Source organism: Cricetulus griseus, assembly GCF_003668045.3.
Source record: "Cricetulus griseus strain 17A/GY chromosome 1 unlocalized genomic scaffold, alternate assembly CriGri-PICRH-1.0 chr1_0, whole genome shotgun sequence".
NCBI classification, from domain to species: domain Eukaryota; kingdom Metazoa; phylum Chordata; class Mammalia; order Rodentia; family Cricetidae; genus Cricetulus; species Cricetulus griseus.
Window position 1 is genome coordinate 186,789,476 of NW_023276806.1, and position 226,017 is coordinate 187,015,492.

The following is a 226,017-nucleotide window of genomic DNA, read 5'->3' on the forward strand; positions in this document are numbered from 1 at the left end:
ACATGAGTGTGGCTTAGTGTCTTTATAATCTGTTTTTATTTTAAAACACTTAGGCTTTACACTTACACTGGGAGTCAAAGCCTGGTAGGTAACCTTGGGAAAGTTACTTGTTCCTCAGTTTCCTAATCTGTAAAACACAAGTCCACTTCTTTGGAGGTGATGTGCTTTAGTTGCAATGTCATAAGGAAGCATCTAGCATGACACTTGGCACACGCCAAGAATGTGATAAAGCTGTTTATTCCATCCCATCTCCATGCCTTCATGGGAAAGAACTACGGAAACCATGAAAGAAAATGACACTTCAGTTTTGCGAGGGTGATATTGAATCTATATTCTTCCATGAATTGCTTAGGTTCTATAACACTCAGGCTATGAATAAAAGGGTTTGTGCTGCATGCACAGACATTCAAAGGACAGACTGGCAGGCTGCCTGTCATTCTGCATGTGGTCTGGCTACTAGTACATAGGATGACACAGGCCAGGGTCAGTCTCACAGTGCTCCTATTGCAATTTTTTTTTTCTTTTTGGATTTTCAAGACAGGTTTTCTCTGTGTCGCTTTGGAGGCTGTCCTGGAACTCGTCTGTAGACCAGGCTGGCCTCGAACTCACAGAGATAGCCTGCCTCTGCCTTCTGAATGCTGTGATTAAAGGCTTGTGTCTTATTGTCAGCTCCTAATGCACATCTTTTGACCAGTGGGCAGATTCTGAGGTAGGCATTTTAATCACAGGCTCTTTTTTTCTCCATTTTTATTTATATTAGAAACAAGATTGTTTTACATGTCAATCCCAGTTCCCCGATCCCTACCCTTCTCCTCTGCCCCCCCCCCCACTAACACCCTACCTATGCCATACCAATTCTGCTCCCCAGGGAGAGTGAAGCCTTCCATGGGAATATTCAGAGTCTGTCATATCCTTTGGGATAGGGCCTAGGTCCTCCCCCATGTGTCTAGGCTGAGGGAATATCCCTCTATGTGAAATGGGTTCCCAAAGTCCATTCCTATGCTAGGGATAAGTACTGATCTACTACAGGAGGCCCCATAGATTTCCAAGGCCTCCTCACTGACACCCACATTCATGGGGTCTGGATCCGTCCTATGCTGGTTTCCCAGCTACCAGTCTGGGGACCAAGAGCCCCCCATTGTTCAGGTCAGCTGTTTCTGCCAGTTTCACCAGCCTGGTCTGGACCCCTTTGCTCATCAGTCCTCCTTCTCTGCAACTGGATTCCAATCCAGTTGGGGAGGTCACCGTTCCTCAGGGTGATTCATCCACCACAACCAATAGGCTTTCTCTTAAAAGCAGCACGTCACTTGCTAAAGGCATACTTCCTAGTCTTAAGCTTGCAGTGATCTGTTGTGTTTTGCTAAATTGTTCTCTGACCAATAAAAACTGGAGAATCAGATATTGGAGTTAAAAATCTTATAGACCAGAGAATCAGAGAGGGAGCAAACATCTGACTCTCCCTTTCTTACCAAGATCCAGCCAGCACCTCTTCCCTCCCAGATCAAAGGGAGCATGTGAATTCCAAGTCCTTCCCTTCTCTTTCTTGTCCATCTTCTCCATCCATATTCCAGGCTTCTCTATGGCTAAATCCTGCCAGCTAGTCACTGGCTCCACCCCCTAGTCCAAAGTTAACTTTATTAACACAGTCAAGGAGAGTCACAGTGCCATCAAATACCCTGCAACAGTGGTTTGCAAACTACTGCCTGAGAGCCACATTTGGCCTGCTTCTTTTGGGGTACACCTGAAAGCTAAGGATGGTATTTTCATCTTAAATGACAGGGGGAAAATTGTTCTGATAGTCAAAAATTGTGCTAAATTCAACTTTGTGACTATAAATCAAGTTGTACTGGAATACAACCACACTGTTAACTTATGCTCTATCCTCAGATACTACTGGGTTATGAGAGCCACGAAGTTGCTACTGGGAGCATGTGATGGGAAAATATTTACTTTCTGGACATTTTCTTCCCCTTGGGGCAGAGCCAGGGTATGCAGCACCATAGGCCAGCTCTGAGTTCATTTCCTCCTTTCCCTTCCTTGACCTCCACCAGTTTCTCAACCCTGTAATAAAAGCACCTATCTCCCAGGAATTGTTGAGGACACCACACATTGGTAAAATGCCCTGAAGGTCTGACACTCATTAATTACTTTCTTTATATATATTTGTCATTGTTGTCATTATTAGCTGCTACATTTTGTTCCTGAACCAAAAGCATTGGGGACTTACTAATTTGTTGGCAATCGTTGTCAGAGTTTCATTTACAGCACTCCATTAAAGTTCACTTCTTAAGGGAAAGGGAGTAAGACTCTAATGACTCTAAATGTAACTATTAGCATAGTCAGTTGTCCATAAAACTAATCCTGCATCAGTTAGAAACATTTTATTAGGGACACATTGTTTGCTTGCTTGCTTTTCAAAGTTGAGTCCTGAAAGAGCTTAAACTAAATGCTAGTTCAGCCCTGATCATCTCGCTGATTAAAGTTCTGAAACACAGGACGTCTAGTCCACCTGGACTGACTACCAAAGTACTTGAAAACTAATTTTATCTCCAGAATCAGACAGGAAAGCCACACGTCATGTTTTTATTATGTGACAATAAGGAGTATTAGAATTTTTCTCACTACTCAGAACTTCTGTTTTTGGAGTTCATGTTATCCAAAAAGGGGATTTGAGGGAAGTCATCCGGTGGTTCAAACCGTGGATTCACACTATGGTCAATCCTGTCCATTAGAGTGTTTCTCAAAACGGTAAAATCAGAAGAACAGGCAGGCACGATGACTCAGCGGGAGGCTGAGGCCACAAGTTCTGGGCTAGCCTGAGAGCCTGGTCCACAGAGGGAAAGATTAAGACCAACAGAAACCCAGCGTTTAATCCTTAACTGTCAAGGGCGAACCTACGATTTTTCTCTTGTTTCATTTATACCAAAAAGCGAAAACGAAAACTGTGAAACGTTTCCTGAACAACCCAAGTGAGTTACACATCCTTTCCAGTAAGTAATGTTCACCTGAACAGTGTTTCTATTTGAATCATCCAGAAAAATACATCAATTTTCTGCGAATGATCTGGGTGAGGCGGTCCTGCCCAGAAAATGTCCCCTTTGCCTACCCCACTCCACCCACTTAGCAATCACACCAGCTACACCCAGCTTAACAGTTGGCGAAGAAACACGTCACCCTGGTTCTAAGCTAAACGCCCCCTTGCACAGTACTGAAGTTTTCATCCTGTTTTCAAAGGTGTTTTTCTATTTTGACTTTAAAGTGTCTCCTTCACCCATTGGAGGTGCTCTTCAACCTTTCCCTAACAATAGTGCACAGCGCTCTTACACCACCCGCCCTGTCCAACAACCGTGTAAAATAACAAATGTACCACAAAACAGCACAGTAGGAAGAAGGAAAAGGAAAAAAAAAAAAAAAAAATCCTGGGGGCGGTGCGTTGATGTCGGAATGTGCCACTAGGCCGGGAGGGAGAACGAGTGCCGGTGTGAACCCCGTCTGGGGCCCTGGGTCATGCCGCGACAGGGTCGCGCGGGGCGCTGGCACAGCACGGAAGGCCGCAGAGAGCCGGCAGCGCGCGGGGTGGCGCAGGACGGTCCCGGGTGGGTGGCGGCGGCGGGTGCCGCCCCCCGTGGGGCGGTGTGGTGCGCTCCAGGGCGGCTCCGGACGGCAGGGAGGGCGGAGTAGCAGAGGTACAGGGCAGAGGCGTAGTCTTCACCATGGCGTATCCCGGGCACCCTGGCGCCGGCGGCGGGTACTACCCAGGCGGGGTAAGTGCAGAGCTCGGGTACCGCAGCCTCGCTCCTCCCCGGGCGAGAGGGCACCAGGGACGCGCGGGAGGAGGCGCTGCGAGCGGATCCTAGATCCAGATGCTCCGCGCTCTCGCCCGGTCCCTGCTGTGCAGACTCGGCCCCAATCCATTCTTCAGCCCTCTGTCTTCCTAGGGACTCTCCTCGGCCAACGGGTGTGTGAGCTGCGACTCCGGAAGCCCACTCGGTGACTTCACCGAGCAAGTTGTGCGTTCACTCTCTCTCTCTCTCTCTCTCTCTCTCTCTCTCTCTCTCTCTCTCTCTCTCTCTCTCTCTCTCTCTCTCTTATGCCCCCAAAGCGACAACAGCCATATTGATCTAAAATGGTCTTGTTGTCACTCACTTGAAAAGAAAGTGACAGGGAGTCCAAAAAGTCCTGAGAAATGAACAGGGGTCCTAGAGGAAGGGCACCTCGCCAGGTGTTAGGGATGTACTGTCAGAGACTGAAGGACCCTCGTCTCAGATACAGCGGGGCCATCTCCCTTCCTCCTCCCAGAGCACACCTGTCAACCCTGTACCAATTCCGACCTTACCTAGTACTGCAAGTGCTTTTAAAACTTCGTAAAAGCTGTTTAAAGCAACAGGAAAATAGTCCCGAGCCTTGCGTGCTGCTAAATTGTTTGCCTCGGTTACATTCACCTCTGCAACCCCCTACTTAATAGAGATTTTTAAGTGACTTCGCATATTGTGGCATCACTTTCGTGGAGACTTATTTTGGACCAAATCGCCAGCTTTTAAATGTGGATGGAGCGGGAGTGGAAGAGCAGGGTGGGTCGCTGCCCTTGTGTGTGAGGTCATGGGGGGGAGATGCTGTGAAGTCCATACAGGCAGGCAGACAGCAATTGCCTCTGCTGTGCTGTGCGCCAAAGCCTTGCGGGTGAAAGAACAAACTGGAATCTGTTCTGATGCTTCTCCACTTCCTTCTAACAGTATGGAGGAGCTCCTGGAGGGCCTTCGTTCCCCGGACAAACTCAGGATCCGCTCTATGGTTACTTCGCTGCTGTGGCTGGACAGGTTAGCCCTTTCTGTACAATACTGAAGAATCGTTTTATCTCTTGGTGTCATCGTTTAGTGCATGGCATCTAAAAGCGCTTACCTCATCCTGGAACTGAATCCCTTTGCCTGGGCAAAAGAAGGAAAAAAGAACAGAAAACTAAAACATTCTTACTTCAATCCTGAACAAAGTTGGACAGAGAATACCTGTATTCGTGCTAGATCAGTTCAAATCGAAATTTGTGATTGGAACTAGGGGTTCGATTGACCCAAAAGGGGATTGTAAATATACTTCGAAGGTCTATGAAGTAGAAAGATGCCTTTAGAACTGTATTATCAAGATAGAGCAAGGGTTGCTTACAGAGAAGAAGTTCAAGTTCTAAACGTAAAACCTCTGTTTGTCCAACCTAAAGGCCTGTATTAGATTAGTAATTCTGTAGCCCAATTATGATGGACACCTACTTTCAGTTGGATTTGATAATTAGTCATTTACCCCCTTAGGAGTTAAAGAGCCGCTGGCGTCCAGGCACTAGAATTACTGTCTGTATTTGGAAGGTGACCTCTACCCCTGCTGTAGATGGTCTTCCTCTGCTAGCTTTTGTATGTCCTTATTAGGTATTATGGCCTGCTGACCCTGAGAAAGAATTCAGGTCACAGAGTGACAAGTCCTAAGTCCCACCTCCCTCCCTTAGAGTTATAGGACAGTCTGTGGCAGCTATGAGGAAGGACACTTGCCCAGCTTGCAAGGTCATTCTGTGTTTGGTAAATGTACTGTTGAGTAACCCAACATATCCAGAGGGGATATTTATCCCTGCTTATTCACCTTAGACTGGTTTTAACAACAAGAGCCAGAAAGAAGGAAATCAAGATTTAAAAGGAAAAGAAAAAAAGATGCTGTAGATAAACCCTCGGGTCACCTTTGGAAGTGGTACTCTAAGAAACAGCGTTGAGAATTTGAATGGAAAATTGAGTCAAAGACTGGGAGACTTTCCTCTCAAGTATCTACTTAATCTGTTATTGATCTGTGTCTTTGAAACCGCAAGACATAGCACACCTCAAGACTAGCATTCTTAGATTGCTGGTGTCTCTGGCATGTAAGTGACCCGCCTACTTGGCTTTCAGCAGCCCTGGCCTCTATTCCACACATTCATCATTAATAATTTCAAATTATTGTTCCTTATTTATAACGGTGGATCTCGCCATCTTGGATTTATGTATTTTATTTAAAATCCCTGAGAGAGAGAGAGAGAGAGAGAGAGAGAGAGAGAGAGAGAGAGAGAGAAACAGACCTAGTTTTGACCTCAATCAGCCAATAAGAAGGTCTAGGAAGCTACCATGTATCTTCTACATTTAATTGTGCTCAGAAAACAGTGTCCTAAGTCTTAAGTTCATCCAAGAGCTTCTTGCTCCTTGGACCAGGCCTTGTATTTACTGATGCCTGAAAGATCTGCTGTACACTTTACTTTCTCTCTCAAAATGGGGGTGAGGGATATGTTTTTAAACAATTCCAAAGCTAATTGTATCTTAAAATGATTACTTTTGGTAGTTTCTTGGCTCAAACTGATTGGAGACTGTTTGCCATAACAAATATTCTCTCATCAAATTCCTTTTGGAATTAGGGTAAGGAGAAGAGTATCCAATTTTGAAAGGCATTCCTTTAAAAATGCTAGATATCCCTTTCTCTTGTCCTTGTCACTTAAGAACTTAAAAGTATGAACTACCATCATGATTCCTCTTCCTTTGTTTTATAAGGATGGACAAATTGATGCTGATGAGTTGCAGAGATGTCTAACACAGTCTGGCATTGCTGGGGGATACAAACGTAAGTGTTCTTAGATTCTAATAATCCCCTTGTTCTCTGTACTTCAACAGTTAACTGTAAAGACAGCAAGCTTTTCTGACCCACTAAGCTATTGTTTTTTATGTCAATTGAGCATAGTTTCTAAGTTATGAGACAGGTTAGTGGATTTCTTGGACTTGGGTTCCCTGTATACAGAACCATTCAAACTGATGAGACAGTTTGGGTGGCCTCCCTCACAGAGGACAAATTAGGGTGCTGAAATGGAATCCTCCAGGTCGGGTATCGTTAATGATAAGTGCTAGCATGTACCACTGACCATTTGCCAAGTGCTTATTCTACCCTAACTCTAGTGGCCCTGAGACAGTGGCCAGTCCTATGGTCTGATCTCTGGACCCTGGGTTTGCTACTTGGCAATACAAACACTTGTCGTCTGTGACATCCCCAAGGTCATTCTTCCTTCCACCTGAGAAGATGTGTTCATGCTGAGGACAGTGAGGACAGAGCTCCCACTCTACTCTCACCTTGTGCTAGCCTTCCTGCTCCTTCCTCAGTTCTTTGCCGTCTGGATGTGCCCTGCTATTTATTGTCCAGCACATCCCTCTTCCCTGTCTTTTCAGTAATGTGCTCCAAGCTGCAAGGAGAATTAAACATTGCAAAGATCCTGCATCATCTCATACACTCTGCTTTAAAACAAACAAACAAACAAACAAGCAAGCAAAACAAAAAAACATGTAGCCTTGACCAGGAGAAGTGTCTTTGACAAATAATAGTGACTTAGCCCAATTGGGCTTCTTCTAACTTCTTTCCATTTGTTGACTGACTCGTGACAGCAGACTGCCACTTCTACTTCATAGTGAGCTCTGAGTTAAAGTGTTCCAGCTGGAATTCATTCCTAGGCACTTGCAGAGGGCATTTTCAGCTGTTTGAGGTACTGTATTCTCTAGATGACCATTTTTAAAACACCCAGTTTCTGTTGTCACCACATCTTGTGTAACCTCAGTGTCCAATTTCTATTTCCTAGTTGGGAAATGAATTCAAAAGAGGAAAGCGTTTCAAATTTCTGCCATTTTAATTTGGTTCTAGACAAAAGAAGCACTTTGTAGGTAAGGGGAACCGAACAGTGGCGATTATGTTTAAATGTTTAATTTTTTTAACCTTGGGCAGTTGAGGTAAACAAGGAAGATATAATGGCATTTGCCCAGTGAGTTGTCTTATTAGCTACAGCCCTTCTGGAGAAGAGGTGCACCAAGTTTTAAGAGAGACCAAAGAGCTCTACAGGTTCTTTAAGACTTCTGTTTTGAGGGCTGATGAGATGACCCAGTTAGTCTTTGCCTCCAAGACTGATTACCTGAGTTCAAACCCTGGTTCTGCACCAACTCCTGAAAGTTGTCCTCTGACTCTGACTCTGAGTCTCTCTCTCTCTCTCTCTCTCTCTCTCTCTCTCTCTCTCTCTCTCTCTCTCCAAATAAAGAAATGTAATAGCAAACTTTAAAAATTTTGCTTGAAAGTCACTTTTGTGATGGCCTTAGACCACTGCATTGTAAGAAGACATTTCTTGAAACACATCTAATTAATTAGCTTAGTTGCCTCTAGTAGCCACCCAACTTCTGGGCTGCTAAGAGTTCTATGGTATAGAAACCTTAAAGCCATCGCCCTTTTTAGGCCCATATTCCAAGTCATAGTCCACACATTTGGAGTGGAACAGGGCCTGTGAGCTACTTCAGGGAAGAGGCAGTCAGCCCTAGAGGGGGACTTGATAGGGAATGTTCCAATCTCTACAAGAGAAGTTCTACTTCTCCTTTCCTTGAATTTGGTGGTTCCTCTGCAAGAAGCCGGGCAGAGGCAGGTAGAGTAGGCTTCCTTCCTTTCTAGGTCTGGTGCATGGTTTTTACTGGATGAAAAGATATCTGAGGCAATGCAGTAGAGCAAACAGAAGCAGCAGTGGGAAGTGACCACATGGATGGTTTTGAAATTATATTGAAGGATTGACATTAATAAAAGCTGTTTCCTGGTGAAAATGCAGTGAGCGAAATTGAGCGAAGCTGATTTGCCTCACCTAGTCCGTTGGACGTCTGTGCTCTGACTCTGTTTCCCTCTGTGTCTCCTAGTATGCAGACCCTTCATCTGTTGATTGCTTGTTGGTTGGGTGTTGGCTAACACATTGGAAAAACTTTAGAATAGAGACATTAGCTGAACATGGTAATCTGTGCCTATAGTCTGCTCATTTGAGAGGTGGAGGTAGAAGGGGCCAGAGTTTAAGGTCATCATCTATATACATTAAATAAAACGAGGAAACCATGGGCCTATAGCCGTATTGGTAAACCTAAAATATTCTATTAACAAAATAATAACCCTTGCTGGGCAGTGGTGATATGCACCTTTAATCCCAGCACTTGGGAGGCAGAGGCAGACAGATCTCTGTGAGTTCAAGGCCAGCCCGGTCTACAAAACAAGTTCCAGGACAGCTATGGCTATTATACAGAGAGACCCTGTCTCAAAAAAACAAAATAATAATAATAATAATCATCATCATCATCATCATCATCATAATAGCCGGCGTTGGTGGCACACGCCTTTAATCCCAGCACTCGGGAGGCAGAGGCAGGTTGATCTCTGTGAGTTTGAGGCCAGCCTGGTCTACAAGAGCTAGTTCCAGGACAGCCTCCAAAGCCACAGAGAAACTCTGTCTCGAAAAACAAAAATAAATAAATGTAATAATAATAATAATAATAATAATAATATAACAATAATAATAATAACCCACATTTCCACCTTAGCCTTCTGTAAGAGGCATACTTCTACACTAAACTACAGCTCCTGTCTAGGGGTGAGGATCCAGTCCATCCAGCCATGTATCCATTCAACCAACCGGTGCATTTCAGATGAATAGTTACAGAAACAGCTCTGCCTGGTGAAGATCACTGAGATAACTACTGAGGCTGGGATCATACCAACAGGCACATGGTCAAGACAGGAGTGTGCCTGCAGAATTGATACCCAGGCTAGAGGAGAAATGAAAGTCCAGCCACAGTGATGCCACCCGGGCATGCTATATGTACATGTTGATAGAACAGTATGCATGTACACAATTCAGATAGTTAGAACAGTATGCATGAACACAATTCAGATAGATAGAACAGTATGTATGTACAGAATTCAGATAGATAGAACAGTATGTATGTACACAATTCAGATAGATAGAACAGTATGCATGTACACAATTCAGATAGAACAGTATGTATGTACATAATTCAGATAGATAGAACAGTATGCATGTGCAGAATTCACATAGATAGAACAGTATGCATGTACACAATTCAGATAGATAGAACAGTATGCATGTGCAGAATTCAGGCATTAGAACACTATGTTTGAAAGCCCCAGAGGGAGTATGGTTCAGTGATGGAAGAGAGAAATTCCCTGTGGAGATCCTGCTGGCTGTTGGTGAACTGGGAAAATTCACGAAGGTCCTCACATGTAGAGGTTCTGACCTTTACCCTGAGAGCAGGACACCCTACAGCATTCTGTATGGGAGAATACTGCCACTCCAGCCATAAGGTTGAAGACTACACTGAGAGTATAGAATAAAGACTCCACTTTAAAGGAAGTAAAGGAAGTTTATTCTGAGCCAAACATGAAGGACTGTGATTCAGGAACATGGACTCAAGTTAACTTGAGTGACAGGTTCCACTATGGAAGATGGCGCATGAACTTGTATAGTCAAGAATTAAAAGGAAGTCATGAATCAGGACATTTGCCATTCCCATTGGTAGGAAGATCTGGTACACTCACTACAACAGAGTCGGGAGCCATAGCTTTCAGTTGTTAGAACATTCATGGCTATAGGATTGGTAGATGCTAGAGGCCTGTGAGGCGTAGTGATACACTTTAAGGAGTATTTCTACTGAGGAGGACATTGGATCAGATCCAGAAGTTAGGGTAATTGGTTAGTAAAGGCCAAGTAATGCAAGATTCTAGCTTGTGAACTATAGCATTCTGTCTACACAGTGTTCTGCTTAGTCAAGATTAGCAGTCTGCAGGACCTTAGTATTGCTACAGATTTTTCAGACAGTTCCTGACCTTAGGGATTGGGAAGTGACTTAGTAAAATCGCATCAGGTATAGCTGTTAAGGAGCCCATGGAGTACTGTATCTTAAAGAAATGACTGGACCAGGGCTAACAGTGGACCTGACAGGTGATCCTAACCCTGTGTACAAGGTGATTGCATATTGGGGAAGGGGGATTGGGGTTGCTACAGACATCTCTAACATGGTCAGATATATTTAGTAAAAATTTTGAAACTGGACCATGTTTGCCTCACAGTCCCACAAAAGTGGTATAAGAGAAACACACAAAATGGCAAATGAGTAGCATGCAAAATGAGCCGCATGTTTTAAAATGTGTGATTTATTTGCATGATTCCAATGTAATATAAAATTTTGAAATTATACTTACTCATGTACTTTCTTTGATTTAACAGCTTTTAATCTGGAGACTTGTCGCCTTATGGTTTCAATGTTGGACGTATCCTTTACCTTCATGGTGGTCTAGAGTGTTAATCCACAGCACAAAAAAAAATATCTTTCTAAGACATTTCATCTCAGGATGAGTAACAAGTAAATATAAAATAACAAGCAACCACCAAAAAGCTTGATGAAATAACTAGCCGTTAGAATGTAATTTGGTGTGAAAAGCAGGCAGGAAGTTTAGTAAATGGAAGACTGGTTGTTCAGAATTGCAAAAGGAGCCAGAGGTGTGGTGGCTCGTGCCTGTGATCACAGGACTCAGGATGCTGGGGCAGGAGGATCACTTCAGTTTGAGGGCAACAGGAGCTATACTGTGAGTTGGAGGTTAGCCTGAACTGTAGAGATCCTTTCTTAAGAGAGATAGGTGGGAGAGTGTGTGTTAGAGTTAGTTCAGTAAGGCATCAAAGTAGAGAAGAATGCCAGCCAGTCATTTGGTTAGTGTGTCACTCATGGTACTTTCCACCTCAACTCACTTTCTACAGCTGAAACCATTGGTTCTTAGGTATTAGACTATCAGAACCCATGGCCTGCAACACCCAGGGAGCACACCCAATTCCAGTAAGAAAACTGCTTTTTACTTGTCTGGCAATGCCGTGTCATCACGTGTTCAGAGCTTTAAAGCCATGGGCCAATTATTGCATCATTTGCCATTAATGTTTTGTATTATAGCAACAAGAATATAGAATAGCTTTTTTAAAATTTGGGGTGTCATTTTGCCATTTTAACAGAAGGAATATTGATCCCCTTACCCTTCCTCAACCTCTTGTGAAATCATTAAAGCTATGAAATAAGACAGTTTGGGTCCTTGATTATGCTCCAGAGAGATATGTCTGGCACCATGGGATTCAATGAATTTAAAGAGCTCTGGGCTGTGCTGAATGGCTGGAGACAACACTTCATCAGTTTTGACAGTGACAGGAGTGGAACGGTGGATCCCCAGGAACTGCAGAAGGCTCTGACGACGATGGGTTCGTATTACCGACTGGAGTTCTCCGTTACCCTACTAAAGATGTTTTGTTCGCCCCTAAAAGCGTGTGCTATATTATTCCAGTTGTTTATTTTTAATGCTTTTGATATTGTTGTTGTTTTGGGATTTTGTTGTTGTTTTCTTTTGTTTTCACCAACCTTCAACCTTTTCTCTGCTGGGTGATTTTCTGCCTTCCAGGATTCAGATTGAACCCCCAAACTGTGAATTCAATTGCAAAGCGATACAGCACCAGTGGGAAGATCACCTTTGATGACTACATCGCCTGCTGTGTCAAACTGAGGGCTCTCACAGGTGTGTCCCTGAAACCTTTCAGCAAGACCAGCCTAGAAGACTCTTTTTATGACATGTCTCCTCTTTCCACGCCTCTGAACTTCCATTCTTCCCAGTTCTTTTTATGGTTTTAGGGGGTGTGTTAGAAGACCCTTAATACAGCTCTTAAGCAAATAGAGCATAATATGCTATTCAGAATTTCTTGGGCGTTGGTGGCACACGCCTTTAATCCCAGCACTCGGGAGGCAGAGGCAGGCGGATCTCTGTGAGTTCGATGCCAGCCTGGTCTCCAGAGTGAGTGCCAGGATACACTCCAAAGCTACACAGAAAATCCCTGTCTCGAAAAACAAAACAAAAAACAAAAACAGAATTTCTTTTAGATGAATGAATAATTGTAGTACATTCAGATATAATTGTCTATATTTTAAATGTGTTTGTGGTTCTGCGGTCACAGACTGCTCACACATGCTAGGTAAACCCTGGGCCATGGTGCTACACCAATCACAGAGTGCAGTTGTGAGTCGTTCTCTTCAACTGTGAAACGTTTGAAAAGAGCAAATGTAAAGCTAATCATTTTTGATTGATCCACGGGGCTAAAATGAGTGCGATATTTTGTCACAGCCCGTTTATCGAATTTAGGAACTGTAGCCATCTGTTTCCTTGCTTAAGCAGTGCTTGCGTTACTACAGTGTTTATAGCCCTATACTTTCACTGCAGTTAAGGGCCTTGAAAGCTGAAATACTTCTATTGAGACCAGTCATTTTTCTCAGCTCCATCTGCCCAGAATGTTACTGCTATATACTAAATCTTTTAATATTCCTAATGCTGACTATCTTTCTTTGGCCTTCTGTTGACTGGTTGTAGAATTTAAGTGTTACTGGAGTTTGATCCCATGTCAAATAGTTAGCTGTTGTGATTTCGGAAAAACTACATTTTACCGTGTTGTTTTGCAGATAGCTTTCGAAGACGGGATTCTGCTCAACAAGGAATGGTGAATTTCTCATATGATGATGTAAGTCTTAGCAAATAAGAGCTAAGTAGAAGACATACTGTACATAAAATGGGATTCCTTTTTGAAGTTAGCTATTAAGAATATGGACATGATGGCTCATGCATGCACTCAAGAGACTGAGGCAGGTGGATTGCTATGAGTTCAAGGCCAGCCTGAGCTATGCTTGTGGGACTCTGCCTCAAACAAACAAATGAACAAGCAAACAGAAAACATAACAGGACATGGTGGTCCATGCCTGTAATCCCAACACTTCTGAGAATGAGACAGGAGAATTACTTCAAATTCCAGCCCAGCCTGTTGCTTTTATTGACTGGGTCAAGTAAATAGATTTCCCTGTTGCTCTGAGACTGAGTGAAGCAGGTATCATAATAATGATGCCTCTTTCAGGCTAGGGTGATAGCATGCTTGGCAGACAAACATGAGGACCTGAGTTCAATCCTAGTACCCATGTGCAAAACCTATGAGACAGGTGGGACCCTATGCTTGCTGATGCTCCAGCCAAGCCTGGTTAGTGAGTTCAAAGCCAATGAGAATCACTCTCGAAAGGTGAGCAGTACCTGAGGCATGTGTCATACTTGAGGCTGTCCTTTAGCCTCTACATACATGTGCATCCCGACACACAAGCATACACTCTCATACATGCGTATATGAAGTAACAATAAGATCTCTTTCAAAGAGCCGTTGACAGGTTTCAGTCAGCCGTGTCCTAGGATGCAGACATGTCGTCTGCTCTGACCCTGTATAAAACACGTCACGGGGAGGTAGCTTGCATTACAGCTGTGCTTTGCATACCTGGGCTGTTCCTTGAGAACATAGGGCAGGCAACAACTGAAAGCACCATTTAAAGCAAGCTGTAATGACCTGGAGAGAGGGAAAAAGTATAGACTTTGGCATCAGAGGGGACCACTAAAGAGGTTTCTAAGTGTTCCTTTTCTCTCTAATAAGAATCATCGAGTTGGTTTAGCAGAATTGTCGTAGGAATTAGTACTGGGGCTCCTTACCAGTGTTGGAGTATAAGTTTAGGGGAGCAGAGTCAAGTGTAGGTCTCAACTTCTTTGGGAGGTCTAACAATCTTTTCACAGGGGTCACATATCAGATATCCCTGTATATCAGATATTTACAACAATTCATAGCAGTAGTAAAATTATAGTTTTGAAGTTGCAGTGAAGATAATTTTATAGCTTGTGGTCCCTGCAACATGATAAGGGTCACAGCAGTAGGAAGGTTGAAAAGCACTGGTCTAGGGGCTCTTCAGGGCAGTGACAGCAACACATAGCAAATACTCATGTTGCTAAATGGATGTTTCTGAGTTGCTGGAGCAGGGTCAGTTTCTCTGTGTGCATGACTTTGACTTGATGGAGCAGACTGTACAGGATGATTGGGTCAAAAGTGCCCTGCTAGAGTAGCAGGGTGAAATCAGTTTGGAAGTCGTCACATGGTATGAGAGTGTAAACTTGGTATTTGTTCTTGTGGGCAAGTGCTTTTGACCATGACTGTTTCTAGACTCTTAAATATTATTTGGGAAGTGATTCCTCCTTCCCATAAAGTGAGGGACTCATCGGACTTTACGATAGAAAGCTCCCCTACCAATAAGACCATTCCCACCCGGGCGTTCATTTATGCATAACTTTGAAAGTTGGGGCTGTTTTTGTTATTTTTGTTTACCCACAATGCCAAGATAAAGAACTAAAATGGAAGCTGCCCCCAGAGAGGCTATGGCACCCTCAGTATTTGCAGTCTGTAGTGTAACATTAATTTTCCTCTTTAAGTTCATTCAGTGTGTCATGACCGTCTAAGTCAAGAAGAAGTTGTCTGAATATACTCAACATTCCAACTGGAGCCCAAGCTTGCTTCCTCCTGCCTTCAGTGCTGTGTGCAGATTTCCAACAACACTCCCTGACAACTGTTGAACGGGATTGTGACTTTATATACAACCGAAGCTTCATTTTTAATTTTGATAATAAATCCCTGAGGTTCAATTAATATAAGAACAAGTGTGTTGTACCAGCCAGAACCTCCTTGAGCCACTATTAACCAGGCCTTATTTTCCTGCTGTCTTTTATATAAACTTAAGTATGCAGAGAGTTTAAAGCATATTGTATATTTTCTTGTGACATGAAATCTTTTCATCAGATTTAGCTGTTGTCCTTTCTTGCCCTGGAGAATGTGGTTGTGTTTTGTGTGAGATATTCTTATATAAGTGATGTGGGTCCACAGGGTGCAAAACAAACCAGTGCACAAGGTAATATACACACTAGAAAGAAGTGCCAGCTCCAGGACTCACCGGGCTTAAAAGCCTTGGTTGGACAGAGGTATTGAATGACTGTCTTCCTCTTTAGAAACCAATAGATAATTTGTCACAACATCCTCCTCTGTCATCTATCCAAACTGTTGTTAATTATACCTAAAAGTCTTCTATATTATAAGCTTAAAATTCACAGGAAAAGACTAAAAAGGGAGATAAGAATATATTAACTGTTTATCTTTGACTGATGGGATTCTAGATGACTTTAATTTCCTTTACATGTATTTCCATATCTCACAAAATTTTATAATGTGTATGCTTCCATCTTAAAACCAGATGTTGGGGGCAGAGAGACAGCTCAGCAGTTAAGAGCATGTACTGCTCTTGCAGAGGACTCAAGTTCCCAGCGCCCATGTTGGGTGACTTAAGCACTGCCTCTGGCCTCCACAGGCACCTGCACTTGGATGCACATACCCTGGAACAGATGTGTATGCACAATCATAACTAAAAGTAATAAGAATAAGAAAACCAGACAGAATCATTCTTAAAACATTGTTGAAATCCATTTTTAAATGTCATGTGTTAATGTACTTAAACATGCACAAGAAAGGAATTTAAATGAATGAGTCAATTGTTGATCTGGCTTAAAACACTGGGAGTAGGATCTCTCTTCCCACTAAATTTCCAAGTGTTCTACAATCAGGTTACACACACACACACACACACACACACACACACACACACACACACACACGCACACACACGCACACACGCGCGCGCATGTAATTTTTTTTTCAAATGTTTGAATAATTGGCTTGCTGGCAATGCCTTGCTATGTATGTGGCTTGGTCATTTTATGTAAGGACAAGACACCCAGTGTTGCCACCTTTGAAGAGAATTCTTATCCCATGGGGTAGTTCTGAGTATGCAGAAGTGTGTTGATAGAAAGAGCATCTGCCGTATTTGTTTCTTACAGTTAGCTAAAAATGATAAGATTCTCGCTAGCAATGCATCTGTCTTGTCAGGAACAATGTGAACGTGACCAAGTGAATGATTAACTCTCAACAGGTGAAATAAACATTTCATAAGCCTCTCCAGCCTCATTTCACAAATATATGTTGATAATGTCAGTATATACATTACATATATGTAGTCATTTCGTATTTGCTGACCCTAACTTACTATGTTTTTAGTCAGGTTATGTGTCGGAGTGTGACACCGCCTGCTGTGTCACACTGTGACACACTGCTGGCAAGTCTGGGTTTCATTTCAAATGTTTTATCTGTACTGTCACAGAGCTTTGCTTCAACCTGGACCCAAGCTGTCCAGGAAAAGACCAAGGGTGCTAGGAGGACAAGGAGGCTGGGACTGTCTTATAAAGCCCTAACACTTGCTATTCAGTTTAAACTGACCTAGATCTTCTGAGGAAATTAGAATTTCAAGAAATCATTTCCTAGGTGAACATAAACAATAAGGAAACTGACCCAAGGTGATGGATGACCCCATAGTTAAGCTGCCCTATCATTTGCATAACCCCAAGATGTGCTATTTATATTTTGGTTCTGAACTTGCTTCTGGGTACATCCTCAAGGATTATAAATTGTCTTTCTGGTATTCAGGTTTTAACAATATTTCAAGACAAGTCTTCATCAAGAGTTAAACATCACAGGTCAAGAGAGAATTTAGGAGACAAGTCCCTTGCTTCCTCATCAGAGGAACAGCCCAACAAATGGAATGCCACTTTTTCTCCCACCTCCTCAGGGACCATGAGAATGGAATCTTCTGACAGCTTCTCAGAGATGCTGGCCAGGGGAAAAAAATGAAAGAGCTTCACATCAAAATAACATAAATCTTTTATTGAAAGTCACTTTATTGATGTTACAATGAGAGTAACATAGAAAACTCTGATATATTATTAGCTTCAGAAGTGAACACTAATAAAATTGTGCCAGAAAGTTAAATCTCCAATTACAGTGACCTTTAAAAACAGCAAGATTTTGTTTACCTACAATATGAGAACAACTTTATAACTTGAACGGCCATAAAACAAACCACACTTGCTTAGGAAGGCAATCACCATTTACATTTCTGTTGGCGTTTGCCAAAACCCAGGAGTTTTAAAATAGCATAAGAACCGGAAGTGCGTGCGGAGTAGCAGAGAGGAGGCTTGAATGATGTGAATCTAAGTATACACACACACACACACACACACACACACACACACACGAGTACCTGGTTAGTCCAAGTGAACCACACTGATGCTCTCAACACATCCCCATGGGGTGGCCTCTGTTATCTTAGATGGGTGCCACCCTCGGAGGCTATGAATATGGGAAGCACTGGCAGAGACCTAAAGCCAACTAACATGAGCTGCTTTGGTTAGGCGAAATGAGCCATTTCTGGAAATTGTCATTTGGAAATGCTAGTTTGGGGGCAAGTCTTCCAACAAGTTGAAAAAAAAAATGCTCTGTATCCTGAAGGAACCTTTTGCTAAGCACTTTGCAGTTAGTGTTAAAAAAAAAAAAGTTTTCCATTAAAAACAAAACAACAACAAAAAAAGGTGTTGGGTTATTTGTGCCCATTAAAAGAGGAGCTGCAGAGTTGCAGTTTGATATTGTGCTGGATTAGAAAGGAAAAGTGGGTTTTCAAATTAGGCAGTGATACAAGTGTGTAATTTAACAGGAACCCTTTTTGTTCCTCCTAAGTGTCTGGATTCATTTCAGCACGTTCTGTGTTGTGTTATCTGATAAAACGTAGCACCGCTATATTTAAAGATTTGGGCTATTTGCATTATTTTAAAACTCAACTATCAGAACAGATCATGTCCTGAAATATAAGCTGAATGCAGAATACACGTACATGCATCTTCATACATTCAGGGAAACGAACCTTTGTTCACAAACAGAACTGATGGCCATTGTGTATACTGACTTAAGATTGCTTCATCTCACTGTGTGCCTTTTTGTAAAAGGAAACAGAATAAAATACATTTTGTTGGGATTTGATTCCATGGATGCCTGTGATCAACACTCCTACCACTCCCGAAGCCCCTTCCAGCACGATGCAGGTCAGTGAACAGTGCAACAGGGACACAGCACTGGACAGGAAAATCTGTAGAAAACTAAAACTCCAGAAAACTGCGAAGCGCACAGTCTGCTGCTGGCGCCCTCTGCGTCCCTTCAGCGTGGCCAGTGACAATCTTGATCGCTTCTGCCTGCTTCACGAGGATGTGCACTGTGGGCCTGTGCTGGGACTAAATGACCCAGGATCTTCCCAAACTCTCTGTTGCTTATTCCCTTCCTGAGATTTAGACCCTGAGATCCATTTCTTAGTGACTTTCCAAGGTGCACAATCAAACCAGCATGTTAAAAGAAAATGAAAGACGACCTTCCCTAGTCCTAATCCTGTGGTTCTCCCAGTTTCTATTTTACCCAAAGAAGGCACTAGCCTGCATGCTAGGGGGCGTTGCTAATCACGAGGGAAAGTCCTGCTCAGACAATTTGGAAGTAGGAAGGTCCTAAATGCAGCCATCAGATCCCATAGTAATGATACTGTTTTCTAAGGCCAGGGATACAAAGGGCACAAATGCAACGAACAATGGTTTTGATTTTATGTTTACTGACTTTAGATGCTCCATGTTGAGGACTGACAAAACCATGACCAAAACAGGATTGGAAATAACTACTTCTGCTTTCCAAGTCTGGGGGGGGCGGCAATTTTGTTCTGCACCTGCAGGGGTGGTAGGAAAACTCTAAGAGCTGAAAATGCCTGCTCCACAGAGCATATGCTGTCAGCAAGTGCCAATAGTGACCAGCAGGGACATTTTAACAGCATGCTGCTCATACAGGCAGATGGGCTGCTGCCTGAGCCAATTTTCACAACTGTCGATTAAATTTCATATGACAATAGCAAATGACAGGGTGAAGTGAATAAATGAACAAACTTGACTCTAAAGCCCTGCAAGAAGAGCACAAATACCACACTTGGCCGGGTTCAAAGATAACCATAAAAACCAAAGAACAAAAACACAAAGGGCAACAGGTAACATAGCTACAGAAGGCATAGGGCCATGGGCAGGATGAAGTGTAGATATGCAAGGTGATACCAGAAGAAAGGCAGGTGGACCTGTTCTGGAACACACAGCAGCCTCCCACCCACACCCTGGGAGGGCAGGGAATGTGTGGTGTTATCATCACTGGGGCTTCTATTAGATACCATCAATCTTTCATACATAAATTCTATATTGCACTGACCTTCTGTACAAACACTATTTTAAAAGCCTTGTAAAACAACAAGGAAAAGAAACTGTATAATGAAATGAGATGCCCAGGTTGCACTGCTCAGAAGGTATCTCATCCCCAGACAATGCTTCTGTTAAGGAACCTAAAGATGGGCTGTTCCTCATTTAGCATCTAAGTGAGAGGCTGAGACATGTGCTTTTTGTTCTTTATATCCAACCACTACACAACAGTGAGAATCACCATGCTGCACCATCTAAGCACCACCCATCTCCTGCTTTCTGCAGAATGCATGTGACTGGGGCCGTTCTGTATCCCGCTGACTCTAGAGGAAGGTTTCCCACCTAAGAACAGTTGGCCAGGAAGAGTTGGTCTGGCCAGTCTGTTCCTTAAGGCCTCTCTGTTACTTCAGGCCTCCCAGGTCACACTGTGGAAAGACTTAAACATTCCTTTACATGGGAATGAAATGAGCTATTGAATGGAACATCTCAGGCATTTGGGCTTTCTGCAGTCGTACTGATGCCAAGAGAAAGAGAAACGGCATAGTAATGATCCCACAGTAGACTGGGAAGTATGAATATTAGTTGCACCACTCAAACCACTATGGAGCTTCAAAGTTCCTCTCAAAATAGACATTTAAGAGAGAAAAAAATCACTGTGCTTGTACTTGATTCCATGAGTCTATTCTATCTACCTCAGCGAATGAAGTCATACGTAGTTAAGATGAATGATCTACATCACTAACACCGGTAAGTCTACCGATACATCTTGAAGCTAACCATCAACACTAAAGTCTGTTGGTTCCAAAAACAATTCTAAGAATGCTTAAACATGGGTGATACATACCCTACGAGAACATTAAAGCTCTTGTGTTTCTAAAATCAGTCTGCAAACGAGAGCAACTGTCTCTCCCAAAAGGCACGTGACAATGACAGTGATTTTTCAATGATAACTTCAGGAAAAATAATTGATGAGGAAAGACATGCAGGGAGACAGATAATCAGTTCACCAGCTAGCCACTTGTGAATTCTTCCAAACCAGGGCTTATGTAAGTAACTCTAACTACCAAGCGTATTTACATGAGGCACCTTTCAGTCAAAGCTATAAACTCTTTTCTTGTAGTCAAAATAAACCTTATTTTACACTAGCACTTTATATACTCAGTACCAGAAAACATTCAGTGCACATTTGAAGTGATCTTGTTCAAAGGCCACTTCATTTGCTACATCTTTCTATTGGTCACCTCTCTGCCCTTCTGTCCTTGCCTTGAGCTATATGGAGACGTTGCTCCACTCATCCATGCCTTTGTCTAAGATTGTTTTATTGAGCCATCAGCAAGCTCTAGCCTTTCCTGTTATGGTAAACTGTTTTTCCTGTATGATTTTGTCTAAATTAAATGGATTTCCCAGCATCTTCCAGGTGTTTGGGGAGAATGGACCATTACAAAAGACATAAACTGAGTACACCCCTGCCTTCCAGTCTGGCCCTTCAGCTGGGACATCTTAGACAATTCTACACAGAGATGAAACAAACCGACCCTGGACACTTGTGGGAGAAATCAAATGTAGAGTACATTTCTGATGTCTTGTCTGATGACTCCATCCCTCACATAAAACAGTAAGGAAAGGGGCGGGGCAGGAGTATACTGCACAGCAGATCATATGATTGACCCTATGAGTTTCAGATCTCACTAGAGTGTCTTTCTTTTTGAGTGATAAAATTGCATTAGAACAGCTATTAATTTTTCATTTTAAATAACAAGATTTCACATAAAATATCATTTTTCAATGGATCAAACTGTATACAGCTCAAAACCTTTGGTTCTTTCCCCTGAAGGCTAATAGTGACCTTTGTAGGTACTGCATCTATGTAGCCTTAGACTTTATTGATCTTTTATGCCCTGTTGAGTCTTCTAGACACCATCTTGTTCAAAGTCATCCAGAATGACCTACTGGGACTTACATCCCAGTGATGTTAAATGCATTAAAGTTGTGGAAACAGGCCACCCCTTTCACAGATAAGAATGGTTGTAAGGGTTTTGTTAAGGAGCCCAAACTTCAGGCCAGAAAGGGCTCAGGTACTGGTCAGATGGGAGCTGCCCACTCAGTGGTCTGTGTCTTTGGTGCATCTGCTCAATCTCAGCAAGACACTTTCTGGAGGGGAGGGCACTCCATGGCCTCCAGGTACCGAGTGAGAACGGCTACTGTGACGGGCACCATGTGTCTTAGATGTGGAAGAGAAGGCTGGCAGATTCCCAGAGAGTCTGTCAGCTCCAGCATGTCCTGATGCTGCATGGCCACCACATATAGAGATCCCACCTTCAGCAAGATGCAGAGGCCAGATGCTTGTCTGAGCACTTTGATCTCTTACGCAACAAAACCTCCTCCACACTGTACACACTTTAAAGGGAAATCACATGGTTTAGATGACTGCCAGTTATGGAAAGATGCTCTTACAGCATCGACCACTCTATTTACAACATCATCCACTTCCACTCTCAAGACCACAGGATGAAGGACAATGAGAGAATTGTGACTGACTGTTTTTAGGCATTTGGCAAAATACACTTATATGTAACAGTTCCTTTTTAAATTTAAAAAGGTTTACATATGTACAGTTGTCCTTGTATGCTAATATAAATATGAAAAGTAAAAAAAAATAAAAATACATGTTTAAAGTTAGCATATGGGTATTGGCCTCTCGAAGCTGTGCAGTCCTGCAATCTGTATGCCTCAGCCCTGCATGCTAGTGTCTATTATGGCATGTTGTTTCCTTGTATATGGAAAGCAATGCACAGAAGCTTCATGCATATGGCGTTATTGTTTGCAATGAGGATATGTTTCAGAATGCCCAGTTCTGAATCCACTTCTGTCCCTCAGGAAAACCTACTACATTTGGGTCATGTGAGTTTAGTTTTATTGATATTCTACAGATGTCTGCCATGCGGATTATCCATTCACATACCAATACCAGACCATAAATGGTTCCATGTTGTAGTGTAAAATTCCAGTAGGTCTTTTTACTGTTTGGTTAAACTTTAAGCCAATGACAAGAAGAAAACAGCATCCAGGCATGACCCATGGCTTCCTCTCCTCTGGCATCTCAGAGCGCCTTCAAATCGTGTGAAGAACAGATAGATTCGCAGTGATTTCTGGGTGGCTGGGTTTCTATAAAAGTTGAAGTAAACAGTTTCGATGTGACACATGTAAACAGTTGTTCTTAAATGGATGTCTCCCATAGCTGCAAACAGAGGAAAGCAAAATCATACACTGTGAAAAGCAGAAAGCAGACTTTCTGAGCTATGAGAAAGGATTCCACCCATACATAAGTAGCTATGGCACACGAGCTTGTCTAATAAATGGATAAAAGAAATACACAAACGTTGTTTAGCTCTCTCCTAAACCTGCTGTTGACATCTCTTTGTGTGTGTGCAGGGGGTACATGTATGTGAATGTGTGTGTACATATGCCTATACAAAGCCATGAGAAGGACAGACAAGGATTTTGGGAATCTTCCCCTAGTGTTCCCATCTCATCTCCTTGAGACAGGGCATCTCACTGGCCAGTGAACTCCTGTCTCTGGCCCCCAGTGCTGGCTCTACAAGCACAGGCATCGAACCCAGGTCTGCATGCCTCCACAGCAAATTCCTTGCTCACTAGCCATCTCCCAGCTCCAATATCAATGGTTCAAACAATGGTTACTTAAAATTTCAAATAAATATCACACCTCTCAGAGAATTTTAAAATATTATTTTAAGATGTCTGTTTCCTTTATTTCCCTCCTGTATTCTGCCAGCTAGAATAGTGATTCTCAATCAGAGCTTTGTAAACCTATCTGCAGAAATGTGTGTGTGTGTGTGTGTGTGTGTGTGTGTGTGTGTGTGTGTGTGTGTGTGTGTACGTGTACATATGGGGGATATACATGCATATGCATGCCTGTGCATGTGGGGATGAGAGGTCAATGTCAAGTGCCTTCGTTCATGATTCTCTATTTCATGTTTTTTTTTTTTTTCCATTTCATTTTTTGAGAGGGAGTCTCTGAACTTGGGGCTCATGGGTTTGGCCAAACTATCTGGCCAGCAAGCTCCAGGGTTCCTCTTGCCTCTGCCTCCTCTGTACCAGGACTACAGGCATGCACCAACATACCTGGCCTTTTACATGGGTACTGGGGATTTGAACTAAGGCCATTTATGCTTGCACAGCAAGAACCTTCTCCTCAAAAGTTTTAAAATCTACACCAACTAAATCAAAATCTCACTGGCAGGATTTAGCTTTAAAATACTTTGGAGCTCTTCAGACAGCTCCCATGCACAGCCAAGGCTGAGAGGTCTGACTCCATCGATACAAACACCGTCCCCATAAACATCACTGTGGGCCTGTGAGCTCTATCACTGACTGCAAGCAACTGTTCCCTAGTAGCTGATGTGTTAGAGTAGAGGGATGCATGCTTTCCATCCCTTCCTTTATTTGCCTCTACTGAGCCTGGCCAGATCTACTTTGCGCAGTAAGGGCCTTCATGGATGGCAAATGACTTTGGCACACTCAGACCGGCATCTCAGTTCACCAGAGAAGAGGGTTAATTTTTTAAAGCCTGCCAATGAAAATATACTGCCAGTCTATATGACTCATGTATAAATATTTTACACAAGAATGAAGAAAGCATGATTAGAGTGGCGTAGGTTATATTTAACTTCCATCTACATTCTATTTTAACAGGATATGAGATATTTCATGGCATGTAAATTTTGGGGGGAAGAAAAGGAGACAACACAATTACTATTTTTTTTCTCTGTTTTGTTTTGTGAGACAGAGTATCATGTAGCCCAGGCTGTTCTGAAACTCACTGTGTATCTGAAACTTGCCTTAGTCTCCTGACTTCTTTCTTCTACCTGTCAAGGGCTTTAGTCACATGGCACCATGCTGCATCAAGTATATCTTTCTAGGTATGTTACTTTAACATGCTTGCCCAAACCTTGGTGGAACTCTTGTTCTAATAGAAATTGTATCATACTCCACAGAGGCATGGAAAAGCCACTTGAGCTTCCTACCTCAGGCCAGGTTTATATTATCTTTGCTATTAAAAAGATCTACTCTGGAGCTGGAGAAATGGCTTAGTGCTTAAGAACACTTGCTGTTTTCCCCCCAGAGGACTCAGGTTCAAGTCACAACACCCACAGAACAGTTCACAACTGTCTACAATGCCCATTCCAGCAGGTTCAGCATATTCTTCTAGCCTCTGGAGGTACTAGGAATACACACGATATACACACATGCATGCAGGCAAAGCGCTCATACATAGAAAATGAAGATAAGTAAGTCTTAAATGTTTTCAAAAAGACACCATTGTCTTTTGGAGCCCAATGGAACTCTCAAATCTAAGGATCTTTTTGAGTGGAGAGGAAGTAATCATAGTGCTCAGGGGTGTCCCAGGCACAGAAAATGTGAAGGCTTAGATGGTCGTCTGGAGTGGGAGAGACAACTTTGGCTTCAATGAGTTTGCAGGAAAAGACAAAACAAAAAACACTTAAGAAAACTAAAAGTCATGATTATCCCTGAGAGAAACAAGTAAAAGACAATTTTAACATCATCAATAGCAAGAGGCATGATAGCCCACTCCTGGGTGGCTTTAACAGCAGGCTTGTTGGTGCATTTTCCACAACTCACCAAAACAGCTGAAAGACAAGGGCCACCCACTCCACAGGATTTTTCTATATTGTATATGGCTGTCCCACACAACAGACATAAGTCAGATTTTCTATACAGATATTCCAGCAATGGAGTCCTCATGATTACACTGCTCAGCCTATGGGAAGAGCATGGGACACCCATTTCTCCTTCCTGGAGAACTGTTATTTTCATGAGTTCTCATTTGTTAACATCTCTAATAATCTACACTTTGCCATGGTGACAGCTAAGAAAACACCCCCAGCTTGATGGAGCAAAACAACGATGCAGACAATTTACCAGGAAAAGACATGAAGTGCTAAACTTACAACTCTGAGGAGGGAAGGGAGAACAGCCACTTGCTTACCACATAGCACACCACAAACAACTGGATGTCTACAGACAAAGCCTGAAAGTCCAGCGCTGACAATCTACACTGTGTGAAGATGCATAACTGTGATTGGTTTAACAAAAAGCTAATGGACAATAGCTAGGCAGGAGGTAGAGGCAGCTCTTCTGGACAGAAAGAGTTCTGGGAAGAAGAAAAACTGATCAGCCAGCCAGACATGGAATAACCAGGATGGGCATAATGGAGATAAGATAACAAGTGAATGGAAGAATGTAGATTTTAAAATATGGGTTAATTTAAGTGTAAGAGCTAGTTAGAAACAAGCCTTAGCTAAGGCAGAACTTTCATCATTAACATAAGTCTCCATGTCATTTTTTATGAGCTGGCAGACAAAAGGAAAAGTCCACTTTTACATGACTTAGTCTTCAATTCCATCTTTAATCATTTCCAGTATTGACACACAGAGGTAGTTTTCACAATGAACAAAATGTTGTTTCATATTTGTATAGACTTCATGATTACAGTGATCTGACCAGCTGTGTTTTTTTCTTTCTTTTCTTTTTTCTTTTTCTTTTTCTTTTCTTTTCTTTTTTTCTTTTTTCTTTTTTTTTTGGTGGTGGTGGTGATTATTTTGTTATTGTTGTTTGTTTTGCTGACTCTGGGTTGGTCAAACCAAAGTACAAACAACCCACATTATCTTGAGGCCCATAATTTCAATTCAGGATATGTGAGGCTCTAAAACACCTTCAGATCCTAAAAATTCTCAGAACCCTGTGCTGAATAGATCTGATTTTTTTCTCATAAGAGCAACATTATAATGTAACTTTCCATAGGGGTCCAGACATAGTGATCACTCTTTCCAGGCCTGAGTGTTACAGAAACCTCCAAGGGCTGGTCTGGCTTCCAAATCCTACTTTATCCTAAATTCCACAGAATGAATTCACGGGGGTGGGGGTAGGGGTGTTGTGAGACAGGGTATGCTGACTAAGTATAAGAGGGATTTAAATAGAGTTTCTGGTAAATTGTATTTTTATCATAAAGATGAACATGTCCCTATTAGTTTTGAATTTGGCTTTCTGGGGGTAGTAGGGATGGCTCAGTGGCTAAAGGTACATGCTGCTTTTGCAAAGGACTGGAGTTTGGTTCTCAGCACTCATGTGAGGCAGCTGTCTGCAACTCTAGCTCCAGGGACTCCAATGATGCCCTCTTCTGGCCTCCATGGGAACTATACTCTTATACTCACACACACACTCACATCATTAAAATAATAAAAACAAACTTTGTTAAAATTTTGGCTTTTTGGAGTTCATAAGTGTGGCTCAGAGTTAGAGCAAGTTTTGTCTACCAAGGTAGCAAGGCCCTGAGGTTAAACCCTCCTTACCACAAAACTAAGTAGATTTTTTTCCTTCCTTCCTTTCTTCCTTCCTTCCTTCTTTTTTTCAAGACAGGGTTTGGAGCCTGTACTGGAAATTGCTTTGTAGACCAGACTGGCCTCAAACTCACAGAGATCCATCTACCGCTGCCTTCCAAGTGCTGGGACTAAAGGAGTGTGCCACTACCACCCAGCACTAAGTTGATTTTTTAAAAAGATGGAAAATGCTGTTAAATTTTACCATACTCTTTGTAGCATTCTTTCAATATTTCAGATTTTTCAAATAGTTTTCCTTTGCATCTAAATTCTACCCTTGGTACCAAGACACTAATCTGGTTTTCTGCCATAGGTTCCTATTTCTGAACTCCTAATGAATTTTAATAAGTCGGCAAGAGGTCTGAGCAATCAAACTGGACATGGAGAGAGAAAAAAGACCTTTCAAAGCTTCATAAAACAAAATACATCCTTTTTTTTCAATCCCAGAGTTGAGTGAAACAATCATGAAAAATAAAGACATAAGTATAGGCTGGGCGTGGTGCACACACCTTTAATCCCAGCTCTCGGGAGGCAGAGACAGGTGGATCTCTGAGTCTGAGGCCAGTCTGGTCTACATAATGAGTTCCAGAACAGCCAAGGCTACACTGAGAAACCCTGTTTCAAAGAAGATACAAGTCCAAAACCAGTCATAATGTTGCATGCCTGTGATTCCAGCATCAGGATGCTGAGATGAGGCTTCAGCTTGGGCTACACAATGAAATTTTGTTTCAAAAGGGGGGGATAGAGATGAAAAGTAAGCTTAGAGATAACCAGTTGTGACCAAGTATAAAGCATGTGGGAATTGCTGTGTACCCTGGCACTCTGTCGGTTCACTGTCTTCTCCTCATCAGGAAGTGGAGGCATCGGGTATGGGTATTTTCTGCTGGAGGCAATAGACCCAGTTGATGAAGAAGGAGACTTGGCAGGAGACAGGGTCCTGAGATGTCGAGAATATAAGAAATAAATATCATGTCATGTATGGAATCACTTTTCAAATATCTAAAAAGCAGATTCAGAGCAAGCCCCCGATATCTACTTTCACTAAGTGTCTACGGCAAAGCTTTAACTATGGGGGAGACAACTGTCATTCAGAAACCAGCAAGCTGTGATTTTAGCTTCCTAATTCCACAGCAATGATGGAATGTCTAACTGGTACTACACAGAATCATCCTCTTAAACTACGAAGCCAATGATGAAATTTCTTTCACAATAAAACCTAACACGGAAAAAAGGGAAAGATTCTAAGAGCTCATAACAGTAAATTAAGTAAACAGCATGTTAACATTCTACTTTATTTTACTACTTAAAATGTTTCTCTAAGTACAATACTCTCAAATAAGATCTTAAAACATAACCATGGATATATTCTATTCATTGGTTGCTAAAGTCATACTCTACACAAAACTCATGCATTCAGAGGCCTGTGTGTTAGTTGTGAAGAACAAAGGAAAATACAAGGGTTTTAATAACAAATTAGTAAACATGCAAGCAGTAAGGAGTGCACAGTTCCAGCCAAACAAAGTCTGATGAGAACATACAAAAATGGTCTACTTCATCCCTGCATTGGCATATCTGGGAAAGCAGCAGTCTTACTCTGCTGTGGTTTGATAGGCCTATTGCAACTGCTGTACTTGTGACTGTGCTGAGCATGCTGGGAAAGACATGTCTGCGCCTAGCTTCTCTGTGAGAGTCCCTACTGGAAACCCCTGAACACTACATGCAACTCAAGACTTCCTCTGCTGCGACCGGATCACCCTGGCACTGTGGTCATCAAACACTGGACCAGGAAAGGCTCCCGTGGCTTTTCAAACAAATTCTGATTTTTAAGATGCTGAATTCAATCTAACATTTGGAATGGCTTTTTTCCTATATACTCTGAGATCCAGGTAAACATTCTTGATTGACTTTAAAAGTCAGAAGTGGCCCCATTCACTTTTAAACATTAACTCCTACTTTTCCTTCTGTTTTTTTGAAGATTACTCAGGATGGCTCCTTACCAGGAACTGCTGGAAGGCAGCCAGAAAGCTACAAGGCTTCTCTTACACTGACACTCTCCGTACTGGGAAGATGGAAGTAATGAGTGATAGTACTTCAATTTCTCTTCAGTTCTACCAGAGTAGCACAGCTACAGTGTGTGTGTGTGTGTGTGTGTGTGTGTGTGTGTGTGTGTGTGTGTGTCTGCCTGTCTGTGTCTGTGAAGATATGCATGTGCACACAAGTACATGTGTACAGAGTATGCTGTGTATGTAAAACAGAGGTCAACCTCTGGTGTTGTTCCTGAAGCACAATCTACCTTATCCTTTGAGGCTGTGTCTCACAGGCCTAGGGTTAAGCTAGGTTGTCTGGACATTAAACCCCACAGTTGGCCTGTCCCTGTCTCCCCAGTACTGAGATTACAAACACAGGGCACCACTCCTAGCTTTTTTTGTGGGTTCTGGAGATGGAACTCATACAGCACAGAAAAGGTGCTACCAACAAAGCTTCTGATACATAAATTCATAATTTAAAAATTAAATAGTTTTTAAGGTAAATTAAAAATAAATAGGACCATGATTATTAGGAAACAGACTCAATATGTATCAAATAAGTGTAAAACTTGCCTATAGATCCAGCTTTTTTAGCCAAATCATTATGAGATTTATGAGAATCCAAGTTTAGGAAAGGCAGTCAGACATACAACCAAATCCTATTTATTCTATGGTCATGGAAACCAAGTCCTCATTTTAGTTTGCTGCAGCCGGTGTGTGTGTGTATGTGTGTGTGTGTGTGTGTGTGTGTGTGTGTGTGTGTGTGTGTGTGTGTGTGTGTGTGTGTGTGTTCATTGCATGAGCTGTTAGCTTATATGTTATAGCCACATCAGTCTTAACTTGGCCTTGGGCTCAAATGACCAACACTGTACATTCAAAACCATTCCAGTGAGAAGTGGTAGAGCAACCAGCCTTGCTCTGAAATATTTTTGCACGGGCACAAACAATAGTGACTTAAAACAAAACAAAACTGTATGTGTTCTTCAGAACCCCACAGAAATGACTGCATGAGTTCTCACAGTGGAACTTTAGGTAATTTATACTTTGGATCTTGAAGGGAAGAAGAGAAACCAAGCAGGACATTTTCAGCGGTGAAAAGCCAGGAAACAGATTCTTGTGTGTGGATGGAAAAGACCAGAGCAGAGATCAAAACGAAAGGAAAGGATAAGGTAAGCTAGCTTAGGGAAAATAAGCTGACAACCTATCACAATTGCCAAAGGGAAGCCTTTAATTCTAACCTGGCTTTCATTTAGCCAAGTGTCAGCTAAGCTCATTTGCTGACAAAGCAAAGTGAATTTCTGGATAAATATTAGTCATTTATCCTAGTGACATTAAAAAAAAAACATAATAACTACAGTGGGAGGTACTTGTCTGCCAATGGACTGTGGGACTGTATCTGACTTCTGGGGCTGCAAATCAAGAAGGGGGCACAGAGCCTCCTTCCTTACTGTGTTCACATGCTAATTTTATAATAATCTGTTCCAGAAGGATTGAAGTGTCCTCAGTCAGTTCTAGTCTTCCAAACCCTCTACAGCCTTACAGCAGCCGCAGAGAAATGATAGCAGCAACAGACTTGGGAGTCAGTGAGCAGCCAAGCTCCAGCTCTGCTTCTGATATAGGAGATGTGCTATTTTGGCTAACTCTTTGTATCCCAGTTTTCTCCATCCACAAAAAGGAGCCTACCTTTTGGGATGTGAGAAACATATATAGTAGGCATTTGACACCTTAGTTTCTATAATTCACTTGCAGAATCAATGTGGTTTCCAAAGATCATTGAAATGGACTTAAAAATAACGCTGATGAAGTGAGGAACCCATTGGGTAGCACCAAGAGCATGTACACCTCCTAGGGACTTGAAGGGCAGTGCCCCGGGGCAGAACTGCTCCCAGGATCTGGGGTGGTGATCCAATGTTTTTTCTCTGATTTCACCTGCACTTTTCCAGTGGCCTGAAGACATTGGGAGCACAGTTAGGGTAAGTACTGTCATATGAGAGCACACCTGTAGGTTTTACTGTCTGTCCTTGTAGTTCAGGGCTACTATGTTTTCATTCATTGGCAAACCAGTTTGCTGCAGTCACTAAGTCTCCACTACATGTTGGTAAGAATGTCCCAAATCCAACCCCACATGGGTGATTAAGAAGATGACCTGTGTCCCCATCTTCGGGTGTTATCAAGAGAGGTAAAGCACAGGTTTGGTGAAGCCCAGGCTTGGGTGTGAGCACACTTAGGCCTACCTATGTGAAGGTTAGTTGGGATGGAGGGTAGACAATGCTCTGATGCTGCTCAGAATTGGGCTTATCTTAATTACTTCCCACTGCTACTGAAATGCAGAGTTGATCTCCAAGCCTTACCAGCCCCAACCCTTCTTAGTCAAAAAAGACTTTTGAAAGCACAACTGTCCACAGACTTTACCATTTAAACAAAAACATACATTTTTTATAATTAATTCCTTAATGTGAGTCTGTGCTGTAGGTACCAGCCACTCTGCTTAAAAGATGAGATAAAGGAACCCTCTCAAATTTCCCTTATAGCTTGGCTCGTGCAAGCAGGGGTGCTGAAGCATTTCCCCATCCAAATGGTGCTCAGTCATGCAGCTTCTGGGCAGACTGGGGACTGACTTAAAGCAACAAGGACTCTTGAGTTACACCAACTTCTCAGCTCACCCAGGGGAGGTACACAGACTCTTCCGGGGTACCATTTCATAAATTACTTCCATATAAATGCTGTCGATTTAGAAATAAAAGGCCTAACCTATGTAGAACCAAACTCATCCTGTTTTGGTTCCCTGGATGATACAAATTACAATCTGCCCAAAAGCCTGATAAAGACAAAGAAAGAAAGAAAAAGGACTGCAGGTGAGCCAAGACTCCAAATAACATCAAAACCATCTTACCTGTCTTCCTGATGTTGGCCATCTTGGGAGCTACAGGTGAAGGTGGGATGTTTGAATGTGAGTGTGTATGTATATGAGGTTCAGTGTGGGGAAGTGTTGGGCAAGCAGAGGGCAGGGAGGGAGAGGGTGATGGGCTATAAAAGCAGGGTATACTTTTGTGAGCAGGCAGGAGTTATGCTTTCCTTGGGGTATATGCAAAAGTTATGGATCAAAGTAAAATGCAGGTAGGTCTAATCATTTTCTCAAACTATACATAACTAAACTAAATGGTACGCTGGAAGAGAAAGCCCACCTTATATGGGTGCTGAGAGTTAAATATACATAGCATATTTTCATATCCATCCAGTGCTGACCCCAATTGTGGCAATAAGGAGCATGAAAACTCCAGTTGTGCTCTGAAGAGGCAGTGGCCGATCTCCATTTCCTCTTTGCATTAGTTTCCACACAGTAGTTAGATATAAAGTGGTCATTTACCTCTAGGTAATCATTCACGTGGTAAAGAGTGGGGTGACATTGAGAGGCCCAAGGAATGTTCTCTGATTTGTTACACAAGCTTCAGGGAACTGGGGAAATTGGGGAGCATTTAGACTGTAGGAGGCTTCATTGTTAAGCGGGTGCTTTCTCTCTGCTTCCTGCTTGTGAGACATGAAAGCCCTGTACTGCTTGGTTGAGAATCTACAGGATACTCTTCTCAGCACAGCCCCAGTGCTAGCAAATGGCTCGCTGGGACAAAGAAAGCCAAGTTCACAACATGCTTTCAGATGAGCAATAATATCTCAGCTGTTTTCCAGTTCTGTCAAATCATTGTTTCTGCTTGAAATAAAATTCCAGTTTAGTCTCTTTGTATGTTTTTCTTTGAGTTTTTCTATGCACTATGCACTCTCAGATAGTAAGAAGGAAAAATATATATTATGGAACTTCTAGATTATGGAAACTAAATTGTTGCGGTTAATAGTGCATTTTTATTAGTGGAAGGTATGTTTCATGCCCACAGAACACTACATAGCATAAAATGAAGAGAAAGCTACTAAAAAGCTCAAAAGGGTGATAGGGACATGCACTAAATGATAACCCTTTCAAATGCCTTCATTTGAAACATTTAGAAAAGAACTAGACTCGCTCAGGAAGCCAAATACATCAAAAGGCAGCAAATGAATGAGGCCCCTTTCCACCTACAAGAACTTGTATTAGGAGATACAAGAGAGAGAGCCAGTCACACTAAATACGTGTATGTGCTGGGGGAGTGTGAAAGGAAGATAAAATTAATTTATAAAATACCTAAAGTATGGTCCTTCTGTGTTTTTATTCACATCTTCTACCCACTTAGCTACATTATAGTCTCTTTTGAACCATGGGTTTAAATACCTGCAGAAAGCAATGGAAGGAACAAAGAAAGCAGAACAAGATAGAAAATCTGAAAATACACAGCACAAGCTTAGCCATGATGTTTTCACCCTCCAAATGCAAGTGACTATGGCAAATAAACCAGGATGGACATTGGGTGACTATGAGGCAGTCTACACAATGGCATGAAAATAATCTCAGCTACAAGGCACAAGACATTCTATAACATATTACATTTCTAGGAAAGCCTCTTCCAGTGGCTTCCCCCCATCAGCCAGAATCTCTCTTTTTATCAGAAGTCTCGTTAACCCCTCAAAGGCAGCCTTTTTCCCAAGCCACTTCTCAACTGGCTCCTTGGTTTTCAAATAATATTGATGCTTTTTGAAAATATTCAGGGTGGCTGCAATTCCAATCTGATATTTAGGCACATATAACCTCAAGACAATTTAAAGGAGCCAAGTTCTCATTATAGATTAGGAACGCTTTTTACACAACCACTGATTTACTCTCTATGACAGAGTCTAAGGAGTGCTCTCTAGTTGGCTTCTGTAAGGAACAGAAAGGGTCCTGCACCCCCATCCTGGAGTCCCCAAGCACATTCACTACAGTTCAAGTAGGCCTCCACGATCTTAAAGCTAGGTTCAGTGATTTAATTGAAGCCCCACAGTTCCAACCTCCTCTCTGTGCACTCCAGACTAAAGCATTTGTGATTGCCTTAGGAAACAGCCCTCAGAAGTTGCTTTCCAAAAGAATAGCTGTCGGGGAATAATGCTAGCATCTCCCTGATGGATCTGGCAGCAGCACCACCAGGATGACCGTGCAAATCTCAAAGGTAGCAAAACGAGGTATAGTCATTGCTTTCCACGGAGTTTCTCTGATTTGTATTGTGGAGCCAAGCAAAAACACATCCCCTTACGATCTGCTCTTATAAAACAACGTTAATTTAACAATCTCAGCATTGGAGGAATTTGGAGGTTTTACTGGGCTTCCTCCTCTTAAAAAGTAGCTGTGTGGTACCTAGTCAATGAAGATCCCGGTTCTTTAAGATTTATTTGGAAACAAATCTGGTGGAATTATAAAGCATATTAATTTTTAAGTTAAGATTTGTTTCTTTCCTCCATATTTAGTCTTTGAGTTATATATAAATATATTTAAATCAAAACTACTATATTTCCAGTTATATTTAAAAATCAGATTATTTCTCCACAGCTCTTTCCCTCATTTTGAGCCATTAAGAAGGCATTCTGCAAAATAAAAATTATGATTTCACCCTGAAAGAAGGGTTCAGTTGATTTGTATGCTTACAAGACCATTTTTGCTAAGATACATCTCCCAATTTGGGAAGAACTCACATTAGTTTTGCCTTTAGCCACAATCATTGCCAACTTGCACTTTTCACAGAGATAGCCAATTAAAATCTGTGTGAACATTTCCACTGGGACTTAGAACAGAAAGAAAAAGTCCAAAAGCAAGTGCAGCCCCTGATGAAGTGAACGGCCTCAGAATAACCCTAGGAGAAGCCCATGCAGCCGTTGTCAGGGCAAACACTGCCACACAGCAAACTCAGTGTCCCACAGGCAGGAAGCCACTTCCTGGGGGAGACCTTTGTTCCTTTCACTGACAATCTCTGAAAGTCAAAGGACAGGTACTATGGCTGACCCACAAAAGTTTCAAACACATAGCTTGACTTGGAAGTCATGGACCTTAGCCTCAGTTTCAAATCTGTGCTGGAGAGCTCTGGGGACCTGGCATGGTGGCTAGAGCGATGAGCCTCTATCAGACTACAATAACCCTGTCTATATGGTTTGACTTAGCGTGGCTTGTTAGTGCAACATGCAAGAAATAAAAAATAAAAATGCATTGGACAGCATAGGAGAGCCTCTTTATGTTCTCCAGGATGGAAAGCCAGCGGGTGCTGACTGAGTCAGGAGCACCACTGAGCAGATAAGGGGCTCAGTCAAAGATCAAAGGACCCTGCTCTCAGCCAAGGAAGGGACTTTGAGGAAGATTAAGTGGCAGCCCAGAATGCATGGGCAAGTGGAGACTGACCTGTGATCCAGACTCCCTGTCTGGGGGCTGTCAGAGCCCCCTGGACTTATGCCTTGGGATAGGATTGTCTGGGCGAGGGAGTGCCCAGGCTCAGGAGCTTGGGGCTCCCTCCTGTAAAAACACAATATATAATACAAAGTCTGAGCCAAAAAAAAATTTTTATAGTGTGAACAACAACAAGGAAGATGCGAACTCTTTTGAGTGGGAAAACAATGTAACCAACAAGGACAGTTAGTGTTTTGTTTTGTTTTTTAGTTTACAGAGCATGCATTGGCGGTGCATGTTTTAATCCAGGCCCAAACTTTTCATCATCCTTTTGGATGATGTGGCACTAAAGGGAATGATATAGTTCAGCACCACAAACCCTGAAATAGTTCTTATTATGAAGAAAAAAAGGATATCTTTCCTTTAATCCCAGCACCCAGGAGGCAGAGGCAGGCGGATCTCTGTGAGTTCGAGGCCAGCCTGGTCTCCAAAGCAAGTGCCAGGATAGGCTCCAAAGCTACACAGAGAAATCCTGTCTCAAAAAAACCAAAAAAAAAAAAAAAAAAAAAAAAAAAAAAAAGCATATCTTTCCTGTGGCCATTCTGCTCCTAGTACAGTCACACAAATGGTAGGGTTATATCATAACCAAATGGTATGACTTATGTAGAGAAAGTATAAAAAGTTGCTAACATAATTTTTGATATGCTGTGTACCACAAATCCACATTTTCAGAAGTATGTAAGTGTGTGAGTGTGTGTGTGTGTGTGTGTGTGTGTGTGTGTGTGTGTGTGTGTGTGTGTGGTCAGCTCCCATACAAGAATATTTCTGTATGCATGGTCAGCTTCGAAAACTTTGTTCCAATTAATTAACATGAGTCATGTAGCCAAATTCAGAAAACTCTGATAAATGTGAGCGGACCTTTCTTCTTTACTGAGAAACTTCTATTATGCTGCCACATTAAATATTAGAACTTAATATCACAGGCAAGAGTTCTTAAAGGTTACCCATAATATAATTTTATCATGTGATATGAGTGGAATTTTATACATTTTTAAAAATTATGTGAATATTGGTGAATATCAAATGTTCTCTGGGTCTTGAACCCATTGCTTCAATATACTGCTGAACTTGATTTTCTCTTTAGGAGCTGTCAAAGTCTGGTCATAGAAACAGTCCACAAAGGAAGTTCCAAAGAACATTTCACAAGTGTAGCCTTAACCTTATGAGCAACCAGGATAAGCTGAGGAGCCCTCTTACCAGGTGGCCTCATGCAAAACAAATCAAATAACATTCCAGGCAGAGTTTATCTGCAGTGAACCCTAAAGCACCCAAGCACTTTGGGAATGCAGAAGATAAACTCTGGTAAATTAGTTGTTCATGATGGAGGTCTATGATGCCATTCTGGACCATGCGATGGTATCACTTGAAATCGCTATTATTTCTATGGTCAAAGTATCCTCTAACATATGTTGATAAGCCACTTACAAGACAATACCATTCAGGTGGAAGGTCCAAATTTCAGGGCAATGTTATTATTCCTAGACTGAAAAAGGCAGGGCATATGATGGAAAAGCTAAGGTAAGTTTCTAACAAGCAGTTAGCAAACACCTGCTACTCAGATTTTTGTAAGTAATACAGAGATCCTGAGAACAACTACCCTAGAGTGAATCATGAGCAGAAAGTTTCAGGCACCTTGGCAACAGCAAGGGTAACTATAGTTACTTCCAGGAGGCAAGGTCCCTTGGAAAAAAAACTGAGGGTGTGTTTTACCCCTAGGAAGGGTATAAGGGCTTGTGGAGGCAATGATCTGCTTGCATTTTCTCAAGTGAAGAAATAAACACCACCAAAAACAATGCATGATGCTTACTTCCTTATAAATGACTTTAAATTTAACTTTTAACCCCACTAAAAAAAAATGTGGCTATCATTTAAAACAGTTAAAGTTGCATTAGTGACAATGATTCAGACAAAGAGCAAGTTTAGGTAAATGGCCTTTTAAAGGTCCTCAGGAGGGAAACTTAAAAGGGAAGCTCTTTCCATTAGTCTGAGAGAATGCTTAGATAGCAGCCATGGAGACCTCAGAGGGGTGGCTTCTGACTGAGTACTAGCTGGCTATAATAGGGTGAGGATTATCCATAGTGCTTCCAGGGGAGAGGAAGGGTGACCCTTTGAAATGGTTGGACCCCCAGTGATGAGACGAAAAGAAAGTTATCACAATTCCCTTCAAAAGAAACCAAAACACCAGAATGGCAGGTGACTGGAGGGTGAGACCCCCACTATCAGTGAATATTGGTATGGGCACAGTTGCGGAGATGCCTATGTAAAAGAGAAAAGCCAAGGTTAATTCTTACAGGGCAAAGAGAATTAAAAAACACAAAAAACAACTCCAGAGGCATGGTAGGTGGTTCTTTGACTATCTGCTTAGTTAACAGTCGTCACTAATAGCATAGGACCTTTCCCATTAAATGTATAACTTACTCAGTTGAATTAGATCGAGGTCTAAATCTTTTGCCTCTGATTTTCTTTTTGTTGCCTCCAAGGTTACCTGAAAAAGAACATTTACAGCTGAATTTTCATATAGATAAGTAATGGTTTTATGTATAATTGCATGGTACTTGCAATGGGTGAATTGCCTCCAAATGTGGGTCTCTGTGGTATTACACCATCTTCCAATGTTCCCTCCCTACTTAGCTACTAAAACCACCATTTCCCATCAATGAAACTTCAAAGAACAACAAAAACAAGCAGCTGGTCTCTCATTCTAAGCCTGTTTGTTGGGAGAAGAGCTGGATGGCTTATGGGAAAGAATATATCTTTACAGGGACCCCAGAATACATCTTGGACTCCGAATGCTGTTCACTACCTTGCCAGGAGTTACTTCGAGGTCTCCCATTTTCACAGATGTCGGAAATATGTTTTGTGTCTGGAATCCTTTCACTCCAGGAATGAGAGAGCCCATTTGACCTGAAAGTAGAAGTATTTACATATTGTTCAAAAATATAATCGGATAAATGTTTTGGCGTCACTAAGCAAAATTTGTAAGCATTACTGCACATTAAATAAAGCAAATCAATAAAAAAAATCTGAAATGAAAGAATGAAGAAAACATGAAAGTCTTCATGAAGAAGGCAGAATTACACAACATTCAATTTAAGAAAAGTCAAATACAATGGAACCCCATTACAATAGTCATAAATGGAAAAGTAGCAGGATATAATGCAAGCCAATTTACATTCTCCAGAACACAGCAACCACAGAACAGATTCAGCGAGTATTACAGTCACATAACCCCAGCAGTAGGGCTATAATGGGGTCCCACCATAGATGTTTCTTAATTGTAAAGCAATGATTTCCATTCAAATATTATGAGAACATGGACTTTTAAGAGATTGCATAAAATTTGCCCAACTGAACCTGGTTAACTTTATGAAAGTAATACACATGTTTAAATTAATAAAATTATTATCTGAGAATTGGCATTTTTCTACACAAACATGCCCCCAATGAATATAATGCATCTCAATTAACTGTCCAATGACTGAACTAAATCAGATCTTTATCATGGAATATCTCTCACAAAGCCCATGTACCATTGAGCCCTTCTGCTACTGTATCCTACTATTACTAAATGAATTTGCTATAAGGATCAAGATTAACACACCTACCTTATACCATAAAATGAAATTTTTTATGAAATTTCATAATGAAAAGAATGAGACAAGCCTAGTCTGGAGCCTAATAATTTGATATGCTTTTGACTGATCACAGCCTATTGTACTATTTTCCAAGATCTGGGAATTGGCCCTGTGCATTTCAAAGCTCCTTATTAGCAACTGTAGAAACAGCACTATGCCCAAGCCACTCTCCTCTGAATCACTCTGGTTAATTATGAATAATATGAATTTCAGAAGGAATCTTCTGACAAAAAGCAAACAGAATTTGGCACAATTCATATACACTGCTTTTCTATGTTGGAACTTTTTCAACATCATTCTCTAATGAAAAAGCCATTCATATTTTGTATGAAAGGCCAATGAAGGCTCTAGAACCCACTGATTTCTCCACTTTTTACTGTAATTTAACTTAAAAATTCTATATTTGATCAAGCAAACATTCATACCAGATAATGCTGGTAGGTCCCCAGGCATTCTCCCTTAGCCAATGAATCCTCAATAATAAATGAGAAGAGTAATTTTATACTCTATGCAGTGTATGCTATAACATATACTCCCAGGCTCAATAATAAATAAGAAGAGGAATTTTATATTCTATACAGTGTGTGCTATAGCATGTACTCCCAGGATCAAAACTAGCATGACTTTTGCTTTGAGTTCAGTAATCTAAGGAAATGTGCTTAAGACAGTTCCCAGTGACTATTTGTTCTGGATTCACATTTGGTGCCTATAAGGATTGGGTACCAGTGCAGATTGCTTTACAGATAGATCATCCACTCTACTTGGACTACCACAAGAGACCATGTTCCCTGGCAATAAACTAGCTCCTTCAGTCTACAAAGTGCCCAGAGTTATGAGTGGACCAACTGAAACTTTTTCACCATCCATTACACCTCAATAGAAACTTCAAAGATTTTTTTACAAGGATATTTTAGTTTCCTTTAATGTGAAGGTAGGCCCCACCCTGTGAAACATACTATTTAGTTCTAGTCATTTATTATCAACTGATTATAAAGTGAACTGACTTTCAAAAGGTGTCATACATCTTAAGATGCTAGAACAAGAATATATCATTAGAGTTTGAGACATAAATAATATAGTAATCCTAACTATACCTAATTTATCAACTAAGATGAAAGTTATAAGTCTACAAATAATCATTCCAGAGAAACATCATATTAAAATATATGATTCACAGAGATGCAATCTTTTTTTCACAGCAAGCTTAGCTTTGAAATATACAAAATTAAAAACTATTCAATGCAGCACTTATATTACCAATTTATCTTAATTGCCTTTATTGAAGCATGACAGTACCCTTTTTCTTTGACTACCAAGCATGACATAAAGCTCACCGTGTAAAAATATTTTCAAATACTCCGTTTTGTTTCTTAAGCCATGCGTAACATGACAAGGAACACCCTGGGGTTTACTGCACAGATTTAGTGTTCTGGCATTTTGGGCTAAATTTTGTAGCCTGATTTTTATACACAGTGGTCCCGAGCATATGGCATTTTGAAGTGGAGTCATCAAAGAACAAGGGATACTCTTTTAACATTCAAGAAAGAAGGAAGAAGTAACCAAACCTGCTGCAAAATAATGAAATGTTCTGACTAATGGAATAATGTGTGATGGAGCAGGTGGAAATCTGAAAATGCGACAGAAAAGCAGACCTCTTCTTAGAACTAGATGCTGAGTTTGTGCTGACTCCGGGAGGGATGTCGCTATAAAAAGAGTCGCCATCTCCAGACTTTTTAACATAATCTCCCTGGGGTAACTGTCTAAGGCATAATAAACATTTCAGAGTCAGAAAACAAGACACACGCATGAACACAGACATATACAGATATCATTCCAGGAAAAAGAGAGATAGGGATAATGGTCTACATGATCAAATCTATAACATATGAGATTATTAATAAATGCGACACATTCAACTCATTCTAGCTGCAGAAGACAGAAATGTAACCATGAAGTCTTAGTAGGCTGGATGAGTAAAGCTTTGTTTTCAGGAGAAATATGGAAAGATGAGTTATTTTTAATGCAGCATCACCCTACCTGGAGATGTTGACCACAATAACTTTGTTTCTTTTAAAAAATGGATGTTGAGGATGTGTTTAGGCAATCCTTGCTCAAATGAAGCAGGCTCTCTCAAATGTGGTGAATAAATTATTCATTATTTGAAACGTATGAAGAATATATCCTTGACTTAGTTTTAAAAGATTTGATTGCTTTCAGTTATTCTATAGTTGAATCCAAATAAAACCTTATTAGGATTTTGAGTTCACTTTGCAGCATCATTATTCAAAGGAAATTTAAAGGATTCAAATTTGAATCAAAACAGAAATTTTATAGCACCCAGTAGAATGTGTAAAGGAATGTAACTTAGCAAGAGGAAGAAAGAGTTGAAAAGTAGCTGAGCTCATTGGGAGACTATGGAAAGTCATCTATGACAGATGGTGGGGACACTTCCTATCTCCACCCACAGCAGGAGGGGAGGGCAAGACACTTGCCTCCTTCTGAATGAGCTAAGACAGCAACAGTCTCGCTAATTCTCCTAAGGGAACTGGAAAAAACTCTCAGTACCCCCAGAATACTCTGCCCACCGCCAATGTAGTCATCTAATGTGTGACTTCAAACAGCCAAATGTATCCAAATCATGACCAGTTTCACTCATGCTATAGGTGGAGGTGTCAAAAGCTAGGAATGGACTAAGAATTTCAAACAGGTGTATAACAATAAGTCTCCAACAAGCATATGCTCCCTACATCCCTTTCAATTCAGTTTTTGTTAATTACCTTGATTGTTTGCTGATATTGTTTTAATACTCAGAAACCCCTTTCAGATGTTCCCTTCATTATTTTGATTCCTATACCATATAAATTGTTTAAAATGCTTAGTTGTTTCTGACTGAACATCCTCTCCTAAATTATTTAGACACTCATATATTACAAATCAAAAAACGATTGTTCAGTGGATGTAAATAAAGCATATATTTTAATTTTACTTTATGTGACCTTAGATCCACACACTAAAGGAAAAATTTCTCACTAAACTAATTTCTAAAACCAGCTCTACCCTTGACTGATAGAGGTTCCACCAAAAATAAAGGAATCAGTCCTGGAATTAGAAAAGTTTCAATTTAGTAGAGTTCTAGGTACTCCTTTTTTTATCATCTGGGCCACACTGGATTCTTAACCAGTGTGTAAAAGTATTAGGAACATAGATATTACTTCTTAGAGGTCTCCTCAAAAATTCCACAAGGAATGGAACTAACTCTCCTTACATGGCAAATGCCAGCAATAAATTATTGATTTCCTGATGGCATTCTTTAGAGTCATGCTGAACATCCCTCACTGTCTCAAAATCCATCCTTTTTCAGTATCTATTTTTGATACTTTTGCAGACTACTACTACCTGCTTTAGTATAAGGAGAGAATCCAGGTTCCTGTGATCAATAAAATAACACTCCATCACTTGCTATGAAAAATCATAGAAAATCAACTAGATGAACTCCTTTAAAATTTTGATTGAACTTCTTTTTCCAATTGTTTACTGTTTTTATGGCTTTTGTCTCAAAATTTTAGTGTTTTTTAATGTTTCTCCCAATTTGGATCCTGAAAGTAATTATTTGGACTGACAAGGTGGTAGGTTTTCAAATGGGAAATTTTCTGTATTTTTATTACGCCCTATACAAATATTTTAGATATACATAACAAAAGAAAAATGCTTATTGACTGAATTCTATTTCCTCAATGATCAACCTTTCCTATATTAGTTGCAAGGTGTCATTTTTTTCTCTATATACCTCTTGGTTGAGCTAATGTACCTTATTAAATAACATTATTTAAGGAATTTCTATTTGCTAATACAAGGATCAACACCTATCACTTAACGACTTGGGGCAGACTATGACCATGCTAATTATTATTTTCCCACATCTACAATTTACAAGATTATTGACTGCTTTTATTCTACTTTAGATAACAATGTGTTCATAATTATAAACCAGCTAGTATTGACCCCCTCATATATGTAAACATCAAGAAAGGTTTTTCTTTTCTTTCATTTCTTTTTTTTTTGCACTAACCCTTTAAATGGTTTGTCTGAGTATGAGAGAAATTTGACCTTCCTTAAAAGTATCTATTGAGCATCAATATTTATCTCATCAATCCATATGCATACTCAAAAATCAGAAAACAGGGTGGGGAGAGGTGTCCAGGTCATAAACTAGGTATGGAAGAGACATTTCTCCAATCCCTGGTAAGTGCCTGGGCTGTCTCTTAAAGGAATTGTTACTCTCTTGTTTTGAGAAATATTGTGTAAGTTATACCAAGTCATGTTGACAGATGGATGAATGACTATCCCTAAGATATAAAGAATGCAAAAATAAAATAAAATAAAATAAAATGAAAACAAAATTTAAAAAGAAGCCAAAAAGGTTTTGGAAAGAAAAAGTGGGGAATCCACAAAAAGAAAATGAATGAATATAACAGATGAGAGATAAAGAAAGGAGATGAGGGAGAGATTCTGCTTCAGGGGAAATCCCAGAGCAGAAGGATGAGGTCTAATGACCATGCTCCTTATTGGTCACAGTGACATGTGTTTATTTCAAACAAAGAGAGAGGATTTCAACCAAACATGGATGGTTTATAAATTTAAGTCCAACAAATAGTCTTTATCCTGTTTGTATGTGCAAATCTGACTGAAAACTAGAATTTATAGTTCTTGCTGTAAACCATACAGCTACCATACTCTATGCGATTATTCCTCAAGAAACAATAAAATTGGCTGGGGAAATGGGTGGGGGTCTTCTTTCATGGAGGTTTTCAAGAAAAAGGCAAGTAACTGTCTTTGCAATGACTAATATCTAAGGCTTCACTGTGGCTCTGTGGTTCCATGGTTCCTAGCCTTCCCAGAATGCCACTAGAGGATGTAAAGTACTATACTTCTATGTGTGGGGGGTATACTTCAATTAAGTCTTAGAACGGGGCTTCTATTTTCTTGCTGTTGTGCAGGATGTTTGTTATCTGGCTCATTTATAGAATTGCATGCCTATCTTTTCCAAAAGTCTAATCATTAGGCCCAATCTGTCATTTCTAGACCATTTTCTAAGTTAACGGCCATCTGGCAAATGCCCATATATTTAATATTGCTTGAAGCCCTAAATGCCAAAGCGAAAGCTCATATTTATCAGCTAAAAGGCATGTGTGGGCCTCAACTGCAGTCCTCTCCCTTGACCACACTGCTTTAAGCATACAGAGAACATCTGAGAAATGTCAGCAATTTTCCTACATCACACAATAGCAGATTAACTACTAACTTCTTGCCAGTAGGGCTTCCCACCAGAAGACTGCAAAGGTAATCCTAATTTAAAGGTAATGACAACATCAAAATTCTTGGCTTTAGTTCCTAGCATCTTTGGAACCAGATGGGTCTTGATTCAAATGTCTGAAGATAATTTTATAGGGTAGAAAATGTACTGATGCATGCTGTGTCTGTTGCCCCTCCCATTTGCCCTCTACTCATTAATGCATGTCACCTACAGGAAGCCTAAAGACACTTCTGTGCACAACTTCTGGATTTAGCACCCAGCCTCTGTTGCTCTCCACTTTGAGAACTGTTACAAAGAACTAATATTCACCAGCCACAGACAAGGGGGTAAAGTTTCATTCAGATATAACAAAATATCTAGAATTAATTTCTCTGAAGATGGAATGACTCCCCAGACATGGTCTGGATTTCAGAAGTCATCATATCTATGCAACAATGGCTGTAGCACCAGGAGGCATTAAATTATATCACATAGAAAAGACAGTGATGGTATGAAAACATTTTTAACTATGCATGTGCTTAATCAGAATAATAAATTGGTATATGTTTTCCAATATCAATCATTTTTTTCATGGTAGGCAGTTTCCATGCTCTGGAGAGCATCTATAGAGTACCTCAGAGCACGGGTATAGCTTTGCTTATGTTATGTACTTGCGGCATGTTCTTTCCTTTTATGTATTCAGCAATATTGTCATAGTTTTACTTAGTTCCAATAGAAATGGTTATGAAATCTTAATGACATTTTAATCTCACCAAATAAATTCTATTTTCTACTGAAGACATCTACAAATCTTAGATTTCCAATATGACTAGGAAACTTTTTACCCACAGGAAACCTAAAGAGGTCCTGCTTTCTTCATATACTTCTATACTCATGAGTTCAAGACATGTCACAAAGAAATCCAGCTGTATTTAAGTTTTAACAAATTTTAAGTTTCATTCTTTCTAATAATGGGTTTGCTACCCTAAGGGAAATATTCCTAATATCTAAATTTAGGATTATTATAGATTATTGTTTCAATGCAAGTATGATCAGGATTTCAACTGGTATCTTTGGTTGTCATGTAGTCACAAAGATTCTATAGACATTGACAGCTAAAGCCTTATAGAGTTTAAATTATAAAATAAAGGAAATAGAAGAGTAATGATTAAAAATTTGATTTCTGAAAAACAATGAATCTTGTGGCCAGAGTCTGAAAAGGTCTCACTATATTTATCATATCTATCTCTAAACTGCCACAGGCAATCGATGGGACAGAGGAAAAATTAAGCAGGAATCAGTGCAAATATTCTGAACCGAGAAGTGAATAGTGTATGTGCAATCAATACCTGGGCTGGGCTGATCAGTTTTCAAGATAGCATTTAAGTTTTGGATACCAACAGCAAGTAGAATTAATAAATTTTAAAATGTGAGAAGTGAAACGCCTGTCTCAATAAATACTATGTCAATTTGGACAAAACTGGCAGTTCCTATAAAAACAATGACACTCTGTCTCTTTTACACTGTGTGCTAAATGGAGATCTTAAGATTATGTTAAGTAGGTGCTTGACTTTTTGGATTTTATGTAATATTAGCACAGGAGGCACAACAGCTCAGAAATGCTAACTATGCAAATTCCCTCTTATGCTACCTTTATGATTATGAATCATACGAAAATATTTTCTTACATAAAGAACATTGCAGAACATCCCCTTGATAGGAACAAATGATAAACCTTGTAACTTACGAAAGTTAGTACTACAACAACAATAACAAAAATAACTTCCCTCAGACAAAATTAGGTAATAAGACCATTATAAACATGAAGGAAAGCCAATAAACCAATGTAAACAAACATGACAACTTAACATAAAGGTTTGTTTTTGATGAAAAAATCTACTTCTAGATACACATTGATATTAAAATAAATTTAATTATTATTTTAAAATCATAAAAGGTCAAGATCATTACTACATAAAAGACAAAATCGCACTTGAAACTGCATGTATGAATTCCAACAGTGATACAAAGGGTTAAACTTTTCAGATCTCTTCAGATCACTATAATCACATACCTCTGTTCTCGATAGTTCCTGTTCATAGACAGAAGAAAGAAATAAAGAAAAGCATTAGTCACCTAAAGAAGCACATGAACATAGCATTAAACACAAACCCCAGCCTTCACGCAACCTCCTTCCTGACAGGAATTTAAATTGTAAAATTAAAATGGGGAACATACAGAAAACTTTACTTTATCATAAGGAGAGATGATACCAAAGGGTTAGTGACAATATTGCCAAATAATTTCCCATTTTAATTTATTATTTATTTATTTTAAAGATTTGCTTACTTTTATGTATATTTGTGTTTTGCCTGCATGTATGTGTCTATGCTCTATGTGTGCCTAGTGTCCCTGGGGGACAGGAGATAGTATGTAATCCCCCAGAAATGGAGGTACAGGTTGTTGTGGCCCACTGTATATGTGCTTAAAATCAAACCTGGGTTTTCTTCAAGGGCAGCAAGTGTCTTAACCACTAACCCTATTTTTAAAAGAATAAATTAGTTTGTAATCATTAAAGGGTAACTGTTTTCTCAATATCAGTTTTATTGTATCAAATATTTAATAATTATCTAGAGTCAATCCTACTGTTTTTGGAATTATATTGATCTATTTTACTTTTCATGCATGGGTGTTTTGCCTGTATGTATGTCTGTGCACTGCATGCATACAGTGCCTGTGGAAGCCAGAAGAGGGTGGTCATATCCCCTGGGACTAAGAATTGAAAATGGGCCCTCTGGAAGAGCAGCAATGCTCTTAACCACTAAGCCAAATCTCCAACCTTATCAAGTCTACTTTAAATATAGGTTTTCATAGATATAGATACATAGGTAAGTAGATAGATAGATAGATAGATAGATAGATAGATAGATAGATAGATAGATTGATAGATGGATAAATGACAGGTAGATATATGTATATAGAGATTATAAATAGAGAGAAGATAGATATAGATGATTGAATGTTGTTTTCAATGGCAAAATTAATTAAATATGTACATAAATTACTACATTTTCATAGAAATAAGTCTTAATTTACTCCTACTGAAACACAAACATCCAACTATAGCTCTTTCTAAGAAGTCCAAGTAGGAGAAAATATAAGCATGCCAGAGCACTTTATTCATCACATATGTTCAATAAAAATACATTAAAACAAAGCTGGCCTTTCACAGGTATTAATAACTTCTTTCTCAAGCTTCACACTGGATGTATTTGCCCACAGTTTAATTTCTGGTTTTGACTTGGCTGTTAGCTAAAATAAATTTATAAGACTTCCCTAATAAACTAATGTTGTTCAGAAGCATGTGGTAATGTACTAGCAGTCATTTTTCAAAAGCCACCAACTTTCTATCTTGGTGTAATTGAATATTAATATTTGAAGGCATTTTAGAAAGGCAAGTGGCTAAGGCATCTGGAGTTCCATCCTTGAAAATCAAACATAATGCTTCCACACAGGCACCTTCACCTACAAGTCCATTGCATTAACACTGTTAGGCTAACAAGAGACACACAGTGAAAGCGATAATTGCATTGGCTATCAGATATGGGAAACATAAGCCTGGCATCTTTCCATGGAGTATATTTTAGTTTTTCATATCATTCTGGAACCTGAAAGTGAGTATTTTCTGTTTGCTATTCTGCACTCCAAGGCTTGCAGAAAGGGTGGGATGTTTCATTGGAAGAATTAACATGAAAATGGCTCCCCAGGTTCACAGTCTGTTTTCAACTTCAAACAATACAGAAATTAATTTTCTTAGTTTAATTCTTCTACTAAAATTTCTATATTCCCACTCTATTTCTAAACATTCTGAGCTAGGTATGGTGTGCACGCCTTTAATCCCAGCCTTTAGGAGGAAAAAGCAGGGAGGTCTCTGTGAGTTCAAGGTCAGACTGGCCTACATAGTGAGTTTGAAGCCAGCTAGGGCTGCAGAATAAGACCCTGTTTTAAAAAAAACAAAAACAAACAAATAAACACATCCTGAATAATTTTAAAAACTCTAAAACTTGGATCTTAGGTTCAAATTATATCTAAGAAGGATACAATATGAACAAGATCTGTCTTTTTTCTTAATCAATCTGCAAAGTGTATAAACTTTGAAATGCTAAAAAGACAAAATGTAAAACTCCCTAAAGAAAACAGGTAATTTCTACAGACAATGGTAGTTTCACTAGCAATAGGTATGTTTTGGTTTCATGTTTTGGGGACAGTATCGTTTCCAAGCATTATAAAAATTAAATATCCACCTGTATCAGTAAGTGGTAGAAACTCACACATTCTAGAACAATTTTCATGGGACCAAATAAAACCACTGAGCGCTAACGAAACAGCAATGCTTGTGATAAGATTAGCTTCTACTTCCTCATCAGAGAAGCTGAGAAAATAATTACTCCAAGACAGAGCTCATTTGCCTGTGGCATGAAGAAAGGCCTTCCTGTCAGACATACAATTTTACAAGTGCCTGAATCACACTTTGAAATGCATTGAGAATCTGCTACAACTGATCGAGTGCTAGCTAATCAGGGCAAAGCACAGTCCAATGCTGTGCCCTCCTTCTCTAGGCTATCCCATGTACATGAGCCACACTACCTCACTATACCGTGTGTGTGTGTGTGTGTGTGTGTGTGTGTGTGTGTGTGTGTGTGTGTGTGTTTGTGTGTTTAATACAAGCATTCAGAAGTGGCTTCCTGAATTTTAATGATGGCAGCATACAAACAGTAAAATAATTGCTCCCCCTTTTCAGCAAAAACACTTTCAGGGTTTTAATTTTACAAACAATTGATACATACACATTTAAAAGTGTCTCCTTTGATTTGGTTTCAGACCACAGTAGATGACAATCATACTGCTCACTGTGAGCCAGTCACTTCTTGGTATGTTTGTCATATAATAACCCGAAGACCAAGATGAGTTTTAAAAAGGTACAGAGTAAATTTTAAATTTAAAATCTCTTAAAAATTATTTATCTTTAGTTATGTGTATATATGTGGTGTGTGCACGTACACACGTGTGTGCGTGCCTTCATGCGTTTGTACGTACCTGTGTGTGTGTGTGTGTGTGTGTGTGTGTGTGTGTGTGTGTGTGTGTGTGTGTATGTGTGTTTTGAGTAAGTGTATGTGAGTACAGGAGTCTGCAGAGGCCAGAAGAGGTTGCCAAATTCCCTAAAACTGCAGATACAAGTGGTTATGAGTCATCTGATATGCATGTTGGGAACTGAACTCTGTAGGACCATTGTATATTCTTAACTTGTGAGGCATCTCTCTGTCTATCCCCAAATCTAAACTATTTTAATTCCCAATTTCATGATCTACATTTGATCCACAAGGATATATGCTATGAAATGAGGTTAACATCTAGAGTGCAGGTCTTCCAAATGGAAAACCCTAGGCTGGGGCACTGACTGGAACATTACCAGAGACAGAAGGTTGAAATATTGAAGAGAACTATTACAGTTTGGGTCTGAATATCCTCCAAAGCTTGTGTGTTGAATGTGTGGTCCCCATGCAGCAGTGCTTAAAATTGGGGTCTTTAGAAGGTAATCAGACTATGGGAATTCTGACCTCAATGAATTAATCTATTTCTGGATTCATAGCTCAACAGTTTAGGGCTTAATGTGGTAGTGAGCTCTTTCTTTGGTGAGCAGCTTTCCCCATCACATGTTTGCTGCTATGCTCTCTTGCCTTGGCACAGGTCATGTTTTGGTAGGAACCTCTTAAACATAAACCACAGCAACCCTTTCTTAGTTCCTCAGGTATTTACACCAGCAATGAAAACCCAACTCAAGAATGAAACGTTTAGACTACATTTAAGTCATAACATTAGTTACTAGAACACTAAAGAAAAATTTACATTGTAAGTCTTCAAAAGGGAAATTTAAAGTATTAAATATATGTTTGAAAACATGTACTTAGCAAATATCTAAGGTTACTAAATATTCAAAAGCAGATGACTCAATTTTTAAAAATTAAAATAAGAAATTATATAGTGAACTTTGGAGCTTAAGAAGGAAATAAGCATCTGGATATAACAGATGAAACTGAATTTTAAAAACCTGAATCTCACAAGAGTCTGTTCTTGGAATGGAGAGATGGCTCAGCCATTAAAGGCTAGGCTCACAACCAAAAATACAAGAGTCTGTTCTTCACAGGAAGAAACTCATGTATGTATGTATGTATGTATGTATGTATGTATGTATGTATTTGGACAAAGGGGCTTTGCTGGTAATGTGATGTATGGATGTAGTATGCATTCACTCACAATTAAGATTGATCTTAAAACAACATTCAATATTTTCAGAATAGGAAGACTTATTTCAAAATCTAAAATCTGGTAAGTTATCATTACTTCTAGCCATACCAAGGGTGGGTAATCTCTGAGTGCTGGACCAGACTGACTTTCAATACAAATACAAAGGTAAAGACACACCACCTTCCAGTTAACACTTAATTGAGTGTGTGTGTGTGTGTGTGTGTGTGTGTGTGTGTGTGTGTGTGTGTGTGTACACATACACACGCAAGCAAATGTGAGTGCAGGTACCCAAGGAGGCTAGAAGATAGTGTCAGGTCCCCTGGAACTAGAGATACACACATTTATGAGGCACCGCAGACTGATACTGGGAATCAAAACTGAGTCTTCTACAAGAGCCATTGGCATTTTACCCACCAAGCCACCTCTCTAGCCCTTAATCAAAAATATTTTCAAGTAAATTTTTACAGTAATAATGCTGAAAATTTTGACTTACTTATAACCCCAGGCAGTTATTCCTAATATGAGGGCCAGCACTAAAATGGTGCCAGCAATTATTCCTATTATGATATTAGTGCCAGCAACACCTAGAAGGGAAAACAGGGAGGGAAATGAGTGACATGAGTAACCATCGCACTAACAATATCATCTGATTTGAACAAGGCTCTGGCCTTTTCACATGAAGACTTAGCAGGTCTGCCCACCCTTCCTGTTCCTCCAGGAATTAAACAGGGATCAGCAAACTTGTATGGCTCCTTCTAAGCAATATCTTTTTAACTGCCAGAGATCTAGGTGCTATAAACACTCTTGTGTTTACACCGACCCTAGGAGCAAGTGCCACGTAACCATTTACCATCACTATCTGAGGACATCACATTTTTAATCATTCTGGGGCTTTGTTAGATTTAAGCCTGAATAGATGATTTCCATGAGTACATCTGTTTGTTATTAGCCTTGGGAGGTGAGCGCACATTGAGAATTGAGTATTATTCCACACAAAAGGAGCCACAAGAATGAAATGACTTAATTGTCTACAGGGTGAACTCTTTAACTGCCCACGCTTAGTTTTCTCTTCTATGAATGAGCCAATCACGTTTTCAGAACTGCCCTCCTGTCATGTCTGATGCTTGTTCTCAGTCCTTATCACCTTGGCCAGTTACAGTGCTTCTATGCATCTCAAAGTTTAGACAATAGAAATGAGATTCTATAATAAACCTTAAAAATCAACTCATTCTTCTCAGCTATTCAGCTCAAAATATGTAGTTATCCATTTACATTGAATACTTTATTTTTTATTATTCTATTTTCCATGTATGAGTGTTTTGCCTGTAAGTATATACAGTATGTGCATTCTTGGGGCTCGGTGAGGCAAGAAGAGAGTGTCTAGACCTCCTGAAACTGGACTTAATGGATAGTTGCAATCCATTGTGTAGGTCCTGGGAACTGAACCTTGGTCCTCTGCAAGAGCAACATGTGCTCTTAACCACCAAGAAACCATTTAAGTTTCTTAATTTCAAAGAAATGTTAGAAAATGAAAACACAATAAAAAAAAGGCAAGAAAGTCGGGTAAGAACATGGTGGGAACTAGGAGAGGGGTGCTGAGGGTGAGAGGAGGACGGGAGAGTATGGGAGGGATGAGTTCGACAGAACGTACTGCATACATGCATGAAATTGTCAAAGAATAAATTAAAGATGCTAGGCTTTGTTCATAGCCTCGGGGAATTATAACACTTGAAAAATCTCTGAAGTAGGACAAAATAAGGTGAAGTCAGTAGTCTAAATTATACTCAGGTTGACAAATCTTTACAATTTAATGAAAATGGTTGGTTTCACAAGGTAGACTCCCCGCCCACCCATTACGTAGATACCACTTATTTTGGAGTTAGGATAAAAATCTCTAATATAAATGGCCATAAAGGAAATTCCTCTTCTGTTCTATATAAATATGGCATAACACCAAGTTAGATACCTACCGTTGCCAGATAGGGTGATGCCAGCCTTTGCATCATCATTGTGAGGAGAGTGTATACTGCAGTCGGCACCTGTCCAGTGCCTGTTGCACACACATTTGAGCTCATTACTGCAAACCTAAAAGCCAAAGGTGAGCCAGCAGAAATGTCAGTTCTCTGTTACAGAGAAGCAAATAAACCCCGACTTATAATTACTTCACACAGGCTTTGATGATATCCATAAAAAATACTTCCATCCTGATTTTAGCTTTTTGCCATATACACGGTTGAGTTACTACAATCAAAAAACATGTAGGGGACTGGCAAGATGACTCAGTGGTTATAACACTTGCTATGTAAACCTCATAACCTTAGTCAATATCAGGAAGCCATTTATAGGAAAGGGGAGAACTGACTTCTCCAGGGTGTTATCTGACCAGTATATATCTCACGGCATGTATCTGTACACACACACACACACACACACACACACACACACACACACACACACACACCATATGCACATATAATAAAACATTTTGACTATATAGAATAATACCTCTGCATAACACATGATTATTATAAGTTACTTTTATGCTATATAAAATCTTACATTATCTGACTCTTATTAATCATTTAAACTAACCATTACTATATAAAACCATATCTTGTTTTAGCATCTATTTAAAATTCACTAGGAGGATGATAAAAAAGTGATTTCATTTCTCATTTCTCTGGTCCTAAAAGAACTACTTCCCTAAATCCTCCTAGTGATTACAAGAAGGAGTAAAAACATTGCAGGAGCAGTTACACAGCTGAATTGTTTTCGTTTTATGTGCCATAATATTTCCTGTTCTTTGGTGAATAGTGACAGCTTGTTGGTTTCTAAAGTGAAGAGACCTTTGCCTGTCAGCCCAAGCATGTTTCTCGAAGAACATTTGATATCCATCATATGGAATGATCAGGATTGAAAGCTTCAAATTACAAAACAAGGTCCTTTTCCTCAACTGGATAATACAAGCAATTCCAAGATTCTATAATGCCAGCAAAAAGAAAAGCATGCTAACAGAAAAAAAAAAAAAACTGACTACAAATAAGGAATTCCTAATGAAAATGAGAAATCTGGATATATTCGTGGAGGGTCACTCATGGAGGACTGGTGTTTAGATTTTAACATAAATAAGACCTATGTTATCCAATACACAGTTCTGAAAGAACAGAATTAAAATATCAAAAGTATCACTCTTTCTGTTCATGCACGAACAGTACTTCCCCTGAAAACTTTGTCATTCCCACGTTTTAACCTTGGCTGTCATCTGGCTACAACAGTCAATGCCGGCCAGCGCTGATGTGGGTGTACCCAGATGACCTCTTTCCTCACTCCCCACAATACAGTTGTGTAGCTTGATCTCCTTGTGGGACTTCTGACAGTGGGAGAAGGGATTATCTCTGACTCTTTTCGCCAGCTTTTGGAACTCTTTTCCTCATACTGGGTCACCTTGCCCAACCTTTGTGTGAGGGGAGTGTCTAGTCTTCCTGCAACTTGATATGCCATGTTTTTTAATATCCACGGGAGCTCTGCCCTTTTCTGAATAGAAATGGAAGAGGAGTGGATGGGAGGGCAGAGGAGGTTTGGGAGGGACTGGGAGGAGAGGAAGGAGGAGACATTGCGGTCAAGATGTACAAACAAAACAAAACAAACCAAACCAAAAGAATTAACAGTAATAATTTTTAAAATGTTTTAAAAATTCCATTATAGTTTGCTAAAAATCCCTCTCCTAAATCTCAGACTTTCTCAATTACACACACACACACAAATATTCAGGTAGCTTTGATCAAATTCATGTTCACATGCCAACCAGAAACATGGATAATCAAATTGCCCATAATTAAGAAGATTACAGGATTATATCTACTTCTGAAACCTAGAAGAAATGGATGGTTTTCCTAGGTGAGGTTTGGCACTTACTCCGTTTCCTGAACAAACAGTGCCTGCTTTACTGTTCAAGCAAGTGCTGAAATTGAAGGAAGCCACAGAAAGACACCTATGTTCCAAACACATCATTTGAGGGCCACAGGGTGTTCCATCTTCCACATAGCCAAGGTCAACATCTTCTTCAAGCTTGACATGCCCACCACTAAAAATAAATTGGAAGCAATAAAGAAAACAGGATTCCATTAATTCACATTCATCTTGAGTATAAAACTACAAGCAGGAAATATTCTTTCTCTGGTCTTCTGTTGGTAATTTCATAAAAGCCAGTAGCCAAATGGTGTTTAACTACTTGTTCTTTTATTTCACTGAGATAGGACTTCATGTAGCCCAGGCTGGCATCAAACTCTCCAATATAAACAAAACTGGCCTGAACTTTTGCTTTTCTGGCCTCCATCTTCTGTATGCTGGGGTTACAAGTATACACCATAAACCCAGAAATATCTTGCAAGTGTAGGAAGTAAGAGCAACTTTTGATCTAACTCTTTTCAGAGATAATATATTATCTCTAAATTTAAACAAAATTTAATTTAATCTAAAATTAATTTAATTAATTAAATAAAAATAATTGAATTAATTTAAAATTTAACAATTTTGGGGGTTTTTTCAGGACAGAATTTCTCTTCAGCTTTGGAGCCTGTCCTAACTCACTCTGTAGACGAGGTGGGATTCAAATTCACAAAGATCTACCTGCCTCTGCCTCCCAATTGCTGGGATTAAAGGCGTGTATCACCACTGTCTGGCTTTTTTTTTTTTGAAATTTAACATAATTTAAACAAAATTATTACAATAGGGGCCAGCACTGAGCTAGCTTTATTAATTTTCCCTGCATACCATGTGCAAGTCTAATCGGTTTATTAAGCAGGCTTTAAGATTTCAAATGTGTGTCAAATAAGGATTGGAATTGGATTTGATTTACAATGCTCCCAAACATTGTATATGTGCAAATTTTATTTGGGAATGACTTAATCCCTGTAGTCACTGCTCAGTATAGCATGCACACATGTTTTCTCTTATAATTAAATAAAATATCAACAGGAGTTGAAAGTGTATATGCATAATTAATATTTCCATATGATACCTTGCCAATGCTAACACAAAAATTTCCATGTTAATTTTTATCAAAATTATTTGTGCAAATGGAGCCAAATACAAGAACTGGGGTTTTGTGTCCATGTTTGTATTCATGTATTAGTACACATGTGTCCATATATGCATGTGGTATGAATGTGTATACCTGCAGAGGCCAGAAGGCAACTTAGTGTCTTTCTCCATTGCTCTCCACCCTCTTTTCTGAACAAGGGTGTCCTCAATGGATGTGGAACCCATGGATTCATGGCTGCCCAGCTAGCCTCAAAGATCCTTTCATCTGTACCTCACACTAGGGTTAGAGGTATGCACTGATGTGCTCGAATTGTTTACATGGGTGTCATTGGTACTAGAGATGCATCGCAGGTCCTCGAGTTTAAATAGTAAGACTTTACCAACTGAGTCATTTCCCCAGCATTAGATAAACTGGGTTTTTGCATGAAATAAAGCAGTTATCCCTGTCCATAGCCTTTCTAGGAAAGAACCACTTTCTACACTCTTGATCCTTTGCTATTCTTATGTCTCAAAAAAGTTTACAGTATACTAATTTTTTTATCTTTCAGCTGTAGGTATTATTAATTAATTTCCTCATCTACAATAAGAGAATTTATCTCCCTTTTCCCCTTGATAGTTCTATCTGCAATTTCTCCTTTCCTTATCCTTTCATAATAAATTTTATTTACTCAATAACAAATATTGTACATTATTATAACTATGTAAATGCTATTTAGTTGAACAACTGCCATGATTAAACTCTTATTCTCTGAATTACTTGTCTTACCTTAGATTATTCTTTTCTTTGTTGACTGTTTATCTGTCTGCTTTGATTTTTTTAATATTTGCAAATATATTAGTTAAGGATCCCCAGGAAAACAGGAGCAATAAAAGGCATACAGATAGATAGATAGATAGATAGATAGATAGATAGATAGATAGATAGATGAACAGATAGACAAAAAAGATCCCAAAGTAAACAGTTTCTTTTCTTTGTTGTTGCCCTACTTCTAGGCAGACAATTTCAACCACTAAGCTTCACTTCTGCTGTCATATTTTAATCCAACAGAATTTTTTTTTTCTTACACGGTCTGTTTGACTAAAGTGAGACATTATATTTTCATTTCACAATAAAAAGTCTGGGGGTTTTCTGTTCACTCTGGTTTTTCATGTTAGAGACTTTCTTTGCACGCCTATCAGTAATGACCAGACACTGGAACTTCAGAGCACTCTCAGAGAGCATTTGTCAAGTTTGAACCACGTCCACATGACCCTGACATCAATCCTTTAATTTAGGACTGTTCTCTTTCACTCTCTGTGGAGACAAAGCCTGAGTCTCCAATGGAACGGTGGGCTAGCCCAGTTGTGGCTGAGTCATGAAAAGAGTCTGGGAATCTGTGCATTAAGCTCCTTTATTTTTATTTTTCTTTCTCTCCCTAGACAGCCTCCTTCTCTAAAAACTTTCCTTGAAACTCACCTAATCCCTCATTGAACAGCAGATTACGCTGCCAATTTCTCAGGCTTCTGAGACGTTACAAGACATCTCAGATTGGGTTTCAGTTTTCCCTCTTACAGACCTATGAATTCAACTTTCTCAAAGAGGCTCCCCTAAGTATGAGCCACATAGCCAGATGTGGACTGTTACTGCTTCTACTCCATTTGTGTGTTTTCCTAAAGATATATAACTTCCAAAGAGAATTTAATTTAGTGGGACTTCAGAAAAAAGCAAAATGAGCAGCCATGTGATGAGTGACCCTATCCGGAAGTCCCAATTGTCCTTAATAAGAAGGGAATGCAAGCCAAACCCTGGAGGATTATACCAACCAATGAAACACAATTCCAGCAATGACGTAGCAGTCTACAGGCATCATTCTTAACAACTTCTCATCTCTTTTCTGTTAGGAGTTGCTCAGTCACCTTTATGAACTAAATTCAAGTTCAGACTATGAACACTGGAAACAGTAGCAGGTCCAAGCTGTGTTCTTGAAAACTGAAGTGACTGATTTGATCATAAAAAGGTTAGATAGTTACCTGCAGTTCAATGTTCTTCCCTGCTGTACAACTAATGTAGATGTGATTTCACCGTCAAGTTCTCCAAGCCTTGGGATATTGCCAATGTTGGTGCATAAAAGGTAACCACAAAGCACATCCCTGTGTTAAAAGAGTATCAATTACTGACTCTATCTCTTCCCCAAAGACAAAACGAAACTCGTACTTTTGGAGTAATGTCTGTCTTGTTAGTATTTGTTATCCATCAGCTACCCTGGTTATGTGTACACTCAGCAAAATAAAACAAGCCCATGCCAGCTTGCCTCCTGCTCTCAAAACTGACATCCCTAAAACTCCAACTCGTATCCAAAAATCCTAACAACTTCCTAGGTTGTCTTTTATTGCCTATCAGTTCAAATGTTTGTTTAAAGAAAATTTTCATCATCATGATTTTCATACAGTGCACTGCTGGATATGACAAACTTCTTTAGTGCTAGGTAAGTGAATGAACTTTGCATGAGTAATATGGCTGCTGCAACCTGTCTCCCCAAACCCAAGAGGAGATAATCTATGCTCACATAGACTCCCAGCCATATAGCCTCACCACCCTCCTAAACACATAATGTGTATTTAGAAATTAACAGATACATTGCTGGGATTAAAATACTGCTTTATATATTCTTTAAACAAACATATCTGAGTTATCAACAGTGATAACATGTATTTAAATAAAAGTCTTATAAACACTAAGCTGGATGATGGCGGCACAATCCTTTAATCCCAACACTAGGGAGGCATAGACAGATAAATTTGTGAGTTTGAGGCCAACCTGGTCTACAGAACAAGTTCCAGGACGGCCAGAGTTACAATAGAGAAACCGCGTCTCAGAAAACAAAGTGAAAGACATCAACAAAATGTGATTAACATAGCAGCAAAATCACATATGGAAATGTCTGACTTTATATAATGGCTAGCAGAGAACAATGGAGACCTGTATTTATCACAAATATTTAAAAGGTATTCATTTGTTCTTTATAATTATATATAATGTATAAATTAAAAATGTATAAAAGGTATTCATTTGTTCTTTAAAAGTATTTTAAACAGAAATATGTGCAAATAGAAAATTATATTCTAAATATATTTATGTCTTATTAACAAAATTTAGAAAAACTGTTCAAGTCTCTAGTTTTCTTCATGAAAACTAATGTTTGCAAATTAGAATCTATAAAAAATCGGGACATGATATTTATCTTCAAGGGAATTCCTCTGTGTGAGAAGACACAACAGATGCATGAGAGCGCACAAAATAAATAGCTGAGGGCCAGGGCCATAAGAATAATGCAAGGTCTGTGACTGTTGAGAGTTCAGAAGGGAACTGGGACAGCCAATCAGGAAATCATTTATACAGAAAGTGTTTTCCAAATGGGCCTTGAAAACTGGATGAATTTCTCACTGGTGTTGCTGTAGATGTAAGGACAACTTCTAAGGAATGAATGCTCAAACAAACTCGTTAACACAGGGCAGGGTGCTGTAGGTATTAAGAATAGTAAGATTTGCTAGAATTTGAGGGAGCAATGGGGCAAAGAAAAAAAAAAAAGCTGTAGTTTGGCACAGATCATGGAAGACGTGCCTGGTTTGGTTCTTCTTGCTCCTTGTTCCCCTATCCTTTTTGAGACAGGGTCTCACTATGTAAGCCTTGGTCTGGAACTCACTGTACAGACAGAGATCAACCTCACTCTGCTTTCCAAGTGCTGAGATTAAAAGTATGCACTACTGTACCCAGCCTGGGATTTCCATTTTTGTTAATTAAGACACAAACTTTCAGCAGAAAAATCAAGAGAGCATTCTGATACCAGAATACCAGATACTAAATCTTTTTCTAGTCCTAGCTACAGGATCTTGGGCACAGATACTGATTTTGCCTTGGGTTCCTCATCTATGAAACGAGAGGGGTGTCCTGACGTTTAAGTGGCAGAGTCATCAAATTGAAACAAAGTGCCCAGCGCACAGTGTATATCTGCTATATGATAAGAATTACTGTGCTAATTAGCTATGTGGAGCTAATGAAATTTGAGCAAAGAACTGACACATCCAAAAGGATGTAGAAGAAGATTATTCTGGTAACAGGATGCTTAAGAATGTCAGCTAAGAAAACTCAAGGGATTCTTGTAATAGATAAATTATAGGGCTTAGCTGTGCTAATGAAATGAAAGGGTTAATTCACAATAAATGGTAGGAAGCAAAGGGGAAAAACCACCATGTTCATGATTGGACAACATGCAGGAAGATGGAGTCAGTTATTCTTACCTACAAGGGACAGTGAAACACTAAGGCATTTAGCAAACACAAGAGGTAATTAAGAACGGTCAGAGCTAGCTAATTCACTCAACAGTATGGGTGACGGTGGCTTTATTCTTCCTCAATCTTAGGATGCTGGCAGGTCCTGTCTAGGTGAGAAAGAGTAGCAACTATAAGGATAACCTGGACCCTAGGAAAGAGGTCCAGGTACGTGTCTAGAATCGAGGTTGTTTGTGATGATGGGGCTCTAGGGAAAATGAGAACAGACAAGATAGCACGTTTTATTAGCACCCAAATAGGGACATCCCATGCGGAATTTACGCTTGTAAACAGACTGAAGGATGAAGTCTGGGCTGGCACCGGCATTCACCGTTTGTTGCACTGTATCCACGTGTCTTTATCTTTTCCACAGTTACCCTTCTCAGTCCCCTCGATGTTCAGCTTCTCGTAGCAGTATTTGTCAGATGCTGTTACCTCTGCAGCAGAACAGAATTTCCCATCAGTGATGGAGCAAACTCGGGAGCTGTTCACAGGTCTGCAGCAAGGGAAGCTGCAGCTTAAGGACTTGTTCGCTATGGTGTTATCAGTGACAAAACCAAAAATTGCACCATCACTTACAAAAGGTGTACCACATCACAGACATGGCTTGGTTGCATCTTCCATGAAACCTCATTTAAAATAGGATGATAACTATATTGAGATCTTTGAGGGGGGTTAGGCTACAGACTGTGAGAATACGCCCCAAGACCTGACACTAATTAAGGGATGGTGATATCCTTGAACACACATTGTAATCTCAGTAGTAAATACATGAGTCTCAATCAGAAACTTTATTACTAAGAAGGGCAATATTATTCAAATTGCTATGCAGTACAATCAGATTCAAGAAACAGCATAATTTCACCTTACTAATTCTTAACTGCTATTAAAAAAAAAAGTTCTATTTTGCTTTAAGATGAGATTGGGTTCATGCTAAGTCTCTGAAACACAAAAACCATTTTATGGTATTCCATCATCTTCGCAGGTTTTGATCTTTTCTGAAGCCAGCATTGACTATCAGAGTCGCCTGCTAGAACAAAATGATTTTCCAGCCAAGAAGGGTTATCTCAGCAATACAGGGATGGAGGCAGGAGGATTAGGAGTTCAAGATCATCCTCCTAAATTACATAGCAGATTAAAAACTAGCCTAGGCTACATGAGATCTGATATGAAGGAGAGAGAGAAAAAAACAAACAAACAAAAAATAATGAAGACTTTTTGTAAACTAATCAAATGCCAGTTGGTGATACAAGTTAAGTATTGCTAATCCAAAACCTGAAATGCTTCGTGTTCCAAGACCTTTTAAGAACGAACAAGATACCATGTGTAGAAAATTACATGACCTACACTGTAGAGATGACACAGTGAACAACAGAACATACTGTGCAAGTATGAGAACTTGGGTTCAAATCATGTACAAAGCCACATGTGAACATGCATGTGCCTGTGACCTCTGAGCTATGGGGAGTAGAGGCAGGAGGATGGCCAAGGTTGCTGGCTGCCATCTTAGCTGCTGGTCCAGTAAGAGCCTGTCTCAAGAGAATGAGATAGAGAGAGTAATGGACTGAGACAATTCATGTCCTCTGCCTTCTGTGGATGCACAGGCATACACATATACATGTGTATAACACACACACACACACACATACACACACACACACACACACACACACACACACACACACACACACACACTCACAATAAATAATTAGAAAACAAGAAAAGTCCATGTCCTAATCTAAGAAATCTCAGTAAAAATGCAGGTGCATTAAAATACTAAAAGTATTACATAAAATTACCCTCAGGATATGTGTGTATACATAAAACACAAATGAACTCCATGGTTAGACTTGGGTCACATCCCTAAAAGTATCCCTGATATAAAATTCACAATCTTACACTTTTCTGGTACCAGGAATTTCAGAGCCATGCATATTAAGCAGTAGCTAATTACATCACTGTTCCTCGCCTATTTTGCTGAATTAGAGGAAGCAAAAAAAAAAAAAAAAAAAAAAAAAAACTACATCATACAAACCGGCATGACTACATTTTTTCTTCATTCCAATGCTTCTCAAGTGACTCAGAGAACACACGCTCCTTCCCTAAAGCATTGCAACCACCACCTCTGGTATCTAAGGATATGATTCATTTTATAGTTTTTCCTAGCACAAATCATCTTTCAAAAGAACTTTGAATAATCTAGGCATGGTGTACATGCCTGTAATTCCAGCACTTGGGAAGCCTAGGCAAGAAGCTTACAAATTAAAGGTCTAACTGGCCAAGATACATAGCTACATACTAACACTCTAACTGAAAATATTAAGAAGAAAATATTAAGTTAAGAACAAATACGTCTTCCAAAAATTTTGCTTAGAAATTCTGAGGAAAACAGACAATACAACATTTAAATTAAAATTTAAATTTAGTAAAATTTAAATACTATTATTTAAATATAAATGTTATACCTTATCCTTTAAAACTGAGACAGATTTTGAAGAGGTAACATTAACATTTCTGGCTTTTATAGGACAGTTCCTCATCAGAAGGTCACCCATAACTACAAAAGCCAGTTGGAGCTTAAAGAAGATAAAGCAACTCTAGTTAAAATTCCTAGGTCTAATGCAAGGATACCCTACCCAGAGACCATGTCCATCCCATGTGGCTATACAAGGGCCATATGGGATCTTTTGTTCAAGGGCACTCAGCTGAGGAGCTGAAATCAAGTCTGCTCTGCTCTCCAAGCTGTGCACCAGGTGGGTTCGCCTGCCTGGCAGCAAAGGCACCTTCTGTCTCATCCACAGGCACTGCCAACTAGCCAGAATTGTGGGGCCGTGGCTTCTCAAAGAAGGTGCCTTTCTCTAATTTCTAGAAAAGTGCTCCTCCCCAGTCCAGAAGTGATTTTAAGAAGCCTCTAGTTATTAAGTATTACTTAATTTACTTCTCGCCCATATGTCCTTAAAGGAGTGTGCCAATACTGTGTGGAAAAAGCAATCAAGCTACATGACTTAACTTACTTTGTCCCCAGATGTATTTGCATTGTCTGTCTCTGGTTTTACACCTTCCTCCAAAGCAAATTCCCTAGAAGGAGAAAATAAATACCATCAGTGAAAACAATGTCTGCTGTGTTAGACAACAGAAAAAGAACATACAGTTGAGAACCTGCCCAGGAGTGTGGTCATCTGAATTGATTATGAACCATTCAAATTCACCTTTTTACTGAGATAAAAATTCCAGCATTTCTCTCATGCTGGCACCCATGGAAATTTTAGGTAAAAGTGAGTGGCCTACCTGAGTACCATCACAGGAATATCCATCCATTTTATGCACATTAGGGGCACACTAGGAAGAAAGAACAAACTGTCACCCAAACATAGACCAAACACCAGGCTGATTTAATCCTGTTAATGGTCTCATTTTATAAAATCACCGGTGATAATACACCTAATGTTATAATGTAAGAAAAGCAGATGCAAGAGGAAGATGCCATGAGGCAGGGTTCAAGCAGAGAAGTTTTTTATTAGGTAAAGGTATCATAAAAAGGGAGGAAGGAGAGGGGGAGACCGGCCTCCAGAGACAGGAGCAGCAGGAGAGAGGAGCCAGGAAAGAGGGGAAGAAAGAGAAAGGGAGAGGGAGAGAGAGAGAGGGGGGAGAGGGAGAGAGAGAGAGAGAGGGAGAGAGAGAGAGAGAGAGGGGAGAGATGAGAGAGAGAGGGGGAGGGAGGGGGGAGAGGAAAGGGAGGGGGAGACCAGCCTCCAGAGACAGGAGCAGCAGGAGAGAGGAGCCAGGAAAGAGGGGAAGAAAGAGAAAGGGAGAAGAGAGGGGGGAGGGAGAGAGAGAGAGAAGAGAGAGAGAGAGAGAGAGAGAGAGAGAGGGGAGAGAGAGGGAGAGATGAGAGAGAGGGAGGGAGGGAGGGAGGGAGGGAGGGGGGAGAGGAAAGGGGAGGGGGAGACCAGCCTCCAGAGACAGGAGCAGCAGGAGAGAGGAGGGAGGAGGGAGAGAGGGAGGAGCTGGGTAGGGCACCTATAAAAAGTGAAGACAGTGAATGTGCACAGGTGGTGTTCTTAGTGGCTGCAGCTGAGGGCGTATCCTGTCAGAACCCCAAGGACAGGCCAGTACAAATGCCTGAATACTAACACCTAGTCCCTTAAACTATCTATAAATAAAAAGCAGAAGATTAAAAGAAGATATGAGGAAAGAGAGCTGTTGCGCATCACTTAAAAATATGGCGTCTACCCGAGGCAAAAACTGATTACACAGCCATAAAAGCAAAGAACTTACATGTGTATTAGCCTATGCTTCATTCAGACACACTGTTCCTTAGAGAAGAAGGCAGGGCTTAAAAAAAAGTGAGGAACAGGTCCCCATCAGTGAAGCCAAAAAAGTTCTCGTTTGCCACTAGGAGCAACACAGCCTTTCACTTAAAATACTGCAAATAGAGGATACAGTAGAGGAAAGCAGGGGCAGGAAGATGGAGACAGAATCAACTAAAATGAAATACATCTGAAAATCTATGGTGGACTCATTATTGTGTTAAAGAATTTTAAAAATAAAAAAAAAATTACAAGAAAAAAATGGGGAGGGTTTTGAAGGGAGGGGAAAAGACTTAAGTTGCCTCTGATGTTGACTTTTGAAAAGAATGTCATACTTTATCATGCTTTTTCCCTTGAAGCAACTTAAAAATTGTAGTCTGGTGAAGATACAACCAGTCATAAAGGATTCCTTACTGCAATGAGAGAAAACACGTAATTATATAGTGCCTTGGGGAAGATGGCCAGTGTAAAAGGACAGAAAAAAAAGATGTGGCAGAGAAGCCACCTAATGCAGCTGGCTTTACTTCTAGACATTTATCTCTACCCTTGTCTATAAAACCCAGTGTTTAAGATAAAAGTAAAATGAAATTGCATATACATTATTTTCTACTTCTTTATTTTTGTCACATAAACTTCCTCATATCATTGATGTCTGTAGACATCATTTATAATGGATGCAACATATTAAATGAAGGTATCAGTGTTCTATAACAATTCCCTCTAACAAGCCTATTTAGCTAACCCAACAGAGAACCGTGCTGAGCCTGGAATTAAGATTGTTTAATAATTCCTGCTTATTTATAATGACATTGATGTAGTATGCTTATGCCTGGGAGCCTTAGTGGTAATTATTATGTCCTTAGCTTGAAAGACTGCTAATTAACTCAGTAAGAAAGGAGAATGCTCTTACATAAAGATCTCTCTGTATCTTTTAAAATCAATCTTTTTTATTACAGTTATATCACTACCTAATCTGTATATCACTACAGATTAGGTAGTGATATAACTGTAGTGAAGAACCATAGCAACCCTTGCTCTGCTATGTATGAATTTCAGTTTCTATGATTTTGTTAAATAAAACACAAATAATGCAAAACACAACCACCTCTCCCAGCCTTGCGTCACCTGGTCACTGGAGAAGTGGAAGGTGACCGTCATGATCAGTGACCTACCTTGTTCATTTTTCCAGGGCTTATTTATTCAGTCATAACACAGAAAGAAGACGGTTGTGTTGTCTCTTTGTTTATTAGTGACAGAATGTGAGACTTTGCAAAGATAACAATCAAAAAAGATACTAGCCATCTATCACGCCCATGAGCTGGACATGTATCTTGATGGTTGAACATTTGCCCGACATGTGCAGGCCTTGGTTCGATCCCCAATCCTCTCCCCCCCACACAGAGGTTGGTGTGACATTACAGAGACACAGGACATCCTGTTCCATTTTTCTTTAACACACCAAAGATGACCCCACTTTCCCTGTAGTTATCCTATGTAGAGTAACTAGTGGGTAGGTTACCTGGCTTGAATTTCCTGAACAGATTTCACGAATATCACAATCGTTGACTGCCTCTCGGCACACAGTCCCCAGAGGCTGAAACTGAAAAGAACATCACTCAATGTGCAAAACTGTGAAAAGATAAAAAAAAAAAAAAAAAAAAAAAAAAAAAAACCTCTCATAGTCCCATTCAAAAAACCATTTGGAAAGGAACACCTTAAACTATTTTAAGATGGCAGTCTGCACAAAACACAGTTATTGAACCAACTGCTATTTTAATAATGGTAAGACAGTTTCTCGTAGGTGAAGTAACTTCCATAGTCACCACACATAAGTGTAACAGTATCCTGTTGAAACGGGCAGAGCTTCAAGGAAGAGTTAGGCCACACTCCAGGAGTTCTTGCCAAGCAGTCTGGATTCGGGCTTCACCCTTCTTTCTTATTTACACCTTTATCGTACAGCGTTTGCTTCAGCTTACGTTACATTTTGGACTGCATCACAGTTACTTCCCAGAAAAGTGTTTTCCCCGAGCTTTCCTTCCCATTCCCCTGACTCATCTCTACATATATCTTTTACTCTTTTCTGGTTTTCTGTTATTAGTGCCTCTGGACAAGTGTTGCCGGGGGCTTGCTTTGTGCTTCTTGGTTTCCAAATACCTCAAATACTTCTTACTCGTGTTATGCTGCGGAACCAATCTGGAGCTTCATTGGATTTATAGATTCAATTTAACTCTTTATACCAAAGCAAAACAGGCACATGTAAAGCTATCAGAAGCTTCACCCCTCTCTTTTCTCCTCTCAAAATCACTGATATTGGGAACTGGATCCATCTGTGTTTGTGCTCCACTTATGGAGACAAGCCCAGGATCCTGTCCCCAACTCCCTGCTCAGAGCCTTTCAGGCTCCTGAGCCAAGCGAGAGAGAGCATCTCTGTCACATGTGGCTTAACCTCCCCTTGAGGAAAGTGCTTTCAAAGACCCAGCAAAAAGCAGCCAGAGGCACAGTGATACAGTGAGAACAACAGGAACCAAGGCTAGCAGGGCTGGGGGTCAGCAGGCAGCTGTGCCTTCCTCTGAGCCAGCCTCTGCGGGTTCCTTAGCATCCTTAGATCAGAACAGCTCATCTGTCAAAGTGAGGATGACCATGCCAATTCTCAAATTGTGCCAGAGAGTGCTATCTCAGACAGAGGTATCAGGCTGGGGTGATTTTGTCCCAAAGGAGACATTTTAACATTTGGAGACATTTTTGGTTGTCATAACTGGAGCAGTTCTTCTAGAATCTAATGATTGTAACCCTAGGATGCTGCTAACATCCTGCAAAGCACAAGGTAAATCCTGACTACAAACAGTATGTCTTATTCTTATCCAGACAAGGATGTTGGTATTGGCCCCGGAAATCCAGATTTAAGATGACTCAAGTCAAAAGTGCTTATCCCAAAGAGGACAACTGCCATGACAGTTTTATATGCCACCTTCCTTTAGCCCATTAAAGCTATGAAATCAGCAAATAATCATTGGAAGTTCATTTAGCCACTTAACAAACATGCGCTGATAATGTATACCAATTACTCTACAGGTACCTGGCTCTGCTCCATAAAAATAGATAAACAGGTCCCAAAACTCAGAAATAACAGAGTATTATTATAAGGCAATGTATGAGGAAAAGAAAAAATTTTCTTTGGGAAAGTTAAGCCCTACGTAACTTTTAATCTTGATCTAAAAGTTTAAATATTTGGAGATAAGTCTGAAGATGCTGTGGGAAGGATGAAATTGGATAGGAGATAAAGATCCATTCTCATCTCCATGTCAATACAGGATGATCTTGTCTTAAGCATCCCTCTCTCTTGATCCCTAAGTGGCTAATGCGGAAGGATGGACCAAGATATACACCAAGAAAAGAAGAATACCGTGAACATCTTCGATTCTAAGATTAGTTAACACCTGTTTCTCCTTAAGGAGCCAGGATGAGGAGGGCAGCCTCTGAGATGAAACAGGTCCCATCTCTGCACGCACTGCTTTAAGACACTGGGTAATTAACTATTAGATGAGAATGCTAACAAAGTCACACTTCAGGAGGATCCTATAACCGCTAGGACTTCAGTCATTTGCTCTGTGTAGGGCAGTGTTAGTAAGTTATACACACATAGACCTGAAAGCTTAAGCACACCTCCCTTCCAATCTTTGGCCATTATCGGCCAATGACTTACCTTGCACTTCTTACAACAGAGGCCATCACTGCACTGAGAGTCCTGAGTCAAGGTGCACTTCTTACAACACTCGGCTCCTTCAAGGGCGCATTCCTGGGGAATATCAGCAGTTGCAAAACACTAGAAAATGTTGTCGTTTTCCCAAAAATACCAAGATAGTTTTAAAGTACATGTTCAAACTCACACTGGCAACCATTCATCCACAAATCCTATAAAATGTCGACATATAAGTATGATTTTAAGGGCACTGAGCTAGAATGACTCCTAGCTACCTAAAAACTGTCTTCAAAAATGACAGGGAACTTACTGCAGTAGTGCCACAATCACACTCTTCTCCAGTTTCAATGAAGCCATTGCCACACTCGGGAGGATCGAGAAGCTGTGGGAAGAAAACCAAGAAGGGGCTGAATTAGAGAAGCAACATACACTGCGCATACGTGTCTGCTCTAACCATGGTTTTATTTACTGTAAAGTAAAAAGGACAGCTTTAGAACTTGGAACTTTAGAAGATCATTTCTGATTTCTATTTTAACATTCAGACATAGTACTATATATTTATATTATATAAATGTATGACAAGTCGGGTCTTGAGGATGTCACCAAACAGATGACCTAGCCATTGAGGAAAACCAAGCCAGTTTGACATCTGAAAATCCATTTTGGTGAGAAAGCAGGAAATATGGAGTCAGAAAGCTGAGATTAAAGCCCTACCACAGGGTAGAGTAGTGCTTAACAACACAACACGTTTGGTGTGAGGGAGGTGCTGAATTCAATAGTCAGTATAAAATACAACACAATGTAAGAAGACACACAAGGATGAAGTAAAACCCTGGCACAAGCCACACAGTGGAAACTCCCACCTGAAACTCGAACAGTAATATAAGCTGTCCATGTAATTAATCACCTGTCTAAAATGACCATGGTGATCAAGTCTAATTACTTGTGAAAATCCCATTATTATTATTTTGCTATTTGCTACTACTCTGTTAAGAATTATCTTTTGTAGATCTGAGAGAGGGCGCCGTGGTTTAGAGCTCTTGTTGCTCTTGTTGAGAACCCAGGACCATTTCCTAAAACCGCTCAAATGACAGCTCACAATTATCTGTAACTGTAGTTCCGGCAATCTGGAACTTCAGGACTCTTCACACACCAGACATGCATGTGGTTCACATATATATGCAAGCAGACACTCATAAAAATAAAATTAAAAAATAAATCTATAAAAGGAACTTTTATCTATACTAAGGAGGGGAGCTTTAGATTTAATTCTCTTTATCTCTCTGTCTTTCTCTCTCTCTTGCATTCGTGTGTGTGTGTGTGTGTGTGTGTGTGTGTGTGTGTGTGTGTGTGTGTGTGTGATGCACGTGACTGCAGGTGCCTTCAGAGGCCAGACACGTAGCATCCCCTAGAGCTGCAGTGACATGAAGGTGAGAGCCACACAACAGGAGACTAGTAGGTGCTCTCAACTGCCGAGCCATCTTCCCAGTCCTTCATTTATTTCTTTATTTGTTTAAATTAGCTTTGGTTAGGATACAGAGAAATGGGTCTCACATTGGCATTTCAGACTGCATTGCCCTTTTCTCTTTTTTTTTTTTTTAAGACAAGGTCTTATTGTGTATCCCAAGCTGGCCTGCTGTGTAGCTCAAGCTGACCTTGAACTCACGTTGTTCCTCCTAGCTTAACTTTCAGAGTGCTGAAACTGCAGGCATGTGCCTGCCTCCCAACAGTCTGAATCTGCTCCTTGAACAAAGCTACTTTTAGATTAGAAAGTGATGACACAATTACTATGCCCATGGACCTGTTGCATATAAACCATGACTACAGCCATGAGCCAGATTTGCAGGGAGAGTAGTAACAAGTAGCTCCTATAATTAAAGCAATTTTGACCTACCAAGGGGAGATTTTAGGCCTATTTTACCTCTTAACTTTCATCATTTTTTGTCTGTTGAATATAATTTATCCTCTGGTGCTGTGCAACATTAGTGCTCAGTAATTACTAATAGCTAGCTGTGCAATATTCATTTACAAGTTAGCCAAAGTTTTCACATTACCAAATGAAAATACAAGCCCATACTTTTGTAACTAGAAAGGGTGAAAGAAAACAACACAAACCAAACCCCCACTCATTTCTGCCTGCTAGCTATCCCATCAGAAATACCCTCACATGTCCCAGATTAAAGCTGGCCTTGAAATCTTCATATATAGAATATATAGAATATGCCCATCAGGCCAAATTGTAGACTCAGCAGATAAAAGTTGGTGTTTATGAAAGTGTGCAATGATTCATAAATAATAAGTCTTGACCACACTCATTACCTTAGAAGGCTTGTTGAACAGGCAGGCACCACCACCACTATTCAGGAAGTCATGATACTCCTCAATATTGCACTGAGTGAACTTTTTGGGGAGATAATAGCTGTAGGCAACAGAAAGTGACAGAAAGTAGGCCTCCGGTACAGTGTTAGTATTCCTTGTTTCTTTGCTAGACTTAAATTAGAACAGTGTTAAAATTACACATCCTTGTCAACCATTAAATTCCTAAGGGTTTCATTTAGTGATGTATAATGGCTATTGATTGTTCATTTATTTGCATATAAGTTAAAATATAGAAACATAGAGTGCCTATGATTTACATCAAAGACAATAAACTGTTACTTCATAATGAATGAATAATATACAACTACTCAGGAGGCAGAGGCAGGCGGATCTCTATGAGTTCGAGACCAGCCTGGTCTACAAGAGCTAGTGCCAGGACAGCCTCCAAAGCCACAGAGAAACCCTGCCTCGAAAAACCAAAAAAAAAAAAAAAAAAAAAAAAAGAATAATATACAACTAGCTACAACTCAAACATCAGACAAAACCAGGGATTGTTCCAGTCTGAAGGTATGTAAAAAAATTAAGCCTCATTCTGAAACTTCAGCTGTAAATGATGTTTCTGGTATATGGGTCAGTCCTGAATGTGGGGAACTGCACAATTTCCTGGGTCTTTTCTGGCTGGTTGGAAGGTTTCTATTATAGGAAATATACCCAAAGGTGAGGGTGACTGAGCACCAAACTAGCAACATGATTCAGAGTACCTTTTCTTTTTTTCTTTTCTTACTAATCTTGGGACTTTTTCTGAAGTTTGAAATTGTTTTAATTGTTTATGTAACAGAAAAAAGTAATAAATGGTTAAGAGGAAAAAAAGAAATGTGGCGATATAAGAAGTTAGCAATATATATTAAGACTCCTCAAAATACCCACACCTTTGGATCAGCAATTCCTGGTTTTAGACTTTTTTTCTTACAAAAATAGTTAGCTATATGCACAAACACTTACAGTGTCATAGTGTATAATAGCAAAGAACATGAAAGCAACGCAGATGTTGACTAATAAGAGAATAGCCAACCAAACTCTTGACAGGTGATTAGACTAGAGTAGCATAGAGTTATTAATAGTCACACTTTTGAAGAATAGTTACGGAAATGATGGCTGCTCATTACAGTGTTAACTGTAAAATGAAATTTATATATCTATCAGGAGCCAAAATTTATAAAACAATAAAAATAGAAATTAAAATGCAGTAACTTTGAAAAATCAACTAAGACTACCACTGGAGAAAGAAGATGTCAATTTTATTTTTATATTTATATTTCAAAATGTGTCTTACCATTGAAATTTTATTTAAAAGGAAAAACAAGGTAATAACGAATAGCTTTCATTTATTTAATTTTTTGAGACAGGTCTTACTACATAGTCCACACTGGCTTGCACTGACAATCCTATCTCCATCTCTCCCGTGACAGGATCGCAGCTGCCCCACTGTGCCTAGACAGTGAACACATGTGATTAACGCTCTCTCCCCAGGCTTCAAGGACTTGTTTCTACCCATAGTGTTACTTCTTTCTAGCATAGTAGTTAATATTTCACAAATTAACTACTATAATTTATTGTTATATGCTGAAACTAATTTTACTTTTTACTAAAATACTTCCCAAATGACGTTGTAACTGTTATAAGTCATCTAAACTATTCTAATTCCTTCATTCCCTTTTCCTAAAAAGACAAACTATTTTTAACAAGAAAAGATTCTTCATCTTCTTCTTCCCTTTTCCTTCAGAGTTCTGACAGGTGTTCTTACCACCTTCCCTTCTAGTCCATCCCACACGTCTCTGTCAGATAACCCATTATAAGTAGGGCTTCCTCCAAGTTCCCTGTTTCTTCTACTGTTCAACGCTGGACTGGCCCCCAGTGCAACCTTAGATGTCAAAGTTTTGTTTAAGTTAGCCACAGCAGCACATGCCTGAAATCCCAGACCTCAAGGGGTAAGACAGGAGGATGATGAATTCAAGGCCAGCCTGGGATACATGAGACTCTGCCTCAGGGTGGAAAACAATCTATTGTGACTTTAGTCCTGCAAATGTACTCACTGGGATCACAGCCTAGCCCAGAATCCTACACACTGTATAATAGGAAAACAGCCCTCAGCCCTCAGTAGTGATGGGAAACAAATCTTCCACATTTTCAACAGTGAATCTGTTTTATATATCAACAGTTTAAGGGTGTAGGTCACAGAAGTTTGCCTTCCATTTTGTAGGGTACTGTATGAAATGCAACGTATCCTTAAGTTCAACCATGTTTCCAACATTAACAGTGCCAATGAACTTCAGGAAGCAAAAGTGAGGGCATGTCCCTATGGGATACACAGGTGATGCTGAGCAGGGAAAAAATAAAGAGCCATAGCAGGTAACACTTACACAAAGGGGTCTTCTCTTGAGTGTACCCATTCAAAGGATGTCAAATTTCAAGGAAAAAGATATCTATCTACCTATCTATCTATCTTAAAGTGACTATTTGATTTCTCTGTAACTGTGCTTCATACTAAAGGGATTGTCTATACAAATTTTATGTCACTAATAAAAATAATCAGATATATTAAATACAAATTTTGAGACATGGTTCCACTGTTTAGTTGCAGGTGACCTGAAATTTGCCATGTAGACCAGGCTAGCCTCCAACTCACAAAAATCTATCTACCTACCTCTGTCTTCCAAGCGCTGGGATTGAAGGTATGTGCTACCACACCTGGCCTATACTAAATAAAGCTACTAGTGAAAAAGAACCACACATGACATATGTTAATAACTAGAAAATTGCAATTACAAACTTTGTCATTAATGAGCAACATATACAAAGAAAAATGCTTAAAATACTTTATAAACATGTTTGTATATATACTTCCTCCCATCACTTATTGTCCTTGTTATCTTTAGAGTTCAAAATTCAAACTGAATCAATAAATATTTATTATCAAGTCTAGTTAAAGAGGTATGAGGTATAAAATAAAACTTAGTAAAAATATAATTCTTTAAGCATGCATGACTGAATGTTGAGGGATAGTATGTATATACAGAATTAAACTGCAATGCAGGGAGACTGCTGCACTGTGGGGGACGGCTGAGGTGGTAAAGCGCCTGTTGAAGAGGCATGAAGACCTAAGTGTGGATCTCTAGCACTCATGTAAACGCTGCGGCCAGCAGCATCCATCTGTAACTAGCACCGGGGGATACACGGTAGATCTCTGGAGGTGACTAACCAACCAGCCTAACTGATGAGCTCTGGGTTCAATGAGACAGCCTGCCTCAAAGAAGGCAAAGTACAATAAAGGGAGACAACCAATGGTGCCCTCTGGTCTCCATGTTCTCATGTACACTTGGGCACACCTACACATATATACACCACATACAAAAATTATCATGCATCGGTTAAAATAATGCTAACCCTCAAAGATGGCTAGAAATGTGATTGGATCGAGAAAACAGAAGAAGGCACTCCAAGAAAAATAGCTTATGCTGGAGATCAAAAGGAATTGGAAATTCAAATAAAACCCTAATAAGCAAATTTGGAGAAGCTAAAAATCCATGTAGGATTATGCTTAGCAAATCAAAAAAGCAATTATGATAACAGAACAACAGAATACTGGGAAATGATGAATAAAGACATGGATAGTTAACAATAAAGTAAGAAATATGAACCTTATTCTTTTTCACTTGTTTTATGAGACGGCCTCATGTATATTTGGCTGGCATCCAGCTCACAATATAGCAGAAGACAACCTGTAACTACTGATCCTCCTGCCTCCACCTTCCAAATTCTGGGATTACAGGCCTGGACCACTATACCTGGCAAAAATTTATTTTTCATACAGTTGAGATTCACAAGCTGGGCAGCACATTGGTATTTAGTAAACAAACGCTGCAAATTGATGGCATGGATTAATCTGACAAGTATAATGTTATCCAAGAACGATAAGACATGAAAACATAATGTTATGAGACATCTCATGAATCACAAGCATGTAAAGCAATGTTACCTTACATATGCGAAGACTGAGAGCATTAGAAAAGACCCATGAATTATAACCAAAACCCAAGGAAGCTGCCTTGCTGAGGATGGAGGGCATGCCTCCCTTGGGAAAGCTGGGATTCGAGTGTGTACTGTTTTCTTCTCCGTAGGCCTTTGAGGCTGCTGGAAGCAGGAGGTAAAACATGAAGCCTGACAGAAGCCTGTGTGTGTGGAATGGCACCGAAATAATAATAGCACAAACTCTAGAGCAGGGCAGAGTAGTAAGTCTAGAACAGAAGGAATAGTTCTAACAATTTATTTAGGGGAAAAAAAAAAAAAGACCAGAACTGAAGTCAGACTGTGTGAAGACAAGACAGTATAAAAATGAAATCCTTCTGAGCTAAGTCTCCATTTTTCTGCCCAACCCCTTGTTCAATGGCACTGCACTATGAAACCATACCACCATCATCAACGTGGACCTGAGAAAGCTACAAACACGAGCTTCGTTTTGTTTGTTTCATTTTGAGGGTCAATTTAGCAGTTGGGCTGAAGGAGATAAAAGAAAAGGGACTCAGGAGGCAGACCTCACAGAAAAAAAGTTGTTACCCCATTACAATCCTACCTACAACTAAGACTGAAAAAGTTCCTAGGGTCTTCTCATTAGCTTCAAATATTTTTGTTCTATTTTGTCTTAAATACGAGGTTACTTCACAAAAATATTTCACATGCAGGTCCATCAAGAACATTTCCTTTTGGTTTTTCTCACGGTGCCTGTAGTGTGTACACTATGTTATGGAGGCCACATTCTCAAGAAGGTCAAGTGGAAGCTGCTCACCCGGTGTCTCCCATCACACATCCCGACCACGTATCCTCACATTTGCACTCGCCTAGAGGAAAACCAAGGCACAGCCTGTTACAAACTGAACGCAGCTGCACGGATGCAGCTTTTGCTGTATCTTAACTCTGTGTTCAAAGTGGTCGCTAAAGGCTGCTTTCTAATCCCACTTACATTAAAAGTGTTGACTGCAATGGATTAAAAAAAATAATTTGATCCCGGGGGGTTCATATACTTTGCCCCAGTTCTTCACAAATGGTCATATTTTTAAACTGCTCGCTTTAAATAGCTACGTGAAAGACAATCAAATATCAAAGAAAGAGCAAAAACAGTGGCACCTCGCTAGGCTCCCCAGCTTCACCAGCTTGTGGGGAATACTGCAATGTCTTCCTGCTCCTAAAATCCCTGGTGTTGAGGCCTCTGGTAGAAGGCAGTAGAGAATTCTGATTGATTAAGCAGAAAGTCCCCAGAATCAGAGACTGCCTGGCTTGAAAACCTAGCTTGTCACCTAGTACACATTTAATCCTAAGGACAATATCCTTTTTTATGATCTAGTCATTTCATCTATAAAGTAGGACTGAGAATAGGCATCCTGCAGGATCATCTTGAAACCCAGATGAGTAGGTGGATATGTATAACACGTCATTCCATCACTCAGGAAATAATAGCTCTCCATACATGGTATTCTTATTACAAGTATCCATATTTATAATATTTCTCATTAAATTAATTAAAAGTAACTGCAGTAATTTCAACCTCAAATACATAGTATGAGACCATTCACAGAAAAGTACATTTACCTACTTTGGAAATTTCTTTTTCCTGGGTGCTACTTTAGTTGATCTACACTTTCCTAGGCCCTTCATCAGATCCACTCTCAACAAGGAAGCTGTGTGTTTTGGGCCATACACATTAAGTAAACCATAGTACCACATAATCTGAGCCCCAAACAACCTAGAATTCTCCACAAGCAAATTTCAAATTTCCAAAATGAGCTACCTTTGTCTCTTGTTGAATAAAATCCAGCCTTGCCTTCATCTATTTCATCTTACAAGGGGAACTTTTCACATATAATGAAAATATTCCCTTTATTACTTTTGAAAGCAACATTTTGTTGCAGGTTTGCATATCTTTCTGTACCTCCCACAATCCTGATGAAGCAACTGAGTGAAAAAGAATCTCGTTCTACAAAATATTTAACAGGCTGTATGTCTTAATAAATGCAACTAGATCACACAGGATTAAAACTTACCACTTGCTAATTTCCTCTTGTCAGAGATTATACCAATGTTGTGGGCTAACGACTGAGCAAGTGTAACTGCCATCAAATCGGTTTTTCCAAACTGAAAAACAAAGCCAAAATAAACATAAGTGAATATTGTTTTCCATTTAAGATAGGCTAGAGAAAATGGGTAGGGAACAATCGAAAACAAATCATTTCTAAGCATTTTCTTTCCCTCTTTTGTGTGTTATGTTTTTGAGACTGAGCCCCTCTATGTGGCCTAGGCTTACCTCCACTCCAACTCATGGTGATCCACCTGCCTCAGTCTCCATGTTGCTGGAATTATAGGCATGCACTACCATGCCCTAAATATTCTCTTTAGTTGAATATAAGCATTCTGTAGCTAGTATTGAACATGCATTTGGGATGAAGTCTAGGAAACAAATCCATATGTGACTAAGCCTTAGAAGAAAGATTATGAGCCAGAGAAGTATTTATTTTGTAGTTTGGAAACTTAAATAGAATTCTGAATCAAAATTTCACCTGATTACATCCCTGAAAATCCTAATGAGTATATACTATTATACTCTGAATAATACATAACAAAGCTAAGTGTGTCAAATTATCTGGGACTAGTTTTCTCCCTGAGTGGAATAGAAGAAAGCAGCTGCAGCAAACATAATGAGTGAGAGTCAGGAAGTGAGGAGGTCTGTGGCCAACAGAATCTTTCATTTTTCACTGTGTGGCCTTCCAAAGATTGAAGTACTTTCCCTTACATGGTTTCCACTAAGTTTAGTGTGTTAGGAGTGAACCCTTCTCCAGGAAACCTGCCTTTGCTTTTTCATTCTCCCCAAATTTGTCAAATAGGACCAAAGAAGACAACATCCAGTGGGGTTGGGAGGTGTCAAGCAAGTGCTTCAGGGATTCCTCAATGTGGAGAGATCCTCATTCAACAATGTTAACTTGGGCTTTATTCTCATTTTCAATGAAGTTAGTGTGCAGATTCTCTCTATATGAACTGTTTAATTTGGAAATTACTCTATGCAGAACATGAGCTCAATCATTAGATATTATATTTTATTTCTCCCTGTTCTATCTTCTGGGCAACACAGGAACTGTATCGATGACTAATAAAGCAATCTAGCAGCTGGAGACTGCGGACTACTGAAAAATTGCTTCTGAAGTATTAGAAAACGTTTCCCGCCATCATACCACTTTGTATTGCACAGATGTTCACACCTACTTCATTCACGCCTCCTCCTCTCAGCAGCGAGCAAATCCCACCAATGTAAGCTGCGCCGCTCCGGCTACTCTCAAATTGACTTCCCCTTTTAGAAAAGGAAATGAAAAATGCTTACTGCTCACAGTTCAAACAGCCAAGCTCTTCTCATAGTTAATTTACTACATTTATTTTTCCCAGTGCATACAATTCATTCCCAAGGCAAAGAAGGAGTATGAAAATTATTTACATGCATGATCAAAGGAAAAGGTTTGTTTCTGAGGGCTGCTTCCCCAAATGATCAATACATATCTTATATGGAAATACATCTATTAAAAATCAATTGCAGACATGATGCTTTCTGAGAATACAAAAAAATTAATTTTAAGAGATTTAGCCCAAATAAATGACTTAAATATAATCAATGATCTAGTATCAGACATTCCTGCAAAAATATCAAGTTTGACAAAGACAAAGGTTGAGAAAAACTTCAGCTTAAAGCAAACTAAAGAGACAAAAACTGAACACACTGTGTGGCACTGTACAGAACGCTCAAAGAAAGAACTGTAGCTATAGGAAGTCATTAAGGCAACTGATGAAGTCTGAACACGGACTATGAACTATGAAAGAATATCACATGGTGTTAAATATTGTTTTTAACGATTTACCATGTTATTTAAAAGAATGTCTTTATTTTTAAGAGACCACACTGGATGACTCAAGTATTTAGTAGTAAATGCAAACTGGTTGTCTCCAACTCATTCTTGAACAGGAAATGAGAAAAAAAATGCACATCTTGAATTTGGGTGAAGTGCATAGGTAAATTCCCTTATGTCACTCTGCATCTTTTCTCTACATTTAAAACTAGATAAAAATTAAAAATAACCACCCAAAATGCATCTTTCATGTCTACTTACAGCTGTCCCAATAGCTCTGATTTAGATCAGGCCTTAAAAAATCTACAGCACATACTTGACTGTTATATAAATACGTGCATCACTAAAAGGAAGAACACAGGCATGAGAGAACTGACAACAAATTGCAGAAACTTGCTTAGCTCTAACCTCGGAACCCAAACCAGGGAGAGCAGTGGCATTAAGAAGTGCCAATTTAAAAGAATATAAAGATTTGCTGGGAATCTCTGTACAGAATGACAGTGTATTTACTCAGCAGATGCTCTGACTACACATTGGGAAGCTAAGGAAATAGACATGCAATAATAACTTAGGTCACTTAAACCTCAGGAAAATGTCAAACAATCTGTATTTAAAAACTTCTTCCAAATGCACAGCCACATCACATAATAATTGCATTATCGAAGAAGGATACATTTCAGTCAGAAAGAAGAGAACATTCGACATGGAACCAGAGAAAGTAAAAGTATTTAAAAAGTTACATACGAGAAAAGATGGACCGCGTCACTCTTCTCTTTGATAAAATCCCTCCTGTATTTCATGAACTCACGCAGGGTGATCAGTGGGTTCTCAGAAATGGCGAATTTGTTGTCAGCAGCCCAGGTTTCCATGGCAACCAACACTATCCTAGTCTTAAGTTGGTCTTTATAGATCTAGGGCATTAAGGAAATGAACGCATCTCTACAAATGTGCTAAAGTCATTTTATGAAGCACCACAAAGTTCCGTTCCTGGAAATGCCTTTGTTTTAATTAAAGAAACAACTGTTTTTAAAGGAGGTCATTACTTTCCTAATTTGAATGCACTTCCCTTAAAGAACAGAGAGTCAAACTATTAGCCAAGGAAAACCCACTGAACAAAGCAAAATTACAAACGGGGTTTTCTTTTGACAACTACTTATGCTCAACACAAGGCTTTCCCCAAGTCCATTCTTGGTATCCCAGATAAATAATTTATGAAATCTTGAGTTTCTCTAATAAGAAAGCACAACAATAAAGGTTCTCTAAGGCGGTGAATGCTACACAGCCTGCACAATGTTGAGGAAAGCTTAGGGAAAATTCGTTGGGAGTTTGGCCAATCAGAGCTTGTCCACGCGGAAGAGGTGCAATTCCTGCCCTGTCTTTGCACTGATGTCCCTATGTACACTGTGAGCATTTTTGCTAAAGTCTATGGACCAAGCTCTGTCTTTTACAGTGGGAAACACACAAGAAAAAAAGTGCAACCATATCTTTGGGCAGCCCACCCTCCCAGACAGCCTAGACAGTTGAGTCCCTGACAAAGTCACTGGGTCTCTGAGGTCGTCCTGGCTAAAGTGTAACTTGGAGGAATGTGAATACAGGCACCCTATTACCCACCTCCTAGCAATAAGGGGCAATGCTGAATGGGTTGGTACTCACCATATCTGCCATGTTCACCACAGACTTTGCATAGGTATTTGTATGTACAACGGAAAGCCGATGCTTTTTAAACTGAAAGCAACAGACAACAGTGAAGGATGTTTAAAGTCACCAAGACATAATCATCTTAGGACAGAAAACAAAATATCAGAAAAAAACTCCTAAGGCTTTCTGTCAAAAAACCTCAGGGTATTGCCTTTTCTTTATCCCCTAAAAGCTGGGGACTGAAGGTAACGATGACTTTATCTCATCCGAGAGACAAAGCTCAGTAAGTTCCACATCAAGGGGCTAGAATAGAGCGTATAATATATACGGCTTGGTGCACACAAGGTTCTGGGTTCATCCCTATCTCACCCCTCCCCATATTTAAGAAAGAACCCACCCCATCCACTGCACAGGTTCATTTTGGGGTTGTTCATTTGAAAGCTGTTATGAACTGTAAGACATACAAAGTGAGACGACGGGACCAAAGACAGTCAATGTGGATGTGGCTGTGTGTGAGACTACAAGTTCCTCACAGCTCTGGAGTAAGAAGAAACCCTAAGGTACAAATCACAAGGAGATGGTTCAGAGTAAATGTGGGTTACATGTTTGGTTTGCTTGGACTCGGTATTCTAAAAGGCTTTACCACATAAAACCCAAAGCACTGAGGGGAGGCTGTGAATAAGGAGCCCATGCTCCTGGAAACAAACTCTTATCCATGTTCCTGGGAACACCCCTAGTGAAATACATTGGGTCCCCAAAAGTCACAGAAATAGTAGAAACAGGCTAGATGAGAAAAGAAGGGGCTTAGCAGGAGAGAGATAACAGGAAAGATAACAAGAGAAGATAATGGGGAGATGAAGAGGTAGCTATGGTCAAAACGCATTACAGGCACATGAAAATGTCCTAACAAGTTCATTATCATATATAGCTAATATATAAAAATATCTTTAAAAAGAAGTGTTTTTGGATCCTCATGACAATTGCTAGTTACTTACACCTAAGCATGTTTTCTACTTATAAGTTGCTCCTGGTCAAAAATATGCTTAGTTGGGCTTTCGTCTTCTCTAAAGCTCCTGTCCTCGTTGTGTGGCTGCTTGCCACATGTGGTAGATCTCTAGACAGGCTGTGTATGGTAGACCTCTAAATAGGTAGCCCAACTAGGTAGTTGCCAATACTTACAACCTGTTTGCCATGGGTGCTTTTATCTTAAAGTCTAATAAAATTGTGTCTGTGTCCGGGCTTCCCAAAGTGTGTGTGTGTGTGTGTGTGTGTGTGTGTGTGTGTGTGTGTGTGTGTGTGTGTGTGGCTTTTCCACATCAAAATTTGATGAGGTTTTTGTTTCTTTTAAACATAGTATTTACACAGCAGCTAGGGGCAAGAAGGATAGAAGGAAAGGGGGTGGCAAATCTTACCATGATATGATCATTCACAATCATCAGTTCGATGTATTTAGTTTCCTCCTCTACATTACGGGGAAGTCGAAGAAGCTATAACACAGTGAAGAAAAAAAGAAAAGAAAGAAGACAAAACATCTAAGTTTAGCTGCAAAAACTAAAAGCACGAAAGAAATCAATGAAACAAAATTTTCCTTTTTACTTCAGCATTAACTTTTAAACTCTCATCAATTTTCTTAGTTTTTGAGTAGATAAAAATGTGTATGGATCTGAGAATTGTAAGAAAAACAGGGAGGCTTTCCATGGAGGGCAAACGTTGACCACTGGGAGTAAAGAGGGAAAGGAGTTAAGCACCAGGGGCAGAGACGAGGAAAAGAGCAAGGTACAGAAACAACTAAGTACACAACTGTTTTCTGTACAAGCATAATCTAAATACATGTTCACATTGAAAGAGACAAAGATGCAGCTGAAATGTACCCCGGAGGAATGTCAAAATAGCTAAAGACGATCCTTAAATCTCCCAAAGAGAAGAACAATATGGAGTTGGCTTTGTATTTTTCAGAAGAGTTTAAGTAAATACTAGAATGGTTTAAAAAAAAAATCAGGGTTGAATTAGATAGACTAGTGTTATAAGAGTAGTGGGGAATTTTAGTGTATGGAGCCTTGTAACCAGGCAGGCAAAGGCCTGGCTGGAGGGAGATTAGGAGAGAGGCTACAACCAGGCAGGCAAAGAAAGGCCTGGCTGAAGAAAGATTAAAGGAAAGGGAGCTTAGGCCCACTATGCAGCCAAGCCATTGTAGAGAAGAGTGAAAATGTGTGAAGTGTGGCAAAGTGTGATTAGCACGATTTAGCAAATTATTTAAGGACTAGAGTGTACCAATACTCTATGTCCTGGAGCTCTCCTCCGCTAACCTGACAACCAGTACATCAAGCTGAGTGCAGGAGCTCCAGACATTTAGGAATGTCGATCTTTTAAACAATAGTAATCTATAACTCTATAAATTAGTTAATACAGAAACCTTTTCCAAAATGCTAAATATCTTTCCTCTGTGAGGACACAGGTACTGTGCCTAAGTTCATCTTGAAGATTCAGAATCTTTGGGGACTCCAGGCAACTGAGTGAAGAGAGAGTTAAGTTAAACCAGTTGATCAGGTTGGATTTTATATTTCAGTGACTAGTCTTGGCTGCTACTTGTTTATGTGATGTCTGGCAAAATGAACTGCAACTCTGTTGCACTCCCCATAGCTTTCACAAAGCTGCATAGCTGCAGACATACCCATGGTGGAGCAGAATGAAACAGCATTTTGCATTTGAAGGGCAAGATTTTATTACTCTCAATCTCAATGTGGTAGATTGACTCCTCCTTCAAGCCTGACACAGTGCTGGAACTAATTATGTTATTTAAATCATAATTTAATCTTAGTGGTTTGCTTAGCAAACCAGATCCAAAAGGAGCCAATAGAGTATGAAGACATTATATAGATCATTGGGAGTGGTGGATTTTTTCAATAGTCAACCTTCTTCTACATTGTTCTCTTTGCTGAAAGATACAATCAATCATGGAGGTACTTATACTCCTCTATCTTGTGTTACTTTAAAAATTAAATACTCCACTGAAACATAGCTTTCAAGTTTTCTTTTTAACAACTGTAGACCCAAAATATTTGTACATCAAAATATTTGTACATATGGTATTTTTGAACAACAACAAAAATAAAAAACCTGAAAAATGTGTATGGTTTGAAAAAAATAAAGAAAGAATAAACATCAAGGATGAAATTGTTCTCTTGACTCTATTCCCTTCTTCCACGGGGTACAGCAAATTACTATTATATTTCACCAAAATGTTTAGACAAATACAATTAAATACATAACCTATGTATTTGTCTTCATCAAAACATTTTTATCTAACAGTGGCATGGAAAGTAACATAAGCAGAGCACTGAAAGCGAGGAGACTGGCTCTTTTCTGAGTCATCTCCACGTCTAGGAGTGGCCATGAATTTCCTCTGGTGTGGTTCACGGGTTCCCCGCAAGCACCAGGGGTGTAATCAGCATAGTGGTGAAGTTCCCAAATAGTCATGGAAGATTTTTACCTGATGCATCTCTCTGCTCAACAACAAATTCTCCTCTCTTTCAAAACCACAATCCATCAATATTATGGGCAGCCATCCCCTCTGCACATCCATCACCCAGTCATTAACAAGATCTGTGAAACTGGCTTTTCTTTTATGCCATGGTTCAATCGACCCCCCCCCCAGTAAATCTTGTTCACTTGCCCAAGGACTATTTCTGTGATGAGGGCACACCATCAAATCAAACCAGAATCAATACACATATGTCTGAGTGTTACATTTTAAACAAACTAAAAATACACTGCCTCATAGATTTTTGTCTCTTTCTAAATGTATTCTCTGGACTTTAAAACAAAAAAAGACTCTTAAGACTCTTAAAACTCTAGTTTCATAGAGAATAATGGACTTTTTTTGTATTTAAGAACCAAACAGGAAAACTAAATTGCACCCAATGACAACAATCTTCAAAAGCAAGAAAAAAATGGTTCCCACTAAACAACAAGACCTCCCTTGCTAACTGAGAAGACTTGGCAATGCCTGGCACTTGCATTTGGACATAGTATCACACTAACTCAATTTTATGGCTTCATAAAGAAGTGAAGTGTTCTCCTTTTTAGCCAATGACAAGATGTTGAGATGCTTCTGAAAGAACTTCAAGGTAAGTGTTAAGATATTTCTCCTACTCTCTCAGGTCAGGATTCGTAACAATAAACAACTTTGTAAATTAAATCTTCATAGAAATTATTTTTACCTTCATTTAACTTAAGACATCCATGTGTCTGTGTCTAAAGAATGTATTTCAAGCTTGTGGTAGTGGCTTGTTGAACACACTGGCTTCTGAGGAGTGGTTCAGAGAGTGTGTGCAGCTAGAGACACCTGTGCAACCAGACTTTCTATGAGAATCCCAGCTCCTGTTTGAACATTGTGAGTCCTGTCCTTATCAGTAAATAGGGATCATAACACTGCCTTCTTCATAAGGACATCATGAGGAGCAAAAGTGTTTACATTCTGTCCAATCCTTCAGTTAAACAGTTAAAATTGTTATAAAATGGACATGCACATGCTGAGTTTTCAATAAATATTAGCAACTATAATTCACACAAAAATATGTTTGAAGCTATATTTCATTTTCCCAGACATGGAAGCCTATGCCTGTAATCCCAGCACTAGGGAGACTAGGGCAGGATAAATGTTGTGAATTTGAAGCCACTCTGGGCCACAGAGAGAGATCAAGTCAAACAAAAGGGAATGAAACAGCTCACAAACCAAGCAAGTGTTCTTCCACTAAGCTATATACACAGCCCTTTTACAAACAGAGTCTGCTTACAATATGGACTTGAGCTTGCTCTATCGGTAGGTATAGGCTCTATCATTGCCTTTCTGCTTCACCCTCCCCAATAACTATTACTAAGGCCTATGCTTCCATTACACTTGCTTGGCATGTGAGCATTGCTAGGTTTGATCCTGGTCGGTGACGAGATGCTGACATGTGAATGAGGGACAATCTCACGGATAATGAGTATTGCCCTGTCCTCTCTATAAAACAAGTACTTCACACAGCCTTTAACAGATTCACTTTAATCACCATCTATTTCATTCCCTGGGTGCTTTCTTATGCTACATGCACACGTATATACCCACAAACCACCAAGATTGTGATGGGTTGATTCTGACGGCAGATCTCTATATTCCAGGCCATCTGTCAACTATGCGGCACAGGGCAAGTCATCACCAGATGTGGGAGCCACGTGAAAGAACAGTAGCTTAAGGACAGTTGCTATTAACACAATGTCCAGCTGAACAGTCCTAAAGCTATGTCCTCATTCATATACTATATCCAAGGCAGTTCAAGTGAGAAAAAGGCATTTTGTGGCTTCAAAGCCTGTCAGGAATAGCAAACAAGACACATGATGTGGTTCATATCTGAGCAAGAGAAGAAACCCTGCTTCAAGCAGAGACCCCCATAACCCATGGAAATGAGGACTCCATATTCCTCCATCTTCTAGCCACTACTTGTAAAATAATGCATCCTGTTTCTGCTTTCATGCAGCTGTCTCCTGTTCTGTGTACCCACACCCACAAATGTCTACACTCTGACTGTAGACTCAAACCATTACCGGTTGCCAAGTATTCTAAATATCACAGCTTACACCTGCAAACATACCTGCCGTTTACTCCGCTTTAGTCTTGGCTTCAAGATAAATTTTGGTGGAGTAACATTGACTCGTTGAAACTCTACAAGGAAATGAAAACAAACAGTGCGTTTTCCAGACTTCTTTCATAGAAGGCAAAATTTCACTAGTTTTTCTTCCTACTTAGTGAGTACATGAAAAATTAAGCAATTATGTTGTATTAACCATAAAAAGTATCTAATGGGTAAATGCGATACAGAAAAGCTCAAGCACACCTGTCATTATGTCATGTCATTTTTTTTCATAGTCATCCTACGAATACCAACACATTCCTTATCGAAAACCTTCTAAGTAGCCAACCTGATTGTCACTTCCATCATTCACCTTCTCTAGGGGCAGCAAAACAAAGAGGAGAAATGGAAGCAAATACAAGACATTGTTAACGTGACCTATTAGGGATTCCATACAGGACATCAAAATTTGACTCAATTGCTTCCAATTCATAGATATTCTTTTTCCAAAGACAAAATTTCTCCATGGCCTTCTTTGCTACTACAGGGCAATGGGACAATCTGAGTCCCTCTCAATTTGTAGGTAAGAACCACACATGAACTATTCATGGATACAGATAAATTCATCTCTGGATTCTAGGTTAGTTGTAAGGGAGGACGTTCTACAAAGTGAAGCAAGTGATGAAAATGGATGGAAATAAAAAAATCATCCTAAGTGAGTAACCCAGACCCAGAAAGACAAACATGGTATGTACTCACTCATAAGTGGCTGTTAGCTGTAAAGTGATTGGTTCCAAATGCATGAGTATTGAACAGCACAAACTGAACTTGGTGGTTATTATTTTAAAGTAGTAGTTGGGAGGGAGTATGGGGACAGATCTGGGAGGAATTAGGAGGAGGACTTGGGGACGAATGTGATCAAATATAAGCATGTATGAAATTCTCAAAGAATTAATAAAGAGCATCTTAGAAACATTAATATCAGAAAGGTAACATTAGGACAATAAATATCTCAGTAAGGAGGAGTCACAGTACATAATGATAAAAGGATCAGTTCACCAAAAGGACATAGCACTTCTGTTAATCACCCATGAGTGAGCTTAGCTGGGAATCTCTCCTATTAGAGCCTTCGGAGGCAGTTACAACTCCAGCTGACTGTTACACTACAAAACTCAGTGATGGGCACTCAGCTAAGCCTCAATTGGGTCTGACTCTCAGGAATTTGAGATAATAAATGTTTATCCACAGCAACCTCTGTACTGAAAATGGCAAACAAAAACAGAAATTGTAAATGTCTTCCATATTTACTTTGATCTTTTGTGATTCAGTATATCTGGAAAGGGCTGAGAATTCATTTTGTTTTCTTGTACTAGGGACTAAACCAGGGCCTCCTGCAAAACAAACAACAAGCCCTAAATATATGGGGAAACATCTATGCCATCCCCATGGACTGGAAGACTCACTACTGAGCTGTCTGTTTTCCCACAGTTAATCTAAACATTCGGTATAGTCTAATAAGAATCTAAGAAGAAGTTCAGAAATTGGCAAGTTGGTTCTAAAACATATATGAGAATGCAAAGGAAGACCTAAATAAATTTGAAAAATGACAAAACTGAAGGATATATGTTACCTGATTTCAAAATACATGATAAAGCCACAGTAAGCAAAAAATAGACATGGGTGGCTAAATGAGCAGAGTCAACGTAAGAAATACCTCAAAACCCATTTTAATACTTAATGGCAATTCAAATAATTCAGCGTTAGTAATGTATCTGACAAAGGCCTTATATCTAGGCTATGTAATCACTTTTCTTCTTAAACTTTTGGCTAAGATCAAATGTAGAATGTGTAAATCCTTCTACAAAGCAGTAACTACAGGAGAAAAATATGATTGATGACTAGTAAGCATACACTCCATATCACCAGCCAAAACACCATCAAATGAAAGCACAATGGCCCAGCACCATGTACACTAGAATGGCTAATCCCCACAACACCACAGAGATTCCTCAGTATCTGGTGCTGAAGTTTTGGAGTAATTCCTACTGCCATATGGTGCTTATTGAGAGCAGAATGACATCAGCCATTTGAAGAAGCCATCCAACAGCTTCTCACAAAACAATGCTTTTCAAAGTAGAATCTTTGGGCATCACCTGGGGACATGCTGGAAACCTAAAGTCTCAAAACAGAAAATTAAAAGCCCTGGGATGAGTCAGCAATATATGGCTCCCAGCTTGCCAGTTCTTTTGGTCACAGGCAGAAGTTTTATGACACTCATCCCAAGCTAAACATACAGCTTCCAAGGTCATCCTTGGGTACTTACTAGAAGAAACAAAACATGTCTCTACAAAAAAGAAATGACTGGAAGGAGGGAAAGGGGGATGGAAAGAAAAAGAAAAGAGATACAAGAATGTTCATGGTTGCTTATTAGTAGTAGCTTCAAACTGCATAAATCTGAATATCCATTGGCATAATAAAAAGAAATGTAGTGCATTCATACCAAAGAATACACTCAATAATAAAATCAACTAGTGATTGCTACTTTTGACAAAATAAACATCACAGGCATATGCTAAGCAAAAGAAACTACATACAGTACATGGTTCCATATGCTTAAAGTCCTACAAAAGACAAGACTAGTCAGTAGAGAAAATAGATTATAGCAGCAAAACTGCACAAGGAGGTGTCTCGGCAATAAAAACATTGGATCTCCATGAGTCACACACAGGGATTGTGTTTCTCAAATATCCATTTCTAAAGTGTCAGCACATCCACTGAAAACAAGATTTTTATTTTCCTCCAAAATGTGTTCTAAGGGACCTTTGTCCTGAGAGATATCATATAAGATTAAAGGGTCTATAACCAAAAAAGTTGGCAAATGTTGATTATATTTCTATCTTTAGGAAATAGACAATGCCTTGCAAGATGAGGTGGTATTGAACCTAAAATAAAATTAAAAAAAAAAAAACTTACTTCTGACTATCTCTTATTTTCTTCTTGTTTGTTACAGTAAATTATAAGTAATCTTGAAAGACAGCACCACTCTTAAAACTGGCAGTGGCAACAGCTGATTAAAAAACTAGAAACAGGCCGAACATAAAGAGTCAGAGCTGCAGCCCTGCCACTCAGGAGGCTACACCGAAAGACCACTGCAAGCTTGAGACCAGGGTGGCTACAAAGTTGGACCCTCTTAGAAAAAAGGAAAGAAAGAATGTCAAGTCACTTTCACAATTATTTCTGAAAAAGAAATAACATCTGAACAAACATCTTTTTAAAAAAAATTGTAAGGTTACATTGTACTACTCCTATACTGAAGTCTTTGGTAGGAAATTTTTCTTACTTTAAATATTAATCAATGCTGATTGCTTCCAGTAAGACCTATTAAACTGTAGTTTTACTCTCACACAGCCATTCATGATTAATTTTGTTCCCATAACTGGCATTTGAAAGTTTTATAAAGTTGTTGAAAGGACAGTGAGCAATTCTGTAGAGTAAAAGTGCCCATGTTTACCCACAGACTTTCCTAAGTAGTGGATTCTTTTTCAAATTGTATTATTTTGCATGTATGCAATGGCTGGGGGGCACACATGTGCCAGGCCTCATGTGGAGGACAGCTCTGTGGAATGTGTTCTCCCCAGCTTTCATGTGCGCTCTGGGGACAGAAGCGACTCAGTAGGCTTGGGTGATAAGTGCCATTACCCACTGAGCAATCAGCATTGGCCTCCAAAATAGTGAATTCCATCCAACAGGATCTTCCACCTGGTCCCCAAAGGAGAAAGTGCTAATTTCTCTGTAGGGAACTACAGGAGGCCAATGAGTTACAACTTAATCCAGAGAGGAAGGAGCCTTCGAATGTAGCGCTCACTTCATTCTCTCACAAGAAGATAGAAGCTATTATCTGCTTTTCTAATGGTCCTTTGGGATTTGCTTTAGGCTGGCAATGCTATCACATCTTCCTGTGAGTGTCTCACAGCAGTATTTCAAAGTGTCATGATCCTTGTCCTTTAGTAGCTGGGGCACCCTGGAAAACCTTGGTTCTTTGTCTTCAAAAGGAGCTATATGAACATACAACGCTATTGCAAAAAAAAAAAAAAAAGTTAACTAAAAGGAGCTAAAGACCAATGTTCCATAAGCATAGGGCCCTAGCACTGAGGTCAGCTGCACTGGTCACATGACACGAGGCTGTTCTCTGCAATCAATCTTTACAGCAATTAAGCTATACACATAAATGAGAGGAAAATACATTCTAACTTCACAAGTGGCAAACAATTATATAAAAGGTTAAATTGTAGCTTTTGCTTAACATGCTAGAGCAAAAATAAAAGAAAACACATAGAGATGATTCCTGCCTGTGTTGACAAAACCATCATTTCACAAGGATGGATTTTCACATCGTCTACCATTTTTACTCTAAAATTATTTCTCATCCCTAACACTGACTCTTAATTTCCTAAATGTTCCTTCTGCGTCCTTAAGCCATATTTTTCTGAAATCCTCCACTATAAACAAGAAGTCAGTTTGCATTTTATTCTTTCCTTTGGTACACCTTTACAGTCAGTCCCTCTAAAATGTCATGAGCAACTGTCAATTATTATTTAGCGTATATACTAGCTTGAAAGTAGTAACTGAATTACGGTGTTGTTGTTTAAAAGCAATTCCCAATATGAATACCATACCAGTGGGAAGGTCATCCGAGGGAAATTCAAAGAGTCTGGATCTGTAAACCGAGTGAAAATGAGACTCCCCCTGAAATAACACAAAGAGCAGAGATTGAGTAGATGGAAAGCAAGTATCTCTGCTTCAGGCAGTCATAGCTGGAGAAGTGAGGACTGTAAGTTCTCCAGGTCTTTTAAGGGGCCATGAGCGACTGCACAGCCCCACTCTGCAGTGCATTCTTCAAGCACTACAGCCACCAATTGCAACCAAAAAGCCTCAAAGGCAGAGGAGCCAAAGCTGCAGTAATGGAAAATAAATGAATGGATGGACCTCCCCAAGGGAAGGTAAGACATCCTGGAAGATGGGTTAATGACTGCTCCTCTCATGGATCCCTGCCCCTACTTTAAGAGCCAGGTAGCTTACATAGGCAGTGACCCAAGCTACCAATTTTCCTGGTGACTGCAAGCAGATGACAGACACAAGCAATGCCCAGAATCCTGACATAGGCAGTTCTAGAAGGCAGGAGATAATGCCACAGTTTTTCTTCTAAACAAAATGATTAAGCATTCAAATGATTTCATCTGGCTTCGTGTAAGTGCCAAAAAAATTAGAATGTAATAGTATGTAAGTTAAATACAATGTCTTAAAAAAGTTGGTTTCCCAAACAGGTTGTTTAACAGGTAAAAAAAGCAATGTGTATTCCTGGAAATTACCTCCTCTGTAAATTTTGACCAGCATTGCACGAAACATGAAGTTCAATGGTATATGCAAAGCATGGATTGAAAACTATTGTTTCCCTATAGGCTATCATAGATTGTTCTCAGCCAAAGAGCAACAAAGAGCATTGTAGTCCATAATATTAACTCAATCCTTTCCTAATTTGTAGCAAATAAATGTTCCAAGTAGAAATACAGCAGGAAGGCAACCAGCTACCAGTCAAGGCGAGAGCTCTCACAGGACACCAACCCTACCGTTGCCTTGATTTTTAATGTCACAGCCTACAGAATTGTGAGAAAATACTTTGTTGTATAAGCCACACAGTCATGATACTTGGTGCAGTTGTCTAAACTAAGGCATATCATGTGACAGAGAGAAGTGCTCGTTTCAGAACACACTTCAGGGAAAGCATTCCCAACATAAGAGAGGAATGTCAAGAAAAATTAAAAATTAAAAACTGTGTGCTTGATTTACTCAATATCGTGTGTGTGTGTGTGTGTGTGTGTGTGTGTGTGTGTGTGTGTGTGTGTGCATTCATGCATGGGTGTGTACATGCTTGTGTGTATGTGTTGTCCTGGCCCTAACAATACAAAAATAAACAAAGGGTGAAAAAGAGAGGAAGGGAGAATAAAAGTCTTAGCACCAATGCTGACATTTGCATGGCAAACAGAGCACTTACTTGGGAGGTCTCATTTTCTTCTGGCTCAATGAGATATGTGTGGTTCCCATCATAGAACATCCCACTGCCAAGTACAAGAAAATAATTAGACATAGCTATCAAGTGTCAACCAGAGCAAGATCATTTTAGGCTCAGTAGCACAGGACTGGTTACTTTCTGTGTTTATTTCCCAGACCTATCCATCCTCAGCAGATAAATGGCACATTGTTCAGGCAAAACACACCACACACACACTTACACACATACATACATACACACACACACACACACACACACACACACACACGAATGCACATGCACACTCACACATATACATACACACACTTTTGTGAGGCAAAGTCCCCTTTCTCTGAACCCCCTCAAAGGCAGAACCTTTCATCTTGAATTCTAAGCTCAAGACTGGATTCTCTAGCAGTTCCATTATTTTTATAGCATGCAATTCTGAGTCTTACTTTATAAAGGCCACCCGAGAGTATCTGTTAAAGTGCAAGCCTCAAAGAACCCTCTGCAGATTTCTAGGCTGGGACTCTGGAAGCCATATTTAAAACAAGTCCCAGGCCACAGTGGCAGCATATTCCTTTAAATTAAAACAAGTCTCAGAAGCTGGAAGTGGTGACATGAGTTTGCAATCCCAAGGACTTGTAGGTGACAGCAAGAAGGTCACTTGTTCAAGACCCACCTGGGTAAATTCATGAGAGCTATACAAAAAAATCAAATGTTCAAAAGAACAGCAGGCAAGGATACAGCTTGGTTGTTGACATACACAGCCAGACAGTATTGGGGGAAAAAACAAAGCCCCTGATAACAAAAACACCTCTGTGATGCTGACAACACAGGCTGCCTGAAATCACACCGAGAATGACCTCCAGCGACACACTGGAAGGTGCTTTGGTGATAAGGTGAACGCATTTGAACAACTTGCCCTGAACTAAGTGTCTCTACAACTGCAGAGAGAGAAGCCATGACCGTCTTCACTGTAGAGGAGAGACACTGCAGTGACCTTCCTAGATTCCATATCCCGTACAAGGAAGACAAGAAGCAACGCAGTCTGGGTACATGAACTGATCATCTGCAAACTGAGACCACCTTCGTTCATTCATTCAGCCTGAAGTGATGGAATACCACAAGGCAGGAGGCAGGGTAGCAGAGAAGACAAACCAATGTTCTGTTCTTACGGTGTTGAGTTACATTTTAGGGAGAATACAAAAATGAACACACAATGAGGAAGGAAATTTAAGTTAGGAAAATATGAATTTTATGGTGGAAATAAAGCAGATGCAACTTAATTATTAGCCCTAGCAGACTGGGTGTGGGAGAGCTCACCGAGAAAACTATTAGTTTCTCCTAGGAGTTCACGGCAAGGCTTCACAAGGAAGATGGTCTACCTACATTGTACATAGGGCGTTTCAGATGCTCTTGCGGCATGATCCAGGACAGTAAGAGGACAATACAGTAAGAGTAGAATGGGCAGGGGACAGAGTAACAGAAAAATACAACCAGTGACCCTGCTGGGGGACACAGGAGGTAGTCTCTTCTGAAGGCCTTGGCTGTTACTCTAATGAGAAGAGTGTCATTCAGGCTTCTAAAATGCCTTCTCCCTGTTTTGTTTTGTTTGTTGAGACAGAGCATCTATCAGCCTGAGGTTGGCCTAAATTAACAGCAATCTTTTGCCTCTGCTTCCCAAGTGCTAAAATTGCAAGCATGAGCCATTATGTTTGGTTCTCCCTGTCTTAAAATATCCTACCTACAGTGTTATAATACTCTATAGAACTGCAAGACTAAGGGTAGGGATTAGTAGAATGGGGTTATTATAATAATGCAAGAGAAAGAAGATAGTCGTAATAACAGAAGTGGTGAGAACTGGCCAAATTCTGGAGTGTGTGTGCTGTGTGTGTGTCTGTGAGTCTGTGTGTGTCTATGTATATCTGTGTCTGTGTGCATGCATTTGCATATATGTATTTTTCTTTGCTGCTGAAGATTGAACCCAGGGCCTCACAGGCTGAGCACCTGTTATATCACTGAGGCACATGCCCAGCTTAGATATATCTTGAAAGTAGAACCCAAAAGATTTGTTGAGAAGTTTGATGTGGAGTTTGCCAGAAAAAAAAAAAATCAACACACTCTAGGTTTTGACCTGAACAGTCTAAGACAGCATTGACAATATAAACAAAATAACAGTTGCAGAAGGAACACAGTGGGCAGCCCCAACAAACAGAGGATAGGAAGGAGGGCACAAATCAGGAGTGGCTTAGGACCTCTTATACTGGAGATGTCTCCCTGCTACTTAGAAATCCTATAAAGGGGGTGCCTTAGTTGCTGTTTTATTGTTGTGAAGAGACACTATGACCAAGGCAACTTATTCAAGAAAGCATTTAACTGGGGGCTTGCTTACAGTTTCAGAGAGTTAATCTTTGATGGTCATGGTGGGAGGCATGACCTCAGGCAGGCACAGTGCTGGAGAAGTAGCTGAGAGCTACATCCTGATCATCAGGCAGCAGGGAGAGAGAAAGAGACTGGGATTTTGAAACCTCAAAGCCTATCCCAAGTGACACACCTCTTCCAACAAGGCCACACTTCCTAACCCCTTCTAAACAGTTCACCAACTAGAGGTTAAGCATGCTAGAATATGAGCTTATGGGGCTGGTCTCATTACAACCTCCACAGGAAATTTTTGAAGTAGATATAGCTTCATCTCCTGCTCAGAAAATGCCTGACACCCCTCTGTCTGGACAAACACAGTGTGTCTGCTGAGATTAGGTGCTCTGTGGTTCTACAGATACTCATCTCTGGTCAGGCACCTAAGAGAAGCAGGGTTGTGATCCTCTACATTAACGTTTCAGTTTGGGGTTTAAATGCTCACATGGTAACCAGGCTGCTGGTCACAGAATATAATCCATCTCTCATCGATCATGTTTTGAAATCTATTGGTGTCCCTGAACTATAATTACAATGGTTTCCAGGTCTGCCACTGTCTGCAGATGGGACATCTTCCACATGTCTTAAACTTTCTTATACTCACAGAATAGCTATTCCCACAGCTGCAGGGTTTTCAAATGTAAATGTACTTTCTGAATCTGAATGACACTGAATTTGCAATTTAAAGATAAATAGATACTAATGTAGTCATATACTATTAGTGATATATACCGATTTTGATTCCTCTTCAAAACAGACAAAATTGTCATATTCAGATATTTTCCTCTCCATCACTGCTAAGATCTGGACAGATCCACCCAGAATACTATATAACCATTAACCTTTGCCAAAGTTCATAAGGCAAGCCATTATTTTGTTTAAATACAGTGCTACTACCTGTGATAACTTTCATAAACTTGGTACAAACCAAGACCTACTTGGGAAGAGGAAATCTCCATCGAACTATCTTCATTTAATGGGCCTACAGATAAGCCTATGGGGCTTTTTTTTTTTTTTTTTTTTTTTTTTTGAGTAATGACTGACATGGGAGGGCCCAGCCTGCTGTAGGCAGTATCTACTCCTGAGCAGATTAGTCTGGGTTGTACAAGAAAGCAAGCTGAGCAAGCCAAGGAGAGAAAGCCAGTAAGCAGCACTCCACAGTTCTTCATCAGTTCCTGCCCTGCCTTGCGTTCCTGCCCTGACAACCCCTGAAGATGGAATATGGAATTTAAGCTGAAATAAACCCCCTCCTCTCCGAGCTACTTTTGGTCAGTATTTCTTCACAGCAATAGAAAGAAAACTAAAATAATGTCCAATGGGAAAATCTTTTTTTTTCCCCATTGGGTTTCAATGAATATTGTGTAGGAAAGAATCATTAAGTACAAAGAAAGATTCTGAGGTTATCTGCACTTAGAAGATTCTGATTCACACCCCTCCCCCAGGTTGAACTGAACCACTCCATTCTCTCAGTTCCTGTCTAACATAGCTTAAACCACCCCTCCCCTCCCTGTCACAGTATCCCATCCCCTAGCGCCAGCACAAGCCCCCTAATTGACCAGAGGTAGAACCAGAACCAAAGGTAGTTGGTCCCCACTCAGTGCCCATCCAGTCTACTCCCAACCACCCCACCCCACCCCCATATCACAATATCCCAGCTTCCAAGTCTGCAGAGGAACCCCTGCTCAAAGAGAGGCCATCTCAGCCATCAGAAGTCCAGCCCCAACTTTACTCAATCACAGGCCAGTCCAGCCAGAAGACCAGAGGGGAAACAGAAACCAAGAAACAAAACACCTAAACAACAAAGACAAACTCAGAAATGGGCACCTAGAGCTATAATCTGCCCCAAACTCAGATGCCTAAATGTCAGTATAAGAACACATCCAGGAAATCTAGGACACTACAAAAAGATGAACCCTAAGAATAATAGGAATAGAAGAAAGAGAAGACTCTCAGATCAAAGGCCCAGAAAATATTTTTAACAAAATCATAGAAGAAAAATTTCCTAACCTAAAGAAGGACATGCCTATAAAGGTACAAGAAGCTTACACAACACCATAAAAGAAAGTTTTGTACTATAAAAGAAAGTTCCCTTGCTATATAATCAACAAAACACTAAACATACAGAACAAAGAAAGAATCTTAAAAGCTTCAAGGGAAATAGACTAAATAACATATAAAGGCAGACCTATTAGAATTACACCCGGCTTCCCAATGGAAACTTTAAAAGCCAGAAGTGCTTGGAAAAATATCCTGCAGACTCTAAGAAACCACAGATGTCAGCCCAGACTGCTATACCCAGCAAAACTTTCAGTCACCATAGATAGAGAAAACAAGCTAGTCTTTGATAAAGTCAAATTTAAACAATATCTAATTACAAATTCAGCCCTACCACAGAAGGTATTAGAAGGAAAACTCCAACTCAAGGAGGTTAACTACACACATGAAACAAAGGAAATAAATGTTTCACAACAGCAAAAACCAAAAGGGAAACAAACACACACACACACACACACACACACACACACACACACCATGAACATCATATTAACAGGAATTAACAATCATTGGTCATAAATGGCTCTGAATATCAACATACCCAATTCCTAAATAAAAGACACAGACTAACAGAATGGATGCAAAAACAAAATCCATCCTTCTGCTGTATACAGAAACATACCTCAACATCAAAGATAGACATTACCTCATAGTAAAGGACTGGAAAAGGGTTTTTCAAGCAAATCTACCTAAGAAACAAACTTGTGTGGTCATTCTAATATCTAAGAAAATAGACTTCAAACCAAAATTGATTAAAAGAGACAGGGAAGGACAATTCATACTCATCAAAGGAAAAATCCACCACGATAATTTTTCAATTCTTAACATCTATGCCCCGAACATGAGAGTACCCATGTTGTAAAGGAAACTCTACCAAAGCTTGAATCACACTTCAACACTTACACATTGGTAGTGGGAGACTCCAATACTCAATTCTCACCAATGGACAGGTAACCCAGACAAAAACTAACAGAGTATACTGGAGCTAACAGACATTATGAACCAAATGAACCTAACAGATTGCTACAGAACATTTCACCCAAACACAAGAGAACACATCTCATTTTCAGTACCTAATGGAGCATTCTTCTAAACTGACCACATACTAAGTCACAAAGCAAGTCTCAACAGATATACAAGAAAACTGAAATAACCCCCTGCAACCTTTCAGACCACCACAGATTAAAGCTGGGTTTCAAAAACAATAGAAACAACAGAAAGCCTACAAGCTCATGGAAACTGAAAAACTCTCTGCTGAATGACTACTGGGTCAAGGATGAAATAAAGAAAAAAATTAAAGACTTCCTAGAATTCAATGGAAATGAATGCACAATATACCCAAACTTATGGAACACAATGAAAGCAGTGCTAAGAGGAAAGTTCATAGCACTAATTGCCTTCATAAAGAAATTAGACGGATCTCACACTAGCAGATTAACAGCACATCTGGAAGCTCTAGAACACAATGAAGCAAGCTTGCCCAAAAGGAGTAGACAGCAGGAAATAATCAAACAGAGGACTGAAATCAATAAAATAGAAGCAAAGAGAACAACACAAAGAATGAAACAACTCGAATTGGGTGGTTTTGTGTGTCAACTTGACATAAGCTAGAATCATCAGAGGAAGGAGCCTCAGCTGAGGAAATGCCTCCTTGAGATCCAGCTGTAAGGAAGTTTCTCCTTTAGTGATCAATTGGGGAGGGCCCAGCCCATGAGAGGTGGTGCCATTCTTAGGCTGCTGAGCCCAGGTTCTGTAAGAAGGTAAGATGAGGAAGCCATGGGAAGCAAGGCAGTAAGCAACACTCATACATTACCTCTGCATCCTGTGATCCTGCATCCTGTGATCCTGCCCAGTTTGAGTTCCTGTCCTGACTTCCTTTAATGATGAAGAGTGCTGTGGAGCCCTTTCCTCCCCAACTTGCTTTTTGGTCATGATATTTCACAGCAATAGAAACCCTAACTAAGATACAAAGAGTTGGTTCTTTGAGAAAAAACAAGAAGGACAAACTCTTACCAAAACTAACTAGAAGACATACAGAGAATACCCAGATTAACAAAATCAGAGGTGGAAAGGGGGACGTAACAAAGGATACCCAGGAAATCCAGAGAATCATTAGGTTATATATTAAAAACCTGTACTCCACAAAATTGGAAAATCTAAAAGAAATGGGCAATTTTCTTGATAAATTTCACTTGCCAAAGTTATCAGATAAACAATTTAAACAGACCTATAACCCTTAAGGAAATAGAAAGTCATTAAAAGTCTCCCCCACCCCAAAAGAGCCCAGAACCAGGTACTTTTAGCCTAGAATTCTAACAGTACTTGAAAGAAGAGCTAATGCCAATAATTCTCAAATTATTTCATGACATAGAAACAGAAGGAACATTGACAAATTCATTTTATGAGGCCACAGTCACCCTGATACCCAAACCACACAAAGATTGAACAAGGAAAGAGAGTTACAGACAACTCTCCCTCATCAACAAGGTGCTAAAATTCTCATAAACCAAATAAAGATCACATCAGAAAGATCATCCACCATGATCAAGTAGGCTTCATTCCAGAGACACAGGAATGGTTCAACATGTGAAAAATCAGTCAATCTAATCCACCGTATAAACGAACAGAATGAAAAAAAACTCATATGATCATCACATCAGATGCAGAAAAAAACTGACAAAATCCAAAACCCCTTCATGATAAAAATCTTGGAAAGATCAAGGATAAAAGGGGCAACGTAAATATAATAAAGGCAATTTACAGCAAGCTAATAGCCAACATCAAATTAAATGGCAAGAAACTCAAAGTGATTCCATTAAAATCAGGAACAAGACAAGGCTGTCCACTCTCTCCATACCTATTAAATATAGTAATTTAAGTTCAAGCTAAAGCAATAAGACAACAGAAGAAGATCAAGGGGATACACATTAGAAAGGAAGAAGTGAAATTATTGTTACTTGCATATGATGTTAGTATATATAAGTGACTCCAAAAACTCTACCAGGGAACACCTACAGCTGATAAATGCCTTTAGTGAAGTAGCTGCATACAAGAATAACCTCCTGCCCACCCAAATCAGTAGCCCTTCTATACACAAATGACAAACTTGCTGAGAAAGAAATCAAGGAAATAACATTCTTCACAACAGCCACAAATAACATAAAATATCTTGGGATAATTCTAGCCAAGTAAGTGAAAGGCTTGTACAACAAAATCTTCAAGTCTTTGAAGAAAGAAATTGAAAAAGGTATCAGAAAATGGAAAGATCTTCCACACTCATGGATCTGTAGGATTAACACAGTAAAACTGACAATCTTACCAAAAGTAATCTACAGACTCAGTGCAACCCCTATCAAAATTCCAACAAAACTTGAAAGGGCAATACTAAACTTCATACAGAAAAACAAAGCAATCCTGTACAATAAAAGAACATCCAGAGGTATTACTGTCCCTAATTTGAAGCTCTGCTGCAGAGCTGTAGTAATAGAAATCACATGGTATTGGCATAAAAACAGACAGGTGGATCAATGGAATCACCCAGACATAAGTAAATCCACATACCTATGGACACCTGATTTTTCACAAAGAAGCCAAATTTATACAATGGAAAAAAGAAAGCAACTTCAACAAACGGTGTTGGTTTAATTGAATGTCTGCATGTAGAAGAACGCAGATAGATCCATATCTATCGCCCTGCACAAAACTCAAGTCCAAGTGGATCAAAGACCTCAACATAAAACCAGATACACTGAACCTGATAGAAGAGAAAGTCTGAAATACTCTTGAAGGTATTGACACAGGACATAATATATGGGACCTCATGAAACTGAAAAGCTTCTGTAAGGTAAAGGACACTGTGGTGGTTTGAAAAAAAAAATGGTTCTCAAAGGAAGTGGCACTATTAGGAGGTGTGGCTTGTTGGAGTAGGTGTGGTCTTGTTGGTGGACTTTCATGCCTCATAAATGCTCAATCTATACCAGAGAGACAGATCACTTCTTGTTGCCTGTACAAGATGTAGAACATTTAGCTACCCCTCCAGCACCATGTCTACCTGCAAACTGCTATGTCTCACCATGACGATAATGGACTGAACCTCTGAACCATAAGATAATGGACTGAACCTCTGAACTATAAGATAATGGACTGAACCTCTGAACTATAAGATAATGGACTGAACCTCTGAACTATAAGCCACCCAATTAAATGTTTTCCTTTATAAGAGTTGCTTTGGTCAATTTAAGTCAAAATGGATCAAAGACCTCAACATAAACCCAGCCACACTGAACCTACTAGAAGATAAAGTGGGAAATACCCTTGAATTAATCGGTACAGGAGACCGCTTCCTGAACATAACACCAGCAGCACAGACACTGAGATCAACAATTGATAAATGGGACCTCCTGAAACTGAGAAGCTTCTGTAAGGCAAAGGACATAGACAGCAAGACAAAACGACAGCCCACAGACTGGGAAAAGATATTCACTATCCCCACATCTGACAGAGGGTTGATCTCCAAAATATACAAAGAACTGAAGAAGCTAGTCTCCAAAACACCAAACAATCCAATTAAAAAGTGGGGTACAGAACTAAATAGACAATTCTCAATAGAGGAATCTAAAATGGCTGAAAGACACATAAGAAAGTGTTCAACATCCTTAGCCATCAGGGAAATGCAAATCAAAACAACTCTGAGATACCATCTTACTCCTGTCAGAATGGCTAAAATCAAAAATACCAATGACAGTTCATGTTGGAGAGGATGTGGAGAAAGGGGAACACTCCTCTACTGCTGGTGGGAGTGCCAACTTGTACAGCCACTTTGGAAATCAGTATGGCGACTCCTCAAGAAAATGGGAATGAGTCTACCACAAGATCCAGCAATTCCACTCCTAGGCATATGCCCAAAAGAAGCACATTCATACAACAAGGACATCTGTTCAACATGTTCATAGCAGCATTATTTGTAATAGTCAGAAACTGAAAGCAGCTTAGCTGCCCCTCAACCAAAGAATGGATAGAGAAAATGTGGTACATTTACACAATGGAGTACTACTCAGCAGAAAAAACAATGGAATCCTGAAATTTGCAGGAAAATGGATAGAACTTGAAGAAACCATTCTGAGCGAGGTAACCCAATCACAAAAAGACAAACATGATATGTACTCACTCATATGTGGATTTTAGACATAGAGTAAGGGATTACCATCCTACAATCCACACTGCCAGAGATACTAGTAAACAAAAAAGACCCTAAAAGAGACAAACTTTGTCCCCTGGAGTACGGGAAAGGGTCGCCATCCCCTGAGCAAATTGAGAACATGGGAGGAGGGGGGAGGAAGCTACAAGAGTGACAAGGGAAGAAAAGGAAGGATGCAGAGGTCATGAGGAAGCAGAAATTTTGAGTCAGGTGTAGATTAGAAGAAAGGACATATGACAGGTAGGATTTTAGTTGGGAGGATGGTAGAGGAGGAAGGGAGGGAGAAGGGAACTGGGATCATCATGTAATTCAATCTTGTTTGTAATTCAAATATATAAAAATGAGTTGCTTTGGTCATGATGTGTCTTTATAGCAACAAAAACCCTTCTAAGACAGATACTGTTAATGGGAAAATGACACCCTACAGATTGGGAAAAGATTTTCACCAATTCTATAGCCAATAGATAACTGATATCCTCTCTCTCTCTCTCTCTCTCTCTCTCTCTCTCTCTCTCTCTCTGTGTGTGTGTGTGTGTGTGTGTGTGTGTGTGTAAAGAAAATAGACATCAACAAACCAAGTAACCCAATTTTAAAAAATGGGTAGATATCTAAATAGATAATTCACAACAAGAAAATTCCAATTGGCTGAGAAACAAAGAAATGTTCAACATCCTTAGCCACCAGGGAAAAAGCAAAGGAAAACTAATTTGAGATTCCATCTTACACCTGTCAGAATGGCAAAGATCAAAACAAGTGGCAGCTCATGCTGCTGAGGATGTGGAACAAGTGAAAAAGTCCATTGATGGTGGGAGTGAAAACTTGCACAGATACTATGAAAATCAATATGGTGGTTCCTCATAAAATTGGGAATTGATCTACCTCAGCCTTTAACACTCTTCTACCCAAAGGACACTCCATCCGACCACAAGGACACTTGCTCAACTATGTTCACAGAAGCCTTATTCACAATAACCAGAAACTGGAAACAGCCTAGATGTCCCTTAACCAAAGAATAGATAAAGAAAGTGTGGTACATTTCCACAATGGCTTATTACTCAGCTGTTAAAAAAAAAACAATGACATCTTGAAATTTGTAGGCAAATAGATAGAACTAGAAAAAAATCATCCTGAGTGAGGTAACGTAGACCCAGAAAGCAAACATTGTGTGTACTCACTTATAAGTGGATATTAGCTATAAAGTAAAGGATAATCATGCTATAATCCACAGACCCAGAGAGACTAAGTAACAAGAAGGGTTCAAGGAGGGACCCATGGATTTCCCTGGGAAAGGGAAATAGAATAGATTTTAGGGATGGACTGGGAGTGGGTGGGGATAGGAATGGGTTGGGGGATCAGGCAGGGGTGGGGTGGAGGGAGAGTGCTGGGAGAGAGGACTGGAATTGGGGGAACATTTATGGGATGATATGGAAACTTGGTGGAATCTACAAGATTCTACAAGTGACCCTAACCGAAGCCTCTTAGTAGTAGGGATACAGAGCCCAAACTGGCCACCTTCTATAACCCAGAAAGGATCCCAGAAGTGGTACTGGGACATCAACTCAGCCTCAAAACCTTAGACCTGCAATCCATCCTGCCTGCAAGATATGCTGAGTTAATGGTGGCACAAAACTTGTGGGAATGCCCAACCAATGTCTAATCCAAGTGGAGACCCAAGCCACAAGAGGAAGCCCATGCCTGGTTGCCCTGGATAGCCAGGAACCAGAGGCTGGACGGCCTAGAAACCCAGGATAGAACCAAACACTACTAGCAAAAAAAAAAGTCAATGAAATGATTCCTAATGATATTCTGCTATACTCATGGACAATTGCCTAGCCCAACGGTCATCAGAGGGGCCTCATGCAGCAAATGATGGGAGCAGATGCAGACCCACAGCCAAACACTAGGTGGAACCAGGGGAACCCCACAGAAGAGGGGGAGGGACAACTGGAGTCTGAGGGGTCAAGGACACCAGGAGAACCTGGCACACCGAATAAACTAGACAGGACTCAACGGGGCTCACAGAGACTGAAGCAACAGTCACAGACCTTGCAAGGTTCTGATCCAGGTCTTCTGCATAGACACTATGGCTGTGTAACTTCCTGCTCTTGTGGAACTCCGAACAGTGAGAGTGGGGAGTATCTCTGACTCTTTTGCCTGAACTTGGGACCCTTTCCCTCCCACTGAGGCCCCTTGCCCAGCCTTGATAGGAGGGTTTGTTCCTAGTCTTATTTTAACAGCCCTGGCTATCCTGGAACTCGATTTGTAGACCCGGCTGGTCTCGGACTCACAGAGATCCACCTGCCTCTCCCTCCCGAGTGCTGCAATTAAAGGTGTTCGCTACCACCACCCCAACATGCTCTTTTTTTTTAAGGGGCATGGAGGAGGCATTGATCTGGGGGAGAGGGAAGGTTGGGGGAAGGATTAAGTGTGGAGGAAGAGGAAACTGTGGTCAGAATGTAATGCATGAGAGAATAGTAAAAAAAAAATTAAAAATAAAATAGATTCTAATTCCTCATAACATGGTTTTACTAATATAATAATAATAATAATAATAATAATAATAATAATAATAATAATAATACAGCTGTTTCATTTGCTTTGAGGATTGACAGCGTTACATTACAACTAAATTCTATGTATGGTAAGCCTATAACAATTAATCCCTATAGAGGGAACCAAGTCATTATGGAGGAGTTGAGCTAAATTGTCATAAAGCTGAATTAAAATGAGACTTTGAAAGGAAACAGCAGCCATTCTTACAAATTTCCACAAGAGGGCAACAATCTTATATTTGATTTTATCTTTTTTAGGTTCCCATAGTTACAAGATTATGTCGTAACATCAAACATGCATGGATCAAAATATTGCCTACTAATCCTTTGAATTTGTATAAATGTACCCTAGGAGAAAAGCTTATGAATATAATTTTCCCACTTTATGTTCTTCAACTAAATGCAGTGAATCAGAAACATGAATAAACCTCAGTGTGAACTTGGTCATTCATAAAACATGAATGATACATGAAGTAATATAGCTTATACCTAAACCATCATAACTGAGATAGCCTATCTCCTTTAATGTTCAGTAATATCCCTCCAAAATTGCTAGGAGCAACTGTGTTCAGAAGGAAAATCATGATAATAGTATAGTTTATCAGTAACAAAACATACAAAAGATGCTTATACCATCTAAGAAAGCTCAGCCACAGTTGCACACAATTCTGTCAGTACTTGTAGATTCATCATGGATTTTCTATTAGTTTCACTTTGCTTATTTAAAGTGAAAGAATTTTTAAAGGTAGATATGAAATATACTAACTTAAAGCAACTGAGGCAGGATTCTGAAAGGCATTGTTCCCACCTTCCTTAAAGGACTGTGGGAGGGTCCAGCTATTGTTCTTAGATTCTTGTGCCTAGTAGAGCCCATAAAAGGAGCTCATAGCTTCCTCCTGGTTCTCACAACACTGTCCATTTGGGAAACTGGGAAGCAAACTGAAAAGCAGTGAGCACGATACTCACACTGTGACTTAGGCTGAGATTCTAAGCATAAGGAAGAGATGGGAAAATGCCTCTTATTTTTGTATCACTCTTCCCTTCAACATACATTTGCTGTTATAAATGTCATTTAGGTCAAACATAGTATTCCCTAGCCTACATCCGTGCTGTGTTGAAATTAGATACACCACTTTCACTATGAAAAATGATTTCAACATTTCTTTCCTCTGGTAAGAAAATCAAGGCCTGGATAACAAGCAAAGATGTTGTGTCTTTAATAGTATCTCTTTACTCAAGGAACACCTGAAAATAAATATGCATTTATTTATCATAAGAAGCAAGTAGAAGCTTTGCATTAAGCAGGCACAAGGCCTCCCTCCTCTGGTCATTTAGTCCCCTGGCACTTTCTCTGTCTGTCTGTCTGTCTGTCTGTCTGTCTGTCTGTCTAATATACTTCTCCCCAGAGCTTGGCTAGAGCTGTCATCTGGGCCACTAGCCAGACTCTCCAGCCCTTCTCATTCCAACATCATTGTAGATTTAAGATCTAACATCCACTGGAAGATTCTCTCAGCGCATGCCACAGGGCCCACTCCAGCTGCTGAGGTGACACAGCTCTCATCTTTGGGGCTCTCATCTCTACCCATCCTTCAGTGCCAATTCTCAGTTTGTGTTTGGCCGTGGTGTTATTTTTTTCTATTCTCAAATAAAACAAACATACCTAAATATACCTGTCATATTCCACAAGATTTGCTACCCTGAGGTCTAGGGCTCATGCATGCTAAAATTGCCTTAACATTTCTAGTGCCTACTACACAGTAGGCTCACAGTAACAGCTGATTAGATGGAAAAGGCAACAACAAAAAGGATATCTAGCAAAAAAAGAAATGAAAAAGAAAAAATTTAAAAGTAATTAAGGCTTAGCTCACTCTATGCAAACAAACAAGTAAAACAAGCCAAAGGAATGAGTCAGTCTACACAGAATGCTCCGGGATGTTTTCAAGAGGCCACTAATAGAAATGGCCCCGAGAGCATCACCACATGGACAGGATGGACAGAGGTTTTTCCCACATTCACCATCAGCAAGGATTCTGATGCAAAAGTCAAGAGAAAGGAAGCAAGGGAAGACAAAGCCACCCTCAGAGCTCTAGGAGTCTGTGTGTTCCTCCCAAGGCTGCTGTAGTTACGCGCCTTCCTGCTGAGTATGGAGCACCTGAGGTCATCTGCAGCCTTTGTTTTCATGCAAAGAGCACATGAGTTTTCATGTGCCAGAATTTCTATCATTTCAAGAAAATAAAAAGACTCAAATCAAGGAAGAGCGAAGGGCTGAATTTGTTTTGAGGGGCCATTCATCCCCAGGAACAGAAAACAGTCACCCGAGCCTATCTATCTGAATCTAGATGGAACTAGAAAAATTCTCCAAGTATCACTGTACAGCAGCATAATTTCAAAGCCTCTAGCTTCTGAACTCTAACATTTCACCAGTACGTTCTGGAACTCTAAATTTTACTAGTGCATTAAACGTAAAGCAAAGTTATTGAAGTAGCCAATGCATGAATAATTTATGTGGCACTTACTGGAGTCCATGGCAGGTTGACAGGGCAACAAATGAGGCGGGGTTTCCTCGGATCTGGCCCTGGTAGTAACAGTGTTCTCCTCCCTGGAAACAGAAAGAGAAGGCGTGAGCCTGGCCACCCTGCCATATTGCTTCCACAGATGCATTCTCAGGATGCACCTCCGTATACTCTCTACAGTGTTTCATCGCCCAGATTAGCATTCCCCAGTCAATTCCAACAGAATTATTCATAAACCTGCCTACTGAGCAGACGCCAAATCAAAGGACAGGGGTATAAAGGTGGCCTTAACTTTGCTGTTAGGCAGGTGTTACAGCAGCCAAGATGTTTCCATATGTGTGTGGACCATGCACAAGAATAGGTTTAATAATCCCTCCAAGTTTGAGGGATTCAATTCTGAGCAACATTGCATCGGTAATTTAACATTCAGCTGAGCAGAAAGAAACTGGAATCATTTGTGAGTCATTAGATTCCCATGATGCAGGAAAATATCTGTTTTTGTGGTGTTCACATCAAGTTAATAGTGCTCTTTCTCAAACTGGGACTTGCTTTCCTTGTAACAGTCTGTGGGGAGAGTTTAAAGCGGCTGTGTTTCCTCTGCAACTGCTCACATCAACTGAATTTAATTCTTTAAACACAACTGGAAAGAAAATGGTACATAGATGCTCTGGCACCATGGAGGGGATAAGAATGTCTTATTAACACAGAGCCCTTGCTGCAGCAGACCTGCTGTCTCAGAACGTATTTTAACACAGTATATGGGTGATTTATGCGCACATAAAAGTTTGAAAAGCTCTGCTCTAAATCACATTTCCCATTCACTCACTAATTTATTTATTCAGGAGCAGAAAGCCTATCATTAAATTGATATTCTGAGATTTAAAAAAAAATAGTGAAACAGGGAGGACTGATGGGACAGGTAGAGGGAGTGGAAATGTTACCTGCATTAGTCTGCCTTAATGAACCCTATTTAAAATACCCAGTGTTGACAATAAACAGGGAAGAATAAGCCGACACAGGAGGTAGCAGGGCTGAAGGCCCAACACCACTGCTCCAGAGACAATCCCGTAGTAGCTGGGAACCCTCTTCTTTGGAGAGTTCCAGTAAAATGACAGAGTGCAGTCCCTGACCCTACTGTTGGCCAGGGCAATGGCATTTTGTGAACTCCTCCATTTTGGCTGAACTGTAACAGTTCCAGTAACGACCATAATTTGGCTTCTAAAAGTAATTTAACTTGTCCCCCTAGATCCTTGACTGCTCTGCCCAATGAACCCCAAGTAATATTAAGATGTTACTGATCACCCTAACATGCTGTAACCCCCAGCAATGGTCAACTTCAGGCCAGAAAGGAAGCTTTCCAACCACCTTCCCAACTTCCTCTTGTAAGCAGTATGTCTACTCATGTTCTCCTTGTTCAGATCAAGGTTAAGCATTCATGCAGTGAATCTTTTTGGGCTTAGCTTCTAACCTGATTATGAAAAACAATCTCACAGCACACTCCCTGATCCTCTGGATCTTAGAATCTTTCCACAATGTTCCCTGAGCCTTGGGTGCAGGAGTGTTTGTAGATGTGTCCATTGGAAACCGGATCCACCTCTATGCTTCCTGAGAGGCTACAACTTTTAAGATTCAAGGCATCTGTCACCCTCAAAGTTGCCAAGTAGGGATACAAACGTAGGATGACTACAAATCCAGGATTCTTTCCCCAACACTACTTATGCATTGTATCTCGAACTTGTGATTGATGTACTCCAAGTCTAAACTTTCTCCCATATTGACCTATTTCACATTTTTTTCTTATTCTATTTTTTTTTTTTTTTGGTTTTTTGAGACAGGATTTCTCTGTGTAGCTTTGGAGCCTATTCTGGTCTTATTCTACTTTTAAGGACATACTATAAGTCTTCTCCACTGGGTTATGAGAATGGGGAACTGTCCATATATTCCATTACAAATGTTCAAGACAACACATGATTCAGATAGCTTTTACTTTCTGGACACATCTGGTTATACCAGAAATCAGAACACTAGCTTCCTATGGGCCATAAAAAAAAGTCAACAGTCAATGAGGTGGCCTGGAAAGAGAAATTTCTTTTTAAAGTGTTGTTTTCAACTCAACAGTAATCAACCCAAACACAGATTTTTTTTTTTACCCTCAGAGATCTCAGAAGTCAACAATAACACACAAAGAGAGATGAAACATGAAAAGGAAGATAATTGCAATAACTATGGTTTCAGATTAGACAAGAATAGAAGTCAGCAACCACTGTGTGAGGAGATATGCCAGTGGAGTAGGCTACCAGAAATATTTTATGTGTTATTAAAGGTTTCTTTAAATACCCACTCTGGAAACATGTCATTGTATAATTATAGAGGTCAAATAATTCACTTTTTAAAGAACATCCCTCTACTACCTTGGAAGAGAGTTAGATAATTAGAGAATAGAAAACCATCTTCCATTAATTTCCAACTCAGAAAAAATAGGAGTCTCTCCAAAACCAGCATACGATCAAAGCTTGTCTGTACAAAAGCCTAACACTGCAAATACAGAGAGGAACTCAGTGTGATTGACTCATTACTGAATATTTCCATGACTTGTGAAAGAGAAGCATAAACAGGAGGAAGAGAGACTTCCTCAGTCTGGGCTGGTACACTTGAATTTATAAGGCCTTCATTGGTAACATATGTAAAACTTCCAAATAATGGTAAGAACTCATGTTAACATTATACATTTATCAGATGCTATTTACCATAAATCAGCGATTATTTAAATGATGAAGTGGGGGAGGCAGGAAAGGTGGCTGAGCAGTTAAAAATACTAGCAGCTCTAGCAGAAGACGTGGGTTCAATTCCTAGCATCCATCTGGTTACAAGCACCTGTAACTGATTCCAGGGGATCTGATGTCCTCCTTGACACCACAAGCACTGGATACACATGATGCACAAGCAGACATGCAGGCAAAATACCCATATATATATATATATATATATATATATATATATATATATATGTAAGTGAACAAATAAATGAGGAAGGGAAGTGACAGAGTTCATTCCCCTTCAATATGTCTGATAATATTTATTATTCCAAACCAGAGACTTTAATGTCAATTAGGTATTTTAATTAGTTTATGTTCGACTACTAAATGACAACAATATCAATTTTATATTTTAAGATGTAATTTGTCCGTTATTTTTAAATGATATACATTTAGGATAAAAGTGCTAAGAATTTATACTGTTTATGGTAAAATTGTACCCCTTATGTACACTGTGCAAGCCATATCACCAAAAAAATAATTTTTTCAAAATAGTTTGTGTGCCATATTAGGAATATACTATGTGTATACAGAATATCTATATAAGGATTCAATTCTAATATCAATCCTAAAAGAAACACTGCAATTCCTATACTGCTTATAAATATGCATTTCTCTTATATTTGAATGTTAAATTTTAAGCTTTTGATATACTACAATCCAAATGATCACAGAAGTTAGCACCTAGTAAGGGACCAGAGGAGAGGAGAGCATCTCCCAAGGATGGGGAAATAGCATATAGGTTATGAAGAGATATAGGGGAAATGAGAATAACAGCGGTAAAGGGGACAGGGATAGGTTAATGGAGGGAATATAGGGAGGGACAACTAACACTAAAGGGCTTCTGGAAAAACCATATGGAAAACTCTTACTGTAGAAGTTCCATAAAATATGTAATACATATGAGAGGAATTTAAATTGAGTCATCAAATAATGGGGTAGGCAATGCCCCAACTAGCTATCTTATGCCACCAAGTAAAACCTCCAGTGCAAAAAAAAAATGGTTTATATCTTATTGAGTCCCATATATACTCTCCCCAAACATCACAGGCTATGACCAATGCTGTTGGTTGCTCTCCACTGCCTGATGTAAAACCCCATTGCTGAAGCCAACATTTATTTATGTCATCAAACATGGAGAAGTTGAACCCATGCCCAACTAAAAGCTTAACCCGTTCTGACTAGCATTTGGCACTGGAAGGCACCTTGCATGCTACCAGAGGAGAAAAATAATTATCAATATCGCTCAGCTAGCAGCAAACACTGTGACCTATTCACAGCAACCAACCCACAAGATATACTAGTGCAAGAATGGCACAAATGTTATGGGATTAACCAACCACTTTCTCATAGGATTAAAGACCTACTCCATGAAGTGGAACCCATACCTGACACTGCTGAAGTGGCCATAAACCTGATACTAGATGAGTCATGGGCCTAGGGAAAAGCCTACTACTATATATTATTCTACTAAAGGGATATAGCCATAAAGGCATACTGCTATCCCATAGATCAGTGCATCACTAGACGCTTCTTCTTGCAGTATAGCCTGATTAACAAAGAGCCACAACTAGATAACATGCAGGTGTGGGAGACTTTGGTTACTCAGTCCTAAAAGGGATGTCTCCATCAAACCTCTCCTCTCAAGGCTCACAGATCTAAGCGGAAGAGGCAACAAAAAGACTGTTAAGAGCCAGAGGTAATAGACACTTTCCAGATGCAACAGGACTTAGGCACATATGAACTCACGGAGAACTCACGGAGAACGGTGGTGGGATTCCTAAAGCCTGCACAGGGTCAAGCCAGAAAGGGACTCAGCACTGAGAGGAGAAGTGAACACAAAGTTCCACCCCTGACAAAGAAGCTATTTGTAACTGATGACACTTGCTGTCAAAGGTAAAATCCACTTTTTTTACAATGGAGTATCATTGGCTATATTAACCACACTCCCAGGGCAGGTCCCATGTCCAGGAGTAGTAGAATGAACTAACACAGAATGAACTCAATGTTGTTTTCGTGTTTTTTTGTGCATGATAGAATGTTTTCTTATTTTTTGTCTTATCAGGTTTTTGGTTTTTTTTTGCTTGTTTTGATTTTAGTTTTTGTGGGGTTTTTTTCCCCCAAAGGAAAGAGGGAGAACATGAGGTTAGGTGGGTAGGGAGGTGAGGAGGAAATGGGAGGAGTTGAGATGGGGGAAATGATCAAATTATATCGCATGAAAAAAAATTTAAATAAAACAAACAAAAAATTCTTTTCAATACACAAATGGTTTTATATTATTTACAGCATTCTGCCTGATTTGTTTTTTCCTTAAAGCAATCTTGACATCTTTCTATATCAGCATTCATTCTTTCAGTGATGGCATGATATTCCATTGTTGCAAGATGAAAAATAACTCATGGTAGTCCTGTCCTAACACACAGTTGGATAAATTTTTGCTATCATAAACAATGATGCAACACTCCTTCATGTATTTATATGTAGTTGTAACATTCTAACCATAGGGTTAATAAATGTTGACCTAGCTGGCCAAACAGAAAGTGCATCTTAAATTTCAATAAATAATTATACTTCTATACACTTATATCTATTTTATACTATACTTTGCAATTTGAACATAAGAAACTTCATTCTGCTCAGCTATGTGTTTTTTGTCAGCAAGATAGGGATAAGGCATGGGTTCCCAAACGTGAGGACCAGAGTTTAATCCCCAGGACTCACATGGAGAGAGGAGAGAACCAACTCCTAGAAACTGTCCTCTAACCCACACACACATTCAATGGTGTGCATGTACACACACACACACACACACACACACACACACACACACACACACACACACACACACACACGAGAATCCCATGTTTCAATAACACCCACTGACTTAAGCCAACTTTCTCAAATCTAACCAAGTGTAAAGCTTCTGCAGACCTTCATCTAACTTCAAGGATCCAGCTGCTGTGGGAATAGGCATTACATACCATATACAATAATCTAAGACAGATGTTGCAGAAAAGGAGAGAAGCCTGTGTATCCTCACAGAGATGGGCTCTGTATCTGGCTGGCTGTCACAGTGCTTTTTTGTTCCTGACATTTTGTTCAAGAAATAAGTCCATCGCGCTTGACAAAAATAACACAGTCCAATTAGTGCAGATGCTTAGTGTTAACTAATTAGACAGTACTATTAAAAAGAGGATCCCTACCTTTGTGTCTGTTTACTGGCTTATTTGGATTTTAAAAAAAATTATTGAACATTTTTAGTTTAGGAAATTCAAAACATTCATGTATTTATAAACTTCAAAGTCACACCAATAGTTTTAATAGTCAGCCCACAAGATCTCAAAAGAAAAACACAACTCATTATAAGCAAGATGAGATGATAACACAAAAGGAAGTCACACAGCCTGAATAATAAAATGATGAAAAACCAAAGTAGGAAATCCACTGGAGCACAGCATCAGGGCCATGGCCATTTGTCCCCTGGATCCTCAAATGGAAATTCAGTTACTTTTCCAGCTTCTAAAGGGGCCAGAGTCACATTGGCAAAAAGCCTTTTCCGACTCCCTGCTCTTCCCATTTCCCCCTCCCTTCCTAGATGCTGTATTTTTTTAAATCTGTACTTTAATCTCCTCTTCTGCATTCCTGCTTTTATCTTATTTGATCAAGCAGAGCATGTCTCTTGCAGATTTGCATATGCCTGATGTATATTTATATTCCCAAGCATTCTTTTAAAGGGAGACATGCTTGCTTGTCAGTAAATTGGGCATCATAGCTACTTAAGATACCGCGCCAGGGGACACAGGGGATTCCATAACATAACAAAATAAAATACACTAAATCCCAATGTGCATGCATGTGTGTAAGGGGAGGGAGAAATAAAAGGAGGGGAAAAAGGAGGGGGAAATCGCATTTCCTGAGTGAGCAATGCTACAGTGTCCCCTGAGCTATGAATCTCATTCTTTGTTATGACTAATTCAAAAGCCAGATGTGTTGGTGGACTCTTGGAATCTCAGCACTTAGCAGTACAAAGGCATGAGGTTTGAAAGTTTCAAGCCAGCCTGAAGTATACAGAAAGGTCCAGTATAAAAAATGAGACAGAAAGAGAGGAATAGAGGGAGAGAAGGAAAGGAGGGAGAGAGGGGGTGAGAGAGAAGGAGGAAGGGAATTGCTTGGAATGAGGGTTTTTAAAAATATATTGTTTTTTGGTCCCAGGGACTGGACTTATGACTTTATTTGATGCTACATCCCTGGTCTGTACTAGTTTTATCTTTATTGATGAACCTGGGAACATGTAGCAATCATCCATCAAGGAGGGCTAATATCCAAAATATATAAAGAGCCCAAAATACTAGATATTAAGAAAACAAATAACTCAATTAATAAATGGAGTACAGATCTAAACATAGAATTCTCAACAGAAGAAACTCAAAAGGCTGATAAACACTTAAAGAAACGTTCAACATCCTTAGTCATCAGGGAAATGTAAATCAACACTTCTGTGGATTACATATTATACCCTTCAGAATGGCTAAAATCAATACAAAAAACCAGAGCACATGCTGGGAAGAAGCAGAGTAAGGGAATCCATTGCTGCTGGGAGTGCAAACTTGTGTAGCCACTATGGGAATGAGTGTGGCTGATTCCCAGGAAGATGGGCATTGATCTACCTAAAGATCCAGCTACACCACTCTTAAGCATATACCCAAAGGACACTCCATCCTACCACAGAGACACTTGCTCAAACATATTCATTGCTGCTCTGTTCACAAAGACAGAAACTGGAAACAACTTAGATATCCCTAAACAGATGAATGGAAAAAAATGTACATTCACATGTTGGGATGTTATTCAGCCATTAAAAAACTCATGACTGGGAAACCAGCACGAGACTGATCCAGACCCCATGAACGTGGGTGTCAGTGAGGAGACCTCAAAAATCTATAGGGCCCCTTGTAGTAGATCAGTACGTATCCCTAGCATAGGAATGGACTTTGAGAGCCCATTTCACATAGAGGGATACTCCCTGAGCCTAGATACACAGGGGTGAGCCTAGGTCTGACAGACTCAGAAGACCCCCTATGGAAGGCCTCACCCTCTCTGGGGAGCAGAAAGGGTGTGGATAGGTAGGATGTTAGTTGCGGGGGGGGGGGGGGCAAAGAAGGAGGGGAAGGAGAGGAACTGGAACTGACATGTAAAACAATCTTGTTTCTAATTCAAATAAAAAATTTAAAAAAAAAACTCATGAAATTTGTAGGTAAATGGATGAAACTAGAAAAAAATCGTCCTGAGAGAGGTAAACTAGACTCAGAAAGACAAATATGGTAGGCATCCACTTACAAGTGGATATTAGCTTTTAAGCTAATGATAACCAAGCTACATTCTGTAGTACCACAGAGGTCAGGTGATAAACTAAAGGACTAGAGGTGGACAAATAGCTCCCCCTAGGATGGAAACAGAATAGATAGTTATAGATGGATGTGGGGGGCTAGAGGGAGGATCAAGCGAAGAGGGGGCTACAAGAGGAGGGGAGGGAATACAGGGAGAAGCAAACAAAATGAAGAATCCTTTAAGGTGTGGTATGAAAACTTAACACAGGAGAAGCTTCTCAAAAAAATATAGATATGTGAAAGGAATCTAAATGAAACCACAAAATAATATGGAGACAGAGCCCCAACTGTACATTTCTTGTCACCAAATAAAGCTCCTAGTACCAGAACTGGTTGTGTGTACTTGGCCAAATGAATCCCATGATTATCCAAACAACCCAGACTATTGCCAAGATTATAAATTGCTTTCCACAAACTGACAGCAAAGCCACACTGCTAAAGACAACACCAACACAACTCACCGAACATAGGAAAGTCAAGCTGCTGCCTGCAGAGCTTTCACCCTATGCTCCAGCATCTTTGGTACAGAGCTTTCACCCCTAGGCTCTAGCATCTTTGGTACAGAGATTTCACCCCTATGTTCCAGCATCTTTGGTACAGAGCTTCACCCTAGGCTCCAGCATCTTTGGTACAGAGCTATCACCTTAGGCTCCAGCATCTTTGGTACAGAGCTTTCACCCTGGGCTCTAGCATCTTTGGTACAGAGCTATCACCTTAGGCTCCAGCATCTTTGGTACAGAGCTATCACCTTAGGCTCCAGCATCTTTGGTACAGAGCTTCACCCTAGGCTCCAGCATCTTTGGTACAGAGCTATCACCTTAGGCTCCAGCATCTTTGGTACAGAGCTTTCACCCTGGGCTCTAGCATCTTTGGTACAGAGCTTTCACCCCTATGTTCCAGCATCTTTGGTACAGTGCTTTCACCCCTAGGCTCCAGCATCTTTGGTACAGAGCTTTAACCCCTATGTTCCAGCATCTTTGGTACAGAGCTTTCACCCTAGGCTCCAGCATCTTTGGTACAGAGCTTTCACCCCTAGGCTCTAGCATCTTTGGTACAAAGCTTTCACCCCTAGGCTCTAGCATCTTTGGTACAGAGCTTTCACCCCTAGGCTCCAACATCTTTGGTACAGAACTTTCACCCCTATGTTCCAGCATCTTTGGTACAGAGCTTTCACCCTAGGCTCCAACATCTTTGGTACAGTGCTTTCACCTTAGGCTCCAGCATCTTTGGTACAGAGCTTTCACCCCTAGGCTCCAGCATCTTTGGTACAGGAAAGCACTCTGCAGTCTACCAAAGATTAGCATAAACACCAAGCCAGTCACAAAACCTTTGATCTACAATGGTATCCTGCATGCAAGATATCCTTGTGCAATGATGGCCAAAGCTTGTGGTACTTACCAATTAATATCTGATTTGACTTATGGCCCACTCTTCAAGAAGGAACTCATACATGACACTATTAGGGTGACCAAGAACCTGAGACTAGATAGCACAGGGACCTAAGGTAAAACCAGCATGCACTGGGCCTGCAGAAGTCTAAAACAGATGGGGTCCCAGAGCTAATGGGAGTAGACACATGCCCATCCTCAGCCCAGAAGCTATCTCAAATTGACAACAAATTGCAAATGAAAATGTATTTTTTTCTAAGTGAGTCTCACCAGGGAAATAAACTACTCTTACAGGTAGGCTGCATGCCTAGTGTGATGGCCAACAGAAAACGAACTCAGTGGCATCACTGGAGGTTCCCTGTCTCATAACATAAATGATACCAGGACTTTTTACCTTATTTTTAATTTTCATTTTATATAAATATGCAAATCCTTTGCATGAATATTATGATTTCCAGTTTAATTGTTTATGTAATTCCTCAGTGTGTAAATGAGTAGGTCTCTATGTATCTGTTTCATGTGCATTTGGGGGGCTCTTTTCTTTCTGTTTTTTTTCTTCTATTCCAATGGATTAGTTTTTGTTTTATCTTTTATATTTTATTTTACTATTGACCCTTAGAAGCTGTTTTGTTTTTTCCAGTGAGAGACAGAAAGGGGGTGTGGATCTTGAAGGAAGGAGAGGTGAGAAAACGCCAGTGAGTGGAGGGATGAGGAACTGTAACCAGGACATAGTGTGTAAGGGGGGGGGTATTTTCCACAAAAGGCAAAGAAAGAAAAGAAAAGAAGGAAGGAAAATATGCCAAAAATTAACGAGTTAAAAACAACCTGACCAAAAATAAAATTTTCCTAAAAAAATTCATGGATCCTATCAGAGAGAAAAACCTACATAGAAATATTACTGTAGCAAAATTTTCCACCCAAAAGAAACAGGCAGAAAGAACTAAGAAAACTACTGTGAGATGACCAAAAGTGATAAGGTAGGACTTAACACCACTAGGAGAGGATGAACAACACAAAACTAGGCTGAAAATTTCTTGAGCTCCTGCTTAAACAACAGTAAATGGCCCTCCAGGGACACAGCAAGCTTCACAACTGTTTTTATTGTTGTACAAGAGTCTTTCCTGCTACTGATTTCCCCTAGGTAATGTCAGTTATGGAAAATAAAGTATGAAGACTATGATTTGGTGGTTTCCAGCAGCTCCAGCTCATGAGTGTCCTAAGTGACCAATTGCTAAAGTCTTCTGAGATGCAGGGCATTTCCAGAAACGTGGACTCAGCCTATCTCCTGTATGAAGACTTGGGGACCTCCACTAGATATACTAATGGTTTCTATATTGCTTATAACGAAACAGAGACAAATCTCTTCTGTATTAGTTTCTTGGGTTGGCATAACAAATTATCAAAAACTGGGTAGGATCAAGACAACAGACATTTATTCTTCACATTCCTGGATCGAGTCTGAAGTGCTGACAGAACTGTGCTTCCCCTGGAGGCTCTGGGGGAAGGAATCTTTCTGGGTTTCTTCCTAACCCCCAGTGACTGCCAATACCTCACTGGTTTGGCTTAACCCTGGATCTCTTTCTGGGTCTTCACACCAAACTTTCCCTGAGTGTCTGTTTGAACTCCCTCTCTTCAAGAGTTCCAGTTGCTGAATCCAGTGTGGCTTCATGGAAGCCTGATGGCATCTGAAACATTCCTGTTTCCAGATAAAGTCATAACCACAGGTGCCAGGGGACATGAATGCTTGTGACTACTCTTCAATTTCTCACCTCTTTATAGACAAGCAAGTTTTTATAATCACAACTTTCAGGTATTTTCCTTCTACAAATTGGAGGTCTCTTCTGCAATACCACGAATCTAGTGTGATTAACCTACATCTTGAACATGTAGCCAGGTATTCTAGTGTCTTGTATCTTCACTTAGCAGTGCCTCCATCAGCAGGAGAGATGGTTCAGTGATGAAGAGCACTTAGTGCTTTTTCAGAGGACCTGAGTTTGCTTCCCAGTCTTCACACCAAGTGGCTCACAACTACTCATAACTCCAGTTGTCACCCTCAGGCCTCCCTAGACATGTGCACACAGGTGATGCACATAAACTCACATGGGCACACAAAACACATAATAAACAAAACTGACAAATCTTTGAAAAGAAAAACAATTTTCAATTATAGGCTGGGGAGATCGCTCAGCAGTTATTAGTGCTTGCTGCAAGGGCATAAGGACAGACGTTCAGATCCCAGAACCCGCATAAACACAGTGACTTCTGTGTTCAAGTAAAAGAGCCTGGATCAATGTCCAAGGCAAAAAGCAATTGATTAAGACACCTGAGTTCAATTCCTCTGAGTACGTGTGCAAATAACACATGTGCACACACACACACACACACACACACACACACACACACATACACTTGTACACATACACACTCACACACATATACATACACACATATACATACACACTCACACACATACACTTGTACACATACACATTCACACACATACATATACACATATACACTTACACACAGACACACATATACATTCACACATATACACACTTCCACACATACATACTTTCACACTGACATACACACTCACACATTCTCTCTTACACACTCACAGACATACACACATACATACTCTCACACTGACACACACACTCACAGTCTCTCTTACACACATACACATATTCTCATACATTCTCTTACACACTCACACGTGCACACTCACACACACTCTCATTTACACAATTTTCTTCCACACACACTCAGACATATATACATACTCACATATGCACATACTCTCACACATACTATCACACACACACATAATTCTCACACACATTCTCTCTCTCTGTCATACACACACACACACACACACACACACACACACACTCAGACACACACAATTCTCACATACTCACACACATAATGCACATTCTCTCTCTGTCTCTGTCTGTCTCTGTCTCTCTGTCTCTCTCTCTCTCTCTCTCTCTCTCTCTCTCTCTCTCTCACACACACACACACACACACACACCAAAGTGCTCATTCATTTTTACCAAATAATATGGGAAAGCAGATCTTCCATTGTTAAGTCAACCAGAGATTCTAAAGTTACTTATTTTTAACTACAGAGCAGTCAAGAGAAATTATTTTTCAGTTGTCAGGTAATCATCACACCCCCACAAAGATAACAAAAGTCTTACAAGGCTACTGAAAACTTTAGGTTCCGACAAAGAGCTCCTCTGTAATAAATTACTGTAATGCAGAGACGGTTCTCATCAGGTTCACTCAGATATGGTTCTAAATCGGGAGAATGGAAAATCAATGTGGGCTGCATGGCACTGACTACATAATTATAAACCCATGAAACTATAACTATTTCCAGGAAACTACTCTGTAATAGTATCATTTTTTATAAATAAGAAAATTTAAATGTGTTGCTATACATGGAGTTTTTAACATAAAAGATTCCTTGAAATGTGATACGCTACTGGACATTTAAATATGAACAATATCATGTAGATTGCAATAGCACAAAGAAATTAAATTTCAAACCAACAAATACATGATTGGAACTTTAAAAAATGCTAAATATATAAATTTTCAAAAATTAAAAGTTACTTCTAAAGTTATAAGTAATTTATGAGTCAACTAAAGCAGCATAAGTAATCTGATGTATGTAGCCAATATGCCAGGACACTGCTGGAGTTCATGTTAGCTGCACTTACTGGGGCATTCCTGTTATGGCAACACTCAAGGACTAAGCAGAGAGGCTCTCTTAAGCTCAGAAGTTCAAGACTTTCTCAAAAATGTTAGAGACAAAAAACAAGATAACATTTTACATAGTTAGACGCTGGGTGTTTACATCTAAAGAATTAAAGATGTAATTAAATTAAATGATGTTTGAACACACAGCAAAGCGAAGCGAGGGATCATGGCTGACCTGCTGTCTGTGTCATAAGCAGACTTAGGAACTGGCACCGAGAATGGGCGAATGCCACCACAGATGTGGCCAGAGATCTCTTCACACTGTTCCTTTGAAGCACACGGGCATCGGCAAACCTACAGCCTCGGATACTAACCCGTACAATCAGAAGCAGGGTCCACCTACCCCTAACAATATTAGAAGCGCTGGAGCTTCTCTGCTTCCAAACTACAGATCTGCCTGGGGGGGGAGGGGGGTCTCATCTGCGAACACTCCTGAAGACATTTTAAAGCTTTTACTTAGTGAGAAAGGCAGCGTACTATAATGTGGGGAACCTTGGAATCCTCAAGCCAGCACGCAGCGTTCCAGTGTCAGATGCAGACGTGTGCCCTGCTATAAAGATGGCCGGGGGAAGAGTAACAGAAGTGTGGATCCGTGTGCGTCCTCACCCCCTTCCTAGTCCGCTTACTGCATTCTCACGGTCCACTCTTCTGGTTTCTTTCTGTTCACTTGTTACCAGATCCCGCATCTAGGGCTCGGGAGGCCTTGAAACACACTCCGCCTACTTCCAGTAAACATCTGTTCCCATCTCACCTGCCAGATATTCATAATGCCAACTTCCGGAGTTCCTGTCCATTCATGAAGAGTGCTGTGGAGCTGAGGCACAGCCCAATGGGAGAGGATTTGCCTGTCACGCTCAAGGGGGATCCTGAACTTAATTTTCAGTACTGAAGAATTAAAGTATCTTTCCTGAGCCCCCAGCCAGATGGAGTCTACCACCGGCGCTCTCCCAGCAACAGACACTTCTTTATCACTTACTGGTTACATAAATTGCAGGAGCTGTGGGTATAATAGTTAAACAACATCTGTAGCTCCTTAGAGACAAGCTTCACAAGTGCAAGAATTGCATTAGTACTACACGCAGCTGTAGCTGTATGCATGACCCGCAGAAAATACTCTCTTCGTGTTTACTGAATGAACTAGGATTGCAAACAAATGGTATAGCTGAGAAATCTTTTGCTCTGCCATGAATTCCCTTGTGTGAGTCTTCTAGCCTCTAAAACACTACATCTGGGCTTTCAGGTTTCCTGTCAGAGTTATCAAGTCTAACTACTTGCATCCAATTCCTTTCTTACTCCATTGATGCAAGATTTCTGTGAACAGTATCAGCAGGACCCCCGATAAGCCACTATGTAAAATGTCTATAAACCTTAAACCACTCAATGCCTAGGGTCCTGATTCTCTGGTTTTTACTATGTGCTTTTATTTTTATAATAACACTCACTGGAAAGCAAGAATTTCTAATAGTGAACAAGAAAATAACTATATCTTGGAACAACACCAAGAGAATAATTGTGTGTGTGCTTGTGTGTGTGTGTGTGTGTGCGCGCGCGCGCTCGAGAGAGAGAGAGAGAGAGAGAGAGAGAGAGAGAGAGAGAGAGAGAGAAAGAGAGAGAGAGTGAGAGAGAGAGTTTCAAGCTGCTACAACAACTTCCTGTTTGATTATAATTACTCTAATAACAGTGCACTCTAATACAAAAAGAAATTGCCAAAATTAGATTTGAAATTAGAATGAAAAGGTTGGTTTCAGAATTGAAATAGAAAAGCTCTTTTACTATAATTACTTCTATACACAAAACACAATTAGTTAGTGCTACCTTGATGTTTTAAATATTTTTGGCTGAAAAAAATGTTCTAAAAGATAAGATCTTAAATATTATCTATCTCTATAGATAAAAACTTGAATATTAGTAAATGGCATAATTCTTTGAATACTTAATTGGGCAAACAAAAACATTACACTAGAAAGAAAATAAGAGGACTTCCTACTAAACAGCTTACAAAGCAAAGCTTGGGGACAGAACTCATGGGGACAGCAGCTGTCACTTCATTTTTCCATACTCCCAGCACTAGGATGCCTGATCTGTATCAACTGGTAATGGGCCAACAGATTTTCTGTAGGCTACAGAGTTCAGAGGACTCACAATCTCTGTAAAGTCATTAAGGCAGGTGATGCATTATACATCATGATGGAGCTAGAGCAACCTTTAGTCCAAAGGGAAAAGAAACTTACTTATTCCCCAAAGAATTTGTTTTCCTATAATTCAAAGAGAATCAAATCATGAACTCCAAGACCTTCCTGGACCACACTGATTGCAATATGGTAGAGGAGCATATGTTTGCGTAAGTCTGCCAGGGAGGAAATGCACAGCCCATCAAGCCCACAGAGGAGACGAGAAATGCACAAAGACAAGGTAGTGGACAAAAAATACAGTTAGCAGACAGGACTAGAACAGTTAATGCATGTGTGAGAACGGACCAAACATTTTCTCCGTTTGTTTATTAGATTTGTGTGGCTCCTTTGTGTGTTGAAAAGAAGGGAGAGGAAGGGGGCAGGGTGGACATTTTAACGACTTTGGCAAGGATATAATCAAACCTCCTCAAGTTTTTGGCAAGATGATGATATGTTTCAGCTTCATTACTCCTGCTCATAAAATTTCACATTTCCCCCAGATGCAGATAAACGTGTATGTAGGCACAAGATGGGCATGAGGATGGAGCATATGTTTGCCATGTGCACGGCAGAAACATATTTCAGACATAATGGCTTGGAAGCCAATATGTTCCCCTGTAGTGAACAATGCACAATTTAACTTCTATAGAGAATAAAGAGGAACTAAAAATAACTGCAAGAACAAATGGTTGAGAACATAGGTCACCCTTTGGAGGGCTTGGTCTTCTTTGAAAGACTGGAAATTTCCTATTGTAATAATTGAGATTCATCTGAACTAATTACACCTCCACATTGTGGCTTATTAAATACCACTGCCAAAGGAGATGTTACTGAAGTGTTGGAGTAAAAAGATTTAAATTTTAATTCCTCTGCTATTATGATTGTTCTCAGAGAGCCCTAGACTGTGGTGGAAAAGAACAAATTCTAGTACCTTCTTGACTCCAATATTCTTGGGCCAGTAAGTTCAACCCTCTGTGCCTCAGTTTCTTCACATGTATAATGAGGATAAGAGAGAAAAGATTGCTTAATACATATGTGAAATGAGTCCACTAGTGTCCAGTATATGGGAAATATCTGCTCTTGTTACTACTTCAACTCTGGTGTGTTTTTTTTTTTTTATCATTCCTCAGCCCCATTATCAGCATTAGTATCATATAGGTCAACATATATTCTTTTTGTCCCCTAGATTTTTATTTAAATTAGAAACAATCTTATGTAGCCCTGTATGATCATGCTGGCCCAAATCCACAGAGACCTCCTGGGAGCTGGGATTTAAGGCGTGCTCTGCCACACTCAGCCTACTCATCGAGCATTTTAATCCCATTGAAAACAAGGGTTTAATTTACAAATGAAAATGTGCTGCCAGTAGACTCACTACGGGATCACAGAGTGTATGTATTAGCTAGGAAAAGCCATTAACTCTCCCAAGCAACTAACATTAAACAACTGACCTCATACTTCCCATAAAATAAGAGTTAATTTGAAGTCTGAATTAGTAGAAAGCCAATTAAGGTAACTCTTCTTATCATACCATTATATAGTAATCATGAGCTAACAAAATCAGTGCCCCAAGATTCCAGAACACTGATCATCAAAATTGTTTAGTCCAGCTATACTTTTATTGAGGATTTAAAATATCTTTGGAAAATACCACAGATTTTGCACTAGTAACAGAGAAAACTGAGTTTTCCTTCTAACTCAATTCATTAATTCAAGCAAGAGTGTTTTAAAATGGGCATCAGTTCAAATCCACAGGAGGCAAAGGGCAAGGTTTCTGATGCTGGCCCCACCCGCAATTACAGAGTGATTTCTAAATATGAAGATACTGGAATTGAATACCACTATCTTCTATGAAGTTCAATTTGATTATTTATTAAATGGTCATAAGATTAACGCTATTTTACATCTTTACATTTGTCTTTTAGAAAATCTAAATCTCATTTTTGTTGTTGTTGTTGTTTTGGTTTTTTAAGACAGGGTTTCTTAGTGTAGCTTTGGAGCCTATTCTGTCACTCGCTCTGTAGACCAGGCTGGCCTTGAATTCACAGAGATCTGCCTACCTCTGCCTCCCGAGTGCTGGGATTAAAGGCGTGCAACACACACACACACACACACACACACACACACACACACACACACACACACACACACGCCTAAATCTCGTTTTTATAGAGGTTATCTTTCGGTTAGATACACACACATAAACACAATACTGGGTGTAGTGATGTATATCTACACCCTTACTTGAAAGATGAAGGCAGCCAGAGTAGACACTTAAGAACAGCCTAGGGTACCTACTGCGTTATGTGAGCCTCAGTTTCAAAACAACAAAAATACTCATGTAGCTCATGCTTGTAATCTCACTAATTGGGAAGCAGAGATGGTTGACTACTAAGCATTTGAGATGAGCTTGGGCTGCTCAGTGAGGTCCAGGTTACTATGAGCTACACAGTCAGAGCCTTGTCAGAATAAAGGGGGAGGAAGAACTTGATGGAGAGCAGGGAAGTGGCATGCATGGGAAGCATTGGAAGGAAGAAAGGAGAAAATGGTATGATTACAATTTAATAGGAACAATTAAAAAACCTTTTTAAAGGAAGCCAGGTGGTGGTATATCCCAGCACTTGGGAGGCAGAGGCAGGCGGATCTCTGAGTTTGAGGCCAGCTTGGTCTACAGAGCATGTTCCAGGACAGTCAAGGCTACACGCACAGAAAGAGAGAGGCCCTGTCTCAAAAAAAAAAAAAATGGGCAACAAAACAAGAACATCAACAACTTTTAAGGGAGAGGGAGTGTTAGAAGGGAACAGGGTAAGAGATTATGGCAGAGGGGTGTTTTGGAAACAATAACTAATAAAATGTTTTAAAAGCCATATGGAAACTTAATATTTTACCAGTTCCCTGAATATATATGTATTCATATGAATGATTTAGTTGAACTTATCCCACACAGGGGATAATGCATCTCTCAGAAACTACAGATTACCAAGTGAAAAGCCCTGTGACAAATGTGGTCTATCTCTCTGTAAGTTGTTGGTCAGAGCTGTCCCACACACTGCCCAAACAGCACAGGCTATTTCTACTGCCTTGGTTGCCCACAAGAACTTAACAGTAAGACCCTATTGCTGCAGCCATTTGGTCATAGGAGCCACATAGGTCGATTAGCCAAAAAGTCCTCAAAAGACTAACCCAGCTGTGAACCCTGTGAATTGCAGTAATAACTTGTATAGCAGCACATATGGGTGCAATAGGAGCATGGATGTTATTGGGTTAATCAACAACTTTCTCCTTGGATTAATGCCTGTTCCACAAAAGAACATGCATGCCTGTAACTCTTGCCAAGAACCCATAGCTGAGGAGTACACAGATGCCATGGATAAACTCACTATTATTTTGCTAAGTGGACACGGTATTCAACTGCTGTCTAAATTTTTATCTCTATGACCATAGAGTGGTGGAATGCTTAGTCCTTATCAGGAAATGTTCCCTATGCAGATGACTGTTGTTAAAATAAAAACTGATAAGCAATCAAAGTTTGGAGATTGAGTATCAGTGGAATTCTCAGCCACAAATGGGCTGTACTTGGCATTTTCTTTGAGCTGCCAACAAGGTCCCAAATAAAGACACAGAGACTTAGTATTAATTATGAATGCTTTGCCTTAGCTTAGGCTTGTCCCACTATCTCTTTTAACTTAGTATAACTCGTTTCTATTCATCTATGTTTTGCCTTGGGGTCTTTTACTTTTCTTTTATTCTGATGTCTTTCTTTCCTGCTTCCTCCATGTCTGTCTGGTCCCTGGTGTCTCTTTTTCTTTCTTCCCCTTCTCTGAAGCCTAAATTTCTCCTCCTACTTACTTTCCCTGCCTGGAAATTCCACCTATACCTCCTCCCTCATTACTGGCCCTTTATCTTTCTATTAGACAAATCAGGTAAAACAGCAACACATCTTTACATAATTAAACAAATGCAACACATCTTTGCATAGTTAAACAAATAGTCTGAAACAATGGCCATTAATCTCATGTCCCACACCCACCCAAAGCTCAGCTCAGGAATCATTGAAAAAGAGGGCACAGAAACACTGTAAGAGTCAGTGGAAGACCAAAATTAAACAGAGTCTCTGGATGACAGAACCACTGTAGTCATAAACTCACAGCAGCTGTGGTTGCCTGCACAAGACCTATACAAGATCAAGCCAGTTAACTTTCTAACAGAGGAGGGAGGGATTCAGCAGCCAACACCCATAACTATCAACAATTGATGACTTCTAAAGGGAAAATTGGTTTTCTTAAAGGGTGTGACCCCTGGCAGGTTGCTCATGCTCCATTTGATGGTCTCACAATCACTGAGTATATGAGCAGCAGAAATTTGACATGCACATAAAAAAAAGAGGGCACAAGTTGGGGGGTGGGTAAGAAAGTTGAGGGTGGATCTGGGAGGAGTTAGAAGGACAAGGAAAGGTGAATGCAACCAAAATACATTGTATGACATTATCAAAGAACAAATAAAATTATTGTAATACTTTTAAAAATGATGTCAGTAGTTAAGGAATAATAATTAAAGTATAATAGAATTAATTAAGCTGGGACTTGGTGGAGCTTGACTAAAATTCCAGAATTAGGAAGTAGAGGAAGGAGGGAAGATTATTAAAGGTTAATTTGGCCACATAGTAAGACCTGGGCTTAAAAAAAAATAAAATTAACAGCATAGTGGGACCTTTAATCCCAGTATTAAGTAGGCTGAAGCTGTCAGATCTCTAAGAATTTGAGGCCAGCTTTATCATTATAGTGAATTCTAGGCTAGCCGACGTACATACCTGTCTTAAAAAATAAGATAAAATAATAAAGTAAAATAAAATAAAAATAATAGAATGTAAAGTTAGTCTACTCACATATAATAATCACATGCTCAGCTATGACAAAGATGTATAAACAAATAAGGATGTATTAAACAAATACTTAAATCATCCAAATTTTATTAACTGGTTAACTTTAAGTAAGTCATGGCTGCTAACGTGACACCAGCTAACTATCTCAGCAATGGAGGAGAGGTTACTTTAAATGTCCTCCCCTGATGATGAGATTGATGAATGACTTATTTGCCATCCTATAGCCTTCATCCAGCAGCTGGTGGAAGTAGAAGCAGACACCCATAACTAATCACTGAACTGAACTGGAACTCAGATGCAGAGAAGGACCAGTGAAGAGCACAGAGGTCCAGACCAGGCTGGTGAAACCCACAGAAACAGCGGACCTGAACATCTGGGAACTCTTGCTCCCCAGCATGGGATGGATCCAGACCCCAGGAACATGGGTTTCTGTGAGGAAACCTCAGAAATCTATGGGACCTCCTGTGGAAGCCCAGTATTTATCCCTAGCATAGGTGTGGACTTTGGGAGCCCATTCCATATAGAGGAATACTCCCTGAGCCAAGACACATGGGGATGGGCCTAGGCCCTATCCCAAAGGATACAACAGACTCTGATGACACCCTATGGAAGGCCTCACCATCCAGGGAGAGCAGAAAAAACATGTGACAGATAAGGTTTTAGTTGAGGGAGAGGTAGGGGAGGATGGGTGGGAGAAGGGAACTGGGATTGTCATGCAAAACAATCCTGTTTCTAATTCAAATAAAAAAAAGTTGAAAAAAATAAAAAAAAGAATGGACTTGAGAAGAATGTTTTCTAAGTAACCTTATTCTAAAATTGTATTTATTTTTAGTACCCTAGTTTTGATCGATGTAAAAACCATACTGTGGTGATTTGAATGAGAATAGCCTCCTCAAATATGTGAAAGCTTGCTCCTAACTTGATGGTGAAATATTAGGAGGTATGACCTTGTTGGAGGAGGTATGTCATTGGGGAGTGTGCTTTGGGGTTTCAAAAGCCCATCCCACTCCCAGTTAGTCATCCAATCCCCCACTCTCTCTGTGGACCAGATGTGAGCTCTGAGCTACTGATCCAGCACCACGTCTGTCTGCCTGCTGTCATGCTTCCCACCATAATGGCCATGCACTGGCCCTCTGAAACTGTAAGCCAGCCCCCAATTAAACTTTCTTTTATAAGTTGTTTTGGCTGGTGTCTTTGCACAGCAATAGAAAGGTAATTGAGAAGCATACCATGACTGTATCAATATAATGTGAAGTTTTCTATCCTGGCAAACAGAACTTAGGCGGGGCATGTTAATATGCAAGTCCTGACTTGTATATCCAACCCCGAGCTTGCCTTCTCTCCTGAAGTAACGGTTCTGTTCTCAGAATTCAAGCTTAGTACTGACAGTGCTTAACCTAACTCTCCCAAAAAGTGCAGCCCCCCCCCAAAAAAAAAATGTAACCACAGAGTCTAACACATGGGAGCTGCACTTGCCAAATATTCCCATCATTGCTTTGCCTCCTGAAGTATTATCATCATTATTTACACTTTGCACACTTACACTCTGTTAAAGAATTTATGTGGCAGAGCTGGGGCTATAGCTCAGTTGGTTGACATTCCCACCAGCAAACCTTAAAATGCACGTTGCTGAATTCCTATCACTTGGATGGAGGCCTCCCTAACTCCGCACAGCCCAGGATTCAAGCTTAAGTAACAGCTTCTATAAATAGATCCATTTTTTGATTCCTTTCTAAAATCATCTCCCCAGCCCATATGACTCAGTGACTCTTAAGGTGACTAAGTAGTATCCGAGAGTCCCTGGGAAAGCTATGTTATTTAGAATTCACCATGTGGCTCAAATATAAGCTAAAGTTGTAATTAAGAGAGGTATCTTGGAAAAGGAGGGCTGCTGCTGAGTTCTTCTTTTAAAAAACCAGAATAATTAAATAGAAAATGGTTTAGTAAGCTAGGCATGGTGGTCAAACACACTGCAATTGCAGTCCTCAAGAGGATGTGCCAGGATAACTGAGTTCAAGGCCAGACTGAGCCACATAATAAAGCCTGAAATAGATGAGAGAAGAGAAAGGAAGAGAGGGGGAGAGAAAGGAGAAGAGAAGGGAGGAGGGAAAGGAGAGAAAGAGGAGGGGAGAGGAGAGGAAGTAGGGACAGAGAATAGTCTGGCATAAATCACTTGGCAACAGCATCTGCTGCTTGCATTGCATCTCAAAGGTGGCTTCCACAATCGAAGGTGCACTAAAAACGTACTTGAGAAAAAGACAAGGCTCTGCTTCCAATTTACAGCTGACACAATGGAGTGGATGGCTCTGCTCTAACACTTCATTAAAATTCACTGAACATCAAAGCCCAGTTTTCCTTTCCTACTTATGTGGCTTACTAATCTTGTTTTATAGAAGGAACTGTGACTCCTTAGGGTTAAAGAAGTTTTTAGAATCAATAAGGAAACTCAATGTTCAAGATGAGCAAAAGCAGATTGACTTCTGTGAGTTGTAGAATACTAGTTAACAATTCGTTACATTTGTTTATGCTGTGGAATATTTGTTATGATGCAAACATGTGTGGCATTCTTTTATGCTGCATTTGTTTAACTCCATAAAGCTATGTTATGTTACTTTGCCTGTCTAAAACATCTGATTGGTCTAATAAAGAGCAGAACAGCCAATAGCTAGGCGGGAGAAAGGATAGGTGGGGCTGGCAGGCCGGCAAAATAAATAGGAGAAATATGGAAAGAAAAGACTGAAAAGCAAGAAAAGGAGAAAAGGACTTGAGAGGCCAGCCACCCAGCTACACAACAAGCCACAGAGTAAGAAGTGAAGAAACAAATACAGAAATAAAGAAAGACAAAAGCTCAGAGACAAAGGTAGATGGGATAATTTAAGAAAAGCTGGCTACATAGAAGCCAAGCTAAGGCTGGGCATTCATAAGTAAGAATAAGCCTCCACGTGATTTTTTGGGGAGCTGAATGGCAGGCCCCAAAAGAGCCAGCTACATCTGTATTCATCTTCTCTGCTGTAACAAATATATTTATGAGATGTGCTAACTGTTTAATACCTGATTTTGTACTTCCTGAAATGCAAAAAAAAAACCCAAAAAACAATTCAAGTATTTTTTGTATTATTCAATTATATGAAACAATGTGAGTAAAATTTTAGTTGCATATAAAAGGATACATGAACTAAAGGTCCTGTCATTAAAAAAAAATAGAAATAATAGAATGCAGTCACTAACACTGACATCTTACGTCAACCACATTCTGTCACTAATGAAAACTGATTGTGCTTGACCTGAGAAAGAAGTCTACAACATTGTATCACACTATAGAATTATTTGTGAAGGTTGTTTGGTTTTGGTATTTTGTTTGTTTTTTGTTGTTGTTGTTGTTGTTTTTCAAATAAAACACCTCAAGATGTATGTCAAAAACACTATGCTTTCAGCACACTGGAAAGCACACTTCAATTACTTGAAGGTTGGAAATTGTGTTTCCTGGGAAGGGATCTTAGAGAAGGAGACAGAAGAAACCTTGAGTTCCATGGAGATCACAGGCAGTTTCTCTTGGTGCTGCTTAAAGTTCCTGTGGAATAAAAGTTAGGAAAATATCTGTTGCCCTTAAATCATCACATTTAATTTTTTTCTGAAAGATATCTTACAACTGTCCTTATAGTATCTTTTTTTTTTCCTGTTACTGACATATTTGTTAACAAAAATGAAAAGATTAGGGTAGGATTTTAAGGAAGAAAAAAATCTCTATTTAAGGAAGGAAGAAATGAGCTGGAAATCTGATTTAGGAAAATGAATGCAAAAGGAATTTAGTGGCATGTGTGCCTGAAGGAAATAGCTCATGGTGGGACAGCAAGATGGCTCCACAGATAAAGGCATTTGATGCTAAGACCTGAGTTCTGGGATCCCCAGGACCCCAGAAAGTGAAGTGAGAGAACTGACTCCTTCCTACAAGTCTTCTGACCGCCAAACATGCACACACGCATGCGCACACACACACACACTCTCTCAAGAAAACTTTCATAGCACTCACACTCTTGGAAAGGAAGGATGGATATAGGAAAACCCTGGCTTTCTCTTTGCTTCTGTGTCAACTTCCTATCTGTTTCCAGAAAGAAGGGCCATTTGAGTTTGCCTTAAAATATTTTTAATGAAATTACATTTCATCAGCACAAAAGGCTCCTCCAGTGTCACTATGACCTCTCTTGCCATTAAGTACTTTCTCTTCGGACACCTGCTCCCCATCACACAGCACTATCTTCAATCTTTTTATCCACTCCAGACTCTAACCTTGGCCCGAACTCCTTTGTATTCTTATCCATCTTCCCCCTGCCACTGAGAACCCAATTAAGACTCTGAAGCAATGATTTCTGGGGAAAATCAAATGTGCCCAAGTCAGCGAGTAGTAACCCATTAATTGCCAGCCTAAAATTAATACTCTCTCTACACATCTAACCTTACTGTTGAGAACGCTAACACAAAGGTGAGTCGGAATCATTATATTTGGAAATAACCTGAGCTATTAAAATAGATACTCATTGGCCATTGTTTTGGTTATTATCATCAGAAATAAAACAATTTAACAAAAATACTATCATAACTAATGATGCTAATGAATGGCCATGATCTTTCATTAGTGGTAGATAAATCTCATCTCCACAGCAATGCTTACTTGGCTTTTTGACCCTGAAGAAATCTGTCCCCTCACCCACTGGTAAAAGTTTCTGGTACATGAAAAGGATTTTCCATTCCTCACTTGGTATTTGAAAACTTGCTCCAAGGGAAAATGAGGTAGATGAGTCACCAGCATTGCCCTAAGGCGACTGACAATCCAGAAAAATTAAACAAAGTTAGTTTAACCCAAGCTGAGACCTACAGGGTCTTTGAGAAAATTACCACTTTATTTATGGATTAAAGGCAATAATGCATTAGTATTGTTAACTAGAACCCTCCAAAACCAATTCCATATGCACAAAAAAAGGACTAATAAAATCCACCTCAACTTTTCATGGTTCTCCTATTTTATGCAATAATCTGTCCAGTAGATGATCTCTAGATTGCTTGTTAGTGCATCTAGGCTCACATGGCAGCTGTGTCCGCTCTTTCTAAAGCAGGAAAGAAGCCATATTGATGATAACAGACCACTTTGAGGGTAGACCACATATAAGTGTGTGTACAACCAAATCATCAATGGTAAATGTTAGTTGGACCATTATTAGTGTTGAATACTGTGCCTATGTAACAGGAAATTTCAGTTGCCCAGAATACAACCAGATTCAGTTCAGTTCTAAGACCACCCCCTCAAAACAAACAAACAAACAAACAACAGAAACAATGATGACAACAACTTTAACTTAAAAACAGCAAACTGTATGATTTGGAATCTGTTGTCACTATGAATATCGAGCTGAACAATTTGGATAAACTTAGCTGGCCAACCAACCCCAGGAATCCTTCTTCTCATCTCTGCACTCCCCACCTGAGTGGGTAGCTCCTGCCTGGCTTCTCACACAGCTGCTGGTGAGGGACCAAAAATTCAAATTAATAAAAGTTTAAAAACTTAGGCCCTGAAAGGGAACGTCTAATGATAAAGGAAAGTTTAACTCCTTAAATCAGGAGTGCCATGACTGGTGCCTGATCCCCTGAACTCAGAGAAGGAGAGGTAACTGTTCACCACTCCTGTTAACATTCCCTTGCTAATTGCTGGTCATAAAGATCCCCAGCCTGGGGGATAACTGACAGACCCTGTGACTCTGTAACCCTGCAAGCCCATGCCCTGTCTTATCTCAGTCAAATGTATCTCCCTTAAATTCTATAGTTACTAACTCTGTATGACCTTAAGTAACCATGGAAATTCTGTAATTTGTCGCCTTCAACCTTATGATCTGCCCCTTTAAAAGCTTCTCTTTTTGGCTGAGTAGAATCTCATTTGCCCGCCATGCAGTGAGATCCTAGCTGGCCAGCTTGAAATAAAAAGAAACCTTTTGCTTTTGCATCAGAGTGTCGACTCCTTGGGTTAGTCTCTGGGCCCTGAGAACCTGGCACAACACTGGAGCCAGAACCCAGCCCCTCACAAGTGCAGGGTATACATTTTGCTGATTGTGCCCTCTCCCTAGCTCCTGAGCCATCTCCCTAGCTCCTGGAACTTAGCTTTTTTAAAATGAATCAAAATACATAAAAGTTAAAGATAAAAAATTTTGACTCATTGAAATAAAAATATTTATCTCTTTTGTATATAAAGACTTTTTATAACCTTGGAGGGGAAAGGTATAAAAACAGATATAAAAGAAAGTACTTTGAAATCAGGTTGTGAAAGATAAAACTGCATTCAATGAAACCTAAAATGCTCTAAAGGCCCTAAGTGATAATCTGTTAATCACTTAGGTGTATTTTATCACTTGGGTGGATTTTACTTGCTCTAAATATAAAATTATAATCAACTCTAAAATCTAGACTATGAGAAACTGCATAAGATAAACAATCTCATTTCTTCAACAAGTAAACTGAGGACAAAAAGATCAAATAAATTTTGAGACAATTTAAACCACAAACAGACAAAACCAAACTAAAGAGTCATGGCTTTAGTGATAAAACTATAAATCACAGCGCTGACGGTCGGCCTCACAGTGAGGATGGTCTTTACAAGGCTCTCTGCAGGAGGGAGCAGGCGGGGCTTGGGTGTGCAAAGCCACTGACTAAGCAGCTTGAACTGGATGGAAGTCATCGGTCCATGCATGGTTTTATGTATACCTCTTAGTATTACATTTTAAAGTATTTTTAAATTAAAATTATAATTTTAAAGATTTACCAAAGCAGCAATCACATCTTGATTTGGGGTGTGAATATGAATGTGAGAAGAGGAATACTAGTATTCCTCTTCTCACATTCATATTCACACCCCAAATCAAAAGCACTACACTTGACTTTCAAAAACAGAAGCTCTGACAAGTGAGCAGAGACCTTTAAGAGACTGACTTCTGGGCATTCTGTAAACCAGGTACAGTTTCCATTTAAGGAGTCCAGCTCCGTTGGCAGAATGCATGTCCAGCAAGCGCTAAGTCCTGGGTTGCAAACTCAGCATTTAAAAAGATTCCCCACAAAGAAAGGAAATGTTCACTTACTTTGCTTTCCACAGCCTTGCCTCCATGTTCAATGTGTCTCTCTACATAACCAGAGGACAGCAACTCACTACAACAACAGAAAAGAAATGGCAATTAAAGAGGATGCTGCAGCTGAAGACAACTCAGGAACAGAACAGGGGTTGCCAAGCATACTCCAGGCCCTGGGTTTGATCCCCAGGGCTTGGGGGGGGGGGAGATGGCTTTGAATATGCATCACATTTGAAAACGTGCGTCAAGTTCACACATACCTACTTTAACAATTCTTTGATTCAGATTTTTTAAACAAAATCAACACTTTATAGAGAGAAAGGAAGGAAGAAGGGAGGGAGGGACGGAGGGAGAAAAGGAGAGAGGGAGGAAGGATGGGTGGGAGGGAGGGAAGATGCTAGACAGCTAGTGTTCTACAAGGAGATAGACAAAACTGAGCTACCTCTACCACCTGTTATCTCATGGCAGAGCAGAGCCGATTCCCCCATCCAGCACTGGGGCGAGGAAACTATAGCAACACCATTATTTTTTTTTAAAGATACTTTAGTCTTGTTTGTTTGTTATTTTAACTCCAGCTTTCTATCAGAAAGTTAATTTGCTACCCATATCTTACCATATGTATCGTGTATGTTATTTTTTCTTACAAATTATAGTTTCTATCACACAGAGGAATGGAAAGGGGCTGTGAAGATGCCCCAGCAGGTAAAGACACTTGCTGCCAAGCCTGGCAACCTAACTTCAGTCCCTGGGACTCACACAGTGGACAGAGACAATCTCCCCCAAGTTGTCCTCTGACCGCCACATGCGCACAAACACCCAAGCACCACATCTACACACACACACACACACACACACACACACACACACACACACGTGCACACCTGCATACTCATAAAAGCAAAGAAATGGAAAATAAAACATTATCAACATTTTGAAGTTATTCTTTCTTAAAGGCTTCTAAATAACCTTCTTCTTCTATGATTGGATGTTCATCCAACTAGATATTCATTTATTTACTTTAGATAACATGTAGTGGTGTTTTACCAACATGCATGTCTCTGTATCACTCGCATGCAGTACACGGAGCTAGGAGAGAATGTAAGATACCATGGAACTGGAGTTAGAGATGGTTGCGACCCACGATGTGGGTGCTGGGAATTCAATCCAGGTCCTTTACAAGAGCAGCCAGTGGTCTCAACTGCTGCATCATCTTGCACAAGGAAACCTACCACTAAAGAAGCTTCCTAAAATGTCTGTATAAAATGAATTTAGAAGGGATTACATATAATGGGGGAGAGAATGACCCAAACAGACATCACATGCCACCACATAAAATCCCCAATACCAGGAGTGAGCTACAACTTTTTCAGTAGTTGTCAAAGAAGTCCATAAGCACCACTAAAAAATATCACAAACTATTGGCAATGCTATTGTTTGCCTCCACAACCTATTGCTGAAGACAGCACATATACATGCCATTGAGCATGAATAAATGGAGCTTGGACTTTACTAGAAGTTTCATCCCTTCTGACTAGCATTCAGTGCTGGAAGGTATTTGCACATGCTACAGAAGGAGAAAACAGTCATCAATCTCACCGGCAACAAACTCGGTTTTCTTGTTTGTTTGTTTGTTTGTTTGTTTTCCTCTCCCAGCAGCTATCAACTACTTACAGCTTCTTGGTTAGAAGGAGGACTCTATATCCCACTCTCAGTACTGGGATCTGGTTTGGCTAGAACTTGTATAGGTCTTGTGCATGCTATGGCAGTCTCTGTGAGTTCATATGTGCATCAGTCCTGTTGTGTCTGGAGAACACTGCTAGGTCATCCATTATTTCTGGCTCTTACAACCTTTTCACTTCTCTCTGACCCCTGAGCTTTGAGAGGAAGGGAGTGATAAAGACATCCCATTTAGGGCTGGATGCTCCAAAGCCTCTCACTGTGCATATTGTCCAGTTATGAGTATCGTGTTAATTATCATCTACTGCAAGAAGCTTCTCTGATGAGGGTTAAGCAATGCACTGGACTATGGGTTTAGCAATGTATCATTAGGAGTCATCACTATGCACCTTTAGCAGAATAATAGTAATAGGTTTACTAGACAAGTCCATGGCATATCTAGACTTAGGTTCTTGGCCTCATTAACAGTGTCAGGTATGGATTCCATCTCACTGAACTGGCCTTAAATCCAATTTTTTACAATGGTTGGTTATCTTCCTAATGTTTGTGCTACTATTGCACTGGTGGGTATATCTTTTAGGCATACCTAAAACTGCCTATCTCTTTATCCTGGAGTTGGGGTTACAGGCAACCTTGTACCTGGAGTACCTGTACAGTCAACACTCTTCCCACTGAGCCATCTTCCCAGGCCCAAAAAGTCTTTAAATTTTTTAAAGAACTAAAATATAAATAAAATTGTCATGAATAACTAAAAGGAATACATGAGGCTATAAATTTTTAATGCTACTCTATTTATACACATTGAGGCATTTTAAAAAAAAAAAATCTTCTAAAAGTGTTTTATGAGTCATCAAGCCCAAGTTGTCCCAATTGTAAACTTCTGAGCTCATGGCCCATCATGATGAGCATCGAGCCTACAGTTGTTTTAAATGTAAACTAAATGTGTAAGCAAGTGCTACATAGCTACAGTGCTGCAGAATCCATTTCACTTCCACTCAGGAAACTAAAATCCATGTGACATTTGCCTTTGAAAATACATACTCATATTTCCCTCCCCGTCTCAGGTTTATGTGTGTGTGACAGAGAGAGGGAGGGAAATGGAGGAAGGAGGGAGAGAGAGAGAGAGAGAGAGAGAGAGAGAGAGAGAGAGAGAGAGAGAGAGAGAGAGACCATAAAGCTTATCATTTTGTCTGATGTTGCTGGCTGGTGAGCTCTGGGGATCCACTTTTCTCTGGCCCCTAAAGGAATACAAAGCCATGCCTGGCTTTTTATGTGGGTGTTGCTTGGGGTTCAAACACAGGTCCTCAAGCTGGCAGAGCAAGTGCTCTTATCCACAGAGCCATCTGCCCATTCCCTGAAATACATTTTCCTATTTACAGTATTCGAGGGCCAGCTAGGATGTGCTAGATTATATGTTACAGATTAAAAAATAAATAAAAGAAAACAACTAAAAAGTGAGTTAAACTATCAAGACGTTTATCATCTTCTTATTGGAAATTCCAGGGCAATTATAATTCAATTTTCAATGAACATTCAGTTTTGTTAGATGAAGAAACTTGAGCCTTAAAATATATATGCATAGGCAAACTATTGAGACATTTTAAGTATGGATGAGTAGGCAATCGGCAAATTGTATTATACGTAGGCAGAAATTCACAGGATGGCATCTGTCTATCGACTTGCCCGGTAACTGAAAGAATTACTGTTGCATAGACAACTAGGAATAGTAGACTTTTTCTTTTTAGGTCAGTTCTGGACCTTGTAGGGGACCTGTGGTAGGGAAGGCAAATGCATCAGTGAGAGAAATACCATACGCAACACTGCATGGCTCAGAATGAGCTGCTGTGGTTCCTCTGCCCAGCTTACTCCCTGTTCTAAGTATGCTAAGCTATGTCTCTGAACTCTCACTCTGTGCCTAACATGATTTATCTTCAGTTTAAAGGTTAATTTGTTCATCTGTTCTACCTTTGAGACAGCTTACTCTATAGCATACTACAGGCTGCCACTGGCCACATCAGGGTACTTACAGAGCCGGTTCACGCAGAAACGCAGCACCACTGAGATGAAGGGTACTTTGTTTGCTAAAATTTATTGTTGTCGCTTTATGGGTATGGGAATTTGCCTATGTGCCTAAGTGTATGTCTGTGTACCACATGTGTGCCTGGTGCCTGCAGAGGTCAGAAAGAGGCATCAGAGCCCCTGCAGCTAGAGTTACAAACTGTTGTGAGCCACCATGTGGGTGTTTAGAATTGAACCCAGGAAAAGCAGCCAGTACTCTTAACCAATGAGCCATCTCTCCAGCCCCCAAGAGAGTTTTTTAAATTTCTGCTCTGCCATCAATCAGTGTAATGTTGGGCTGTTCTCTTAATTGGATTCTCTAATGGCCCTAATGTAGCTGCTGCCATTTCTAAGACCCTCATGAAGACAATACATCTCAAGATTTAGCAGAAGGAAGGAGGGGAGGAGTCAGGAGGGAGGAAGGACTAGCCTGACGGGCTACACTTCTTTAAAAGAGAAGCAAATGTTTTTACAAAACTCTTAGCTTTAATCTTCTCAAATGTCTTTTTCCAGAATTACATTATGGGCCACACCTAAACCAATCCTTTGACACAGACATTAATCACTAAATCATCTAGATTCTTCTTCAATGGAACATGAGGAGCACTCAGAGTTGAACACGATTAAGGGACAAAGGGCAGGGGAGAGAGAATAACTGTTGCATGGAAAACCAACAGCTTTTTTTTTTTAGGTATGTTGAATATTTCACACATTTCCAAGTGCTTCTGACAAAACAGTAATCCGTGTACTGCAGACCAACCTCAAACAAAACAGAGAGTTGCAACAGCATCCACACCACACTAGGTTAACTCAGCTTGTGTCCCAAACAGGATAGGTTCTGGCCAGAATTCTGCATAGAGCTCTCCCTTGGCTTTGGCATTATATGGTACATCTTCCCTTTAGTGTGTGGGGGGGGAACACTAACACACAGATGCAATGTTTATTAGCAGAGCCAGCCAGGTTCCAGCTGTTGGGATCTGAACTAGTAAATTCTGGGAAGAGGGAGGAAGTCCTGCAACCTAACAATGAAGGAAATTGAAGTTGGGCTTTAGGAGAACATCATGGCAGTCTTCCCAATAGTCTTCAGAAGAACATAGTGGTAGCAGTAGTAGCAATGATCTTAATTCCTTAAAAACAACTTTGAAGTCTTCTAGGTTTTTGAATTTCAAGGGAATAATAAATTTTAGCAAACAAAGTACCCTTCATCTCAGTGGTGCTGTGTTTCTGCGTGGACCGGCTCTGTAAAGTACCCTGATGTGGCCAGTGGCAGCACATAGGCAAATTCCCATACCCATAAAGCAACAACAATAAATTCAAGGGAATATTCAAGGAAATTCAAGGGAATATTTTCAAGTGAACTGTAACATCTAGGCAATAGGACAGTGTGAATCACAGCATGAGTAATCAGAGCAAAGAGAAGCCCTCAGCTCGGGAGTTATGTAGCCTTTCCAATCAAGTACTAGTCCACATCCACTGCCAGGAAAGGCCCCATGTAATTCACACCAGAAACAGTGCATGCGACTCTATTTTGTTTGCTTGTAGTTTTATGAAATATGCTAAGTACTGTTATTTAATGACTGGGCTGTGAATCCTTCCAGTAAAAATGTCATTGTGTCTTCTACTGAAATGAAAAATAGTACATATTGCCATCAACAGGGATTAAATACATTTTCATAAAATCTCGTGAAATAGAAATAATCAAAATTATCTTGTCTTTTTCTTCAGGACATTGCTGTTTATTTATTGTAAAACAAGAATCCACTTGGATCACTGTAAACCAAGGAAATGACAGGGTCTCATTGCATAGAGAAGATGTTTTCCTCCCAGAAACGTAAAAGATAAGTCCACTCTATGCCGACAGCCTACTTAATACTTTGTGTATGGATGCTCCTTTAGTGAACTTTCAGAGATAAAAGCAAGTCTTAAAATTAGGAATGTGTTCTGAGTGCTACTTCTCTTTTCATTTGCATGTTATAATAACCCTAGAATAGTAAAACCATAACCGTGTAAGTGCTTTCAGTCATAACACAGCATGGAGACACACATCTGTAATCCAACTATCCAAGACGTCCAAGGAGGGTTGCTGCAAGTTTGAGACCAGCCTGAGCTACAAAGCAAAACCTTGTCTCAAAGAACTAAACTACAATAACAAATATTTTCTGTCAAAAGAGTGGTGATGCTTTGTTGACTGGGAAAGTCTAATGAATCAGAAGTAGCATGTATAACACAAAAGTTGGGGAGGGGAGAACAAGTATTAGACTTTCCATCTGCCCTCTGCCATTTACTATCTCTATAACCTTGGATAAATTATGTTATCTTGGTGAAATAATTTGTCCATGTTAAAATGAAGATGTTACAAATTTGTTATGAGAGTAAGCCAGCCTTTAAGTGACTTCACATGGCATTGATGATCTTGATTTCAATCAAACCACTGCCTAGTCATTAGCTTGTGTTTACAAATCTTTCTCTAGAATAGTTGTTGTTTTAATCGTTTTTATTTTTTAGATTTATTTGTATAAGGATTTTGCCTTCATATGTGTGTTTGTCTGCACAATTTTTATGCAGTAGTGGCTCCTTGATAGGTCCTATTTGCACCCATTTGGACAGGGTTGTCTTTTGCAGTCATCTTGTCCTTATCTATCTTCATCTTGGGTTTATATGGATTAAATAACTTACTTTTAAGTCCAATGTTTGTACCAAAGTTACCCTTAGAAGCCTTTCAGACACTGTGACTGATTGGGATGCTGAGAACCTGAACCTTGAACTTTCTCCTGATGCTGCAATGGAAGGAAGAGTTTAGTACCTCCTACATAGTGAAAATATAAATATGCTGTGGCCAAAGGAAGTTATTGATTACAAATGGCTGTTTCCATTGCCACTCCTGTCTCAATGAGGGTTAGATTATCTCTCCCAACCTCCCATAGCTGATCTGCCTCTTGCATAATATGTAAGACGTGATCCTCTGTATCATCTGTGACTGAAAGTTTCATATTTGTGTATATATATATATATATATATATATATATATATATATATATAGAGAGAGAGAGAGAGAGAGAGAGAGAGGTTCCTTTTTTGAGTAATATCACTATGATGTCAGGAAGCCCAAGCAGCAACCAGAAACATGCAGGAGGAGATGAATCAGGTCCCTAACTAACAGCAGCAAATGAATTCCCAGGCAACACTGGCATTGATTTTCTTCCTTCCTTCTTTCCTTCCTTCCTTCCTTCCTTCCTTCCTTCCTTCCTTCCTTCCTTCCTTCCTCCCTCCCTCCCTCCCTCCCTCCCTTCCTTCCTTTATTTCTCTTTCTCTCTTTTCTTCCTCTCTTTCCTTCTTTTATCTTTCTAACTTCCATTTTATTTTTCCAAGGTGTTTTTTCTTCTGTCCTGAGGAAGCTAACTCTTAACATGGGCTTTAGTGGGGGTTGTGGTGCAGCACCAGCAGGTCTAAATGATGGTGGGGTGTTCCGTCCTTCTGGGCTTCACAAGATCAATTCCTGACTACCTTGCTCTGAATGGCACAGCTTACACAGTAACACAGCTTGACACAGAAGTTAGGAAGCACATAAGCATTGGAGACACTTGCTTTGGGTATGTCCTTGACAGCAGCGGCCTCTACCAAGTTCTGAATGATGAACTTCTTAATGGCCTTGTCCTTGGGCACACACTGGGCACAGTTCATGCAGTGCATTGGGGCACATGGCCATGGCCCTTTTTGGCATGACTATTGTTTCTTCTTGTTTTCATTTTTTGGGAGGTCATCTTGGAGCCAAGACCCAAATGAGCACTGACACATAAATCCTATCTGGGCAGTCAATGCACAGAACCATGCAAAATAATCAACTATAAGGCCTATTCTCACAGTAAGGCAGAGGTTGATCATACATTCCTATTCTCAAATTTAGTAACTGCTATCTTACATAAAAGCAACATATTTTCTTTAGAGCAGTTCCCAAATATTCGAGAAAATTTACTTCGGATAATATGAATACCAAAAAAATCATAAAACTTCCAACATGATTATAAGGTACCTAGCAAAGACAGGGGTCACAATAAAAAAAAAATCAAAGACACCATTAAATGTTTAACTATGAAAAGCTTACTAGAACTTATGGAAACTTTAAAAACCAACATTTATTTTACTTAAGAGACAATAAATACTAAACTGAGAACTTTTTTAAGAAAGAACTTTGGCCTCTCTCTTTTATTTTATTCAGCATACCTCCTCTGCCAGCCCATACCAATCCATCTCCAATCTCTCATGTATTTATTTCTCTTACTCCTTTTAACCGAGAATTAATTGTCCAGATACTATTTGGGAGAAAACTGTCTTGTTGCGAATCCTCATAATACAGAAACTAGATAAGTTCCTGGACATCTGTAGCAGCAAGAGTTAACCATTCATTCTTCAGCTCAGTTTTATGCCATAATTTTATCTATTCCTTTAGCACATAATAACCAGTGTTTGAAAGTCCTGTTTTGTTTACGCTACATGAAATTGAAAAGACAAGCGTGAGTTAAAAGCTTATCCATGACATAGTTTTTGGATGAGAGTTTCATTTTATTACTTTCCAAGCTGTAAACATGAAAATTCCTCCCTTTTATGCACATACAAGGGATCTACTGAACAGGCTTGTGCTGGAAGGTAGGACGATTTTAGTTACTGTGGGGGTTACAGTGGGTAGGCATTTGTATTTGAAGGTTTGGTCCCCAGTTGGTAGAACTGCTTGGGAAAGATTGGGAGGTGTGGCCTTAAAGAAGGAGGTGTGTTAATGGGGGCAGGCTTTGCATCCACACTGGTCCACTGCTCCTCTCTCTCTCTCTCCTTCCCTCTCTCCCTTCCTCCTTCTTCCCTCCCTTCCTCCTTTCTTCCCTTCCTCCCTCCTTCTGCCTGCAATTTGTAGACCAGAAGTGAGCTTCAGCGGCTGCTCCAGTGCCATCCCTGCCTGCCTGAGGCCATGTTTCCTACAATGATGTTCACAAACTAATCTTCTGAAACTGTGAGCAAGTCTCCAATTAAATAGTTTCCTTATAAATTCCCTTGGTCATGGTGTCTCATCACAGCCAAAGGAGAGTAACTAAGACAGTTACAGTCTACTAAGTCAAAATCTGATGAAAATTATCAGTGAACTTCCAGCGTGCATGCTCGGAATAAGTATGTTCAGTGAGCGTTGAGATGGATACTGTCACTGATGCTATCTGTTATTTATAGACTCCTTATTTCTAATGAAGTCAAGATTTCTAAGTCGAGCTTTGCAGTAGGATCACAGGATTGTAAAGAAAAAAGACAGATCACATCCATATTACAAGATCAGAACTCCCTAGTTTTATTACATACTATAAAATGTCACCAAACATGCAAGTACAATCAAACTACAGCAGTTTACAAATATTCCAGTAAAAGTCTATTAGTATATAATAGTGTGTTGCATATTCTGATTGTTGTACTCATTGCCACTTTGACAATCAAAGATACCAGGGAACACACAACAGTAAAGCAATGAAAAGGAGTCTCGGGTGAAATGTATGATATTCAACCAACACTCCTCTTGGATACAGCCAAATCTAGGACTAACTTTATTTATTTAGGACACCTTTGCATATCTTTGTGTATTATTTTTAACATGGGCTCTAGGAATCAATCTCAGGTCCCTGTGCTAACACAGCAAGCACTTTACCAACTACGTCGTCTCCCCAGTCCCATTTTAATTTTTAAAATTTGTATTAGTTCTTTGAGAATTTCATAGAGTGTGTTCTGGTTATATTCACCCTTCCTCCCTCAACTTTTTCTAGATCCACACCCTTCCCCACACACCCTTATGTCCTTTTCTTCTCTCTTTTTTGAACCCATGAAGAACAATTTGTACAGCCCAGATATTCTGGGGTGTGTGGTCTTCTACTGGTCCACATACCAGGGCTACTCTCCTAGAGAAAACTTAACTTTTTCCTCCCAGCACCTAACAGTTGCTGGTAGCTCTGCAAGTAGACATGGAATTTCATGTCCAACTTCTCTCTACACATCTCTTCCTCTGTTCAGTATAGGTGGAACTTGTTGGTCAGGGGATCTCTCTTTCTCCAATTGGTATAGTTGGGGACTGTGACTCCATTGACTGCTCCTTCAGGCACACGCAGAACAGAGCCTCCTGTGAACGCTCCTCCTGGTGGAAGTGGGCCCAAGGTTCAGGTGGTCACTCCTTGAGGTGCAGATGGGGCTACAGCTCTGGTGAATGATCCTCCCATTGGAGGTGTAAATGGTGCTGAGGGTCCAGTGGTTGATGTGGTAGCAGGGTATCTCCAACTGAGAAATGGCAGTGGATGCTGGCTGAGACACAGATGCTCTGTCCCAGAGGAACTTTTTTTGAGATAGCTTTTGGAAGCTACTGTTGGAAACTGCTGCTGTCATTTTAACCGGTGATCAATCCTTGCTCCTGGGCCTGACGCTGGGACCTCCCTCTGACACTGCTCCCAAGTCTGAAGCTTGTGGCTACTTAGACACTCCACAATTATCTGATAAATCATTGCATTCTTCTTTATCTAAATTCAGCCATTATACCAGCAAAAGAAAAAGTGTTCATTGATGCCTTTGAGCCATAAATTTCAAATTATGTTTTCATACAGGAGAATTCAATGAATAATGGCAAGGCCCCATGCTCAGCTGGGGCAGAATAAACAGAAACCTTGTAACTAAATAATTTGCACAACATCTTTGAAATAAAAAGAAACCAATTCACATCTACATGACTGACCTTCTTCCCTGGGCTCTCTCTAGTTACTACTCTAATTTTAGATTTCAGTATCAAACTAATTAGATATTTGAAGGAAATAGCTTAATAAAACATAAGCACTATCCTTGCCTAGGAAGTAAAAAGAGTGAAGCAATATCCTATGAATATTCCATGCAGATGGATCCAAAAGCACTAACTTTATGAAGTAACAAAGAATCTGCATTTTAAAAACTCCAATGAAATTGGAATTAAATGTATGTGGGAACAAGCGATTGCACAGAATTCAAGGAATGTTTTTCTAAGCGTTTTTTAATCATCTCTAATTTATCTTGTATGCAGATTCCTGGGCTAGGAGAAATAGAAATTGAGGCTGGAAGAGCCTTAAGAGATGACTGGAAATCTTAAATAGCAAATATAACAATGTCATTAGAAACCAGGCAGGTGCATTACCATAGTTCAAGAACAGACTACCAAGAATGTTTCACAAGTTTCTCTAGACAAACCAGTGATTTCTTTGTTTTCAAGTTCCCTCTCTATTGCTAACTGTTTTTAAACCTGGTAGCACTTAGAAACAAGGTATACCCACACTGTATTTCTTCCGAGTTGACCTTGTTTTATAATGTTCTTCCACAAACATCATTACTATTTGTTCTTCTAGCACATTTATACTTCAACATGTTATTAAAAGCATTCTATATAAAGTGATATATTTCATCAACAGCTTTAAAATAAAGTCTGCTAGCAAAAAATTTAAAAAGGCCTTTATATACTACTCACTAACTTCATCTAATCTTAGATTGCTCTAAGGTCAGGGTAAAGACCGATGTCAGTTACCAAAATGGCACATGGGAGAGTATATACAAATGAGTTGTGCTCCAGATAAGGTGAGACACTAGACTTTGGACAAGTGACTTAGCCGGTACAGACTTCAGTTTGACTAATAGTCAACTTCCTAACTTGTAAGTGTGAAAACTGAGACATGCAGGAGTTAAAAATCCCAAGAGCCTGTGTGTATCACTGATCCTCAAGGAAAGGCCTCTTCTGGGAACAACTGGCAGGCCATCTGAAAACATAAGAGCTTGACTTACTATATACTGACAATCTGCGTGTGTGTATGTGTATTGTATGTGGATTAAATACCAATATTTACTAAAATTATTAAAGACAGAAGAGAAAAACTGGGTGACTATTTGCTCATTGAGGAAGGCCTTTCTAAATTTAAGATCAAAATTAAGACCAAATGTGATAATTAAAAACCCTTCCTGATTTGGCAACATGAAAAACTAATACATACATGATAATAACCTCAGTTAATGACATCATTATATATCAGTAGAAAGGGGGAAAATACAATCATAGAACGTAGAGGAAGTGCATAAAAAACAAGAAACATTATCTGATCATGAACTGTTTACTATATATTCTCCTGCACTTCTAAACTGAGTAGCCACCTTGATGTCAAGGATGTCTGAGATATTTACATTTTTCTTCCTTTTCAGAGAGAAAGCCAAGCTGTGTGACTCACAGGAGCAAATGAAACAAATGGCCTTCTCTGTCCAGCTCCCTGGGACATTTTCTCTACCCCATGGTATGAAATGTTTTCCGTTTCTACAGCAAACAAAGCCAAACAAGATCTTAAACTAAACTGCTCTAAATCTGCTGTTTGGTGCAGAGAGGACAACCCCTTTTTTCAAGAGTTGGTTGGAGTCCTGAAGCAAGACAAGATACAAGAAAACATGGCCAGACACGAATTCCAGGTACCTGAGGAATTCAAGGAGCCTCTGTTTTATATTCTACTTCTCTTTTATTCCTAATTTTATCTTTAAAATATTTTATCATATTTTGTACATATATATATATATATATATATATATTTTTTTTTACTGAAATGTATATATACAGTGCCCTGAATTTTATGTAAGACTGCATATTGTAATAAATAATATTAAAGACCCTCCAAAAAGTAAATGATAAATTTATATAATATACATTTTACATACAGATGTATGTACTCTTTGTTATATATTTTATAAGCTTGTTAAAATTACAGCATTTAGTAGCATAATCAGTCTTCTCAAGTACATACTATTCAAGATAAATAACCCAAAATTATTTTTCTAAAAAACACAAAACAAAATACAAAACGATGCCTGTATGCTCCATTCTTAGAAAAATGTGAGAATGTAAAAGGCAGTTGAAGAAACAAGAGAACACAAAGAATATATCCTAGTGTGGTACAATTACTATGAGCCACGATAAATGCAACTGGAAAAAGACAAGACATCTACTAAAAAGAAAAGACATCTACTAAAGGAATGCCAGGGTTCATAAAGGGGAAAGCTTGAACTGCATCAAGACAGATAAAATGTCTGTGGGCTAGAGAGAAACACAAAAGGAGATTTCAGATGAAAGGAAAAGCAGTAACAGGGTTGGGCAGGAAACTCTAGAGGCAAAGAAAGAAGAAGCCCATCTAGCACCCGTGATTAAAATTGAAAAAAAAAAAATAACATTACCATCCAGTGTGTGCAGAGTTTAGTTGCCAGGTTTTTGTTGTGTTGTGTTTTGTTGTGCGAAACCCTTCAAATTCATTAGTTGGCCACAGAAATAAGCATCAAATCAGTAAGGTAGGTACAATATGATCTATTTTAATAGATAAGGAACAGCCATCTTATGGTCAAGTTCAAAGTCTGAAGTTTACCCAACCAGACGATTTGAGAAACAAATCTAAATTCCCCAACTATAACAGTATCGAGATTCATTGCCGGGTATTAATTCTCAAGTTCAGGCTTGAAGCGGATTCCTTCATTAAATGGAATCAGTTAAGCTTAAACTGCTGAGAGCTTTGTCCTCTAACAAGATTGCCAATGAACATGAAAGGACCACCGAAGGAACAAGTGATTCTAAAATGACCTAACTGCAATGATGCTGGAAAACAGGGCATCCACATGCTTAAGAAGAAAACTGGAGTAACATTACAAAACATTCAAAAATCAGTTTGAAATGGATTAAAGACTCTGAGGACAAGAAAGACAAAGTTTCTGTTACTTTACTGCTTCTAGAATCTTCCTGACAATGAGATGAGCAATCATTTAAATACAATGCCAAAAGCATTGGCAGCCGAAGTGAAAATCTACAAGCGAGACTACGTTAAAATAAAATGTTGCTGCACAGCAAAAGAAATGATCAACAAAGAAGCACCCTAGAGAAGGAAAGAAATATCTGCAAACCATTCATTTGATAAGGAAAGAGGATAATAACTATCCAAAATGTACAAGGAACTCAGCAGCAACTAAGACAAATAACCTAATTATAAAATAAATAAAAGACTTAAATAAACAGTTTTCCAAAGAAGGAATACAAGCATCCATTGGGCATATGAAAAGTACTCAACATCATCACGCATCAAAAATGCAACTTAAAACCAAAAGACAAGATCACCATACACCTATCAGAAAGGTTGTTATTGAGAAAGATAAAACATAACAAGTCTTGGAGAGGATTCAAAGAAAAGGGCACATCTGCAGTTAGCAGAAATGAAAATTGCAATAGCCATCATTGCAAATAAGTAGGAAAGTTCCTCAAAAATAATTAAGGTAGAATTACCACAGGATTCCTAGAACCCCACTTCTAGGAATATGGGCAAAAGGAATTAAACCAGCAAACAGAAATGTCTACGCTTGTACTTGGTGCAATATCACTGACAACAGCCAAGAAACACAAACTAAGGGTTCACCAAAAATGAATGGATAAAGATGATGTGGTGTATATACTATTCTGTCTGTAGAGAAAAAAAAAAACTGTTCTATCATTTGAATCTCACTGATGAACCACATGGACAACATGCTAAATGAGACAAGCCAGCCTAGAAAAGCAAATAGCAAATGGTCTCACTTATGTGAGGAATCTAAAATGTGGCAGGTGAGGGGCTTGGGGAGAGAAATAAGGTGTGTTGATTAAAGGTTATAAAATCTTAATTACACGAGAAGAATGATTTCTGGAGACCTACTGTACCATGTGGTGACTATGCTTAATACTATGCTATATGCTTAAAAACCCTAAATATTCTAATTTTAAAAATATGATGTAGGAGAGAGATTTAACTTAGTGGCAGGTCCTAATATAGGCCAGGTACTGGGTTAAATGCTCAGCATTGCAAAATACATCGTAACATTTAAATGTGTAAATATATATGAATGGTAAGTATAGCAGTTATATGAAACCTGTAAGTAAGCATATCATTTGGGTTAGTTTAATTATTCCATAATGCATATACATAAGTAATACATCATATGTTTTAATCTGCACCGTTTTCATTGCTAGTTTTACCTTACTTGGCTGGGAAAGGATGGAGGCAAAACTACAGAAACAATGACCGGACAGCAGTACGTGGGAAGGAGTAGCAAAGAGAGCTGCTTTTAGCAGCTCCACTGCAAGAGCATAAAATAAATCTCCAACTTGGGGTAGATCTTAGTGGCAGACATGTATAGACATTTGTCTCTGTGTTGTTACGGTGACAAAAATATTTCACAGAAAAACACACCTGCTGGACCACCAGCACTCTGAAAAGGCCACCACCAGCAGGACATGGTGGCACATGCTAGTAATCTCAACATTTCAGAAGGCCAGGAAGATGGATGGTGAGTTCAAAGCCAGCCTGGACTCCACATGAGAAAAAAAGTAAAACAAAGTAATAATGATAAAACCATCCTCGTCATATCACAGGTGACCTGCAAATGCAGTACCTACTAACCAAAAGGAAAAAAGAATTACTGAATCAACTTCAAGTCTTCCTTTAAATAATTGAATTCCCAACAGATTGCTAAGAATGAAACTATAGTGTGATATTGGAAAGTGGTAAAGCACAATAATATAACTATATTAAAAGACATTAAAGTATTTACTTTTTTAATAAATAGTATATCATTTAGCTTTCTTAATAATAAAGAAAGCATTTTCTTTGGTTTTAATTTACACCATACTATAGCAATAAAAACAACTGTAATGGTTTACATAATATACAAACATAAAAATAAATGAAAAGAAGTATCTTTGTTACTAAAGATAGAAATTAGTTTCCCTGGGGTCCTTGTACTTTTAAGTGATATGCATACCAATGACAATTCCTTCACAATGTCCACCCACATCTGGATTGGGTGGATATGTGTGAGTGTACTTGCAATAATGCAAAGGGAATTCTTAAATATTTTATCTGTACCTATATTCAGCTTTTGTTAATCAATTCAAATAGGAAAGAAATACAAGCATCAGTTTCCTCTAATTCAGAATGGTAGAAGCCATGAAAAGTACAATATTCTTTAATGCATTCAGGTGTCTGCATTAATGCACATCACTCAATGAGCTAATGAACTGATCCTTTGTTTTCCAGCATTTACTTCCCTCTTGCTATTTTCCCAAGTTACCTCCCTCAGACACACATTTTCAGATTTCAAATATGTAGCTAGCATCACTCCTTCACAAACATAAACAAAAGGCAAGGTCCTCCAAAATGACCACTGTGCAAGGAAGTTTGTCTCATTCTTCTCCTTACTACAAGAAGCAACAAAATTTGCCTCCTCTGGCCATAGTGGCTTTAGTATAGTCTTACTCCTTAGGAAGTGATTAATACGATCAGATTTTGATTTGGGTATGCTCAAGAAGTGAGAAGAAACTATGATGGCCAGATAATATTTTTAAGGCACTTGGATTTGCACCAGAAGCAGATTTTGGTCACATTCAAGAAGAGGACATTAGTTTGTCAACTTAAATTTACCATCACAGCTCCTTTAAGTGAAGATGAAATTATTCTAATTGGAATAGGTTCAAGAAAGATTTGAATGGACAAGAAACACAATTACTGACTGAGCTGAAAATCTTCCCCCAGCCCTTCCCTCTCTCTGTCTCTTCCTCCCCGTCCACTCCCTAAGAGAACAGAAATGTCCAGTCAGTCCACTATAGTGAGAACTAAATGTAGCTATGGATTGAGAAAGACAAGGATATTAATTTGAAACTGCACCTTAAACTCCTTCAGATTAAGCACAAAGGGAGATGCAGAATAATCTAGAAATATACATACAAAAGGTTGTTCCACAAAGTAGACTGGATGCTGTAAGTTGATCATATTTTCAAAACCATTAAGCCAGTGTCAGTATTTATTTCATATCAGCTAAGCACCAGATCAATAAAAATAAATAAATAAATAAATAAATAAATAAATAAATAATAAAGCAAAGGTTCACTTCTCCTTTTATTGCTACTATACATTGTAACTAATACACCATATTTTTTAAACGTGTAATTTTATTTGTTTGAGAAAAGGTCTTCCTATATAACTCCTAGCCTTCTTACTTCAGTCTCCCAAGTCCTGGGATTGTAGGCATGTGCCACCAAGCTTGACTTAAATTACTCAATTGTTAAGAGATACTTAAGAAATCAGGTAAAATTCACTGCCATGTGAGGTAGAGGTAACACTGAATCTTGCTTAGAGAATAACAAGAAAAAGTTGCCAAAAAACAACAGATCTATGCAAAATCAACAAGACACAGTAGGAAAGCCCTCTTTTGAAAAGATTCCCTCTTCTTAGATTGGAAAAATAGTCTAAGACAGTAGCGCAAAGAATACAAAATAGCACCAATTTTAGCAACACAAGCAAAAAATAATTAACAACAGTCCTATATTTACATAGAAACAGATGCTATTTATGAGCACATTTTTAAGAAACTGGAATAGAACCCTGTTTTTTGAAACAAAACAGCTATATTTTTATTTCTTTAAGTACATTTGCTCCTAAGTAAAGTAGCATTTCAAAATGTGGTATGGTCCACAAACATCTGACAAGAGGAATGACCTTCCTCTAAGGGTCAGAGATGAAAAGGGTGAAAGCCATGATTTAACCAACCAGAAGCAATTACCCTTATCTGATAGAACAAATGAAAACAGTCACTTTCCATTCCACCCCACCTGGACTGGGGGCAAAAGCCATGCAAAAATTGTATGAATTAAATAACAAAAAATAAGGCAGAAAAGAAATGGCCTACTTCACCCAATAAAAATCCAATACTTCAGAATTAATCTTACATTTCAAAAGCTGCCGTTTAGGGCCGAGCACGTTTATCACATGAGGACCTCAGAGCCAACTTCTAGCACTTGATGGTGTATTCTACAGAGTCCCCAAACCTCTAGTGTGTGGGTGAGATCTTCAATGGAATGGGATCCCTTCTCATGGCTAAGTTATATCATACAGAAAAGGAGGGGAGGTTATAGATTTAATTAAGGTCTGTATCATTTGGCTTTACGTTATGCAGAGGAAGGCAGTATCTTGAGTGCACCTAACTTAATCAGGGAAACTCTAAATCGGGCTAGAAGCAACAAAAATGTGTTCATCTAGAAAAAAGGAAGCACTATATTGTGAGCTGCCTATGAAAGCAATCATGTGATGATCCTGAGAGGGACCTCCACTTGGTTAGAGAGCCTAGCCACTAGCTAGAAAGAAAACAAGGACCGCCGGCCGTCATGAAGCCATGAGAGATGCTGGATTTTGCCAACACCTTGGTAAGACTGGAAGAGAACCTTGAATCCCTACAGATGACCTTTGTCCTCCCAGATCAGAAGAACTCTTTAATCTGAAGGGGGTTTATGGCCCACAGAAAGTGCAACGGTGAACTTTAAATTTTAAGCACTACATTTTCTGTAGTTTGTTAAACAGAAAATCCACCCTGTCCAAAGCCCTCCACTCTCTTTATTAACCATCTACAACAGAAGTTGGGACAAAAAGGAGGGAAAGCCAATTCCTCGGTGGCCACCTGATATTAACGTTGCCTGCCGAAGACATGGATGAACACACAAGCATCATGATTCTTATCCATTCACCTGTGTTTTAACCATTGTCCTTGTAGCACATATTCTTGTTAAAGTCTAGTTAAGAGACCTGAAAAAAAGAGAACAGAGCTAAGAGGAAGAAAAGAACTATTAACTCAGGACCATCTCACTGTTTGGCAGTTAAGGAAGAAAGTGGTCATTGCAAGAAAGTGCCCTGATAGTCTAGATACACGTGTACACTCTATGGTGTGTGTGTGTGTGTGTGTGTGTGTGTGTGTGTGTGTGTGTGATAATTTTGTTTTAAAAACTGGTAAAATAAGAATATATGCACTTAGATGTATATGTGTATGTTTTCAAAAAACAAAAAAACAACTAAAAGACAGGCTAGAAATTAAAACAAAGCAATTGCCTAGAAATGGGGAGGCCAGAGCTAGATAGGTGGGAAAGACATAGGGAAAGGTCTCTAAGTGTGTGCTCTACATATCTTAGGCGATTTTGAATGTGTAGGCATATATTTTTCACATTTCAAAAATTAAAGCAATAGGAAAAATTACTAGCCTTATTCAAAATAAAGCTGCCTATATAGAAAATTGGTAATTCATCCAAACAAGAAAATGAGTATTTAAGATAAATCTAAAGCATAGTGTATTATTCCCCCCTCCGAAACACATTAAGGTCCAAAGTAACCTCAAATATTGCTAAAATTTTATAACTAGCAAGGAGTGATTAATTAAGTCAGTTTTTTTGGAAATAGGGATTTTTCATAAGAAAATAATATTACAACATAACAAACCACAATGCACTTAATTATTGCTAATTCATAATTTTGAAATCTACCCACAGAAAGGCCTAGAAGCTGCACAGCCATAACAATAAACATTCTCGGATCCAGACATTACTCTCTCAAGCCTTGAGTTCTAGGAGCTGATCTGAGTCCTTGGTGAGAGCAGCCTGTGCCCTGCAGTTAACCACGGAGCCCCTCTCTAGCCCCAGAGCTCCTCAGCTCTGGAATTTCCCCAGCAAAGTAAGCTGACAGCGTTTAGAGAACATCCTTGAAGGACACGATTTCAGGGGAAAGCATAATGAAGACATTATGTGTCATTCCTTGCCTGTTTGTTATATTTGAGGGAAAAGCTTTAAAAAAGTAAAGGGGGGATATCTCTAGAAAGCCTCAGTCAGCCAAGTGCTTTCCACAAGCATGAGGACCTGGGTTTAAATCTCCAGAACCCACACAAGAAGCCAGGCACAACATCAAGTAGAGACAGGAGAATAGTTAGTTGGGCCCGCCACCCTCACCCCTGGCCAACAGATGAGAGACTGTGTCTCAAACTATAAAGGTGAAGGGCAATCAGGAAGCCCTTGACATTGTCCTCTGGCGTACACATCCTCACATGTATATACACACACCCTGACATACATGTGCACATATGCATGAACACACACGCACACACACACACACACACACACACACACACACACACACACACACACACACACACACACACACAAATAAACAAGAAATAAAAATTTACTGGGCATTGGCGGCACACTCCTTTAATCCCAGCACTCAGGAGGCAGAGGCAGGCGGATCTCCGTGAGTCCCAGGTCAAAATCTGATTGCACTTGTCTCTTGGCAAGAGAAAGTACACAACTAATTGCTTTAAAATGTACATGCTTGGATCCCAGGAAATTCAAAGGGGGACAACAATAAACATGTCTGCTCTGTCCCACGAACTTCACCATGAAAGGAAGCCTAGGGTTTTAGATTAGAAATAAAAGGACAAAACATGAGAAAAGTTAAACTTCCTCATTCGCTGGAACAACGTAGTGAAGACATATCCAATCCTCTGGTGTACAAATCCAGGCTTTCAGTGTTGTGTGGCCAGGGTTCAGCTCTGGTAAGACATGTTGAATGCTCTCAGATGAAACGGGACGGTCGCAAACACACTTCCATTTCCTCCTCCAGTTTCGTCAGTGTAGCTTTTTTATTTGGTCCAATCATACTCCGCCCACCACTTAGACTTCCTGGTCCTCTTTTCTGAAACCAAATACTTGCAGCTATGCACGCCTTGATGACGGCTTCCAAGTGTACAAAGAAGGGCGTCCGGAGGTTGGGGACTGCCAAGTTCCACAGCAGAGGCAGATGCCATGGCCGCTTTACTTTGCTATCATACAAGGAAATTGTTTAGGCGTTTTACTAATTTCTTCACATCTTTGCAAAAGTCGCATAAAGTGTATCTACTTCATAGCTGGTTAGTGTCTATTAAGTGCTTCTTAAGCCACAGACCACATTTCTTAGAGCTAAACCAGCTCTAGCAACTTTATCCTCTAACTCCCCATGAGGTGACCTTTAAAGCCTTGTTTATGTCTTCTCCAACAAATGGCACAGTCAGTGTTTGCTATCCACTTTTAAGTTAAATCAGTATTACCTTGTGTAGAATGGGAAGAAGAAAAAACAGCATTGCAGTGCACACTGAACTCAAGAGTAAGGTTCTGCCGGGTCATCCATCATCATTGAATAAAACAGAACACTGTGTGGTGGCCTTCAGAGTCCCTGGGGGCTCTGCAGACTTGCAAGTCAACAGGTCCCTCCCAGTAGGTTTCTGTGGAATTTCTTTTGAAGGGACCAGCTCCCCATTTCTGCAGCTATAACAGCCAAACACGAGCTTGTGTGACTTTGCCTTAGTCACTAGGAGGTCAGATGCCTGCCTCGTGGCAAGGAACCAATCAGAAGTTAGCTGAAGTTATGCTTTACGACTCTGGGTGTGCTTTACAGACAAGTGCACAGCAATGATGCACAGGGCATAGCAACCACCCTGGGAGGGCCTATGGGTCATAACAACCAGTTGACCAATCAACATAGGGCAAGCCCTCCAATCCTGGAGGCACACCAATCTTGAGCCTGTGCATACCCTTAGATACTCCCCTTACACTGCCCTACAAGATCTCTATGCAGATGCTTCTAGCTGTCTTTTCTAGCCATCCGCTAGATAGTGGATGAATGAAAGACCCGAGCTAACATGGGGTTAGCTCGTTAAACAACAATAAAGCCTCTTGCTGTTTGCATCAAGTGATTGGGGTGGCCGGGGTCCTGGGAAAAGATCCTGGAGGCCTGAGCTTCCGGGAGTCTTACACTATGTGTGGACACCGGCCTGGGAGTTCTTCTGTAAAGGTATTCCAAAGAACCATGCCACAGCAATTTGAGGAGCAGCATGTGGGGATTGTTGGGATTTCATTTATTTCAACAGTATGATGACTTGGTCGATGTTACTCTGCTATTAGTTCAAGGCCAGTTTATCTCCTGAAGCCAGGAATCTCCCAAGCTACTTCTGGATTGAATGTGGCCTCTTCTCGGTACCTAGTGTATAACAAGAGTATAAAACTGTGAGTATGCTTGTGCATGAGAGAGAAAGGGGGGCGGGGGAGGGAGAGTTTAAGGCCTCCCCATGCTAGGCAAATGGCTAACACTGAACTATATCCTCAGTGTCTGTTTCTTATTTTGAGACAGGGTCTCATTAAGCTACCGAGGCTGGCCATGAACTTACTCCATAGCCCAGCTTGGCCTTGAAATTTCAATCTTCATGTCTCCACCTCCTCAGTACTGGAATTAAAGGTGTGTACCTCCACTTCAGCTTAATATTTGGTTGTTGTTGGAGTATCAAGGGAGACTTTGCAGATTAAATGCAAAAATCAAAGAATGACAAATAAGAATAGCACAGCCAAGAATCACTGGACAATTTTCAGAAGTATTGCATACATAGTTGAATATGAAGGGGAAAGAAAGAATATGAAAGAGTAATGACCAATAGTTTTTTTCAAATTAATGGCAGGCACCAAAGTAGAGATCCAGGAAGTTCAGGGAACACCAAAATAGATAAATAACTATAAATATTAAAAGAACTGTACATAGGCACATCAGATTCAAATACACAAAGCCACAGGAAAAAATGCAAGAATTGAAAGAAGCTAATGAACAAATAAATAAGCTAAGTAGTTAACATGGTATAGCAAAGCCAGAGCAGGAAATCAGAGAAGCCTGAGCTCAGCCGAGGGCCATGTCTGAGTTCATGGTCCAGCTTCAGCTGGGTCTGTGGTGATGACTGTGGCCTGTGTTACCAGAGAGGGTCATAGGAACGATGCATGATGAAATGAGAAGCCCCTACTGAGGCAGCCATGCCTTTCACTAGCCATGGGAAAACTGGCCCTGCCTCTCACTGGACACTGCAGCTAGAGAGCTGGTCCCAACCTTCACAGAAGAGCTGGCCTCTGCACTCTGGAGAGATAGCCCCTCCCCTCACCACAGGCATGGGAGAACTGACCCTGATAGCATGTGCATAGGAGAGCTGGCTCCACCCTCTCACCTGAGGTGGGTGCCCAGTGGCCCTTACTGACTAGCTCAGCTATTACCCATCCTACAGTTGGGCCTTGGGTTGGCCCACCCTAACATTTACCCCGTCTAGGACATGCTGGAGAAGATGAAGGAACTGGTCCTGTGGAATGAAATCTACAGGACCTCCATGACTCGGGCCAGCCATGGGATATCCCAGAGGAGTTTTGGTGAGGATCATTTGATGACAGTGTACCAAGGCCTTGAACCAGACCAATGACTCATTGCAATGAACATTTGCTAGAAAGCTGCTTGGACAAAAGGGTATACTGTGTGACATACCATGGCTCCCAATGCCACCAGGATAAATGAAGAAGTGTTGGAGACACAGGAAAGATGGAGAAGTAAAGAGGTTTGGGGGGGTGGGGTGTTTTGTTTTTATTCTTTTTTTTGCTTGCTTGCTATGTTTTGCTTTGCTTTGAGGGGGGATATGAGAGGCCAGGGAGGTGAGCAGAATTGGGGTACATGATGTGAAATTCCCATATGGTCAATAAAGGAATTATGTTTTAAAAGAAAGAAGTACAAAGTGATAGACCTATCACCAGAGTGGTGTGCCCTAGGATGGGTGATCTGAAGGGTCTGGAGGTGGAAATGAAAAGCTAAAACTGAGAATCTCGGGGAAATTTCAATACTCAGATGTGTAAATGATAAGATTCCACTACTGGAATGTCTAGTCAAAATTCAGAGTGTCCTTTTGTCAGAAAGATACCTCATATAAATACACTATAGCTTTCCAGCTTGATGAGAATGCCATATTGTATAAGGTTTGGATATAGCAATTTAGTTGAAAATTGGAAAGAATTTTCAATACAATTGGGAAAATTATGATACCATATATGGACAATATATAAGAATTTTCTTTTTCCTCTTTAAAATTTTTTTGGAAGCTAAAAGAAAATTCTAAGGGCAAATGTAATCCTGAATCACATGTGACAAGGAGCAGTCATGTAACCACCCAGTTGAAATTATTTTGACACTGAGAAACAAATGCTACAGATTTCTTTTCAGAATATATGAAAAGCAGTAATCTATCAAGAAGGAATTAAGAATTATGAATAGGCTCTTGAGTGTTTAACAATCAGCTCGTAAAGGAATGTAAGTCTGGTAATAACATTAGAAAGGGTGTGATTTTACTGATGTGTTATGAACTGATTTCAACAGATATGACGTGAAACTCATAGCATGCCACCCAGTGAGGACACCAATCACAAACCATAAATGAGGTCATCAATCCCAAGTGTTCAAGATTAGTCACTTTCTCTCCAAAATCTGCAATGCATAAAATCAGAGCTCCTTATGCTAATTTCCTCAAATTTAACCCCAAAACATCCACAAAATTCACAAGACACAAACAAGGTGGAAAGCTGAAAGGAATCTGTCTAAACAATCAATAATTGCAAACTAACTTTAAACCGCCATGCTGCTAGAAAGATTTACATCTCCACACGCTCTGCATAGAAGATGACTCTAGAGTTATTGCTACAATGCATGGAGAAATCATTAGGAAATGGCTCAGTTTGCTTCTTATCTATCACAGTTATTAAAAAACGACGATCAAGAGCTAGTTCCAGGACAGCCTCCAAAGCCACAGAGAAACCCTGTCTTGAAAAACAAAACAAAACAAAACAAAAAATAAAGCAAAACAAACCAACAACAACAACAACAAAAAGCCTATCAAAACCAACTTTGGGAGAAAACAATGGTTACTGCATGGAGACCACAGTTCATTATTGACAGAGGTAAAGGCAGAAACTCAAAGCAGAAACGTGGAAGCAGGAACTGAAGTAAAGGCAACTTTCTTCTACAACTCAGGTCCATCTGTCCAGGGTTGGCACTGCCCATGGTAGGCTCCCTCCCATGTCAATCATTCAGAAAATGCCCCACAGATTTCCCTGCAGATCAATTTGATGGAGGCACTTATCCAGTTTATGTTTCCTCTTTTATGATGCAAGTTTCTTTCAAGATGATGGAAAAAGCTAACCAACACAGAAACTATGGAATCCAGAGAAATAGATTAAATGGAGAATTACCATGTGTCGGGTAATTAATTTTAATGTCATATTTATGGGTTTGTAGAGTCTCTTGTATGTTTCATCTTTTTAAAATATATTCCTCCATTCTCATTTCAGAAAAATTATTATCCACACAACTTTGTATTAATAATTTAGCATTTCCCTTTAAAAGTGACCATTGAAAATAACATACAACTTTCATGCTTTATAAAATTTGGGTGCAACCAGGGACCAGGCTCTGTACATTAGTAAATATGGTTAATGTTTAGCATCCTTCTCTGCCCAATCCCCTCACCCACCCACTCTACATGTGTAGGTAAATCCTCACTGGACTCTTTGAGCTCACATCCATTAAGCCCAAGAACCAAGCCAGTCAGTCCACTAATACAGACCTCCGTACAAACAAGCTGAAACTTTGTGAAGGTAACAGATACTAAGTGATGGCAACAGTTTTGTGATCTCCAAACTCTGCCTATTGGATAGAAGCCATCACTTTACGCAGATGGCTTCTACCACCCATTGGACCTCAGCCTTGCACTGAACTTATACCCAGTAAGCTAAGTTGAGGCCCCTCACTATTTCAGTTGCCTTCTTTCCTTACCAGGAGACAACAACCTTCCCACTATAACAGGTGGTCATATAAGAGGCACCTGCCAGTCACAATCCCAAAGGCTTGAATTGTGCTTTCATTAATGAAGCAAGTGAACATGGCTTCAAGTCTTTTCTGCTTTGGCTTTTGTCTAAGAATGCTGATTCTTTTCCCTTAGATTACCTCCCTGGGGTTGGCCCAAGCACTCTCCTAGCTCTGTGGTCTATGAATGTTATGGCAAAGGGATGGAGAAACAATGGGTGCCATCAATGCTGTGTAATAATATATTAGTGTTTCCAAATTTGATCCTTGATTATATGAAAGCCAAACTAAAATGACACAGCTCTAGAAAATTCTCATTACCCAAGAGAAAGAAAAAGAGAAGGAGAGAAAGGAGGGAGGAAGAGGGAAAGAGGTGTTGGGGGGTCATCATTTTTCTCCCAAAGTTCTTAGTCTGAGAGGCAGAACATGTATTATTAAACATCATAAACTCAGTTTGTATCTTAGTTTCAACACATATCCTATCAGTGGCCATATGGTATTTCCTTAACCTCTGTCCCTCCGTCTATTACTGTGAATTCTGAATACAAATATACAACTGAAGTACCAGAGTAAGTGGGAAGTGCTCTTATCTTTTGAAAACTTAGAACTTCACATGGGATGTGGTGATACATGCTTGTAATATCAACAGTCTGGGGCCAGAGGCAACCTAGAATACATAGCAAGAGCATATCTCGTGAAACAACAAAGCAGAACTTTGCATCCCTCCCTTATTTTATGGTTAGACTCTTATTAGATAGATCTGACAAGGCCACCAACCACAATCCAGTAATACAGGTATCAACACCAATGTCCAACACTAGTCACCTCTTGGGCCTCGAGGCCCTTGTGTTAGGGAAGCTAGTAGATACCTCAATCAAAGACAATTACAATTCATAACCAGAAAATGCAAAACATCTTGCATTAAACAAATTTCTCAGTCTCGGTTCTCAAGCATCTAAACTCGTGGACTAACAGACACAAAGTCACAACTAAATGATCCAAACACAACAGCCCTTCCAGAAACTGAAGTCAGAATCCTAGATGCAGGAAGCCCTCGGAGACTTTCCAGTGTTAAGACACATCTCCCTCAACTTCCCCAGCAGATCTCCAGTTCTGTATTTGCGGGTCTTGCATTTTTGAGGACAAGCAATCCATTGCAACTGGGTCACTGCACAGCATGCGCCAGAGGCTCTGGAGACGCCATTTCCCAGGCTTTGCAAGCCCCTCGACACAGATCCAAGAGGCGTGCAGAATATAGAGCTCTCCCCAAACTTCTCCAATCTTAGACACTTGTTTTAGGAACATTTAAAATAACTCAAAGAATGCCAGCTGCCCTTAAACAGTGACAAGTTAGTGGCTTTTAAGTTTCTGAAAATAGTTAGTTGCCTTTTTACTTCGGGTATTATTCTCTTAAAGAACAAAGTCTCCCTCCAATGGGAGACTATAATCAGACTTCATTTTCAAATTTGAAATAATCAAATATCTCGAAACATTTTATTTAATTCTGACATGTAACTCTGCCTTTAGGAAAAACTCAAAACCTGGGATTTTTGAAGATTTATTTATTTTTTCTATGTGCATGAGTGTTTGGCCTGAATGTATGTGAGTATACTACAGACCACACAAGCCACTGTGTGGGTGCTGAGAACTGGATGTGACTCCTATTCCAGAACACGTGCTCTTCACCACAGATCCATCTCTCTAGCTGCCCCAAAGGTGATTAAAGGCACATGTCAAATCTAAAGGTAGAAAGTTGACCTTACTTCCGTAGACGTTCCATGGAATGTTTGAATTACAACAGCAGCAGTCTTCTCCCTGGTAACCCCCCAGCCGTATTCCTAAGCATTCACAGAGCCCTAAACTCTACACCTGAGTTTCTCCTATAGTAAAATAGGATTATCATAAGAGTTAAATGAGATAATGAATAAAATGCTTCTACAACAAAGGACGCAATTGTAAATTGTCCTTTTCTTTCCTGGGTTAGAACTGTTTAACTTTCTGCCTATTAAAATCTCTTTTAAGTTTGTTTATTCTAAATCTCCTAAGACTCCCTGTTTGCCTCTGGGGCAGTCACAACATGCTTCCTGCAGCTGTTTGCCCTTCCCAAATAAAATGTTATTAGAGTTTTCATGATTTTCTCTGCACAACTCTTTTCCTTCTGACCCCACTTTGGTCACAGAAAATCAGAATCATTTTCACAATTTGTACAGCTACTTTTTTGGCAATGGTGTGTTCATTCCTAACAAAGAACTGCTAGTTCTAAGGGTTCCAACACTTCACAGATTTACTTCCCTTATTTCATCTAGGATAGATTTTACTGATACTATTATGTTGTTCTGAGACCAACTTCCTTAACAATGAATAATGTCTTGGGTTAAGATCAAGAAGGAAGTGGAAATCATCTCATAAAATAGTCATCTAGCCAGCCCTGGGGGAATAGGCCTGTAATTCCAGCTACTTGGGAGGCTGAGGGAAGAGGCTCAGATCAAAGTTCTGTTTGGATTACAGAATAAGTTCTGGGCCAGTTTGGGGTATAGATCCGAGATGAAGGACTTGATGTACATATTCAAGACCCCAGAATCAATCCCAAATATCATACACAAAAGTCATCTAACTGGCTGGGAACTCCTGTCCTGGGGTCTGCAGGCAGGTCGACTCGGCCCCTGAGGACCAAGCAACCCTGAGTCTGCTGAGATCGCTTGGCTACTCCCACCCCCACTCAGGGCAGAGCTGAGCTGCTTCAGCCCGTGCCTTAGGCCCAACTTCCACCTGCCCACTCTCAGAACTCCTGCCCAGGGGTCTGCAGGCAGGTCAACTCAGCCCCTGAGGATCAAACAACCCAGATGACATCTCTATGCTAGTTCCACTCCCACCCACCTGGAGAGCAAGTCCATCACACCCGCCTGCACCCACCTTGAGACCCATCAGAGTATCAGCGGACCCTCTTGTACCCACCGAAAGAGAACCTTGGACCCGTACACACCAAAAGAGGAAGAGACACCACCTGCACCCACTGGAGGAAGAGATGGAAAGACGACAATATAAGAACACATCCAACAACAGAAAAACTAAATGTGACGCCACCAGAGTCTAGGGAATCAATGCCAGCAAGACCTAACATCCCAACACAGATGAAGCAGAAGAGAACAACCTTAAAAACAACTTCATGCAGATGATAGAGACACTAAGAGAGGAAATGAGAAAATTCTTCAAAGAAATGGAAGAAAAGACAAACCAAAAATTTCAATAAACAATTCAAACAGTTCAAGGCTTGAAAGCCAAGATACAGAAAATTAAAAAAAAAAAAAAGTCTGAGGGAATACTGGAATTAGAAAAGTCAGGAACTACAGGTGCAAGCATAACCAACAGAATACAAGAGATGGAAAAGAAGAGAGAATCTCAGGCATTGAAGATACACTAGCAGAAATAGATTCATCAACCAAAGAAAATCTTAAGTCCAACAAATCCATAACACAAAATATCCAGGAAATATGGGATACCATGAAAAGACCAAACCTAGGGATAATAGGTATAAAAGAAGGTGAAGAAACCGAACTCAAAGGTACAGAAAACATATTCAACAAAATCATAGAAAATTTGCCCAACCTAAAGAAAGACATAACAATGAAAGTACAAGAAGCCTTCAGAACACTAAATAGGGTGGACCAGAAAAGAAAGTCCCCTCGTCACATAATAATTAAAAACACCAAACATGCAGAATAAAGAAAGGATATTAAGAGAAGCAAAGGAAAAAGGCCAAGAAACATATAAAGGCAAACTTATCAGAACTATGCCTGACTTCTCCATGGAAACTCTGAAAGCCAGAAGGTCCTGGGTAGATATTTTACCAACTCTGAGAGAACACGGATGCCCGCCCAGACTACTATACCCAGGAAAGTTTTCAATCACTAAAGATGGAGAAAACAAGATATTCCACGACAAAACCAGATTTAAACAATACATGGCCATTAATCCAGCCCTGCAGAAAGTACCTGAAGGAAAACTCCAACCTAAGGAAATTAACTACACTCACAAAAACATAAGCAGTAGATAACCCTACTTTATCAAAAGAAAAAGTAGGGTGAATCCATGCACAATACCACCAACAACAACAAATCAAAAACGAACAAGAATAAGCACTCAATGGTCCTTAATTTCCCTCAATATTAATGGTCTTAACTCGCCTATAAAAAGGCTAACAGAATGGATATGAAGACAGAATACATCCTTCTTCTGTATACAAGAAACACACCTAAAATTCAAAGACAGACATTACCTCAGAGTAAAGAGTTGGGATAAGACATTCCAATCAAATGGACACAAGAAACGAGCTGGGGTAGCTTTCCTAGTAGCTAACAAATTAGACTTCAAACTAAAATCAATCAAAAGAGATGAAGAAGGTCACTTCATATTCATCACAGCAAAAATCCATCAGGAAGAAGCCTCAATTCTAAACATCTATGCCCCAAATACAAAGGCACCAATGTTCATAAAAGAAACATTATTAAAACTCAAATCACACATAAGACCTCACACAGTTATAGTGAGAAACTTCAACACCCCACTCCCACCACTGGACAGGACCAACAGACAGAAACGTAACAAAGAGACAAAGGAACTAACAGAAGTAATGAAACAATTGGGATTAACAGATATCTATAGATAGATAGACCTTTCTATCCAAACACATAAGAATATACCTTCTTTTCAGCATCACGTGGAAGCTTCTCAAAAATCGACCGCATACTCGGCAACATAGCAAACCTCAGCAGGTACAAAAAAAATTGGAATAACTCCCTGTGTCTTATCAGACCACCATGCTTTAAAGTTAGAATTCAAGAACAACACCAATTGCAGAAAACCTACCAAATCATGGAAATTGAACAACACACAATTGCACCATTTCTGGGTCAAGGAAGAAATAAAGAAGGAAATTAAAGACTTCCTAGAATTCAAAGAAAATGAAGACACAGCACACCCAAATTTATGGGACACTTTGAAAGCGGTACTAAGAGGAAAGTTGGTACTAAGAGGAAAGGATGCTGGCATATAGAAGACTGCAGATAGATCAGTGTCTATCTCCATGCACAAAACTTAAGTCCAAATTGATCAAAGACCTCAACATAAATCCAGCTACACTGAGCCTCTTAGAAGAGAAATTGGGAAGTTACCTTGAATTGGTACAGGAGATAGCTTCCTGAACATTACACCTGTAGCACAGACAATGAGATCAACAATTAATAAATGGGACCTTCTGAAACTGAGAAGCTTTTGTAGAGGCAAAGAACACAGTCAGCAAGACAAAACATCAGCCACAGAATGGGAAAAAATATCCACCAACCCCATATCCGACAGAGGGCTGATCTCCAAAATTTATAAAGAATTCATGAATCTAGTTTCCAGAACACCAAATAATCCAATTTAAAAGTGGGGTACAGAACTACATGGAGAATTCTCAACAGAGGAATCTACAATGGCTGAAAGACACATAAGAAAGTGTTCAAAATCCTTAGCCATCAGGGAAATGCAAATCAAAGCAGCTCTGAGATACCATCTTACTCCTGTCGGAATGGCTAAAATCAAAAACACCAATTATAGCTTATGCTGGAGAGGATGTGGAGAAAGGGGAACATTCCTCCACTGCTGGTGGGAGGGCCAACTTGTGCAGCCACTTTGGAAATCTGTATGGCGATTCCTCAGGAAAATGGGAATCAGTTTACCACATGGTCCAGCAATTCCACTCTTAGGTGTATACCCAAAGGATGCACATTCATATAACAAGGACATCTGTTCAACTATTTCATACCAGCATTATTTTTAATGGCCAGAACCTGAAAGCAACCCAGATACCCCTCAGCCAAAGAATGGATAGAGAAAATGTGGTACATTTACACAATGGAGTACTACTCAGCAGGGGAAAAAAAGAAAAAAAAATGAAATCTTGAAATTCACAGGCAAATGGATGGAACTAGAAGAAACCATTCTGATTGAGGTAACCCAGTCACAAAAAGACAAACATGGTATTCACTCACTCATATATGGATTTTACACATAGAGCAAAGGATTACCATCTTACAATCCACACTGTCACGGAAGCTAGAAAACAAAGAGGACTCTAAGAGAGACATATATGGTCTCCCGGAGAAGGGGAAAGGGACAAGATCTCCTGAGCAAATTGGGAGCCTGGGGGGAGGGGAGAGGGAGCTAGGAGAATAAGAAGGGGAGAAGAAGAGGGATAGGAGGACATAAGGGAGCAGGAAGATTGTGTAGGGGGAAGAATAGAGGAGAGCAAATGAAGAGACACCATAAGAGAGGGAGCCATTATAGGTTTAAAGAGAAATCAGGCACTAGGGAAATGTCCAGAGATCTACAAGGATGACACCAACTAACAATCCAAGCAACAGTGGAGAGGCTACCTTAAATGCCCTCCCCTGATAATGAGATTGATGACTAACTTATATGCCATCCTATAGCCTTCTTCAGCAGCTGATGGAAGTAGAAGCAGATACCCACAGATAAACACCGAACTGAAGTGGAATCAAGATGCACAGGAGGAGGAGTGATGAGCAAAGGGGTCAAGACCAGACTGGTGAAACCCACAGAAACAGATGACTTGAACAAGGGGGAGCTCTTGGCCCCTATACTAATAGCTGGGAAAGCAGCATGGAACTGATCCAGCCCCCATGAATGTGGGTGTCAGTGAGGAGGCCTAGGAAATCTATGTGGCATCTTGCGGTAGATCAATACGTATCCCTAGCATAGGAATAGACTTTGGGAGCCCATTCCACATGGAGGGATACTCCCTCAACCTAGACACATGGGGGAGGGCCTAGTCCCTATCCCAAAGAATGTGACAGACTCTGAAGACCCCCATGGAAGGCCTCACCCTCCCTGGAGAAAAGAAATGGAAATGGGATAAGTAGGGTGTTAGTGGGGGGCAGGGGAGGAAGGGAGGGAGAGGGAACTGGTATTGACATGTAAAACCATCTTGTTTCTAATATAAATTAAAAAATGGAGAAAAAAGTCATCTAATTGGGTGGATTTTGGTGACACTTGATGGGGCAACCTGTCATATCATATCACAGAAATTTCCCCTTTCTTTTCTAGGGTCAATTCCATAAAATGAAAGAAGTTGGAATCCTAGAGATGGATGGCAGTGATGGTGGAAACTCGTGAATACTACACTTAAGATGATAAAGTTTACTGGGTGTGTCACCACAACAAAGCAATTATGGAAATGCAAGCTAACATTTGGTTCTTGGAGCCCCTGGATTCCTAGACTTGTGATCAATGCTTGGCTGTAAGACCCACCGTTCGGAGCAGAAAGGTTGAGTCAGGTGAAGAATAGAAGAAAGGGTAAGTGATAGGTAGGGTTTTAGTTGGGGGGTGGTAGGGGAGGAAGGGAGGGAGAAGGGAACTGGGATTATCATGTAAATCAATCTTGTTTCTAATTCAATTAAAAAAATGATTTAAAAAAAAGACCCACCCTTCCGTCCTGAACAATTTAAAAAATAAGCTACTAGAGTTTTCTTCTACAACATAAGGTTATAGCAAAGGTGCTCAAAATAGAAAAAAAAAATGTTTAAATTGTTTTTAAAAAGAAAATTGAATTCTTTCTTCATTTGCCATGCATATTGGCTAGCTATTTCTTCACTACCTTTTAAAATCACATGTATATTTTCTTCACAGAGAAAAATAAAATAAAACATCTTGTTCAGTCATCATTATTTGATGCTGTTATGTATACGCTGAAGATCCTCTGATTCCTATTCAGCATCTGTGATCTGGGAAGAGTGGATTCCACACCCAAATTCAGGCTGGCCTATAATAGCCACATGGTATTTGTGGGTTACATTATCTGATTTAGTGATGAGCCTGTGACTCTTCTGGAGTGGTGTGAAGGCAGTAAGATTCACTGAGATGAGACAGACACTGGAATTCCTCCACTCTACACTGAACTTGAAGGTACATATACACAGTGAGTTAGAAAAAAAGGACAGAACCAGAGCAGGAATGAGAGCTGGACATTAAACAGAACTGTAGGCTGCAAACCAGAACAACCAGAACCACCTAGGACCTCATTCATGTGACTCGATAAGTCCCCCTTGCAAATCTGAGTTAAAATTTTGCTCTCTGCAACAAATACACATCATCTGTGACTACTTGGAACACTGATAACATACATTATCTTTTCATAAATTCTGTTAGCTCAGGCAGAACAAGAACATTTGCCATTTTAAAGTCAAGAAGACTGACTTCCAGAGATTATACAACATGGTGAGCATTGCATAACTCATAACAGAGCTACTGCCCACATCCAGGTCTTCTGAGTCATGGTGCTATCACACATTTTGCTTTTCTAGAAGACAGGCATCCAGCATGCCCAGCACTGCATGTTTCTATTTGCTAGAGTTTCAGCCAACAGCTAGACTGCACAGGGCTGATGCACTGATAAATAAACATACTACAGACATTAGGCCACCACAACCCAGGGAGAAAGTGTGATCTTTAATAGTAGAAAATTCGTCTTTAAAACAGTCTTTAGGTGTGAGATTCAAGCCTTGAGCCTCAACCGAAAATCATCCCATTTGAAGTACAGTATATAGACCTATAAAACCCAGAGGTCCACCCTCTCTCTGAGAGACAGTGCTATATGAAGTTTCTAAGCAAGAGGAGGTTTCTTATTTCTGAATATTGGTTTTTGGGATTTCTACTGCTTCTCAGAGTCTTGGCCAAAAGCCTCTGCATTATTTTTCTGCATGTTTCTTTATTCCTTTTAGCTAAAAGACAGACAGGTACCTTAGCATTAAGTACCTTCTTTACTTTTTTTTGAAGATGCCACATGAAATCTAACAAGTTGTCCTAATTCTGAAGAGACAGAAGTGTTTGTAACATACAATAATACAATCTTAGTACCTGAACTAGGAGGCTGAAAGCAAATAAACGGCAAACAAAAGAGCTAGCTAACTATCTTCCTTCACACTGTTGTGAAAATGAAGCCTAGGTCCAGGTTGGTGCTTTTCTACCTTCCCACTGTTTTATTCCCCAAAATACCACAAATAATTAAAATTGTGTTTATCCTAATGAAAGAAATATGAATTTCTCTAAGCTTTAAACTAAATGGCCAAATATTCAAATCATCATTAGAATGGTTATCTAATTCAAAGCTTTCATTTGTTACTTCTGTTAATGAATTTGTCATCTAAGCTAGAATTCATTTTGGAAAATCATAAAGTTGGTCCTTAAAAGCCTAAGTTTTAAAAAATTAATCATCATGAATAATGCAAACGTAGAATATTTTCTTTGTGATTATAAAACGAAAAAAAGGTACAGAATAAAGACATTAAGATCATTAGGCTTCCCACGTATTTCAGAATGATGTAGAATTCTGATAGATATCTGTCCCAATTTTTTTATCCCCATGATATAAAAGAAAGATATAGGCCGGGAGGGAGAGGGAACTGGGATTGTCATGTAAAACAATCTTGTTTCTAATTCAAATAAAAAAATCTGAACAAAAAAGAAAGGTATAAATTTAGCAATGAGTTGAAAGAACTCCTATTTAGACACATGTTCCAGCTGTGCTGCTCATCTTGCAGCTAAAACACTCGCTTAAGAACCACACTGCAATTTGCTCTTCAATTGATGAGTATTTTTAATCTCTCTGTGCTGTTGCTTTCTGTCAACACTTCACTACAGAGAGAAAACAGACCAAAACAGTGCGGGGGAGTGGAGAGGACTGACAGCAAGGGATCTGTTTCCTTCCTAGAATGTAAAGAAAAGGAGAGAAACTGAGGAACCACAACAACACTCCAGAACTGAAAAGAGAAATCCTCAGTATTTCCAATAACTCATGACTTTTAAACTGGTTGTAATAGCGATTCCTGTTTGTCAACTTGACTATCTCTGGAACGAACTACAATCCACAAATGGAGGGCACACATCTTGAAACAGGATGACACACACCTTTAATCCAGACCTGGAAATCTGGAAGGCACACTTTTAATCTGGGCCACACCTTCTGCTGAAGCATCTATAAGGGCATGGAAGAGGAAGTGCTCATTCTTCCCCTGCTTGCCCTCTGCTTGTCATCACGTCCATTCCAGCTGAGACACCCAACCTCCTGGGACTGAGCAGCTACTAGATTCTTGGACTTTCCATTCACAACTAGCCATTGTTGGACTGCAGCCTGTAAGTCATTTCAATAAATTCATATCTGTATTTTTAATACACACACACACACACACACACACACACACACACATATTATATATATATATATATATATATATAGAGAGAGAGAGAGAGAGAGAGAGAGAGAGGTTCATTCCATAGGTTCTGTGACTCTAGAGAACCCTGACTAATAAACTGGTAAACTGCCATTTTTTTTATGGAGCTAGGAATTGAACCCAGGACCTCATGCAAGTGAGGTAAGTACTCTACCACTCAGCAGTCTTCCCAGAAACAAAGGCAGTTTGAGTACTAATATTTTATTGCATGTAATTTCTAATAAAGAATTTATCCAATAGTATTCCATTGAGAGTTAAATTAGGAGAATGTACTACTATAAAATTGTCCTAAAATAATGGAAATCATTATTGCCATATAGCTGGCAGCTGAACCCAAATGAATTCTGCTTATAAGCCAAGCATTATGATCCCATTAAATGATTGTGAGTATCTAAAACATTTCAAAAAGACACTTGTGAACTGTAATTATGTATTTACAAAAAGCGATTTGGGCATTTTTAGGGTGAGACAGGAGACTAGTGTAAACCCCAGATTTGCCCCCATCCTTTAACAAACGAAGCAGATTCAGAAGTCAGAATAAAGTGGAACTTCCTTTTCCACATATTGACCAGGTACCCTGAGCAATAGCTAAGGGTTGTAAGAGTTATACACACTCCCCACATGTGTTATTCCTATATGTAAAACAAATAATAGTGTTTAAAAACAGCATCTTCCATCTTCCCCCTTCCTTTCTATAAAACTAATGGCTCCCTCTTACTCGTTACAATAATGAGTCTTAATGGCCATGATAGCATATGCTATAATTCTAGTACTCAAGTTTGATACCCACCTGGGCTACACAGTGAGTTCCAGACCAGCTTGGGCTACATAGTGAGACATAAAAAAATAAATAAATAATTTGTTTCCCACATCCTCTTTACTTTTCTAAATTTGAATCTAGGGAATATATTAGCAGTCTCTGTCAAGCCTGATGCCACACATGAACCATTTCAGTGTATTTTAAAATACAAATGCTCTCCAAAATATCTTTACCAGCAACTTTCCATCACACACCCACGGTCTCTTTAACAATTCTGTGGCCAGATGTGTTTGGGAGCTGGGAAAGTGTTTAATTTTAGAATAGTAGCAATGTGCATATATCAAGCTATTTAAGCCCTGCCATAATGGAGAACAACAACCTATAGTCAAACACCGATGTTTCTGTACCCAAAGGTATCCATGTGCGATGAAGACCACAAGTACTCAAAGCTCCTATAATAGATACAATCCCAAGATGGCCCCCGAGATTCATATTCTCTGGTTATTCAGTTAAATAGTTCTGCATGAAGACAGAAAGGAAAAGATGCACAAGTATTTCTGTTATTTAGGTATTTCCAGTGAGTTTACTGAATTAATAAGTACTAATATGCTTCTAGTACTTTCCTGAAAGCTTTGTCAAATACACCTTTTCAAACACAAACAAGCAAAAACCCCAGGAATAATCTTAGTTCCTCTTTTTTTTTTTTTTTTTTTTTTTTTTTTTTTTTTTTTTTTTTGTTTTTCGAGACAGGGTTTCTCTGTATTGCTTTGGAGCCTGTCCTGGAACTTGCTCTGTAGACCAGGATGGCCTCGAACTCACAGAGATCTACCTGCCTCTGCCTCCCGAGTGCTAGGATTAAAGGCGTGAGCCACCGACACCCAGTTCCTCAAAATTTTAGTTCCAAAATTTCCAAGTTAGCCAGTCCATTCATGAGAGCCCAGTTCACAGCAAACTTCTAAAGGTAAGTACTCCTGTTAACTGATTATAATTAAACAGTAACTGTGTTTCTATGCTCAGGGACATCTCTGAGCTTCCACAGGTACCAGAAATACCCAATGCAACAGGAATTCTTTTTCTTTTAAATAAAATTCATTTCATATATATATTCTAATCACAGTTTCCTCTCACTCATTTCTTCCCCTCCTCCTCACCTCCCTGCTCCCCACACCCGTACCCATCCAACCCCACCTCTACTTTCTCTCTCTTTAGAAAACAAAGAAGCCAATAAACAAACAAACAAACCAGAATAAAGCAAAGCAGAAAGACAACAGAGGAGAAAATAATAAGCACAAGAAACACATACACACAGAGAGACACACATACAAACACAAAACCAATAAAAACACAAATTGGAAGCCATGACAAGGAAAAGACAAAGTAAAAAGTGCCCAAATGAAGCATCATGAGACAAACCATCTCTAAAAGTACCACTGAGTTAATTTCATGTGGGCCATACTGCTGGCCATGGGCCTGCCCTTACATGTGGTATGCATACCCAGTGAGACTCCATTGGTGAAAACTAAGTTTTCCTTTGTAAGCAGTTGTTAAATTCAGATACTTCTGTGTTAGGTGGGGTCTCACGTCCAGTCCCCCTCTTGGTACTAGAATCCCATTTAGCTTGGACCTATGAAAGTCCAGTACATGCTCTGTGAATTCATATGTGCATCAGGCCTGTTGTGTCTAGAAGGCATTGTTTCCTTGGTATCCTCCATCCTATCTAGCGCTTATAATCTTTCTGCCTTCTCCCTGAACCCTGAGCCCTGAGCCCTGAGCCCTGAGCCCTGAGTCCTGAGCCCTGAGGGTAAGTTTGATGGGGATATCCCATTTGGGGCTGAGTGTTCCAAGATCTTTCATTCTCTGCACACGAGGTAAGTATTCTTGCTAAACTTGTCCTATGGGTAGAGAGATCCACACACTGGGATTAATGGCAGTTAGTGGACTGCCTAAGATCACATCATTACTAAGTGCTATGGATTTAAATATACATAGTCTTGCTACAAATTCTGTACTGTTAACCACTTTGACCAAATTGCTTCTGTTGCCTAGAGATAGAATTTAATCAAACATCTTTATTTGGCAAACAAAAAATTCAAGGCTAACCAATGACCCTAGAATTTATAGACTAATTTTCCTGAACAAGCTCATGCAGTGATCATGTTACAAGGCTATGGGAACCAATACTATTTCCTTCTAAGTCAAGTGCCTGCATTCCCCCAATTCCATACCCTGAACTCGGAACTTCTAGTGTGAAGGCAGAATGGAACAGGGCCTTGAATCATGACTAGGTCATGAAAATAGACACAAATTAGTGTCCCCAACTGAAATATGATGTAGTTGTTCCTTCTGCCAGTGCCACCACAGACAACATAGCGAGGTTGCCATCTGCAAAGCTGGCATGTGTCTTGACCTTGGACTTGGCAGCCTGTGGAACTGAGGAATATACTTCTGTTGGACACATCACCTATTCTAGGGACACTGGTCATATGTGCTTGAATGACAAGACACCCAGAGGGCACAGAGTATCCATCAGTCAAGACGCACAATCTTCCACCCAGGGCACCTGTCACCCTGCCATTCCTCCTCTGTTACTCCAGATATGTTTCCCCACTGTTAGATCTACAAGCTCAAATAACCTGCTGCTATGGCCATGGCACTATGACTGCAAAATAGCCCCGTGAGGACCAACTGAGTGGCTAAAGCACAATTATCCTGCTCATGAGTGTGACTCATCAGGCCATTAAAAAAACTACAGTAGGAACTGTCTTTGACTTAAAGCATAATAGCTGCACATATTTTAAAAAAAGAAAACCAGCCAAAATTTTCAGCAAGAATTATCCAGAAAATACTGTCTTCACTAGAGTATGCGTGGAAACAGTTTTCAATTACTGAACCTTAAGCAAGAAAGTTTCTAGTAGAAGGTCTAGAAGTGAGGGCATGCAGGGGCAAGGCTGGAGTTTCGACTGCATCAGCATGGTGAGAAGAAACAGTAGCAAGTCGAAAGACAGTTATTAAGGGTACAGGCTGGCAGGAAAAACAGAGACAGGTTTCCTGAGTGGTGGGATTCTTATAAAATGCCTAGCCCAGGGCAGACAGATTGTAAGAGCCAGGAGGGGTGGACGGTTGTAAGGAGACAGTATTGTTTAGATTCACAGAGACTGTGATAGCATGCACAAGACTTGGGCAACTTCAAGCCGGATGGAAATCCCAGACAAAGGAGGGGAAGCTGGCTCCATGTGTTTACTGGATTTTTTTTTTCTTCCTTTTTTCTTTTTTCTTTCTTTTTTTTTTGAGACAAGGTTTCTCTGTGTAACCTGGTTGTCCTGGAACTCACTCTGTAGACCAGCCTGGCCTCGAACTCATAGAGCTCCACCTGCCTAGCCAGCACCTGAGAGAGGACTCCAAACTCTAGTGTCCTTTCTCATCCCAATAGATTCAATTTAATTCAAGTTTCCTTTTCTCTGCATTTTCATCTATTGTATTTCCCAAATAGTTAACTATTTGGCTGTCCCACTGACTGAACAAGAGTGTTTGGAGTGAGAGAGAAAAATCGCTACACAACTAGTTCTCAAACTTGGACATAAAATCCAGAAAGCTTTGAAAACAGGTCCCCGCATCCTATCTGTAAAAGATTGATTCCATTTGTCTGAATAAGGACCTTAAGTGCATACTTTCAGCAGCTTCTCAGGGTGATAGTGGTGGTCCAGGGGTCATCAGACTGCACAGTGCTGTCCAGTACAAGTATTGGTAGTCATTAAAACTCCCCAGGTGGCTGAGGGACGTAGCTCAGCTGGTAGGTGTGTGCCTGGCATGCACAAGGCTCTGAGTGCAGTCTCCAGCACGACACAAAACATGTATAGAAACACGTGACTACAAGTCCTGACATTCAGGAGGTGGATGAAGGAGGATCAGAAGCTCAAAGTCATCTTTGATTATGTAAGAAGTTTGAGGTCAGCCTGAGCCAGGTGATGCTGTTACAACAAAAAGGCCGATTTTCTGTTTCCCTTCCACTATTAGAGCTGCAGTCAGTCATAAGTCATAAGTACACTTCAGTTTCAAAAGAGGCTAACCTACAGTTTGCTCTGCTGTGGCAAAAAGAAGGTCCAGTTAGAGTCCAGTGATATCGTCAATGCTAACTCCCACAGAAAGATCCAGAAACTGATCAAAGATGGGCTGATCACCTACAGCCCTGAGACTCTGTCTTTGAAGGGTCACTACTAGAAAGCCCCTGTGGCTCTCTGGAAAGATGGGCACAGGGACATGGGTGAGTGAAAGAATACTGTCAATGCTAGAACACCCAAGGAGGTGAACTGGATGAGGAAGACGCAGATCCTGCAATAGAACTTTCAAGAAATACCATCAATTACGATTTATCACTTATCACCACACTCATTACAGACTAACCTGAAGGTGAGGGGACCGTGTGTCTAAAAACAAAAATAAGACAAAACAAAAATGCATTCTCATGGACTACTTCCAAGCACTGGGGCAGACGAGGCTTGCATGAAGTTCCTGGCTGACCAGGCCAGGCCGTGTGTGTGTGTGTGTGTGTGTGTGTGTGTGTGTGTGTGTGTGTGTGTGTGTGTGTGTGTAAAACAGGAAAAAAAACTTAAGTAACTGTAATATGCAACCATGGCTGAGATCACCGAACACAAAAAAAACTGACTTTGCTTGCCTGGAATAACTTATCACATTAGGTAAATGTCATTGTTTTTCAGATAGTTAACGATCTGTGGAATATCTCTTTCTGATATTAAAGAGACTTTCTAGACATTGCCCAGTAGCAATCAAGAAGAGGAAAAGCCTGGCCTCCCATCCTACTGACTCCCATGATTGTTTTTGCAGACGGAAGGATAGATTAACATTTGTTTCTTCTCTCAAATCCTCTGGTATTCATGCCCATGGCCATGTGTAACCAGTTAACATACCTCTAAAACATTGCTAGGAGGGCTGTTTCAAAGCCATTTCACCACCAGCTGTCATGAAAACTATTGATTCATTTAATAAACTGTAGGAAGGTGGAATGATCTTTAATAAAGGTAGAAAAATGAGAGGAACTGGAATTTACTGTGACTTTATTAAGCTTTGTTTTCTGATATGATATAGACTATGGACTTCTGTGAAGGGATCAAGACTGGACCAAAGACAAGAGGTGAGGAGGAGGAGCATTCCAGTCTCAAGAAATGGCTCATAGTTACGTGTTTCACATAGGCCCATTGCAGAAGACCCAGGTTTGGTTCCCAGCACCCACGCAGTAGCTAATAACCATCTGTAACTCCAGATTCAGGAAATCTGATTCCCTCTTCTGACATGGTGCACATGGTGCACTGACATACATCCAAACGAAACACCCATACACTTAAACATAAATAAAGCTTTAAAAGAACAAAGAACAAAAGGAGATGTGAAACACAGATCCTGAGAGGAAGAAAACAATGGGGAATAGGTAACTCAAGTGACAGTAAAGACACAGTTCTCCAAGGAACACTGACTGAAAATGACATCTGTAGTTACAGAACAGACGAGTTACTACAAACCAAAAATCCCATGCAAAAAAAGTGGATAGCATGCTGTTTACAATAGAAAATTTAGAAACTTTCATGATCAATAGCACCACACATTATCAATAATGTCCTTAGTTATTAACTAATGTTTTACTTTTGTTCACTCTTGCTTGAGTGTCTGGAATCTGTCAAGGAAGTTTAGTGAATATGAGTTCATTGTCTCAAATCATCCTTCAGTACACACACATACATACACACACAGAGATACACACACACACAGACACACACATACAGATATACACACATGCACAGACACAGACACACACACAGATACATACACACATAGACACACACACACGTCCCATACCTTCTATTTTACAGCAAATTTGAAAAGCTATCACAAAAATTCTACCCTGTTCTCCTACCTGTCCTGAAATATTTACTTTTAGAATCAATCATTTGAGTTATTCCGGAAGCAAAAAAATTCTACAAAGTCATGTAAGTGAACAACAAAGGGTGCTAGAACCAGACAATGCCATCAGCATAGAACAGTTACCTAAGAAACACTGACAGCAGTCCTAAGTCATCCCGTCAGAGGCACTACACAGCAGAGGGTGCCAGCGGCTAAGTGAGGCAAGCTCCTTAGGGAGAGGCTCCTATATTTGGCTGTGGCTAACACATTTTTGGAGAAAAGAAGCTGAAAGTGCCTGTTGTCTATCCTTGACACAATTGAGAATGTGTAGGCTTGCTCCTGTCGGCCATTTCTCTAACACATGTGCTATGGCTTGGAGCTAAGCATGCTGAGGAATGTGTCTTGGCATCTTTGTTAATTGAATCAAGGCTGTAAAACCAGCAAATTCAGTAATGCAGATCTTAAGTTGAGCATGCTCAGAAATGTACCTGTCCCCAAAGTATTTTTGAGCACAGGTGTGTGTGTTTGTGTGTGTGTGTGTGTGTGTGTGTGTGTGTGTGTGTGTGTGTGTGTGTGTGTGTGTGTTTGCTCCTGAATAAAATCTCCTTGTTTTCTTTGTTCCCAAAGGGCCCTGCTTGTGAAATAACCCCTGGCTCTCCTTACAGGCAGCCGGTGATAAACCCTGTTTCATCCTCTTTTTTTTTTTTTTTTTTCTGTTGGGCTCACTGACTCCTCACCTACCCCGAGGAAACCATTGTGTCCAGCTAACCTCGGATGCAGAACACAGCACACATACAGGACACAATAAAGAAAGGAGCTAAATAAGGGCTGGAGTGGCCCGAGACATACTAACTAACTTGCATACTGAAATTCGTAGCTCAGGTTGTGTCCACAGTCATGCATCTGGAAGCTGAATTTCACACATTACCCAAACCCGTTCTTGGGCAATCTGACATTTAATATTTCTATTTATCTGTTCATAGCAAAAGCTATGTAAAGGAGAAAACAATCAAAACCAGTAATCACAGAACTTCACTGGATCGGCACAGTAAGAATGTCTACTGGATTATCTACCAATGATTAGAGTTCTGTAAGAATCCCCAAGGTTCCCTGTTGTATGACTCACGGTTGAGTGCAAAGGGGAACGTGGCTAGTGTTCGAGGGTTCTCATGTCAGCAAGTCTGTAGAATGAACTCAGCATCGACAGTACAACCCCTCATCACATTTGTCCTCTGAAGGGAACTTTATCCAAACTTCTATTTGTCACACCTCACTAGCTCTCTCTCCAAGCATTATCCCTCCCTCCAGGGCTGCAGAACCTGGGTAGTTCAGAGACCTCTGTTCTCCTACCCGCCTCAGGGACAGGCAAATTCATCTGAGCCCTAGGATGAGCTTTATGGGGAGCAGCTAGTCTCCACAGCACCTCTCCTTTCCAAGGAGCTTCACAGAAGGAGGACTGACTCAATTCTGGGCAAGATGATCCTAAGTTTTGTCTAAAAGTTTTCCTACACTTGGTCTTGACCAAAAGGTTGAGAGGGTGGCAGAATGTGCAGGTCCAAGCCAGGCAGGGTCCCAGCTCTGAGAGGAGAAAGTGGACACATCCCGCCTCCATCCCTAACTTAGAAGCAACCCCAACTGACAACCACTTGCAAGCGAAAAATTAGTTTACTCCAGGGAGTCTCACTGAGTACACAAACCACACTTAAGAGCAGGCCCCACACCCAGCAGCAGATGGCCAACACAAAATAAATCAAATGGTATTTTTGCAGATTTTTTTTGTGTCCTATTAATTTATCTGAGCATTTTTTCACCTTATTGGTCTTCAGCTTGTGTATCTTCCAATTTTGTGTTTTGGGGCTTTTGTTTATATGTGTGTCTGTCTCCCTGGGTAATGTGTTTCTTCTGCTTTTTCTTTATGTTTTTGTTTTGTTTTCATTATTCTTGTTTTTTGTTTTTTTTTATTATTATTATTTGCCTGTTTGTTTTCTAAAAGAAAGAAACGGAAGTCCTGGAGTTGGATGAGTGTGGAAGAGGTGAGGGTGGGGAAAATGTGATCAGAATATATTATTGTATGAAAAACATTTATTTTCAATTAAAATAACTTTTTGGAAGTTTTCTGGGTTCCTGCAGTGGGACAAGGTAACCTTTCTATGTTTTATGGGCTAGAGGAGGTTGTTTGCTTCTAAGACAGGCTGGCCCAGGGTTTAGTATGTGGCTCCAGGATAGCCTGAAACTCAAGCCATCCTCTTTCTTCAGCCTCCCCCCAAATTCTGGGATTACAGTTACCACAGCTGGCTGTCTTTTTGTTTTTTCCCAGACAAAGGAAATGCAGCCCTGCCTTTCACACATGAGTCTACCTAGCCTCTGGAGGCCCGGTTATATGAGAGAAGAAATCTAACGTACGTACGATACCACATGAGGGAGACTTTTTTCTCACTTTTAGCTCAAAGCAATATCAAAAGAAGCTATAGGAAAACAGTTTTATAAAACAAATAAAATCACTACTTACTAAAACTAAAAGGCAGTATTACCTGTGGAAATCTAGAATATTTTGATACTCAAAAACAGTGATGACAGTAGGCTTATTAAAGATTTCACAACAGAAATCCCAATGTTTGTTACATGTATGCATGTATTTATGTATGTTTACATGTATTTTAGGGTGTTTTGTTTTTGTTTTAGGTAGGGTCTTACAATGTATCTCTGGGTGGTGCAATACTCACTATATAGCCTTAAACTTACAACAATTCTCCTGTGCCAACCTCCTGAGTGCTAAGATTATAGGAATGTATTCTTAAGTTTTTCAGACAGTGTTTACTGTGTATCCCAGGCTGGCCTGAAACTTCAAATCACCCTGGCCAGCCTCCCAAGTAGGATTAGAAGTATGTGCCACTAAGCCCACTTTAGGCATTAACACGTAGTCTCTAAGTGCTTGGAGTGATTTCTCACAGCACTGCTAACACATTGCCTCCCAGCCCTCTGTACCTCCCAGAACTTTATTAGATGAGCATTTTCTCTGATTAAAAAAAAGAAAAAAAGAAAAAAAGTGTCCCAGCTAAATCTTACACAGCTTAAAATCCCTATGGGGAAATAAAACCAATTATTTGCAAAGCTTTATCGGAAATCCTTTATCAGGCAAAAGTTCATTTCTCCAGGTTTGATGGCACTATAACCATGGACAGTACCTATTTCCATGGTCAAGAATGGCTTGAACATGAGAATAACATCTGTGATCTAAAATGAACTTGACTAAAGATCTCTGGTCAAATGTTACATCTATGGAGGAGAAGACATCAAATAGTTCACTAGTGAGTTTCAAGACTATTGAAAGAATAGACCCTTCTGGGAAAGAATAAGAACTTAATAATTTGGAATTGCAGTATTTCTTTAAAGTCCCAATAACCATCACTTGATCTCCAATTATATCTATGATTACATTTTAAGTGGAGTTATATCTGAGATCTTAGAGTCATGTGGTTCAGTTGATATGTGCAAGCCAGCAACACAGCTGAAATGCTTGTGTTATCATTCATGTTGGCTCAGTGCTTCATCAAAAATAAGAAACAGTAATGGCTACTGTCTGACTCTTCTTATGTCACAAGATGGCTATGATATACGAATAATATAACAAGTTACCATAAAAATCTAGAAGCCCATTTTCAGTTAAAAAAAAAAAAAGTCAAGCCAGTTCAATATGTCCCTGATCACTGTAAAAATTCAAAAGAGAATCAATTCAATTCTGAAAAACCATTTACAGGGCATGTTTCACCACTGCACATTAAAAGAACTGAATGAATCTACCAAATACATTTTCAACTCACCTAATAAATGTAACACTAAAATATACACAGCAATAATTTCAAACATAAAAATAGTATTTCCATGATCTTTCCCTTGAAAACCTAACCATAGTCTTACTTTTATTAAATGATTCTGTATTTTTATTTACAAATTTAAGAAATATGCTCATAAACATGCTATAATTTCTAGGTTTTCCTATTAATCAAAAAGAGACGGTAATGCTAAAAAATCTATAAATAATAGCTGTATTTTATTTTTGTATATTTATTTATTTACTTATTTACTTGGGTTTTGTTTTGTTTTTGAGAAAGCATCTTTCTACATAGTTCTGGCTGTCCTGGAACTCACTATGTAGAGTTCAGGCTGGCCTTGAACTCTCAGAGTCCACCTGCCTCTACCTCCATGTACCACCACGCGTGGCACTGTGTTTTCTTTTTATTTAGCATGTGTCACTAGTATAAAGTAACAGACTTCGATATGTTATAGATGATTACTCCCATCGTTTTGAGGCATAGTCTCTGGTTAGACAGCCCAGGCAGACCTAAACTTACAACTCACCATTCTCTGACACCAGTATCCTGAGTGCTGGAGTTATATTCATATGCCATTATTCCAGGCAGGAAGGTTGCATTTTTAATAATTAATAATAAAACAAAGTCTACATGAACCAGTGATGCAAAGATGCCCAGGATTCAGCTCCACTCTGCACCCCACGTCTGGTCCATACCTGTGAATTCTATGTTCCACACCCTGTAAAGAGCTCCATCCTGAGGACTCTAGGATTCCCTCAACCCATTCCTTCAGAAATAACTGCCCAGGAATTAACTTTAGAATTTGGTCTCTGTGGTGGACCACTCTCTGGCTCATTAGCAGGCAAATCCAATGGTCTTTCCGCTACCTCCAATACAATTGTCTTTGTTCTGGGCTTTGCAGTCAAAGGCAATCCCACTAACAACCAAAGTAAACCTGAGTTGAGTTCAAGAAATGTCTTGCTTTTGAGAGAATACTATACCTGTACTTACAAAATCCTAGTTTGGGGTTCACCATTTAAAACTACAACCTCTCAACATGGTGGCAGTAACGGTGGCGGTGGTGGCGGTGGTGGCGGCGGTGATGGTGATGGTGGTGACGGTGGAGACGGGGAGGATAAGGAAGCAGAGCAGAACTACAATCCCACCCACTTAGGAGGAGGGAGCAGGAGGCTTGGGGGAAGGTTGAGGCCAGCTGAGATACATACCAAAATCCTGTTTGAAAAACAGAAAGAAGAAGAAGAAGAAGAAGAAGAAGAAGAAGAAGAAGAAGAAGAAGAAGAAGAAGAAGAAGAAGAAGAAGAAGAAGAAGAAATGACCTATGTTTTGGCCAAGGCTAAATATGTGAGGGCCACATAAGTTCCTTAGGATAATCTATCAGTGGGAGACTTGCCTCGGAAAAGTTTCCACAGCTCTATATATATTTCAAAAGAAAAGTTTCATTATGAATCAAAGGAACATAATAAGATCAAAGCCATTAAAAATATAGAACTCTTTCCAGACTTGCAACAACGGGCATAATACCAAAAACCTAAAGCCTTAGTAATTATTTATACTAGACATAGCATTCACAGAAAGAAACTCCTGCCATGCCACCATTAAAATCTCAAAAGTCCACTAAGGAGAACAGTTTAGCCTTTCTCTAGCAATTAAACAAGAAAGGTACTGTATGACCCAACAATTTCACTTTCAGATATCTACTCAAGAGAAAACTATAAAGTTGTGCATGAAAAAGCCCAAAGTAACAAAAAGGATAAAGCACACATTAGACACACCACATATACAGAGAGAGAAGGAGAGAGAATGAAGAGGGCGGGGGGAGACAGATGCTTGCACACAAATCCCACACAGATGCATGCAAAGCAAAAAATTAAAATTAAAAAAACCTGGAATGAACTGGCACATGGTACATCCTACATGAACTTCATAAGTCTGCCAACTGATGGAAATAAGGCAGAAAACACATCTTGTACATGAGAGTAGGGGGCAATTTATAAAGACAAAGTAAATTAGTTATTGTCTAGGAGCTAGAGACAGGAATGGAAATTAAGTCTCAATGGGAAAAAGAATCTTATCAGAGGAATTTGGATTTTTTTACAACTGATTTGCAGTGCCTGGGCCCAGTAGGAGACAGCCATACTCCCTGCACTCAGGAGGGTTAAGCAGGAAGATCACAAGTTAGAAGTGCACCAAGACTACAGAGCAAGTTCTGGCACAGCCTGAGATAGCCCTGTCTCAAAAATACAAAAAAAAACAAAACTTGATTAACATGTTTCACTTGGTAAAATTAATTTAAAAATCACTGAACTATACATTTGAAATGAGTGGATTTTATGATCAGTATAATACACCTTAATATAATCATTACACTTACATAAAGGCACTCATATTACTTTAAGTGGTGTTATGATAAGACTAGCCCTGGTAAATAATCACATTCTGCCTAGTAAATACTAAAGATAGTCCTGTTACCAAAACATGAGACAAGAGCTATTGTCACCAAATAAAACTATTTAGAATTAAATACAGATATATTTAGTTATCTACATTATTTTGACAGAAATATTTAAAATACTACATACATAGATATTTATACATATACAAACATTTCAATGTCTGCGTATTTATCCTGAGCACTACGAGAAAAGATTTCTTTGAATCAAGGTCTCTCCTTGCTCTCACTGTGTAGTTCAGGTTGACTATGCACTCCCGATCCTCCTGCCTCTACCCATCAAGTGCTGGGGTTACAGGCATGCTTCGCCAACTCCAGCTCTCCAGGATCCTTTATAAGACTTAAATACTTGATAAGGAATTTCTTGGTGTTTTATTAGTGTACAAAGTTTTTCTCTACTTGTTTTAAAGCCAACTTTGAACAATTATTTTTTCTAAGGTGTCCTCTTTATAAAGGGACAATACACAACATGGTGACATCAAGCCCTGGATATCAGTTTGTTTGCTGTTGCTGTGATGAGACACTGACCAAAACCAGCTTGAAGAGGAAAGGGTTCATTTGGCTTACACGTCCATGCCACAGTCCACCACTGAGGGAGGTCACTGCTGGAACTGAAGCAGAGACATGGCGAAAAGCTGCTTACTGCCTTAATTCCTGTGACTTGCTCAGCTTGCTTTCTTATACCACTCAAGACCACACATGTCCAAGAGTGGCCCTGCCCACCGTTGAGGGAACCCTCCCACACCAATCATTAATCGTGAAAATGTCCTACATTTCACATACAGAGATTCCCCCCACAGGCCAATCTCACAGACATGATTCCTAAATCGGGGCTCACTCTTCACAGGTGTCTCTTGTTTGTGTCAAGTTGACAAAAATAAATAAATAAATAAATAAATAAATAACCAGCTCACCCTGTGTTCGATGGATAAGTCTTCAGAGACATCACTTAAAATTTTTAAATATAGAATAAGTGAATCTGAATTGTCACAAACCAATGAGGGAAATAATGGAACAGAGTAAGAGGAAATCAAAGACCCATGTTGAGCAGCATCTTTGTGTAGTCTAAGGGGCTCCTTTTCCTTTTTGACCTCAGTTAACGACACTCTTGGCTGCCCCTGTCTCATGGTCTTCTGCTGCCCTTCCTTCTTTCAGACATGCTAAGCTTATTCCTGGCTACAGTTTCACTGTTGCACCTTTTGCTTGGGGGGCCCTTACATTTAAATATCAGCCTTCTTGGAGATGGCATGTGACTATTAACTATCACCTTCCTCCCTACCCCAGGCCTCAGCTAACAATGAGCCCACTCTCTGCCATCACCTTATTTGACAAGTTTATGGTCTTTTTGGCCAGAGGACAAGTTTCCTAAGAATTAAGGGGCTTGCTTACTTCCTTCCAGTCTCACAAGCTCTAGGGTTCCAGAAGAACTCTCAGCACTAACCAGGGGATTACAAATGTGTATATATGTCTATCTGCATGTATATCATGTATATATATATATATATGTGTGTGTCTATATACATATACATGTGCATACATGTTTGTGCATATATGTAAAATTAAAATGAGACTCTGCAGTTATTCAACACAGATCTGTCTTCTAAGCAATAGTAAATGCACATGTGAATGAATATTCAAATAATAAATTAGTATAAGAGCAAATACTCATTTATAGATTTATTAATAACAGTGAGAGATCTATTGATTATCATCATAAACATCATCATTTAATTATACTCTTATCCTCATCATTTATTGTTATTATCTGCATTAACCACTCTGTAAGTGGAGCATAGTCAAATAAATGAGTACTTCCAGAGCTAGCTTCTGGGTCCAACTGAATTCACATCCTGTCTTTTATCTACCATGATTCCCCTAACTGAAATTTCCCATTTGAACAGAATCTGGGTGCTCTTTTCCTGACATTGCTTCTGCCTTCCCACCCTGACTTCCCACCCCTCACCCCTGGTGTCTCCAGGACACCTCCCATTCTGCCTGGTCAGCCTACCTACTGAGTTTTAGGTGCCACCCCCTACCCCCCACCCCACCCTACTCCCCTGACCCTGGCAAATGGGCAACACACACACACACACACACACACACACACACACACACACACACACACACTGTGAAACAGAGAGTGAAAAAGATTGCAATCAGAAACACAGAGTAAGAAAAAAGTTCTGACAGGGTGGGCCTAGACCCTATCCCAAAGGAAATGAAAGACTCTGATGACACCCTATGGAAGGCCTCACCATCCAGGGGGAGCAGAAAAGATATGTGACAGATAAGATTTTTGTTGGGGGGGGTAGGGGAGGACGGGTGGGAGAAGGGAACTGGGACTGTCATGTACAACAATCCTGTTTCTAATTCAAATTTTAAAAGTTGGAAAAAGAAAGAAAAAAAGTTTTGAAATAAGAAGGGAGAAAATCCACAATACAGAAATAAAAAACGACTCTACATGTTGGAGTTGAATCATCCCAGCTCTGGTAGCTGTACAGAAGAACCCCTTCCAAACAATGACTTCAGAAAGATCTTGCATGTCTTCCATCCCCGAAGAAACTGTTTGTTGGGCATTTGCTTCTCTAAGGTCTGTGGATGGAGAGGGGGTTGACAGGTGACCTGTCATAAAGGGCTTAGGGAGCTGAAGAGAAAACCCACTATTGTTGCATTGTTTTGTGGCATTGGATCGTCACTTACTGAATAACAACAGACTGATTTACAGGAAAAGACTCGCCTAAATAGCTCAGATAATATACTGAGACTTCTTCTTTCTAAGGAGTGTTTCACAGTAAAACACAGGACCTTTGCTGACCTTTGGAAGGTCCCTTGTAGCCTCAGGACCAATCCGAGCAGAGCAAGCCATATGTTTGATGTTATTAATGTATCTGTCCTAAAGAGTGATATTTCATAGCCATGACCCATGAAGGAAGCTGCTTCCCGCCCTTCATAACTGTCAAAACAGGAACTGGCTGTGCTCCTTGCTTTTAGCCTTTCCATGTTTTTAAACCCCTTCTACAGAGCTACAACCCAAGGGGTGAATGAACTCTTGCATAATCCGGTTATAGATAATCTGGTTTACTGACTATTTTGAAGGAAGGTTATGTAATGATTCTTTTGTTTCAATTCCAATCTAAAAATAAGTATTATTAGATCTATTCTGTAACTGATAGCCAGCTACACTCAGACTTTATTTTCCACTAGTAAAAAAAATTTTTTGTTGGTTCCACATCCCTAGGATTGCTTCAGGAGCAATCAACCCAAAGCTTTTAAAAAGCATATTCAATTTCTACCTTCATTCTTCCTAAACCAACCCAGCCATAAAGGTAAGTCAAACCAAGACCATGAGATTTCAAAAGAAGCAATCTACATTAAAAGGAGATAGAAAAATGCATCACATCATTGTGGGGTTTACAGCATAAAGAAAATAACTAACAAACTTTATACCCTACTACAGACACACTTGCACATGCATGTCCATTGTTGCTCTATTCACAATTGCTAGAGAAGAAATCAACCTTATCCAACCTACCAAGAGATGAAGAAAAATTATGGCACATATACACAATAAAATATTACTAGGTTTTAAAGAAAAAGTAAATCATAAAATTTGCATAAATAGATGGTGAAGGGACCAGCCCACCCCCCACCCCATGTTAGCAGCCATGACAGGCTAACATGTGCTTGCCTGACCTTGCCCCTCCTGTCCTGGTCACTAGGAGGTCAGATGCCTTCCTCGTGGTAAGGAACCAATCAGAAGTTAGCTGGCTAGTTAAAAAAATAAAATAAAATAAATGTTTAAACTATAAAATAGAAAAAAGAAGTTAGCTGGCGGGGCTGTGCTTTACAGCTCTGGGTGTGCTTTAGACAAGTGCACAGCAGCGACTTGCAGAGCATAGCAACCGCTCTGGGAGGGCCTATGGGCCATAACAACCAGTTGACCAATCCACACAAGGTAGGTCGTCCAAGCCTGGAAGTGCAACAGTCATGAGACTGTTTTGTGCCCCTAGACACTCCCCTTAAGATCCCTGCCTCATGGTTTCTCAGGGTCTTTACACCAGCCATCCATCGGAGAGGTGGATGGATGAAGGGCCCGAGCTAATGGGGTTAGCTCGTTAAACAACAGCAATAAAGAGACTCTACTTTTGCATCAAAATGGGGCTCTTGGTGATTTTGGTGTTTCAGAATTTGGGCACAACAATTGAACTCAAAAAAAATAAATACTAAGTAAGGTAACTCAGACCCAGAAAGGTAAGTACTATTTTCTCTCATATGGAGATCCTGCCTTCAAATCCTCTCTTTTGTGTGTTTAACTTGGACACAAGTGAAAGCCAGGAAACTAGACAGAGGCCTTAGGGAGGTTTCTTACAAGACAGGAGATGGGAGATTATAGGTAAAGCTAAAAGTAGGGAAGTTGAACACTCAGGGCAGGAAGAACAGGAGTGTGGGTATTGAGGAAACCAAGAGTGGAGGAAGGGCTAACTCAAAGGAGGGGTGAATGAAAACCAAATAGAAGTCCACTATCTCACAGCCCAGCTAAAAGATAATAATTGGAGGCATAGAAGACACATGTGAAATGAAAAATGACAGGTGAGTGGCTAACCCTGGGAGCTGATGAACTAACTGGGGATGAGGGCAGGAGCTAGGGAGAAGAGCAGTGTGGAGTAGGTTAAGCAAAACTAAAGATCTGTGAAAAAGCCTAAGGAAACCTACTAATAAGTAAACTAGTTTCAAAACACAAGTTTTTAAAAAGGAGTTAAAGCAGAATACCCTAATTGGATGGACAATTGGCTGTCAGACCACATGGATTATTAAATAAAAAGCTGTGGTGCCAGGCATGGGATGCCTCCCTACAAGTTACTGGCTAGGGAGCCCCAGAGGTCTGAAAAACAACCAGACTATTGCCATTCCCCCCCCCGTTATTATCATTTAATTATATTTTTATCTTCACCACCTATGAAGATTCACTGGATGGTGAGACCCTACTGATGAAAATGACACACACACTCTGGCTGTCAGACACAGAGAAACCAAAACATGATCAAGAAAGTGCCTCCCAGATGGCCAGCTTTCATAATGTTGAAAAATGTTGCACAGGCTGGTGGGAGAGAAAACGTGCCAATGGTCTGACCCAGTGCTGGACTCTGCATGCCGCAATACCAAACTGCCAGGCAAGATGTACCCAACGGAGTAATAGTGGCACAGCTGTTAATGGATAAGCAATGAATGTCTGACTGGATTTCACGTCTGCTCCACAAAGTAAAATTACTTTTCTGGTAGTGTGATCCTGGTCAAAACCCCATGGTTAGGAGGCAACTGGCCCTGAATGGAACCCTCTACGAAATGGTCATGCTGCACAAGTGCTTTCTAAATATTTGTGTTTATGTGTTTATGCCCAGACCCTGGCTGCTCTTCACTTTGGTCATAGAAGTTTCTTTTTCAGTGGACAACTACCAATGAGAAGATGCATACCTGATCAAAGTGCTAAGAATATGGGGCTGAGTGATCAGCGCTAAACAGGGTGTCTACATTAACACCCTACATATACATCCACTCAGGGAACATCTTGGAAGACTAGGTAGAAAGAATGTAAGAACTGGAAGACGGGAACGAATGCTGTGAAATGCTGTCTTCTACACTGTAGTGGTTTGAATAAGAATGGCCCCCATTAACCCAGTCACAAAAAAACAAACATGGTATGTATTCACTCATATATGAATTTTAGACATAGAGCAAAGGATTGCCAGCCTAAAATCCACACCAACAGAGAAGCTAGGAAACAAGGTGTACCCTAAGAGAGACATACATGGTCCCCCAGAGAAGGAGAAAGGGACAAGATCTCCTGAGCTAATTGGTAGCATGGGAGAGGGGGGAAGGAGCTAGGAGAAAGAAAAGGGGAGAAGAGGAGAGGAAGACATGAGATAACAGGAAGATCGAGTCAGGGGAAGAATAGAGGAGAGCAAGAAAAGAGATGCCATAATAGAGGGAGCCATTATAGGTTTAAAGAGAAATCTGGCACTAGGGAAATGTCCAGAGACATACAAGTATAACACCAACTAACAATCTAGGCAGTTGTGAAGAGGTTACCTTAAATGCCCTTTCCCAATAATGAGATTGATGACTACCTTATATGCATCCTAGAGCCTTAGCTGACGGAAGCAGAAGCAGACACCCACAGCTAAACACTGAGCTGAACTCTGGAATCCAGTTGCAGAGAGAGAGGAGTGATGAGTAAAGGGATCAAAAGCAGGCTGGAGAAACCCACAAACTGCTGACCTGAATAAGGGGGAGCTCATGGACCCCAGACTGATAGCTGGGAAACTAACATAAGACCAACCCAGACCCCCTGAACGTGGGTGTCAATTAGGGGAGGCCTGGGCAACCTATGGGCCTCTGGTAGTGGATCAGTATTTATTCCTAGTATATGAATGGACTTTGGGAGCCCATTCCCCAAAGAGGGATACTCTCTCAACCTAGACACACAGGGGAGGGCCTAGGCCCTGCTCCAAATGATATGACAGACTTTGAAGATACCCCGTGGAAGACCTCACCTTCCCTGGGGAGTAGAAAGGGGATGGGATGGGGGTTGGTGGATTGGGATCTGGGATTAACATGTAAAACAAACTTGTTTCTAATTTAAACTTAAAAAAGGAAAAAAAAAAAAAAAAGAATGGCCCCTGTATATTGGACTCATATAGTAGATTGCTTAGTCACCAAAGAGTGGTACTATTTGAGAAGGATTAGAAGGATTAGGAGGTGTGGCCTTGCTGAAGGAAATGTGTCACTAGAGGTAGACTTGGGTTTTCAAAAAGCTCACACCAGACCAGGCATTTCTCTCTACCTGCTGCCTTCGGATCAGGATGTAGAACTCTCAGCTACTAGGCTATGCCTGCTACCATATTCCTCACCATGACAATAATGGAAAAACCTCTGAAACTGTAAGCAAGACCCCAATTAAATACTTTCCTTTGTAGGAGTTGCCTTGGTCACAGTGTCTCTTCACAGTGATAGAACAGTGACTAAGATATAGTCATAGCACAGCTACTATGCTCACGAACTCACAGCAGCTGCTGCTACCCACAAAAGTCTTGCATAAGATCAAGTCAGTCAAAATTCCAGCATAGGCACTATAGGCGATTAAGTAGTTATTGGTAGTTAATAGCTGCTGAGGGAGGGGCACTATGTTTTGAGAAGTGGCCACTGGTAGGTTCCTGTGTTCCAGTGGGTGGCCCTGTACCCATGCACATATGGACAGTACTAACTGGATTTAGTGGGTAATTAAAAAGAGAGGGGGGGCATGAAGCTGGGAAAAGGATGTGTTGAGGTGCTGTGAGGAAGATAGAGGGAATAGGTATGGGAAAACAAAGTTAGTGCGATCATGTTTCATTGTAAACATGTGTGAAATTAAAGAATAAAGAAAAATTTTTAAAGAAAATAGCTACTGGTCACCTACAATTAGTATAGATCCTAGGACAAAAAAAGAAAAATGTCTAATGCCAATATCTTTTTAAACAAAAAAATCTACTTTTCGATCTGCTGGCCTGACCCCTACCGAAGTGACTGTACCCTCTGCTCCTGTCCTATCCCTACCCAACTTCCCATTCACCACGGATCTCTCTGGGCCTGCACCTGCTTAGAGTGGACCCGCCCAGGCAGGGAGGAGCTCCCTGAGTCTGGAAATACCTCACTCTTCCTTCACCTTTCTACCGCCAGCCCAACCCTTACCAAATGAGAAGACTACCAGGAGAGGCAAGACAATCCAGAGCTGTAGACATTGAAGTCTTGGCCCACACACACCACCGGGTGACAAGAGGAGATAGAGACCCCACCTGCACCCACTGGAAGAAGACATGGGAAGAAGACTGAATAAGAACACATTCAACAACAGAAAGACCAATATGACACCACCAGAATCTGGGGACTCCACACCAGCAAGATCTGAAAAGCTCAACACAGAGGATGAGGAAGAGATGGACCTCAAAAATTATCTTAGGAAGATGGTAGAGACCTTTAAAGAGGAAACAAGAAAATCCCTTAGAGAAATAGCAAAAAATTACATGAAGTGGAGGAAAAGACATACCAAAAAATTCAAGAAATAAAAAAATCTTATAAAGAATCTAAAGAAAGCCAAGAAAAAAAAAAAAACAAGTGAAGGAAGCACTCGAAACAGTTCAAGGACTGAAAGCTGAAATAGAAAAAATAAAGAAAACACAGAATGAGGCGATGCTGGAAATGGAAAGGCTGGATAAACGATCAGGAACTAAAGATGTGAGTATAACCAATAGAATTCAAAAGATGGAAGAGAGAATCTCACTTGTTGAAGACTCTCTAGAGGATATACAGTCATCGACCAAAGAAAATCTCAAGTCAAACAAATCCCTAACACAAAATATCCAGGAAATATGGGACACGGTGAAAAGGCCAAACCTAAGAATAATAGGGTATAGAAGAAGGTGAAGAAATATAGCTCAAAGGTACAGAAAACATATTCAACAGAATCATAGAAGAAACCCTCCCCAATCTACAGAAGGATATGCCTATGAAAGTAAAAGAAGCTAACAGAACACCAAACAGACTGGACCACAAAAAGAATTCCCCTCGACACATAATAATCAAAACACCAAACCTACAGAATAAAGAGAAAATATTAAGAGCAGCAAAGGAAAAAGGCTAAGTAACATATAAAGGCAGACCTATCATAATCACTCCCAAATTCTCAATGGAAACTTTGAAAGCCAGAAGGTCCTGGATAGGTATCCTACAAACACTAAGGGAACATGGATGCCAACCCAGACTACTGCACCCAGCAAAACTTTCAATCACTATAGATGTAGAAAACGAGATATTCCATGACAAAGCCAGACTTAAAAAATACATATCCACAAATCTGGCACTACAGAAAGTTCTGGAAGGAAAACTCCAACCTAATGAAGATAACTACACTCACAAAAACATAGGCAATAGATAATCCAATTTTACCAAACACGAAAAGAAACAGGAGGGCAAAATCCACACACAATGACACCACCAACAATAATCCAAAACAAACAAGAACCAACAATCAATGGACATTAATATCCCTCAGTGTCAATGGTCTTAACCTGCCTATAAAAAAATACAGGCTAACCGAATGGATACAAAGACAGAATCCATCCTTCTGCTGTATACAAGAAACACACCTCAACTTCAAAGACAGGCGTTATCAGAGTAAAGGGTTGGGAAAAGATTTTCCAATCAAATGGGCCCAAGAAACAAGCTGGTGTAGCAATCCTAATATCTAACAAATCAGACTTCAAACTCAAATCAATCAAAAGAGATGAAGAAGGGCATTTCATACTCATCACAGGAAAAGTCCATCAAGATGAAGTCTCAATTCTGAACATCTATGCCCCAAACATGAGGGCACCCACATTTGTAAAAGAAACATTACTAAAGCTCAAACCACACACAAAACCACACACACTTATAGTAGGAGACTTCAACACCCCGCTTTCACCACTAGACAGGACCACCAGGCAGAAATTTAACAAAGAAACAAGGGATCTAACAGAAGTTATGACCCAACTGGGTTTAACAGATATCTATAGAACATTCCATCTAAACACAAAAGAATATACCTTCTTCTCAGCACCACATGAAACTTTCTCTAAAATTGACCACATAGTTGGCAACAAAGCAAACCTCCACAGATACAAAAGAATTGAAATAGCCCCCTGTATCTTACCAGATCACCATGCTTTAGAATTCAACAATACAAATTGCAGAAAACCCAAAAACTGGTGGAAATTGAATAACACCCAATTGCACCATTCCTGTGTTGAGAAAGAAATAAAAAAAAGAAATTGAAGACTTCCTTGAATTTAATTAGAATGTAGACACAACATACCCAAACTTATGGGACACTCTGAAAGCAGTGCTAAGAGGGACGTTCATAGCACTTAGTGCCCACATGAAGAAACTGGAGGAAAGTCACATTAGAGAATTGACAGAACAACTGAAAGCGTTAGAGCAAAAAGAAGCAAACTCACCAAGGAGGAGTAGACGCCAGGAAATAATCAAACTGAGGGCTGAAATCAATAAAGTAAAAACTAGGAAAACATTACAAAGAATGAATGAAACAAAGAGTTGGTTCTTTGAGAAGATCAACAACAAACCTCTATCCAAACTAACCAAAAGGCAAAGAGAGAGCATGCTAATTAACAAAATCAGAAACGAAAAGGGGGATATAACAATGGACACTGAGGAAATCCAGAGAATCTTCAGGTCGTACTTTGAAAACCTGTACTCCACAAAATTAAAAAATCTAAAAGAAATGGACAGTTTTCTGGATAAATATTTTGAGAAGATCAACAAGATAGACAAACCTCTAGCCAAACACTTAAGAAAGCACTCAAAATCCTTGGCCATCAGAGAAATGCAACTCAAAACAACTCTGAGATACCATCTTACACCGGCCAGAATGGCTAAAATCAAAAACACCAATGACAATCTATCCTGGAAAAAAAGGAACACTCATCCATTGCTGGTGGGAGTGCAAACTTGTAAGACCACTTTGGAAATCAGTATGGCAGTTGCTCAGAAAAATGGGAATCCGTCTACCTCAAGATCTAGCAATTCCTCTCTTAGGCATATACCCAAATAATGCACATTCATACAAGAAGGACATATGTTCAACCATGTTCATAGCAGCATTGTTTGTAATAGCCAGAACCTGGAAGCAACCTAGATGCCCCTCAACTGAAAAACGGATAGAGAAAATGTGGTACATTTATACAATGGAGTACTACTCAGAAGAAAAAAAAGCAATGAAATCTTGAAATCTGCAGCCAAATGGATGGAACTAGAAGAAACCATCCTGAGTGAGGTAACCCAGTCACAAAAAGACAAACATGGTATGTACTCACTCATATATGAATTTGGACATAGAGCAAAGGATTACCAGCCTACAATCCTCTTCACCAAATAAACTAGGAAACAAGAAGGACTCTAAGGGAAAAATGCATGGACCCCTGAGAATGGGAAGGGGCAGGATCTCCTAAGCTAATTGGGAGCATGAGGGTAGGGGAGAGGGAGCTGCCAGAATGAGAGGAGAGGAGGGGAGAGGAGGAAATGGAGGAGCAGAAATGTTGAGTTGGGGAAGAATAGAGGAAAGCAGGATGAGAGATACCATATCAGAGGGAGCCATTATAGGAGCCGAGGAGAGATCTGACACTAAGGAGATTTCCAGAGATCTACAAGGATGACACGAACTGACAATCTAGGCAATGGTGGAGAGGATAGCTTAATGCCCTTCCCCTATGATGAGACTGATGACTACTTTTTATGCCATCCTATAGCCCTCATCCAATGGCTGATGGAAGCAGAGGCAGACACCCACAGATATTCACTGAACTGAACTCTGGAACCTAGTTGCAGAGAGGGAGGAATGAAGATCAAAGGGATCGGTACCAGGCTGGTAATACCCACAGAAACAGGTGGCCTGAACAAGGGGGAGCACATGGACCCCAGACTGCTGTCTGGGAGGCCAGCACGGGACTGATCCAGACCCCTGAACATGGATGTCAATGAGGAGGCCTCTGCACTGGTAATCGATTAGTATTTTTCCCTGGTATAAGAAGGGACTTTGAGAGCCCATCCCACGTCTCAGCCTGGACACATGGGGGAGGGCCTAGGCCCGGCCTAGGATGATGTGGTAGACTTTGGGGAGCCCCTGTCGAGGGCCCTACCCAGCATGGCGAGTGGAGGGTGGATGGGGTGGGGGCAGGTAGGAGGTTGGGGGGAGTGTTTGGGGGAGGGGAGGGAGAGGGAGGAGGGATTGACATGTGAAGCAAGTTTGTTCCTAATTTGAACTAATAAAAAAATTACAAAAAAATCCACATTTCTCTCAGTATTGTAAGTTCCTTATTTGTGTTCTGATAAATATAGTCATATGTGTGTATTTCTTTTTTCGAAAATGAAAGTTTTTCACCAGAATTCTTCAAAGAACATGAGAAAGTTGGGCAAAATGTACATGAATAAATATGATGACAAGACTTTCTCTTAAAAAAAAAATGGTGGTACAATAGCTGAGCAGTTCAACAGGCAAAGGTGCCTGCCACCAAGTCTGAGGACCCACATGGTGAGAACCAGTTTCAACTATTTGTCCTCTGACCTCCACACAGGTAGGCACCTGTGAGTGAATGCACCCATGTATACACACAAAAAAATAAATATTTTTTAAATCTAAGGTGGAAAGATCCCAAGGAATAACATCTGAGGCTGTCTCTGACCTCCATACCCAACTGTCCACCAGGTAAACATGAGCATGTACATACACAGAGGGAGGGGGTACTTTTACTGCCTTAAGTAAGTATATTTTCATAATCTATCACTCATAGGAAGCTCAAGTCATACATATTCTTATACAAAATGCTGGAAGAACTCCTACCTTACATATTTGTAAAAGTTATATAGCTATTAAAGCTACTCAACATCTAATGCACATTTATTTCTTATTATTACCAGCACTAACACCTTGAAGTCACTAGACAGCATAATTACAGTGAAGACAACTCAGCAAACACTTACTGGTTTAGCCGGACATCCAGAATGAATGATGTTCCAAAGGCATCCACCTGGAAGCTTGTCTTGTCCACATGAGTCAGCTGCAATATCAAAAAAAGGAAAGCATATTTATAGTCAGCTGTGGCGATTATTTATGTGAGTATTTCTTATTGCCATTCTGAAAGGCTCACAGTGTCACAAATGAGAAAGCAATTCAACAAAGAGGATAAATGACAGCATAGTATAGCAAAACTGTGTGCCTTCTTAGAAGCCAAGCAGTCACCAATGCTAAGTTAATTATCATCCAGTCAAGGAGGCAAGGGCCCTATATTCCTGCTCTGTCTCAAGTCTTGAAACAATGCATATCCAACTTTACCTCAGTAAACTTATTCCCTAGTTGCTGTGAGACAACCCTTTTGTACACTGTGAATATTTGTCACTCAATTTAATAAAAAGATGACTGGCTGGTAGCTTGACAGGAAGCATAGGCGGGACAGCCACACACAGGGGCCTCTGGGAAGAAGAGGGCATAGTCAGAGGAATCACCAGCCAGATGCAGAGGAAGCAAGATGTGTACAAAATGTGGTAACAAGACATAAGAATTATGGGCTACTTTAAATGTAATTGCTAGTTAGTAATAAGCCTGAGCTATTGGCAAAGCATTTATAATTAATATTACGTCTCAGTCTGGTAATTTGGGAGCAGCTACCAAGACACAGAGAAACTCCATCTACACCTAATCTATAAGCAGCTCTTTTAAAAAGTTAAGCTTCAGTGAGGAAAGTGTATTCATTCAAGAGTAAAATAATACAGCAAATATTATCTATTTACCAAAAAGACATTTAAACTAAAATAAAAACTCCTTTCTGATCAAAACTCTAATATATACTTTAACAGCATGCATGACAGTTCTACTTTGAGAAACCTAATTTCACAGAAGCTGCCACATATTTCTAAGAGCAAACTTATGCCCCAAATATCATCCCCCAAATGTTTCTATGATAAAAATAGTTACTGTTTACCGTGCCATTCTAGGAACTCTGACAATAAGCAGGGGCTCTAAAAGTACCTATTGATCATGTTAATATCTTCCTTCTGAATGATCGATCACTGTGGTGATATATTATTTCTAATTTATTAAAGCTTACCTGAGGATTCAGAAAGAAAAGTCAGCCACAGCCATAGAAGTCAAGAGATGGTGGGTCACACCTTTAATCCTAGGAGTCAGGATTAAGAGGTAGACAGATCTCTCTGAGTTCCAGGCTACCCAGGGATATATGAGATTGAATCAGTCTAAAAGATTAACAGATCACATGCTTTTAATCCCAGCACTATAGGGGTATAAAAGATAGAAGCAGGGTCTTCAGTATTCAGTAGGAGACATTCATCCTCCATCCACAGGATAGAAGGCTCAGTATCAAGGAGGGTGGGAAGACATTGGAGTCTCAAGATTCTCCAGCCATGCTGAGGAGAGGCAGCAATCAGAGGCTTGGTGAAGAACTTGTGCACGCATCAGCCCTTTCAGCCTGAGCTTGAGGTAAGAGCTAATGGCCAACTACTTTGCTTGTCTGACTTTCAGCTTGAAGGTTTAACCCCAATATCTTTGTCTGGGTCATCTATTTTTCATGTTACAAATCATGAGCCTAAACTGAAAAGAAACAAAACAGCCTATTCCATTTCACTCCACAACACCAGTAGGGGCTATCTCTAAACAACAGACCATGGATTACCAGATTTTTATCATTGTTTTTGTTCTGCTTATATGTTTATGTGCTCTTGGTTTTTTTTTTCATATGTGCCCAATTTCCTAAAATAAGTATGTATAATTGCTATTATGAGGAGAAACAATGAACATTATTTTAGAGCTAAAGCCACCACAGCCGCCTGGTGTAGTAAATGAGGCTGACAGTGCTGCTGGCCCCTGAGCAGCAGCATCTTGGGAAGGGGCATGAGAGGGCCCTCAGCCGGCTGGGAAAGATAAGCAATAACAAAGTTTTCTGGAACAAGATGATTCGCCTACTGAACAGTATTTGAAAGAATGCGGCCTGCAGAACCCTGTTCAGCAGCTGCTATGATGCCAGGCTCCTCTAACTTGGAAACAAGTGCTCAGACTCCCTTCTTCCACTCCACTCAGGCAAACCTAACTCTCCTCACTCTTCTCGGTCAACTCCAACTCTCACCAAGCCCTGGTTTCCTCTTCTTTACCAGGTCCTTCGAGTGGCATGTTACTCTCAACTCTACCACAATCCCCTGATCTGTCAAAGATCCTTGCTAAAACCCCAGTGTAAACTACACATTATGTATTCTACAAAGAGCCCCCTCCCATCCTGTTTCAAGATGCTAAACTGCCCAGTGCCAAGGAATAGAGCTTTAGGCCCCTACACCCCTTCCTACACCTTACTCAAGCTGACTTCTTTCATCTACTCTCAAACTCAGAAGAACATTACTGAAAACACGACTTGCACTGAGAGCTTTTCCTTAGCAGACCCTTGACCTGGGTGGTTTCCTGGAATTAACCCTATCTGAATTTCCAGACTCAGGTCAGCAGCCTTCCTAGACTCTGCCACAGAGCCCCTAATAGAAGGCCACAGACAGGGTGGTTTAAACAGCAGAGATCTTTGCATTCACTCTGGAAGGCAGATGTTGGCAGATTCAGTTTCTCAAAAGTTCTCTTTGTGGCCTCACCATGGCCTCACACAGTCTTTGTATGCACTCTTAGTCACTTCCCCTTCTGAGGCGATGAGTCTTCTTGGGTTGGGGACCCCAGGCTGATAATCTCATTAATCTTAACCTCCTCGTTTAAAGCCCTGTCTTCATGTACAATCACACTGCCGGTGATGGCTCCAACACAGGAATTTTCAGGGAACACAATTCGGTCCAGGACACTCCTCTCCCATGAAGTCTTCCCTCTCCTTTCCTCACCACAGGTCAGGGTGACATCAGAGATTCGGTGCTGGCCACACCAGGAACTCACTCCGTATTTCCTGAGTGGCTACTACAGGCTGTTTTATTAATCACTTAGTGCACAAGTGAACAGTGATGCAACTACAAATTACCTGCTTACTGACATACCGGCTTCCCATTAGGCCCGTACGCTCTTAATGCCAGGTCAATAGAAAGTGTTCTCTCTGCCTAAAAGCTCTTGGGGTTTCCTAAAGTTAAGACCTTGTTTTGGGAACAGCATCAGGAAAGCCCTATTTACCAGAACTGACTTCCCTTCCTCCACTCTTCTCAGGCCCTTGTGTGACTATGACAGCTTTTATCTCAGTCTCCTCTGAGTTAGAAAGTCTAACACCGTAAATCTGTGCTGAACAGGCTACATCAGGGTGATGGCTCAGACCAAGGCAATGCTACCATTATCCTTAGCAAAGATACTCTATTTTCTCCTTTTCAATTAGTATGTGTCTACTGTATATCTGCATAAGATATAATGTAGTATTTCAAACTACTGCAACATTACTATTGGGGTGACTAGCATTTCCACTTCCTAACCACTTCTTAATATGTGGAGCCTCTGAGCTCCTCTCTGACAGTTTACTGGGAACTCTCATCGCCCTACAGTGCAATAGAATACTGGAGCTTATTACTCCATCAAATGTGTTTTGGTACCTGTTATCCTACCTCCTACCACCTTCTTTTCACTCCTCTTCCTGGCCTCCAATAATTACTATTATTTCTCCTCCTTCTCTTTCTCTTCCTCCTCCTCTTCTTCTAGACTAGCATATTAAACTGCCACATGGGAAAAGCACAATATGAAGTTCTTGTCTTTCTATCTGGCTTACCTCAGTTAACAGCATGTCCTCTAGTACCATTCATTTTGCACCAAATAATTCACTCTGATTTTTATGTAACTTTTCCTACACTTCCTTCTTACTTCTGCTTTTTTAATTGTAAAGGCCTCGGCCGGGTTCCAAGGAGACACTTAAATTCAAAGAAAAAACAAGGAAAGCTTATTTTAACTAAGGTTCAGTTTTTTTTAAAGTGTGTATTACTTAACACAATTCTAACATACGGTGGTTTTCATGGACAATATTCAGAATGATCCATTGAACAAATTTCTCCCACCAAGTGCTGGGAAAGAGTTAGACTGACCAAATTTCTGTTCTTCTAGAAGGAGTCAGAAAGTGGACTATTAATTAGATAAAAAAAAATAAGTTTAGAAAATAAATCCACCCTTTTAAGATTTAATAAAATTAGGCAATGTGATTAAAATTACCAGAATGGATGGGGGTCCTCAGGTGGTCTTGGAAGACCTTTCTGATGTAATGTAGTGACTTCAATGAGGCAACAGCAATGACTAGAAGGCATCTAGAAACATAGGCCTGCACAAGGTCCAACTTCTTGTCCCAGGACTGTGAACACACTGTCTTACATGACAAGAGAGATTGTGAGAGACAATGAGTAAGCTAGAGACTTAATGGGGAGATTATCCTGAGTCACTCGGGTGGGTTCTGTCTGATAACATCTGTCTTTATAAGAGGGAGGCAAAAAACAACCCTGTACAATAGAGGAACTTTTGGAGGCATCACCATCCCTGACTTCAAGCACTATTACAGAGCTATAGTCCTGAAAACAGCTTGGTATTAGCACAAAATAGACACATAGACCAATGGAATAGAGTTGAAAACCCTGATATTAATCCACACACCTACAAACACCTGATTTTTGACAAACAATCCAAATATGTATGCTGGAACAAAGAGAACATCTTCAATAAATGGTGCTGGCATAACTGGATGCAAACATGTAGAAGACTACAGATAGGCCCAAGCCTTTCGCCCTGCACAAAACTTAAGTCAAAATGGATCAAAGACCTCAACATAAACCCAGCCACACTGAACCTATTAAAGATAAAGTGGGAAATACCCTTGAATTAATTGGTACAGGAGACCGCTTCCTGAACATAACACCAGTAGCACAGACAATGAGATCAACAATTAATAAATGGGACCTCCTGAAACTGAGAAGCTTCTGTAAGGCAAAGGACATAGTCAGCAAGACAAAACAGCAGCCCACAGACTGGGAAAAGATACTCACCAACCCCACATCTGACAGAGGGTTGTCTCCAAAATATACAAAGAACTCAAGAAGCTAGTCTCCCAAAACACCAAACAATCCAATTAAAAAGTGGGGTACAGAACTAAATAGACAATTCTCAATAGAGGAATCTAAAATGGCTGAAAGACACAACATCCTTAGCCATCAGGGAAATGCAAATCAAAACAAGTGTTCAATATCATCTTACTCCTGTCAGGGAATGGCAAATCAAAAACACCAATGACAGTTTATGCTGGAGAGGATGTGGAGAAAGGGGAACACTTCTCCACTGCTGGTGGGAGTGCCAACTTGTACAGCCACTTTGGAAATCAGTATGGCGACTCCTCAAGAAAATGGGAATGAGTCTACCACAAGATTCAGCAATTCCACTCCTAGGCATATACCCCAAAGAAGCACATTCATACAACAAAGACATCTGTTCAACCATGTTCATAGCAGCATTATTTGTAATAGCCAGAAACTGGAAGCACCTAGATGCCCCTCAACTGAAGAATGGATAGAGAAAATGTGGTACATTTACACAATGGAGTACTACTCAGCAGAAAAATAACAATGGAATCTTGAAATTTGCAGGAAAATGGATGGAACTGGAAGAAACCATTCTGATCGAGGTAACCCAATCACAAAAAGACAAACATGATATGTACTCACTCATATGAGGATTTTAGACATAGAGTAAGGGATTACCAGCCTACAATCCACACTGCCAGAGAAACTAGTAAACAAGGAGGACCCTAAAAAAGAGACAAACTTTGTCCCCTGGAGAAGGGGAAAGGGTCATGATCCCCTGAGCAAATTGAGAGCATGGGAAGAGGGGGTAGGGAGCTACGAGAATGAGAAGGGAAGAAAAGGAAGGATGCAGAGGTCATGAGGGAGCAGAAAGGTTGAATCAGGTGTAGATTAGAAGGAAGGATATGTGATAGGTAGGGCTTTCGTTGGGGGTGGTAGGGGAGGAAGGGAGAGAGAAGGGAACTGGGATTGTCATGTAATTCAATCTTGTTTGTAATTCAAATTAAAAAATGATAAAAAAAAAAGAGGGAGGCAAGAAGGCCACAGAGCCATATGAAGTTGGCGGGATGACCAGAGAATACAAGCAGCCTCCAAAAGATTGAGCCAATTAGATAGCAGTGGTTTAAGGTACCTGCTGCTGAGCTTGTCAACCTGAATCTAATGCCTGGGACCCATGTGGTGGAAGGAGAAGTCCAGTTATCCTCTGACCTCTGTGTATACTTAAACATGTTTTGAAAAGAAAAGCCTCCCAAAGGAACACAGTACAGACGATACTTTCCAATTAGCTTTATAAGATCCTCCAGAACTGTAAGACTATGTATTTTTTTTATTGTTTTAAGACACTAAGTTTTGAGAAATGTGCTATAACTGCAACAGAGAACTGATACAGAGTCCTTGGCGCTGCTTTCAACAGTTAGAAAACATCTCTGATAGGTTCATCATTTTCCTCCATGGCTGGGTTAAAATCAAGGCACATAGAGTAGTAGAACTGACACTCGAAAGATCACAAGGATCTAATTCTACAGGCAGGCCTTCAAGAATTATTAGCCCGTTCTTTGTTGCTATAATAAAACACCGGGCAATAGATAAAAACACAGGTTTATGTTGTTCACAATTCTGATGGGTGAAAAGCCCAAATGGCCCGACACCTGTGTCCTCAAGAGTCCTGAGCTGTAACACGTGATTGAAGAGGCAGGAAAGGAGCCTGCAACGTGCAGAAGGGGTCAAAGGTGTAGGATGACCTCATTTATAGAAACCCCACCCCCATGGGTCAGTCATGACGGCATACAGATTTAACCCACACACTTGGGATTAGGACACAAACACAAGTGGATCTCTGTTGAGTTTGGGGCAAGCCTGGTCTACAAGCAAGTTCCAGGCCAGCTAGAGCTACACAGTGAGACCCTGTCTCAAAAACAAAGCAAAACACTCTCATGAGAACTAACATGAATCTGGCCACACTATGCTTATAAACTAATTAGCTCCCACCAGGTCCTACATTTCACAGGTCCCATGACCTCAGCACCGCCAGTGTGGGGACCATACTTCCAGTTCATGAAACTTTGAGAAACAGGGTCAAACATCATCCAACCACAAATACCAACAAACCAAACTTGCAGTAAAATATGTGCAAGCATAATTTCTTTGCATTCTGTGTGGTGTTCTAACATTCAGGAGCTGACTTTATATGTTTAGTATATAAGCAGTTCAAAGAGAAGAAACAGGTAATTCCTTAGGTTACTCTGCAGAAATAAGACATTAAGTAGATTACACTGGAGTCCTATAGTATTAAAAGACCAGCTTGTAACTCTGTCGAGTTATAAGTATCAATATGAGGCAGGATCATTCTTAACTTTAAACTTAAATCTTGCTTTGTAAAGTTGAAAGAAAAGGTGTTTGAGAAGAAAAGACCAGTGTAGTACAGGACTTCCCTTTGAGGGAGGAGAAAGGAGTTAATCTATCCTATCAATCTGGTAGCTTTACATTCAAGATGAAAAGATAGGAATAGCAGGGGTCCTGTATGTGGCTTAGTGGATAGATGCATTCTCCCCGTGAACAAGGGTCAGGGCTCAACCTCCAGCCTGCCCTCCCCACCAAAGAGAAGGAGGAGGAGGAAGAGAAGTTAGAATAAAATGATGTGACTATAATGACTATATCTGAAGGATATCTGGAAATAAAATTCTATAAAAATGCACTTCTTCAAATGATTATGTAAGAACAAATTATGTTTTGTTTATTGTTGTTTTTCTCTCTTTCTCTCTTTCTTTCTTTGGTGGCACTTCGAACTAAACCAGGGCTTTGTACAAGCTAGGCAAGAATTATACCACCTAAATCCCCAGTACTTCATTTCTTATTTTAAAACACGTCAAACATGTCAGTGTTGCAGAATAATATTGAAAAGGGTCTTAGAAGTCAAATAAGAGGATGCTTTTGTTTTACAAAGAGAAAGGATGAGGCATGCATAGGCAAAAAGTTATCTCCAAGTACACCAGTTGGTGGCAGGCCAGGCATCTAGCTCCTAGAAGGCCTCTCCACCGTACTTCAGCTCCTTACTGTCGTTCTGTGGTCTGGAGGTGTATGAAGGCTTTCGTGATTTCTGGTGAGTGATTATTATGATAGGAACATCTTTAGAGGCATGAGAAAGATCTGAGTTGCATTTTTAGAGGCAACAGGAAAGAAATCAAACATGAACAATAAGCTTTGGACTTCTGTTTCAGAAATCCATTTTTATTTGGAAAGTCAATATTACCTCATTTGACACATCAAACAAGTTCTAAGATCAGTCTAATTACAAGCTGAGAAACTGAGAATTACAGCTAAAATTAAAAAAAATGAATATCCATTTTTCAATGAAAAGATGACATAGGCATGACAAAATATGGCTAACAATTTATAGAAGCTGTGAAACAAAAGATGCAGAAGGAAAATGCAATAATATTTTTCAAGCTATCCAGATGGCAAGCAATCTTAATAAAACAGTACAATTATATAAGGTTAATTTTAATTTCTAATTTCAAAAATGAATCAGAGAATTATAGGACCTATGGAACTTGATATGCTCTCCAGATTGAGACCTGTTCATTATTCACAGAAATAGCCAGATTTTAAATACAAAGCTAATATAACACCACGTTCCCTACAAATTCAACTTCTAAGCCGCCTGTCCTTCTCTCTTGACACAGTCTAGAGTCAGCAAACCAGAACAAACCCACACATGCCAGAGGTTAAAAGTTAATTTTTTCAGGATTGCCTTATTAGTAACTTTAAAAAAAAAAGTAAACTAACACCAAAATATTCGTGGTAAAATCAGAAATTTGACAAAAGGAAGGTTCTCAACTTCAGCCTGAAAACAAATCAATGACTAGTGATAGATTGGGAAGATTACCAAGCAATTGTATTATACAACACAACTGTAAAAGTAACTAACATTACCAAAAAGAAGAATTCAAGTAAACAGCAGACAGACCTTTACTGACTCTTACTTCTTGAGTACTGCGTCACTTGAGTGCCAACACAGAAGGGATTCCTGGAAGTCTAAGGTCCTCAGCTTTGAAAAACAGACAAACTACCAATAGCAAGTAACACGAGTACATATTAGCCCTGTTTTGATACCATAAACAATAGCCTCTTTGTCACCCTATTCAGTGCCCCATGGCCTCAATTAAACTTTTCATCTGAGGACTGAGACTAAAACTGAGATTACCCAAGAATGCTGTGCCACATGAGTGAGAGTACTCTGGCACCTAAGACACAGGACAATCGTGTGAAGAACTGTGCCACAAGGCATTAGCTGGAGAGTACGCTAACACAACACGCATAACAAATAAATGATATTATCCATATATCTGTATTGTTGACTCTGATAAATACAGCTCTGTTTTCTATCTGGCCAACTCAATCATGCCCATGATTTTCATACACTCTGTCATATGCTGCATCTAACTTACACATTATCTTTAACCAAACTGTTCTTTACATCCAGCCATCTGCAAAACAGTGCCTGTTGGTAGGTTATTTAGGACAAAATGAACAAAAGCAACAACAACAACAACAACAACACATGCTCTTGAGAAGCAACTTTAAAGAGCTAATCTGGGTTGGAATCCTGGGTCTTTCACTTACAAGTGAATAGACTACAACCAGTCTTTTAGAGTCTCTGACCTACAAGTGTCCACCTCTAGAAGAGCAGAAGCAATAATGCACCCTCTGTGGACTTGTTACATGGCAGTGGGTCCATGCAGCTTTGAGAGTGTTAACCGCAGTCAAGCCTCTGGATACAAAAATGAATGTGACATGGTCCTTGCACCCTCCGGCCCCCAAAACCCATAGCCACCAAATTATTGCGTATTTGCTACAACAACAGCTCAGCCTCTGCAGGCTAGAATGTCTGGGTATTCCTCAGACTGAGAAAGCATGATAAACACACCTTGTAAAGCACTGACAAAGGCACAAAAGTCAGGTCCAGTCACCTAGAGAAAATCATGAGAAATGCTAGAATGTAGTTGGATAGCGTGAGTAATTGATTGTGGGAGGTCAGGCCTAAACTACAGGCACAGAGGAATGTCTCAACACTGGCCACACGCTGACCTTGCTAAAAAAATAAAATAAAAATAAAAATAAAAAACACTCATGAATGCACTAAAGCCTGTGCTGTGCATCTGAGATTCTGATCTATTTGGTCCACAGTGAACTAGGATGACATTCGACAGTGGTACCACCTGAGTCTAAGGCATGGCCAGATTAAAAATCACCATTCTAAACTCGTCTAAGAAATGCAGTTTATCCTGAGAGCACTAAGAAATAGATGCGAAGGTCTTTGTGATGATAGATATTCAATACACAGAATTTCCCATGCCTTTCCTTTGTTATTTACGGCACAACAATAACAAAAGTTCACCTTTGGAAACTGATGGCCCACGCCTGCTTACTGACTTACTAAATACAATTTTTTTGTTTTCTTGAGAGAGTTTCACTATCTATCCCTAACTGGCTTTGAAATTGCTAACTTGAAATTCACAGCAATATTCCTGCTTTAACTTCTGTGCTGAGATTACAAGATTACAACTCACTCAACTCTCCAAGTGTTTCTTACTACTAAAATATATGTTCTCCTGAAAAATTTCTACCTAAACTCTGTTGAATTCAATGAAAGCAACAGAAGTTTTTAAAGTTTTTATTTAAGGAAGAGAAGGAAAAGGGAAGTAGGAACTGGCTACATTGTGGAAGAACTCTGATAAATAGCATGGAAATTCAAATCTTTGCTATCTTATTAAAAAAAAAAAAAAACCGAGACCAAGTTTTTTGAGTGTCTACATTGTGGTAGACAATACGCCAAGTTCCTTGCAGAGATGTTTCTCAGAACTTCTTAATGCCCTTCTCCTTTGTTTTGCCATTTACTCCCTCCTCCTTGCTTTCCAAGTCAAACTTCAGTTCTTGTTGACTCTATGTAATGTGGACTTTTTAACAAGTGATTTTTTAACAAATAAACATGGTCTACTGCTCTTATTTCGTGGTTTTTTCACTGAAGAACAAAGGTTATGTTATGAAGATGTCGAATAAGATGACTTATTAGGAGGCCCTGCATCCGCCTTACAGAGTTTCCCCAAGTTCTGATGGCATTGACAGCTGTGGACACTGTGGCTTCCTGGATACTGAGGTCCTTTGCTCCAGTGACCCCCGGTTCAAACAAGCAGGAAGATAGACTGTGCTGACCCTGGCACCAGCTCCCATTTTCTCATCACTCCATTCAGGAAGCCAGGCAGGCTCATTACCTATTTATGCCTGAGCTATCTTCTGATCAATCAGTCTCTCAATCATCTTAGCCATTAGCTGCCCATTACTAGGCCTTTAATTTCAGGTCTGAACAAGAAAATGCTTACTCACATAATTCTGAAAGTCAGAGAAGACATTTAAGATACTGAGTAGCCTGGGAACAATACCAGGCTGTAACTAAACCTGAGCATAAGGAGCCCCCGGAAGAGCAGTGGACAAAATCCCTCAGGTGAAGAGGCACTGGGAAACTGAGGCTCTTCCTCGGGGCAGGAAGGATCAGGAAGAAATGAGAAGAGAGCTCTTCCCACAGTGGGCTTGATGTTTGACTTAGAAGGGAGTTAGGAAAACTTCCTACCTTCCACCTTCTCACTCGTGAGAGCTGGAAACAGCCATAATTGTCCTGTTGTGAGAAAAACTTAAAAGGTTGAGTTTGCTGCAGAGAACAATTCAAGTAAGAATGCTAAATAAAGACAAGGGGAAAAAACAGAGTAAGAAATTGAGTGAGCAGTTATGCCACCACAGTCTTAAATGAATAATTAGTCGGCTGAACTCCAAAGCCAGAAATTTCAAAAAGCAAATTTGTAAATAAGAGTTATATCTGCCAGCTAGGTTACAATCTGTCCTGGAGACGACTCCAGAAATGGGTCAGCTCTGGAGAGTAGAACTCAGAACTGTGAGTTCCTCACATCAAGATTTATTTTGGCACATTCTATTCTCTCTTTTACTTGGATTTTGTTATTTGCTCTGTTCACCGATACTAGAGGTAGGTGCCTGAGAATTAAGATCACTTACTCTGAGGGGCTATCTCCAGCATTTGCAGAAAGAAAAAAAAAAAGCTCAGGAATATCACTGAACAAAACCTCATGGTGAATGGCTGGCATGCACCAATTATTGCACTTGTTAGGAAACAAATTCCCATGGGGTTAGCCTTTACTTACTCTTCTGTGTCTAGAAAATAAAGCTACATAATTCTAGAGTACTTTTTGCACAACCCCATACACATACGTGCATACACACACACACACACAGGTCTTCTTGATCTGCCCTGGTCTACAGTGCCAATGATACTCCCGGAGTATTTTCATCCATAGCCCTCCAGCACCCACCAATAGCTTTCTTCCCTGTGATACGAAATGATAGAAACAAGGACTACCATAAAGTCATCTGTTCTTTGCTTCTCAAGTGGTGGGATGAAGACTGGTGGGAGGAATACAACAGTCATCTCAGTTACCCAATTACCACAGTAATGGAAGGAGAGAATGAAAACTGTATGCACATGTGTGTGTACATATGTATTATGTATGTATTATGTATGTATATAAGAGAGAGATCTAAATATCAGCCATCTATAAAAAAAGCCTTAAAAAAGATTTATTGAACATAGCCACAACATAGCAAGGAACTAAAACAGTAAACTATAACACAAATATAACCCTAAAATATGGGTTTCCACATACTACCAGCTAGCATCTCCAAGCTGCTTTGAAGAGAAACTCTTTACCATTAAGTTAAAAGGAAAACCAAGAGTCTGTCTACCATACCTGTTTAAAGTAAAGCAAAACTATCAATACAAACTTATTTTACATATACTCCATTATATATGTATGTCTGGCGTACAGTATTTTCAGAAATTCTACCATTAAAAATATCAATGAAGCTAGGCATGGTGGTACATGCCCCAAATCTCAGCACACGGGAGGCAAGGGACTGGCACAGGTTTGATGTGACTTTAAGTTATATATTCACTTCCAGGACAGCCTGGGCTACAGTGTAAGACCCTGTCTCAAACCTATGTGAAAAAGGCTCCAATAAATAAAATTTCACAGACATGGTGTCAAAATCTAAGGGATAGCAAAATAGCGAAAGTGGTCAGTTGTATAATAAATAAAGAAACTCTTGGAAGTAATTTATTCACATTTCTATTGTTTACTGAAGTAGGTGATTACTGGCTTCTACCATAGAAAGATCACTTAACCCTTAGCACTAAACACTGTCCCTGGAAAAGTGGAATGCATTTTAAAAATATGCCAGGCGATGGAAGCGCACACCTTTGATCCCAGCACTAAGGAGACACAGCCAGATGGGTCTGAGGTCGAGACCAGCCTGGACTACAGAGTGAGTTCCAGGACGGCCAGGGCTACACAGAGAAACCCTGTCTCAAATAAAAAATAAAAAGTAAAAATACAGAGTCTCAATTCTCTCTTTAAGTAGGAAACACTAAGAGATACTGTTTTAAGAAACACCAGAAAATTCTACAAATCAATTCATATCTCATAACACTTGTGTATACATACATGTGTGAACATGCACACAGATTAGGGCAAGAAAAGTATGCAGCCACCTATATGCCTATATTTGGAATGGGTAAATTCTGTAGCTTGCTGAATCTACCTACAAAGAGCTGCAAATAAAAGGAATAACTAGTGCTCTAGATGAAGGAAAGATGAGAGCCTTTGGGGGGTAGGGGATGGGTCTAGGACATGTTCACAGGAAGTCAGAACTACAGGCCAGCACTGTGTTAGCTCTGAAAGACATCCTTCTCCAGGGGCACAAAGACCATAATCCTCAAGATTTCTCACCAGCATCATGACCTCTCGCCTGAACACAAAAAGGGAATGAAACTGTTAGCCTGAGCATTCTTCACTTCCGGCATGAACTCAACCTGTAACAGAAACAATTTCATGCCAAAAGTTGGTGGAATGTGGGCAACGTACCGCCGGAAACAGAAAGAAAACCAAATAAAATAATTGGGAGCCACAGCCTCATTAGTGCAGGATGGTGGGCCTGGGGAGCCCAGAGCTGGACTGAAGCCATTTTCTCTGCCTGCACAGATGCCAAACCTTAACCAAACTGCACATACACAGGGTCTGAGATATTGCTTGCTGTTTTTCCATTGTGAGATCCAGGTCTCTGTATGTTTAGTGTTTTGATACAAAGTCGAATAAACTATGCTCCCTAGTTCTCGCCTCTTACTCCGCGGCAAATTATTATAATTTTTATGAGGACTCCAATCATATGACATAACGAGTTTAAAAAAAAAAAAAAGGATTCCTAAAGGGAAAAACCCAAGTTGGGTTTTAGGACAGTTTACTTCTTGTTGCTCTATGCAAATGAACACTTTAAAACAGCACAGAGGTTACATTTCATCTAACTTATTAAATCGTCCCCAGGGAGTGTTTATTCACTTCTCAAAATCGTAGGTGGCCTCTCTGTACCTCCCCCACCCAGTTTCAGAAATTGCCTCCTGGCAAAGGCTCCTGACTCCACATTCCCCAGACCAGCATCCTCAGCAAACTGCCACTGCACCATCTCTGTCCTTCTCTGACCTTCCAGAATGCTCCACCATCTTCCTTAAGACCAGCAAGCCTGAATGCAAGGTATGCCAAGGACTATGTGAAAACCACAGTGGACTCTGAGGAAGACAAGGCCCTGCCCACAGACCTTTATGGTCTGAAAAGGCATGTTTCCGTTATGCAAGGCAGTAACATAGCCCAGTTTTTAAAACTGTTTGGACCCAAAGAGCTTCCTTCTGTACAATAACTAAGGAAAGCTATATCAGAGCTGCACTCAGAACTCCAGATTCTACAGCCACATTTCCTGCTTGAATTCAAGCTCCCTCCCTTCCTATAAATCTTAGGTAAGTATGTATCAAGTGGCAACCTCTGAGATGCTGAAAGACTGAACAGGTTTAAGTGCAAAGATACATGCAGCAAAAGACTAAGCATATGTGAACAAAATTTCTTCTGGAATCAGTGGTCAGACTACTTTTGCTTCCCTTGTTGCTTCTAGCTGGCAATCCCTCTAGTCTCTGTCTAAGAGATCCTTCCCATTTGGCTTTATATTCTTCCACTCTCGACCACAGTACCAAGCGCCTCTGTGCCCCAAGTGCTCGCAATCCTGCTTGGCAGAGTACCTACTCACTTAAAATTTCCACTCTGACAACTGTTATGGGATGATGATTTGAAGAAACATTGTTTTATAAGTAGTGACTAACCACAAGTCAGAAGTACTTCTCAGGGCTATAGAAAGTGCTGCCTTCATATAAACCACTTCTTTGGTTTGTCGCTTGATAGTTATAAGCAATACCTTTTGTCATAGAGAGTATAGTCCTTGTCGTCATACGCATTCTACTTACTCAGACTGAAAATTTCCTTAGTGCCCCAATGTTTGCTACTGAGTTCGGCAGTATCTACAGGACAGGGGAGGGAAGGGTAGAAAGCTGGGTTCTAGGGAGTCTCAAAGAGTTACGGGATTCATTCTTCTATTGTGAAAACTGATTGATGACCCTGTTTTTAAAAGTTTTTTTTAAAATCTGTTTGTTCTTTTTTGTGGTGATAGGGATTGAATGCTTGGCCATGTACACACTGGGCACACACTCTACCACCAAGCTATGCCCCTGCTCAAGTTCTTCAGATAGTTTCTCTACTCATATTTCAATCTGTTCCAATGCTGAATCATCTTTCTTTCCCTCTTAGACAGCTAATAAAAGTCTCTTAATGCAATTTATGTCTACTTCCTCCCTTTGTGAAACAGAATATGTTCAAAGGTGAGTTAGAAGCCTCCTCATCTTTTATGCACAGTAAAAAAGTATATGCTACTTAATAAGCTCTTACAGCAAGTTAGCACTGAAATATCTACAAACACAAAGGGAAGTGTATGGCCATGCATGTATTAACCATAAAATGTAAGTATATTAAGAGTGCAAATATGACTACACAGAGAAGAACCCGGATGTATTATGTTGTGAAACTGGGGGACAAGAAAGGGACTGGGTTACATCCAGAGATCCTAGTGAACTTCTACCTGGACTTCCTTGGTCAGCAGTATTCTAAGATTACAGAGATGAAACTAAAAGTTGGTCTAGTGATAAGAATTATTCCACATGCCACCCCCCCCCAGGCACAGATAAGGATAATCACAAATATCATCCCCCAGTAAGACTTTTTGCACTGGCTGTGGTGGCACACACCTATATTTCCAAGATTGAGTCCAGCCAGGGCTGTGAGTTCCAGGCTACCCAGGACCAAATACCAAGGGCCTATAATAAAACAAAGATTTCCCCTCCCACCTTCTCTCCATGTGTGTGTGGTGGGGGATTATAGTCTGTTTTCTTGCTTTTTTTGTTTTGTTTTGTTTTGTTTTTGAGACAAAGTCTCACTCTTTAGTAGTAGATAAGGCTGGCCCTGAACTCACAGAGATCTGCCAGCCTTGGCCTCCTGAGGACTAGGATTAAAGGCTGTGCCACCATGCCTGGCAAGCACCTTCTTTAGAATAGCCATCTTCTCGGAAGACTCATGGACCACCCTACTAACATTACAGTATGAGGGCTGAGCATCACTGCAGTGACAGAGTGTTTGCCAAACATGTACAAGTCCTAAACTCAGTCTCCAACACTTAAAAAGAGATTGCAGCCTATGACTTCACACGACTCTGCCACCCCAAGACCGCCATGGTGTTTCCCGTCCCATAGTACTTTCTATCGGCTAATGCACCTGCTAAAATATGGACCTCAAAAATACAAAAAAAAAAAGTAGTCACTGACATAATCCAAGGGCCTGTTCCTCAGTAAGTATCAATGAAGTGAATTAAATGGATGTCAGTTCACATACCATGTCATAAAAGTAATTATCACACACATGTACACAGACATATTCACACATATGTGCTTATGCTATTGTGAAATAACAGAGAACCAATGGTACGTGTCTATGTTCCCAGTACTCAGGAAGCTGAGGCTAGCCTGGGTGATAAAGCAAGCACTAGGCTAGCCAAGGAAACATAGCAAGATCTTGTCCAAAAAAAAAAAAAAAAAAAAAAAGAAGAAAGAAAGAAAAAACAAAAGAGAAAAAGAAACTTTTCATTGTACACTACAGAGCCAACAAGTTAAAACATTATACAAAAAGGAAGAAGACTCCAAGTCTATTTCATGCTTCCCAAACTCAGTTTTCATATTTCGCAAGCATAAAAGGAGAAAGAGACAAACCAAGGATCCGCAGTTCTAGTGACAATATACTGCAGAGAGCAGGGACTTGAGAAGGTGTGGTTAATGGCTCAGACATGACTGACAAACCTAACCACACAGGGGATAGAAGTGCACAGAAAGCAGTCATATCTCTCTTCAAGTGAAATGTAAGACAAAAACCTGGCCCAAGGCCTCTCAGAGATGAAACATCCCATCACACATGAGCGCGTGCGCACACACACACGCATGCACATGAGGGCACACACACATGCACACACACACATGCGCACACACACGTGCGCACACGAGGGCACATGCACCAGCACCAGCAGCAGTAACAATTCTAGGCACATTTGGAGCTTTCTTCCTGAACACTTTCTGCCATGAACATATGATACTCAAAGAAAAGCATACGGGCTTTTTCTAACCTAATTATTTCTTAAGGGAAATAACACAAATAATTAACTCTGGAATAACAGATTTTGGAAAGAATGTTTGTTGAAAACTGTTGGAAATCTGGGAACACATGGTTGATTGATTAAGTGTTGAAATATTTATTAAATATGAGAATCCACTGCAAGAAAATGGAACTGGCTTGGCTCAGCTGAAGGCTGCATCCAACACTGGCCCCAAGCCCTGTGGATGAGAACCTGAGCTGAGGAATGAGGATCTAAGAGCATTGCAACAGCACCCACGGACGGTCACTGCTGCGATAAAGACTGGGAAGCCACACCCCCTAAGGAGGAAAACTACACACTGAAAATGACTACAAGTTTACTAAGAGCTGTATTTTTTAAAGGCTAAATTATACATTTAAAGGGGAAATTTTTATGGTATAGGAATTATTTCGCAACAAAGTTATTATTTTGAAAATAAATAAATAAATGAAAGAGAACTCCAGGGATTACAGCAATAGAGTGCCCGGGGTCACCCCCACCCTGCCCCATCCCTGCCCAGGGACTGGTGCAGAGTGCAGCAATAGAGTGCCCAGTGTACACAAGCTATAACATGGATCAGCACTGCAAACATGACGCTAAGTGAAAGCAGTGAAGTCTACTTGAAGCATCTAGAATAGTCAAATCTATAGGAACAAAAAGCTGTTTAAAAGGGGGGCCACTGATGGGCAGTGGTGGTGCACACCTTTAATCCCAGCACTAGGGAGGCAGAAGCAGGCAGATCTCTGTGAGTTTGAGACCAGCCTGGTCTACAAGAGCTAGTTCAAGGACAGCCTCCAAAGCCACAGAAAAATCCTGTCCCCCAAAAAAGAGGGTGGGGCACTGAGCTGGCTTGCAGGTAAAGGCACTTATCACCAAGGTTGGTGACCTGAGTTTGATCCTCAGGACCCACAAAGTGAAAGGAGAGAACCAAACCCTCTGACCTCCACCAGTATACCATGGCACACGTGAGCCTACACAACTCTAAATAAATAGCATGTAAATATATATGCACACATACATATTTATAAGTAAAACAAGAATTCCTTTGTGTCTGAGATTACCAAAGGTTACCTGAAGTCATAAAGATGGCTAAGGAGTTTATGTCTTCAGAATGATGCTTGAAGGTCATCTTTTAATATGATATATTATCTCTACAAATCCTGAATGTCTCTTCTCCTTCACCCTTGTTCTCAGATCCTCCACTCAAACTACACTATAAACACACAAAAGTACTCAGACTCAAGTAGTGTCCGCTATGGCTTCTTTTTCAGAACTAAGTTATCATGTGCAGCTCTTTAAGAAACATGGAGATCTCCTGGTGTACCACATGGGTAACCACCTCACATCTTTAAAAATACTAAAACATCTTATATTAGCATATACAGTTGATATTAAAATAAGGTAGGCCAGAATGGTGGTTCACACCTGTAATCCTGGTATGTGAGAGGTAGAGGCAAGGACAAGAGACTTGAGAGCTCAAGGGTAGCTGGAACTACATGGCAAAATCTCCAAAACTAAAAGGGAGTTGGGGAGATACAGCGATGGCTCAGAGAGTAAAGATGTCTCCCCCAGGCCTAGTGACCAGTGCTCTATCCCTGGGATCAACATAATGGAAGAGAGAGAACTGACTCCCACACATTTCCTGTGACCTTCATACATTCACTGTTTACACACACACACACACACACACAATTAATTAGATGTTCTTTAAAGTCTGTTACTTAGTTGATAAAGATTAGATTTATATATTATTTCTGAATTTCGTAATATGCCTGCATCTTTTTTATATTTGAACTACTTAATGGCATGTAATTAATTAATGTTAAAGTATATAAATAATGAGTATTAAATAGCACATTTTCATAAGACAAAGAAATATTAGAAAAAGTTAAAACAAAATATTAAGACAGGGATTATCAGGGGGCTTAACTCCAAGAAAAAAAAAATTAAGTATGGCCTTAGTTTAAAGTTACAGTTAAAAATTAAAGAATAACTTAAAAATTAAAGTAGTAACTTAGGGAAATCCTCACCTGAATATGTCACATGAACTCAAATTTATCAAAAGTGGTATGTGACACTCTTGGAAAAGACACACATCATTGTCTCAAAGAAAATGCTGCTCCTGGCAGCAAATGACAAAGTCTGGTGAATAAATTCAGCCACAAAGGTTAAATAGCTTGGATTTATCTTTGCTAGGAGAGACAGGGCTATAAACTGACGTGAGCGATTGTGTCATGGCGATTAAAGCAGCCGTGATACAGCAAGACAGCTTTATGTGGTGGAATGCCAGTAAGCTCACAAGAGTCTAAATTCCCGCCACTTCCTCTGCACCCTGTGTCCTCGGCACCACGCTCTGACTTGTCTGGTAAGCTCTGCCTTCCAGGCAAGGACTCTGATTTCAGTTCACAGGGACACTGTGCAGCTATTCAGAGAACCAAGGCCATTGGGGTTTTTAGTGACTGACCTTAATTTTGTTTCTAAGGTTTGTGTTTAGCAAACAGGAGCCTGTGTTTAGCCAGGTTGGCCCTCGTGGGTCCTGGCGGTGAGGACTAAGTCTGCGGCTCAGCCAGAACAGTTTTCCCCCATTGCTTACTCCTTTCTTCCTTCTGCCTCCGTCCTGTCTGCCTCCCACTTACTTCTCCCTTCCTTGTTCTTTTCTCCCCTCTTTATTTGTATTCTTGGTTGGTCATTTTACAGTTCCTCAGGTTTGGGGGAGAGGGCTTACGCAGAGGGCTGCATCGTACTCTCCCGGGCACACTGGGATGACCCTATGTCACTTTTTAGTCAGCTGTCTTCCTTCCTATTCCTCCAGGCTACCCCTTATTAATAAAGCCAGACTATGCATAGCCTTGGCTGTCACTTGTACGTGCTGATGACCCACAATTGTTTCTAACAGAACCCTGGCAGTACATTCTAACTGCATCAAAAACACACCAGGGAATCGAAGGAAATCTGCAGAACCCGGCCATGTGAAGCAGCAGCTCCTCTCCAGCATCCAAGGAAAAGAGAAAATGCTTTAGTCATCACCAGGAGCTGTCCACCAATCCAGCCCCAACATGCTAATCTTGCTGGTGGAGGAGACTAGTCTACCTAAAGAGCAAATGGGGGGAAAAAAATAAAAAGAACAGAAATCAGGAACTAGACATAAAGCTTTCCATACGAGGCAGTGCCAAAGTGAGAGGTGAGCCAATAAAACGGCCGGCCCTAACTGCTACTCCCATGGGTAGAACATTATACATTCATCTGGAATGAGAGCCCAGCAGGCCTGGGCCCAGAAAACCATCCTCCCGTCAGTTCTGATATTCACAGTTATCTAGTGATCTTTACTTGCAACTAAGAAATGAGGTGATAGGGCAGCTTCCGCTAAGAGCTAAAATGCCCTGGAACAACATTTTTTTAAAAGGAGAAGAAATATATTTACTTAACCTGCTTATATGTATGATTCTGAAAACCTCTTAGACACAAACAACAAACGGATTCTGGGGAAGAGAATAACTAAATTCTGAACTCCCTCTCTTTCCAGTTAGAACTGCTGGTATTTCTGGATCATGATACAGAATTTTTTATTTTATTTTCAAAATCCAGTTACATATAATAGTCTGTCTCAGAGAAGACAAAACAGATTTTTTTATCTTAAAAGGAACTAAAATCAGGAGTAAAAGGCAGTGGAAGTCTGAAGTCAGTTTTGATGCTACATATTTTTAAATACATGTAATTGAAAATTACATGTAAAATAATCACAAGTTATCCAGAAAGTAGAACTATAAGAGTTGGGAGTTTCTTAAATAAATAATATTTAACACAGATATTTTGACACAGATAAATGAGAAGTCCATGATAAATTAGTAACAAAACTAACTATGGGAATTATTTTCTGATTTCTACCCCTTTATTAAGCTATATGACCATGGGAAACATAATTTCCTCACCTACAAAGTATGTATAATAGCATCCACCTCATCATTAAAAATAATGAATGCAAATCACTCACCACAGTGCTTAGGGTACATGGCATGTGTTTGGAAAAATTAACTCCTTTATTCTCAACTCTTTTTTCAACTTTTTTCATTCTGGCACTTTTTATTACCAAAATAAACACATCCAACCAGATGTTCATAGAACTTACCATTTTGGTTATTAGTTATCTGTTTTTACTGGATTGATTTGACATTTGGGACCCTTAAGCTATTGGTACTATAGGGACACAAGAGATACACTATACCTTTCCTTTTTATGGGGGATATATGAATATAGACCTCTGTTTAGCATTTAATGTCCCTGTCAACAAAACTCTGGCTACAAGGCACATATAATTTTGGTGTTGATTGCTGAATAACTAAGAATTGTATTTACAGTGAAAGATTATAACCATCAGTACAATATCTACAGAAGACTCCCTCAAGAGCTGCTTTTGGATGTCAACTGTCTCCCACACATTCCATTATTTATTAAGATAGTAAAACTAAAGAATTCCTACTGTGTTCAGCAAGTTTCTTCACAGTGGTTTAACTAAATATAAACACAGGTATTTTTGATGCATTAGAAGAAAAGTGTAACTCCAATGGGGGAAAATAAAAGAAACCTTTGATTCCAATGCCAAAGGTCATCTAAATATCTTGAATGCCATCTAAAATGAGTATTCGGCCAGTGCAGTGGGGCTGAAGTTCCAAGTTCAAATCTCCTCTTAGCTTCTTTAAAAATGACAAGTTATGACCTACACTGGACTTCTATGGACCTAATGTACATCAGGCACAAAGAAGCTGATTTGAGGCATAAAAGTAAACACAGAGTTACCATATACTAAATATTTTACCGTGCAGTATACACAGTCATTGACATGGTTTTTGTTTCCTTTTCCTTCCTGCTTTCCACCATTCTCCCCATCCCACTTTGATGAGCATCTGTTTTCCCTGTGGTAACTGTGACACACTCACTGGAGCTGTGGAATGATGCCGTGATACACATTCCTTCCTCAGTGAGTCGGGAGGAAAAGAGCAGCTCTCTCTAAAATGGGCTCTAGAACAATCAAAAGAACACTTGGCATGTTCTGCAGTATGAGACAGCAAATAGAACTAAACATTCTTTACAAACCCATAAGCTCTTAGACTCATTTATGCTTGCTCTCCGTATAGCTGTGAAGAAAATGACCAAGAACTGGTTCCTTTTTGCACAGTAAAACAATGTTGTGGAATTTCATAGATAACTATATATATGGATATCAAATATAAAAAACCAGCAATGCCTGAATTAGGTTTCTTCTGTCATCTAGGATTCTATTACTATATTCATATAAATTTGAATTAAGATTAAATGAAAGATGGCTCAGCGAATAACAATCCTTGCTGCCAAGCCTGGTGACCTGAGTGCAATTCCCAGAAACTTATATGGTGAAAGGAGAGAAATGACTCCCGTATGTTGTCCTCTGACCTTCACATGTGTGTTGAGATATTCATATGTGTACATGTATACACACGCACATACTACAAAGATGGATGGACAGATGGGCAGACAGACAGACAGATGTAAAATTAAAAGAAGCTTATTTTTAAATATCAAGGGAAATTATCATTTTTATTCAAATGTCACAAAAATTCGTAGGTAAACAAAAATACACTGTGAAACTTCTCTTTCCTTCTGCTTATAGCCAAACTTTATTAACATTGAACTACTTAATTCAACAAATGCACATTTTTTTAAAAAAAAAAAGGTATCTGTCCTATCCTGGCAAACTCCCATCAAAGCTGTGACTCCTAGGAGTCCTTTTCCACAGAGGAAGTTGTGCTGCAGGCAACTGACTATTAAGCTGACTCAGCACTCCCAAATGAAGCAGCACAATTTTAAGGACAGTTCACCCATAGTATAGCATATGCCCAAATACTCACAAAATAATAGAGCACACTATTGGTTGCCATCTTGCCTTCATAATACTTATAAGACTGTGGAAAATTATAGATCCACATCCTTATTGCCATATGACAATTCCTTAAGAAGGTACAACACTTTGTAGAAGACCAGATGAGAAAAAGTAGATCTTTTACTCACTGACAACAAACACTTTCTGGTAGAAGAAATCATGTTGCATGCAGAAATATAAAACTATTGCTATAAAATAAATAACAGAATTTATAGGTAACTATGTAAAAAATAAGTTATCAAATAACCCGTTTCTGATGCTATAGTAAATTTATGACGCTTAGCCAGCAAAAAGAGCAATCATTAACAATTATATCCTTAAATAGCAACTACAGAGTTATCAATATTAAACCATCAGTAAAAATCAGTAGATGATACCTTACACAAATTGCTGAGAAAAAAAATGTAAGTTTTACCCTACTATCCAAAAACATGCAATTCTTTTATCAAAAATACTGTCAAGACAGAAGAAAAACATACTCAATATTTTGAATATCCCAGGGCTATTTTCCAAGATGGGAACTACTTCAGATTTGACAACCCAGAAGACAGCAAGGTTACCCACAATCAACTGTGATTATTCTGACTACAATTTCTAGTATTTTATGGCATAATAAGCTTCTACAAGGACTGACCCTCCCACTTACAATATGAATTAGCACACAATGGAGTAACTCATCATGCAATAAACAAAAACTTCACATATGGACTTGTGTCAATAAAGTCACCATTTCACAATAAGCTGTCATCATGCAGACTGAACCAAAATAAAACCTTTATATTCCCATTTATGGGTGAAAGTTGAAATAAGCGCACATCAATAATAAAAGAAGCCTGACACTCACCTAGTCTTTGTGAGCCTGAAAAACAGAATCACTAGACTTCATAACTGACTATCGTCCCTTGGTCAGTTGCTTGAGCTTGTCAAGGAAGAGGTAATTTCTGAACTAATGTAAGAGGTCTCTTCTGTCTAAGGCTATTCAGATTCACTGAATTATGTAAACTTGAGTAATTTGTAACTTCAGGGAATGTGTTAAATTCAGGTAATTAGGGCATCATTTGCATTCAAATGATGTCATAAAATGTCTAAACAGTCTTCCAACTGCCCCCAGGGTGTTACTGTTACTTAACAGACTCTTAGAGATTCACTGTATGCCTGTTGGTCTGGATGCTTTAAAATGCTGCTCATGCAGTGTTTTCAGTATGTTTGGGAGCTTAGTCCTATAAGCTTAGTTATATGAACTGCCACTTATCAGTGAATAAAATGAATAATTAAGCCTCCCCACTCTTCAAAATTACACTGATTCTTCTGTGACACTAGGACTACACCATAGGATCATGAATTTCACTAGCTAATCCTCCTTGCTGAATGATGCTTACTACGCCTTTGAAACCAAGTCCCAACTCCTCAGAAAGTCAAGAACTTGCTGCAGCAGCTAGAAGCCACACTCTTTTTCCACTGTTCCCACAACTTCATCTGCAGCTAACAAAGACAAGTCCTGACTTCCATGTGTCTCTGTATCTGCTGTCTCTTCAGCTAGACATGCCCGCTCCTTCTCTGTCATCTGGCCAATTCTTTAACTCATTCTCAGAATAGACAGCACCTCCCCCGAGAGCCCACTGACTGCTTGAGGGGTTAAGTGCTGGGCTTTCTGTTTCCACAACCCTCTGTGATCACCTCAAGACTGAAGGGCAAAGCGTTCATCCATTCATTTATTCTCCCAGGTGTCCGTAAACCCCTTAAAGGCTAGAACTGTGTCTTTTATCTCTAAATCTCTGTGGCCTTGATTTATTTTAACATGCTAAATAGCAAGAGCTCAAGTGAATAAAATCCTTTTAATGAGTTAATAAATGAATTACACACACACACACACACACACACACACACACACACACACACACACGTGCCTTATGAGCTCACAAGAAAAAATTCATTCAGATATTATTTCTGAAATACATAGTGAGTTGCTAAAAAAATATCCATGGGTACCTCCAATGCCACATATTCTATCTATTTATCAAAAAGTAATGATAACAAGAGCTACATAAAATCAACACACTTTCAGTTAAATTACAGCTCTCTGGAAATCAGAAATGCCTAACTGACAAGAAAACCCTTGAGTTTCCTTGCTGGAGGAAATGCTGGGTATAAGGCAATGAATAGGTCTTTGCAATTCTGTCAGATATCTGTGGTGTTCTGCAATTTAAGGACCCTGGTGAAGTACACTGACCTCCCAGCTGATGCCGATACACTGTTTGCACCTTTAAATACCAAGGACAATTTGCCATAGTTATAAATAGCATTACTTCCACTTCTGACTTCAATTAATAATCTATGCATGCTGCTTGATCTAAATTCTACAAAGTCATTTACATCATACCAAACAAGTTTACTTGGGCAGGGCCTATGGTATCTTCTGCCCCAAGTGGAGAGGCCTGTATGAGTCAAAACATCTCAGGAGTGTGTTTCAAAATCAGTGGCCTTTCACCAACAAAGAGAAGGGGTAGGCTTCGGAGTGTGATCACATGATGCAGAGACTAAGTTCCAGAGTCTGCTCCTCCTTCACTTTCCTCCTGCATCTCTGAGTCTGTCCTTCCTTTCCTTTCCCTCTAAGACTTGGGATTTGTTTTAATGCACTGCCTACATCAGCAAATACCCTACCATGGAAAGAGCTCATGTCTTAATAAATAAATTACCAGGAAAATAAAAAATAAAAAAATAAAGGCATGGGTGGAAGAAACCATACACTAAAAGAGACTGAAATAAACTAAGTATGCACTTTATTTCAGCTCTGGCTCAAAATGAAATATGCACATATAAACTATAAACATATAAGCATATTTTTGAGACAAGTAAAAGTTTTTCTGAAAGAATGGTTGCTTTATAGTATTAATTAATCTTATTTTTAACATGACAATTCAGGGTTACATTAGCTTTCAGAGTTTCACTACTGAAAATTTTAGTAAATAATATACCATTTGCATCACAGTGATTCAGAAAGGGGAAGAAGAGCAGTAGGAGACAGACAAAACCAAGACAGACTGTAAGTTACCAAACACTGAAGCTAGAGTTCATTATAATCCTCTGTGTGTGTGTGTGTGTGTGTGTGTGTGTGTGTGTGTGTGTGTGTGTGTGTTTAAATAAAAGGCTACAAACAAACATCAGAATTTTCTTCATAAGAATGATATTTGTTAACTGAAAAATAAGACACAGATTCCCTGTTTATGCAGTTTTTCCATGGAAACAAGTCAAAATAAAAAGAGACATAGACAGTTGCCAAACATTAATTCAGATAATATTATCCTTCAATAAGGACTGGGCATAGAAGGTTTTCTACTACAATAATCTAACTTTAATGGTTACCATAAGAAACTCTGAATTTCTTCCTATGTCAAAATGTTAATGAAGCCAATTATTTGGATGCAAATATAGACAAACATTTCTCAATCCTTCCATTTCTCACAGTTGAATAACTGAGTACATTACATTACAGTTATGAGAGTGCCACATGTATTTATGATGTGAAAGCGTCCAGCGTATCTTCAGTAAAGTGTACAACAATTTTCAACCGTGAGCTTCGGATGTACTTGCAGACCAATGAACCCTCAGGTTGATGCATACAAATAGAAGAACATTTACGTGGTCCCAAAATTATTTGCTAGAATTAGCCAGTGACTTCAAAATAATTTTCAACCGTATCTATAGATGTTTGGCATTGGTTTAAATGCAAGTACATTAGTTTGATTAATTTAATGCAATAAATTAGGGTTATTTTAAACAAATTAAGTGCTCAATAATACCCTAATTACAAATGGTGAAAAAGGTAGGCAGGACCGGTTTACAGAAGTCAGGAGTAAACGGGCATATCTCTGGTGCTCACACATCTAAGTGAGCAGGGGATTTTTGCAGTGTAGTTTGTTTTATTTGGGTTTCTTAGGGATGCCTAGTTTTCTTCTCTTCTCTTCTTCCTATTTATCCTGTGTTGTAAAGCCTTCTCTCAAGAGTTAAAACAACGAAGATGATGATGCAATCCTACCCAAACAGAATGTCCTACCCCGCACAGGTTTTGCTTGACTAAGGAGATGGGGTCTCCGCCCCTCGCCCCTCGCCCCTCGCCCCTCGCCCCAGGTTACCGGACAACTAGGAGCATCCACCGCCACCCCCTCAACCCCACCCCACCCCTTCTGCAAAACCCTGGGCCTGTGCTTCTTTGGGTTTCTTTTTTGTCTCCTTTTCTCCTCCTTCTTGCACCAGGAGCGTCATGCATGAGTCGCATTAGGACTGTGCTCTTTTCACCCTGCACACCGTGTCTCCACGGCAACCCTAAGCAAACGTGGGGTCGTGGGGCTGCGCCACGGACCACCTCCCTCACTCCGCCGCTCACCTGCTGGCCACCAAGGTCGCCCCGCACCCGCGTGTTGAGCCGGTCGTGCCAAGTTTCGTCCTCGCCGCCCAAGCGGTAGATGAGACGCAGTGGCACGATGCTCTGGCGCTCCAGGAAGCGGTTTTCGTCCCCCCTCTCCAGCTCCCTCCGTGAGGCGTCTCCTTGAAGGCAGGCAGGCAGGAGGGTAGGAGAAGTAGAGAGAAACGGCAAAAAAAAAAAAAAGAAAGAAAGAAAGAAATAATAAAATAATTACCCTGACCCACAGTCCTCCACGCTGTAGTCCTACATCTCCCCTACGAAAATTCCCCCGCCTCCTCCCTCCCGGACCCCATCTGGGAAGGACTCAGAGACACCAGCTGGAGAGCTCTGGACCAGCTCATCCGACAGCATCCCCGGGCCCGGAAACAGGGCACCCCTTTTCCATTCTCCTGTTCTTCAATGAAAAAAAAAAAAAAAAAAAAAAAAAAAAGGCATTTGACCCCAGATTGCTGATGCATCCTCGAGCCACCACCTCCACCACCACCACACACACAACACACACGTTTGCTCCTTTCTCGCCGCCCTTCAAATAAAATAAAATAAACACGCGCACGGTGCAAACGCGGATGCGGCTTTTTCCAGTGGCCTCCGGGCTCCATCCAAAGAGTCCTGGAAGCCCCGGGCAGTGCAAACTTACCTGCCTGACCGCAGCGCACCAGGGGGCAGATCCCCAAGACGCAGAGCAGCCCGAAGGACGCGACGGCCGCTGCTTGCATGGTGGCGGTGGCGGCGATCAGCTGCTCGAGCTCCGGCCGGCCGCGGGCTCCGGCTCCCCGCCGCCCCTTGCCTGCCCGCGCCGCTGCCTCAGTGCCGCATTGTGCCTCGCGGGCGCTTCGGTGGCGGGGGCAGCGATCGAGCGCCGCATCGGGCGCCAGGCTGTAGCTAAGTGGCTTCTAGCGCCACCCACTTCATCCCCAGGCGGAGGCCGGGGAGGGCGGCCAGCTCGGCGGGGAGCGGAGCTGGGTGCGCTGCGGGCCTGGTGCACTTGCCGCCCCCCCACCCCCCACCCCGCGCCGCACCCGGCGCGCACCGGAGTAGCTGGGAAATGTAGTTCCCTCCCCGCATCTCGCTGGTCTCCACAGCGACGCGACAGTCGCCACCCAGAGACTGCAGACCCCAGGAAGAAAAGGCGCAAAGGAGAGGTGAGGGACAGGCACCACCTGCACGACTGCAGCAACGGGAATTCGCCCGGCGGCAGCATCCACAAAGAGTCAGTCACATTAGGGCTCACGAGTTAGCATTGCTTGTGTTACTGAGCCACCGTGCCCCGTGTGCATGCCAAGTCAACCGTTCCACAGACACAGATCCTACTATGTGTCAGGTGGTTGCAGTGGTAAAAGACCTGAGTGTGAGTCACCGCTTAATTTAGATGCAGTTAAGAAAGGCTGTTTTGGTAAGAATTTGAGCGGGGGTGGAGGGGGCGCGGGCGGGGGTAAATGTTTTTATTTGAATGGGTATTGTGCAGTGCAGGTGTGTCTGTGCACAATGTGTGTGCAGTACTGTTGGCAGCCAGAAGAGACAATCTTGGGTTCCTGGGACTGGAATCCAACCCATGTCCTCAGGAGGAACAGTGGGTATTTTAACCCCTGAGCCATGTCTCTACAGGCAAGCCATTTTTTTTAAGTGACTTTTAATTTTATTTTATTTTGGGTACCCAGAAGAGAGCATTAACCCAACTCCAGAGGAATCAGAAGACATATCCTAGAGGTCTAGGCGGGCATGTGAAGTGTAGTTGAGCCCGATTCTTGGTGGTTTGTGTGCTTCCTCCAATATCTGCCAGCCTCAAGCCTGTACAGGTAACAGATAGGGGAACTGTGATTTCTCAGGCTGCCCTACCCCACCCCAATACAAATGTTGGAGACTCACAGAGATTTAAAAAATAGTAATAACATAATTGTTAACATAATTAGCACTTGCCCTTTACAGATTTTGAGTTTCCCATACACTGGCATTTGAGCCTCAGGTCAAAAAATTGAACAGGAGAAAAGAGAAAAATTAAGGATTATATTAAGTAGGCTTTTTCCCAGGGATGGTTCAATAAATGTAATCCATCCTATAAACAAACTGAAAGAAAAAAAATCTGATCATCTCATTAGATGCAGAAAATGTCGTAGACAAAATCCTACACCCCTTCATGGTAAGATTGGGGATACAAATGACATACCTAAACATAAGAAAGGCAGTTTACAGCAAGCCTATAGCCAACATCAAATGGAATGGAGAGAAATTCAAAGCAATTCCACTAGAGTCAGGAACAAGACAAGGCTGTCCATTCTCTCCATACTTGAATTCTTAACTAGAGCAATAGACACCTGAAGGAGACCAAGGAGATAAAATTTGAAAAGGAAGAAGTCAAATATCTTTATTTGTGCATGATATGATATGCATAAGTGACCCTAAAAATTCCACCAGGGAGCTCCAACAGCTGATAAACACTTTCAGCAAAGTAGCTGGATACAAAATTAACTCACAGAAATCAGTAGCCTTATCAGATAGAAACATCAAACAGACTGAGAAAGAAATCAGGGAAACAATACCTTTCACAATAGTCTCAAATAATAGAGAATATCTTGGGGTAACTATAACCAAGCAAGCAAAAGAAAGACGTGCATGATTAAAGCATTAAGTCATTGGAGAAAGAAATGGAGGAAGATATCAGAGTTGGAAAGATCTCCCCATGCTCTTTTATTAGTAGGATTAACATAGTAAAAATGGCCATCCTACCAAAAGTAATCTACAGATTCAATCCCCATCAAAATCCCAACACAATTCTTTTTTTAAGATTTT

General features: G+C 40.1%; 2 protein-coding genes and 1 pseudogene across 15 annotated transcripts; 1 reads left to right on the forward strand and 2 right to left on the reverse strand.

Annotated features, from left to right (window-relative positions):
• The first annotated feature begins 3,609 nt into the window (after nucleotides 1–3,609).
• Sri (sorcin) lies at nucleotides 3,610–16,735 on the forward strand. 2 transcript variants are annotated; one of them, XM_027391566.2, is made up of 8 exons: nucleotides 3,610–3,764; nucleotides 4,734–4,817; nucleotides 6,549–6,618; nucleotides 11,078–11,121; nucleotides 11,944–12,091; nucleotides 12,289–12,402; nucleotides 13,335–13,393; nucleotides 15,163–16,735. In XM_027391566.2, the coding sequence occupies exons 1-8, from the start codon at nucleotides 3,714–3,716 to the stop codon at nucleotides 15,187–15,189; spliced, it is 597 nt and encodes a 198-aa protein (XP_027247367.1). In that variant the 5' UTR covers nucleotides 3,610–3,713; the 3' UTR covers nucleotides 15,190–16,735. The 2 variants fall into 2 exon arrangements, with proteins under 2 accessions (XP_027247367.1, XP_035306385.1); XM_035450494.1 differs by having other exon boundaries at nucleotides 3,692–3,764; nucleotides 4,731–4,817.
• Nucleotides 16,736–17,473: 738 nt separating this feature from the next.
• Adam22 (ADAM metallopeptidase domain 22) lies at nucleotides 17,474–224,197 on the reverse strand. 13 transcript variants are annotated; one of them, XM_027391552.2, is made up of 34 exons: nucleotides 223,868–224,197; nucleotides 223,192–223,352; nucleotides 195,179–195,255; nucleotides 134,076–134,142; nucleotides 106,546–106,628; nucleotides 91,811–91,874; nucleotides 90,435–90,504; nucleotides 85,780–85,850; nucleotides 81,559–81,633; nucleotides 80,162–80,233; nucleotides 79,253–79,419; nucleotides 77,877–77,961; nucleotides 76,664–76,754; nucleotides 75,412–75,463; nucleotides 70,569–70,668; nucleotides 68,560–68,631; nucleotides 68,253–68,345; nucleotides 66,069–66,149; nucleotides 63,528–63,578; nucleotides 63,254–63,317; nucleotides 60,571–60,676; nucleotides 57,942–58,061; nucleotides 54,804–54,972; nucleotides 52,859–52,973; nucleotides 51,382–51,472; nucleotides 46,657–46,674; nucleotides 40,855–41,049; nucleotides 38,458–38,558; nucleotides 38,073–38,139; nucleotides 35,610–35,720; nucleotides 33,495–33,581; nucleotides 32,217–32,246; nucleotides 28,110–28,233; nucleotides 17,474–23,116 (listed from the first exon to the last, which is right to left on the reverse strand). In XM_027391552.2, the coding sequence occupies exons 1-34, from the start codon at nucleotides 223,944–223,946 to the stop codon at nucleotides 23,096–23,098; spliced, it is 3,030 nt and encodes a 1,009-aa protein (XP_027247353.1). In that variant the 5' UTR covers nucleotides 223,947–224,197; the 3' UTR covers nucleotides 17,474–23,095. The 13 variants fall into 13 exon arrangements, with proteins under 13 accessions (XP_027247353.1, XP_027247357.1, XP_027247356.1 ...); XM_027391556.2 differs by lacking the exon at nucleotides 35,610–35,720; XM_027391555.2 differs by lacking the exon at nucleotides 33,495–33,581.
• On the reverse strand, nucleotides 137,733–141,742 carry LOC113832813 (annotated as a pseudogene).
• Nucleotides 224,198–226,017: the final 1,820 nt, after the last annotated feature.

Coding starts and splice junctions, on each gene's coding strand:
- Sri (XM_035450494.1), top strand. CDS start 3,714: ATGGCGTATCCCGGGCACCCTGGCGCCGGCGGCGGGTACTACCCAGGC. Junction 3,765..4,730: donor GCGGGTACTACCCAGGCGGG/GTAAGTGCAGAG, acceptor ACTTCCTTCTAA/CAGTATGGAGGAGCTCCTGG. Junction 13,394..15,162: donor TGAATTTCTCATATGATGAT/GTAAGTCTTAGC, acceptor TTCCTCTTTAAG/TTCATTCAGTGTGTCATGAC.
- Adam22 (XM_027391552.2), bottom strand. CDS start 223,946: ATGCAAGCAGCGGCCGTCGCGTCCTTCGGGCTGCTCTGCGTCTTGGGG. Junction 81,634..85,779: donor TAAAGCGGAGTAAACGGCAG/GTATGTTTGCAG, acceptor ACTGTGTTATAG/CTTCTTCGACTTCCCCGTAA. Junction 79,420..80,161: donor TGGTGAACATGGCAGATATG/GTGAGTACCAAC, acceptor TTAATGCCCTAG/ATCTATAAAGACCAACTTAA.